Source organism: Pecten maximus, chromosome 8 (genome assembly GCF_902652985.1).
Source record: "Pecten maximus chromosome 8, xPecMax1.1, whole genome shotgun sequence".
Classification (NCBI taxonomy): Eukaryota; Metazoa; Mollusca; class Bivalvia; order Pectinida; family Pectinidae; genus Pecten; species Pecten maximus.
In genome coordinates, this window is record NC_047022.1 from 25,872,443 (window position 1) to 26,121,564 (window position 249,122).

Genomic DNA, 249,122 nt, shown 5'->3' on the forward strand with positions numbered 1-249,122 from the left:
CAATAAAATTATAAATCAGGAATAAGATACATCTATTTTTGAAAATATTGGTAATGTTAAACTACTTAGTACTAAGTGACACATCCTCGAACCGAATTTACACGTGTACATGGAATGATTACAGTATTTTTAGGTATTATGTAAGTCCACGTGCTAAGATCAATGTGCATTAATATAGTACGTACAGTATACATAGTTTATTTATGTTCTCTATCAAATTGATAAAAAAACGTTCTCTTGTCTATAAATTGACTCGTCAGTTATCAATAGTTTAAGTGATGTCAACATGACATATTATTATACATGTGGTTGCATTGCACGGTGATACGGATAAGATCGACTTATGGGGTGTATTGTTTTGTCTATGACCTTGTGGGGTGCAATGCACAAGTTTTAATTTGATATGGACATCAGATTTAATTTCCTTTCACTCCGTCGCTAAAAAAGCACCTGCGCAGTGAGATTTGATGATGAATAATGGAGAAAAAACACACAAATTTAAACTAAATTTCATCTTCTAATCTTCTATAGGCGACGAAGACATTTGCACGGAATGAATCGTTAATTCACCTCACAAGTATATCCGAGTAAGTGCGTGCAAACTGGTCAATACCTGTACAACTAGATCATGTGTCAAACAGATGTACGCCATTTTATAGGAAATATGTACATGTATATGTATGTATACTTTCCAACTTTAACAACATGGCGACTGCTCTCACACAAGATCCATTTACAAAGAAGGAAGTGTTATAGATAGTGTACGAACAGGTTCACTTACCATTGCATATGGTACCTATCCTTCAGAACTCACCTTTCCATTTTGAAGTTGACTCGATCCAATCTAAAATGATATCGAATATCATAAGTTTGATTAAATGTGGTAAACTATACAGTGTATAAGATGGTACACATTCTGTTGTATATAAAACTGATAACATATATAACAAACACTAAACACACACTTAATACCTTAATTATGATAGTATTTCCTTTAATATGATCTATTTGTAGGTAAATTGTATGGATCAATCCGCCCCTGTAAATGTAAGACTCCCACTAAAGGGTATTGATTAGTGTCATGTGAGTTCAGTTTGCCTGATTTCCACAGGGACCAGACACAAACATACCACAACACTTGTCACTGTACAGTGATCGATAATATATCGCAGGTGATCCCCGTATCTACCTGCGTGTAATGCATTCCTTGCTGTAAACATGTTATTGACGTTTAATTCTTCCGTCAAGTTGTATGATATTCGTGCGATTGTCTTCAGTCCTTGCTAGCGCACCATGATTGTTTGTCTGTGACACATGTGGCAGTTATACCAGTAGGTCTGCCGCATCTAGGCAGTTTATCGCTTATATTTACGTTCTATTAATGAATCGCAAAAATAAAAAAATATGAAGTGAGATATTCATACGCCCTCAGGGCAACTTCAGTTATACTCTCATAGATGAAGCTGCTTTTGGTAGGGATTTACTAGTAATATATAAGGGCATTGCCACACCAAATGTAAATATATAGCAATGCATGTTCTCGAGTTCTTCTATACTCGGTTCTTTATACGCCCTGCTCGTAATGCCATACTGTCAAGTAACGATATATTAGTGATGCGGAAATTTAAGTGTCCCCATCATCCGATAATAAAGGACTTAAACTCTCAAAAAAGTATTATATTTTTTCTTTTGGTTTTTCTTGTTTTGTATGACTTGAATATGTATATAATGACCATTTCTCTGTGACGTAAGAGTGGCCAGACGTGTTATTCATCTGATAACGGAGTAGCTTTTGTAACGAACTGACAGCAGTTGTGAGAGAATTTTCTAGTCATTAAGAGTGAAATATTGACTCGCGGTCAAGAAGGCAAGATTAATATAATCTGGAGATTGATTATATCTTGATTTGACAAGAAAGAAAACGGAAGACACAAGTTGCTTGGCGGAAGAAACTATACCAGTAATGACAAAGTGTAGAATTAGAGAACGAATAGAATACAAAAAAATATGTATGTTATTTTGTTGCTATGACGATGGTTCTAGAAAGAGAAACAATGGTTACAATTCTTCGAAAAATTGGATACAGAAGGTAATTCTTTAACACTAGCAACATATAGTTTCGAGACATGATGTCGTTGATGAAGAGCATGGGTAGGTTTTATGTTCGACACCCTGGTCTCATTTGGAAATGTCATGTTTCCTTATTCGATATGAAGTTGGACGTACTCTTTACTCATTTGTATGCTTGTTTGGTTCCCTTGTCACCACCTTGGTTTTCAGGATGCTTTACCTTTATTTGTATGGCGGTTATCGTCGATGGAGCAGAAGACGCTTATCCTTCCGGAGTATCTAGTATTATTATCATTGTACTTCATGTAAATATATATTTAACTTATTCGTATTTCGTCCTTGTTTTATCGATTTTGAGTAAGAATCACTGGTTTTGTTTGCATGTCGTCAATACCTGTGTATCAATGTCGAATATGTACATATTCAGTGGAGTATCATAAGGCCGGATACTTTAATCATAATGAAACAGTCTAAAAACAATTTGAGGGAATCCAGAAAAGATAGAAGCAAAATGAACATACTATTTGAAATATCAATAAATTACTTCACAAAGGTTTACCTGGCGTTTCTTGCGACGTCGACAGGCCACGCCACCTTTTCCACAAGGTTCACGGGTCTCTTGTAACTCCTTCGGGTCGTGAATCAACATATCCCTTCTGTCATCGACGTCCATTTCGTGTCCACTAGGCTCTGATAAAATAAAGTTTAAGTTGTCGAACTACAAAGCGATACAAAATTTAGGATTACACAGTGTTTGTACAAAAAGCTTTTGGTCATACGTAAATACTAAAATCACTTTATTTTGATATACATGTAGATTATAGATATAGAATTTTCACGCATCAATTCGGGAGGAGGAATTATTGGGGAAATAAAATATTGACTTCTGAACGAAAGAGTAATTCTATCTTAAGGTCGATGATGCCAAACATTATAAATATTTACGAGGAGAGAAAAAATCAAGGAAGAATAAATTTGCATGTGGTGTTTGGCCCTCTAATCCATGAAAAAGATCGCAGAAATGCAACGACTTAAAAACAGCGACAGAGTTTAATATAGCTACCATTCCGTTATCTCAAATGACTGACTAAAAGACACACAATGCAAGTCCATGGCATCTTTGAATTCGATGTTCATAATAGACGAATAATGACTGCAGGACTTTTATTGATGATAGGGAACAAAAGCGTGGGCATCTAGAAAATCAAAATGGACATTAAAAGATGTCAAAATATAAAAGCGGATGTTCACTTATTCACTTATTTGTACTAAATGGTGATTTCACCGAAACGTTATGGCGCTCCCTTGAGGATGCGTTATGATGGCAATATGCTAACCGGAAGACCACTGAAAAGAAAAATGGGAAGAGAGCAGAGATCTCGGTTGTTCCTAAAGGACAGCATGTTAATCCCATCTCTTCAATTAGTGACAGGGCAGTATGTGTACAGTAATTTCACTATACAGGACATCATATTGATCTTTTTGAGCAAGTATAGTACCTTTCTTATCCATTTTTGGCGTAGATAAATTTTTGGTTTTGACTGTATGACGTCAACCTCACGTGACTGAGTTTTCTCGAGTGGAACTTTGTTGTTTGGTCGCTATTTAAAAAAGAATTGGGAAAAATATTTTATACATGATGTATTGTTGTTTGTTGTCACATGTATACATATGTATATATACAACGTATATAGGTAAATAGATCTACAAATGTACTATGTTATATACTGTCAGTTTTTTTTTTTTTTTTTGTCGTCATAGAAATGTAAACAATTGTGCCAATACTAACAATGTGGAATCATTGTTTTTAATAATTCATTTATTTATCGATGCGTAAGATTAGTGAAATATGAATCATTTCGGATAAGACACGGGCCGCGGAATATTACAAATGATAGTGAGCCAAGATCTATAACTCGTGCAAATTGTCTTCACCCAGCAATGTAACTCCTATAAGACTATTTCTTTCTGAATGTCCAATCCTATCGACTATTCATTCGTGTCAATAAAGCAATACTATAAATGAAACTGATACTTTCCGAAAGTTGCCTACATGACCACGAACATGGCCTAACTAAATTCAAACCAGGGTTTAGTGTGGTAAAGATCGATCTTACGCAAACGCTGTAAAGAAAACGGTTAAACATTGTGATTTGATTACTAACTTTAAAACCACATTTAATTTTTCGGTATTGTCAAGAAATTCTGTTTTGATATACAAAAATGTATATATGTATATAAGAAAAAGAAATCTCTCCTTGTGAAGGTGAATGTATAAAAGAATAACAAAAAACCAAGACTTTGCCGCAAGGCTTTTCTGCCATCTCAGGCTTCTTCAGGCGGACTATAAAAATATATAAACACTATGTGTTGGTGATCCGAAGATATAGATTTGAATTTCCTGTCGTAGTTGTACCGAGAGAAATATTTATAATATATGTACAATTCGTATCCATGTATGTAAATACATTGCGATCGAGGTATTCATATCATCTAATAGACGATTTCCACAATGATCATGTCAGGGTATCGGGCCGACCATCGCTGCGCCATTGAAACGTTCTTTTTAAGAACGCCGATGTGGCGCAGGTATAAACTGTGGGTATTTCTGGCTAGGCGATTGGGTGCCGTAGATCGTGACCTATATTTGGACTTTTGACCTACATTAAAGACAAAAATTGTCCGGGCTCTATCTCCTACACTACTAATCGTTGGCACCTCGTACTTGGGGCATGGACTCACCTAGGTGACGTGTTGTGTCTTGTGTCACTGACCAAAATTTTGACATTTGACCTACCTCAACGAAAACTTTGTCCAGGATCAATCACGTGTTCATACTGATTTATATTTCGACCTTTAACCATACTCAGTGCCATACTGTATCACATGGGACAAGTTTGTTTATTACGAATGCATCATCTATCCGTTCTTGGCATGTAATTTAACATCCGATAGAGGACTGTATTTCGTGGAAATGTATGGTTGCCCTACACTGCTTCTCTTTATTGTAATGATATTGGTTACAGTCCCTACACTACTACACTTTATTGTAATGATATTGGTTACAGCCCCAACACTACTACACTGTATTGTAATGATATTGGTTACAGTCCCTACATTACTACACTTTATTGTAATGATATTGGTTACAGTCCCTACATTACTACACGTTATTGTAATGATATTGGTTACAGTCCCTACACTACTACACTTTATTGTAATGATATTGGTGACAGCCCCTACATTACTACACTTTATTGTAATGATATTGGTTACAGCCCCAACACTACTACACTTTATTGTAATGATATTGGTTACAGCCCCTACACTACTTCTCTTTATTGTAATGATATTGGTTACAGCCCCTACATTACTACACTTTATTGTAATGATATTGGTTACAGCCCAAACACTACTACACTTTATTGTAATGATATTGGTTACAGCCCCTACACTACTTCTCTTTATTGTAATGATATTGGTTACAGCCCCTACATTACTACACTTTATTGTAATGATATTGGTTACAGTCCCTTCATTACTACACTGTATTGTAATGATATTGGTTACAGCCCCAACACTACTACACTTTATTGTAACGATATTGGTTACAGCCCCTACATTACTACACTTTATTGTAATATTGGTTACAGTCCCTACATTACTACACTTTATTGTAATGATATTGGTTACAGCCCCTACATTACTACACTTTATTGTAATGATATTGGTTACAGTCCCTACATTACTACACTTTATTGTAATGATATTGGTTACAGTCCCTACATTACTACACTTTATTGTAATGATATTGGTTACAGCCCCTACATTACTACACTTTATTGTAATGATATTGGTTACAGTCCCTACATTACTACACTGTATTGTAATGATATTGGTTACAGCCCCTTCATTACTACACTGTATTGTAATGATATTGGTGACAGCCCCTACACTACTACACTTTATTGTAATGATATTGGTTACAGCCCTTACATTGCTACACTTTATTATAATGATATTGGTTACAGCCCCTACATTGCTACACTTTATTGTAATGATATTGGTTACAGCCCCTACATTACTACACTTTATTGTAATGATATTGGTCACAGTCCCTACATTACTACACTTTATTGTAATGATATTGGTTACAGCCCTTACATTACTACACTTTATTGTAATGATATTGGTTACAGCCCCTACATTACTACACTTTATTGTAATGATATTGGTTACAGCCCCTACATTACTACACTTTATTGTAATGATATTGGTTACAACCGCTACATTACTACACTTTATTGTAATGATATTGGTTACAGCCCCCACCATTACTACACTTTATTGTAATGATATTGGTTACAGCCCCTACATTACTACACTTTATTGTAATGATATTGGTTACAGCCCCTACATTACTACACTTTATTGTAATGATATTGGTTACAGCCTCTACATTACTACACTTTATTGTAATGATATTGGTTACAGCCCCTACATTACTACACTTTATTGTAATGATATTGGTTACAGTCCCTTCATTACTACACTTTATTGTAATGATATTGGTGACAGCCTCTACATTACTACACTTTATTGTAATGATATTGGTTACAGTCCCTACATTACTACACGTTATTGTAATGATATTGGTTACAGTCCCTACACTACTACACTTTATTGTAATGATATTGGTGACAGCCCCTACATTACTACACTTTATTGTAATGATATTGGTTACAGCCCAAACACTACTACACTTTATTGTAATGATATTGGTTACAGCCCCTACACTACTTCTCTTTATTGTAATGATATTGGTTACAGCCCCTACATTACTACACTTTATTGTAATGATATTGGTTACAGTCCCTTCATTACTACACTGTATTGTAATGATATTGGTTACAGCCCCAACACTACTACACTTTATTGTAACGATATTGGTTACAGCCCCTACATTACTACACTTTATTGTAATATTGGTTACAGTCCCTACATTACTACACTTTATTGTAATGATATTGGTTACAGCCCCTACATTACTACACTTTATTGTAATGATATTGGTTACAGTCCCTACATTACTACACTTTATTGTAATGATATTGGTTACAGCCCCTACATTACTACACTTTATTGTAATGATATTGGTTACAGTCCCTACATTACTACACTGTATTGTAATGATATTGGTTACAGCCCCTTCATTACTACACTGTATTGTAATGATATTGGTGACAGCCCCTACACTACTACACTTTATTGTAATGATATTGGTTACAGCCCTTACATTGCTACACTTTATTGTAATGATATTGGTTACAGCCCCTACATTGCTACACTTTATTGTAATGATATTGGTTACAGCCCCTACATTACTACACTTTATTGTAATGATATTGGTCACAGTCCCTACATTACTACACTTTATTGTAATGATATTGGTTACAGCCCTTACATTACTACACTTTATTGTAATGATATTGGTTACAGCCCCTACATTACTACACTTTATTGTAATGATATTGGTTACAGTCCCTACATTACTACACTTTATTGTAATGATATTGGTTACAACCGCTACATTACTACACTTTATTGTAATGATATTGGTTACAGCCCCTACATTACTACACTTTATTGTAATGATATTGGTTACAGCCCCTACATTACTACACTTTATTGTAATGATATTGGTTACAGCCCCTACATTACTACACTTTATTGTAATGATATTGGTTACAGCCTCTACATTACTACACTTTATTGTAATGATATTGGTTACAGCCCCTACATTACTACACTTTATTGTAATGATATTGGTTACAGTCCCTTCATTACTACACTTTATTGTAATGATATTGGTTACAGTCCCTACATTACTACACTTTATTGTAATGATGTTGGTTACAGCCCCTACATTACTACACTTTATTGTAATGATATTGGTGACATCCTCTTCATTACTACACTTAATTGTAATGATATTGGTTACAACCGCTACATTACTACACTTTATTGTAATGATATTGGTTACAGCCCCTACATTACTACACTTTATTGTAATGATATTGGTTACAGCCCCTACATTACTACACTTTGTTGTAATGATATTGGTGACAGCCCCTACATTACTACACTTTATTGTAATGATATTGGTTACAGCCTCTACATTACTACACTTTATTGTAATGATATTGGTTACAGCCCCTACATTACTACACTTTATTGTAATGATATTGGTTACAGTCCCTTCATTACTACACTTTATTGTAATGATATTGGTTACAGTCCCTACATTACTACACTTTATTGTAATGATATTGGTTACAGTCCCTTCATTACTACACTTTATTGTAATGATATTGGTTACAGTCCCTTCATTACTTCACTTTATTGTAATGATATTGGTTACAGTCCCTACATTACTACACTTTATTGTAATGATATTGGTTACAGCCCCTACATTACTACACTTTATTGTAATATTGGTTACAGCCCCTACATCACTACACTTTATTGTAATGATAGCGATTAAAGTTTTGTTTGATTTAAATATTTTTGATATTTATATCTACTGCGAACAGAAATAATAGACTGTAATATATACGATTGATCAATAACGCGTCACGCGCAGGCATGTATTTCTTATCAAATTATCTAGAAAATGTTAAATGTATGCTACGTACCTTGGTTATTGCCTTGCAACGTGCCTCTTCGACTAAACACATTGCCAGAAAACAGAATGTCACTTGAAGAGATGGCACTTTCATCTTAATCTGGACGTAAGGAACTGGAAATATCTGGAAATTAAGGGAGTGGAAATACTTGGCCAATTTTAGGATTGAAAATACTTCGACATTTAGGGACTGGAAATATCTTAAAATGAAGGGACTGGAAATACTTGGACATTAAAGTTACTGAAAATACTTAGATATTTATGGACTGGAAATATCTGAAAATGAAGGGACTGAAAAAAACTTAATCTGAAATTAGAGGACTGGTAATACTTGGAATTAAGGGAATGGAAATACCTGGAAATTAAGGGAATCGAATTACCTGGAAATTAAGGGAATGGAATTAAGGGACAGAAATACCTGGAAATTAAGGGAATGTAATTACCTGGAAATTAAGGGAATGGAATAACCTGGAAATTAAGGGAATGTAATTACCTGGAAATTAAGGAACTGGAATTACCTGGAAATTAAGGGAATGGAATAACCTGGAAATTAAAGGTTAAATTGTAATCATTAGTGTAATTAATTTAAATGAAAGAAAGAAAAAAAAAGATAATTAATAAACCACGTCATGCAACACTCCACTGTCAAATTGCTATTTTGTCCCTCGAATGTTCATTTTTGTAATAAATATGTTTGCTTTAAGAATTTGTGACTAATTAAGCACAATCTGATCTCGAATTTTTCATTCCTATAGCGATTCCATTTACGTAACTTCAACATTGTAAACTGGAATCTGTATACAGTCTAATGTCCTGTGGCATACAAGTTAACTAGTTATTGATATAACAAGGAAAAAAATGAATATAAAAGAAATATTTAACAGTCTTAAAAATCCTTTCTAAGGCAACACCCACCCAACCCACCTACTCGTAAAAAGCGATCCCCCTCACCAACACCGCATAAATGCATCTTACCATTACGAGACGGACGTTTTTCAGCGGTTCATTACTTATTCCACACATATATTCTGCAGGATGTGGACACATTTTAAAGATTGTTTTTTTTTTTTTTCATAGAAAATCCTGTCCCCAAACTCGGTGTCTCAGCCTGTAGCACGTTGTCCAAAGGGAAACAACTCTTCTGTTCTAGTGTAATATCGAGATATCGGTCATAAGATTATTACTTGTAAGAGTTTTTCGTGCAATACCATATTAGTCAGAAAGACTTTGAAATATGACAAAATAGTGGTTAAATCGGAATTCTCGCTTTCCTATCTGTGGATTATTTTGAAAAACCGCAAGAAAATATCGATTGAGCCCAACAGTGGCTAATTTCACTTGGAACCTATTCTTTAAAAAAAAAAAGAAAATTCATAATTTTACTTTGGTTACATCACATGGCTAATTCTACTCACGATAATTTCCATTCAACAATATGCTGCTAAAATATAAAGGGTGTATCCTAAGTGTTATTGTTATTTGACGGCGTTGTTGGCGAAATTTGGCTTGATAACAAATCAATCACTTGATAACATATATCTTTATACTCCATTAAATTTTAACGATACAACTGTTCCATAGGGTCAACTCTTTGTCAATAATCTATAATACATTATGTATATATTTCAAATAATTATTTATACCTTTTTAGTGACCTCTCTAAGAAAACTTCAACTTCTCGATCATGGTTCTTGAGCCGGATATGACGTAAAATCGACGTAACAATTGACGGCTATATTGTTTCCCGCCAAATACTTAATGAACACGTGTTCCAGAAAAAAATGAACAGGGTCGCTAATGGACTACTTTGCTGTTTAAGATAACTTAGATAGGATTTCTCAAACTTTTCAAATCCTTTCGGCGGAATGTCAAAATGTTCGTTCTCCTTGTCACTTAATTGCTACTCCTTCAGGATAATCTATCACAAACCTACTGTCTAATGAAATTAAAAATCTTAATAAAATCTATGAGAGTTTTTTTATAAACTGTTAGCTGGATCGTCAAATAGTTTCACTTTGTTGTTTGGACAACTCGGAAATCCAAAAAGCAGAAGGTGGAGGTCTAGCGGGAAAAAGCTCACGAACGGTTGATCGCCGGTAAAAATGTTACTTCAAAAGGACATCAACACTGACAGTGTTTATAATTTTTCAAATTTAGATTCAAAGGGGTATCTATGAATCCGCATGGTGGATTCTTACAAATTTTCCGGAAAAAAATTGTTTGCACGGATTCATAGTTTGCAAACATTTGTTTGTTTTTTGTTTTTTCTCTCATTAAATATTGATGTCGATATCTTGAAACAAAAAATGTTTGCAAACTGTGAATCCACTTTATAATTTCTAAAAGTCGACGATCTCGAGTGCAAAAAAAAATGTACAATGTAGAAAAAATTGATGCTCCAAATTATACATTATTTTACGAATAAATCCTAAGATCGGTTCTAAATCTTAATTCTATAAACAAAGAACTACGAAAGTACTGACATCTCGAGGATTGCGATGATGTGGCGTCGTATGCCGTTACATATTGCATAACGGCATAATGGTTCAACTTGTTTGGAAATGTTTGTTCATGGATTTTTCTACACCAGTATCTGCAAAAAGTCTTGAAGAAGAAAACCAGACTGCTGGCCAATAAATCAGAAACAGAAACATGTATTAGAATCTAGTTATGTTATGTTATATATGTTTCTGAATAAATATGTTGAATATATTTTACTTTCATAAAAGAAAAAAGACAAAATTATCGACGCCCAATCACCACTCCTGTGTGTCCGCATCAAAAACTTGAATATAATTAAGTTATATTTATTTTCCAGACCACGATATACTCAGTACACGATATATATACATACTGTACACTGTATATCATGCACCTTATTGATAATCTAATACCTAAAACATTTACATAGATTACATATTCAAAATCTAAAATAACAAAATTCACCAGTAGATTCTAAAATGAAAATATGAATTAAAAGTGTAGCGTGTCCCATACAAAAAAGTAGCCGCAGTTTGACCTCATTTTTCAATACACAAGCCTTCGCACACCTTCTGCAATACACATTAAAATCTAGGTCAAGACAAAATATAGGCCAAATTTGCAAAATTTTGAAATTGAGTTTATTATCATAACATATTTTCTTTATCACCAATCACTTTTGTTATATCGTGTTTCATTAAATCGGCTGATCAATAACGTTGTTATATCATAGTTATAACGAAAACGTCGCATTACTGTCGCGTATGAATACACAAAGTCTTCCGCACTATTTTATCTGAACTCTTCAATAATGGTAGACGAAGATGGGCTGAAATTGCACCAGCAACAGGCATATATATGTTGACGGTGCTTGTGGACTTATATTCGTTACACTCGGATTTTTAAAAGTGGATTCAATGTAGGGAACAACATTTCTTTATCTACTCCGGCCATGAAAATGCCGTGGAGAGATCGAATCGGTGCGATATTTCTGTTGGGATTGCTCCATGGTAAGTGAAATTAACCGCAGAATCCTGACTTCATACCTCGATCAATGATCGGTAGAGAAACCGTTGTGGACGTTTCTTGCACTGTAAACATGTTGTCACTCCTTTGACACTGAAATGTTATCAAATATAATTATATTTCATATTGTATCCTTATTGGTTATCTTAATAGCCGAATTTTGCTGAAAACCTTGTGTGTGGTCATTTGTTTACAAAACGCAATACTAGCGATGCATACAAATTTATGGAGGAGGGAATTTTGTACGATGTCCCTATGAAATTATCAACGTGCCGAGGCCGTTTTTATACACGTGTGCTGGTATGCTGACAGTAATTCGTATCAAACATTGTCATTTTGTGAATGGTGACATGCGTGTGCATTCTCTGTTACTCTTTTAATGGACATAATGATTTCTAAAATGTTCTATCAATATAAATTGTCATTTCCAGATAAAACACACTAAGGTATATAATTGTTTTGATCTTCTAGAAAGCTTTATAGAGGTACAAATTATGTTATTGAGCCAGCAAATATATATATACAAACTGTATTATGAAAAAGTAGGGGTTTTATTAAACATTGTACAGGTACAGTATAATGTAACAAAACTGGACAGGGTTGAACACTGGTGGCCAGGTATCTTAGAGCACCCATCTAGGGTTCAGTGGTCCCAGATTGGAGTCCCTGTCTTGTTGTTGCATTTTTTCCTCTCCTGTTACATGTGGCACCCAACTTTATATACCCATGGAAGTACGTGTTCTTTTGTGTGTCTTTGGGATCCACGACTTTGTTGGAGTAGGGACTGAATGCTTTTGGGCAGGTACAATATTGCTCAAATGGTTATACTTCAGCTAGCTAAAGGTCTCTGGCAACCAAACCCTATTTGACACTGTGCATGTTCCACCCTGATTTCAGGGCGGAAATGAAAATACAATAATATCAGTATGTACAACTCTAAAACATGACGACAACGGTGTGTACTTACAGTTTGTGTATTATATATCCTATTTAAACAATTGGATCACTAATTCATGCCTAATTAATAATGATTTGCCACAAAATACTTTGCTACATCATTCCACTGCTTCAAGTAACCTATTTCGAACATGGTGGCATTTGTTGTTAACAATATGGAATGTGTGTATCAAGCAGAACAAATACAAAGTACGAAGCAAATAGCTTTTCATTTGTTTTTGTTTTATATTCCATTTTTGTATTTACTGGACCGCCATTTTCAATCAATATAGAAGATATTGAATGGTTTCCCGTTTAATATAACATATATTTCACTCGTATGACAGAGTATTTCAACATTTTTAACTCGTGCTTTACACTCGTGAAAATATCGATATTCTGTCATACTCTCGAAATATATGTTATATGAAATGGGCAACCATTCAATTTGTTTGTTTTTGTTTAACGTCCTATTAACAGCCAGGGTCATTTAAGGATGTGACAGGTTTGGGAGGTGGACAGGAGGAAAGCCGGAGAAAAAACCACCGGCCTACGGTCAGTACCTGGCAACTGCCCCACGTAGGTTTCGAACTCGCAACCCAGAGGTGGAGGGCTAGTGATAAAGTGTCGGGACACCTTCACCATTCAATATCCTCTATATAATGTGTATAAACTCTTATATTACAAGGATTTGAACATAATATGAAATGTATTTTTTTTTTTTTTTTTTTTTGAGTTTTGAATTATATACATAATTTGTAATTATTCACCTGAAGACAGAGTGATCTATGAAGAAGTTTATATTTTAATTTATAATTGCCTAGAAAATTGATGCCTTGTCAAGTTTTTGAAATGAACAAAAAAAGACACATTTGTTATGATCGATAGCTGTAGTCTATATACATGTAATTAATACATCATTCATGCTTTAAGATTGTAATGACATACAGGTGGCTGTCAGTTTTGGATTTTGATGTTATGATTGATTGAGTCACAAAACTATAATCAAAGTTAGAGGGTTTGGGAGTATTACAATTTTTTTAACTCAGATTTGCCAAATTGGGACAGTTGTTTCAATGTACAGGTATAGATATGTGTAAACATTATTGGCCTCACGAAGCATTTTACTTTCTTTTTGCGTTGTTGGGTACAAAAGGTAAAAACCTTGTTGAATTGCCATCATGTCCTCTGGTATACCCTATTACCCTGTCAAAATTTGTGTATACATATATAGCTATAGTGGCAGTGGTGTGTGGAAAATTGTGAAAATGATGGATATCTTTTGAGGTAATAAGCTATTATTTTCACTTGGTGATAAAGATGGTCTACATATGGTAATATGACTTAAGACAACACTAGGCAGTAAGTAGTTGTACACCTGTATGATGAAAAACACAAGACAACACTAGGCAGTAAGTAGTTGTACACCTGTATGATGAAAAACACAAGACAACACTAGGCAGTAAGTAGTTGTACACCTGTATGATGAAAAACACAAGACAACACTAGGCAGTAAGTAGTTGTACACCTGTATGATGAAAAACACTTTAATTCTGCAACCTGTCATTAGGATTGTATTAAATTGACATCAGAATCAAGCTCTGAAGTTATAGGGAAGGATGCAGATCGTAATTAAAGGGAGTTTTTATTGGTATCACAGTGCTATAGTGTCTGTCTTCTTACACACTTAAAAATGTATTAAATTTCAATCAAAATTTGCAATTTCAAAATGTCCTGTTTATTCAGTCACAGATGTGAAGAAATGGAGAATGTTTTTTTTCTGATTTGGCTGTTTTGGTTATCATTATATATATATGCAGAAAATATTTTGCTGATAGGTTGACAACACTGCATGGTTTTGAGTGATCAGTGAGGATTATTTAAGTCGTAGACAGATTTGAGGGACATTGTCTGATCTATAAGTATGTAAAACATACAGGTATGTAGGATGTTCATTAGATAGATTAGATTATTTGCATGTGGGCTATGTTCACACTTGACAGGCTGACAGCTGTGCATTTACATCTGTGACTGTGAAATAGATACACTTGATCTGATAAATTGTAAGAATTATAGATAGCTCCAATGACAAGTCAGCATTACATTTAAATTATTTCAATGCTAATTTGATCAATTAAATACAACACTCATCTAATGTATTTATGGAAAACATAATAGAACTTAGCATATATACATAAATACCGCCCATTCTAGATAGAATTAACTTTTTCTTACATGTTTGGTATCTAATAGAATGTGTAGTAATTCAGCAGATCTCTATCTTGGTTACTTGGTCAAATACAGTTAAATGATATGTTTTACTGTTTTACCTATTCCTGATTGAAGTTCTATCAGCACAATTCAGTTTGAAATAGAATTTTATTAGAAATTTTGAAAATCCCAATGTAAAACTGAGTTTTGTTTGCCTATGTGTGAACTGCATATTATAGAGAGACCTTTTAGCAAATACTCTCATATTTGGCACTTAATCTAATATATTTTATATAGCTATTTAAGCATACAAATCCAAGCTTAAAATCTAAAAGAACTAGTATAAGATTTGAATGAATGACTACAGATGGGTAAAATGTAACTGTTAGGCACTTGCTGGGTCCTATATATAGCAATCCCTTAAAGAGCTAAGACATAGATATCACCTATTTTTGAGGCATTGTAAAAAGGCTATGTTTGTTTATTTATCAGAATTGTATATTTTATAAAAATAAAGACCTGTGGCCTGGATTGCTAAATTTGTTTCTTGCAAAATGATCTGATCAGAAAATGGTGGTCTATATATCTATCTCTATAGCTATAATTTTAGCTATTAAATTTGAACCTTGGGGATGAAAGACTATAACAGTGACAAAAAAATAAAGACAAAAATTAAACAAAAAAATCTCCCTTCACAACAGTATTCCAGAGACTTGACAGTTGTATAACTGGTTATCATATATAGTCCTCTACCAGGAACCGAGCTCGAGGGACTAAACAATAATTTGTGTTATATATGTCCCTCCTCATCCATCCCTTCTTCCGCCATCTTTGTCTTCTTCACTATATATATACTTGTCACTGGAACTTCATATTTGGAGTATGGATTCTACTTGGTGAGGTGCAGCTGGTGCAAGGTGGTGTGTCATGTATAAAAGTAGGTAACTTTGACCTACATTTTTACCTTTTACCTGCATCAAAGAAAAAGTTTGCCTGGGCTCTATCTTCTACACTACTTGTCACTTGAACTTAACACTTGGTGTATACGTGAGGGTTAACCTTGGTGAATCAGTGTGTCTGGGATCAAAAGTAGGTCACTCTGAATAAAAGTAGGTCACTTTGACTAAAAATAGGTCACTAACTAAAAGTAGGTCACTCTGACTATAGTCTTTGGTAAATTGCAACATAAAAGAAAAAGTTTGTCCAGGTTCTATCTCCCTCACTATTTGTCAATTTAACTTTTTAATTCGGGTATAGGTTTATTTTGATCAGACAGTATATTGTGTATCAAATATATAGATCAATCTGACCTACATTTTGACCTTTGACCTACATAGAAGAAATCAGCTCTATCTCCTACACTTGTCACTGGAATTGCATACCACCTTATTTTTTATAAATTCATCTATAATATATAAAGGGTGATCCAACACTCCTTATGTTGAACTTTGTAGTAGACATTTTGTGAAATTTGTCCACATGTTTTGGCCGCTATGCGGCTGTCATCAGGGTAAAGGAAATTTAAAATCATCATCTAATTTGCATTCTTTTCACACAATTTGACATCAGGTGTTGGACTGAAATTCCTAATTTGCCTTTATATCTAAATTACTTCACATGGGGACACTAAATTTGGAGACAGTTTTATCAGGATAACATGTGAACCACTGGTGAAACTGTTTTCAATTCAGATATTTTGGAGGAAACCTGATGAATGTTATACTATGAAATTTTGACATTAATACATACACCTTCTTGATGTGAATATAACTTTAATGAATTCAACATTTTTGTTAAATCAGAGACATATAAATAGAAAAGAAATAGCTGTGATCCACAGAAATAAATATAGCTGATCCAAAATCTGTTAACCCATGTAGATAAAATAACTCTATAGGGTCTGACTGTGTGTAACATTGGGGAAATGAAGTTGTAGTATTTCAATATCACACCTGAACTAGGCTGATCTTTACACCCCAGTACACACATTTATCTTGAACCACCCAAACATCACAGCTTAGGCTTGCCTATTTTACGTATCACTTTCTGGACCGATTCTTCTTTATATCTTCCTCCAGTGAGATTCAGGAAGGTGTTTAGTGTTAACTTCAGCCATATGTGGAATTATGAAATATGTACTCGGTCAAGATCTCTCTCTGTCTCTCTATATATAGCTATAAAAAAAAAGAAAATGTAAATATGTCATCTTGCAAAAATGTAGTGAAATTCTTTAGGAAAAAGGCTTTGTGTTAGTTGGATATATATATATATATATAAATGTGTCCATGGCCATTTCCCTTGTATAACAAAGATACAAATAAAATATGTTAAAATCGGTCAAAATCCTCCCATCACACTTCTGCCCATGATGTTTTACTCTGTACATGAACTAGAAGATCAAAAGTATGACACAATCTTTGATTTGTTTATTATAAGTAAGCAGTTTTATTAATAAATATTTAGTTCAAAACCAACACAATCTTGGCTTTATTTTACATCTTCTCCATTTATAGGTCCACCGGTATCTCATCTTGGCTTAGTCTAGTCAAGTAAATATTGTTTTGTTCATCAATATCACCATCTCTGCTCAAGTTGGTTATATTACTGATCACATCACCAACATGCAATTGACTAAGCCTTCTTCAATACCTTGTCTTAGCCTGCTCCAGTATCTTGAATTGTCTTAGCCTGCTCCAGTATCTTGTCTCAGCCTGCTCCAATATATACCTTGTCTTAGCCTGCTCCAGTACCTTGTCTTAGCCTGCTCCAGTACCTTGTCTTAGCCTGCTCCAGTACCTTGTCTTAGTCTACTCCAGTATGTTGTCTTAATCTGCTCCAGTACCTTGTCTTAGCCTGCTCCAGTATCTTGAATTGTCTTAGCCTGCTCCAGTATGTTGTCTCAGCCTGCTCCAATACCTTGTCTTAGCCTGCTCCAGTATGTTGTCTCAGCCTGCTCCAATACCTTGTCTTAGCCTGCTCCAGTATCTTGTCTTAGCCTGCTCCAGTACCTTGTCTTAGCCTGCTCCAGTACCTTGTCTTAGCCTGCTCCAGTATCTTGTCTTAGCCTGCTCCAGTACCTTGAATTGTCTTAGCCTACTCCAGTATGTTGTCTTAATCTGCTCCAGTACCTTGTCTTAGCCTGCTCCAGTATGTTGTCTTAGCCTGCTCCAGTATCTTGAATTGTCTTAGCCTACTCCAGTATGTTGTCTTAGCCTGCTCCAATACCTTGTCTTAGCCTGCTCCAGTACCTTGTCTTAGCCTGCTCCAGTATCTTGAATTGTCTTAGCCTACTCCAGTATGTTGTCTTAGCCTGCTCCAATACCTTGTCTTAGCCTACTCCAGAATGTTGTCTTAGCCTACTCCAGTATCTTGTCGTAGCCTGCTCCAGTACCTTGAATTGTCTTAGCCTACTCCAGTATGTTGTCTTAATCTGCTCCAGTACCTTGTCTTAGCCTGCTCCAGTACCTTGTCTTAGCCTGCTCCAGTATTTTGTCTTAACTTGCTCCAGTATTTTGTCTTAATTAACCTGCTCCAGTATTTTGTCTTAGCCTGCTCCAGTATCTTGTCTTAGCCTGCTCCAGTATTTTGTCTTAGCCTGCTCCAGTATCTTGTCTTAACCTGCTCCAGTATCTTGTCTTAGCCTGCTCCAGTACCTTGTCTTAGTCTACTCCAGTATGTTGTCTTAATCTGCTCCAGTATCTTGTCTTAGCCTGCTCCAATACCTTGTCTTAGCCTGCTCCAGTATCTTGTCTTAGCCTGCTCCAGTACCTTGTCTTAACTTGCTCCAGTATTTTGTCTTAATTAACCTGCTCCAGTATTTTGTCTTAGCCTGCTCCAGTATTTTGTCTTAGCCTGCTCCAATACCTTGTCTTAGCCTGCTCCAGTACCTTGTCTTAGCCTGCTCCAGTATTTTGTCTTAGCCTGCTCCAGTACCTTGTCTTAACTTGCTCCAGTATTTTGTCTTAATTAACCTGCTCCAGTATTTTGTCTTAGCCTGCTCCAGTATTTTGTCTTAGCCTGCTCCAGTACCTTGTCTTAGCCTGCTCCAGTATTTTGTCTTAGCCTGCTCCAGTATTTTGTCTTAGCCTGCTCCAGTACCTTGTCTTAGCCTACTCCAGTATGTTGTCTTAACCTGCTCCAGTACCTTGTCTTAGCCTACTCCAGTACCTTGTCTTAACCTGCTCCAGTATCTCGTCTTAGCCTGCTCCAGTATCTTGTCTTAACCTGCTCCAGTATCTCGTCTTAGCCTGCTCCAGTATGTTGTCTTAATCTGCTCCAGTACCTTGTCTTAGCCTGCTCCAGTACCTTGTCTTAGCCTGCTCCAGTATCTTGTCTTAGCCTGCTCCAGTATCTTGTCTTAACCTGCTCCAATACCTTGTCTAACTCTTAGCCTGCTCCAGTATATATATATATAGTTTGTCTTTGCCTGTTCCAATCCCTTGTCTATGTATGTGTCTATTCCAATATACAAGGAAGTGAATTCGAAGTAGCTATATAGAATTTATAAGCTACTGATTCCACTTCTTTTTGACACCTTATATATTTTTCTTTTTTTTTCTTCTTTAAAAATAAAATTCATAAAACTTAGATATCCACTTTTATGCCATGTTGGATGTTCTGATTCTGATTAAAAGTACAAAATATTATAATATTACATATGTGCATGTATTACAATTTACACATATATATAGTTATATAAATATATATTTACATTATGCCCAGATATTGAAAAAATAAGATATGTTTGAAGATTCGTATTCAGAACTTCACTTTAACATATATATAAGCTCCCAGTGAGTGAGCCAATAAAAAGGCATATGGCACATGTGTTGGTTGTATGGGAGAGTTGTACCTTATGAATTATTTATCAGAGGAAAATATTATCCTGTGTCGATGTGGTAATCATTTATTCACACTGGCTGTGTACATCAAAGTCATTCCAGGGATCCATTCACTGGAATACTCCATCCATAGGACTACTTGTTGCCCCCCCACATGTGTTATAACAATAGAATTTACATGTTGTGTCTTGTGCTACCCTCCCCTCTGTCATACTACTGATGTCTCTGTCTGCTATGTTATTGACAGTCAATGAATTAGTGCATTTACATCTCCATACCTGAGATATCATTTAAAATGCATTGATCTAAATTTAATTCTTTTCCCAATTAAACTTTTATCATAAACTTTTCATCACATTCCACTCTGTCTCTGTCAGTGGGTTGTGTACAGCTAGTTGTGTCTTGGGGAATTATTGACTGCCCTGACACAACATCACAAGGATATATGTATTATTTGTCAATTTAAGCTTGGCAGAAATGATTGACAATGCGCGTATCTTTCATTTAATTTCTCGATTAAATTCAAATGAGTAATAAAAATATGAATATGCTATCTTCTTTTTGTCATATGTTATATATATATAATAATTAAAGGCTGTCTAAATTTTGTAGTTATCAGTTGGTAATCTCATATTTACCTTGTGTAGCTGTTTTTTGTAGATCTGTGATATATAGCATAAATGGTTCATAACGATTTGTAATACTCATTACTCTGTATGTCAAAGGGTAGCAGCCTTGTTACTATATATAGCTACTTTTATATATAATATATAAGTATCCTGATATATATATGGGACTAGAAACTTCAGAATGAATTTGGGAAGAAGTATATTATTATCAACATGCATGTGTTGCTGGAATTCTATAAAAATCACACATAATTCTGGTGGAACTATAATAAAACATATTTACATGTACACATGCAGGTTTGTAATTTGAATTCCGAACAAATTATCCTTTTATAATATTACAGCTAGCTATATATAGCTCTACATAGAAAAACACTTAACTCTCTTTAAAAGTTGATATTTCTTTTTGCTTTACCAAAATATCTCTTGATCAGAAGCAATTTTAATGTTGACTTTACCAGAGGGTTTGTAAATTTAAACAACTTTAAAAATCAAATGTGCCAGAAAAATATCTTTGTCAACCTCATTGCCAATGAAGACAGCCATTTTGGTCGGGAATTTTGTCTTTTGAAGTTTGTTATCACTATTTTTCATAAAGTTCTTCATGGATTTTTTTTCCCCCTTATATTTTATGCACAGGCCCAGCTGGGTCCCTTTGGTCTTTATTATGTGCATATATTGAATTTTGAGACTGATCGGAAAACAAAATGACAGACGGCCACTTTAAATTTTGACATTTGAAGTTTGTTATCACTATATGTATAGTTTCTCAGAAAGGTCATCATGGATCTTTTTCAAGTTTCGTTTGTATAGGTTGCCATTGGTTTTTAGTTGTGTGTATTGAATTTTATTTGAGATCTCAAAACAAAATGACTGACAGGCGGCAATCTTTAGTTTTGACATTTGAATTTTGTTATTGCTATTTCTAAGAAAGACTTTAATGAATTTTCCTCAGATTGCAGTAGTAAAAGGTCTTATCTAGATCTGTATATAATTGAAAAGCGATGAGAATTTCCTCAGTTCAAAAGAAAACAGTGTAAAATATAAATTAAAAACATATTTACATTGATTTTTACTATTTTATTTACATTTTATGTATTTTACAGGGTTTATTACGATGACTGACAATAGATCTAGATATGCCGAAGAAACCTACCCTAGAGTTCTAGTTATTACAAAAAATGAGAACTGTAACAGAAAAAATGCTATATTATTTTTAGTGGCTTATTTTTGTTTTGCAAGCTTTTAATAGATCTTTATTTTCTTATATACTTTACTGACAGATACATGCAGGCGGTTGACTCACTAGTCAGGGTTGTTTTGATAAATGATCTCCAATTCTCCTTGTACGTACTGTTCATGTTGAACAGCTCATTTAAGTCGGAATCTGGGGACTGCAATTTAAGATCAATGACAAGTAATGTTCTGGCCATGACTCAAAGAGGCATTCTCAAAGCATTTGTGGTAATTAATATGGATTTATTGACGAAATCACACCCAGCAAAGTACAGTATGCCCATTTCAAACTCATTAGTACTAATCCAAGGTGAGGTGTTGGATCACTTTGGAGGCTGGGGTTGAATCTCACTTGTTGTGTTTGTCTAATCTTGACCTTTTGATGATAAAGAATAGGTCACGGGGATCTGATATTGGAGGCAAAAAAGTCACAGTTACTGACAAAAAACAATAAATGAGATTAATGGTCATTAATTATATAGATGAAATTGATGATTCAACAGTCATGAACTGGATAACATCTGCTATTGACCCATTGGCAGACAGATGATGAAAGAAATAATATTATATTGCTTTGATGTGAGGAACTTGGTAACGCAATATGGTCATAATTCTAATTACAATGACCACTAATTAATTAAACTATATTATACAACGTACACTTCACCTACGATGTAGGCCTGTACTCAGTATAGATAATTGTACTTTCTTGGTATATTAAATGTAATTAATATTACTTCAGCATTTATTCATGAAAAAAGCTTATCAGCCTACCATCATCAGATGGCCTATTCTAATCACCCTTCGTCCTTGGTGCATCTGTTCTCTGTAAACAATCCTTGTTATCAATATATTTTTTGAGAAGTAGTTAGTATATATGAAAGATTTTTCTCAAATTTCATGATCACTGATCGATAGGCCATTTTGAATCGGACTAAAAGATTTTTCTCAAATTTCATGATCACTGATTGGCCATTTTGAATCGGACTGTTGGAGATTGTTATCACTATTTCTGAGTAACTTCTTCATGGATATTTCTCAAGTTTTATTTGTAAGTTTCCCTTAGCTTGGTCCCTTGTTATGCATGATGAATTTCATGACTGATTGGAAAACAAAATGGCCGACAGTTGGCCATTTGATTTTGACAATATAAATTTTATTACAGCTGTATCTCGGAGAGTACTACTGCATGGATCTTTCTCAAACTTCACATGTAGGTTCTCCTTGGTCTTTTTGTGCCATTCAATTTTGAGTCATTTAGGTTCCCCTTGGTCTTTGTTGTGACCTTACAGTTTTTAGTCGGATCTGGAAAACAAAATGGCTGACAGTTGGTCGTCTTGAATTTTAACAATTGAAGATTGTTATTGCTATTTCTTGAAAATACAAGAGCTATATATATATTTCACATATATGTTGGTACCTATTTGTTCCCATTCAATTTGAGTCAGATCGGGGAAACAAATTGGCAGATTATATATTTATATATATAATTACAAGGCAGCCATCTTGGATATTGGCAGTTGAAGTGTATTATTAATTATCGCTCTTTCTGAGAAGTACTTTATGATTCCCCATGAAGGTTTTCCTTGTTTTCACATTATTAAGAGAATAAGAGGAAGGAAGAGAAAAGTAAAAAGATCAGTCTTACATAGAACCAAAATAAACATTTAATGGTGAACGCCAAGATTCCTTTGAGATCTCTTGTAATATATATCTATTTTGCAAAATACAGTTATCAGAAAAAAAGTTCATTTGAAGTTTCAGCATATAATTAGTTGTCATTGAGGTTATTTAAATTTTCAAAAATATGTCTTGAATATTATACCTAATCGATACGAACCAGCAAGGTTATAAAATGCTGCTCTGTATCAATCTATTAAGAAATCTTCCTGTACATGTGTATTATATTATGAACTATTACTGGTATATCAATGCATCTATATATGTCTAAAACTGGGATTGAGTTTTCATTTGATTATTGACTTAGAGTATGTTTTGATTCCATAGCATTGGTTTTGAGTCTCGTTTTCTACATGTCTGTTTGAGGCAGTGGTGGCCGAGTGGTTAAGGTGTCCTGACACCTTAACACTCTGACTAGCCCTCCATGGCCACCTCTTGGTTGCAAGTTCAAACCTATGTGGGGCAGTTGCCAGGTACTGACCGTAGGCCGGTGGTTTTTCTCCAGGTACTCCGGCTTTATCCTCCACCTCCAAAACCTGGCACGTTCTTAAATGACCCTGGCTGTTAGTAGGACGTTAAACAAAAGCAAACAATTGACAGTTACACATATTTGTATGCTTCGATCCTTCAAATTTGTGATTTTACTTCAGAAATTGCTAAATGTTGGGGTCAGCTCGTGCTGAACAACTTATTACATATGTAACTTTCAACCAATAATATGGATTCCAGATAAAATTTAACTGAGCAAGCTGTATCTAGAATTTTATCCCAAGTAGGTTTAAATAGGTTATAGGTTAACATTATAGGCAGAGAATTAAAAGTTGAAAGTCGAGACATGCTGTATATACGTAGGGAAGCATTTAAGTCTAGGAGAATCTGACATAGGAGATAAACCTACTTGGATCCCACTCAACCAAATTTCCTGTTCTCTTGTTTTTCTTAACTGTGCAATTAATTTTTCAAAATATTTAATTTCCACCCCAGTTAGTTTGATGGGAGAAGCATTAATATGTATACAAGTCATCTGTTGTTCTCGCGCTCATGCCTACAAATTTAAAGTATCTAATATTATCTATTCCATGTTGATTTTATCAATAAATATGCATAAAAGGAAATGTGATAATTGGCCATATTTCTCTTCATTTCAGTCTGTTTTGATATTTTTTATGATTTGTTTCTTTGTTTAATGGATTACTCTACATCTCTTTTGATCAGTTTTGTATTCATTTTTAGGTCATTTATGTTTCGCATTTTATGCATAAAATTTTGACATTAATTATTAATATTATGAATAATTATTTAGAGGATTCTGACCAAATGCTGTTGTTGTTTATTACTTCAGATGGGGCCTAAAGTTGGCATTAGATTGAAATTTCTCGTTTGTATAACATTATAATCACCTTTATCCCTTACAGGGCTAGCGGAATGTGTGGAGATAGAGTTTGACAGTCCAGTGGACGGCTTTTTCCTGAAGTCTGTCTATCACAAGAATGAGCCATGGGACCCACTGGTGAAGAAAGAAAACTTTCTTATTACACGTCCTGCAGAAAACTATAACCTCAAGGCCAGCAGTGGCCCCTTTGAGGTACACCAGGTTATACAGGATGATCTGGTTCACACATTACTGGACACACACACGATGGGCAAGCCATCACTTGTACATCATGACGTTGTGTTCGGTTTAGATGTCAGTGCACACATTATTTCTGACACACTTTCACCAAAATGGCCGAAACTTCAGGTGTTAATACATGCTAGTCCTCCTTTAAGTACAAAATCGCGGGGCAAAGGCAAGGTGAAATCTTCAACCTCGTCAAAGGCAGGATATCGTACGACGCCGCGTATGTGGTGCGGACATGTTTACGCACACCTAAACAACCAAGAGCTTTCGTCGTTATGTGTTCTAAGTAACAAAGACAATGCATGTGTGGCCAGTTTAGTTATTCCTGAGAATTGGTTCCACAGTGATGATATCACAGGTGTACCGTTGATGCATGTGTCCTACACCTTCTCGCACGCCGACCAAAACCAGGAATGCGCCAGTGCCTCCAATTCCATAGTTCCTGGGCGATCATTTGAAAATTCATTGACGAACAAACGGAAATATATTATATCATTATCTTTAGCTCACAGAGATAATGAGTTTGAAGTGAAAAAAGATCAACATATTCTTATACATGTGCCAAAGGAATCTTTTACTCCATCGTCAGTGTTTGAAATACCAGTGAAGCTGGAGGCGGGGTCAGATCTTCAGGTGTTTGTTATGAGGTAGGTGCCTATACACATATCAGGTGATTAAGAAGGTACCTTGAACAGAAGAAAAAGGTACTTCACACAGGTAAGAAAACATATGCATGTATACTTCATACAGGTAAGGAAACATGTATACTTCATACAGGTAAGAAAACTATATATACCTCATACAGGTAAGAAAACTACATATATACCTCATATAGGTGAAGAAAGTATCTCAAATAGGTGAAGAAGGTACCTCACACAGGTAAAGAAGGTATCTCGTACAGGTAAAGAAGGTACCTCGTACAGGTAAAGAAAGTACAGTGGAACTTCGTTAACTCGAAGTCGACGGGACCACGAAAAAACTTCGAGTTATCCGAGTGTTCGAATTAAGCGAGTTATCGTTTTTGGTGAAAAGTTTGGTCAATATTTGTCAACATTATATAATCATAATAACTTCGCTCCGTCGCTCACCAGATCAGTGTAAAGACTGGTCAATACATGTAAATATATATGTAATGTTTCGTTATGTCACTTGTAATTTGGTGTAGTTTTGCCGATATACAGTCACGATAAAGTTTCTTTCACTTAGTCACTTCAATAACGATCTGATGTGCAAGTTATGTTTGCAAAAGGTAAACGATAAAACGGAATTCGACAAAATAACAAGTTATTAATGTCAAAACAAATAACCGTTTAAGTTTAACACAGATTGCATACAAAACGTAACAGAACCATTACCTTTTATTGGACATATATAAAATACTGTTTGATCGGCCTACTTACTTTTTATTGATAACCACGCCATTTCCATGTGTATTAGCACCGGAAGTTGGGCTGCGCATGTGCGTATAAAATGTACTGTAACTGAGTTGGCGTTTTATCCGATTTAATAGACAGCACTGACCGTTACAGTTGTACTCTGAACACCTCGGCAGTAATTACGCTATTGTTTCAGCAGTTTCAAGATTTAATAGGCGCCGGTGACTGTGTCATTTCTACACCTGTAAAAACATCAGCCGGGTAGATCTACCGGTGTGTCAGAGATTAGTTCCGCTTGAGCGAACGGGTAGATGAGTTGTTGACTATCGTGTGTACTGATATCGGCGACCGTCTTGGGAAATTACCTGATGTAAGTAAAGCAGTACTTTTTATCACCAAGACTTGTTGTTATAAGATTCAACCGACAATTTCTTTTATGAATTTATGAAACACTTATAATAGCATGTAGGTTAGTAGTGCCGATATGTTCAGTATTACAAACGGAATTTAGCTCTTAAAAAATGTCGGCGTTTGCCACCGATCGACGAAAATTATACTTCGAGTTATTCGAACATTTCAAGTAGGATTTTTATTGTTGGGACCAAATTTTTACTTCGTATTATCCGAGTTTTTCGAGTTATCCGAATTCGAATTATCCGAGTTTTTTTTTACTAAGATAAAGAGAGAATTCGGCCGGGACCGGCGAGGTACTTCGAGTTAAGCGGGGTATTCGAGTTATCCGAGTTCGAGTTAACGAAGTTCCACTGTACCTCGTACAGGTAAAGAAGGTATCTCATACAGGTAAAGAAGGGATCTCGTACAGGTAAAGAAGGTACCTCGTACAGGTAAAGAAGGTATCTCGTACAGGTAAAGAAGGTATCTCGTACAGGTAAAGAAAGTACCTCGTACAGGTAAAGAAGGTACCTCATACAGGTAAAGAAGGTACCTCATACAGGTAAGGAAGGTACCTCGTACAGGTAAAGAAGGTACCTCGTACAGGTAAAGAAAGTACCTCATACAGGTAAAGAAAGTACCTCATATAGGTAAAGAAAGTACCTCATACAGGTAAAGAAAGTACCTCATACAGGTAAAGAAGGTACCTTGTACAGGTAAAGAAGGTACCTCATACAGGTAAGGAAACTACATATTCCTCATAAAGGTGTTCTTAGGTACCTCATACAGAAACAGAATGTATCTCATATATGTACAGGTTAGGAAACTATACCTCATAGAGGTAAAGAAGGTACCTCATACAGGTAAGGAATATGTATACCTCATAGAGGTAAAGAATGTACCTCATAGGGGTAAAAAATGTACCTCATACAGGAAAAGAAGGTATCTCGTACAGGTAAGGAAACTATATATATACCTCATGCAGGTAAGGAAACTACATATAACTTACATATACAGGTAAGGAAACTACATATACCTTACATATACAGGTAAGGAAACTACATATATACCTTACATATACAGGTAAGGAAACTACATATACCTTACATATACAGGTAAGGAAACTACATATACCTTACATATACAGGTAAGGAAACTACATGAAGAAGGTACCTCATATAGGTTAGGGAAGTACCTCATACAGCTGAAGGGTCACCTCATACAGGTTAAGGAAATACCTCATATAGCTGAAAGAGTTGCCTCATACAGATTAGGGAAGTACCTCATATACATGATATAGCTGAAAGAGTTACCTGTTATTGAAGTGACTAATTATATAAGTGTAAGAAACTTTATCCTGACTGTCTATCGGCAAAACTACACCAAACTACGACAGACGGAAGGAAATATTACATATGCATGTACTCACCAGTCTTTACACTGAACTGATGAGCAAAGAGTGGAGTTATAATGTTGACAAATATTGACTAAACTTTGCACCAAAAATGAAAACTCACTTAATTCAAACACTCGGATAAGTTTTCTTGTGGTCCTGTCGAGTTCGAGTTAACGAAGTTCCGCTGTACTTTAAAAAAAAATCAAAATGCTGTATAAAGATAAAAATTAACTTCTATATTTGAACTTTTAAAATTCACTGAATCAGGATTGATTCACTGGTATACATCCTAATAAAAATAAGATTCATTTTATCAAATGGTCATTAGATTTAATTATAAATGATGTGGTTTTGAGTTTCAAATGTACATCTGAAGGAAGCTCTTCCTGCAGCTAGCTTATTGATCGGCTTGTTCTGCACAAACAGTGCGTGTGCAATTTGCGCGTCTGGTGGCAGTGGTAGGAAGAGTTACTGTTGAATTGTTTGTGGCATGTCTCCTTTAATTTATAGAGCTATTTTTGTTCTGGAAACATGCATCTGATACCAGTTCATATATAGACACAAAAACTAATCAATAGCCAGTATGGGTATGGCAGGGACAACAACTAGGCATAATATGCTGATGTCTGCACTTTTACTTAATATTCAGAAAGTCAATAAAAAATTGCTCCGGCTGAGTGTTGTATTTCTAGATCTAAAATAGGGTAAGGGGACCAATCCATCAACTCGTACTCAAATTAGGGATGTGTGTTTATTAACTACCATTGTTATATAATTAGCATGCACAAGATTTATAGACTTTTTATGAGGATACAATGCCAGTTATCTTGAGATTCCTTAGAATACATAAAAATCCATATACCAGGTATTTGAAAATGCAAGATTGAGGGTATTGATGATACAAATGTATTACATACAGGACAATCGATCAGGACTCACAGCGTTTTCAAATTATCAGAAGCAACACCAGATATCATGAAATAAACCTCTGTAAAATTGTGTGCTGTCAGATGATGAGGGCCTTGTTCAGCCATTATAAAAAAAAAGGACATTGCCTAGACAAAACGGAATTAAAATTGCTGTTCAGAACTTTATCACGTAATATTTCCCCTCTGCCATTTATTCAGATCAAAGAATGGATCATAATCTTGCCATTGCTTATGCAAAACAATTTCCTTACCAATACATGGTTTAAGATCCGTTAGATATTGTATAACGGGAATATATAAAGTTTTATTGGAAAAATTAATCAAATTTTCGTTGGCTATGGTAACGGTTATTACTGTCCATCATGACATTTTGTCGTCTTTGTTGTGTTTCTATTCCAAGAGCTTGCATGATGTTGCCTATTAGAATTTCATTATCACACTTTACTCGACCCAAATTGCTGTGTAAAATCTGAAGAAAAAGATGAAATTCTACTCAACCTAAAATGCTAAAAAGTGATATAACAATAGCGGGTCATATGTCACAGTTCTGGTCAAATATTACAGGATGTCCTTAAAGTCTGTGGTTGGTAAAGTCAGATTTTATATATCTTAACCAGTGGAATCCGATGATCAGTACAGCTAGTGCAAATATCAATGAATGTAGGAGTTTTAAAGCCTTTTACAGAACAATAAGGAAGGGTTGTGAGAAGTTTAGTGTGGGCTTGGTCTCCCTATCTTTAACGTAGAGCATATTTAAACACATCACAAGAATAGCTTTGTTTGAAGTCTGCTCCTTATTATTTCTCTATAATACAATTTACTGGGCCACAGATCAAACGCATGGTCTATGTGTTTCTCTGGCGTTCACCACACTCATCTTCACACTAAATTGATTCTACTCAAATAAAATGTCTTTAGTAAATCTTTTACTTGGTTTAAATGCTAGAAAATTAAAATGTGAATGCCACAAAAATTGTTATTCTTTATTATTTAAAAGACTTAAAAGCTATCGCTTCCAGTGATTATATATAATTATTTGAATTACAACTTTGACATGTTGCATGCATGGACTTACCAGTCAATATCAATTCCTATAGAAGGTTGGAAGGCACACATACTGATAAATCAGAGGAAACTTTTAGGAAGCATGTAAAAGAGCTGACATTAAAACTGGACTGACAATATCAATTAAATTTTGTTCAATAAATAAATAAAAATAAAACAGTACCTGCAGCTTACAGAAATTAAAGACATGTGCACACACAGTTCGAAAATTTCCAGTTAAAACATTCATGTGTAATTGTAATACATGTAGGCCTTAGTGTCGTATGATTTTAGAACTTAAATTGATATTGGCTTATTTTTCAAGATTTTAGGATATATAATCTTGATTGAAAGGAAGTACTTTGAAATAAGGATAAAGAGGCCTTTATAGAAAACTCCAGAGTAAAATGTATACAGCATAAAGGACAATGTGATGTGTCTGAATAAAGGCACTATATACTTCACAACCACTCATTTACCCAGGGCGTTTATTAGGTCTGGTACAGTACATAGTGGTACAGAGTAATGTATAGATAATAACAGACTATAGCTCTGTGATGTTTTGTATATACTCAGTTAATGATACAGAGTTGGGCCGGTTTCATGGAAAACTATGTAAATGTAATTAATCATGATCATGAATCAGTCATGCATCCACATGGATGGATGAGCATTATCAGGCTTTAAATTGATAAACAAACTTAAAACTTTGTGTTGTTTATTTTGTCTTGTGTAGACATGGTCTCGGTAGTGTTCATATTTCTTTTGATATTCTGAAATTTTTTAAAACTTATTTTCGTCTAGACACACACACATATATATATAATATATATGAGAATGTGTACTCAATTGGAACAATGCAGGTTATATAAAGGATTCATAATATAAAGTGTAACTATTGTCTTACTACAGATTTACAGTAGTGTTACCATTGTCATACTACTGTTGTACTGTAGTGTAACCATTGTCATATACTACTGTTGTACTGTAGTGTAACCATTTAAAATTGTCATACTACTGTTGAACTGTAGTGTAACCATTGTCATACTACTGTTGTACTGTAGTGTAACCATTGTCATACTACTGTTGTACTGTAGTGTAACCATTGTCATACTACTGTTGTACTGTAGTGTAACCATTGTCATATACTACTGTTGTACTGTAGTGTAACCATTGTCATACTACTGTTGTACTGTAGTGTAACCATTGTCATACTACTGTTGTACTGTAGTGTAACCATTGTCATACTACTGTTGTACTGTAGTGTAACCATTGTCATATACTACTGTTATACTGTAGTGTAACCATTGTCATACTACTGTTGTACTGTAGTGTAACCATTTAAAATTGTCATACTACTGTTGTACTGTAGTGTAACCATTGTCATACTACTGTTGGATTGTAGTGTAACCATTGTCATACTACTGTTGTACTGTAGTGTAACCATTGTCATATACTACTGTTGTACTGTAGTGTTACCATTGTCATACTACTGTTGTACTGTAGTGTAACCATTGTCATATACTACTGTTGTACTGTAGTGTAACCATTGTCATACTACTGTTGTACTGTAGTGTAACCATTGTCATACTACTGTTGTACTGTAGTGTAACCATTGTCATATACTACTGTTGTACTGTAGTGTAACCATTGTCATATACTACTGTTGTACTGTAGTGTAACCATTGTCATATACTACTGTTGTACTGTAGTGTAACCATTGTCATACTACTGTTGTACTGTAGTGTAACCATTGTCATATACTACTGTTGTACTGTAGTGTAACCATTGTCATACTACTGTTGTACTGTAGTGTAACCATTGTCATATACTACTGTTGTACTGTAGTGTAACCATTGTCATACTACTGTTGTACTGTAGTGTAACCATTGTCATATACTACTGTTGTACTGTAGTGTAACCATTGTCATACTACTGTTGGATTGTAGTGTAACCATTGTCATACTACTGTTGTACTGTAGTGTAACCATTGTCATACCACTGTTGTACTGTAGTGTAACCATTGTCATACTACTGTTGTACTGTAGTGTAACCATTGTCATACTACTGTTGTACTGTATAGTGTAACCATTGTCATACTACTGTATAGTGTAACCATTGTCATACTACTGTAGTGTAACTATTGTCATTCTACGGACGTACTGTAGTACTAATGTAACCATTGTCATACTACTGTATAGTGTAACCATTGTCATACTACTGTAGTGTAACCATTGTCATACTACTGTAGTGTAACCATTGTCATACTACTGTATAGTGTAACCATTGTCATACTACTGAAGTGTAACCATTGTCATACTACTGTAGTGTAACCATTGTCATACTACTGTAGTGTAACCATTGTCATACTACTGTAGTGTAACCATTGTCATACTACAGAGATTTTTTTTTCAGTATATTTAATGATTGAATCACTTACTTTATTCTAGTGTGTAGTTACATACATGTACACTGTAGTCTGTAATGTAGAAATTCAGTTTGATGTCATATTTTGGCAAATATGAAGTAAACCAGTTCATAAAGCCCATATAATATCCTATGACATTTCAACAGATTCCACTAGTTCAGGAAATTGAATATATAATTAATAAATAATGTAGGTCTTGCTGCAGATTGTGGGATCGTCTTCTTTAGTTTATATATTGTAATTAGTCCCCCACAAGTACGTATGATGTATTTCTGCTGTACCTACAATCTACCATAGGGATTAAAACTTAACTCTAGCTTTGTTTTCTCAACATACCTTGTGTTTCTTAAAAGCAAAACTGTTATATAAATTAGGTCTCAACACAATCATTTTCATCAGAGTTTATTTTGCTTTGAATACTTTTGTTCAGCAAAGGATTATTTTGAACCCTCTAATAATTGACTCCTAATGCTTATATGGTGTTCAACTGCATAATACCAATTAAAGATCTTATCCTTTGAAATATATGCTACTATTTATTATTACAATATATTCATTATACAATTTAGAATGAAAATTGTTTCCTGCCAAAATTTGAAAATTCTCAACATATTCAATCTGCGATCTCTTTAAATCAAGCTTGTTTTTTATCTACAGGGCGAAAGTGCGGAACGGATTAAAGATTACAGGCGCAATAGCAGATGCTGACGGACCTTGGCAAATCCACGTGGACATAAACGAAAGACAGCGAGTCGGTACGGTTACTGCTCGTATACATGACATAACGAAGTACAGAGCTTCCACTGAGTAAGTAGTTCAATTCTCTCTGTTACAAAATTTGAGATTGTAAAGTTTCTTATTATGTTCAAGTTTGAATTGTTTTTTGTTCCATTCTTGCATGAGGTGTTGATTTCTTCTTCTGGACAAAAATCAATTTCATTTTATTGAGGCCAAGTTCTATCCCAAGTTTATGAGGAATAACTACATTCTTATCAACATAAATTTTCTTTCACAGGAGATTTTTGTGTGGACAAATTTTGTCTTCTGGCTGTGAAATCAAGTTGTTTCACCTTTTTTAGCCGGTATGAACCAAGTGTTTTTTGTTTCTCAGGAAGGCTGCTGGATGCTATCATTTCCATCTTATAGTCATATGCCCCTCTTCATCAATAGTTATGAGACACAAATTTGTTGTAATACTGTATTCCTATCCAAAAATACACCTTTTTTACATATTTTTTTATAGGGGGTCTGTATAGCTAATGTAGGAACAGTTTTTGACATCAAATGCAACGGTGTCTGTGGGCTCTGCTATTGTGTTGCTTCCAATTAACCCTTAAAATATTTTCAGAAATTTGAAGGGTTGAAAAATATGTCAAATAGACATGTTCCTTCAAACACTGAAGAGTCTTTTGTCACATACTTCACAAACTGATCCCTATGGTCGCTAGCTATATAATAGGGATGGTTTGAATCGATCTCACACAGGTCAGTAAAGACATATGGTGTAATGTATATAACCAATTCACATTGATAACGTCATCAGTTTTGATGCGCATTTCATGGGACATTGATAATAGTGCAATGAAATGGTACAAGACCTTACATTTTGTTACTTTTCTTTCTATCTTCTTTCTATGTGAGATAGATAATCGACCATAGACCTGTACCGTGGAAAGGGATATCTTAACCCATGGCCATGTATAAGAGTTTAGCTGGCCAGCACCAATCAAGCCTTGTGTTGACCAGCCAAACCTTAGGATGAGATATCCCTATCCATGGAACACAGATAAAGATGATATACTCAGGGGTCTGCTAGAGGCCTTGCTTAAGTTGACCTCTAGAGAAGAACTGTTTTTCAGTTTATTTTAGAGTCAAGAATCCATTAATTTTAAGAAACAATGAAACTCTGAGTATGTACCTTTTACTTTCATTGGGAGAGCGTAGTAAACTTAATTGTTTATAATACTTATTTCACTTTTCAAAATTTTAAAGTGTAGTGGCAACATGATATAGCAAAAATGTTTTTACCTCATTAAACATTCAGGAATGTGACCTTATACTAGACTTAGATATGTATAAACTGTTAGGATGAAATTGACACTGTGTAGTTGTATTATTGGCAGGCAAAGCCTTGTACATATTTTACTTTCCTATGAAACCTGGTGAAACTTGAAACAATAAAAATAAACTTTATTCTAAGTTACAAAATTGTATATGATCTGGTAGAGACAAAATTACATTTCAGGAACACTTTCATTTCACAAATAATATTAAAAAAGTACAGAAGGTAGAAAAAGCCATAATATTATCATTGCCTAAAAAGCACTATCACTTAAAAGTTTTAGACATTTTTAGCCCACCATCATCAGATGGTGGGCTATTCAAATCGCCCTGCGTCCGTGGTCCGTGGTCCGTCCGTCCGTCCGTCCGTCCGTCCGTCCCTCCGTCCCTCCGTCCCTCCGTCCGTCCGTCCCTCCGTCCGTAAACAATTCTTGTTATCGCTATTTCTCAGAAAGTACTGATGGGATCTTTCTCAAATTTCATATGAAGGTTCCCCTTGGTGCCTAGTTATGCATATTGCGTTTTGAGACCAATCCGAAAACAACATGGCCGACAGGCAGCCTACTTGGATTTTGACAATTGAAGTTTGTTATCGCTATTTCTGAGAATGTACTGAATGGATCTTTCTGAAATTTCATATGTAGGTTTCCCTTGGTGCCTAGTTATGCATTTTGCGTTTTGAGACCAATCTGAAAACAACATGGCCGACAGGCAGCCATCTTGGATTTTGACAATTGAAGTTTGTTATCACTATTTCTGAGAAAGTATTTAAGGGATCTTTCTCAAATTTCATATGTAAGTTTCCCTTGGTGCCTAGTTATGCATATTGCGTTTTGAGACCAATCTGAAAACAATATGGCCGACAGGCAGCCATCTTGGGATCTTTCTCAAATTTCATTTGGAGGTTCCCCTTGGTGCCTCGTTATGCTTATTGCATTTTGAGATCAATTGGAAAACAATATGGCCGACAGACCGCCATCTTGGATTTTGACAATTGAAGTTTGTTTTCTCTATTTCTCAAAGTACTGAATGGATCTTTCTCAAATTTCATAAGTAGGTTCCCCTTGGTCCCTTGTATTGCATTTTCGGACCAGTCTGTCCTGAAAACAACCTGGCAAACAAACAGCCATTATCGTTAAATCTCAAATTTCTTATATAGCTAGGATTCCCTTGTTTGAAAAGTACTGGAGGGATGTCTCAATTTGCACAGATTAGTAAAATGAAGAGAAAAGTAGAGAAAAGATCAATCTGACATGGAACCTATGAAGATCATTCAATGGTGGGCGCCAAGATCCCTCTGGGATCTCTTGTTGAAATCCCTTTTGACCGTGTCCCACAATCAACTTTGATACTGTTTTATATCCTTAGTGTACATGTGTGTGATATGTCAGAAATGTGTCTGGTACTACAAAATATCTTGTATACAGGTTTTATGTAGTCATACGTAAAATTTACAACAGGTGTGCTTGTTTATAAAGGAACATATGTAATATATAGCGGTCCCCATGGTGTAAACAACAGAGCCTGTTTCTTGTTACTCAATCCTTTTTTGTATATAACAAAAACAAGTCACTGTGATGAATTTATATTGTAACATCATTGCTTCCAGCTTCAGCCTTATAATTCAAGATGTTATAAACTGCTAATTGGCTATACATGTGTTTTGGGAGAACATAAGGTCGTTGTGTGTGTGGGGGTGCTTTACCTAACAAAGCTACAAAACAATCTTCTAATAAAACTTTGTAGTCCCTTGATGCCTGGTTTCTGAGCCTTCATACTTCCTCCTGAACATCATCCAATTGGCTGTGCAGCTTTGTAACAGCTGAGGGGAGATTCTCATGTGTTGATTAGCTTACAACAGGTTTGTCAAAGGAAATATTTTATCTGAAATAATTCACTAATTACTGATATCTTCTGGGGAACATTTTACAAAAATATTGGGGTTAATAGGTACTTATTTTAAAATTTCCAATGTTAGAAGCAATTTGGGTTTGGAATCTTTAAACCCAAATCTGAGGCGAAATTAACAAAGTCTTAAGAGAGATGATACAATCATGCTTGTAATTTAGGGAAGGTTGTTTCCCCCATGGAAGAATTAATTCTGCAATCCGTTATTTTTATGTAGAAAATTATCTGTTTATATTATGTGTCCAAGACAGAATCAAGAAAGAGGCTCAGGTTGATTATTGGAACTTCTTCCACTGAGATAATGTAATTGGGATTTCTCTCTTTTTCTATGGCGTGATTTGCAATAGAATAATAAAGAAGTATTGCATGGTTATTTGAAATCTAAGATATTGTTTCAGTGTTAACTTTCAACGTGAGACAAATTACGTATCGTTTACACAGTGTTTCTAGAATTAGAAGAAAAACATCTTTGAAAGCCTTGTAAATTCATCTTGTGAAAGAATTCAGTTTATTCATTTTGTCAATTAAGGTATGAAGTTTGATGGTATGATTTGGTGGAGCTTGGTTGTAGAGTTTGTTAAAGCTGAAAATCTGTTTATTTTGAATGTTGTTAGTTTGTTGGTCAGTCTAAGAAATGTTTGTTAATTGCTGGTTTGTTATAATTTTACGACGGTCACTTTGTAGAGCATCTCCAACTTTATCTGCTGTTTTTTGTTTGAATTTGAAATTAATTTAGAGTAATAAAGCTAAGTCGGCATTGCTCTGCATCTGCACATTTCCCTTGTGCCCTGTCAAATTTATTTCTACACAAAACAGAATTTAAGATTGATGTTTGTTGATAAATCTAGAAAAATCTTGCTCGAGTTTTGTTTTAAAAGGAAATTACTGTCTTGCAATGGACAGATGAAGTGACTTCTCATATATAGAGCTCTCACTGATGTTCTGTAGAACGTCTGCTTTAAAAAAGGACTCTTGGTGAATAATTGTCACTCATGAAACCAAGAAAGGAGAAAAATCAAAGTGATCTATATGCTTTTGCAAAGGCCCCATGATGACTAGACTGTGACGTAAATAGCTCTTCATCGCACTGTACATATAGGAGGTAAATAGTCGTTACTGGTCGTTATTGGGGGATGCTTGAAGACCTGTGATTGGATTTTTTGAGGATGTAAAACATTGATGCATTGATTGCAATTGTTTCTTGCACATGCCTATGGAGTTTGACATAAAATACTAAAATAGAGCTTGATTGTGATCGACCTTGGACATTTCCGTAAAGAATTTTGACAAGAAAATGATGAAATATTAAACCAGTGTACTGACATATATGTTTGACCAAATTTCCTTCCTGTAGGCATCCCAATTCTGACTGGGACAATGCTGGAGGCTTTCTAGTGAATAACAATGATTGGAGAGAGAGTGTTTACTCAGTCGCTGTAATGCTTTATGCATGAGCAACTATATACCTCAGAAGTGCTCTCCTTTCCCCTGTCATTGATAATCAGACTAGACAGTGTTCACAAAGTGGTCATGCATAATGCATGCATTAGCAAGCGTCATCAGTCAGTGTCTGCCCATAGAAAAGTACCTCCTGAAAAATTTAGACTTGAGTATACTTAGATCTGGTCCTAGTGGACTTACAGAAAACCTGCCATATCTATATTTCATGATTGATGTGCCTACCTCTTCATTTTTCACCTTATCAATAGATTTTTCAGAAATATACAGATGCTGGAGTAGGAAAGGATCTGTATTATAGTTTTGTGATTGGAAATCCAGCTTACTTTGATATTTGTCATACTGAACTATATCCTGAAGGGCCCCGAAGAGCAAGTGAGCTTAGGCCATGGTGCAGTGTCCATCGTCCGCCGCTCGCTCGCTCGCTCGCTCGGACAGCCCTCCATTTCATTAGTATTCAATATTCTACTAACAAGTGAATAGCAGCATATTAACAGGTTGTAGCAAGGAACGATTTTCAGCCATAGTAGCTGATCAGTACAGAAGTGGAGACGACAGAATTATTGTCAACTATGAGAAGGCTGGTGGAAGTTACCCACCCCGCCATTACAGTCGACATCGTTACAGCAATTATGGGCTTTGTGAGCTCTTTTGTATCATATCGGCACAGAATAGGTCAATATAATTTGTTTAATTGACTACTAGAATGTCCTGGCTGACTAGGAATAGGGAGGCTCAGTAAAAACAATAGTACATATAGTGGTGTTTATAGACAATGAAATCAGGAACGGTGTTGATATGATCATAAGTGTGTTGATCTGGTTGTCTACAAGACATGTGGGTGGTCTGAAGTTATTTGCCTTTGTCTTTAAATGTCACAAGTGAAGCTCTATAACCTGAGGGACTCACTATAGATAGTAATAAGTAAGATGAGTAAGTTCCAACTGATTAAGACCAGAAAACACGAAAAAGAAAATGGCATGGGTGTATTTCCCTGGACTGTATTAAAGTCTTGAAAGTCTCTTAACTCTTTCCGTACTCACGATGACTACACTCGTCACAAAAACGTGCTCTTGTATCCTTCATGACGACTACACACATCGCAATTAACATGCCTTCCATCCTTTGTGACGACTCAAATCGTCAGAAAGCATTGTGAAAGATGTTAATATTACTTGCTGGTTCAGCATAGTCATACGAAGGAATTGACACGGAAATGATGTCTTTAAGAAATAATAAGCAATGTAAATATTGTATTGATGAATTATTTTACGTACCAGAAGCATATTCATTCGTTAAGATTGTCTATTTCAAAGAATTACGGCTGGGTTGTTTACATAGCTACAAAATGGCGGCCTCAAATTTACTGCGAGATTGTGGAGGTGTTAAACACAATAAAGCTATTAAAAGCGATAGAATATATATAATTGAGTAACATTTATCATCAAAATAAGTAAAAAATGCATAAAATATTTTTACACAACAAAAAACGATGTTTTGGCTGCATGATTACTTGCACACGTGTGCTGATCATCATGTCATTTCCCGCGATTCTGCCTGGTGATTTCGTCGTATTCCAAAGAAAAAATTGGGTAAAAGAGTTTCCGTACTCGGTACTCGTTCCATACGATAAACTTCATTTAATATAAGCATCACACAACAGTAAAAGATTGTTTTATCGACGTCTGATGTGATAGCCATATGCTCCAATACACAAAGGACTATACCCAGCATTCACTTCACTGGTAGTGACCACAAAATTTGAATTAGTACGTAAAAAGTTAAAAAACAAAACACAGATTAATGACATAAGATAGTTGTTCTAATTGTTTGCAGTCTTTGCAGTATTGGACATCAGGATATTATTCCTGTGGAGCATTGTGTAGAAATGTATAGGAGACGGTAAAGACTGCAGCTTTAGCCCATCCCTACTCCTCTTTATAGCTCACAGGAAATTGATGCGTTGTGATTGTTGTGTAGGGACTGATGTATTTCACAGCCACATAAGTATGGTCAATGCCTACGCTATTAGAAATGAAAATAAAAACAAAACACATTTTTTTCCCCATACAAATAACTGCTGATAATTTCCTCTGTAACAAGTAAAAACTATTTTTAGATTATAATTGTGGTTCTGGCAAGCATACGTTTTCCTCTCCTTCTAGCCAAGTTTCCATTGAATGTACTCAGTAGTTTATGAGGTGCTATAAAGATTTTTCTGGAGATGTAGGCGTTATTTATAAATGTATGAAGAAAACTATATTTTTCATGAGTTTTTACCTAAGATCAACAGGTTCACTGAAAGATATAAATGTGGTAAGTCCCCCAAAATAATATTTGTACTCTGCCGTTTTAAACCCCCACTCTAGACCTCCCCCTATAGAATACAGTAGTAGTGATAACTGGGATTATGTTACCAGAAAAAATACAAAGTTGACCAAACTATTTAAAATATCTTTTCTTGAGAAAATGATATGAAAATTTTATTAAATTCTATAAATCGTTCATGTCCTTGTATCATTCCTTCTTCATATCACAGATCCTTCTCTCTTTTTCTAATTTTATAGTCGCTTAATTAAGGTCAATATCCAGGTTTAAAATGCTTGGTTCCCTTTATAGTCCTGTTGATTCATAATAGATGTAAACTTGTAAAGTTTATTATTCTACAACAATTGCAAAAGTTATATTATAAACTTATATTAATCAGTCTTCTCGGACTGAAGGAACCACAAGCAAGGGGTCTTACAGTTATTGATATAAGGGAAGACTTCCATTGCATCCCCTGCCCAATATATTTTTTGAAACAAGTATTATGATTGACCAAATAAATCAATTTCAGTAAGAACATAATTTGACATTTTGACTTTGGACTCATTAGGTGGGAATCTTGAAATGAAATATTTTTGACTATCATAAAAGTGGGACACTTACCACAGTGTTTACCTGTGATGTTACACATGTACACTTAAGTGTAGAGATATGATGGAGGTCCCCTCTACCATCTTATCATCCACATTTAATGGTAGTGTTTTTATTAGCATGAACTTCACTTCACCTCCCCAGACCTTATTACATTAGTCTGGGGTTAATATATTCAGGTGACCTCTGACCAGCACACTGTAATTGCTAGCCCGAAGGACTGTCACCAGGTTTCAGGGGAGGGAGAGCATTATTGTTATGTTTAACTCCCAACATTTATGAATTAGTTGAGAAGGAAAACACGTTGTATTCTCTTACAAAAGATAGCATTTTGTGTGCATGAAATTAATTGTAGAGCTTGTTTTATGTAAGAATGATGATATTGGCGAATTTGATGAAAATGATAAGATGAGTATTAATCTTGATAGTGAGAAAATGCCATGGTCTACTGTTCATCTCACAAGATAAACCTGTACCTTTATTGTTTTTGTGATAAGAATTGCCAGAAAAGTATTTTAAGTAAATAATATTAATAATCATAAACATTCTGAAAAGCTAAAAACATTCTTTGAATAAAAAAGTTCTTTCCCGAATGGATTGACTGAATGTTGTAGAATATTAGCCATGAATACTAGGACAGTCACTGGCTTTATCTATAATTCCTCCAGCATCTAAAGGCCCTGGCCAGGCACAGAATGACTAGCTTTATATGAAGACCTATCATTAGTGGTTATATACTTCTACTTCCTGCCAGAACATTGATTTTTCCTCTCCAACACGAGTTGATATGACATGCATACACTAACAATGACGCTGAGTAGCTGTTTATCAGAAGCACACAAAACTATTTTGTAATTAGAGTTTTCTTATCAATCCAGAATGCTACATATCACACTACTGAGATACCACAATATGTTATAGCCCGAATGACAGTGATTACTGGTACATATTACACTACTGAAATACCACAATACGTTATAGCCCGAATGACAGTGATTACTGGTACATATTACACTACTGAGATACCACAATATGTATAGCCCGAATGACAGTGATTACTGGTAAATATGTTATAGCCCGAATGACAGTGATTACTGGTACATATGTTATAGCCCGAATGACAGTGATTACTGGTACATATTACACTACTGAAATACCACAATATGTTACAGCCCGAATGACAGTGATTACTGGTACATAGTTACAGCCCGAATGACAGTGATTACTGGTACATATGTTATAGCCCGAATGACAGTGATTACTGGTACATATGTTATAGCCCGAATGACAGTGATTACTGGTACATATGTTATAGCCCGAATGACAGTGATTACTGGTACATATGTTATAGCCCGAACGACAGTGATTACTGGTACATATGTTATAGCCCGAATGACAGTGATTACCATGTAGATACCAGCTTGATTGATGATAATCCCATACTACAGATATTTGCACTGCCTTATCGTGTTTTTACCATCTGAAACTCCACTTTCAATGCAAATCAAATGGTACGAATGCTATATAATTATATAATTGAAAACTGTTGTGTTTGATTAAAGGTTTGATTTTCTGTGCTTGGATGTTTAAACATGATTAAACTTAAAACTTTCACACATACATCATATTTGATGCTAATTCTGAAAAAAAAAAAAAAAAAATTAGGAATTCCACAAGGTTTTTTTGAAAATGCATTGTTTACATGTAAAATGTTAGATAATTGTTTGTGCAATTGTAGTGTATCCTGTAGAATCCAGTAGAATGGTAAGGCTATATACTTTGACTTTAAAGTCAATATATTTTTGGGAGGATAAGCTAATTTTGACTATTATGAATAAAGTCACTATATTTTTGGGAGAAAACCTTAACATAGATTTGTGTGTTCTTCAGTCCTGTGCCATTATTGGGGGTTAAGTTAATTTTGACCGGTAGGAACTAAAACAGTTCTAAAGCATATTTTAACCTAGTTTATTTCCCTGTAGCTGTAGATGCATGTAGATTGGCTTTAATTGACTTGTCTGAGGAAGGTGCTCCTTGAATTTTTGATGTTCGCATATGCTTTGCTGCAGATGCTGAAATGTAACCAGCTTGGTATTACAAGCCTTAAACAACAAAACTATGCTTTGAATACAATAAAAATATTTATATTTAATGAATATTATACGCTCTTAGTATTTAAAACAGTGATTGGTGTTCAAAAACATTACCTGAGGATTATTTGTGCTGATCTTGGAATACAGTGTGGTAAAGTTGACTATACTTTGGCAGGATTCAGTGTTGGAAGGTTACCAATAGCTATGTATAACTATTGAACAGCCGGAGGAAGAGTACAACACCATTCCTGTGGGACACTGGCTGGTCATATATCTTGCAGGTCTGGTGAAAAACTGATGTAATATTGAGTTTGTGAAAGGTTTGCATAGAAATAACCTTTTGGTATAGAAGGAAAATAGAGTCTGAATTTGACTCTATAGGGACAATGAAGTGTAGTCTGACATTTGGTTATAGCTTGGCTGACCTGGTAGTTTTATAGTGGATAGTAAATGTGATTTTTGATAAATTGTATTTGTTTTATAATGAAAATGAACATCAATAATCATTCATGCTGAAAATATTCTGTTGCCCCCCAAAAAAGTATTATTTTTATGAAATTATAATTATATGATTTGTTCCTGCTGCAAATTGACCTCCATACCTTATCTATCCCCAAATAAGCCTCCTCCCCTAATCAGGGCGATTTGTTTCTGAAACATTTTAGCTTATTATTTTAAAGTTGATGATACAACAAAAATGAAGAAGGGGGCTTAATTGTGGTTAGTAGCATAGTCTACCTACAGATAATCAGATACAACAAACGGCAGATAATCAGATACAACAAACAGCATCTCAGAAAGTGAATAAAAACAATGAAAATGTAGAAATAAAGAAAACTTAGCTTCAGAGTTTTATAAACAGTTTGAAAAATGAAAACTTTAATAAAATATAGTTTCAAAGTTTTATTATAACAGTAAAAGAAAACATAACCAATATTCTCTAAGCACTGCACGATGTGATTCTGCTAATTAGAATGATATGAGGCTGACAAATGGAACATACAGATAGATACAGAATCTTCTGATTAATATAGGAAACAACAAGTTAAAACACTTAAATTGTAAAGATAAAGGTTTGGAACATATTTTGGTTAAAACCAAGTCAGTATGGTTGCAAATTTAAACTTACTGATAAGATTTGAACCTGTGGGGAGTTTCAGGTTATTTTGACATATAACATCTCTAATGTTCTTTGACCACTGTGCTTCATTACATGTTGTCCACAGAGGTTTCCATGTGATAACTCTTGGGCTAATCAAACTCAGACTTCATGCAGATCTTCCTTACTACAAGTGCTTGCTTGGAATTGCTTTTCATGTCTGAAGGTCAAAGGTCAAGGTCACTTTTACTAAAAATAGAAAATTTACTTCCATGCGATAAGTCAAGTTCCTTTGGGTCGATTAAACTCAAATTTCATGCAGATCTTCGTTACCACATGTACTTGGAGGTCAATGGTCTAGGTTATTGTTACTAAAAATAGAAAAGTTGTGTTACTTATAAAGAAAATCTGTTTCGATGTATAATCACCCAACTTTCCGCACAGGCGACACATCCACTACTGTGGAATTCTTTTTTATATGTTATCATCACACTAAGGGCAGATAAGTTAGTTTAAAGAGACAACAGTACAGATAATGAAAGAAAAAAGGGGAGGGCAGATAAGTTAAAAAAAAGTTTATGGATTTACCACCCCATGAACAGCCAGGGTCATTTTTAGGTGGGGTCTCTTTGTAATAGTTGGTGACCACCTCATTGAACAACTTACCGGAGTAGGGAGCATCGTACCACGCACCTCGGTGCTTAACATGAGGTTACGTGGGCAGTCAGTTAGAGGCAACAGTACAGATTACGAAGGAGAAGGGCAGATAAGTCAAACAACAGCACATGGATAATTAGTGATGTGTCGATGATCGGGAATGATCGATTAACGGTTGATTATTGTCAACCGATTACGATCATCGATCATGTTTTGCATAATCGATTAATCGGGTCCCTATGTTTATATACATATAATGCCATCAGAATTTTTATCCTAATTGTTAACTAATTATATTTCTTAAGACACTAATCAATTAAAATTCAATATTCTTTATTCACATGAGTATGGCATCTTTATATATATAAAAGCCCTTCAGTATTGAAATGAGGCAATGTAGTTGTCTAGTTGATACTCATAGCTCAGTGAACCATGATATTACTGAAACATATTTATTTAAATGTATATACACGCAGTATCAGTGTATGTTTCATCAAAACAAAACAAAACATTATATGACAATAAGTGTTAACTTACAAGCTGCAATCGTGTGTGTATTTTCTTGTCATAATAAATTTGTCAAGTTTTATAAACACTAGTTTGTTAATTTTTAATTTCAATAGGATGTTTTAATGGCATTAGACATTTTTTGACGCATAGATATAAATAGCAAATGAATAAGTAAGTGCCAGTTGCCTTCTCTGGCTCAGTTTTGTTTGCATTTTTAATTTCAAACAGACTAATCAATAACAACCGATTATAATCGTATAATCGGTTACCAAGATCATCTGATTACAACCGATCATCGGTTGCCTTGTTCAACCGATTACCCAACACTATGGATAATGAAGAAAAATAATTGAGAGATTTAATCTGTACAGCATGACATAGAAATGTAGTGATTGGTGATAGCTTCTGATCTGTAATAACTTTTTGTGGTTTGTAAAATTAATCAGGGTTCAGGCAAAGCAGCATTTACAGTCTGGGGGATTTCGTACTGAGGACACCAAATGTCGAGGTGAAATGGTGTGCCAATGGCAGAGGTGGAATATTATTGCTCCAACAAATCAATAATGATTTTATACCAATCGTTGTTTTTTATTTTTCTTAGCAAGTGAATTTCAGGCAGTCAGATGTCAAACCAACCAAACCTTGATTCAAGAGTATCAATGCCAACACAAGCACCACCTAGTGTTCGTAGGTGGCAAGATCGATACACACCTCCAGAGAGAGTCTGATGTAAAATTAATTGAGTTCTTCACTTGGAGCATTGGGAACTTACTTGTGCAATTACAGGGAAAATAACAGAACTTGATCAGCTATGAGGGGCGAGTTTGACAGTTATAGGTGTACAAGTACATTCCAGGATTGCTTTGTTGTAGAAAGGTGCTCGTTTGGGGCATGTAATTAAAGCAGCATTCCCTGATTCCTGTAAATGTAGGTTTGAATTAATGAAGAAATTTCTTATGAGAACAATATAATATATTCTGCACTCATATTGTTCCAGTAAAAAAAAGGTAATTTGTCTCAAAATGAATTCAGTGTTTTGCAGCAAGTTAAGTGTAATGATTCTTGCTAAGATTTGACAGCCAGAGGAACAATCATAAACACTTGTACTGTAGGAGATTGGAGTACCCACATGTCTGCTATTGAACAAAGGTTCATGTTTTCATGATAAGTTTCATGTTATGAAAGTTATGGTGTCAGAAGTAAGTTCTTTATAGATGGAAGAAAGTTAGGATGTCAGAAGAAAGTTTGGTAGTCAGAAGAAAGTTAGGGTGTCAGAAGTAAGTTCTTTATAGATGGAAGAAAGTTAGGATGTCAGAAGAAAGTTTGGTAGTCAGAAGAAAGTTAGGGTGTCAGAAGTAAGTTTGGTAGTCAGAAGAAAGTTAGGATGTCAGAAGAAAGTTAGGATGTCAGAAGAAAGTTAGGGTGTCAGAACTAAGGTGTCCGAAGTAAGTTTGTTATTGTCAGAAGAAAGTTAGGGTGTTGGAAGAAAGTTAGGTAGTCAGAAGAAAGTTTGGTAGTCAGAAGAAAGTTAGGGTGTCAGAAGTAAGTTCTTTATAGATGGAAGAAAGTTAGGATGTCAGAAGAAAGTTTGGTAGTCAGAAGAAAGTTAGGGTGTCAGAAGTAAGTTTGGTAGTCAGAAGAAAGTTAGGATGTCAGAAGAAAGTTAGGATGTCAGAAGAAAGTTAGGGTGTCAGAACTAAGGTGTCCGAAGTAAGTTTGTTATTGTCAGAAGAAAGTTAGGGTGTTGGAAGAAAGTTAGGTAGTCAGAAGAAAGTTTGGTAGTCAGAAGAAAGTTCGGTAGTCAGGAGAAATTCTGGGTGTCAGAATAAAGTTAGAGTATTGAAACAAAAGAATAATGATCTATGAGGTGACACAAAACTAACATCTACTTCAGGTAAACGGATACTTAATTAAGTGACCTGCATTTACACCAAAACACATTAAGTGCAGTATGCATATTTATTTTACTATTCAAATACAATGTTTTTTAGGACTATTTGCTATGCTATTAAAGCTATAAGTGCTGAATGCTGATTAGGTTTTACAATATTTATTGAATTGTTCAAAAGCATTTAAAATATCAAAGTGACATTTCACACAATCAACATGCATGACAGTAGAGATAGCAGTTGCCCACGTATGTATTTGTCTACCTCAAACTTGCATGGTTCTCTCATCCATGCTCTATTAGGATAATTAGGTTTGCATCATATTTCTGCTTCACAATGGAGCCAGACCAGCAGGAAATGAAATCAATTTATTCCTTTTAACATCCTTTTGTGTTATTTTTCCACTTTTCAATAAACGGAAATTGATTTTTATCACTAAAGATAAAGATAAACGATCATGAAGAGGAAGGGATTGAGTTTCTTTAGAATGTTAAGGTTAAGATTATACTTGTGGATTAATGATGGACACAATGTTGAGTTTTCTCAATGGGAATTAATTGATGGAAAATATTGATGCATGGATTATGGAGGGTGAAGTATTGTTCTTATATATAGGCCAGCCAGCATTCAGTGATTTTTGAATGGTCAAAGTACAAGTTAAGATATCATGGAGCCAAAAATACTTCAATTTGTTGATAAAGGAACAGCACCATTACACATTTTATTTAGAAAAAAATGACACTACATAGTTGACCCTGGAGGAATATTAAAAATGGAGGTAGATCAAAAGGCAGGTGGTAATGTTAATGGCAGGGACAACTCCATAACTTCAGGGCCTTTCTAGTATAATTATATCCCCCCATGTTTTCTATTTTGGTGACTGTTAAATGTCTTCCTCCTCTAGGTCCGAGAAAAAAAAACCCAGCTGGTCACCAACATTTTGTGACAGGGTATATGTATTGGTAAGAAAATATTCAGATTTTGTTTGAATTTGAATCAGCATACACATGTTCTTATTCACATTTCTTTTTGATTTTAAGAAAAATATCAAACTTGCTGTAATCTTCATTGAAATATTACAACATTTAACAGATCTCCAATCAACTTTACTGGTCTTCAATTGTTTGTATCCAGTTTCTATGGATACACATGAAGCTTGGCAGATTAACTGGATTGATGAGATCTGTTGGCTCCACGAGGACAGGAAGTCAGTTTGGAGTAAACTCTACATCTCTCTGAAGTCTGAGGACAGTGATTTTAATACACAGACAGTTGTACATAGAAACATTCCCAAGGTAGTGTAAATAGGGAGACACCAAATTGTATTTCTGAGATAGCTAGCCATCACAAGGAAGCAGTGAAATCTCTACAGGGTGAGCTGTTATAAAATTATTGACTGTTCAGGAGATACAGTCTTATTTCCTGTGGGCGTAAAGGAGGTACACAAAATGGCAGTACATTGGTAGGATTTACTTAGGATCTCTTGAGAGATGTAGGGCTTACTGTAGAGGTGATGATTTTAAAAAGGGGGGGGGGGGGGGGGGGGGGGACATTTCCCTAGGATCTTCAGATGAAATTACATTTGTCACCATCATTGTACTTGCAGTAGTAGCCATGGAACTTGGAGTGTTAGGTAATCATACCTTTGTATTATGGATCTATCGGTCTACATACATGGCATGTTAGATCTGAGTTGGATCTTCAAGCTTCCATAGATTTGTAGTAAGTTATTGGTACTTTCGGATCTGCTCTACCATTTTTGGTCTCAATAAAGAAGTCAATTAAGAACATTGGCTGAGAGTCCAGAATTGCACATCCAGTATGGTGGAATAAGTGAAGGTATCAGTGTTAATTACTCTATTCCAGGTTCACTCATGTTGTGGAATCGGACGACTCCATGTACTTTTTCAAGGTTTTCTCTGTGTTACTTTATCTTTTCTTAATACTATCTACCTTTTCTACATTGATTTAGAGATTCAAAATACCACCAAATACATTATCAGCATTTATATTTCCGTTAGATAGAATGTGTTTGTCTATAAATATATTGACTATAGATATTTTCATGGAAAGAAAAATTGTCAGATGATAGCTTAATTAGGGTCAGCATGATTAGGATGGCCGATGGTCAGTAGCTGATGGTGTTGTGATTACCAGTTGATTGAACACCCACTGGACAGTGGTAGGATGACTGGTCGGTGGTTCCTCTGGAGGAGCTAAGTGGTCGAGGTTATTGATGTTCTCTCACTGGTAGAGTGATCACCCTGAAAGATGTTCTCCAATGCTGCTAAGTGTGTTAGAGTAATCTGTTTTGTGTCGGTTAGAAATCCAGCAGGCAAAATCTTCATCACTTCTTTCTGCATCTCCCTTCTCCCCTTCCCCTCCCCATCACTCCTAGCTGTCTCCTTTTACTAACCCTTCCCTTTTACCTTTAGAAACCAAGACTGGCATATAATCCAGCATTATTCTTGTTAAACCCTTTATGCATCACAGTTACAAGTTCAACAGCAAAATACTACTTCACCTCCCTCCTTAATCTCTCTTAACCATTTCTCCATTTTCCACTAATATCTTGTACAACTGTGACACTATATACAATGCAACAAAAGTCTTATCTACTTCCCGCCTGAGTTCTATTTTTTGTCTTCCATAATCATGATGCCCCTCAGTCTTCCCTATATGAAAAAGATTACCCCTATACAACCAAAATTCTGAAAAGCTGACGCCCCTTGCCCCTTATATTTGCTGACCCCTCCCCTCAGCCTTGGCCTGCGTAGTTATTTGCTGTCACCTCACTAGCCTCCAACAAAGTGACACTCCTAGCCTCAAATATTTGTTGACCTTCCCCCAGCCTCCAGGGTATAGGTATTTGCAGTCACCTCACTAGCCGCCCTGGTATTTGCTGATAATCCTCTACCCCCTACACATTTCCTGACACCCCAGCACCCTTCTATTATCATTTGGTTCTATAACATGTATTCTGTTCATCAGTTTTGCTTTGGTGTTTTTGTCCATAGCTGTCATCCTCACTAAAAGGCAGTTGTATACATATATATAGATATCTGCCTGCTTTAATTATTGTAGTCAAGGGATAAGCTTAAGGGCTTTTTTTTTAACTTATCTTCGCCATACTACTTTGCTTATCAGTTTGGAAGCTGGGACCTGACCTGAGGTTTTTCTACTGTACCACATGAGAATATGGGACTGTCTCAAGTTCATATTAGTGTCTGACCCTGTGTTTCCTATTGTAGATACATGTATTCCTTTGTGTATAAGGGTTTTCCAATAACAGACCCAGTAATATATAACATCATTGATTTGTGGGTTCCACCACTGGCCTGTCTATGGGAATTAGTGTCTACATTTCTTATCCATGCAGGGACACAAAATCAGATCAGACATGTCCATGGAGGATGTGTTCGTTATCATGTTATACCCGAGACAGGTTGTACAATCCTTATTCGAGTCATGTTGTTGGATAATATGTGATCAAATTTGGTTCATGGGAGGAGGAATGACAATTCTTAGATTTGTAATTAAAACCATCTTAATGGATGTCGTCTCCCATATGTCAGATTAATCCAGTCTCCTCTCAATTCACTAATGGAACTATATGAACAGTGGAATTCGCAAATCTTTGCTCATGAGAATTGGTGGTTGGATTTAACTTGTTTAAATCTTACTAATTTAAAATTTGTCCATCACAAATTCTAACTCATTAATTTGTTTCTATCTTCCTTATCAACATGTGAATGATACCCCGAAGTAGATCAAGGCCAGACCAGACAACAACAGATACTAGCCATTATATATTGTGACAACACAATCTAGGATTTTTGTTTTTTTCTTGCCCCCAATTCATTATATTATTGTTTTTTGTATTTATTTCTTCTGTAGATGATAAGCTTGTGATCGCTCAAGCTTCGGGGTCGCTCCATCTTATACAGTCTTAGCAGAGTCGCCTGCTATTGTGTACAGCTGCTTACTCGGTGGCTTGAGATCGCTCAAGCTAGGGATATCTCCTTTCTTTATTCAGTCATATCTATCTAAGCTTGTGATCGCTCAAGCTCGGGGTTGCTTGCCCCACTAGTATCATCAGTTTTTATGGAGGCGTTTACGCCTGCCATATTACAATCACCTACGAGTTGTGACGTCACAATCTCTCACTTTCATTTTCGTTATATTTCCTTTCACAGTTCATTTTGTAGTTTCTTTCGGTTCATATATGATGTAGTTGAACTATATATACATTTATGAAAACTATCAAGACTACAAATAAAGTTTTATTACATGAAAAAAAGTATATTCAGTATAAATTTCTCTTCGGCGGAAGCCCGGAATTTGAGACCTCTGGTGGTAATTTCTGTAACTAGGGGTAATGATTCGCTTATTAGTTCCATCTATGAGGCACGTCATTGTAGTCCCTCATTCAAAGTAGATGTGCATAGAAATGTATTAACTGTGCTGATAATTTTGTGAACATTTCAGGAACTATTTTGAATAAACAATAAGAATAATGTCTTGTAAATATCTACACCTGCATCGATTTTTGCAAATCTATCGAAAATACTGATTGAAGGGAGATAACTGCGAGATTCTGACGTTACCTTACAGAGGACACTTGTTTAACTACTAGGAATAAAGACGGCATATCAACCAAGCGCAAACAAATTCCCGATTTTCATAATACCCTCCAGGTTTTTGCTAACAACATTTCTTTTGTTTACAACTTGGTAGTTTGTTCACGAGATTTTATGAGATTTGGTCCGATATTTAGCGATCACGTGTTCCGTCTGTTTACGTGAGCGAGCACTCTGTCAAAATGGAGGCACGTGGACACGGGCTTCACACGAAGCATCAAAGTGTGATGATTGTCGCTAGAAATTAATATCTATCATCATGAATTAAAGGCAAGTTGCTTACAAAGTTTAAATCTGTTTGTTGACCCACTGAAATAAGCGTTTGTTTATTTAGGACGAAACTGTTTACGATAAGTTGTTCAAGCCTGGCCAGACCACAAAATCACAATATCTACTGCGATTATAGTCCGAATTTTCTGACGGTCTTGTTATATACTATATGCAGACTTTAATCAGCTTTAAGGCGATATCAACACCAGAACCCTTCGGATTACTGCGATAACTGATCGAAGTCCATGTGTTTCAAATCTATGAATCGGTAGACCTACGTGATGGCGTGATGGAATTCGATCGTTTATTTTTTAAAACTAAGAAAACTGGCACATATCTGTCGTGGTGGTCATTTGTGCTGTACCTTCCCCGACAGAGACAATATACAGAATCTGGATTTTTGTGATAAGGTTTACTGCAGTAGCTACTCGCACTCGTAATATATATGAAAATGCTAAATTATTATTGAACCAGCTTGTCTTATTCATATATTATTCAGCTCACGATTCAACCTTTTCAAATGTTTTCATGTAATATATATATATACATTTGTATGCACCAAGCTGTGAAATGTTTGTATTACATAGAATATTTAAACAATACAAAGTAATTGTAGATTAACAAAATGTATACCAGTTGCATTTTAACCTATTACATGTAGTACAACTTTTTGTTGTTTTCATGTAAAATGATAAATACATGTATGTATATCTATTGGCAATCGATATAAAATCCATATAATATAAGACTTTCTCAAATATCAATATTCCTCATAACTTTCAAAATAAATCTATATTTGCTTTTGAAATTTCATTAAAAATGTTTGATTTTCATGTCATGAACAAATCCCTTAAAATGCTCATCAATCTCCTTATTGGTCTCCAGAAAGTGTGAAAATAAATGAAACTTTTTTGTCAATAATTCTATTCATTATGAATTCATGTATAACCATTTAGATTTCTTCCAATGTTGACCTTTAAAACTATATATATATACAAGCAACAATCTGTGGGATGTCAAATATGGAAGGCTATAGCTGTTTCAGGATAAATTGCCAAAAATGCTTATAAGTACTGTTTCTTATCACTGATCACATATATTGGGTTTTTGACTATTATGTGTTGTTGCTACTTAAGTGTGAATTTTTTCGGCTTAAGTGATAATGTATTTCTTTGTACATCGCGAGAGTTTAATTCTCCTACATATAATATTGACTCTTACAAAAAGAAGTTGAGTGATCATGAGTGGTTGACTACGAGAGGTATTTTATCAAATCTCGTATTTACCATACTGATTGCTCATGATCATATTTCATCCGGCCTAGTAAACTCTAGAAAAAACATCTTAATTTATGAAAGTAGCTAACTCCTTTAATGTATGTGTAAAAATTAAGTATATATATATATCGTATAAAACATCAAACTTCTAATATGGTAGATATGAAACATACATTTAGGCTGACTGCCTGATAATATAATACAATTTGTACAGAGTTTACAATCCTTTGACATTCAGCTCATAATATACACCATTATAATTTGATCTGTCATCATGCGTCGGTCTTCTTCTTAAGACCAAGATATCGCAGAATGGTGTACAAAAGGTTCTTAAGCTGTTTTATTAAAATTGTTAATTTCATGGCCCCCTATGTGTCGCATTCTCCCTAGGGAGAGGATACATTTTACTATAGTTTATATAGGAAACTCATCACACATATTTTAGCATAATTTGTTTCATTGGAAATTGGAAATTGGTTAGCACGTGGTTAGGGCAAACTTTTCTCAATGATATATTGTCAGAGAATGTCAAGGCCAACGACTTGTTATGGGTTCGAATGTCAAAAATAAAAATCTTATATTGATTATTTTTTTCATTTCATATGAAAGAACATAGTCCACTGAAACAGAATGTGCATATTTTATTGTCATCAGATAAAAATATGGCAGAAAGATATGGCACTTCTCCAGCCAAAATAAAAAAATAATCCAAAATTGCAGAATAAAGATTTCTGCTCTTTTATCTATAATATACACATGAAGGCTTGATGTTTGGCGCATCGATAACGTATGGCTGGCTACAAATGTTATACTTATATTTGACCTTGACCTTCATTCAAGGTCATGTGGATCAAATGATGAAGAAAATTCAAAGTTCTTTCAAAATTATTAATTTGGGTCACATTTTAAAGAATCAGCCCTTTTAAAGGTGTGTGCAATGTATCAAGGTCAAATAATCAAAATGACGCAGATATGGCACTTTTAAAAAGAAATTCCTACCAAAATGAAAAAAATGACCCAAAACTGCACATACACACGAAGGCTGGATATTTGGCAAACAGATACATGTAACATGTGTGACTGGCTACAAATATTGAGTTTATCTCTCTGACCTTGAACTTCATTCACATTTTAAAGAACCGGATCTTATGAAGGTGTGTGCGAAGTTTCAAGGGCAAATTATTAAAAATGATGCAGACATGCCCTTTAAAGAATATTTTCTTGCCAAAATCAAAAATTATCCATAAATTGCAATTCAATTGTTGGCTCAAAAGGGGTCAATTTGGCTCAATTGACATAAATAACTTCTTCTCTGAAACTAAGCAATCGATATAGCTCATACTTGACTGGTAGCATCGTTTTGGGTAGGGATTCAAAATTGTAAAAATGGTGGGGTTGACCCCGGGGGGGCAGGGTCAAAAGGGGTCAATTGGTTTCTCTGAAACTAAGTTATGGATATAACTCACATTGGTGTGGTAGCAATCCCTATGGGGTTGTAACCAAAGTCAATTTCATTTCATGGATTAATTGCACAATTTGGTATAAAACCTACATTCGTATGGTAGCATGGTTATGGGGTGGGTATTCAAAATTGTACGAATGTTGGGGTTAACCTCCCGGGGGCTGAAGGATGGGACCAAAATAGGTCAATTTGGCTAAATTGACATTTTTAGAATAACAATAAACCAATGTACATGTACCCATATAAAATGCTCATGATATATTGACAAATAAACTTAAGCATCATTCTTGTTTCATATCTCATAAAACCAGGTGAGCGATACAGGCCCTCTGGGCCTCTTGTTTTATCTGTGAAACCATTCAGATCCCAACTCCATGATCTTGCTGGACACCAAGAGATAACACAATCCTGATGTAAAAATAAGCCCAGGGTTCTTTCCCCACCCCAAGGGCCTTGTACAATCATATTGAATTGATATCAAATATGAAAGTTTTCTTCAATATTTTGCATGTAAAACGTTGTATATTTACATACAGTACCTATAGCTACTAGGCTATTATCTACATCTTGGTGGTAAATTAAAAAGCAACAAATCACAAATCACAGTTTATTTTTAATATTGCCATTGGATCTATTAAAATAGATGGAATTGATATCTAATTTTGAAATAATTGTCCTTAAAAATGAGCTCTTTGTTGAAAAAAAAGTGTAATAACTTTTAAAAGCCGTCAATCTAATTTTGATATTATTCTAAGATCAAAATAGAAAGGAATAAACAATTTTGTTTACAAGATATTGAAAGACATTGCACACTTTCAACAAAAAAAGTAGCAGACGCTCCTTGTATTTTCAATACATATCGTGTATTGTTATAACTTATCGAAATGCATATCATATTGTTTCGACATTTCTAATACCCAGGCCTATAAAATATAAGTTTGTTTTAAACACATAAATGCAAATTTTGAACTACTTAAGTATAAAAGATGGTTTAAAGTATGAATGTTTATGACATGTACCTAAGTAGAAGTTGATTTGAAAAAAAATAAAATGTTCGACTTTTTAAGTAAAGGTTTGATTGAAATAAGAAATGTTTAACTACTTTTAGAAGTAGGTTTGCAACTTTTAAGATGGTTAAAACCATTATGTACATCGGAACAGTCTAAGCCATTACATTCATCAGGACTGTGAAAACCATTATGTCCGGTTGGTTTGACACACTTAAGTGGAAATGTTTAGTCATGTTGATATCAGTTTAATCTGTATTCTTGCTTTATTTCAAATATCTCCTTTTACATTTGACTAACGCCTCCTACAGTACTTTCAGTACTTTGATTGATTATTTAGGTGTATCTTTTTAGTAGTGAGTCAAATTTAATTGTATAATTTAGTTGTAAGAATGAGCAGCCCCTGAGAAAGCCAAACATTTTAGATCATCAATATGAGCCTGAACAAGTTTTGGTTCCATTCAATACATTTTTGAACTTTCATACTGCTTGTTGTGTTGTGTATGAAATTGATTATAAATGAATCCTCAATTTCAAATGTGATTTTATTCTCTTTTTGTTGTGTTCTCATAACTACCGGTAGGTAAAAATAAATTCCTAAAAAATTTGTCCCCAAGAAAATGAGTTTATTGTCGAGAGGGCTGTAATTATATATAACATGTCTGAAGGGGCTTGTTACATTCTGTGTTCCATTCCTTGTCATTTTAACTCGGGGAAATGTTTTAAAATTTCCACAGGCCTAAAAGACTGGCGGCAATCTCTTAATTTGCATTGAAAATTGTTTTTCTCTGGGAATCCAAATTCCTGGTTCTGTCAAATACAATTGAACATTGATGATGAATGGCCATGCATTGCAAAAATGTTTGAACAGGAAAAGTGCAATATGAAAAAAATTGCTGCATAGAAATTAGCCTGATTGTTGGATGTGATGCACAAACCAGTGTGATTCTCTACAGTATACATGTATAATGTAGGAGTGTTCCATTTCTGGCATTGCTGGTTATTTGGCTACTTCTTAGTAAACTCAGATTGAAGATAGAGAGTTGGGGCTAAAGCAACCACATAAACACTATAGGCATTCATGTAGAAAAAATAGGGAGATAAGGTGAGGATTTTCCAATTAAAACAGACTGAAGTGAATTCTGTATTGCTCGAAACCAACCTGTGTATATGTTGATGTACCCAGTATAAAAAAAATTCAAAAAGTTTTGAATAATCTAATATCTTAGAAAATAAATATTATTTTTATTTAAAAATCCTATAAATTACATTTTATCATTCGGATGTTCAGTGATGAGAACAGAGCTCGTATAATTCAGAATTATTTATTTGACTACTCTGGCCATTAATGCTTTGCTTTGCTATAAGACGAAGATCTAAATGGAATGAGAATTGGTTTTACATATGTTGCTGTCAGGGTCATGCAACTTAATTGGAAATCCTGTGGGTTATATAATTGTATATTAATCAGGAACTGATATCAGTTCTAGCAGGAGAATACTAAAACCGGTTTATATGGAGAGAGAAGAAGCATGCCCATGAATTTGTTTGAACATCTGCAGTCTTGCTGGGAGGAGGTTTATGTGGTCGTCTGCAGTATTGGATAGAAACGCGCCTAAACAAACAGTAAACCTTGTGATATTTATAGGCCTGCACTAAGAACAACCCGATTTGTTACCTAGAAAATCCATAATGGTTTGTTTCATCTCTGAATTCAGTAATAACTTGGGCTCCATGCTAAAATCTGTAGACACCAGCAAAGGTTTACTGTACATGTGACATGTCTGGTGGGCAGACAGTTAACGAGCTCACCTGTGGTGACAAAGGTTTACTGTACATGTGACATGTCTAGTGGTCAGACAGATAAGGAACTCACCTGTTGTGACAAAGGTTTACTGTACATGTGACATGTCTGGTGGTCAGACAGATAAGGAGCTCACCTGTTGTGACAAAGGTTTACTGTACATGTGACATGTCTAGTGGTCAGACAGATAAGGAACTCACCTGTTGTGACAAAGGTTTACTGTACATGTGACATGTCTGGTGGTCAGACAGATAAGGAACTCACCTGTTGTGACAAAGGTTTACTGTACATGTGACATGTCGATTTGGTCAGACAGATAAGGAGCTCACCTGTTGTGACAAAGGTTTACTGTACATGTGACATGTCTGGTGGGCAGACAGATAAGGAACTCACCTGTTGTGACAAAGGTTTACTGTACATGTGACATGTCGATTTGGTCAGACAGATAAGGAGCTCACCTGTTGTGACAAAGGTTTACTGTACATGTGACATGTCTAGTGGTCAGACAGATAAGGAGCTCACCTGTTGTGACAAAGGTTTACTGTACATGTGACATGTCTATTTGGTCAGACAGATAAAGAGCTCATCTGTTGTGACAAAGGTTTACTGTACATGTGACATGTCTTTTGGTCAGACAGATAAGGAGCTCACCTGTTGTGACAAAGGTTTACTGTACATCTGACATGTCTAGTGGTCAGACAGATAAGGAGCTCACCTGTTGTGACAAAGGTTTACAGTACATCTGACATGTCTAGTGGTCAGACAGATAAAGAGCTCACCTGTTGTGACAAGTGGTGTCACTGTCACGAATGATAAATATCAAGGTGCTGGTGTATGGTCAGTAGTATGGTATGTAGTAACTTATCAAGTGCATTCAAATGAATGACCTTGACATGTTTCAAGGTCATTGGGTCATATGAAATAACTATTTATTTGGAATGACCATAATGTCTAGCATTTTGCTATGAATTCAGACTTTTTTAAAAATATAAACTTTTCTATGGTTGTAACAGTTATCAGATACATTTGATGGATGAGATTTGCAATTACCAATAGCATCAACATATTAATACAGGTTCATTGGACCTTTTATTTAGGTAATATATATAATTGTAAGGTGTTTTAATGTACATCAACATAAAAGTAAGTAATAGTACCACACAAATACAGTTAAACTCAGATTAACCTTTCTGAACTCTTCTCTCAGGTTTGGTGGACTTTACTCTGTAGCAATGTATTTGATCTCAACCGTATCCATATGAGTGCATAGAGCATATCGACATGATTTAATTGTGTGGGTTGATGTCAGTTATCTGTCAGCACCATGTAAATTTTCATTCTAACCCCCACATGCTTCATATCTCCCATCAAAGCATTGTTAGCTTGTTTATTGTAGGACAATATATTATTTGTCTACAGAACAGTATTAAAAATTCCATGATTCCATTTCATTTATAGAAATATGATCAGTTTACAAACAGTTTTTATATTGGTGTGAAAATCAATGTATACTGTGTTAAACATTATCTTTCATCAAACTGACAATACTTTAGGAAGAACAAAGGGTAAAATGTGTGATAATAGGGAAGTGAAACAGATTGGGAATGTGTTGTGGTATAAAGTGGTTAGGTATTGGTAGAAAGCGGTTAGGTATTGGTATAAAGTGGTTAGGTATTGGTATAAAGTGGTTAGGTATTGGTATAAAGTGGTTAGGTATTGGTAGAAAGCGGTTACTGTAGGTATTGGTATAAAATGGTTAGGTATTGGTATAAAATGGTTAGGTATTGGTATAAAGTGGTTAGGTAATGGTATAAAGTGGTTAGGTATTTGTATAAAGTGGTTAGGTATTGGTATAAAGTGGTTAGGTATTGGTATAAAGTGGTTAGGTATTGGAGTGGTTAGGTATTGGTATAAAGTGATTAGGTATTGGTATAAAGTGGTTAGGTATTGGTATAAAGTGGTTAGGTATTGGTATAAAGTGGTTAGGTATTGGTATAAAGTGGTTAGGTATTGGTATAAAGTGGTTAGGTATTGTTTGGGGATTATTGATGTATGTGTACAGAGGTGTGGGCATTAAAGTGAGTAGGTAGCTCTATCTGAATCAGGTGTTTACCAATGTATTGTTACCCTGGTGTTTCTCTGCAGGTAAACTCCATCATCACTGTAAGCGCTATCCCAACTTTCTGACAGGAAGATGCATCTTATAGCCTCTTCAAATTACCTAGTGTTAAGACATTTAGATACATTGACTACATTCTCCTGAAAAAAATTCTTATGGAAAATATCAAAATATATATGCTTTGTCAATTGAAAATTCAAACTTTTGAAAAAGAAAAAAAAAACATTTTCACTATTAAAAGAAAATAGGCAATAGTCAGCATTTCCAGCATAGTGTTAGTGTACATATAGGCTATATACATGAGGAGTAATATTTTAACTCCAGCTACCTGGCCAGGTATATAATGTTCCCTCAGCTACCTGGCCAGGTATATAATGTTCCCTCAGCTACCTAGCCAGTTACATAATAATCCCTCAGCTACCTGGCCAGGTATATAATGTTTCCCAGTTACCTGGCCAGGTATATAATGTTCCCCAGTTACCTGGCCATACCTGCTGATGTCTGACAGATATGATTGATATAATTAGTTTGTGGTAGACAATCAACATAAACATTACCTCATTGTATTAGATTACTTGAGATATTGATATTTCCTTTTAATTTTAACTTAATTTTGATAGATAATGTCCTTAATGATTGAAATGTGTTAAATTGGCAAATTGGAGAAAATTGACTTTAAGTTGGATATTAACTGCAATGAATTGATATTATAGGGAGATGATGTATGACCATCTTTATGATATGATTCATATATGTTATAATTCAGAACATCTCAAATGATCAAAGTAAGGTGTTTTGAAGAAGACCAACCCAGATATATTCTTTATAACAGATCCTGTTGTTTATTTGTACCAGAAATAAAAGATTAATAATTGCAGTTTTCTGTATGCCCCCCGCAATGGATTAGAGTATTCATTGGGTCTAAACTTCCATCTGTCCATACATTTGGGTTTGTATGACATCTCTGCTAAAACTTCATGTGAAGATCTTTTAGACTTGAGTTACAGTGTCTTTACGTACCCATTCAAATTTCGCGGTCGCTACCAGAAGTGAATGCTGGGTAGTCCTTTGTGTATTGGAACATATGGCTATCACACCAGACGTCGATAAAACAATCTTTTACTGTTGTGTGATGCTTAATATTAAATGAAGTTTATCGTATGGAACGAGTACTTAGTACGGAAACTCTTTTACCAAATTTTTCCTTTGAAATACAGCGAAATCACCAGACAGAATCGCGGGAAATGACATGTTGATCGGCACATGTATCACACGTGTACAAGTAATCACACAGCCAAAACATTGTTTTTTCATTGTGTAAAAATATTTTTCGTATTTCTTACTTATTTTGATGATAAACGTTACTCAATTATATATATTCTATCGTTTTTAAAAGCTTTATTATGTTTAACACCTCAATTTGAGTCGTCACAAAGGATGGAAGGCATGTTAATTGTGACGTGTGTAGTCGTCATGAAGGATACAAGAACACGTTTCTGTGACGTGTGTAGTCGTCGTGAGTACAGAAAGAGTAAAATAACGTGAAGATCTTTAGACTTGGGATACGGTGTCATTAAATAACATGTAGATCTTTTAGACCTGAGGGGGGCCGCGGTGGCCGAGTGGTTAAGGTGTCCCTACACTTTATCACTAGCCCTCCACCTGAAAATATGCCAGAAGAGTGCACCATCAATTTCATTGCATTGGTATTGTTTCCATAAAACTTCTCTAAAATCGAATGCATATCAGCTCAAAAAAATCTGCCATCACAATGCTATAGTCTGTCCTCTGGGATGACCATTCTATGGAGGTCCATACCTCATTCCACTGATGGTACTTAACCTATCACATCTCTCTCAGGTCCATAGTATATCCAACATATGACTGACCATGTGAAAACACTAACCAGATTGATAAGCCCAAAACAAATCTGTGTCAATGTGAAGATGTGAAAGGCCTGATCGCAGCCATTGATCACATGTGTTTGTGATATAGCCTTGTGGGGCGGAGGTTTAATGAAACAACTAGATCTCATTATACAGGCTGGCTGGAAAACGGCAAACTGGGTCTGTACAAGTGCCGATCCATGAACGGATGTTGTGTGGAGGTGTTTGCCTCTGCCGTGAGCCAACATTATATATATACTAAACTACAAATTCTTATCTCCTGATTCCAAAGGCTATATAATTACTAAAGGCTGTCTAATACACAAAAAATATATAATCAAATAACCCTCTTCTGTGCGTAATGAAGAATACATATGTGGATTGTTCCGGTAATGTTCACTGGTAGGGATCTGTGGGTGTGCCTTGGCCAGTGTTTTGTCACCACAACAGACAATGATGCAATGCCAGACCCAGAGGAATATTAGAATCACATTGAAAACAGCTGCATTGTAACTGTATCAATTGGGGATGAATTTAAGGTTTTACTTTCTGGCCTCAAGATGAACTGGATCCAGGTTCCAGTAGGATGATAATTTATACCACATCTCAAAAATTCTTGATGATGATCCTTCATAGAATAACATAATACCTATACAGTTTTTACGAATGAAATAACAAAAATGAAAACTATAAACCTAGCTCTTGGTGGTCTTGAATGTATTAGAACCCAGGACTTATTTAAGATGACCACTATTGCCACCATCTTGATCTATGATGGACATAGACATGGCCTGTATGGTGTTGCAAGATCTCCAGAAAGGATAATGTTTTAGAGTACTGAATTAGGGTGTGGTAAGTTGTTACAACAAAGCATTGACCCATATCACATTCATGTTCGTAGTTTGGTATTGCCCTATAAACACAACAAGGTCATTTAAGGACGGATGTTGGAAGTGCAGTACCCTTCTGCTGTCGACATCCATGATTCTGATAATTATAAGACATTACAAAATTTTCTCCAATATCTGTTTTGTCAAAAATTCTTGTTTTAGCAAGTTCTTCATTCAGTTGCTTGAAATTATATGCAAGTCCTTAAATGAGTGTTGTAAAAATTGAAGGTGGAACAGTATGTATTATCAGCTAAAGACAAGTAACACTATTCTGGGGTTGTAACTCCCACAGGGAGGAAGATGAATGGACTCGTGTTTCACCTAACTATCACAAATTAACGACTCTTCTTCCTTTGATAAATACAGGGGATTTAACCAGGATAAATACAGGGGATTTAACCAGGATAAATACAGGGGATTTAACCAGGATAAATACAGGAGATTTAACCAGGATATCATTGTGTTATCAAAACTGTATAAGTGATAATATTTTTTCCGGTATTGAAAAATCTTTTTTCAGTTGTCTCCCCTTAAAGTTAAGATGTAGTTATATATTACTTGCCAGTGTAACAGTATTTGTATCTGTATAGTTTTCATTTCTTTCTGCTTAGTATATCATTCATAAGGTGTAGTTATAACATGGTAAAAGCTCTATAAGGAAATATATTGATGAGTTCTTCAGAAACTAAAGACCGGTCTGGCCAGGATTAAGGTGTATGTCCTCACTCACACTTGAGTTATCTCCCCTGTAAGTACAGACAATATGCCGACTCAGCTGTCTAGATGGCTATGAGCTGACCAGATGTGAGGGCCTGGCTGATAATGTTATTAAATCAGTGTAAAACAAGTGTTTTATAACACCCAGACCAATTGTGACTTGTTAGCTTTTATTTTGCATTTCATCTGATTTTCAAAACATGACCTTCTCTGCCTCGATCAAAATATCCTGCTAATTAATTAGCTGTTGTCTTGTCCTTTTGTCACGAATGTTGTTTCAAATTGGTATAGTAGAAGTTTGTAATTTCTGTTAACTTGTCATTAACATGATCAGAATGTATCCAGACTGGATCAGGAGTACATGTATAAAAAGCACCAGAGAGATAACACAGAGTTATCCCTAAAAACTCCAGGAGATAGTCTTATTGGTAGATTCAGCATCAGGACATTGAATCTAAATTCTAAAAGATTAGTTTCTATTTTTCAACCACAAAAAAATGTATTTTTAAGTAAAATGTATTGATATCAATCATATTTAAGGAAAACCGTGGGGACATATATTGATTATTCTGTGTAAAATACTGAACTACATATTTAGAAAATGTGTTATAGATTGAAAGTGTATTTCCTTTTCGTATTGATGATACATCGATAATGTTGGGGAGTTTTACGGAAGAACATATATAACAAAGTAGTAAAAGGCCTTTTAAGATCCATAGATTTATACATCCACACAAGTTACAGCCTTCCTTTTAAGTGTTGGGGGGAAAAGTATCAATATTTTATCACTTACCCATTTGGCTGTCTATACCTCACTAACACTTGTATATTCTAGCCCACAGATTAGCAGTATTTATGTTAGTCTGTAGATCAATTATCACAATAAACAGGTTCTTTAAGGAATCACAAAATGGGGGAGAATTAAGACTACAGATTAACAGTAATGATGTTAGTCTGTGGATAAATTATCACAATGAACAGGTTCTATAAGGATTCACAAAATGGGGAAGATAAAGGAACTCAAATTGAGAATGTATTTACCAAGGATTCATGCAAGAGACCTCAGTATACCTGCAATGGGACAAGAGTGCTCAAGCCAGACAGAGGCTCTATCTCGTATCCACTTTAAATCTGTTACCGATCACCCAGTGTGGTTTGTTATATTTACAGTAAATTCTGTGTAAAGCCATTTTGGAATAAATATGACCAAGAAACTAATGTAAAAATTTTGGAAAGCTCTTCAAATATTGTAGCAAAAAATGGATTTTAATTACCTTTCATTATGTGTGATTGTTCATGTGTAAGTAAAACGAATAACTATATAAGTGGGTAGTTATGGAATAGATTTGTCTGTATTCATGTGTAAGTAAAACGTATAAATATCTAAGCGGGCAGTTATAGAATAGATTTGTCTGTCTTCATATGTAAGAAAAATAAATAAATATGGAACCAGGTAGTAATGGAATAGATTTACAGATATTAAAAAGCTGGTGATGTTTGTCAGGGTTGTGTGTTTACACATCACCTGTGGCCTTTGTCCAGATTGTAAATGACCGTCTGACTCACTCAGTTAATGAAATATAGGGAGCAAGATATTTATGAGGTCAGTGGAGAAAGATTGGGGACGTAGCATCAATGATATGTGTAAGTCTTTCCATAGGATCTGGGTTTCTAGTCGCTCCGACCGGGTTATATAATGCTGGACAGGTGTATACAGCCAGGTAAAATTGGTAACGAGTTTCTGGGTATTATATCGGGAGAATTTGTGTAGGGAGAGACTCATTTGAAAGTTAGTGTGACATTTGAGAAATGGGTCGGATTTAGATTGTGATAGTCCATAACTATTGTTGTGAGATTTATTCTCAGAATATTTATGTCCCCATAGAAAATGAAATCTAGTGATACCAGAGCAAGTTGATGGGCTGAAAATAAAAAGAGGACACAATTGGACCATGTTTGTGGCAGGATGTTACAAAGGGAATTGACAAGATGAAAAAGTACCCCAATCTGATGTGGAGTTTGATAAATGGGTACATGTTAATTATGCAGTATGTTAAGTGGAGAGTCGTTTAGGTCAAAGTCACCGGGATCAATGAACAAGTTTCTGAGATATTTTAGGTATCAGGGATCTATAGTACCAATATACACAAGCCTTTCTGTAGGACTTTTAGGTGTATTCACCAGGGTCCTCAGGTTCAGTTATTCATTAAATGAGATGTTGTTTGTTTAAATTGGTTCTTAATTATTAGATCATTTTATTAATTATGTCCCAGATATGAGACTGTGTCCTCAGCATAACTATCATTAATGGATAATCAAGTGGCGTAGTGATATTACATTTGGTTTGTAGTCACCTTCTGACCTCTTTGGTTTACCCTTGTACTCTGGTTTGAATGTACGTTAATTAAGACCTCCTGCATGCTTCAAAATTTTGATTGTTGTAAAATGAAAATTCAATGTATGAATATAAGCATTTACTTGTGAATTTGGAACCAAAACCATGTCAAGATCTATAATATTCTAGTACTTAAAATGACCAGTATTTGACATTGTAGTGTAAAAAAGGGGCTAGATCGAGTTTGAATTAATTTTTCACAATAAAAATGAAGAAAAGTCTATAATTTATATCAGTTTAAAAAGTGTGAAAGATAGACTTTTCATATCAAAATTAAGGACGAAATAACATCTGTGTCTTAAAATAAATTGTGATTTCATTGGTTTACAAAGTTTTACTTTGCTGGAAGGCATGCACATAAAGAAAGATCAGAGGAAAGAAGAGAAAAATAGGATACTGTGTTATTGGAATGTGTAACACATTCACCAATGCTTAGTCAGGACAAATTGGAAATTAAATTATTATTCACACTGAATTAACAAAACAAACTCCTTTCAAAAAGAACAAACAAAAAATAAAAGACTTAAGAAGAGAAAAAATGTACATATATTTGAAAGTTTAATCATATTGAACTGGAATTGTACTTTTATATCAGAAGGAAATAAATTCATTTCATATCTGTAGTTTTTGATTAATATGGAGATAGTTTGCTGTAAAGGAGATCAAACTATTAATTTGATAATTAACATTTGAATGGGATGCACTTTTTGATGGGGTCAAACAGCTGTTGTGAATGATTTATACATTACATAATATGTTATCCTACGTCATCCAAGATCATGAGTGTAGGGTGACAAACTTCTGTTAAGGAGTGTAATGCATTAAACAATATCTATAAATATTACGTTCACTACTGATTTTGTTCACAAATGCTAAACTTGTCTCAGATGTCAATATGGTATGATTAAAATACTTGCCCAAGTTTCATCAACGTTCCTTAACAAAAAATTTCCATAGGAAGACATAATTGGAGTAACGAAAACATCTTGGCTATATTCTGTAAAGCTTTCCCTCTGGACAATCTAAGTTCTGAGAATTCCCTAAGTTAAAGAATATTAATGAAACCAAGCCACAATTACTGCTGTATGTCCTGCTAGGACATGTCAGTTCAGGTCAGTAAAATAAAATGGGCCTAATAAAAAACTAATTAAATTAAAAGAAAAAATTAATTTTATAATAATGGAATATTTGATGATTAAAAAAAATGAACCCATGTTACATATTCATGAGAATTTAAATGTTGCCTGCAGAATAACAGTGCAGGAAACATTTTATTTTTATATCACAAATATGATTTTTTGTAGCAAAGAATAATGACAAATTTTAATAAGAATAATTTTTTTTGGCAAAGTATCAGATGTAATTCTGATTTACATGGTAATATCAACATGAACAGGATAAGAAATCCTGCAGAAAAATTGGCAACACCAAAACAGAGATAGCTATCAGGCATGGGTATCTCTAGGTATCAGAGTGATGTGAGTGGTTTCATGCCAAAGAAAATAGGTCGCAAAGACTTGACATGTGTTATTGCGTGAATTTATGAAATTTACATACCTGGAAGTCTCTTTATCAAAAAAAAGAGTTCCTGATAGCTGAACTTTCTGAAGTTTTCCAGATCAATGTGGAACTACCGCTTCTTTGGGGATATCAGGCAGTAGATAATTATGTGATGTGCTTAAATTCTTTCTATCAAGTGAAATTGATTTTATATCACTGTTGAAACATTTCCTTCACTTAAAACTATGGCAGCAAGCAAACAGCATTATAGAGACAAAGATAAGAGAGATTGGCTTTTATTGTGTTTATCACTGAAATACAATATGTTCTTGCGAAAGGTGAATGATGTTTTCTATATAGATGCTTCATTTTATTTTTGAGTCTTCAGTTTTATAATATTAAAAGACAGCATTGTTGTACATATTCATTTACAGTTTGACCTGTTCTGCAAGTATCTATAAATTATGTAAAAAAAAAAAAAAAAAAAATTTCTTTTGTTTTCCTTGGTTTTAGAAAATGTCCCATCATGCCTGTTTTATCACTTTCCCATTTGACAGCTTGCCCTTGAACTTCTGCCAACTATTGACGTTATTCCAAAGATCTGATTCTCACTCTTGAATCATGAAGGGATTTTGTGTTGAAGACACGTTTCTCTAGGACTTTCTAGGGATTCTAATAAAATCTTGATTAATTTTTAAAAAGCTTTGGATGTGAAACATCTCAGACCTTCCACAGAAATCAATACATTAACCGAATAAAATACAGGGCTTTTATCATTTAAACTGTGAAAAAATTATGCATTTGTTTACAAACACAAAACAGATATTCGAAAACAGGCGTTGCGTGAAATGATCCTCGCAGGATGAAAGACAAAATAACTTTCTATGAAACAATATATTTTACTGTTTAAATAATATAAAGTGCCCTTTTCCCACACTACCACATCTACACCTCTAATCCTCAATGTTTAGAAAGCTAACTTGCTAATTGTTTTGTTTAAACATTATACTGCTACATCGTCAAATATCATATTATACTGCTACAGGGTCATATACTGCTACAAAGTCATATCATACTGCTGCACAGTCATATTATACTGCTACAAAGTCATATTATACTGGTAGTCATTATACTGCTACACGGTTCATATTATACTGCTACACAGTCATATTATACTGCTACAAAGTCATATTATACTGCTGCAAAGTCATATTATACTGCTACACGGGTCATATTATACTGCTACAAAGTCATATCATACTGGTACAAAGTCATATACTGCTGCAAAGTCATATTATCTCTTTCCGTACTCACGACGACTACAGACGTCACAAAAATGTGCTCTTGTATCCTTCATGACGACTACACACGTCGCAATTAACATGCCTTCCATCCTTTGTGACGACTCAAATCGTCGTAAAACATCGCGAAAGATGTTGATATTACTTGCTGGTTTAGCATAGTCATACGAAGGAATTGACACGGAAATGATGTTTTTAAGAAATAAAAAGCAATGTAAATATTGTATTGATGGTATATTTTACGTACCAGAAGCATAATTCATTCGTTAAGATTGTCTATTTCAAAGAATTCCGCCGGTTCATGCCGAGCTGTTTACATAGCTACAAAATGGCGGCCTCAAATTTACTTTCGTTTTCTGCGAGATTGTTGAGGTGTTAAACACAATAAAACAATTAAAAACGATAATATATATATAATTGAGTAACGTTTATCATCAAAATAAGTAAGAAATACGTAAAATATTTTTACAAACCGAAAAAACGATGTTTTGGCTGCGTGATTTCTTGCACATGTGTGACACATGTGCCGATTAACATGTCATTTCCCGCGATTCTGCCTGGTGATTTCGCCGTATTTTAAAGGAAAAATTGGGTAAAAGAGTTTCCGTACTCAGTACTTGTTCCATATGATAAACTTCATATAATATTAAGCATTATACAACAGTAAAAGATCAGTAAAAGATCGTTTTATCGACGTCTGATGTGATAGCCATATGCTCCAATACACAAAGGACCTACCCAGCATTCACTTCCGGTAGCGACCGCGAAATTTGAATGAGTACGTAAAGAGTTATACTGCTACACAGACATATTATACTGCTACACAGTCATATCATACTGCTACACAGTCATATTATACTGCTACACGGTCATATTATACTGCTACATGGTCATATTATACTGCTACAAAGTCATATTATACTGCTACACATTCATATCATACTGCTACATAGTCATATTATACTGCTACACGGGTCATATTATACTGCTACATGGTCATATCATACTGCTACAAAATCATATTATACTGCTACACGGGTCATATACTGCTACACAGTCATATTATACTGCTACAAAGTCATATTATACTGCTACATGGTCATATTATACTGCTACACAGTCATATCATACTGCTACAAAGTCATATTATACTGCTACATGGTCATATTATACTGCTACACAGTCATATTATACTGCTACATGGTCATATTATACTGCTACACAGGTCATATTATACTGCTACATGGTCATATTATACTGCTACATGGTCATATACTGCTACACAGTCATATTATACTGCTGCACAGTCATATTATACTGCTGCAAAGTCATATTATACTGCTACACGGTCATATTATACTGCTACACAGTCATATTATACTGCTACACAGTCATATTATACTGCTACACAGTCATATTATACTGCTACACGGGTCATATCATACTGCTACACGGGTCATATTATACTGCTACATGCATGGTCATATTATACTGCTACACAGTCATATTATACTGCTACACAGTCATATTATACTGCTACATGGTCATATCATACTGCTACACAGTCATATCATACTGCTACATGCATGGTCATATACTGCTACAGAGTCATATTATACTGCTACAAAGTCATATTATACTGCTACATGGTCATATTATACTGCCACATGGTCATTTATGATACTGCTTATAATTGAACAGATTCTACCAACATGACATACACCTATTTTTTTTGCCATTATAATATACTGAAGATTCTGAGCACATCATTTCCAGTCACTAAGTCATTTCATTATTTGAGTTGTATCGCAAACTAACTGAAATTCTTATTGATTTTTTATCCTTGCTAGTAGCAGAATTTAAAAGTTATAAATCTTATTAATTCAGTAAAGGAGTTAGCCTTAAGGGCTGTGTGAGGTTGTCCATTATTTACTGAGTAATAATGATTTTACCGTTGTGTTTTAAAAAGGGCATTTGAATTTTTTTTTCAAATGTATGAAGCACATTCCCATGTGATTAGTTTATGAGGACAATTGCGTAATGTCTCGGTTTTCCTTTCACTTTTGACACTTAATTGTCTGGTCATATTTTAAACAGGCATCCTAAAATTACAGTTAAGGTAGTAATTTTTGTTTCACATCTGATAATTTTAGGATATTTTGTTAAAACTATAAAGATAATTATACAAAGTCACAGAAGAGCAAGAGACCTATAGTATTCAGTTTTGATTGTTATTTTATTATTTATCAGACATGTAAAAGTTGTTTGATGTGTTTTTTTATTCTGGGTTAGAATAATTGTTTTGAATTTCATCACTGCTCATATTGCATTTGATGAAACAAACCAAATGAGCCTATGCTTCCCTCATGATCACTGCAGTTTTCCAATATTAGCCTTAGTTAAATTGCTAGTGTCCACATAGATAGAACGAGATGACTGTTGGTTGGTAAATCGAATAGCCGGCTGTATACATGACTTACAGAGTATACGTACAGACCAATGACCTACAGGCTTACCAGAGTGATGGCAAAATGTGTTTTTAAATGATTTGGTTCCCTATGGAAGTGAAATCTACCCTGTAATATAGGGCCCATATGCTTGGCTTGGTTTGTAAGAAACACTACCATACATGCTGTCTGATCCAAAGATTTGACAAATACACAAGAGGCCTTGTCAACTTGAAATTTAGATGAAAATTATTTTTATCATCAAAGTTGTTATCTGTAAAAGGAAAATAGTCATGTCATGTACATGTGGCTGTAGTTTTAGAAAGTCCAAAGTCAACTTAGGAAATGATTGAAATTGTTCTATATATATCAGAAGTATACTTCACTGTTGCCCACCCTGAATCATGAATCCTGATGGCATGAAATTTTGGTTCAATGATTTTAAGATTTATTTAGAACTTGACCCTTTAACCTTTCTACAAGACCAGAACGCTGACCTTTTCCAGTATTCAGAAACATAGAATTGATTTATTTTGTGCTATCTGTCAACATATGCTATACATAGCTATATTGATACAAAACTCCCTGAAATGATGGTAACTTGTAATGTTTTCTGTAGTTCTTCTGTAAAGTTTTTAATTGAACAAATAAATATAAGATTGCCCAAGAGTAGTTAACCGTTAGACTTGTGAAATGTTCTTTTTCAAAACTTACTCTTAATTTTCTTGGTGCTCCACTCTTAATTTTCTTGGTGCTCAGTAAAAGATCTAATGCTAGATTGTAGATTCATCCTCAACAAAGCTATTTTAGTCTGTTTTTAACTTCTTTGGAAATTTAAATCAATAACATTTTTGATCAGAGGTCATAAAAAATGACTGTCCTTAGAAGCATGTAACATAAGTTTATATGTTCATCAAGTCATCATGTGAAATTTTCTTGCAGACATTTATGGCATGTTAAAAGAATCTAAGCACTGGCTGCTGTTTAATAGGAATTAAAAAGGCAACAACAAATATGCCATCTTTTAGCTTGGACTTACTGGTATCAGACTACTGTTAGGTTGACCTATTCAGATGCAGAATACAGCTCTTATTCCACTAGATTTGGTTTTGAATTAAGGAAAGCCCTGAAAATATTCAAAAACTAAGATAGGGGGTACATGTTAGAGTCAAAAATGGCCTGAATGATCAGTTTCTAATTTTTCCCCACCGTCAGGTTTATCATCCTGTTAATGACTGCATAAGCTTAGCTTAATTCAGTTTTAATCTGAAGAAATTTCAATATGGTAATATGTTAACATTATGTTAAAAATATAGCACAAAGTGAGGTGGAATTAAAAAAATTATTGATGTTTTAAAGTAAGTATAAATATGTATAATATTTAAGTCAGGTTTGGTTTTGTATCAAAGTTTAATCATCTATCATTCTACTAACAGCTATTTTAGGGAAGTACAAAAGCATGTATACATTATACCTACAACAGCTGGACAAAACTGTAACAGGAAAACAATGATGAAAGAATGATGTCAAAAATTAATAACAGAAAATTTACTAGTTGATGTTTTACTTGGAAGAATTTATTCATCAGAAGGGTTCTCTTTATATTACTGAATATTTAGGTCGGAGACATTGATTCTCCTGATTTCTGATCAGATATTGAGGTGTTCAATCCTATTTCAGTACAATGTTTATAACTTGCATTTTTGTTGTGTATTTGCAGAGTTCAGGAAATTTTCAAATGGCGAGTAGAAGTGGAGGACACAGGATCAAATATGGGAACGGGACGAATTATATGGAGTATTGAATACGAACGTGATCAGCGGCATGAATCCTACACATCACAGGGATCAAGAATTGTATCGCGTATTAACCTACGAAGTCGAGAGCAAGAGAGAATTGTGCCAATATTGAAGGTAGGAATTCTCCGATGTTATATGTGGGTGTTCTTGTTGTAATATATTGCATACAGTTTAGTCCAGCACAGTTTTACAGCAGGGATACAGCAAGGTTACCTTATTTTCACCATATCTGTCGTCATTCCTTTAGAAGATTGGAAAATTCATACCCTACAAAATCATTATACAGAATTCATACCTACAAAATCATTATACAGAATTCATACCCTACAAAATCATTATACTCACTGAAACTGGTTATCATCAGTTTGTGTTTACTAAACATAAATTTACGGTGCTATGATTTAATTTTAACATAAACAAATGATTATGTTTCCTAAATGTGCACATTTACCTGTACACACATTTACCTGTACACACATTTACTTGTACACACATTTCTCAGTAAGAATCATTTAGTGCAGAGGTCTGTTTATTCTGTAAACAACTCCTTGCAGAGCCTTGCATTCAATCAATATATAGTTGTTCTGCAATCATCATGAGTTTTCAGAAAATAAAACATAAAATTGATTCTTGATTTTACAGAAATATGGTACTCATTCAAGGCTCCATCCTGCAAAACTCTGTGATAAATTTCTTTTGTGATTGAAGAAATAACAGTGTTGCCAAAAAACAGATATATTTTTTTGAAAATTTGAGAAAAAATCAAACAAATCATTCTTAGTTGGAAAATAAAAGAAAGCATGCCTTAAAGTTTGTTTTAATCATTAAAGAGTTCACATGAACTCATCAAATGAACATTCATTTCAATTACAATGATTTAAAAGTACCCTGCACAGTTAATTAGAGGCAAAGTTGTTGTCTATTAGCTTCACTTGTTGTGAAGCTACAATGTAAATGAAAATTGGAAATGTGCATGTAATTGTTAGTTAAACTCACTACAATCAAACCATGCCTGGAATCTGTCACCTTTCTTCTTTAAACACTTTAATGAATATAGAGGTACTTATAAAGACAGTTTCGGGCGGGATATTGTTGGGAAAAAAAATTGTATTCAGACAAATTAATTCAGATAGGAATTTGAAGCCGGTTACATAATTAACTAAAGCAAGAAAGACTACAGGCAGGAATGTGATATTTGTGAAAATGCTTGAGCAAAATGTATGTTTGAAGTCAGAATTTATAGACTGTTGGTGGAATTTTGGGATGTGATAATGTGGGGAAGAGGAGCAGCTAGTGTATATCAAGGAAGCGTTCATCCCTTCTTTTTCTCCTCTCCGCTACCATTGACCCAGAACAATATAAGAAATACAAAATTTACATTGGAAATAAAAGCTTGGCAATACTGATGTTGAGTTGGTATAGTGTTAAGTCAAAGTCGGTGTAGATCCATGTTGTCATCATCATTCTAGATAGCCAGGTTTGGCTGTACTTTACTTCCCCTATCGGGACAAACTTGTCTGTCTTGTAAAATTGATTTCTTCACATTTCACTACAGACAAATTGAAGGAAATAATACTAAGAAAAACGATCACTTTCTCAATTTGTTTAACTTAAGAAAATGGTTTTATCTGATAACTGTTGACATTTTATTTGAAGCCTACATTTCTATTTAGATTTCTTCTTTTATTTCAAATTCCGGTCTCTTGGTTCTGCGTATTTTAGCTCACCTATGCTGGGGTGCAGCTTCAAACTTCTGTCTCGGCTCTTTTTATTTCCATGCAATAGATAGATGAAATTATAGTACAGTAGTTTTCAAATTGATATCTTTTAATGTTTTCTTTCTCTAATGAATAGTTAAGAATATTTGTTGTTCAAAATGTGGTGAGTCATTGTTTCTAGGTAAACAATTTTTTTGATAAGAAATTTTGAGATGTGAATTTAACACATTGTGCAAATTTTCTACAGGCTTTATCAAAAGTATTGAATTTTTTGTTTGGTCCTTCATCATGAGTTGATAGGTGTGAAATGTGAGTGTATAGAGAAACAGAGAGTACAAACATATCCATTTCTATCTCAGTAGACTACATATTTACTTCTCCAATATATTGCTAAATAGCAATTAAATATCATTCAAGGGTATTTGTTTTGGAATCAATAATCTTAAGTAGGTTATACAATTTGCTAAACAATGAAAACTCTGTGTAAATTGTGTTTAAATTTCAACACTTTAGAAATTGTTACACTACAAAAAGTAAATATGTATAATATTTATATAGCATGCCTTAAACATCTACGGTAAATGTGATTGTGAATCTGTAACCAGAATATAATCTACCGTAAATGTGATTGTGAATCTGTAATATTACCAGAATATAATGCTTAATTAACATGAAAGTTTGGTTTGGTTTTGTACTTTTTGACGTCTTATCAACAGCTGTAGTCATTAAAGATTAGATCAAAGTCTTATTGTTTCAGATTAATGCTTTTGCTATTATTTTAACATTGGTATGTCTGCCTTTTCTTCTCAGAAGGGCGGTTGGTGCATGAGAAAGGCTTACAAATCTGCCTTCATAATCTTTACTTTATAAGACAAAGACTGTTCCAGAGAGCTTGAGAAAATATATAAATTTCTGAAAAACATATTTTGGTTTTTCCCTCTTACATGAATTCATTTCACTGTAAATGGTTTTTGTTTTTTTCCCGACCATACATACAGTGTGTTTATTAGGTTGACGACAGCATCAAGAAATAATGGGAGTTGTGGGAAAAAGCTTGAAATATTATTCCACTTTGTTGTTGTGTTCCTTTACATTGTTGAAGATTTATTCACTTCAAATCCTAAGAAGAATATTTCATAAACCTTCATTGAAAACTTATTCATTGCATGGTCTCCATCAAATAACACCTACAATGAATCAGTATATCATTGATTCACTTCAAAGTTTTAAGATATTTACTGCACCTACATCGAATTCATATAACATTTATTAGTTCAAAGTTTCAGGAATATTTCCTACATCTAAATTGAATTTGAAAAACACTTGAAATGGACACATAGACTTCTTGTCAAGTGCCATTGTAGGGCCCAATTCAGATTTAATAAAACGTTCAAATATACGTATACAAGCTTCTAAGGTCGGAACGTTCATAGGGTCTCTGTTACACTATTGATCGAAGGAGAAAGTAGTGAGGCTTCCTGTCCAATAAGGAATGTTGTTTACATAGGGATATCTCATTCAGCCTTTCCTATATTCTATTGATACTCGTTCAGCTTAGGAAATTTAAAGGATCAGTGGCACGGGAGACATAGTCCTATACATGATGCTATTATCCGAGGTCCTGAAATCCCATTATAGAACGATGGGTATCCGAATAACTGTAAAAACACCTACATAGCGTGAATAACCTGTTTTGATGAGGAAACCCTAGATGTATTGAATTATGTTTTTTACGTTTGAAACTGAGAAGTCATTGAGATCTAGGTTTCTTGATTAGGTTTTTTTCTTTTTAATTTCAGCCTTTACTTGCATTTCAGATTATTGTAATGTGACTTGTTAATTGTCTATTGTTGACTTCCCCTCATTACAAAACATCAACACCCTTCAAGTTCCCAGTAAATATAGCTTACACTGTGGAACTGTTTGAACATATATGTGAGTTGATATTAATGTAAGTGAGATCGGTGTATTATCACATCTCTATTGGGTGTTCTTTGTAACTGAGAACCGTAAAGATTGTAATCTTCCCTAGCCTAACACTTGCAGGTCTGTATTGCAAAGGTTTCTTTATATTTAATTAAAGTATATACCAGAGTCGCACAAATGATTAAAATTGTTTCCATTTATTGTTTAACTTAATAAATATTTAAACTGCTTCAAAATCCTAAGGAACTTTCTGATGAATTATTCTTAAAATGCAGAGGAAAAGGTTATTTTTGTATATTTGTGGTGTAGTTTTGAATACTTTACTGCCATGCCAGTTTACTTCACTAACATTTTTTCTGCATTTTGAAATAATTTCATGAGAAAGTTGTTTGGAATTTGAAGCAGTTTAATGTTATAGGTACATAAGAGTTGTCCATTCTTTACATTAAAATAATAACGTGTGGATTCTGCCCATGATCTTAGATCACTGATTAACATGTCTGTGATGGTTTTCTGTGTAAAAATCATTGATAAACATAAGTAACAAATACATTATAAGTAATCATATACAGTCTTCTTGTTTGATAGAAAAAAGATGGCTAAGGATTTTATTAATTCATGATTTTTTTTGGATTTTTTTTCTGTTTTGAAATGAAAATTTAAGTATAAGATCCACTTGTAATCTTTATCCAACAGTGATGTTTAAAGTCTTTCTACCTAACCTAAATGTATAGATCATTCAGAAGGCATTCTTGTACATATTAGATTGCCTTCTCAAAGGGATGTGTGTTGAGTTACATGCCCTTGTCATATTATATTGTTATCCATCTAAGTACTTTATTAGGGGATAAGAGGGGCACCAGTGTTTTACAGGACGTTCAGGGGGATAAGAGGGGCACCAGTGTTTTACAGGACGTTCAGGGGGATAAGAGGGGCACCAGTGTTTTACAGGACGTTCAGGGGGATAAGAGGGGCACCAGTGTTTTACAGGACGTTCAGGGGGATAAGAGGGGCACCAGTGTTTTACAGGACGTTCAGGGGGATAAGAGGGGCACCAGTGTTTTTCAGGACGTTCAGGGGGATAAGAGGGGCACCAGTGTTTTACAGGACGTTCAGGGTTCATGGGAATGTGTTACACACTGTTTCACTTGATCTGTTAGTTTACTGTGGGACTCATTTTGTTGACACAATTTCTTCTGCTGTTTAGTACATGGGATGTTTGGTAAGTTATAATTTGGAATCTTTACTGCCTAACACCACAATGAAGATGGTAGATTAAGGAGAAAGCATTAAAAATGTTAGGTTCCTTGTGAAAATGATAAAAAATATATTGAAAGAAAAAGCACTGAACTCCTTCAGACTTCAACAGTAATGTAGTATTGAAATAATTACAGTACGAATAGCTCCGAGGATTTAGCTGAGACAGGAAAGGAAGATTAGAAAGTCTGCTGAATTAAAGTTATACCACTGTAAGCTGACAATGCTTACACATCTCCATCCACTCTTAGGGACACTTATAGTGGCTTACAAGTGTAGGAGTACTTGGTAGGTCAAACTATCTCTTTAGTTGTATTGTTAACATTGCCTGAAAGTAGCTAGGAGGCTGTCCACTCCAAGTAGGCCATTCTTAGTGTTATTAACTGTCCTTTAGCTGAGACTCAATCATATTTAGATATCATGTGATATTTATAAATCCCTTACCATTTATGTATCACGTAATATTTGTTGTAATAATTATTCATCCTGAAACAAGTCCACTCTATATAATGTAATGAAATAGCTGATGCTAGCATTTTACTGAACTGCAGTAGACATTGGGAGGGCTTATAACCAAGCAGTGGTCTTATTACTTTGTAAGTAGATAACCACTGATATGTGATCATGAGTAGAGCTTTACAGTTTCTTAGATCAAATGATCACATCAGATTTATAAGGGATTATATGTGAGGTCAGAAAGGGCTATACAGGGTATTTTGAAGCCAAGATTGGAATCCATATTCACTAAGGAAAACCTAGAGAGAGACCCCACTCTGTGTTGATACATCTTCTTGGATAAAAAAAGTATATTAAAAAAAATCTATTTTTTTTCTTTTAAAAAAATTAATCAAATAAAAAGATTTTTTTCAAACAAAAGTACATGTATACGTACACAATGGAATTTTAATGAAATTGTTTAGATTGAAATATTTTGAAACACTTTTAAGAGTAAAAAAGGAAATATATTTGTTTTATTTGATCTTAATTGTAACACTTCTCTGTTGGATTTTCTGGTAGAATTTTAGGTTTGCAGAATTTTACCTAGACTAGATTATTTCTGTTTCAGTTTCATTTTGTTTACAGCAGTCAGTCTTTACTTTATTTTCTTACTCAGCTTTGTTACAATGTACTTCCGATTGCACTCACCTAGATTAAGCTGTTACTAAAGGCAGGAGATAGAATTATCTTCCAGTTATATAAATAAATATTTGTTTTTGCATCTATAGAATTCCTTTTCTTTTGAACTTGATATCTGTTTACTAGATTGAGACAGTTAGATCCTTGCTAAGGGAATCATCATCATCATCATCATCATCATCATCATCACCACCTTATCCTTCACCATTGTACTGAAACTGATTCATAACAAGATGATATTGAATTGGGAATGTGTTTTGAGATTTGTAATAACTTAATGACTCATGGCTATTTATATACAGGATGCCTATTCTTATGCTTTGCATGTTGACACCCCTACGATCTACGCAATGGGCTTGGTCTTTCATTCAATAGGATGCCAGGATTCTTGTATAGAGGGGTATTTCAGAGTATATAGAGATAGTTTGATATATTGTTACAATAAATGTTTGGCCAAATGTTTTGACTACTGCTCGTTTAGAAATATTTTAAATTGTCATATGCATATTATTTCATATGTTCAACATGTTTTGAAAATTACTCTGCCTACACAAGACTTTTTACTTTTTACAACTACCTTTGACAAATCAAGGAAGTCTACAAGGACATTTACTGAATTTATTGAGAATGATGCTGCTGTAAATGATCCTATTTGAATATGTAATGGACACCTAATTATATCGAGTCAACAGAGATTTTGGATTAAAATAATTTTTTTTGCAATTGCATTTTATCTGTCGCCATACAACGTCCATCCACAAAGAATTCACATTTTAGGCTTTTTCTCGATAAACAAAAGGCTCAGTGTCATGATATTGGGCCAGTAGCTTAGCTGGGATGAAGGGCTACCAAATTTGTTCAAATGAATGACACTGTCCTTTTTTCAAGGTCACAGGAATCAAATATTTTGAACATGTATACAACTTCTTCTCAATAACCAAGAACCCCAGGGCTATGATATTGGACCAGTAGCATGCTGGGATGATGGGCTACCAAGTTTGTTTGAATGAATGACCTTGACCTACTTTTAAGATCATAGGTTCAAATGACTTGAAATCTTTAAACATCTTCTCAATAAAAAAGAGCCCCATAAGCAGGGCTATGATATTGGGCCAGTGGCATGCTAGGATGAAGGGCTATCAAGTTTGTTCAAATGAATGACCTTGACCTACTTTCAAGGTCACATGGTTCAAATGGCTTAAAATCTTTAAACAACTTCTTTTCAATAACCAAGAGCCTCAGGGTCATGGTGTTGGGCCAGTAGCATGCTGGGCTGGTCAGCACTCTGCATGTCCTTGTGCTGACCAGCCAAACCCTTAAACTTGGGTTGAAATATCCCTGTCCACAGAACAGGCCCTTATAAGATTCTATTATTCCATTGCCACAGGATGTATGCAGATCAGGAAGTGTTCAATTGAAAGACTATATTTTACATGTATCAACTTCTGTCAATTAGAATTAACCTGGATGATTGTGTGAAATGTTGTATGTATAGTGCCTCATGTTTGCCATGCACTCTGTAACCACAACAAGACACATCAGTAAATAAACAACATTTTTTCAGAGCTGATTGAATATTTGCGCACGTTGCAGAAAATGAATGTAACGGCTCTACAACATTGTTATAATTTTTTTTTTTCATATTCAATTTCTCACTTCATCAGCCATACCTGATCGGCTTGAAGCCCTTTGAGGTGGGCTGTCACCGTTTTTGTGTGTTCCATCACTGGCCTCGGGGAGACAAGAGGATCTTTATTGATCTCCTTTTGCCTTTGAACATTTCGGATCAATTTGCTTAATGAGACTCTTGATCGATTGAGGTTTTGGCTGTGTAGACATGAAGGAAGTAGTTTTTTCCATCAGTTACCCAATATCATTTTAGATATTCTTTGTATATGCTGATATACAGTAGAAATGTGATATCACTGAAGGTGATTGAAATCAACAGGTGTCCTTATTACACAGGTTTTAGCTGTTTTTGAAATATGTTGTTTACACAGAGGTCCACTGTAGAGAAAATTTTATTTTGAACTTTTAATTAGTTTTAACCTGACCCAAGGCCATCCACATTGGCTGAGGGGCAGGCCACATTGGCTGAGGGGCAGGCCACATTGGCTGAGGGGCAGGCCACATTGGCTGAGGGGCAGGTCCCTGGAGTGGATATAAATTGGCAAAACTTTCAACCATCTTCTTCTTCAGACCCATACATGCTAGAATCAATAAATATTTTATGAAGGGGATTCCATTTTGTATAAGCAGATGGTATGGTACCACACAGAGCTGTTGAGGGACCAGCAAGGGCTCACTGATAGCATGTTAAAGTGTTTTTTTAACAAGTCTGCTATGAACCAGTTAATAAACGGCTATATAAGTGAAGGATACTGTTCCCCGTAATCATTACTGAGGAGCAGAACTCAGAAAGACAAGATGTTATATTACAATAAATCAGAATATTGTGCAAGGATTCCTTAATCATTTATTCAGGTGAGAGGTGCAGGTCTTTGGGGCCTCTTGTTAATTTCTGTGAGAGAAACACTATATTTGATTGGTATACAAGCTGATCAGACTTGAAAATACTGCAATTTTTAAGTTTATAAGAATTTAAAACAGTAAGATTTGACCCACGTTTTTTGAGTGGTATAATCATACCAGAATAAAGGATTTGACACATTAGAAGGCAGAACGTATGGTCCCATTGGAGCTCCTGCTTTTTGTTATCTGTCAATAGTAAGTAGATGTGGACCCAGATAGTGTATCTACCTTTGTTATTCAGCCAAGTGTAACCAACATTAGCCCAGGGTTTGTTCCCCTACACACCAGGTTTGGAGGTAACAAGACGGAGATGCTATCTGTTAAAACTGTTTAAGTTGATTGAGGGAAATTGTATTGTCTGTAAAAAACTAAGATGTCTATCAGATGTAATTGTTCTTGGTATTTTTTTGCCTAAATCCTGTGATTTATATACCATTCTTTAACTCAACATTTCTACCTTAATGTGGTGTTGGAGTGGAATCTTCCGTATCAGGATCATTTCTGTCTACACTTTCAGGCGTAGGAATCTCCATTATCTGGATCATTTCTGTCTACACTTTCAGGTGTAGAAATCTCCATTATCTGGATCATTTCTGTCTACACTTTCAGGCGTAGGAATCTCCATTATCTGGATCATTTCTGTCTACACTTTCAGGCATAGGAATCTCCATTATCTGGATCATTTCTGTCTACACTTTCAGGCGTAGGAATCTCCATTATCTGGATCATTTCTGTCTACACTTTCAGGCGTAGGAATCTCCATTATCAGGATCGTTTCTGTCTACACTTTCAGGCATAGGAATCTCCATTATCTGGATCATTTCTGTCTACACTTTCAGGCGTAGGAATCTCCATTATCAGGATCATTTCTGTCTACACTTTCAGGTGTAGGAATCTCCATTATCAGGATCATTTCTGTCTACACTTTCAGGTGTAGGAATCTCCATTATCAGGATCATTTCTGTCTACACTTTCAGGTGTAGAAATCTCCATTATCAGGATCATTTCTGTCTACACTTTCAGGCGTAGGAATCTCCATTATCAGGATCATTTCTGTCCACTTTCAGGTGTAAAAATCTCCATTATCAGGATCATTTCTGTCCACTTTCAGGTGTAGGAATCTCCATTATCTGGATCATTTCTGTCTACTTTCAGGTGTAGGAATCTCCATTATCAGGATCATTTCTGTCTACACTTTCAGGCGAAGAAATCTCCATTATCAGGATCGTTCTGTCTACACTTTCAGGCATAGGAATCTCCATTATCTGGATCATTTCTGTCTACACTTTCAGGCATAGGAATCTCCATTATCAGGATCATTTCTGTCTACACTTTCAGGTGTAGGAATCTCCATTATCAGGATCATTGCTGTCTACACTTTCAGGCGTAGAAATCTCCATTATCAGGATCATTTCTGTCTACACTTTCAGGTGTAGGAATCTCCATTATCTGGATCATTTCTGTCTACACTTTCAGGCGTAGGAATCTCCATTATCTGGATCATTTCTGTCTACACTTTCAGGTGTAGAAATCTCCATTATCAGGATCATTTCTGTCTACACTTTCAGGTGTAGGAATCTCCATTATCAGGATCATTTCTGTCTACACTTTCAGGCGTACGAATCTCCATTATCTGGATTATTTATGTACACTTTTAAGTCAAATGATGATTTGATTACTGAATCAGAAAATGAAATGAATTGCTATTTTGCTTAATTCAATGAAATTTTAGCCATTTCAGTCTGATGATGAGATACATTATCATGCTATTCAACAGAAAAGTTAGCAACTTATTGTATAAATTCTTTACCTTAAGTATATTTAGATTGTGTCTCTACATTCGAAGCATAATATTTAAACATTATACTCTTGTACTGAGTGACACAAGCAGGAAAGTGTACTGGGTATGAGGTCTGTATGATGGCTCAATAATCTCAAGGTTAATCCTCCAAACAAGGCAGAACTTGTAAAGAACAAGATTCTGTAGCAATCTGTAGAATGTTGTAACTTATACAATAGATCAGGTATCCTTGGGGCACTTTTCCTGTTTTTATGTCTGTGGCACTGGAAATTTGTTTTAACATTTGTAGCATTCTGCAAGCTTTTCAAATATCTTATCACCTTGTTGGTGTTATCAAAGTTGAAGATCATTTGGAGGGGAAATTCTAATGTTAAAACGATCAAGACCACAGGGAAGAACTCAGCCTTGTAATTATGTCACAACTCAAAACAAAATCTGAGGTTTTAAAACCCAATAATCAGGATTATCACTAACAGGGAGGGCCTTGAAGTGAAACAGCTTCACACTACACTCATGTTATGAGCACACTTGAGACTCCTATTGATCTGAACACAAGTACCCAAATATTTACACTGCCAGATAAAAGTGGGGTATATCGTCAGTACAGGATTCCTTTCATCCGTGGACTGTGAACTTGGTGTCAGGCATAATGTTCAGTTATTACGTGTCAATGTGATTACTCAGGGAAGTAGTGCAATAACAGAAACCAAAACTACAATTATCATTTCAACAGTATGGCTAGCCTGTGGTTTTACTTTAATGGCATGATTTCATTGCTTTTTATAAGTTCAAAACCGTGGTAATTATGAACATGATTGAAGTGTCTAAATATTAAAATCATTTTCCGTATTTTCACAGAATAAAATGTAAAGTTTTATAGTGTCAACATTTTTTGTGAGCCTATTTAAACTCTTTTAAAAAGCTATAAAAGATGGAGGATTTGTTATCATTTAGAGGTTTGTGTAATTTGGAGATGAATTTTAGTAGACACTTTCATCTCTGTGGCTTAGATATGATGCTGTAGGCACCCAGGGATCACATGCTAATAGAGTTACCAGCTCAAGTAGACAACTAACAATCTGCAGTTATATTCCTACTGTGTTTGCTACTTTTGATTTATATAACTTCTGGGGTAACATATTCAGTGTCGGGTAGGATATCTTTTATATCATTAAGGAGGCTGGGATATCTTTATATCATTAAGGTGGCTGGGATATCTTTATATCATTAAGGAGGCTAGGATATCTTTATATCATTAAGGAGGCTAGGATATCTTTATATCATTAAGGTGGCTGGGATATCTTTATATCATTAAGGAGGCTAGGATATCTTTTATATCATAAAGGAGGCTGGGATATCTTTACACCATTAAGGAGGCTAGGATATCTTTATATCATTAAGGTGGCTGGGATATCTTTATATCATTAAGGAGGCTAGGATATCTTTTATATCATAAAGGAGGCTGGGATATCTTTACACCATTAAGGAGGCTAGGATATCTTTTATATCATTAAGGAGGCTAGGATATCTTTATATCATTAAGGAGGCTAGGATATCTTTTATATCATTAAGGAGGCTGGGATATCTTTATATCATTAAGGAAGCTAGGATATCTTTTATATCATTAAGGAGGCTGGGATATCTTTTATATCATTAAGGAGGCTGGGATATCTTTATACCATTAAGGAGGCTAGGATATCTTTTATATCATTAAGGAGGCTAGGATATCTTTATATCATTAAGGAGGCTGGGATATCTTTTATATCATTAAGGAGGCTAGGATATCTTTATATCATTAAGGAGGCTAGGATATCTTTTTATATTGTTAAGGAGGCTAGGATATCTTTTATATCATTAAGGAGGCTAGGATATCTTTTATATCATTAAGGAAGCTAGGATATCTTTTATATCATTAAGGAGGCTAGGATATCTTTATATCATTAAGGAGGCTAGGATATCTTTTATATTGTTAAGGAGGCTAGGATATCTTTTATATCATTAAGGAGGCTAGGATATCTTTTATATCATTAAGGAGGCTGGGATATCTTTTATATCATTAAGGAGACTAGGATATCTTTTATATCATTAAGGAGGCTAGGATATCTTTATCATTAAGGAGGCTAGGATATCTTTATATCATTAAGGAGGCTGGGATATCTTATATCATTAAGGAGGCTGGGATATCTTTTATATCATTAAGGAGGCTAGGATATCTTTATATCATTAAGGAGGCTGGGATATCTTATATCATTAAGGAGGCTGGGATATCTTTTATATCATTAAGGAGGCTGGGATATCTTTATATCGTTAAGGAGGCTGGGATATCTTTATATCATTAAGGAGGCTAGGATATCTTTAATATCATAAAGGAGGCTAGGATATCTTTTATATCATTAAGGAGGCTAGGATATCTTTTATATCATTAAGGAGGCTAGGATATCTTTTATATTGTTAAGGAGGCTAGGATATCTTTTATATCATTAAGGAGGCTGGGATATCTTTTATATCATTAAGGAGGCTAGGATATCTTTTATATCATTAAGGAGGCTAGGATATCTTTATCATTAAGGAGGCTTGGATATCTTTATATCATTAAGGAGGCTGGGATATCTTATATCATTAAGGAGGCTGGGATATCTTTTATATCATTAAGGAGGCTGGGATATCTTATATCATTAAAGAGGCTGGGATATCTTTTATATCATTAAGGAGGCTGGGATATCTTTATATCGTTAAGGAGGCTGGGATATCTTTATATCATTAAGGAGGCTAGGATATCTTTTATATCATTAAGGAGGCTAGGATATCTTTTATATCATTAAGGAGGCTAGGATATCTTTTATATCATTAAGGAGGCTAGGATATCTTTACATCATTAAGGAGGCTAGGATATCTTTATATCATTAAGGAGGCTGGGATATCTTATATCATTAAGGAGGCTAGGATATCTTTTATATCATTAAGGAGGCTAGGATATCTTATATCATTAAGGAGGCTGGGATATCTTTATATCATTAAGGAGGCTGGGATATCTTTATATCGTTAAGGAGGCTGGGATATCTTTATATCATTAAGGAGGCTAGGATATCTTTTATATCATAAAGGAGGCTAGGATTTCTTTTATATCATTAAGGAGGCTGGGATATCTTTTATATTATTAAGGAGGCTAGGATATTGTTATATCATTAAGGAGGCTAGGATATCTTTTATATCATTAAGGAGGCTGGGATATCTTTTATATCATTAAGGAGGCTAGGATATCTTTTATATCATTAAGGAGGCTAGGATATCTTTATCATTAAGGAGGCTTGGATATCTTTATATCATTAAGGAGGCTGGGATATCTTATATCATTAAGGAGGCTAGGATATCTTTTATATCATTAAGGAGGCTAGGATATCTTTATATCATTAAGGAGGCTGGGATATCTTTATATCATTAAGGAGGCTGGGATATCTTATATCATTAAGGAGGCTAGGATATCTTTTATATCATTAAGGAGGCTAGGATATCTTATATCATTAAGGAGGCTGGGATATCTTTTATATCATTAAGGAGGCTGGGATATCTTTATATCGTTAAGGAGGCTGGGATATCTTTATATCATTAAGGAGGCTAGGATATCTTTTATATCATAAAGGAGGCTAGGATTTCTTTTATATCATTAAGGAGGCTGGGATATCTTTTATATTATTAAGGAGGCTAGGATATCGTTATATCATTAAGGAGGCTAGGATATCTTTTATATCATTAAGGAGGCTGGGATATCTTTTATATCATTAAGGAGGCTAGGATATCTTTTATATCATTAAGGAGGCTAGGATATCTTTATCATTAAGGAGGCTTGGATATCTTTATATCATTAAGGAGGCTGGGATATCTTATATCATTAAGGAGGCTGGGATATCTTTTATATCATTAAGGAGGCTGGGATATCTTTATATCGTTAAGGAGGCTGGGATATCTTTATATCATTAAGGAGGCTAGGATATCTTTTATATCATAAAGGAGGCTAGGATATCTTTTATATCATTAAGGAGGCTAGGATATCTTTTATATCATTAAGGAGGCTAGGATATCTTTTATATCATTAAGGAGGCTAGGATATCTTATATCATTAAGGAGGCTGGGATATCTTTTATATCATTAAGGAGGCTGGGATATCTTTATATCGTTAAGGAGGCTAGGATATCTTTATATCATTAAGGAGGCTAGGATATCTTTTATATCATAAAGGAGGCTAGGATTTCTTTTATATCATTAAGGAGGCTGGGATATCTTTTATATTATTAAGGAGGCTAGGATATCGTTATATCATTAAGGAGGCTAGGATATCTTTTATATCATTAAGGAGGCTGGGATATCTTTTATATCATTAAGGAGGCTAGGATATCTTTATATCATTAAGGAGGCTAGGATATCTTTTATATCATTAAGGAGGCTGGGATATCTTTTATATCATAAAGGAGGCTAGGATTTCTTTTATATCATTAAGGAGGCTGGGATATCTTTTATATCATTAAGGAGGCTAGGATATCGTTATATCATTAAGGAGGCTAGGATATCTTTTATATCATTAAGGAGGCTAGGATATCTTTTATATCATTAAGGAGGCTGGGATATCTTTATACCATTAAGGAGGCTAGGATATCTTTATATCATTAAGGAGGCTAGGATATCTTTATATCATTAAGGAGGCTAGGATATCTTTATATCATTAAGGAGGCTAGGATATCTTTTGTATCATTAAGGAGGCTGGGATATCTTTATATCGTTAAGGAGGCTGGGATATCTTTATATCATTAAGGAGGCTAGGATATCTTTATATCATTAAGGAGGCTAGGATATCTTTTATATCATTAAGTAGGCTGGGATATCTTTGATATCATTAAGGAGGCTGGGATATCTTTATATCATTAAGGAGGCTGGGATATCTTTATATCATTAAGGAGGCTGGGATATCTTTTATATCATTAAGGAGGCTAGGCTATCTTTTATATCATTAAGGAGGCTAGGATATCCTTATATCATTAAGGAGGCTAGGATATCTTTATATCGTTAAGGAGGCTGGGATATCTTTATATCATTAAGGAGGCTAGGATATCTTTTATATCAATAAGGAGGCTGGGATATCTTTATATCATTAAGGAGGCTGGGATATCTTTTATATCATTAAGGAGGCTAGGATATCTTTATATCATTAAGGAGGCTGGGGTATCTTTATATCATTAAGGAGGCTAGGATATCTTTTATATAATTAAGGAGGCTGGGATATCTTTTATATCATTAAGGAGGCTGGGATATCTTTTATATCATTAAGGAGGCTAGGATATCTTTATATCATTAAGGAGGCTGGGATATCTTTATATCATTAAGGAAGCTAGGATATCTTTATATCATTAAAGAGGCTAGGCTATCTTTATATCATTAAGGAGGCTGGGATATCTTTTATATCATTAAGGAGGCTGGGATATCTTTATATCATTAAGGAAGCTAGGATATCTTTATATCATTAAGGAGGCTAGGATATCTTCTATATCATTAAGGAGGCTAGGATATCTTTTATGTCATTAAGAATCAGGTTTTGTTCAATTCTATCATTTACTTATGACGACTCTGATGGGAATTCTTCAGAATATTCAAGGACAAAGGATTTCCGAGTCTGAGATTCCTTGAAGCCAAATATTGCTGTGTTATAATTGAGAGAAGAATTGATTGCCTTATATGATAGGAATCCTGTAAAATTTTTAAGACTGATATTAAAGCATCCCCTTCCAGTTATTAACAGCCACAAATGCTCTTTAAGTAGGAGTTAAAAAGTCAAGTTTGATATTATCAGGCAATATGCCTTCTATTGTCCTAGATATATTAGTTCCTTGCCAGTTCTGCTGGAGGGACTAAAACAAATGATCTTCATACCATCCACTATCCTTGTTTATCTGTGAGAATGTCTTAGATTGGCATAGTTTTACAAGAGCAGCTTGTCATAGATAAGCAGTTCTATTCAATCATAGTCAAATCAGTTCAGGAAAAAAAACCTAGATTTAAAATCCTGATGACTTTGAGTTAAAAAAATGAGATTGAACGTCATCGAGTTCCCAAATAAAGTGTGCAGGCTTGTGTTTAGTTTGATATGTACAGCCCTACAGACATGCTCCAAGGTTCTTTCAGTGTTATGTCTGAGATAAAGCTTAGGTGTTACTACACTTTCCGGAATGATTTATTGTTCTTGGCTGAATATCAGAGGAGGAGACCGAGAGAGCTACCTATGAACCTGCTCTTTTGATGTAGGTGTTTTGCTACAGACCAGATTCATTGAGGTTCTATCACTACATCCATTGAGCGGCTCATTGCTTCAGCTGGTAGACCTATTAGAGCTGCCGACAGGAGTCTGTGAGAAACTAGGTCCAGGTGTTGGTAACACTCTCTAAAATCAAATTGGTTGGATGTTAGGAGGCCCATGATTATATATAGATCAGTATAATATATATGTAAAAATATGAATGTCTATCATTCATTTCTCCGAAATGTTCATGTTGTTAAGTACTCCTGTGTGGGAGGTTGGGATTGGAAATACGATCGAATAGATCCGTAAAAAAACTGCCCAGAGATTTAGTGATGTCGCCTGACTTTTCAGCTTATAGATGTCAAAGGATCCACTTACAGATTCTCTCATTCTAATTGCTTTGTGCATGTGTGATTTCACACTAAAACATACTCTGACTTTTAAACCTGCGGGGACTGTACAAATGCCAGTCATATATTGATATACCTTGTATATCATCAGAGGGTTTGAAAACATATTTGTTGCTAAAAGCATCTCTGTAGTGAAGAATTAGTTTTGTTGGTACAGTGGAACCTCTATAAACCGAACATGCATGGGACATGACTATTTGTTCGGTTTACAGAGGGTACAGTTTGGAGAAGTTGATAGAAAAATGACCGGCTGAATTCCGGATTTAATTGGTCGGACGATGTTTTGTTAGAATGTACCTGATCACAAACCTACACAGTACGAATGTAGACAATTTGGTTTGTCTGAATAATATGCATATTATGAAAGTTAATCAATGTATATATTGCAGAATATATAAGAAAGGCAAATAACTATAACTATAGTTTTAAATAGTGTTTTTACATGTACAACTGCACTTTACGATCGACCTACATTTTGTTACATCCGGTGAAGCTTCATCATGTGGATGGGGCCGATACGGAATATTTTACACATCGAATAATATTAAATGGTGTGAAGATGTTTTGTTTCAATATCAATTAAAAATTGATCAGTTGATCGATACTGGTCGTAAACATCACAGGCTTCATTTACGAAAACAACCCCCTTTGGGCCTCATTTAAATTAGATGCGAAACTCGGGCTTCTAGCTCTACTTGCATTGAGAAGATAAACGAACCGCCGCGCTTCAATGAAGTGTGGAATTGTTTCATAATTGTCGTGTTGATTATACACTAGGCCTACCGTCATAATGCCCCCTTGGGGTATATATTGGATACCTGTACAAATCACCTACATGTATACGTCGGTCCCGAAACAATAAGGCTTCACACAATACCCGTCACAGGTGTTGTTTACACGGTTGACTGGCCTGACCTCATGTCATAATTGCTCAGCTAAGGCCGGTTTTCAGAAGTAATTTTTGGTATATTTTAACAGGAGCTGGACACAAAATCGGTCCTGTGTTCGGAATTCAGAGGGATCGGTATTTGGAAGTTTTTTAATACTATAATAAAGAAGGACCAATTCCGTACAATGACAATTCGTTCAGTATTCAGAGGTGTTCGGTTTTTAGAAGGTTCGGTTTTCGGAAGTTGCACTATATTTGACTGATAATGTGGCAAAATTGAAAAAACACAAAAGGATCCCTTAAGGCAATTAAGTTTCACAATCAAGCATTTTCTGGAAGTTATCGTTAAACAAAATTTATCAGTATAACATTCAGTTTCAATTAGCTGCATGCATTTGCCTGCTATCATTGACTATATATTTTGTGATGTATGTGTGATAAGTGATACCACACCAAGTAACAGATAATATGAACAATCAATCTCATTTTTGTTTTCGCAAAGTATTTAACATACATGTAGTTTTAATATAGTGTTACATTTAGACATTCATGAAAAAAAACTACATAGAATTCCGACAAAGTAATGAAACCATAATTCTAGCTCCAACAATAACGAAAATAATTCTAGCTCCAACACAATAACAAACCATAATTCTAGCTCCGACACAATAACAGAACCATAATTCTAGCTCTGAGATTGCATCAGTCAAACGAAGTCTCGGGACCTATAGTGATTTACGTATACTTACACCTTATAAAGCACACAACAATAAAAAAAATTAAAGTTAAATCAAGTAAGAATATATTAAATTGTTAAACTCTTACATCTGGTACTGAGATCCAGAAAACACCCGTCTTTTATATGTAAATTAAATTAATTGCATTTCCTACTGAAGAAAACAATGGATTTCCTAGTGTATTTGAAAATCAGATGATGAAATGATGTATGCACACGTTTTATTTTGCAGGTGAGAGAAATTCTGAACTTTGCTCTCCTGACGGAACGGAGGCAGGTTTATCCTCTTAAAGTTTACAGTGTAAAGGAAACGGATGAATTGACGGACATCTCTGAAGAGACTGCCTGTCATTCAGCAGAGGAAGATGTCCTCAAGGTAAGCTGATATAACTTTTATTGGAACTAGGATGTTGTTAATTATCTGAGAAGACAATATTATATAAAAACCAATAAAATTATTCAATGATGGTGGCCAAGGTCATTCTCCGATCTCTTGTTAAAGTTATAGAATCTGTAAAATTCAGTTATCTGAAATATTTGAAAAAACGAAGCTTCAAAAAAGAAAACTCCAAATTTTGATTCAGAATTATCACCTGATAATGATTATGATAATGTAGCAATTATTCCTTTGCTGAAAGATAATATGAAAAATGATAGCTATATTAAATTTCTGGACAACTGAGAGCTTCATCACAATAGCTAAGGTTTGGCTTACATCCTTCCAGACAAAGTTTAATGTTTCTGATGAAGAGCAAAAAAGTTAAATAAACAAGTATTAAGTGGAGATATACAAGGCTTAATAGCTCTGAGAGCAGAGCGCCTCAACAAACAGCTTGTAATGGTCGGCTGTGGAACGGCAACATATAAAAACACTTGTTTGATATTGATGAAAAGATAAAAAGATTCTGTCCCCTGTTAGGCTCCAAGGTCTGCCACACTCCTCTGTAATTTGTACTAAAACATAACAATGATGTCAGGCAGGCTTAGCCTGTCTTACCTGTATTCTGTCTTAGTCTAGCTAACATAAGTCTGCGGACTGTTTCATGTCATACCTGAAGGTGAGCGAGGGACAAGGGTGTGCAACTGTTGATCAATAACCCTGTGATCCTATCTCCTTTAATTCGGGAGGAAAATGTTCATGTCATCTCCGGAAGACAACACTAGTTGTTTCTGCCATTAGAAACTGCGGAGCGTTGATTGTTGGCCACATGCTTTTTGATGTGGCTACTTGGTATGAATGTGTAATTGAAATGTTTTTCTCAGTGATAAAATGTAGGGTTAGATTTCACTTTAAGATCAAAAGCAGGAGATAAAATTGACTTAAAAACCAAAGACTTTCTTAAAGCATATTAATTGGCAGCATCATAGTGAAATGCGGTATAGTGAAATGCTGTTTTATTTACACTTGTAAAACAATACTTGTATCCTTTGTACTTCATTTTTAGCTTGATAATAACCTCCATTTACAAATAAAACAAAATTGTCTCACTTCTTTCATCTTAATTGAAGAACAAAATTGTTTTTAATTTTTATGTGAAGTTGCTGAATAAAGTGAAGAGTTTAGTTTTGAAAAGTATACTGCGGCACATTGATGTATGCATGTTAATTCAATTGAAGTGTTGATAAAAATATATGACATTACTGCAGATCTGCGCCAGTTTTATACATGTTACAAAGCTGCAGATGTTTTAACCTGTAATGCCACTGTCATTTAAATCAATTGATTCGAACTTTCTGTACTTCAAATTATTTGAATTTTAAAATCAATTTTAAATGTGATGCATTATTGTTAAAATCAATTTTCAGGCTTAATTGCTGTGAAATTGAAGCTTTCAGAAGCATATATTTCCAAGAGTTTCCCTTTTGTGATTCTGAAATTAGAGACACAAATACTTCATCATTTATTGAGAGACCAGCAAATGAAGTTTAAAAACAATTATATGAAGACCAAACTATGATTTTGCAATAATTAAGCTGGCACAGTTATTTTATTCCCCATTTTTGTGCCGTGGAGGTCCATTTCCCTGAAGTATGATACGAGACATGTAGCAGCCCGTATTCGGTACCACCAGTGTACAGGCCAAGTATATTATTCTGTGATAACAGGTTATATATGGGTTATAAAGAAGATTTTTGTTTATCTCCTTCAAAATTTTAAGATAATGTTTAATTACTTGTAATTCTTGGATCCTACAAACTTTTTCCATATTGTCTTTCATAATGAAATGAAATTCACTATTAGGTGGATTTGTGTTGACATCTTTGTTATATATATGGGACCAACATGGGGCACCAATGTGTAACAGAGCATGATAAATTAATATTCATTTCGATGCCTCAACTGGGGATTGAACCTTGGACTTCAGGCTAATACTTACACTCAACCAAATGAGCAGGATATTGCAGGTATAAATACCAGGGTTACATTATTATGTAAAAAAAATTGTCTGTCTTTTATGAATTTTCTTGAAAACCACACTAAAAGCAAATGAGTTTTACATTTTTGTGTCCTTGTTGATAGCTGTGTCACATTGAGTGATGTGACCAGAGACGGGCCAGGGCGTCCGTCATGTCTCCTCCATATTAGTGTACCCAGTACAGGGGGATCAATACTCGCTACATCTAGATGATGTACTAGACTAAATATTTTATTACCACTCTGACGTAAACCCTTATTTTAGTTCATTTGTGTTAGAAATCATGGTACATTTAGCAAATTTACATCTTAACCTCTTTTTGTCATTGAGGAAAAAATTACCAGTTCAGCAGTAACATTCAGAATAACTCATTTTACTAATGAAAGAAAAAGATAAACTTATAATGGAAAGTAGTTTTCATACTAATCTCCTTAAAAATTGATGATAGGTTACATAACTAACCATATTGTAGTGTTCCTGTAGACTAAAAATGCTAATATGATCAAATTCCAACAACATGGTTTTTATATGGAGCTAAAATAAAACCTTATACATTGGGGAGATAAGTTCTGATACATGTCCACACATTTATTATTGTTCCTCCATTCAGGTAGCCAGGAATTATTTATTTCTTAAGAATCTTAGCACACAAGTATTCTACCACAATGTTAGCCCATCATCATTAGATTTTCTTAAACTTCACATGTACCGTATTTTACCTAATAAGGGTGCAGGGCGCGGGTAATTGACAGTGGGGGCGCCCTTATTAAGATTAGTTATTCTGAAGTTTTATGAAACAGACTATACCTTATAGCAGAATACCCAAGGCCGTGGAAACGGTAAAATATTCAGTCATCAAAATATTCCAGATGAAGATATCTATTCATTATCATATATTAAGCTTAAACATCACTTGAATATTCCTGTAAACTTGTAAACCATGGCAGCTGATCTTTAGACCAGAGAACGTGTGTTCCACCATTTATGTTCAAATGGAACTTTTTTGTGTTCTATTTATAGACACAGGTGATTTCCCAGATCATGTCAGACATAGTTTTCTTTGACCTAATTATTGACTTACAATGTCTTTTACTAGCTTTCTGTTCTGAACAAAAGTTATTTATCAACAAGAATGAAGGCTTTTACTTTATCTTCAAATAAAGATGGTAAGTTATTATTTGTATGTGTGTTTAGTTTTGGATGCTCTTTGCACTGACATGTCATTTGTAGGAATAGACAAAATGTGGCGAAAACTTGTGTTCCAGTTACTTTATTTGCTGAAGAAAACTGAACACATAAAGTAGCAAAATATTTCACATGAATTATTACTTTTGAACACCATTTGACACTCAGTCAAAGATTTATTTCCTTGAAAAAAAGGAAGGGGCGCCCTTATTAGGTCGAATACGGTAGGTTCCCCTTGGTGCTTAGTTGTGCCCATTCAATTTTGAGTCTGATCGGGAAAACAAAATGGCCAACAGACAGCCATCTTTGATTTTGACAGTTGAAGATTGTTATCATCATTTCTTGAAAGTACTGGAGGGAAGTTTCTCATAGTTCACATATAGATTCTGCTTGGTCCCTTGTGGTTCCCATTTAATTTGGAGACTGATCGGTAAAACAAAATGGTTGACAGGCATCCTTCTTGGATTTGGATAGTTGAAATTTGTTATCATTATTTCTTGAAAAGTACTTGAAGCATAGTTCACATGTACATTCTGCTTAGTCCTTAGGATGCCTTTTCAATTTTGAGACTGATCGAGAAAACAAAATGGCTGACAGGTGGACATTTGGGATTTTGATAGTTGAAATTTTGTTATTGGTACATTTCAGAAAGTTCTTTATATGCAGGTTTCCCATGTTATCAAATGATAAAGAAGAAGAGTGGAAAGTAGAGAATAGTAGAATCTAACATGGGTCTGTTCCGTGGACATGGATATCTCAACCCTAATGTAAGAGTTTGGCCAGTCAGCACGAGGCTTGCCAAGTGGTGGCCAGCCAAAGTCTTACAGGAGGGTTGAGGTATCCTTGTTCGTGAAACAGACCAATGTATGATTATTTTTCATACTTACTGGCAAGCAAATGTATGTTTTTGTGAAAGTTTTCAGCGTGCCATCTACAATGCTCCTAGGGATTTGCGCCAAAATTGATGACGTCATCATTAACAACATGGTTAATCTACATAAAATGACGATGTTATGTTATTGTGAGCAGTGTCATATAGCGCGTGCCGGCTGTTTTAACCGCCCTGTATGAGATCAATTTATCTTTTCCCTAGCAAACGCAGCATAACCCTGTGAAGTATGTGAGAAAAGATCAGAATCAGATCATTCGATTCTGGGCACCAAGATCCCTCTGGGATCTCTTGTTAGTGGAAGCAAGTCTCTTCTTATGTTCTATGTGTTCCCTGGTGGATACCGCCACACTGATGATGAGAACACATATTGTGTCCTCTTGACCTTAATTAATGTGTGAAACCTTTAATTTTTAAGTCAATGATGTGAAAAAAGCAATTCCAGTAAACATTATGATGGATATTTAGCAGTAAAAACCTGGTGCATTCCCAGGATTTTCAGTACCTTGACAAATCTCAATTGTTAAGTTTTATTTGAATTGCTAACACAAGGTCTGCTGACGATAATTACTTAATCAATGTACTGTTATTGGGGTCCGAGGACATTTCTGTAATGGCTAATTGTAAACTTTGGAATCATACTAAGTGACTAAAGATGTTTTTATTGTAATTGTTTTAGAAAAAACAAATAAACTTCCTTAACTTGATGTAGACTGTATTACTAAACAAAAGTTGTCCTGTATATTTGAGGTGTTATTTTCAGTTCATTTGTTCTGATAAAAATCAACATCCACATTTAAGTGTGGTTTCGACTTTTTCTATAAAGTCTTATCAGAGACTTAATTTAACAACTTTTGATATGCTGGTTTTTTAAGCCCCAGTTACTGAATCTCCAAATCTTATCCTGATATCTGCATAATTTAATGCTCTAACAACTCAAAAGTTGGAAGAACTTACACGAATGACAAAGACAATAAAAAAATTTTAAAAAGAAGAGAATTACCAGTCTTAGCTTTCTGTGTCAGAAGGAGTCTTAGGTCTCTTTGTCAGAAGGAGTCTTAGCTTTCTCAGTCAAAAGCAGTTTCAGCTTTGTGTCAGAAGGAGTCTTAGCTCTCTGTGTCATAAGGAGTCTAATAGTCTGTGTCGTAAGGAGTCTAATAGTCTGTGTCATAAGGAGTCTAATAGTCTATGTCATAAGGAGTCTAATAGTCTGTGTCAGAAGGAGTCTAATAGTCTGTGTCATAAGGAGTCTAATAGTCTGTGTCATAAGGAGTCTAATAGTCTGTGTCAGAAGGAGTCTAATAGTCTGTGTCATAAGGAGTCTAATAGTCTGTGTCAGAAGGAGTCTAGTCTGTGTCATAAGGAGTCTAATAGTCTGTGTCATAAGGAGTCTAATAGTCTGTGTCATAAGGTGTCTAATAGTCTGTGTCAGAAGGAGTCTAATAGTCTGTGTCATAAGGAGTCTAATAGTCTGTGTCAGAAGGAGTCTAGTCTGTGTCATAAGGAGTCTAATAGTCTGTGTCAGAAGGAGTCTAATAGTCTGTGTCATAAGGTGTCTAATGGTCTGTGTCAGAAGGTGTCTAATAGTCTGTGTCATAAGGAGTCTAATAGTCTGTGTCAGAAGGAGTCTAATAGTCTGTGTCAGAAGGAGTCTAATAGTCTGTGTCAGAAGGTGTCTAATAGTCTGTGTCATAAGGAGTCTAATAGTCTATGTCATAAGGAGTCTAATAGTCTGTGTCATAACGAGTCTAATAGTCTGTGTCAGAAGGAGTCTAATAGTCTGTGTCAGAAGGAGTCTAATAGTCTGTGTCAGAAGGAGTCTAATAGTCTGTGTTATAAGGAGTCTAATAGTCTGTGTCAGAAGGAGTCTAATAGTCAGTGTCATAAGGAGTCTAATAGTCTGTGTCATAAGGAGTCTAATAGTCTGTGTTGTAAGGGGTCTAATAGTCTGTGTCATAAGGAGTCTAATAGTCTGTGTCATAAGGAGTCTAATAGTCTGTGTCATAAGGAGTCTAATAGTCTGTGTCATAAGGAGTCTAATAGTCTATGTCATAAGGAGTCTAATAGTCTGTGTCAGAAGGAGTCCAATAGTCTGTGTTAGTCTGTGTCATAAGGAGTCTAATAGTCTGTGTCATAAGGAGTCTAATAGTCTGTGTCATAAGGAGTCTAATAGTCTGTGTCATAAGGAGTCTAATAGTCTGTGTCAGAAGGAGTCTAATAGTCTGTGTCAGAAGGAGTCTAATAGTCTGTGTCATAAGGAGTCTAATAGTCTGTGTCATAAGGAGTCTAATAGTCTGTGTCAGAAGGAGTCTAATAGTCTGTGTCATAAGGAGTCTAATAGTCTGTGTCAGAAGGAGTCTAATAGTTTGTGTCATAAGGAGTCTAATAGTCTGTGTCAGAAGGAGTCTAATAGTCTGTGTCATAAGGAGTCTAATAGTCTGTGTCAAAAGGAGTCTAATAGTCTGTGTCAGAAGGGGTCTAATAGTCTGTGTCAGAAGGAGTCTAATAGTCTGTGTCAGAAGGAGTCTAATAGTCTGTGTCATAAGGAGTCTAATAGTCTGTGTCAGAAGGAGTCTAATAGTCTATGTCAGAAGGAGTCTAATAGTCTGTGTCAGAAGGAGTCTAATAGTCTGTGTCATAAGGAGTCTAATAGTCTGTGTCATAAGGAGTCTAATAGTCTGTGTCATAAGGAGTCTAATAGTCTGTGTCAGAAGGAGTCTTAGCTTTCTGTATCAGGAGTCTTAGCTCTGTGTCATAAGGAGTCTAATAGTCTGTGTCAAAAGGAGTCTAATAGTCTGTGTCAAAAGGAGTCTAATAGTCTGTGTCATAAGGAGTCTAATAGTCTGTGTCATAAGGTGTCTAATAGTCTGTGTCATAAGGAGTCTAATAGTCTATGTCAGAAGGAATCTAATAGTCTGTGTCAGAAGGAGTCTAATAGTCTGTGTCAAAAGGAGTCTAATAGTCTGTGTCAGAAGGAGTCTTAGCTTTCTGTATCAGGAGTCTTAGCTCTGTGTCATAAGGAGTCTAATAGTCTGTGTCAAAAGGAGTCTAATAGTCTGTGTCAGAAGGAGTCTAATAGTCTGTGTTGTAAGGGGTCTAATAGTCTGTGTCATAAGGAGTCTAATAGTCTGTGTCAAAAGGAGTCTAATAGTCCGTGTCATAAGGAGTCTAATAGTCTGTGTCATAAGGAGTCTAATAGTCTGTGTCAGAAGGAGTCTAATAGTCTGTGTCAAAAGGAGTCTAATAGTCTGTGTCAGAAGGGGTCTAATAGTCTGTGTCAGAAGGAGTCTAATAGTCTGTGTCAGAAGGAGTCTAATAGTCTGTGTCATAAGGAGTCTAATAGTCTGTGTCAGAAGGAGTCTAATAGTCTGTGTCATAAGGAGTCTAATAGTCTGTGTCATAAGGAGTCTAATAGTCTGTGTCATAAGGAGTCTAATAGTCCGTGTCATAAGGAGTCTAATAGTCTGTGTCATAAGGTGTCTAATAGTCTGTGTCATAAGGAGTCTAATAGTCTGTGTCAGAAGGAGTCTAATAGTCTGTGTCAGAAGGAGTCTAATAGTCTGTGTCAGAAGGAATCTTAAGTTCTCTCTCCACTATAGCACCTAATTAAACAACACGAACGCAAATATCCAATTTCCTGCTAGCACGCCGAAAGGACATAGTGGCACGGTATGCATTTAATCAACATAATATGAAATGTTATACAAAACACACATATAGATGCACATTAAACGAAAGACAAAACTTTGCAAGACTTGACAAAAACTTTGTACAGAATGTAGCCGATCACCGAAATCAACTTGCACGCCAAGGAAAAACCGGGTCCTTGACTCGGAAACCTGTGTCCAAAGGCAGGGACTAATATCTAGACCCAAGCAAGCCTGATTTCTCCCAGCTGACAGATTGGACCACTGTCGTACTACATACTGTGCTCGATAAAAGAAAAAAACCAAAAGACACCATGTATAACACGTCCCTATCCACGAAAAACACGGTGCAAGTTACTGAAAAATTATACGTGTCCACACCAAACCCGTTGCTACCTAAATATATATGAATCAATTAAATTTTGTAAAAAAAAAAATTGTAAAAATCTAAAATTTTAGTGTACCGCGCATCCTGCTAGGCGACTAGAAAATGACACACTAGTGCCCCACGCAGCTATCGCCGGCCCAACACACGTGACTACATACATGGCCGCATGTGTGGCAAGTGCTATATATAGTGCCATACGAGTTAAATTATTCCCGCTTCTACTGTGAACCGCGGAAATATTTGATTCTCTGTCAGAAGGAGTCTTTAAGCTTTCTCTGTCAGAAGGAATCTTAACTTTCTCTGTCAGAATGAGTCTTAGCTTTCTCTGTCAGAATGAGTCTTAGCTTTCTCTGTCAGAATGAGTCTTAGCTTTCTCTGTCAGAATGAGTCTTAGCTCTCTGTGTCAGAATGAGTCTTAGCTTTCTCTGTCAGAAGGAGTCTTAGCTCTCTGTGTCAGAAGGAGTCTTAGCTTTCTCTGTCAGAAGGAGTCTTAGCTTTCTCTGTCAGAATGAGTCTTAGCTTTCTGTGTCAGAATGAGTCTTAGCTTTCTCTGTCAGAATGAGTCTTAGCTTTCTCTGTCAGAAGGAATCTTAGCTCTCTGTGTCAGAAGGAGTCTTAGCTTTCTCTGTCAGAATGAGTCTTAGCTTTCTCTGTCAGAAGGAGTCTTAGCTTTCTCTGTCAGAATGAGTCTTAGCTTTCTGTGTCAGAATGAGTCTTAGCTTTCTCTGTCAGAATGAGTCTTAGCTTTCTCTGTCAGAATGAGTCTTAGCTTTCTCTGTCAGAATGAGTATTAGCTTTCTCTGTCAGAATGAGTCTTAGCTTTCTGAGTCAGAAGGAGTCTTAGCTTTCTCTGTCAGAAGGAGTCTTAGCTATCTCTGTCAGAATGAGTCTTAGCTTTCTCTGTCAGAATGAATCTTAGCTTTCTGTGTCAGAATGAGTCTTAGCTTTCTGTGTCAGAAGGAGTCTTAGCTTTCTCTGTCAGGAGGAGTCTTAGCTTTCTCTGTCAGAAGGAGTCTTAGCTTTCTCTGTCAGAATGAGTCTTAGCTTTCTCTGTCAGAAGGAGTTAATTTCTTTTTATCAGTGTATTAACTTTTCTTCTCGTTCCCATTAGACATTTCACTTACGAAGAAAAAAGATTCTTCTAATCAACATGTGATGTTGATTTAATGAATGAACATGTGACTTTTTCTTTAACAGTACTGAACTATAATTACCCAATCTATCACACCTTGGTACATTGTTTTGGTGTCGAAAAGTTACGTCATGTGAAAATTGTAATCTTGCTTAGCCTTACTGTTTTTCACATTGCTATCCCATCACGTTGCTCAACTGCATGGAGACTTGATTGTAACAAAAGTACATTAAACATTGATGTTATTGTCAAGTTCCAAGGCGCTGAAGACATGATCTTTGGTAACTTGTTTCTATTGGTATTATTTTTAATTGTTTATAAGTTTATAGACTGGTGACATTTTTGCTGAAGTATTTTCAACAATCTGTAAGCAGTTAACACATACTAAGACAATACAAAAAGTATGAAACATGACAAGATAAACGGCAATGATAACATAAACAGTAAAATTTTAAGACAACATACTTAAGACAAAAATCTGCTTACATTCGAGGTAAGATAAAATCCCCAAATTGGATCAAGCATATTAGTCCCCTATCAGTGATCATACCAGGGTTTGATACCAGGGGGCGATAACAGGGTTTGATACCAGGGGGCGATAACAGGGGTTGATACCAGGGGGTGATACTAGGGGGTGATACTAGAGTGTGATACCAGGGGGTGATACTAGGGGGTGATACCAGGGGGTGATACTAGGGCGTGATACTAGAGTGTGATACCAGGGGGTGATACCAGGGGGTGATACTAGGGCGTGATACTAGAGTGTGATACCAGGGGGTGATACCAGGGGGTGATACTAGAGTGTGATACTAGAGTGTGATACTAGGGGGTGATACTAGAGTGTGATACCAGGGGGTGATACTAGGGGTTGATACTAGGGGGTGATACTAGGGGGTGATACCGGGGGTGATACTAGAGTGTGATACTAGGGGGTGATACCAGGGGGTGATACTAGGGGGTGGTACCAGGGGGTGATACTAGAGTGTGATACCAGGGGGTGATACTAGAGTGTGATACTAGAGTGTGATACTAGGGGGTGATACTAGAGTGTGATACTAGGGGGTGATACTAGGGGGTGATACTAGGGGGTGATACCGGGGGTGATACTAGAGTGTGATACTAGGGGGTGATACCAGGGGGTGATACCAGGGAGTGATACTAGGGGGTGATACTAGGGGGTGATACTAGAGTGTGATACTAGGGGGTGATACCAGGGGGTGATACCAGGGAGTGATACTAGGGGGTGATACCAGGGGGTGATACTAGAGTGTGATACTAGGGGGTGGTACCAGGGGGTGATACTAGAGTGTGATACTAGGGGGTGGTACTAGGGGTGATACTAGGGGTGATACTAGGGGGTGATACTAGAGTGTGATACTAGGGGGGGGGGGTACCAGGGGGTGATACCAGGGGGTGATACCAGGGGGTGATACCAGGGGGTGATACCAGGGGAAGATACCAGGGGGTGATACCAGGGGGTGATACCAGTATGTATATATACATAAAGCAAAGTTTGTCAGTGGTCTAGCGGCTTCATTCCTTGTGATTTTTTTTTTTTTTTATCAAACTTCATTCAATGGTATAGGACAATAACATTATACACAAATTCAGCTTCAGGGTATTTGGGTCAAGGTCAAGGTCACTGTTACTATTTTTAGTTGGGCTACTAGTAGAGGATACAGCTTTTTTATGCTTGTTTATTTCTATATCTTAAAAGAATTCTGGATTTTTTGTCTAGTTTTAGTTTGAATTTGTTATGAACGATTGTAGCAGTAGAAAATGTAACAAAGTAAAGACCAAAGAGGAAATGGACAAATGGTTTATAATATATACATGCGAGAGGAGGACATGGACAAATGATTTATAATATATAAATAAAATTGAATAAAATTACTTTTTAGGTAAAAAAAACCTGATGAAATTGATGTTACGTGAGGATTTGCGTGATGTGTCCTTTCTGAAGGTGAAGGTGTACTTTATTGCACTCAGGCAAGACAACTGGAGAAATATTGCTGATGCTAAAATCAATAGTCCCAACGTGTCAAGGATGTTCGTGTTCCGAGATAGTGTGATCACTAAGTTGACTAGAAATAGTCTTCCCTTGAAAGAATCATATTAAACAAAAAACTTGCTTTTGTCAACACCTTTGAACTTTCATGCTTTTAGTAAGGTAGCATTTGGGCTTTGATCATAATGGATAATAATTTTCTGCATAAAAAAATTTGTATTGTTTTTTAATTCATTTTGGTTAAATTCAGTTGTATGATGTTTACCATCTTTGAAATGAAGTATCATAGTAGACCATATTGTACATGTTTCGATGGTTACTGTGTTTTCATGGTTACTGTTGACATGATTGTATCTATGGTAACATTTTCTTGACAACTGGACATTATCCATGGTAGCAGTCACATGGTAATGCAAATTAGGTTTAGAATACTTTACATGAAATATATGATGATCTCAAAAAGTCTACAGATAGCTGGAAAGGTTCAATCTAAGAGCTAAGTTTGATTTGATTTAAAGTTGAAGGTTGGATACCAAATTGAAGCTAACCGAAGTCATCAGTGTTTTGCTATGAATCTTGTCCATGGATAATTCATGGTTACTATTGATATGCATTCAACTTAGATGAAGTGCATTGTTTTTTCAAAGACAAATATTTCAGTGCCAGAATGAATGGAAATGTGTGTTGTTTGCCAGGAGACTTTAAGTAATAATGACAGCACTGTGGATAACCTTGAGAAGTGATGACCTTGGGTGTTATATATGCAAATGGTTCATTAGCACATTTGGGTTGATTTACACCAGTCAACATGTATGTTTTTACCATCACTGAAGCTGCTGTATTAGGTGTATGGTGAGGCGAATGTCCCTGTATGTATAAATGTTAGTGGGGTATTGATCGAAACTGTCAGTGTAAACCAGTGTTGTGCCTCCTGGAAGAAAATAGCTCTACTGCATGTACGTTATTGTCTCCGTTAATTTGGTATCGATCCATCCTCAAAACAATACAGAGAAAATAAGCTGGCATCTGTCAAGGTCAAAGAAGACCGCATCAACAAAACATTCTCAAACCCCATCAAATACCTTTATGAAAAATTGGAGAATTTTTTTTGTTTTTTTGTGAAATAAGTTCATACAGTCAAAATTGTCTAGCTACCACCTGAATTCAAGGACCTTCTGTCTTAAATGACCATAATGTTCCCCTAATGTAAATACCTATATAATCCTCTTCTATTTAGCGACAGTCTGTCTTATGCGACAAGCGACCATACTCCATACTCTGACCATTTTAGGCTATCGATCTACCAGAAGAAATATTGACCTCTTGTGCATGGCTCTACATACATATGTATATTTAGTGCTCAAATATCTTTAGTGATATCTGAAACCTAGTGCCCATGAACTGTTTCTTCACTATTACAGTAAAAGAAATCATACATAAATACAATGCTAAAATCATTTATAGGTGACACTTGACTTGTAGAGGTATGTTGTTTTCTCTCCTGAAATATTTGAATATGACTCTTATCAGCAGAAACCTTTCAAAGCAGTGGTGACCTTTGACCCCTTCTGCATGGGACACATTGTTGCATAGGAGCTGAAGCATATCTTACAGACATTTTCTAGTTTGAAATTGTCTTGTAATAAGAAAATTCTATGACATATAGTGCCATTGTGTTCTCTAAAGCTGGATATTTTACAAGGTTTCATATATGAAGTGCAGAATAAATGTAATTTTAAGTTTGTATACTGCTATATCACAGCAATATATATGCCGTGATGCGATTCACAAATTATTTTTTTCATTGTTATTTGGCCTTTAGCTAATTTTTTTCTCTCAAATCCCTTTGGAGCAGCTGGAGCTGCCATTCAGTGCTAACAGTTTACACATGACATTGCCCTACCACGTACTCATTTACATCTGAGTCGACTGGAACACAACGGAGTAAAATATCTTGTTCAAGGATACAACACGATGCCTGTGCCAGGACGCAAACTAGCAACCCTTCAGTCATGTAGCCTTGCATCTTTTGAACCATGTGCCTCAAAAAATGAAATGAAAGATGCATTGAAAATTGAATGTAATAGCAAAGATTATTCATAATTTCTGCAAGTATATATCCTTTTTGTTTCGAATTTGCAAACTTTTAACAGTAAAATAGCTAATATTGTAATATCATTACTTCCCTGTATATTTATGGTCTTTAACCAATAACTTATTGACATTTTTTTCTTGCTGAATGAAAGGGTTTGTGTTGTTTTTTTCATTAAGTGATTTCCTATCAGATATACAATTGTAGTTACCAATCATTTATAATAATAACATTGATTGAAAGCAGTGTCATATTTCAATGTTACTTTAAAATCTGCTTTTCATTGCATATTTATTTGAAGAACCGGATTTAAAAAGGATTTCGAAAATGAATCTTAAAGGGAATATTTCAGTTATTTGGCCTGGCATATTGGTATTGTTAATGATAATACCCTACTTAACTCTACTTATTATACTGTACATGACTATGCACTTGTCATCAAAGTCATGTGTTGTTGTCCCAAGCTATAGGCTCAAGTGATCTGTGTAATCATACACAAAAGCATAAAAACAGCATTAAATAAGGCACTTCCTGTAATGGGTGTTGTTGTGTTTTAAAACTGATAATGTAATTCAAATATTACACAGTCCTCATAGATAGGAGGAGAATTATAATTGGTGAGGGTGAGTCACTGACCAGTCTACTATTTTTGAGTTAATCCTTTATCATCAAGTTTATGGAAACAAATACATAATGAACTTCCGGACATGGAAAATATCCACAGTATGTATTTTGATATTCAAACAATTTGAAATACTTTCTTCTGTCAGTGTGTTAATGGAATTCTCACCCTGAGGTACAGACTGTCTATTGTGTTATAATCTATTGTATTATAATAACTTAATGATACGTGATATTTGAAATATCACTTTCTTCTGAAATCAAGACGGGAAATTCTGTGATAATACAGTTACAAAATATTTCTAAGGCTAAGAGGAAGCTGATTAATACATTTCTGTTAGTGCAACCTGTAAAGTTATTGCAATGTTTCTGATAATTGAGATTTTGTGGTTACTGTCAGTGGTTATTTTAGATGGTACTAATCTGTTTAAGTTATGGAGTAGAAGAGGTGTTTGTCTCCACTTTCTGTTATTACCATACCAATGAGAAGTACACTCTGGGTGTTGTAACCTTGTAAACCTTTTTGGACACCTTCCAACCTCAACCAGCCATGGGGAACAACCTTGTGTGGAGTAAACAGAGGATGTATGGCCGATACATCTCAGTTTTACATGCTTCCTTAGCAGGTGGTACTTCATTATTTTATCTCATCATCACTGGCAAAGTCCTGGTAGGACTATTATGGGTTGTACTTGTTGTTTGACCTTTGGCTATGTCCTTACCTGGTGTTGGATCTCAATTCCTTATAATAGTATCTGAGAGTATAGATAAAATTCATCATATTGCTTCAAACTTAATGTTTGTTCTGCAAAAATATTGAATGATTGATCCAAATTTTAATGCAGTATACTTACTAAACTGGTAGGACTATTACTTGTTCTGTGTAATAGGAAGGAGTAAGGAAAAATACCTTAGACGGTGATGATCTTTGTGAGTTTTGTTGATGATGATGATGATGATGATGATGATACTGTGAAACAGGAAAACACTATAATAATTTACAACAAGCACCTGCATTCTACAGGGTGTTTTCTTCTTCTTTTTTTGAATAAAATATTGTCTAATGTTTAGAATTATCTCCTTTTGTCATTGTAGGTGTCGTCAAACTGCTCATCTGTGTTTGTGGATGGGACGGAAAGACGAGGGTCACACAATGTCACCATCATCGCCAAGTCTGGACGCAATACAGCATTCATCAATGTCCGAGTATGGATACCTGCTGAACACCTTGATGTTCAGTTGTCTGATGACAAACTTAGCCAGGTTCGAGGCTGGAAAGTATCACAGCGACACCAAGGCCGTGGCAACCGCAGGGGGAGGTAAAAATATACTATAATCAATATACTCTCAAATTGGTAATTATGTTTTAGTGTGTTGAATCTGGAAATATATCAGCTTATGACCTGTCTGAGTACAAATGTTTGGCATAATTAAAAACAAAGCCAACATACAAATTTAAAATACAATTGTCCTGCTGTGTCTTACTGTAGTTTATGTTATAGATGAGGGGACAAATGTTTGACCCTTGTAAAATTTCACAATTTTCTTCAGTGTCTTCTACTTAATAAACATTGGGGAAACCAGAATTGACATTTTGTCTCCCAGTACAATGATTCAGATAATTATCTTATCACTTTTGTCAACTCTGTCCTATTCACAATGTTTCCCTGTTTAACCTGAGATGTATTAATACAATTTTACTATTACAGAACCAGGAATAAAAGACTTGTTGATCAATTTCCCCTGATGAAAAAATATCGGAAATTCTCTCGTGGTGGCGGTGGTGGTGGTGGTGGTGGCGGAAGCTGTCAGCTGCGCCACCAACAAGCCACAGTAGAGGTATACGCCCAGTTTTACATATCCACGCCTGGTGGCCCAAACTTCTTCAAGAGCAAGCAGGCCTGGCTTTCCGTCACTGATATGGTCTTGGACAAACTCCGAGTAACTGACCCTCGCGTGGTTAGCCTGAACAATGCTGTCATACAGGGTCAAAGTGTTGGCAGGACCGAAGTACAGGTATGTTTAACAAAAGGTCAAGGCTGAGTAGGGTCATAGGACATATATACCGGGTCAGAGAGTTGGCAGGACCCAAGTACAGGTATATGTATACATGCAGAGATCAAGCCTGGGTCATAGATCATATATACAGGGTCAAAGTGTTGGCATGATGGAAGTGTTGCTCAAAAAAGGGTGAGAAGGTAAGCCTACAGACGATTCAATGTCGACATTAGAGACACGTACCTCCAGCTATACAGTCTCGTATTTCAAATTTGGTACTAATGGCATATAAGCAAATAAGACAAAATTGGGTAAATCAAAAACAGAGCAACCCCGAAATGCATGTACCTTACGTAGATCATACAGTCTAATGCAAATTTGTATTACACTGTTTTAGGATTTTCGGAGTCATTGGCAGACATTTAGAGTATAAAGCTCTTTGGTCTGGGGAACAGATATAGATAATATATAGATTCAGAGTATGAAAGAAAATAGTGAAGTACATATATATAAAGGATTGTTTTTTCTCACAAGGTGATTTATGCTTGACTAGTTATATCTTTCCTATATCAGGTTATGACCCCGATGCGGAGGCTGATTGGCGGTAAAGAGGTCCGCGTCAGCAATGACAAAGTATCAGTAGAGCGGCTCATCATCACCTTGGTTACTGGAATCACACTGGAGATCCATATTTCTCACGAGATTCCTGGAGCCATGACTGCAATCTCACATATACAGGGTAGACTTCACACCAAGTATCAAGTGAGTATACAGTTTTAATGAGTATAATATAGACAGTATTGACAATATCAATAGTCAACAACAACGAAACTTTAATAACAACAAAGTATTATTCAGGACCCAATTTACTTCATTTTATAACTTATGAATCAGAAATAAACAATTTCAGAAACTTCATGGTTCATGAATATTTGTAATAATCAGACTACTGTATTAATAAGCCCATCCCATACAGTAAAAGTTTGGCAAGCTTATTTGTGAACATCTTATAGCTTCACATTTTAAAATGATTCTGAAAAAATGAAGAAGGGAGAGAGGGATTAATTTGAAGCATTTTTTTTTTATGCAGATAAATACAGTATACCTGAAATTGTGATGCATTTGTTTAATGGTCTTGATTTCTTAAACCATTTCAGCAATTTTAAACTCACCAATAACAAGTTTGGATAACTAAATGCTTGAATGTTATGTAATCAAATATTGTAAACACATTTGGTCCATTTAAGTGACCAACACACTGTACCATGTAAAATTGAACTTTGACCTTTTTGCGGTTGAATTTGTTTGATATTACTGTAACCAGACTTTGCATACTTGGTTGCCTAGGAGTTAAAGTTCTTTCTGATATTTTAACAGGAAGCTGTACTGGACGTTTCTATACAGTATTCTGATGGCACACAGTTCCCGCTGGAAAAAGTGGAAGGGGGAGATTATGTTTTAGATGTATCCGCTCTCAACCACTATGTAATTGGTATGGCACCCTATACCAAACAATACCAACCTCGCATTGTTGCCTTAGGTCAAGGTCATGGAGAACTTCTCAAGGTCATGCTTAAGCTTGGTAATGATTGTGCTAGGAAACGGTCAAGGTCTATTTCTGTGAGCTACGTTGTTGTGGATTCAGATTTCTCCCCTGGCAACCGTGTTTATAATGATCCCTTTGTTAGTGATGGCCACTATGACGATAACAGAGCAAGTGATCGCAGAGATTCTCCTGGCATAAGTGTCAACAATGAAAAATCTCGTTACGGTGTCCAACATATAAGTGAAAAAGACAGCAATAAGGATACTGATGATAAATTTGGAAAGGTGACCAAGAAAAAGGATCCAAATGATGCTGGTGTGATTCCCATTGGGATTGATCTGGCAGAGAATCTCCGGACTCAGGAAAGTCCACAAACAAAACAGGAACCAGTTCGACAGGAGGAAATAGCCATGTTATCTCCCCTGGAGATAGGCATGTATGTCCTTCTGGCCGTGTTCTGTGTTGCAATTTGTGTGTTTCTTGTCAATTGTATTGTGTTCATGGTGCGTTACAAACGCAAGCACGTTCCCAAGGGCAAACGGTTAGAGACTGTGGCCCAGGCAAACGATTGGGTGTGGATTGGTCGTGCCACCCTTGAACGCAATGCCATCAACACAAAGTGTTCACAAACCCTGATGCCAGCTGAGGACTTCAACGGCAACCACACGCCAGTGGCAGGTGGAAGTAGTCAAAACAGCAGTGGACAAAATTCAGCTGAGGCTAGTAATCGAAGCAGTTTTGTGTCAACCATAAAAGGTTCTGAATGTAGCATCCGCATCACTGCCAATCCCTTGTTGGAAGCTTCAAACGCTCCATCTACAGTGGGTGAAGAAATGGACAACAACAACCAGCATCGTCAGCTGCAGCAGCACCTGGACCCAGAGTGGGACTACGAGGCCATGGGCATGACATATGACCAACTGGTTGACTATTTCGACAACTTGAAGGAATCAACAGCTTAGTTAAAACAACCAACAACAAATTTAATTTCATTTAATGTGTGACAGATTTCAGTTTTCGTCACAAGTGAATGAAAGTTATGAATATATGTAAAGAAATATTTGTTAAATTCAGAAGATCTAGATCTGATACTGGTGACGTTACTTAAGCCAGCTGAAGGAGTTGGCAAATTAAGCCGATTCCTTAAGAAACTGTGACAGTATTCACTTTTATAAGCAGTATGATACCGATTCAAGCAGAGGAAATACTTGTCTATTTAAAAAAAAAAAACAGTTAAAAGATGTTAGGTTTTTGTTGAATTTTGAAACTTGTTTCTAAAAAAGATCAATGCAAGAAGTAGAATGGGTAGGAAGTGCTTCCATCTGTGTTGTGATTTTACTGCGAAAACCTTCTGGCAATAGACACCCTGCATTTGTAAGCCTGCTTCCTCTGGGCTGGGCGTCTAAGGATGGCTACTTTGGATACTTACCTCACAGAGGTTGTAGGGGTAAGGGAGAATATCTCTCAAAATCATGGAAGATTTGTGAAGAAACCCCTGTTTAATAATAAAGATCATAAAACCAAATTTCCTGTATGACATACTACATCTTGTTACCATGACTATTGGATGAAATGTTGATGTCACCAGTTGCGGTGAATTACCAGTATGTTATAATTATTTATATATAGATTTTCATAATTTTAAGACATGTGCTCATGCTGTAGAAATTTACAGAAGGGCAAATAATTCCATGAATTTATTGGAACGCAACTTTCACCTGTAGCTTTGATGCTAGACCTGAAATACAGAGTGAACGAGTTTAACATGTACCAAAGTTTGCTTGCCAATTATCTGTAATATTCATGTTTCATATACACCACTCCTTTGTACATTATTTACAAGTGTATCACGACATGCAAGTATAATATTGTGTACACATCACTCCATGTCCATTGTTCTCCCCACAAAAGGATCACAAATATAGTTTCTTGTATATTGAACCAGACAAAACTTGAGGAAAACTTAAGGAACCTTCTTTCAGAGCTTTTAGATTTTTTTCCCATTATAATGTAAGAAATCAAAAGACACCTTTTTAATGAAATTAAATGAAAATATTTTTGAATTTATTTTTTTGAAAATCTAGGAAATCTAATTAAAATGAGATTTGTATACTCTATAATGAAGTACAAAAAAACAGACTTCATACATCTCTGTAGTATTAAAGTGTGCATTTTAAAGTGAAATGTTGTATGTTGGAATATATAGTGCAAAGCTTTCTGGCAGCCAAGATCATTTCAAAGACTCTAGATATAAATTGAATTAATTTACAACTGATGGTCAACTACCTAAATACAGGATCATCTGCTGTAGAAGGAGGATGTCGCACTCATTAAGTAGTGTCACTGTTATTTATTCATTATTTATTTACATTGTACTAGCATCATTGATTTGTTAACTGCATATTTATATATTGAAGAATGATTATAGCTTTGACTGATCTATGTAGGTAAGAATGGAAGTTGTATATATCATAGATGTATATGTTATGTATGTGTCTAGTTGACCACACTGATAGTGACAATACTTCACTAAAATAGGTGTTGTATTTTATATGGAGTCAAGAATACTCACTCTTTCATTTGAACATGCGTTTTATTGACGTTGGATCAAAGGTCATGTGCCAGGGATGTTAACTTCAAGATCACTACCTATCTGTATGACTCAACATCAGACACTGAACCAAACACACTGTACCAGGCTTCAATGTTGGTTCTAAGGTCATATTGGCTTCATGTTGATCCTTTATTCCCCAACAGGGTTGACACTAGACTTGACCCTTAAGTTTCCTTGACCTTAAGGGGTCATCTAGTTCCCTTCTCATTGCTGTTTTCTGTATTAGTAGACATATAGCCTTGTAGTTATTATTGTACAGTGATACCACATCCTGTGTCACATAACGTTGTTAAAAAAGCACTCTTTGCTATCCTTTACAATGATAATTAAAAAAAAGTTTATTGAAAATCGAGTTAAGAAAGAAAATTTCAGTGAATCATTTACAACATTAATAAAAGATTAATCTATATTTAACTACATATGAACAGCAAAAATTTTGATAATGGAGACTTTTTGATATAGAATATCAAGGTAGCAATTGACTGGTGGTAGTCTTGAGGACATTCTTATGGACTGTAAGATTTTTTAAGAGTGAATGAAATGTTGATTCCCTTTATTAACTGTAAACTGAGATCAGAACTTTTAAATGATTTATCTAAATGTTTGTAAAATGTATATGTATTGATAACAGTAACCGTTTTTGTGTTGTATGACCATGATTGTTATAATTTTGTGCCATTTTGCTACAGCTATTGTTTTTTTCCTGTATTTCTAAATAATTATAATGAAGGTTAACAGCTGATTCCACATTTTATGGAGAAATTTATATAATTGATATTTATTCCTTGTTTAAATTTCTACATACATGTATTTTTATCAGCTATTTATCTAGGTTTGATATATATATAGTACATCAGACCAGGAAATGCCACGTACAATGTGGGAAAGTAATTTTAACTGATTAATGTGTTTGCTGGACAAATATCAAGATCACAGAAAGAATCTCAGAAAATTAATGATTAGATATTGTTTTTAAGAATATTCATCTGGTGCTTTTTTATTCTTACACTTTGCTTGTTTTTAATGATTAAGGGGGCATAACTCCGATTAAAAAACTGCCTGCTATTTTGTGTTCTACAAATAAAAAAAATTCGTTCCTGAAACATTGGAATCTTAATTTTCTTTAGAAACTAACTCTATATTGAAATATTCATGTGATAACTGAATTCTTTATAGGCAAGTTTTCTTCTTTGTATTAAGAACCTAGAATTTGACAAATCCATGTGTAGGTATATGTTTCTCTTTGTTTAACATGACTTCATTGTACCATATTAATGAAATGCTTTATGTGCAATTTAGAAGATGAAATATTCAATGTTTATTTGCTTTGTTAATATGGCTTTGAAACCACTCTGGTAGTTTGTATATATTTACAGTATATATATATCTGTTATGTTTTTGTATGAGAGCGAGTGTGCGGCTCATAGCGCTGGTACATTACTGGCTCATGTTATACCAGATGTAAAGTATCCTCTTGTACATAATCATGGTTATTATGCATTTATATATGGTGAACTGTTACATATTACTGCTAGTAATTTGTCTAAGAACCATGTCAAGTCATATATGATGGCCCTTACCACAGATCAAATATGTCAAAAAACACATTTTTGTTGCAACATAATAAATGCAGTTTCAAACAAATGATTGAGATGCAGTTGAAAATGTCTTTATTGGATTTATCAAAGGTTAAAATTTAACTGGTTAACTTCAGGATTTTGATTTTATGCTGTCAAAACATTTTGGTTTCTGAACAAATAGTATGGAAAAAACACCTTTAGAAATCCATATTGAATTCTGATATGTTTTCCCGGAGCAAAATACTTAGAATTTCACATCTTTATGACAAATAAAATTGTATCAATTAATTTCCTAAATATGTAAATAATCATACAACTGTTTTAATTTCCCTACTGTTTAATGTGCTAGATATAGCATTTTGTATGTAATTCACAGGTTGTACTATAAAATAAAGCTGTCATATGAGTTCCCACCATCTTTATTGGCACGTGATTAAATAAGGAAACTATTAAACATAAGAAATCTTTCACCAGAAATCTTTGATAATTTTTTTATAATCAAAATTATTATTTACAAAATCTTTCCTTTGATAACAATCAAAATATGATTTTAAAAAATCCTTCCTTTTATATCAACCTTAAAAAGATATTTCACTGCTTGTCTGTACTGCTTGGGAGACAGTCACACATAATGTCTTTCATTAATGCAGATGTTTGCATATTTATGATTTTGTAATACTGGTCATTCCTGGTCTTACCATCACAGGATGATGGATAACTGAAAATTAGGATATGTGGCATTCTTAATCTGAAACAGAAACCAGCTATAATAATTTGGAATAGATCAAGTTTCTAAGTATACAAGTAATTAGTAAGACAGGAGTTGTGAAGTTGTTGAAGCATAATTGTATGTTTTGAATCGTATCCGTGTAAATTGAGTTAGCTGTGCCCCTGCAGGGCCTGTACGGTGTTCTTTATATTACCCCAAGGGAATTGTGACAAGCCCCCTGTTAGGGTTTGTTTTTGTTATGTATTGCCTAGATCTTTTCGGTCTAGTTTAACGTCCCACCATCAGCTTGTGAAATCAACTGTGTTGTTTGTATATGGCTTTGTATATGTTTGATGATGTATGTATATTATACTGCTAAACTCCATCACCTGTACGATATATGGAATTAGCATTATTAAAATTGTTATTTTTAAGAAGAAATATTCTGTGTTTGTTTTCATTATGTATTAGTACTGATACTCTCCAGGCATTAATTTATTAATTTTCTAATACATATTGGTCAAAGGTCACAAAATTTATGAAATGTTCCACATCTAATTAGGTATGAGCTGTAAATGGGCTCATACAATACTGATAAGGGTAATATTGTTTAAATCTGAATTTAATGATAAGATTCATTCTTTATTAGCTTGCCCACCTTAAGTCGAGTGATGATATTTTGAGCCATCTGTTGTCAATCAATCAAGTATTTTCCTTTAAGACTTTGAATTCTATTAAATACTTGGCTATGCAGCAACATATTTTGATGGAAGACCAGTAGGTTGGTTTTCTTCATAATAACCTGATTAGGGGTCATATTTTGCATGTATTTTACATGCTGTGATGAAGGGATTCTGAATTTGTTCAAATAAATGGCCTGGCCTTGACCCATTTTCGAGGCCACAGCCTCTGCTAAAAAGGATTCTAACTTTGAAGTAAACTAGTTTAGAGTAAAAGCAACACAGGCTCATCGGGCCTCATGTAATATTTTGTGAGTGTGGTCATATCGCAATTTGTCCTTGGCACATACTCTTTCACTTGGAATCATCAAATTTGTTCTGTACATTGCGTCGGGAGTATCGCATACCAAGCAGTTAATAGTATCTAACCTAGAAGACTTTATCAACAAAGTATCCCAACTGAAAATTTGGCTGGTGCCCTTGTCTAGTATGAGAATACCTCAGAAAAGATCATGTTGGTATGTGAAGGGATCTTTTAAAAAGATACCTTCACATACCAACATGAACTTTTCTGATGTATTCTCATACTAGACAAGGGCACCAGCCAACCCTTATCTTTAAATATATTGGATGGATCATTCTCAAGTTTCAAGGTTCCTCTTAGTCCGTAGGTGTCCTTCTAATTTTGGGACCAACCAGAGAGAAGAAAAACAAGAGATCCCAGAGGGATCTTGGCGCCCACCATTGAATGATCTTTATAGGTTCCATGTCAGATTGATCTTTTCTATACTTTTCCCTTCCTCTAAGTCTTACTAATCTGTGTAAATTCAGAAACAGCCCTCTAGTACTTTTCAAACAAAGGGAACCTATATAACAAATTTAAGATTTAGCGATAATGGCTGTCTGTCGGCCATGTTGTTTTCAGATTGGTCCAAAAATGCAATACCAGGGACCAAGGGGAAACTACATATGACATTTGAGAAAGATCCTTTCAGCAATTTCTGAGAAATAGCGATAACAAACTTCAATAGTCAAAATCAAAGATGGCTGCCTCTCGGCCATGTTGTTTTCCGATCGGTCCCAAAATGCAATATGCATAAAAAGAAACCAAGAGGAACCTACAAATGAAATTTGAGAAAGATCCCTTCAGTACTTTCTGAGAAATAGCGATAACAAACTTCAATTGTCAAAATCCAAGATGGCTGCCTGTTGGCCAAGTTGTTTTTCGATTGGTCTCAAAATGCAATATATGCATAACTAGGCACCAAGGGGAACCTACAAAAAATTTGAGAAAGTTCCCTTCAGGACTTTCTGAGAAATAGCGTTAACAAACTTCAATTGTCAAAATCCAAGATGGCTGCCTATCGGCCATGTTGTTTTCTGATTGGTCTCAAAATGCAATATGCATAACTAGTGACTAAGGGGAACCTACATATGAAATTTTGAGAAAGATCCCTTCAATACTTTCTGAGAAATAGCGATAACAAACTTCAATTGTCAAAATCCAAGATGGCTGCCTGTCGGCCATGTTGTTTTCCGATTGGTCTCAAAATGCAATATGCATAACTAGGCACCAAGAAGAACCTACATGTGAAATTTGAGAAAGATCCCTTTGGCGCTTTCTGAGAAATAGCGATAACAAACTTCACTTGTCAAAATCCAAGATGGCTGCCTGTCGGCCATGTTGTTTTCCGATCGGTCTCAAAATGCAATATGCATAACTAGGCACCGAGGGGAACCTACATATAAAATTTGAGAAAGATCCCTTCAATACTTTCTGAGAAATAGCAATAACAAACTTCAATTGTCAAAATCCAAGATGGCTGCCTGTCGGCCATGTTGTTTTCCGATTGGCCTCAAAATGCAATATGCATAACTAGGCATCAAGAGGAACCTACATGTGAACTTTGAGAAAGATCCCTTTGGTGCTTTCTGAAAAATAGCGATAACGAACTTCACTTGTCAAAATCCAAGATGGCTGCCTGTCGGCCATGTTGTTTTCCAATCGGTCTCAAAATGCAATATGCATAACTAGGAACCAAGGGGAACCTGTATATGAAATTTGAGAAAGATTCCTTCAGCACTTTCTGAGAAATAGCGATAACAAGAATTGTTTACGGACGGAGGGACGGACCACGGACGCAGGGCGATTTGAATAGCCCACCATCTGATGATAGTGGGCTAAAAATGACTGACAGGAAGCCATCTTTTATTTTGACTGAAAATTAGTTATCACTTTATTTCTTGTGAAGTACAAAATGGATCACTCAAATTTCATTTGAAGGTTCCCTTTGGTCACAAGTTATCACCAACATGGTCCTTAGTTGTAACATTCAATTTTTAGTCGGACCAGGAAACAAATGAATCACCGGCAGCTATCTTATCCCTTTGAGTTATAGATTAGTGTCAGTTTTGTGGTTGATCAAGTGCTAGATTTTTCAGTTCAGCACTTTTATGCAATAAAAATTTGACTACAAGTGCTTTCTTATCCAAATCTCACAGGGAGAGTTATGATAAACTGAAGAATTTGGAAACAAAAAGTAAGTTGATAAATATACATATTTTAGAGGTACACTGTAATTGCCGTGCTTGAAGCATCCTACCAAAATATAATTGAACCAATTGTAAATGGTTTCCTATGTGGTTGCACCAATTCATAACGCTGATCTGTTTTAATTTGGTTATAAACTCTAAATCAAGTGCACCTATAAATTTGTTATTATACACCTGTCAACGATGGGTCGTATTATGGTATACCCTTCTGTTTTCCGACTGGTCCCAAAATGAAATATGCATAACTAGGCACCAAGGGACCACACATATGAAATTTCAGAATGATCCCTCCTGTACTTTCAATGAAATAGCGATAACAAACTTCAATTGTCAAAATCCAAGATGGCTGCCTGTCGGCTATGTTGTTTTCCGATTGGTCCCAAAATGCAATATGCATAACTAGGGACCAGGGCGACCCTACATATGAAATTTCAGAATGATCCCTCCTGTACTTTCTGAGAAATAGCGATAACAAACTTCAATTGTCAAAATCCAAGATGCCTGCCTGTCTGCCATGTTGTTTTCCGACTGGTCCCAAAATGCAATATGCATAACTAGGGACCAAGGCGACCCTACATATGAAAATTCAGAAAGATCCCTCCTGTACTTTCTGAGAAATAGCGATAACAAACTTCAATTCTTAAAATCAAAGATGGCTGCCTGTTGGCCATGTTGTTTTCCGATTGGTCCCAAAATGAAATATGCATAACTAGTGACTAAGGGGAACCTACATATGAAATTTGAGAAAGATCCCTTCAGTACTTTCCGAGAAATAGCGATAACAAACTTCAATTGTTAAAATCCAAGATGGCTGCCTGTCAGCCATGTTGATTTCTGATTGGTCCCAAAATGCAATATGCATAACTAGGGACCAAGGGGAACCTACATATGAAAATTCAGAAAGATCCCTTCAGTACTTTCTGAGAAATAGCGATAACAAGAATTGTTTACGGACGGACGACCACGGACGCAGGGCGATTTGAATAGCCCACCATCTGATGATGGTGGGCTAATAAAAGCTGGAACAAGTGCATGTTACAGAATTTTATGATTATTTTTATAAGAGGTATGCACATTTTATTGCATAATATGGGCATTGTGTAGAAAATTGATGGGGGTATCAAACCGTATCATACTCCCACTTATGGAGCTCTTGTTTAGACATACCCTGTAGCTATATAACTCAGAGATGAAACTTAATCTTCAAATTCCAAAGCATTTCATTATTTGGCAATGGAGATATTTTCTCTTAAATCTGGACAGGTGTATCCAGTTTTTCACAGATACAAGATAAATAGAACCTTTTCCTACTTTGAACAAATCTTATTCGATGGTGCAAGATTTTTTCTGTCGCACACTTCAATAGCGAATTATTTTTATCCACATTTTGTTCAAATGTTTTCTAGCATTTGATGTAAGTTTTTAATACATGGCTTTTAAATATAAGCTTGCATAGGAATAATATCTGGCATTTCATGCAAATGTTTCCAGAGCGTTTCTCTGTCGAAATCAATAAACAGCTGTAATGTGATTTCACTTTTACATTGCAATGCCAATACCATACCCAAGGGGTTAAATAACTAACCAGGGGATGGTAGAATAATAAGAATATTTCACCCCTTGGGGAGGGGGGACAGGGGAATCTCGAGCAGAGGGGGAAGATTATAAGCTGTCAAATATATGCATGTGGCTTGCAGTGTTTTGCAGCGCAAATTATTTTACCCCAAGGGTTGGGATTCCCGTCTCACTCGAACGAGGGTGAATGTTTATTTGTCTCTTATCATGTTTACCTTCTTATTTACACTGGTAAAATTGTGGAAATCCCTGTCCAATGTAAGAGAAGACCTTTTTATTATCTGATCCTTTGGCAGGCATGACCAGGCGTTTCTCCTTCATTTGAATTGCAATTAATCATGTTGCATTTAATGTTCTCTTTCTTTGGGGCAATGTCAACATTGCATACAGGAGATGGTAATGAGCAATCAGTCAAAACATTAAGTTAAGCATATCATAATGACTGGCTCATATTGTGACAATTCAATATATACTCTAAGGGAGACAACTACAAATAAGTATTATCCTGGTCCATTGTAGCAATGCTCGACTACTGGCACTTCTAGTCAATTATTATAACATATATCCAACATAATAAGAGTACATGTTGCATCATTCAACCCAGTAAAGTTATGTCTGTCCTTGCATTGGTCATCAAGTGTAAATATCTGACAATTACAACAAAATATTTCAAATTTGTAAAGGGCTTCACCTAAAATCTGCCACATTCAGCAAATAATAAATAGAATATTACTCATCAAAAAGTCTACCAGTGTGACAGATCATTGGAACATTTTGCGAAAAACCATATATATTTATTAATACAAGATAAGACTAAGCACCTGTGATCCATTGAACATGGTGAATCACTTATTTATCATTATACCTTTACAATTTTATCTTCAAAACAATGAAACATGTTGTCATTTCTACTATTTATTAATTTCCATGTCATATTATACAAAAATTACAAGTTCATGATGAATGATACCAATGGTAATGAAGACGAGTAAGAGCAAGAGTCCATGTCTCTGAAATGCACAAACACGAAAAAGATCGTCTTTGTTCCATAATGTCCGTGAATGAAATGCAACTGGAACACAGCCAATGATATTCCTCTTCACACTGTGATGGAATGATATCTCAAAGATCAACGCCTCTTCTGGAACACATTGCCACCACCTCCTCGTCCGCCGCCACCACCACCACCACCTCCTCGGCCACGTCCTCTTGCAGCTGTCAAAAGAGATAGAGTTTACAAGTTTAGATTAACTAGCTAAAGAACATAATATAAAAGCTGTCGTTCTCTATACGTAATCGATATCAATAAAAGGCGATGACATACAAATGGAATTCTATCAACAAACGATTTAAGCTGCAACCTATTACCAAAATATAATCGAAGCGGGTCTAACATGCAAATCTATTTGTGTCAAATTAAAACATCAGCAAAATTTAACTGTGCTTCGGAAACTCCAGAGCTGTAATTACCTTGCGCTCGGAGGATTGCCGATTTTCCTCGGCCTGCTCCACCGCCACCCCCACTTCGTCCCTGGATTCTTTTGAACATGGGAGCATTTTTTAACATGTCTGGAAGTATGAAAAACCTTATTTTACTTCCGCGAAGAAACACATTTTCTAACTGGGCTACTCTGCCATCTCTGTATGTAACGGTGATATTGCACATTTGAGTGTTCATGTTGTCTTCAGCTTCCACCAATTTCCCTCTGTATACTTCACCAGTGGTCGTCTCACAGGTAACAATATGGCCTTCTGCTTCATGAAGCACCTTAATCGGTACACCGATAGACATTTTGAAAGTTAAGTCGTGTTTTAAAACACGCTTCTATGCAAAATTTGTTGTAACAATGCCCGATTAGATTGGATTTGCTTTACCGGCAAAAGTAAACACAAACAATGGCGCCTGACGCTTGGTGAACGTTCCGGAAGTGGAACTCTTCTTTGTCAACATTTTTATTTTCTTATTTTACTATGTTTAGGCCTATATGTAGATATCTGCCAGTACCTATTTCATTCTAAAAAATGTATGAAACATATAAATGGTTTCAAGTTTGAATAGAATAACCTGGTAATACATTACTGTATACAAATGAAACAATATTAATTATGGAAGTTATCTGCCCTTTGTTAGGAGTCGCGACATTTCTAAACACAGCGTCTTCCTGAAGGTAAACTTTCTGTGGTGTTGTTTATTCACGAAACACCGTGAGCTGTCAAGTTATGCATGGGGATTGTGTATTTTAAGCCTCTGTTATATGCTGATTTTTCGTGCTGCTTTTTATGTATATATTTCGAAACAAAACGTCATGAATATATGTCAAATCTGATAGGTCGCACTACACCATTCATTTCGCGGTCATCTTCCAATATTTAACGATTCGAGGGAGTATTTGGGCTACAGTATGCATCTTATGTTCCAGTTTCGAATGTTATACGCATATATTATGTATTAATACATTAGGCCTTCAGGAAATGTTGCTTTTCTTTATTTTGGTGTTTTAGGGTGATGCGAGTTAAAATAACTCCGACAGTAAATTAAAGGGGACACAACTCTGTTTTTGAAAAAAAAACAGCTATCAAGATTATAATTAGATACCATTATAAATAATATCATCACATGATTCCTGGTTAATATTTATTAATCTTGTCATGATTTAGAAAAAAAATCCTACAAAGTAATGTTGAAGATGAATTTGGGACACTCATCTAAAAAAAGATACAGACAAAATAGTGATGGTGCAGCGCAGGACTGCCTGTTGTGTTAACAATAGTCATCGCAACACCTCAAGCATTTGTAACATGTTAGACCACCTCAAGTGGTGCAGCCTTGCTGATCCAGAAAAGATGCATGACTGACCAGGCTCTATAAAATATGCTGTAGCAAAGTTGTCATCAACCCTCAACATCTGGTTCCCACTCTTAGCTAGATCATCAAGACATGTACACTGTCATCAGAATTCTTTCCGGACTATCCTCTGCAGATCGTCCGTGAGGAAAAATTAATTCTTTCCTCTGACAATCACTGATTGGAACTCATTACCACCGGTAATTTCATCAGCAGACACAGTATACATATATCCTCCTTCGAAACTGCAATCTCATCTATCAATTAAATATCAATTGTGTTCTCTCCATTTTTTGCCAAAACTGTTCCATGCATGACATAACCTTCAACCAGTTGAAGTTTGTAATTATTTGGTAGAAGTAGAATTCTGATCAACTGTAATGATTGCTAATTTCAATAATTTTAGATATGCAGGGGGGAGAGGGAAGGGTCAGGTAACTGTTAAGTGATTTCTATTTTCATTGCATGAAATAATATGTCATTTGCATGTTTCTGTGATCATGTTTTGGAATAACCTAAGCTGTTTCTTAATTCAACTGTTTTACTTACCAGTTACGCCCCTTTGATCTAAATTTAAACATGATTGTGGGACTGATTGTTTTAGTGATACATTTGAAAAGGACTTAATTGTGAAAATAAATTGTACATTGATAACTAGACCATGTACTTAGACAGATCATAATAAGTAGGTGAGTCACGATCTCATGCATCCATCACTGATAGATTCCTTTAGTGCTGTGGCACATACTATATAGTAATAATCAAATTCACACACACACACATATATATATATTGGAAACAAGTTATAGAAGATCGGGTCCTACATCAAATTGACAAGGTTTGAATTTCACATATAGTTGCAAGCCTCGATCAATACACTAATTTCCCACTTTATTTATTAGGCCTATATTGTGCAACACATTATATCACACTTGTATTTTCTTTCAACTGAACAGATTTTTAATGACAAAATAAAATCTGTATACAAATTTTATTGCACAAGATAGATTCTCAAATTTGAAATATATTTTGGTATTTGTAGGAAGACATTGAAAGGAAAAATGGATCAGAATCAAAATGCTAATATACAGTACCATTTTGCCCAGCCAACTGGGGAGATAGTGGAAGGTGCAGACCCTGGTGGTGGGCAGCCTGTTGTCGCTCTGCAGAGAATCCTGGACAACCAACAAGTCATCTACACGACTAATGAGGGTGATGGTCATTTACAGGCAAGTCATGATCATTATATTGGCAAAATGATCTGCATCATCAAGTTAAATTTTATAATAGGTATGTAGCTTCTATTAATTTCCGTTGATCATCCAACTGAAATGATACTACTTGGTGATCAGGTGGCACAGTGGTAACACATTTGCCTTTAACTCAGGCAGCTGAGGTTCGATTCCCTGACATGAAAAGGTATTGGAGTCACCTACACGACCACATGGGTTTTCCCGTATACGTCTGATCTCCTCCTCCAGTAAGACCTCTAACTCGCACAATCGATCTATGCCAACAAGACTCGGAGTAGTTAATACATTATAAGTTGTTATAACTTGTTTTGCAGTTGTTGTAAAACAAATAATTTGTTTGCTTGGTTTATCACCCCCTGAACTGCCAGGGTCATTTTGAGGCAGGGTTTCGTTGTTGTATTTGGTGAAATACATACAGGAGGCCCATCACATGCCATCCAGAAATGTTTGGGTAAAGTGTCTTGCCCAAGGACACAGCCAAGAAACCACAGACTGGTCCCTCAGCTTCCTGAGAACACAAAGTGACTCTCAAATGATACGGTTATTATATAAGGCAATTTTATACTACTAAATGGATTTCTGGTAAATTAAGCTTCAATTGAGAAGCGAATAAAATGACATTATGCTTAAGGTAGACATTACAAGTGCATTTATTAACTCGTTCTCTCATAAACATCAATGTGACTGCTTGAGCATCTCAAGGCGACCACTTTTCAGAAGGGTTTTGTAGATTATATATGAATGTCATTACAGGGACATGACACAAATTTACAATCCTGTGGTCCATATATTATATGTCAAGTTAACAGAACAGCACGTTAATGCCCTGTGAATATCACGTTGCTGCTTTCTATCATATTGACATGGGAAATATTAACTCTTTTCTTTTGATGATAGAACGGAAAGATATGACAGCCTATGTTATTTGTATTGATGTACTTGCTAGGTATATCACCATGATGCCAGTCAAGCTATACAGGGTCTGGAAGGCCAGGACACCATTGTGTTTCTTGATGAGGGAATGGAGGTAGAGACCGAGACTGAGGTCGCCACAGCATCCGAGGCTGTCGAGGCTGTCAAGTATATTGACCATGGTGAAAATCAGATGCAAAAAATCATCATCCAGGTGGCACCACAGGACCAAGAGGTCAGACAGGAGCCCCAACGTATCGTAATTCCAGGTAAAATTTGGTAAAATACTGATCAGGTTTCAGAAAATTTTAGTTTTTTTCAAGTTCAACGGCAGGTTTCATTTAACAGTAACTTGCTGGGTCTTTCAAGGAAAACTAAAAGAACAAATTCATTTTCAGTTATTAAATCTGATGGTAAAATTTATGTAAAAGATTTTTTATCATATTGATGAATTTATATAAATACAAATTAATGAATGTTAATTTTTTATTTAAGAGTTAATTTCTGACCCATTGGGACATTTGTGAATGGTTGTTACCACTGCTTCAGGGCATGCATGAAATACCCTTTAAAATTTGTCAATTAACTCTCAAAATTTGTGTGAATGAGTACTAATTACCCTTCAACGTGAACCTTTTGAGTTTTCGTAATGAAAGGAAAATAATAATCCCACTGGTGTCAGCCGAAATAGAATTTTATCCTCCATGTTTCGAAAGTACTAGTAAAAAAAATGTATGTCAAAAAATTTCTGTTGCACTGTTTTTTAGTGTCCTCCTTCCTCCATGGTATAAATGTTGAACTTTTGTCTGTTGTAGGCTTGGAGAATTATGTAGTACAATTGGCTGAGCAAGATCAAACAGCAGGAAATGTCCATCTTTATCAAAATATACAGCCGAAAACTGTATACCCAAAGGTAGCCATTAAAGGTCCTGATAAAACCGCACATAAGTCCCAGCCATTAATATTAAAACCTCCACAAATCATCCAACAAAGCACAAGCCAATCAACCAGACCTGAGGCTACAGGTGTCGGTCAGAGTGACACTTCACAACAGCCAAAAGTAGTGATTAGCCAAAAACAAGTTAAACACCAGAAAAAACGACCAACACCACAGAATGAAAATACAGAGTACATCTATGTTTCTAGAGTGCTTGCTTCTTCTAAAGATGAGACTAGTGAAACCGGGAAATCAGTATATAACACTATTAAAGTTTACAAATCCATGCCGAAAAAGGTTGATGAGAAACAGACTGAAGGAATGTCTTCACAGCAAGGAAGATTCAAACAGGTAGCACCTACACCTGAATCAGAACAGAAGGCAGCAAATTCATCACATCAGGTGACACCACCATCACAAAAGGTGACACCACCATCACAACAGATGACAGTGGTGGAAGCACCATCACAACAGGTGACTGTGGTGGAAGCACCACCACAACAGATGACAGTGGTGGAAGCACCACCACAACAGGTGACAGTGATGGAAGCACCATCACAACAGGTGACAGTGGTGGAAGCACAATCACAACAGGTGACAGTGGTGGAAGCATCATCACAACAGATGACAGTGGTGGAAGCACCACCACAACAGGTGACAGAGGTGGAAGCACCATCACAACAGGTGGCAGAACGATCACAGCATGTCTCAGAAATTCCACATCAGACAGAAGAAACATTGCAACAGTTGGCAGTATCAACATCAGTGCAGGAAATGGAAATGATTTCAAAACAGTCTTCACAACAATTACAATCAGGTTGTAAATCTTATCCCAAATCACCAAGAATTGTTTCTGTGCTTGGAGCTAGTAAAAATATCATCAGGAAAGGTGGCAATATCTTTAAAGTAGATCCAGTATCAAAGAAGATCATTTTTGAACCACCTTCTCCAGAGGATACAAATAAGGTTGCAAGTTTGGAAGGAAGCTTAAAGGATCTAAATTCTGAAAATGCAGATAAAATCAACAATCATGATGATGAAGAGTCAGATGTTGATGATGAAGAGGAACCTGTAGCAAAGGCTAAACCATATGAGAACCTAGAGAGAGTAACCACTGGGAAGAGAAAGGGAAGCTGGAAAAAGAAACCAAAAAGCAAGAAAAATAAATCCCAATGTCATTTTAATCCCAAAGATGTAGCCCCACCACCAAAACAGCCAACAAAATCCAAAAAGCAAGATAAAACTAAGGGTAAAAAGCTGCCTAAAGACAAATCTAATTCTAAAAGTATGTTTAGTTTGGACCCAGATATTCAGATTAAGCAGGAAGTTGTAGAGGAGGATAGTGAAATGTTACCCAAGCAGAAGACAATTGAAGAGGAAGAAGAAGAGTTGGAAGATAAGAAATGCCGAATGTGTCTAGCCCTTCACAATGCAGAATGTCCGTTGATGCGTAGGCGAGTTAGGACAAGTATAGGTGACAATGTTATTTGTTTAAATTCCACAATGCTTTCCTTACAGACCATCCCCAAAGAGTTTATACTCAGTAGGAGAGATGGACATGGTCTCAGCGTGTTTGCATCAGACATCATTGTTAAAGGCACACACTTTGGACCTTTGGTGGGAGAAAAGATGACATTTGAAGAGATTTCACATAAAATGGACTTCACACACCTGTGGCTTATTGAGACGGAGGAGACAATAAGTGCAGTGGATAAGAAAAAGATTAAATACAATTTCATCAGTACATACAATGAGATGACAAGTAACTGGTGCAGGTAAGGTTATATAAACTTTCTAGTGTCCAATGAGTTTTTGTTGTTTATTTTCACATCTTTCATGGTTGGGGTTATATAATGTAAGGCTCACAGCATGCTAGAGGGCGAGAACTGTCGACTATATTAATACATATATATATATATGCCAAGGGTTTATGGAGTGTAAGGTAATCAGAAACCCTGGCTTGCGAAGATGACCAAAGATATACTGATTTTGAAATGTAAAAATTCCTTGAAATTTAGGAACTACAACAGTAAATATTCCAGTTATTTACTGTAGATATCTGTTGCCTACTGCAAACATTATTCAGGAAAGTTAATCATGTCCAGCATATGTCAAAAATCTTATCAATTCTGTTTTGTTTGTTGTAGATATCTGAGACCTACTCTGAATGCACAGGAATGTAACGTGATTAGCTACTGTAAAAACGAGGAGATTTTGTTTGTAGCCAGGGAGGACATACAGGAGGGTACGTTTATACACAGTTGTTGGGTTTCATATAGGCAAATGAAAAGATGACATACAAAACAAAACAACCATTATTGTATGGTTCTTCACAGTCAAGAGTTTAAAAGAGAAGCCTTGACATATAATTTGAAGTATGTTTTGTATTGGTCAATAGACTTCAAATCCAAAGAGGAATTATAGCTGAGAGAATAGGGTGATGTAAAAGAAACTTAATTGCTGTATGATGCACATTTATATACATTATTTCACATATACTTGATCTGTTACTAAATGTTTTACAAGTTTCAAGATGGTAAGACTGATGGTTGTCTTATAGTTCCCAAAGTTATGACTAGGTCTGAGGTGGTAAGCTCTGATGGTGGACTTACAGTCCCCGAGGTTATGACTAGGTCTGAGGTGGTAAGCTCTGATGGTGGACTTACAGTCCCCGAGATTATGACTAGGTCTGAGGTGGTAAATCGGATTGATATTAGTTTTTTGTTTTATTTGCAGGTGAAGAATTGATCGTGTATTTCCGCTTCATTGAAGACCTCCATAATGAGCTATGGTTTGCTGACCTGTGTAACCGTGTTGAGAAGCTGTGTAAGAGATGTGATGTGGTATACACAAACCTTGTCAGCTATGTAAAGCATGTCCAGGTGTTCCATCCATACTCGCTCAAAAAACTCAAGGCCATCTGCAAGGTTTGTTTTTATAGTTAAGCTGCTACATTGCCTGCACTAGAGTGAAATATAGAAATTCATCAAACTAATAAAATTTGTATTTTCACTGCAGCGATGAGCAGTGAAAATATAAGATTTTGCAGTGAAAATATAAGTTTTTAGTTTTTGACCAATCAAGCGAACCTTTGTATTCACCACATTGAAACTTGCCGATTTTCCCAATTGAAGCGAAGATAGAAAAATTAGTTATTTTGCTGTATTTCTGAAATATTCAGACTAGTTTTTGACAAAATGTTAGCTATGCATGCGCAGAATCTTCCAAAACAGAAGAAAACGCTTAAATTGCGTTGATCAATCCTTTCAAAATGGCTCCTGCTTTGCACTTATGAAAATATCAATATTCTGTCATACTCGTGAAATATATGTTATATTAAACGGGAAACCATTCATTATCCTCTATATACAGTATCAAATGTTACATACAAATGTACATTATGCTGTTACTATGTGCATCCTCCAAAAGCTTCTCCACATCCTGATGAAATTTATACTTCACCTCTATACATGTATTCAACTTTCGGTCTACTCTAATAAGCCGTCATTTCAAGGATACCGTTACGTTTCGTTTGTTTGTTGGTGTTAAAAAGATGCATTTATTATTGTGACAAGTGATGTATATGCTGTTGGCACTGTAGTAGCATTATGACATCCTTTTGGTGTTATTGGTTAACATACCCAGTTATTACTCCGAATATTCCTTTATGCATCAGTTGTAGATTTAATACTACCAATATGTTCAATCTTGTATTTAATGTATACCAAAAGACATATCAATCAGTCTAATAAGTCAATCCAGAGCTAAGACATATATTAGATAATGTTTCAGTATTTCTGTCCCTATGAAAATGAAATCTACATATAGATATGTAATAAAAATGAATTTAAAATGTTACTGTGTTGGGTGGTCGGGTAGCACTTTGGTAACATGCTTGCCTTTTACCTAGACGGCTGAGGTTGGATGTAATACTTTTGATCAAAGTTAATTCTCCAAGATGATGAAATGTATGTTACAGAATCTGTGACACAAGCAAAACTCTTAATTATTCACTGCTACATGTATGTACCGGTCCTTCTATTCAAAACCATTTCTAATAGATTAATCCACAAGAAGATTTCTTCTTGCTCAATCTTTTAAAATCAAACTGTGGCCATCGTCCGTCTGTCCATATATAATTCTTGTTACTGCTATTTCTCAGAAAGTAAGAAAGGGATCTTTCTCAAATTTCATATGCAAGTTCCCATTGGTCCCTATAGTTGTGCATTTGCCTTTTGGGACCGATTGGACGAAAACATGGTTGACAGACAGCCATCTTGGAATTTGACAATTGAAGTTTGTTACCGCTACATCCCAGATAGTACTGAAGCGATCTTTCTCAAATTTCATATGTAGGTTCCCCTTGATCCATTGTTATGCATATTTCTGGAAAGGACCAACAGGCAGCCATCTTGGATTTTGACTGTTGAAACTTCATTAACAATTTCCTAAAGTACTAATATAAATGGCCATTATGGGTCTTTCTCAAATTTGAACGTAGAGGTTCCCCTTGGTCTCCAGTTGTGCATGCAATCGAAAGAACTAAATGGATGACAAAGAGTATGGCCATCTTGGATATTGACAATTACAGGTTACTCCTGCTATATAGCGTTAAATACAGTTATTAATGTTTTGAAGGAAGGGTAAGGGAAGGGAAAAGAAGAGAAAAGATCAGTCTTTCATTTGACCAATATGTATCAAACTATCATTCAGTGGTGGGCGCCAAGATCCCTCCAAGATCTTTTGTTTTTATATATATCCCACCTACACAACTTGTGATGCATTTGTTATTCTTCAAAACACTCTATATGTGTTATCCAAACAGCTCATTAGCATATATAACAAGTTGGGTGCAAGTTCTAACTTCTTCTCAATTATCTAGCATCTGTCCAGTATCAACTTTTGTTTGTCAGAAGATCTATATTTTTTTCAATTGATCTCTTTGAAAACTTTGTCTGCATCATTATCATGATATGTAATTTTGCAATTTTGACGAGACTTTTTTTTTGCAAAAGTAATTGCCTTTATTTGTAGTTCTTGAATCTTGTCCTGTTTATTTCTAAACTAGTACTTGGATCTTGCTGGAGATCTACAGTTTACTATTGATTTCTGTGAAACTTTAAGTAGGCTTTATAATCCTGATACCAAGTTGTGTTTAATGAATTGGAGACCAGTGTCTGATTACTTGTATTTCTGAAACTGTAAGAAACTTAAACATTGACTTAATAGTGAAAGGTGAGGGTTATAGGCATACCACCTAACAATTCACTAGGTGATCGATGCAAATCTTATTTCAAACCAAGATAGTATAAAGAATATATGACATTCGACAACTGTATAATTGTATATTTTTCCACCCCATGGTACTCTGGTATTGTTTTCTGTTTTGTTGTTGTTTTTTTTTTACTAAACTTTATAAAATAAATACCTTTTAAAAGGTTTGAGTTGTGAATCGACTTGATCACAGTATACTAGCCTTAACATTGGTTACTTAATTGCAGGAGTGTGGTTTGGTGTTAGAGAGTACCGGAGAACTGACTACACACTGTAAGGAAGAACATCAAGGCAATGGGGCCTTTATATGTAAAGACTGTGGTAAACAATTCCCCATTCCACGTGGTCTACATCAACATCGCAAGTTCTTCCACATCATTGAGGGCAATTTTCCATGTGAACATTGTGGAAAGTGTTTCTTCAACAAGTTCAAACTAAAAAACCACATGCGGAATAAGCATTCAGGGAAGGAGCACAAATGCAATGTCTGCAAAAAGGTTGTTGGGTCTCAAAATGCCCTAAATCGCCATCGCAAGTCACATACTCGTGAAGGTTACAAGTTTACATGTGATCGATGTGGAAAGTCTTGTCGTGATAACAGTAATTTACGATCTCACATGTTAACACATGTCAAAGCAAGAAAGTTTCCTTGCACAGTGGCAGGTTGTGTGATGAGATATGGGTCCAAGGTTGCTTTACAAATGCACTATGCCAAAACCCATCTTCTTTCTGCAGAACAGATTAAAGTACATATGATTAACATGACGAACCCAGAAGAACAGAATGAATTGGATCATTCAGAGCAGGAGAACATGACAGGAGTTTTTTCTGGTACGCAGACTGAAATTGTCTACGAGTTAGAAAGTGAGAATGATGAGTGGAGTGACTACGTCTAGGAAATATGAAAGAAAACATTTTCATTGACATCCTATTGTATATAATATATCACTGTAATTATTCCATCTTTTAGAGCAGACTGTTACAAATGAACAATGCATGATTCCTTACATTTCAAGTACACTCTGTTCAAAGTCATCAAAGCTTGATCACTTTTGAGTGAATAAGCTAATTTTTTCTTCCATTCAAATATCTACGGATATTCCTTATAAATGTAAATGAGTTACATGTTAATTTTAAGTTGGACACGTTAAAACTGAAGAGATTATTGTCCACCACTTTACAAGTTTTGGATAGGATTGTATCACTAATAGGATACATTTGTAGCTGTGTCTTGAAATATATCCTATATATTGTTGTAGATTAAATTGTTTAAGTTGTATCTGTTTACATTTCAGCTGAACTTTTACCATTAATAAATTCATTCCATCTCACTTTCTGTATTAGTCAAATACAAATGGAATAAAAAAATAATATTTAAAATTGATTGTTATTAGAAAGAATTTTACCCCCTCCCCTTCCAGCGCAGAACACTTGTACACAGTAAAGGTACTTTTAGCTCACAGTTCATCTGTGCATCTAATGATGTGAGCCATTAAAATCACCCTTGATCCACCTGTAAACAATCTTTGTTACCACATCTTTTTGGGAACTGGAAAGATGTTTCTCAAACATCATATGTAGGTTCCCTTTGGTCTCCATGTGCTCATTCAATTTTGAGTCTGATTGTAACAAGAGGCAAAGAGGGCCTTTATCGCTCACCTGGTTGGATTTGACCAAACGTCAAAATAATGTTCATGTTCATTTTGTTAATATCTATATTTATAGATGGCAAACAATGCTATATATAGTTATGGGGTTGGGACCTCAACGTTTCAAAAATACAAGAGGCCCAGAGGGCATGTATCGCTCACCTGGTTTCATGAGATATGAAACAAGAATGATGCTTAAGTATATTTGTCGCTGGTATTGCTATGTCAATATATCATAAGCATTTTATATGGGTACATGTACATTGGTTTTTGTATGGTAGCATGGTTATGGGGTGGGTATAATCAAAATTGTACAAATGTTGGGGTTAACCCCCTGGGGGGCTGAGGGGTAGGGCCAAAAGGGGTTAATTTGGCTAAATTGACATTTTAATCCATGAAATGAAATTGACTTTGAACACAACCCCATAAGGATTGCTATGGCACAAATGTGAGTGATATCCATTGCCTTGTTTCAGGAAAACCAATTGACTCCTTTTGATCCTGCCCTCTGTCCCCCGGGGGGTCAGCTCCTTTCTTTATAAAATTTTGAATCCCTAACCCAAAAGGATGCTACCAGTCAAATATGAGCTATATCCATTGCTTAGTTTCAGAGAAGAAGTTGTTTAAACAAATTGACCCCTTCTGGCCCCGCCCCTCAACCCCTAGGGGGTCAGACCTGTCATTTGTAAAATTTTGAATCTCTAACCCAAGGGAGTGCTACCAGGCAAATATGAGCGATATCCATTGCTTAGTTTCAGAAAAGTTGTTTATATCAATTCAGCCAAATTGACCCCTTTTGGCCCCGCCCCAAAGACCCCCGGGGGTCAGCCCCACCATTTGTACAATTTGTGCAATATCCATTGCTTGTTTTCAGAGGAGAAGTTGTTTATATCATTTAGCCAAATTGACTCCTTTTGACCCCGCCCCTCAGCTCCCAGGGGTGTCAACCCTGTCATTTGTACAATTTTGAATCCCTACCCCAAGGGGATGCTACCAGGTGAATATGAGCTATATCCATTGCTTAGTTTTAGAGAAGAAGTTGTTTTTATCAATTTAGCCAAATTGATCCCTTTTGGCCCTGCCCCTAAGACCAGCCCCACCATTTTTACAATTTTGAATCCCGACCCAAAAGGGATGCTCACAGTAAAATATGAACAATATCCATTGCTTGATTTCAGAGAAGTTGTTTATATCATTTAGCCAAATTGACCCCTTTTGACCCGCCCCTCAGTTCCCAGGGGGGTCAACCCTGTCATTATACCCCCGCAACGAAGTTAGGGGGGGTATACTGGAATCAGGTTGTCCGTCCGTCTGTCTGTAGACGCATTTTGTCTGGACAACTCCTCCTAAACCGATGGGCCAATTCCGATGAAACTTCACACAAATATTAATGATCATGTGTAGATGTGCATGCCACTTTATTTTTCTCAAAATTATGGTTGCTATGGCAACTTGTCACTATAAACAGGTTTTCCGATAAGAACCATAACTTTAAGTTTGTCCGGACAACTCCTCCTAAACTAAATGGCCAATTTCAATGAAACTTCACACAAATATAGAGGACCATGTGTAGATGTGCATGCCACTTTCTTTTCTTTCAAATTTATGGTTGCTATGGCAACTGGTCACTATAAACAGGTTTTCTGATAAGAACCATAACTTTAAGTTTGTCCGGACAACTTCTCCTAAACTGAAGGGCCGATTTCAATGAAACTTCACACAAATATAGAGGACCATGTGTAGATGTGCATGCCACTTTATTTTTCTCAAAATTATGGTTGCTATGGCAACTGGTCACTATATTACTGGGTTATCTTAGTTAGCCTCTAATTAACAGTTCCAATTCACCATTGACTCGTGCAGATTGCGGTGGTATTAGTCAGCCATCCTGGCGACAGTTCTAGTTTGTACAATTTTGAATCCCTACCCCAAGGGGATGCTACCAGGCGAATATGAGCTATATCCATTGCTTAGTTTTAGAGAAGAAGTCGTTTGTATCAATTTAACCAAATTGACCCCTTTTGGCCCCTCCCCTAAGACCCCTGGGGGGTCAGCCCCACCATTTGTACAATTTTGAGTCCCCACCCCATAGGAATGCTTTTGACCAAATTTGGTCAAATTCCGATCGGTGGTTGTGGCCCTTCGGGCAGGTGAGCTAAAAACTAAGTCCCTAGGGTGCGGAAAGACCCCAGGGCCTATATTTATAAGAGGATTGTGTTTATCTCGATGTCCAGCAATACTATATATGGTTATGGGGTGGGATCTCAAGGGTTTAAACTAGTAGCAATTAGGATTTAGCTCAATATTTGCTATTGGGCACTGCCCCTCCGGCCCCCAGGGAGCCACATGCACACCCTCCGTTTACACAACATAAGATCATATTTTCCCAATGGTGCTCCAGATCATTCATGAAAATCCATTCAAGCGCTCAGGACTAGTAGCGGTTTAAATGATTTACATGAATTTCCCCAATTGGGCCCCGCTCCACCGGCCCCAGAGGAGCCACATCCTCCGTTTATACGTTTAATCTCCTTTGCCCCATAATAATCCAGACAGAATTTCATCAAAAGTCATTCAGGACTAGTAGGGATTTAAAGGAAATGTTGACCGACGCTGCACCATGGCAAAGCTCACCAACCCTTCAGGCCAGGTGAGCTAAAAATACCGGTTGGGTATCTTTGATTTTGACAGTTGAAGTGTGTTATTGCTATTTCTTAAGAATTAAGGATATTTCTTTACACTTTGCTGCAGGAGTTGGTTTCTGTCACGAGAGGGTACGCGTCCCAAAGTAGGTTGTTGTGCAACAGTTTGTGTCCACAGTCAGTGTAGTCTACACCCGGTCAAGCTCGCATACAGACATATTTATGTACCTACTAGCGTGATCGCAGACTACACTTGCCATTGTCTGCATATTATTCTCTGTTGTATATTTGTATATAATGCTGTACCCCCTGCATCCGCATCCGCGTCGGTGCCAGCGTCCGCATCCCACCCCACTTTCAAGTTTTTGGAAATCTTCTAAGTCCAAAAGTATACACCTCACAGCCTTCTTATTTGGTTTATACATTCATTAGAGGTCTAGGAGTGATGTTATGGCAAAATCATGCAGAAAAAAATTGTGATTTTTTCGCATTTTACCATTTTGTGGACTTTTTAGGTCACCGGAGACAAAGTCTCAAGTGACCTATTCTCGTCGCCTTTTGTGCGCCGTCGTGCGTCCGCAAACAATTTACATTTTTGACTTCTTCTCCAAAACCCCTAAACCAAATTCAATAAAATTTGGCAGGAAGCTTTTATGGCTAAAGGACAACCAAAAGTGTGAATTATATGGTCCCCACCCCCAAGGGGTCCCGAGGGTCGGGGCTAAAAATGGTCATATTGACTAAAACTTCAAAATAGGTGGAATCAAACACTCTTCATAGATGGAAGGGTCTTAAGGTGCTTTACCAAAATTGTAAATTTCATGACCCAGGGGTCTCACGTTGGCCCTGGGGAGGGGGTAAACTTTAATATAGTTTATATAGGGAAATCACATTTTTGACTATTTGTTTTATTTCTATTGGAATTCATTCTAACTTGATTGACATTATCAGCTTGTGATGTCAGTTTGATGGTGTACACGTGTTGGCCCTGACTGACCCCCAGGGGCTGATGGGCGCGGCCAAAAAGGGTCAATTAAATTAAATCTCAGGTGACTGTTAAGGCCCATGGGCCTCTTGTTTAGCACCAAAATCCACTTAGTTTTTGGGAAGCTTGTAAGTCCAAAAGTGTACACCTCACACACTTCTAATTTGGTTTATACATTCATTAAAAGTCTAGGAGTGATGTTATAGCAAAATCATGCAGAAAAAAATTGTGATTTTTTTTGGCATTTTACCATTTAGTGGACTTAATTTTTTTGGCACCAAAACCCACTTTACAGATTTTTGGGGGTAAGTTTTGGAAAGCTTTTAAGTCCACATCCTTCTTATTTGGTTTATACATCCATTAGAGGTCTAGGAGCAATATTATGTGACGTACAATTTCAAAATGACATGCTTATACACTGTACATACATAACAAGGGCCCAATGGGCCCGAATCGCTCACCTGCAATGCAGTGATCTTTTCATATATATGGATCCTGCAGTTATTTGAAAGCATGCTACAGGACCAATATAATGTCTCTCGGCACTTAAGCTATTCACTAAAAGTCATTTAAAGATTTAAGCATACTTGATCGACATGACCTTGAATGTGAGTCAGGGTCATTCATTTGAACAAACTTGGTAGCCCTTCACCCCAGCATGCCACAGACCCAATATCAACTCCATGGGACTCTTGGTTATTGAGAAGAAGTCGTTTAAATATTTCAGCCTTTTTGACCCCTTTGACCTTGAATAAAGATCAATGTCATTCATTTGAACAAAGTTGGTAGCACTTCACCCCAGCATGCTACAGACCCAATATCAACTCCCTGGGACTCTTGGTTATTGAGAAGAAGTCTTTTAAAGATTTTAGCCTTTTTGACTCCTGTGACCTTGAATGAAGGTCAAGGTCATTTATTTGAACAAACTTGGGAGCCCTTCACCCCAGCATGCTACAGGCCAAATATTAGGTCTCTGGGACTCTTGGTTATTGAGAAGAAGTCGTTTAAAGATTTTAGCCTTTTTGACTCCTGTGACCTTGAATGAAGGTCAAGGTCATTCATTTGAACAAACTTGGTAGCCCTTTACCCCAGCATGCTACAGACCCAATATCAACTCCCTGGGACTCTTGGTTATTGAGAAGAAGTCGTTTAAAGATTTTAGCCTTTTTGACTCCTGTGACCTTGAATGAAGGTCAAGGTCATTTATTTGAACAAACTTGGGAGCCCTTCACCCCAGCATGCTACAGGCCAAATATTAGGTCTCTGGGACTCTTGGTTATTGAGAAGAAGTCGTTTAAAGATTTTAGCCTTTTTGACCCCTGTGACCTTGAATGAAGGTCAACTTTATTCATTTGAACAAACTTGGGAGCCCTTCACCCCAGCATGCTTCAGGCCCAATATTATGTCTCTGGGACTCTTGGTTATTGAGAAGAAGTCGTTTAAAGATTTTAGTCTTTTTGACTCCTGTGACCTTGAATGAAAGTCAAGGTCATTCATTTGAACAAACTTGGTAGCCCTTCACCCCAGCATGCTACAGGCCAAAAATAAGGTCTCTAGGACTCTTGGTTATTGAGAAGTTGTTTAAAGATTTTAGCCTTTTTGACTCCTGTGACCTTGAATGAAGGTCAAGGTCATTCATTTGAACAAACTTGGTAGCCCTTCACCCCAGCATGCTACAGACCTAATATCAACTCCCTGGGACTCTTGGTTATTGAGAAGAAGTCGTTTAAAGATTTTAGTCTTTTTGACTCCTGTGACCTTGAATGAAGGTCAAGGTCATTCATTTGAACAAACTTGGTAGCCCTTCACCCCAGCATGCTACAGACCCAATATCAAGTCCCTGGGTCTTTTGGCTATTTAGAAGAAGTCGTTTAATTTTTTTAAAGCATATTTGACCCCTGTGACCTTGAATGAAAGTCAAGGTCATTCATTTGAACAAACTTGGTAGCCCTTCACCCCAGCATGCCACAGACCCAATATCAAATCCCTGGGACTTTTGGTTATTGAGAAGAAGTCGTTTAAAGATTTTAGCCTTTTTGACCCCTGTGACCTTGAATGAAGGTCAACTTTATTCATTTGAACAAACTTGGTAGCCCTTCACCCCAGCATGCTACAGGCCCAATATTAGGTCTCTGGGCCTTTTGGTTATTGAGAAGAAGTTGCTTGAATGGAAAAGTTGACGCCAGACGGACGGCCGGACGGACGGCCGGACGGACGGACGGACGACGCGCCACGGCATAAGCTCACTTGCCCTTCGGGCAGGTGAGCTAAAAATTGAATGCATAGTGTGATTGCTGCCACCGGTGAGCTTTCGCAATCATTGATTGCACTTGTATACCATTAAATCATGAAGTAGAGAAAAGACCAGTCTTGTATAGAACTAATAAAGATAAGTTTTGGGTGCCAAGATTCTTCTGATATCTCTTGATCTATACAATATGATGTTTACATGATGGTTCTATGTTCTGATAACCAAAGTAATTCCATAAAATAATATACACATAACCAAACTTATTTGGGTTTTTTTTTTCAAAAATAATTTATTTTAAAAACGACAAATATTGTGAGGGGGAAATTATAAAGAAATGAGAGCTACCACTTGGTGATGTATTTGAAGTGTTTTAACAAGTAATCACTTCAGAGTCAAATAACCAAGGTGTTCCCATAGCATTGAATACCTCAGTATAACATTTAAGACATAATGATTTAACTGTACATGAAATGAATAAAGTGTATCTGTACACATGTTCAAAGGGCAAATCATGATGATTATAAATATGCTCATCATCACCACTCAAGAAAAAGGTCTGCAGACTAAAATGTTTTACACAATTCATTGTACCCTTTTTTGAAAATTCAGCAATGTACATTTCTTCACTATAGAATTAGCAAGTGATTTTAACATGAATTCTCTTGCAAATCTCATTTTATCTACACATTTACAAATATGTATACACAGATTTCCTCTCCAATGTAAGAACAACACATGAAGATGACAGACAGGCAAGATAAAATGACTGATAGGCGGTAGGTATAAAAGGACTGGTAATCGATGGAAAAAGACATGAACCTGTTAAAAATAATCACATCAAAATGAAAATAAAATACAACCAAGACTGAAGATAATTCACTGGAACACAACAGAGTTATGGCTTAAGAATGGGTAAATTTGAGTTAGATGAATCACCTTAAGACATGGTTCACATAGTTCCTTGAACTGACCATCACATGCTGTCTGTAATGTTTTATATTATTGCTATCTTGACATTGATTACAATCTTTCTTCTTAGATAAGAATAAAAACTATTCCAAATTTATCAACTACATATGAGAAGGGCAAGACTGGTGAGAATCATATTGCATGAGATCACCATTTACTTCTGCTGTGAATATTAACATTTTTTTCTTTCCAGACATTTCATTGACAGTAATAAATAAAGGGAAGTTAGATAGGAGACCCATACATGTAGTCCATGTACTAACAGTTACAATACAGTACCCAGAAATGTTTGATATCTATGAAGGGAAGAACCAAGGAACTGTGATCCAGACAATAGCTGTATGAATGCTTTTGTATACACATATATGCTACCTTACAGAGACATTTACTTTTAATCTAAAAGTGTTAACAAAATCACCTGTAAAATACCTGTCAGATCAATGGCGATCTTTAAAGTACAAGATACATTGCAATGAGAAAGATAAAATTGAACACTAGATAATTCAAAACGCTATGTTTATGGTAGCATGTAAACAGTGATTCCCTTTGGAGTCGTTGACTTTCCAAGTGAGACACAAGATTATTGTTATCCTCACTTACATCACTGAAAGCTTAGTGTTTAATTTACTCCCAAAACACTAGCAAATGTTGGTTGCATTTTTTTTTAAATATAAAGTACTGTGCTGTACTAGACATATCTTAGTCATTTCTATCGAGAACCTGATGTCAAAAAACTTATAAAACATCCCACCTTTGGAACCAATTGTACATGGGTAGTGGTTTTCCTGTACAAACATTCATATCTACAAAGAACAACAGTCTAAACCCAACTGTACAATACATACCATACATCTAACATCATGATTACGATAAAGTTAGATACAATGTAGTTGACTATACACTGTACAGGCATAAATCCATTCTTCAGTCATGGATTTACAATTTTTTTTATTTCAACTGATCATGAGAGCAATCAATTATCAAATGTTTGATTTTCAATTCATTACAAAATAGGCCATTGCACACAATAATATGTGCAAATATCAAATTTACTGGCAACGAAAGTTAGGTTTGAAAATTAACTTCTTCCCAATTTAGTGAAAATTGCACAATTTCTGATAGTGCCAGAAAATTAAGATACCCTGTTGATTAAAGCTCATAAAATCATATGGATCTAAAAAATAATAACTCTAGCACTCATTAATCTGAAGGAACAGAAATGCTTGTTCTATTTCGACTGAAAGGATTCCTTTTCAATTTAAATACTTGCAAAATATCAAATTTCTATCAAAAACTCCTCTCTTTTTTTTATCAATATGTAATTTTTTTCATGAGTATTTTTGCTTGAGATATAATTTATCACCCTCAATACATCAAGATAGCACTGGTTTAAGTCCGAACTGTATCAGACTTTCTTCAATTTTATTTTAGATATTTGATAATCCAGGCACTTCAATCCCCACCTACTGAAATTCATTGAGAGGTTACTAATTAATCCCCTATAATGAAGACGACAACCAGATTATTTGAGGCTAGAAAATGAGACTGGACTATATATGACCTTTTCATTATGTAGTAATACACTGCAATAACTTTGGTCAGGAAAGTACTGCTTTATCAATGTCAGGGCAAAGAGATCCTTACATTGTGATCAAAAACAGTTTGGTTTGACCAGAGTTGTTTGTTTATGAAATATGGATGGGCCTATTAATCTTATTTTGATTTCAACAAGATTTTTTATTTTCAATCAGTCAAACTTGGTATGAAACAAGAGGTCATGTTTATGCAAAAGAATGATACATATAAACAGATGAACATTAAAGAAAATGTTCAAGGCCTGTATCAATGCCTGCATGCCATCAAGATTTATGTCTTGGACATTAAATTCAAATAGAGTTGATTGGTTTGTCCACATAAGTTAACCATACAGGTTTGTGATAACACTAAATCTAGTGATGACTTAGGAACTAGTTGATAACAGCTACTAATAGAAAGGGATGCTTTGAGATGAAATTAAAATTTGATAATAGATTTCCTATTTCAGTAGAAAAAAAACACACTTTAAAAGCATGAAAATCACAAGAACGAACAAGGATTCCCATCTCTTAAATACTGAATAACTGAACAGTATGTTTTGTAGCCTCACAATAGTTATTTCCAAATTGCAATTGAGACAATCTTTTTCAGTTATTTACATATTTATTTAACAAATAATGCTGTGATCTCCGGTCATTACAATAAATAGGTATGTACTCTGTACACATCTATTCCACACAATAGTAAGAGTACCATGAGAGAACTGGTCTCCTGAAAACTAAATCAGTTTATGAGTGGGTTCCTGACACATAAGAAAATAGGTTGAATATTATGTATACAAAACTGTAATATTTACATTATCTTATTATTAGTCAGGAGCCTATGGTTTCTCTACTAATCCCTAAATGAATCAGACCTGCACTGAAGTGGTTTTGACATTGGGAGATATACATATCACTCGGTCAAGTACAACAGTTCACAAACTGCTCCATTCTTAGGATGATTCATGCTCCTGGAGAACAGCATACATCATTTTTCCCCTCAAGTTACTGAATTTCATTACACATTACATTTTTAACAAGTCACACAAATTGTATGATTTTGAAAAATCTGTCTTTCCAAAATAGGATTTTTTCTCTTCTGTTTATTAAAATTCACTTTCTTAGCTAGGTAAACATCCATATCTCTGTGTCTGTGACAGTTTGTGGCCCCTTATTACTGTAAAATCTAGTCCTAATGTCCTCATAAGAAGTAGTCTGGTTGTGGCTTTTTGGATGGAATACCCCTTGATTCCTGAAAACAGGAAAAGAACAAAGTTACATAATTAATTTAATGATATACAATGTATTTAAAACTATGAAGTTACAATTAATTACCTGATTTGATGATGTGAAAATCAGTTCCATTGTTGAATGTGTTCATTTCTTTAACCACCAAAAATGTCTATATGTCTATATTTATATCACAGGCAGGTGCTATGGAATATGTACATGTGGTACGAGATTGTACTGCCAACTAATTTTATGAAACATACAAATGTCACATTCTATACACACATTACTTTGTTACGTAGGTTAAGATGCTCTAGCATTCAAAACTTCTTTGAAGATCCTTATTATTAAATTTAGAACATCATATGTAAATCTGGAAAAAATGTATTATTATCAGGCTGGAGTATGGAAGTATACTTACTTGTGGCGCTGCTTCAAATATTGTGAAATCTCTTTGCAAATGTTCATCTAATTCTAATATTGCTGCTACATTACCACACCTGAAAGTATTATTGCAAAATTATTAAAAATATCTTAATGAATCAGTAATTATCTTTTAATAGGTCTTGTCATAGCTAATTTCACCCCGAAGCTGGTTTTTGATTGGTCCAAGCTGACAAATTTTGGACATAAAATTCACCAGATTTTGCTCATTCTTCAGTGCATAACTTAAGTTACACTGATTTTTACCATATATCAGACAGTAACATTGTGGAAAACAAGATTAAGAACCAAAGAATTAAGAACAAAGCAATGTTTTAACCTGTGTGATGTGTAGATCTCTTGTCTGTTCCCTATCTACCTTTACAAAGATCACATTTATGTCATTTCCTGTGTTGTTAATAAAGGAATAATTCTTGTTTTTGTCGTTTACTGGTGAGTAAACTGCATTTTTTAAACAGACACACGCATACGTTACACACCAGTAATGATAGAAAACAAGAATTATTACTTATATTTACATTTTAACCTGTGTTTTTATTTAATGCTATCAAAAAATCAAATCGGCATTCTTTTTTCAGCATTAACATACAAATAGACATAACAGACAGACAATTAATGGAATTGCTGAACAGCTGATTCCAATTTGGCTGGAAAGGTTGTCAACTACAGGAATAAACAAAATTAGTTCCACAGTACTATTTATTACTTTTTATTATCAAATTCCTGTAAGACATTTCAAACATTTTAATTTTTTTGTCATAATATTTTAGTTAATTCTACCATATTCCATTTACGGTGGAACTTCGTTAACTCGAACTTGACGGGACCACGAGAAAACTTCGAGTTATCCGAGTGTTCAAATTAAGCAAGTTTTCATTTTTTGGTGCAGAGTTTGGTCAATATTTGTCAACATTATATAATCATTATAACTCCGCTCTGTCGCTCATCAGTTAAGTGTAAAGACTGGTCAATACATGTAAATGTATATGTAATATTTCGTTCTGTCACTCGTAGTTTGGTGTAGTTTTGCCTGTATACAGTCTCGATAAAGTTTCTTTCGCTTAGTCACTTCAATAACAATCTGATGTACATGTCATGTTTGCAAAAGGAATAGCGATAAAATGGAATTCAACCAAATAACAATTTATTAATGTTATATCAAAAAACTGTTTAAATTTAACACATTACCATATATTTAAAACGTAACAGAACCATTACCTTTTACTGTTTGATAGTCCTACTTACGTTTTACCGACAACCACGCCATTTCCTTGTGTATTAACACAGGACGTTGGGCTGTGCATGTGCGTATAAAATGTAACTCACTAACTGTTACTGAGTTGGCGTGTTATCCGATTTAATAGACAGCGCTGACCGTTACAGTCATGCTCTGAACACCTTGGCAGTAATTACGCTATTGTTTCAGCAGTTTAAAGATTTAATAGGCACCGGTGACTGTTTCATTTCTACACCTGTAAATATATCAGCCGAGTAGATCTATCGGTGTGTTAGAGATTTTTTCCGCTTGAGCGAGCTGGTAGATGAGTTGTTGACTATCGTGTGTACTATTATCGGCGACCGCCTTAGGAAATTACCCGATGTAAGTAAAACAGTACTCTTTATCACCAACAGTTATTGTTATAAGATTCCACTAACAATTTTATTAATGAATTCATGAAACACATATAATAGCATATAATAATCGGTAGGTTTGTAGTGCCGATACAAACAGAATTTCAATGTTGAAAAAATGTCGGCGTTTACCACCGATCGTTGTTGGGACACAAAAATTGTACATTTCGTACTTCGAGTTATTCGATCATTTCAATTAGCATTTTTATTGTTGGGACCAAATTTTCACTTCGTACTATCCAAGTTTTTCGAGTTTTCCGAATTTTTTTACTATGATAAAGAGAGAATTCGGCCGGGACTGACAAAGTACTTCGAGTTAAGCGGGATATTCAAGTTTTCCGAATTCGAGTTAACGAAGTTCCACTGTATATTTTATGGGGAAAAAAGTCAAAACAGAAACGAAAATAGTCATTGCGCATTCACACTAATTGAACATGTGTGCACTGTTCCGGCTAAGAACAATGTATTCATATGCGTCAAATCTGATGTTTACACACTTGCCTTTTAGTAAGGTTGTATAAATAGAGGTTACACAACGAGTGATTGTTGGATATGGAATTTATTTCCCACGAGTAAGTTATTTTTTTTTAAGTTACAAAAGGCACAAGCTTAAGCGAGTGTCTTTTGAAACTTTAAAAAAATAACTTATGAGTGTGAAATAAATTCCATATCTAACAATCTAGAGTCGTGTGACCTGTTTCTACCACAATAATATCGGCTTGAATCAAAAGGAAACATGGCCAAGTATAATTTCGCTTATGCAAATAAAGTGTACCAGTGATGTCCGGGACCCGGTGATGTGATATCATTCGATTATTGATGACGTAAATAACAATTGCAGCTTGGGTCAAAGTTCGAATTCTTGACCAATCAAAAGACTGGAAGGTCATATACCACTAGCGGTATATAACATATACTTATCCAACAGTCGGCACATTTATACAAAAGAGCTTGAGAGTGGATAACACAGGGTATTGTGGTAGAAATGTAAATATCTGATTTTGTATATATAGACCTCCCAATAAACATTAACACCTTTATGACTTGCTTGTTTGTATATGATACAGCTGATAAGACAATTAAAACTTTTTACCTTTCCTTATGTTACTTAATATGTCAGTAATAATTTCAAATATGGTAAACCTCTGATTAGTTCGCACATGCGGATAGTTCGAACACACATTTTTTTCTAGAAAATAATATTTTTTAGCTAGTAATACTTTGAACTCTGGTTGTTTATAACTGACACTATTTTGGATAGTTCGAACTTGTCAAATGAAGAACGTAAAGCAAGACTTTTTTCGGCAAACTCCATTGAAAGCTCGCGACGGCCCAAAAAAAATGCCAATACTTAAATTTGATCAACAGGCACTTTTTAATAGGTTATTAGATTGTATGCGTGATCATTAGAATGCGTCTGTGATTAAATATATGCCACATATTTCAGCGTTAATTCATTCTTTTTTACATTGCAAAATACACCATGCACGAGACAGTTGACTGCAAATTTAGGCCCCGACAATGTATAAATAACATGCGATATCTGTATTCGCGCTGTATGACAAACTAAGAAATTGTTGAATATAACAAGTGTTAACTTAGCATTATGATTATTTAATTGTGACTGGACATCTCTTAAGTATTGCCAATCAAGGTATTACCTGAAAACCTGCGACCTCACGTTAGGTAAGCAGGCCACTTGAGGTGTCGCTTGCGGTAAAGTTGAAAGGATCGGCCGCCCAGCCATGCTGAGTTATTTTGTTTGAACTAACAAGAGGTTTACCGTACTTTAATTCGCCCCTTGGAAGTTATTTTGCTATGGCATAACATAACTTTTAGGTACGCTAACTTACAATTTTACTTTGGGTGATATGTCTGACACATATAACATATTTGTGTTATTCCTGATTTCTCTTCAAGGATGACTTCAACTTACCTATAACAATAATTTGGCGCAGACCATACTGTAAGAACTGTTTCATTGAAGTGCCATTTATAGCCTTCCATTACTAATTGATGAGCCCGACATATGAGGTCAATGTCATTCGCAGCATTGAATTGTGCCACAACATCTGATCCAAACAGGTAACCAGCTCCTCTAGGACTAACTCCCCAACCTTGCATATCTATGAAAACAAAAACATATTCAATGCATAAAGTGATTTGCTATGAGAGGGCACAGGTACTTGGATCAATTTACAGGGGTCATTGACAAGATAAGGCAAGTACCTGTGGAGGGGGCAAAGATATCGTGAAATATTAAATTGAATTTGGGGTTGCACTCATATTTCTGCAAATACAATGTATAGCCATTTTCAGTATATTTATCTAAAACTGCAATAGTCTTGTGTAGGCTTATCAAGTTATCCTCAGTTATAGGAATGCATTATTGTCACATTGATATGATAATCATATCCACATGCCCTCTTCAGTGTTTGTACTGGGAGAGTCTAGCAAGTCTAGTTATTCTGTAGAGTACAATAGCAGGACAGTCAGCATTGTATTGACTTTCTCTATGTTATATCTCTTTTATTGGTTATGCATTTCAATTAATAGGAGTTTAAGAAATGTGAAATAAGTTGATCCATAATATACAGTGTATATATAAATACAATTTTGAAAAATTAGCTACATCAATATGAAAAGGTCGTACATGGCCAAACTCTCATCACACAAAATTAGGGAAGTCGAAATGAGAATATGTAGAATATAAATACGTGATTGTAAAGCAATTGTGGAATAGATGTTGGGGTCATATTTATCAAGTAAACAGTGCATCCTATAACGGGTGTTTATTAAAGCTAGTCACTGTCCAAGCAAATTACAATTTCCTGATTAAATGGAACAATGTGCTTTAAGACTATCTGTCTCCCATATCAAATTTAATGTAATGCTGGGTTATAACAGAAATATGTGTAATACATATAGATGGAAATCCCTGATCAATCAAAATCTTTGAGGACAAAATAGCATGCAAACGAGGATCCCATATATCACTCTCCAATCCCATAATGCAGTATGAAAGTTGTTATGATGTCAACAAAAATAGTAGCACAAAAGATGCTTAATTAAAAGACTAGAGATAATAGAGTCCACAACAGAAAGAGAAAACAAATGACACAGAGAGTATCCCAAGATATCTTCGGCTGTACGTTCTTGGAACAGGTGGATGAAAGTCATATTTTTTTGCATGCCATGCCCTGTCCCGTATCACATTCTTATACATGCACTATGAACTTAATAGTTTATGAAATAAAATCAAACTTTCTATCAAAACTGAATTAAACTTTTGATCTTTGATAAAGCCAGTGTTGAAATGAAAAGAAACTTCAATCTGTGTATTGTATTTGAGTTTTGCCCAGGACCGACGTACAATTTTCACCCAAGCCAATGTTACATAGTTGTCTCACTTTGGATATTATCACATCACTTGCTTAAATATAGCCTTTAGACTGGGCTACCTATAGGAAAGAATTTTCCTGGTCAAACTGGACATTTAACTGTCCAATAGAAATTTGATGTGTTCCCAATATTTTATCACGTGGGCAATGTATTACCTTCAGGATCGGACCATAGTAGGTCACACATGGGTCCATCATGAGGAACTTCCTGTTTCCTGTCTATTGATCGTATTTGGTCAAGAGTTTGGATAGATGGTGACAAACCGCCGTGTACACAGAATATCTGGAAACAAAACATTGAATTACAATTGATTCTCCTCACTAATACAAAAACTTGATTTAATATCCATACTCATGGTAACAACAATCAGTAGTAAATATTTTGAAAATAATGGTTATCAAATGCAAGGACAATGTAATTTGTTGATTTAACAATAATTATTTTTCAAAATAACAAAACAGAATTGAGCAAAACAATTATTAAATTATCTGTCTATTAAGCCTCTATTTATCATATAATGTAAATAACACAGAGCACTTGGCAGACACGAGACACTAAAATTGTAATTTCATGACTAAATTCTTATTTCAGGACCAGATTCTTATTTAAGGACCATTTTTTTTTTATTTTGTGACCCCAAATTCTATTTTTGGACCAAATATAATACCACATGGTTGTATATGATCAACTTAACCTGTTAACAGAAAACATCAAAATGCAAATTGGAGAATTTTTTTAGAATTGACAAATATTTGAGTGTTCCTTGTCTTAAGGGGCAACATTCTAAATCCAACACAAGGCTCCTTACCTTTCCATCTATTATTGCTGATAAGCTTAGATAATCAAAGATCTCTGTACAGTATCTCCACACAGTGATTGAGCCGTATTTCCTTAAACACTCATCATAGAATCCATACACCTGTGTGATTTGTCGACTCTCATGATTCCCACGGATCAAAGTTATTCGGTCTGGATAGCGTACCTAAAATAAAATTAACGTTTATTTAAAGACTGCAATACCAGTAGTAACATCAACAAGCATTAAAGCATGCCCTTATCAATTTCTTCTCATTTAGAAAGATATCTATTTTATTGAATTTATTCACAATGATTTAGATTACAATGTGAAGTATCAAATATACATACAGTAGAGGAGACAGTCACTGGCCACAAATCCTGACCTTTTTAATACTACACTGTATACAACAGGAATAAATGACGTCTTTCCTTCCAAGCTGAAGTCTTTTAGGATGCTGCCACACACAGTCATTCTATCCTGCCTTATAAAGAGGTTTTGCAAATGCAGTATGATTACGTTTTCTACTTGTTTGAATCTTACCTTTAATGCTAGAAGTAAAAGAAATGTCTCCACACTGTAGAATCCTCTGTCCACAAAATCACCCATAAACAGGTAATTTGTGTCTGGGACATCCCCACCAACTTTGAATAATTCATTGAGGTCATAAAACTGGCCATGAATATCGCCACATACCTGAAACATAAAATACAGGTCATATAATATATCAAAATGAAATTATGTTCATACCTGAATACAAAACATAAATGTATTACAATGTTAGTAACATTTAAAATTGCTGGTATTCCATTAATATATTTTCACAAATTTCCATTCTAAAATTATGTGGTTACATTTCTTTAAATAAATTTGATCCAAGTCTCTTTCCACAATTACTAATTAACTTCCACAAATTATGTTCATATTACCTTTTTTGATAAGATAAACAGTTTTGCTGAGTACCTATATTAATGTGTTTACATTGTCCTAGATTTTTCAATGTCAACATGGATCAGAGGAGTACTTACTGTGACTGGAGAGTCGACCCTCTGGACGTTACTCTCCTCGACCAGGATTTCTCTGGCTTTAGCACATAGTGATTTTACTTCACTTTCTTTGATGATTTCACATCGTCTTAGCTGCTCTATTTGCCTGAAAATTGTGAAAATCATGATTTAAGATAGATAGCAAACCAATTGCAAACTCTTCCAAATTAAAAATGATCATAACCAATATACATTTAAAATAATACAGACATATGTTCTCTCCTGCATAACTAGCTTGAGAAAAGAAACCCTGTAGTTATCAAATAAATTTTTGAAGCTGATTTAATACTGAAGTTAAGATTTCATTTAAAGAATACTGACTACATATTCATTTGATTTGAATGTTACAGAAATTCCTATACGTACACATGGATAGTATAGTAGTATAGTCTAAGTTCTCACCCAGTAAATTGAATGTAAATTGAAATGTACATTATAATTAACCAAGTAAAATTAAAATATGTATTCAAATCATAACTTAATCTGCAATAATTACCACACATTAATAGGGATTGGTTTTAAATATAAGTTATACTGTATGCTATAGGGATATACACTGTATATGGTACATGTATCTAGGTCAGTAGACCTAGGTTTGGTTATATTATCTACCAACATTTACATAACTGTGTGACTCAGAGGTAAAATGTGGGACATCTAAATATAGACCACAAAAACAAACCAGACTGACATCAACACAATAACAATCTTGTCAATGATGGTAAAATATGTTCAAATGAATAATAAAAAAACAATCTTGTTTCTTAACTTGAACAAAGTAAAATTAAGTTATATAATATGTATGTATTTACCTGTCCAAGTCACTGATTTCAGTCATACTAGAATTTTGATATTGCAACGCCTGAAACAAAAAAAGGAAGAATATATCACCAGCATGAAATTTGAGAAACATCAAAGACACTTTCAGACAAATAAATTTTGGATTATACATATATGGTTTCTGGTCCAGCTCGGATGTATCAGTGAAGAATCCCATTTCTATAATATAATGCATAATTTATAATTTACAATCTTGAGGCATGTGCATGAAAAAAATATTTTTTATTTAGTAATTATAAATTGACATTTGAACGAGTAAACTTCAAAATGAGCAGAGGTATATATGTCAGCAAATTTAACATTCCTGTATATTACCAATACATATGTACACATGACAGAATTAGTTAATTTGGTAATCTTTTTATGTCAGTAATATTTTCATTGAGAATTCATATCATAATATAACTGCATTCTGTCACAGAACCATACAGTATATTTACTTTGTATCCATTCAATAGCACCATGCATGCATATATAGAGCTCTATATATTTAATTTGAACTATATATACTTCAATGAATTCACTACATCATATGGTATTTTAACATCCAGTGCTCATTCAAAATGAAATCATTAATTATAAATGATGGTACACTGTAGGTAGGCATTCTAGTTGTTAATTTTATGACAAATACACATATATTACATATTCTTCTCTTTTTAATACATCTGCATATCTCTTATACCATCTTAATCAGTAATAACTTAACATTGACTTATCTTAATAAATGACGATTGAATGATTGATTCAATCAAAATTACCGGCAGGCCTTAAAAGCTTCCCAAACATTTGAGAAGTATGATTTACCATGGGATGGCCACTTGGTTCTTAATGAAATCAACTGAATCACATGACTTTAAACCAAATATTTTATATAATTAAAAACAATTATAGCTTCAATGAATGCATTGATTTACAATACAAATTGTAACAAGCTATCACTTCCTCTTAGCATGCCTTTTATAAACATTAATATTACATCGGGTCAAACATTGTGTATGTACTTTCACCAGTTACAGAAATAAGTAGGAGAGGATAAAAATCTGTCAATTACATTGCCTTTGTGAAAATGTCCCCCATTTTATTTGAAGTCCATGCATGTACATGTAGAGAAAAGTTTATATAGAATCACTAACCTGAATGTACTGTAGATCTGTGGTATCGATGTGATAACAACTGGACATGAACTCCAGTATTTATACTCAGAGATAACTGGATGATTAATGTGGGTGAGTTTATTTTCAAGTATGACATCATCCACGAATCGTGACGATCATCTTAATTTTGGGTTCAATTCAATTGGTACTAAAACTTGTATAGAACTGCACCTTCTTTAAATTTCATCATTAGCTGATAATAATATTAGGATAATTTTTCAAATGGACCTGGCTTCAACATGCTACTCATTACAAAGAACATTCAATAAACAGATGAACACAACCCAAGACTTAAATAGCAGACGTACTGAGTACTATAAATTTCCAATACTTGATAATGTAATTATAAGGTTGACTGACAAATGATAATTATCAACACATTAATCAATATCTCAATAAAACACTAAAACCTGTGCCTACAATTTCAGATTAAAATAGAAATATCTGGAGAAAATGTGGCCTTTGGAAGAAATTACATCATCATGTATGCTAAATGAGCATGCTCGAGTTATACACTTATATAATAAAGTTACATCACTTGTTTTATTCGGATAAATCTATAAAAGTTATTATGAATACAATGTAGTAAAATAACAAGAATTGGTGTCCACCATTGAAGACACTTTCCCGACTTCTCTTAATCATTTACTAACAAGTGGACCCTTCTAATGTATGAAATCTAAGAAAACATTAAAAAGAACTTGTTGGAAATGGCTATTGTTTGTTTTCCTGATTTGTCATCTTTAAATGGTGGGTTTAAAATTTGAATGCAGATATGGTCATTTGTATGAAGTTCTTAAACATTTACCAAAGTTGTGTGGGAACCTTTTGACAAATTCTGTTTAGCAAAGAATTGAAATTGGTCATGCAGACATGCTGCTTATTAATAATCAAATATACCACAGTGATTTTCCATTTTTGAGAAGTTGCACCTTCATTTCATGCCAACTTTTGTGCATGACAAGAGACCCAATACCCAAAGGTACTGGTACTTTTGTTTTATAATCTTCCCAGTAAATTTCTACTACTGTACAAAACTTTGTCTTAAAATCATGCCTACCCTTTCAAGCCACAGGGGCTTGACAAGTTCCTATGACCCAGAATGGGGGCCAGACTCATAGATTATGTATTTCATTCTGGGTCAAAGGAACGTGTCAAGACCCCTTCCCAGACACAAGACCCAAGTTGTCTTATCCAAATAATGCTTGTAGTCATGGTTTTTCAGTTGGAAAATAGAGGTCAATTAATTGATCTGAAGATTCTTTTGCCCATCAGGCCCTGGAGGTTACAAATAGTGGTTTGAGTGGGGTTTTTTTCTCCTGGTTTTGAAGGGATTGGTGGAAGGGGATTACATACTTAATTGGCTTTGAATTCAATTGAAGAAGTGTTTATTTTGCCTCAATTTACTAACCTTCATCTAGGTGTTTGTGAGACAGAAAATGTCAGCTTGTCCATTTGACCCTCGATTTAGCAATTTTAGAAGTCAAATCACTATTTCTCAGAAATTTCCAGGATCAAAACATGTCAATTAGACCTGTTCCTTCAATCCCAAGAATCAAATTTGATCTTGGCCGGGGAGTCAAAAACATACTCTTAAGGGTCTACAGGATTCTCATTCTCATATTAGAGAAAATGGCTGTTGCTGCAGTGGTCTGTAGTCAAATACAAATGACAGATGCAGACGGATACCATAACTGGTAGTCAAATTTAAGATATAGGGTCCCAGCTGTGCCATTTCTAACTATATATGAATGTCTGAATTGCTTAGTGTTATGATAACAAGATTTGTTTAAGTTTTAGTAGCTCACTTTACCAGCAGAAAAGGGACAGCTTTGACATTGTTTTGAATGTGACAGAAAACTCAGAAACTACATTTTGACTCCTACTCATTATATTAAAATATTTCTAACACACTACAGGGCTTTATCAGAGGCTTTTGGGAAATGGACCCTGGGGTCTAATTGGAAAAAATTGATCGACAAAACATCTGTTTTGGGAAATTTGGATAAATGCCATTGTATCAACTAAACACATCATTTCCTGTCTGCATATATATATATAATATGGTAGCTAGGGTTTATAAGTAATGTATAAGTATCATATAACTCTTTAATATAAAATTTTTTAAAGAGAAGATCATTCTGCTCCAACTATTTTCAGGGTAGATATTTGAAGTAGGAGGGTGGTTTACATAATACTTTGAAACTTTAATCAGAAAAAAACGTTCAACTTTTATGTATTGATTATTTTATTTAATATTTTAAACAAAAAATAAACCTAACTTACCAACATTGTCTATGATTATTAAAATATTATTCTATGAATAGATTGGAAATCAATTATCAAGTGACAACTGGCATGGCCACCATTAAGTATATCCTTGGCCAAATGTGGAACAATTACAACATGTATTGTACAAAAAGTCAAAAATTCCTTTAGTTGGTTGTTCTGATAGATTGATTATTCAGACAGAACACAGGAAGTACAGTCAACCAATTGTGACATTCATCATTAGAGCAGTATTTGTCTGTCCTTCTTATGTTCTTCATTCCTATTAATTATCTGTTGCTCGTTTTTCTACTGCAGGATCTGCGGTTACCGGTATTTGCTGTGTATGGTCTTCAGTCGTGTCATCAGTTGCTTGTCATTCCACTGTTTGTTTTTTAAAGAAACAACTTATCTTTTTATTGTCCTTTTCGTCAGATTTTCTTAATTTTTTAGCGTAATACTTGCTGTTGTGAGACATGGTGCGATGAAACTTGCGATCCATCAAACGCTTGTAAACACCTCTTGCCGAGATCGCATTACATAAAACGTCAAAATGACTATGAATTTGGAACGAGGGGTTCCGAGTGACACACGCTTCGGATTAGACTACAGTAGTTCCACTCGTCATATTTATTTTCTCGACACACTCAACGCCGTAATCAGAAAGAATTTTTTTGTTTCAACATAATCTATTTGTTCATACATTTGAATTGGGAATTTTCAAGTAGGAAATCGGGAAAAATCACACTTTTTTGCCATTGGGAATGGGTCCGTTTAACGGACCCAAATAGATGGGTGATAAAGCCCTGCACTATCATGTACCATATGTGTTCATTTAATGTCATTTAGGTATAGTTTGTAGGTGACAATGCAACTGACCACCCGCAATGGACCAAAAAGACTAAATATCATTCAATGTGTTTTTCTTCTTTCATAGTTAAAATCAAGAAAACTAAGCATATTATTTCCCAAAACCTGTTATATTTAATACAAGAATACATTATTTACATATTATAAGCAGTAAACTATATAGAAATAAATGTTTTTTTTCTCGTTTTGCTCCATCGCGCCCCGATTAGCTATAGGGTAATTAGACCATCCGCGACCTGCATAGTTAGAAATATGGTGTTGAGTCAAGTGTGAAATTTTGACCAGCATAAAGTGAGGGTCTATACGGACGGAATATAACACTGATATGCCACTAAATGGGTTTGAAATAAATATCTCATTTATCCATATATGTATAACTTAAGGTAGCTGTTATGTGATAATGACACACCCAATTTTATTGTTTGCACCAAAATCTTAATGACACCAAATCCACATTTTCATACAGTAGTGCGCTCTGGCACTACAGTACACTAGCCTAGACATGGTGTCAGGGCCAGAGGAAACTCTGGCTGCACCTGATCATACTAGGGTACTCCAACAATGTTAGAGGTTTTACACGGCGAGATACTTTTGACAGGCGCCGTCGCAGTCGGCAAAATCATATCCGAGAGAAAAAGAGCCGACCAGCGGCCTCTTATGTTATAGGAGTACATACTAGGGCAGTAAACTAGAGGTCCCGGGATCGATCCCAAACTGAGGTATAGATTAGAACAAATGTGACATCTGTTATACTAACTTGTTCAAAACAAACCAGACAGCACCGTAAACATACATTCGTCAAGGTTTGGATACAGTATATTGGGCCCGGTGAAGATATGGATGCTGATGTTTTCGATTAAGTTCGACAGGCCAGTATCATGAGTAAAGTAAAACGCGCATGGCAATGAGTAGGCCTACAGCCTTTCATATTTAGGCCTACATTTTTATTCATCTCATAGTTTTCGACTCCTGGTTGGTTGTGATAGCTCGGTCTATGTAATTCACAGCAGATCGTTTTCGGAAAAGGTTGTGTGACTTGTTTCATTCTCATTCATTCTCTTCTCAAAAGGCCAAGGGAACCATTGGTTTCAAATTCATCTAACTGCTAAAGTCACCTTTTCAATGAAACTAGACTATGGTTATAATCACCTTTTGTAGATCACATTGTCAGTGCTAGAATATGATAAGGGATACACCTCGCTTGTAATTAATGAGAGTCCGGGCCACTTACCGAGTCGTTCTCCAAACCTCCTCGCATTCTCTGTTGTGCGTCAGAAATTGAAATCTCGCGCATTATCGAGATGAACGTTAGTTCATGTTTCGTAATAAAATGATTCTAACATTTAATTTTGTGCTTATGTATGAATAACACTTTAAGATTTCAGAAAAATAATAGTTATTCTAGAAAAATAAAAAATGTTCTTTGTCTTAAAACTATTTCAAAATAATTTAAATACAATACTAACCATAAAGCAGGTAACGGAAATGGAGTCATCCGGATATTCTCTTACTTCTAGTAATACATGACCAGGCCTAGTAGCAAGGGTATTATTTTACTTTTATTGTTACGTTTTTATATATCAGTAACAATCAAGGGATTTAGAGGATGAATATGAGGAGGTTAATTAAAAGTCTCCCTTATATGTCTCTGATAACTGAGTCTGTCTCATCAAGGCTTAATAATCTAATAATTATATAACAAAGGAAGCCACAGTGTATCAGTATAGGACCTCAAAAGAGACTAAAGAAATCATAGTATTTGTTTTAGCATCGGCTTCTGTAGACAGCTATAGGTTCAATCTTTTTTTACATAAAACAGTTTTATGTCAAAACTAATGAGGATACATACGATGGCGGATAGCTGCCGTACATATGATTCACCTAGTTATACATAAATAGGTACTAAATGACAAGTTTCATTATGTACATTTAAAACTTTCAAAAAGAAAATATGAACAGAATGAAAAATGTCTAGAATGAATTATGTACAAATAATACTTTCAAAAAGAAAATATGTAAAGAATGAATTATGTAAAGAATGAATTATGTAAAGATGTACAAAAGTAAAATGGGAGCGAGGATCAAATGAGGATCAATGAGGATCCATGAGGATCTGAGGATTTAGTAATATCTAAATAGTTAAAGCAATATCTTCACTTGTTACTAAATCTATTTGAGCTTGAGCCATAATGTTTTATTTTTTTGATAGGTGTCCTTATTTATAACGTACTAAAAGTGATCCTCATTTCTTATCAGCATGAGGTCATTTAAATATAGAACTGATGAAATACATAGGTAGACTACAAAGCTTTAAAGTCAAGATTTCTCAAATTCTCACTAGATCCTCATCAAATCCTTAGATCCTCACTAGGATCCTCATTGATCCTTATCGATCCTCACTAAATCCTTCAGATCCTCACTGATCCGTACTAAAGCCTCATGATCATCATTGATCCTCATTGATCCTCACTAAATCCTCATTGATCCTCATTGATCGTTCATAGGTTGAATGTCAAGGTTATTGGGGTTAAAAATCAAGGTCAAATTCAAGGTCAAGTTTAAGATTTTTTAACAGAAACATCCTTATTGTCCATGTTTTAAGGGAAAATGAGCAAAAAGGAAAATTCATACAATCACTGTATGAAATTTTCTTTAGCTCATTTTCACATAGCTAGACCTGGTCAGCAGCTCTGGTCTGAAGGACAGATGAGGTTATGTCATTACATGCATCCGAGGTCTGCCCTGTTTTAACTCTCTTTGTATTCAGTACTATCCCCTTTTGAGACAGAGGGAGGGGCCTTATAGAGGAAGTCAAAATTGGTTAAAAAAGTTAAGTGGTTTAAAACTGTATTTGGAATTTAAAAAAAAAAGAAAGCTAAATTTAAGGTAAAGAAAAGTGCATGGTACTGAGAGGCATGGTCTAAAATGGGAACATATTCATGATATTACTGTTCTTATTAACAAATATCCAGGTGACCTATGATGGCCACTTGGACCGTTTGTTTTTATGTTACATGCCACAAAGTGCCAGTGAGCTTACGGTATATGGTGAACATGTGGGCGTCTGTCTTCCTTTGTCCATCCATCAGTCTTACGCCTGTCCGTAAAATGTCTTTTAGAAAACTATAAGCAACTGAGAACCGATATTTGGCCAGGAGGTACATGGGGGGAAACGTACAAGTTTCCTCGTATAAATGACCTTAATCTATTTTCAAGGTCACAGGGCTCAAATATGTTAAAATTAATTTGCATTCTAAAGTTTTTAAAGACTCAGATACTCATCTTAGGCCAGTAGGCTCCTGATATATGGAATGATACGGAAATTCCTCATATCAATTATCTGAACAAGATTCACCTAAAAATGTCAGCGGAAAGCAAAAGGAACATTGTGAAGACGTTTGGTACCTTGACAGAAAACAATATCTGTAAAAAAAAACAACACAACAACAACAACAACAACAACAACAACACACAATTGGCCATTGGGTAAAAGAGGGAAAATTATTGAAATAAATTATTTCCTTATGACTAATCACGACAAAGACTTTTTATTGACTGGACTCCGTTTCGTTTAGCAGAGGGTGACTTTGTCTCGATTTCATACTTGGAACAGTACTTGTGTAATGAGCATGACAAAGAAATATCACTAAACAATTTCTTCCCAACAGATGGCGAAATTGACCAATTTGTTGGAGCAGTCAAGATTCTGGTAGGCAAAGAGGTATTGACTTATTGCCAATCATTTAAATGGATGATTTAGTGCCACCGAAACATATTCCACAAGACATGATGTCACATAAATCTTTCATTCTACGTCATGCCGATTCTTCTCCAGAATGAGAGTCGCTATGGAGACTTCTTTAACATATTGGAGGCCTACCGTGATAAGAAAGTCACATGGTCCAACAAAGTGGGACGAGGTCATTGAGTTGGCATATTTTTATGATTTTTATCAGCCCAAACTTGGCTCAGCCATGTTCAATTGCCACTTTTGCCAGACGTTAATTTGTAGAGTTGTTGCCCCTTGATTAGCGGACATTTTTGTTTTCTGCTCTTTCCATGCAATAACTTCAACACATATTATCCGATTATCATCAAACTAAGTAACAGAGTTATCGTCCCTTGATTCAACAGACTCATTCCTATGGAGAGCAGGGGATATACATTCAAGGATTTGGCTTGTTAGATTTGTGCTCCATTTAGATTAGTTCAAAGAAAGTGACAGCAGGATCAACTCTGCACTTGTGTATGAAGAAGCTTGACAGGGGCTTGACATGTTCTGATTACCCAGAATGAATAATGTAACCCTGTAGTCCGACGACCAGATCACTTATATAATTGATAATTACAATTGTAAAAGTGATCTGGGGGTCCGACCATGGGTTCAATAACTCATTCTTGGTCATAGAAACGTTTCTACAGGTGATGAACTGGGCCCCTTATTGGCGGAGATCAATTGACAAGGGTGAGATTTGATGGTGACAGCTAGGGATCAATCGCAACATCTCGGGGAAATTTCCGGCAACACTCGGATCAATCGCAACATCTCGGGGAAATTTCCGGCAACACTCGGTCGGAGAGTGTTGCCGGAAATTTCCCCGAGATGTTGCGATTGAGCTAGGGATTAGGAGATTTCTAATTTGGAACCAATGATTGAGAAATTTCTCCGTGTCCTTACAGATTTTCTCTGGGTACTTGGGATAATGAATTTGGTTGTTTTAATAGTTATATTACCGAATGTCATTTTATTAAGTTGTTATGTTCACTTTGTGTCATCCTTGGAAACCCCAGTATTAAAAACTACTCAATGTTACATATAAATTGAAATATGCATGACAGGACCTTGGGTAAACTATGGTGACCTCGTAAAGCTGTATTACAGTTATCAACATGTATACTGTGATGCTAATCAATGACTTGAAATTCACAAATTATTTCTATTCAATATTTTCTCGTCAAAAATATGTTTTTTCTCTTTTATTAATACTCCAACTTTGTACCAATATACAAACGGTTCGTGAAGAAGAAATCTGGGAGGCAAATTTGGTACTCTTGCACATCCGGAAACAGCCATTCATCGAAGTGATGTAAATCTCCAATGTTAAGAGTCGTGTTAAGTTAAAGACATGTACATGTACCACAACGCATACAGGATAAATATGTTAACAGGTCCTTGTTGTTTTTAATTCATTGATACATTCACAATCCACAATTTCCGTCACAGATTAACAATGGTTGTCAAGCACGGTTATTCAGTTTACGAGTAAAATATTGTATTACGATCGTATTTTATCAGGCCAAGGTATGATTTTTTTATCAGGCGATCCTAATACATGTGCAATGATATACTTGTCTATAACGTAACATTTTGATTAAAAACATCATAAGCATGTCCACAAAAACCTGCGAACACACCATGGGTTTTATTTTTTTCGTACTGTATTATAAACTATTTGTTTGATGTAAATATAAGGAATGTATCTCATTTTGGCTAACGCGCTAACCATAGGAAATGTTCGTTGCCAACTGCGGGCACACTACCGTATACGCAGTCAAAATGAGGCACAATCCTTAATTATTCGCACTCAGAGTTTACTGAGTATAAGAAGATGTAAATATTTTGACATATGCATTATGTCAATTTTGCATATTTTCTTACTGTGATTTACAAAGGCCTGAAATAATGATACATTTGTATGTGTGTTTAATAGTCCTTCTATGAAATTGACGAAAAACTTTAAGATTGGCACAAAAATGTAGGGTCAGTTCGGTTAGTGGAAACATAGGTTCTTTTTGTTAGGCCGAAGCATTATTCAAATACTAAATGAAAGATTTTGTTTCTAAAAAAAATGTCTAAAACATATAGGATTCTTCAACTCAGTCGTACACCTAAGTTTGAGATAATCTGTCAAACCCTAAATAAAGTTTATCAATATCAGGACCACAGACATGTATATTTTCAGAATGACAGAGAAGCAGGAAAGAAAAGGTAGATTAAATGAGAGAATAACATTCTCAAATCATGTGGACTCGGGAATACTATTTTGAAATCATGTGGACTTCGTCCACCACAGTGCAACACACTCATCTCCTGAACACTGGACTTCGAAGAAGTTTCCCAACTTATTGATTATCAACAAGAGTTTCTGGATGTGCGTAAACCGTACCAAACTTCCGTTCACGGTTTTCTCAAGCGTAATGTAGCTAGAGCAACCTCATCATTTTCAAAATCGCTTTAAACAAACAAGATTTTGCGACCATCCTTCACAACTATTAAGGCAATATAAATGTATCTAAATTAGTCCCTGGTCCTCTTGGTTATTGACAATGTTTTAGTTTTTTTTTAAATAGCCTATTTGACCCCTGTGACCTAGAATGTAGATCAAGGTAATTTACTTGAAGAAACTGATAAGCCATTGACCCAAGCATGCCACCGATCCAGTATTGGAGTCCCTGGGCCTCCTGGTTATTGAGAAGTTGTTAAAAGATACTCTTTTTGACCCTGTGACCTTGAATGTTGGCTATGGTAATTAATCTGAACAAACCTTGAAGCCCCTGACTCCAGCATATATACCCAATATCAAGTCCATGGACCTAATGGTTAAAGTCTATTTGACCCCTGTGACGTTGAATATGGGCCAATGTCAATTCTGTCAATTACCTTGCTTCCATGCCTTTTGGTTATTAGAAAGAAGTCCTTTGAATGGTTTAACAGACTGCCCTGCAGGTAGGGCGTAATAATTGTACCTGCTGCCCCCATTGCATGATCGTAAGAGGCGACTAAATTTGGGATATTATCTTTTCTCTTCTTTCTGAACAACTTTCCTAATGTCTCCCTTGACAATGCCTCACTTTTGGTCTTCAGTTGAGCGTTCGTCCCTGTGAGGAAGGCTTTGGGTTCTGTCCCCTGGCCGAGACATGCAAGAGTCATTAAAAATGGTAGTTGCTACTGCTGCTTAGCGCTCAGCATTTTGGGATTGGGACGACTGGTTAGCCTGTTATCAGTATAATGTGACCGGGTGGAGTGTCCTGCTGGATGTCTTCGGCAGTATGCTTCGGTGAGGTAGCACTATAAATCGGCAAAAGTTCCGGCCTATCACAAGGAGACTTAACACGTACATACCGCAGCCTCCCAAAACACACATACGCACTCACCACACGCACGCATATCGCAAACACGGGAGGCCGTCCTTAAATGACCTTAGCTGTTAATAGGACGTTAAACAAATCAAACCAAGTTTTAACAGATTTGACCCCGTGGCCTTGAATATGGGTTAGGTCAATTCTTTTCAGAAACTTTGTCCGGCTTCATCCAATGAACCTTTCTGGCAATCATCTTGCTTTATGGCCTTTTGGTTATTAAGAAGAATTTGTTTAAATATTTTAACATTTTTGATCTTGAATACGGGTCGAAATCAATTCTTTTCGCAAAAATTGTCCGGCTTCATCCAAGGAACCTTTCAGACACGTACCATGCTTCTAGGCCTTTTGGCAATTTTCAAGTCTCCAAAATAATACTGTAATCTTAAAAATAAATGGCTGTTATACTGACCACTCAAAACAGTCATAATAAATGCAAGCTGAGTTAAGCTTCCAGCTTGACAGACACATAACTGTTCTGAATAAATCAAAAGAAATATTTGACCCGATAACCTTCCATTCTGATCATGTGATTCCAAGTCATACTTCAAACTTTGCTTTGAAATATGCTGACCTATGATATCATTGAAATCACTCAACAACTTTTTGACCAATCAACATTTGCAATGTGAAATTGCTCTATTCAGTGAAAATGAAAGTTCCTTTATTTATTGTTTACACATCATTGTTGGTTGTTGTGCTACTTTGACATAGAAGCGAGAAATTGATAGTTCACCTATACAGAACGGAAAACATCCATCTATAATAGCTGGAACTGGCAAAGTACAAAACCAAGATGTCGGACACCATTTGATCACAATTGGTTGTTGTAAATTATATCGAATATACATTTATATAAATATGTTGAACTTTAAACAAAAATGTTGTGCAACAGTAGATATTAAAAAGAAAAGAAAACCAATATCGTGTTGGTTTTCTTTTCTTTTTAATATATGTATACATTTGTTTATCAATCCAAACAGTGCATTATAAGCAATTAAGAATATTATCAATTACACATTCTACAATACAATTTATGTACAAGTAGTATGCAGCAACAACTGAAATGTTTAAATTTAAACATTTGAAAAAGTGAACTTGTTAACTTTATCGCAGTGTGGTTGTTTTTGGACAATTTTCATTTAGTTTACCTAATGTTATCTTGAGATAGTTAACGTTGCTATGAAATCTTAAAGGATATACCAATAATAATAATTATATTTATTCAGGTAAAGCATACACAGTACAATAGTATCACATATATGTTATACAATATTTACAGCATTTTCTTAATAGATAGAAATGATGAATGATTAATAAATAGTATCACAAATATTGTCGAATTATCACAGTTGACATAAAGTATCACATTATAATTATAATATATTGCACATTATTGTTAGAGAGTAATTTTGCTTTACCTAGTAATTTCCAACCAGTACAGACACATAGCGGTTGGGCCAATCCCTACCAGCCAGCTATCTGCAAAAGATCAGAAAAAATGAATACATGTACAGGTACAAGTTAATTGATAAAAACAATAATTTATATAAAATTTAGTGTTACATGTGATGCTCAATAGTAGCTAAAGAGATAATCAGATTCCATTTTTACTTGAGATGCCAGATGTTTTTTTGACACTGAGTTTGAATTTGTGCTTCTTATTTAAGTTTTTGATGTGGTCCGGTAAGGAGTTCCAATCTTTAATGGCCGAAAAGAAAAAAGGTTGATGTTTCTGTCCCTTTGATGTTTCTAATGCAAAAGTTCGAATGTCCGGATCTGGTAATATATACCATGCAGGTACTTTTTTGACTTTTTGTGAAAAATTCATGCTGAGGGCATTTTTGGTTAAAGATATTAGATTTATCTAAATGCATGATTTAAGCGAAGCTGCCGAACTCTTTCTTCTACATTGAGCATGTCCAATTTCTGCAGTTCTTTGATGGTAATTCGAGTTCTATTGCCTAAAAAAATGAAGCGGACCACCTTATTTTGGGTTATCTGGAGTTTTTGGAGAGACCCTCATACCACAATGAACAGGCATAATCGAAATGGCATTGTATGAGAGCTGAACAAAGAGTTTTTCTATAACTTTTTGACAGGCAGTTGTTATATCTATATAGAAATTTTAATCTTTGATTTACTTTTTGAATGATAACTTTATAGGAGACAATTTCGTCTCAACAACATCATCCTTATTTGTTCATGTAAAAAAAGAGACAGTAGCCATCTTACATTGTTTGTGTAAAATTTAATAACATATCTATATTGTCCAAGCTGATATATGTTCTTTAATGACAATTTTCTAAGTAATTTAACACCTATCTTGGAGACTCCATTGCAATATACCTTTGAAAATTTTGTCAAAATGTGATATGAATATATACAGTACTATTCTAGGTCTTGAATTACATCACATAATCTGATAATTAACCCGTTCAACTTTACTTCAATATATATTCAGGGAAGTGTTTTAGTGTTTTAAAACATTCAGATGCAAGTAGGCTAGTCCACAGCATGCATGCGGGGCCTAATGACCAAAATACGTAACTGTGGCGAATATAGCTTTGACATAGGCCTACGGATGATAGTACCTCCCATCAAGGCGGAGTTCCGTGTAGCCTCACAACAGTGATGAGTTCAATCGATTTCATTCAGTAATGTAGCATTAGAGGACCCGGGGAGCACGATCAACACATGACGGGAAATACTGCTGCAACTACAGAGCTGAAGACGAAAGATGGGGAATATTCACACAGTCGGGCCAAGTGAGGCTTTGGTGATTTCAGGTAGGTAGTTTTCATCAAATGACATGCATCAGTAAACAACGAAAACACCATAAATTAAGTATTCGTATACATTCTGAAACCTTACTCATTTTTATACAGTGATAACCCCGATTTTTCATAAGATTTCAGAATGTATATGAATAGATCTACTTAATTTATAGCAGAGACATATATAGAGAGATAAGTAACATCGCTATTTCCCCGTACTAGTGGTGGCTCTCTTTATTCGTGACCACTCAAGCATATCCCTTATCGAGAGCGCCCTGTCCCCTATCAAACACACGCGAGCACAGGTAAATCGGGCTTTGCGCATGTGTGTATCGATGTACTGGAACTTATTCGACATGTTCTGGTTAATCCGCCATTACGTCAGACCAAAACATCGTCATTTTAAATACACACAAAAAGCACATCGTTTTATTTTTGCCACTACAAAAGTTACCACATTAACCAAAAACTACCAAACTTATTGGATATAGTCTTATTTATCATGCACATTGTTGTCATTTATCCGTATTTTCGAAAATCCATTGGGTCCTATTCGACATGTCCAAGTTTGTAATTAAGCAGCCATTACGTCAGACCAAAACATCGTCATTTTAAATACACACAAAAAGCACATCGTTTTATCTAGGCCACAGTGATCTAGGCCACTACAAAAGTTACCACATTAACCAAAAACTATCATACTTTTGGAATGTGGTCTTGTTTATCATGCACATTGTTGTCATTTATCCGTATTCTCGAAAACCCCATAGGGACTTTTCGAAAATTTGAGATTCCAGGCGATCTTTCCTGCGGTGTGCTTGACTTTCATACTCAAAATACAAACACTTGGACAGCAAATTGTGATATATTTCATATTGATGACACTTCTGCACTTTGATATTAATAAAATTAAAGCACATAATTGGATCTTGGTGATGATTTCAAATAGAAATTATCGATAATTATGTGTCTGGTTTTCAAGTTTTCTCCAATATGGCGTCTAGTGAAGACTGAACCGAGCGACCGCAAAGGATTGTGGGAAGGTCAGGGGCCACCATGTAGACATAAGGGCAAATAGAGAGCTGCCAATCTCTCTATATATGTCTCTGTTTATAGTGTTGTGGTTGTTAACCGACACAGAGACTTGTATGTGATATACAAGTCTCTGACCGACAGGAAACTTTTGACAGGCTGTCCTTTAATCAGGTGGTACAAGGAGTAGGTTGAGGGATTCTCTTGGCAATGTTAGCGGTCTTCTCACTTAGCCAACATTCTAAATTTTGAGGTATACAGGTAAGGTATTTTGTTGGCCAAGTGATACTAGGTGTGAAAGGTAGAACAATATACAATTATGGCCCTCTGTGTCGGGATATATCCAGAATTATGTCCCTGGGAAAATAACTCTTCCCAGGGACATAATTCTGGATATATCCCGACACAGAGGGTCATAATAGTTTTATTAAACAGAAAGAAAAAAAAAACCACAATAAATTGAATTTAATAAATTGTAATATTTTGTGGCCTTTTTGGTGTTTAAAGCATCCTTGCTGTCCAATATCGCTGTTACTTCTACTTCTGTTGATCGGCCAAATCGTGATGACACTGCCATTTCAAAAGCCGGTGTTGTTGTTTGTGTTTTTGGAACCAGACGACAACAAACGCAAAAGAGTTCCACTGCCCGACTTCCGATGCAGGCGCGTTCGATGACGAAGGGTTATTCATCGGGCGGAGGGGTTATACACCGGGGTATAATACTCTGCTGCCATGGTTATGGTTATTCGACGGGTTATACCCCGGCGACGGCATTTGCCGGGGGATATTCAATTTATAAAATGTCAGGTGATATGTTTTCGTCCAATGAAAAGAATTCTAACAAAAGTGAGGTATAATAATAGGAGATAATTACAGGTAAGGCTATAAATCTAGACTGCTTCATAAAACATCAAACTTTAATGAGGATGTCATCGTGATCTATTCTATTGAGTTATTTCTTATTTTTTTTTCAATTTCAACAGACCAAAAGGCCAATGACAGAATTGATAACAAATTAATAAAATATCATAAGAGTAAATAAAATGAATAGTAAGAACAAATACAGTATATAAAGAGCATACACATGTAAAACAGAATTATTGTCCTAAATAAATATCATCCAATATATGTCTCTGCAGACACTCATATTATGAACAGCAAAAAAAAACCTCATTCTAAAAAAAAATCTCCAAGTCCAACTTAAATCTTTTAAGTAAGACGTTAAAAACCATGTCAGAAACATGCCCAAGGTAGTTGGAATTAATTTGGACATTTTCTTACATTAATCCGGCATTTACAGGGAATAATACAACAGAGATGAGCTATTCAACCTTAAAAACCGATGTGGAACTAAAAAGTTAATTTCTCTTGTGAAATAACTACAAAGTTCAATCAAGCAGGCTATGTACAGATTTGAATAAACATATGATATATATGAATTAACGTCTACATTCCAGACTAGAAAAGTTGAATTGTGTACACATTTGCAAGTAAGATACCCCGATAGACATTTTACATATTGACTACCGTGATCTGTGCTAAATAAACATAAATGCAACTTCCAGTTTTAATCAGTATTGATTGTTTTGTCCTCTTTGATATACAGTTACATGTAATATGCAGCTTTGATCATTTTTTTCTTGCAATCACGGCAGATCCTCCTTTTGGATGTAAGAGGATGTGTCGACATCAGTATAGATACCAGTTCACTTCTGAATTCCCTCATATGGAAATTAACACACATCTTGTATTTCAATTTTTGATGGGTCAGGTTTGCGTTGAGGGCATTCTAAATTATTTTATATGGAAAGTCATTGGAAAGTATAGTTACAAACAATGTGTGAACAGTGTAACTTGAGTGACATGGGAAGGCAGTTGTGCAATTTTCTAGTAGCATTTCAAAATATATGTTAAAATAATATTGCAAGTGTCATAAGACATAACATAACCAGAAACCCATCTACAGTCTATATTATTTATAATTCTTTTGTATTCGTAAAGATACAAAAAAACTTTAATTTGAGATGAATTATAGATATACTTTGATTGTAACAATTAATTAAATATACAAATGTAATTAGACTTCACATCTGATGTATTGATCCCAGCCCACATCAATGGAGCTCTTCTATATTTACTGTATCCATAACGGTATACGTATGTGCATGCATGTACAAAATATTAACTATATGGATAAAGTAAAGCAAACATTGATCATACCGTAAAATAATAATACATGTACATTCATTTAGGTAAAAGCATATGGTATCCGTAGTTTACAACTATCACATATCTCATATAATATTACATTTCTAAATCACAGTATCGCACACAAGCAGCTAACAATAGTATCATTAGCTTCTACAAGGGTAACTCATGAAAACTGTGACCATTATAACTTGGAGTATATTTACTTATACATCACAGCAACATATAGCCCTAAAAGTAGTTCACAAATTAACCGTGGTGTTTGGGTGAGAAGCTGTTTAATGTGTGTATTGTCTTTTCCTATCAATAGGAGGCTGCTTTGGTGGCACTGGACGAAAGGTGATTGTAAATGGCTGGGGCTGGGCCTGGTGTCTTTTCACAGATGTACAGAGGTAAGTATGCACCAAGTAGGAGTGACCATCTCCAATTCTCTATTACTTATTACTTTTAGCTGTCCAGAAGCCAATTAGAAACCAGATTACAGTAAGAATTCTGTCCCAACATATATTAAGTTTTGAAGAATCCTTGAATTTAATTCATTAAAAATATTGAGAACCTTATTCCATGTGTACTTTAATATAAGCTTAGCCATTTAAATCAGATATGCTAGTAGGTTTTTTTTTTTTTTTAAACGTCCTATTAACAGCCAGGGTCATTTAAGGACGTGCCAGGTTTTGGAGGTGGAGGAAAGCCGGAGTACCCGGAGAAAAACCACTGGCCTACGGTCAGTACCTGGCAACTGCCCAACGTAGGTTTCGAACACGCAACCCAGAGGTGGAGGGCTAGTGATAAAGTGTCGGGACACCTTAACCACTCGGCCACCACAGCCCCCTGTAAGTAGGGTTAGCATTTAACATTCAAAATAGTTCAGATTAGTGTTAGCTAGTCTACTTACTGAAATATACTGAAACACCAGCTGCTAGTTAATATAGTCTAGTTATGATTTTATACACTTATACTGAGAAAAAGCCTTCATATCTGGTAGAATAAACTAGTACAGTATCATTATACTAGCACCACAGTTAATAGATCAAAGCAATTATTTCTGTTAGTTTCTGCTATTTTTTTCCTTTTTGAGAGGGTGAAGGCCTGGTGGATTTTCACTTTTAAAAAATGGAACCGAGAAATATATAGATCTATAAGCATAGACAAACAAGAGGCCCAGAGGGCCTGTATCACTCACTTGGATATTATAGTAATTATGACAAAATAATTCAAGTTATATTTCAGATAATTTCCTAATTTTGAACCGCCTCTCCTAATAATGGTTCAAGTTACAGGTGGACCAAATCCTGTCATTCTGGAAAAAATAAAAATAAAAGTATTTTCCGTATTGGGCCCCCCCTTCCTCACATCCAAAAAGTACATCCTTCATTTATACAACATTAAATTAGATCTCATTTTGCTAATAATGCTCGAGATCGATTTCATCAAAATCCATTCAGGCATTCAGGACAAATAGGGATTTAAACGATTTACCTCAATTTCCCCTATTGGACCCCGCCTCTCAGTCCCCAGGAGGTGCAAGTCAATATTTACACAAACACTGTTCCACTTCCCCAAAGGATGCTCTTGAGCAATTTTTGTTCAAATCCATTTATAACTTTATGACTAGGCCATCATTAAAAAATTGTTTGTTTGTGGTTACCCGACCGACTCACTAAAATAGCCGCGACTCAAAAAAATTTTTGGACCTTTGCCATTTTTTTTTTTTTACCTGCTGCTTCCCCCAGTGAAGACACAATTGACAACATATATTCAAACTAGAGATAACAACAAACGTTTTTTTTTTTATACAGGTTTAATTCCCATATTGCAAGTATTTTTTTAAAGTTATACACATTTGAAAAAAAATTAATAAATTTTGTAAAATATCAAAATATTAATTCAGTCATGGGGGAAGTGGTATACAAAAATATGTGACATTGAAAACATGAAATGTTCATTGGGTGTGCTTTTTTATTTCTTTTCAAACAATTGAGAGTTGTTATGTTGTTGGATAATTAACCAGTTTGAAAGTTCTTTTTCTTGTTAAACTGAATTTATATATAAAAATATAAGATCAGGCATATGTATTAAAAAAGAAAAAAAAAAAAAAAAATACCTACCTACCTACCCAGTGAAAAAAATGTGGGTCGGGTAACCACAAACAAACAATTTTTTAATGATGGCCCTAGTAGTTATTTAAATGACTAAGTAGTATCCATAAATTCAGTCCAAACAATACATGAAATTTCCCCAAAAACATTCTAACTCCCAATTTGGTGTGGAATGAAATTTAATTCAAATATTATTCTTGCTATCAGGCCTTTTACATTATAAGGTACTGACAAAACCTGGTCATTTGAAACATTTTGTTAATCAATATAAGAGGGCCTTTGCCTGTTATGGTCATCTGACAATTGAATCATTATAGAAAGCAAAATTTCAGCTAATTTCCATTTTTGAGCCCCTACCCTCTGACCCCAGGGGTCACACGAGTATCATTTATATAAAATATGATTGCCTTCTCCCAATGACGTTTGCTACCAAATTTGGATGTAATCTACCCAAGAGTTATGAAGGTGTAGGGTTTTAAAGCAAAAATTCACCAAAGTTCCCCTATTTGTGGCCCTGCCCCTCTGACTCCAGGGGTCACACCAGCCTCATTTATACAAAATATGATAACCGGATAAACCCTCCATTAAGGATATTCCACGCCAAATTTGGTTGAAATCCACATGAGGTTTAAGAAAGAGTAGGGTTTTAAAGCAAAATTTCAGCAAAGTTCTCCTTTTTGGGCTCCGATCCTCTGACCTCAGGGGTCGGACCAGCCTCATTTATATAATACAATATGTGCATTCTTCCCCAATGTTTCACACCATATTTGGTGGTAATCTGCTTTAAAATTTGGGGTTGAGGAGGAGTAGGGTTTTGAAAGTAAAAGTTTTACGTATGGCGGACAAGGCACGATGGCTATAGGTCATCCTTGGTTAGAAGGCCTAAAAATCAACCATTTTTAATGTAGGATTTCCCTGGAGGTGATGACATTGAACCCTGTTTGTGAGAGTGTGGAGACCTCAGAGGGTGTCCCAGTTACTTTGACATGTGTGGCCCAGTGTGAAATCATTCAGGAACCCCTGATGATGAAGTTTGCCTTTGAGCATTTCCTCGGCAAATCTGTCCATCATATGGAGCACGTCATTCTCCAGACTCTGGAAGATCGTCTCCGTGCTGTTCTTGGTATGATAGTCCTTCCTTTACAATACATTGAAAGTAATGTGAACACTAGATTTATTATGGCTTCAGTTGTAAAGGTAATGTAAAATTTATTATCACCGTGTGCAGCCTCACAATTGGAACATAAAATGATCACTTTAATTATATCGTGCAACTCTTAATTACTTCCTGAGATGCAGAAATCCTACTTATACAAACATGTAATACAGATATATTTGAAGAAAATGCATGCATATACATAGAGAATTCAGCATATGTATCTTTCAGCAGGGAATTGCACTAAACATTTCAGACAGTTAAGTAACCAAAATATTCCCTAAACTAATGCACATCATTTTAAGTAATATATATATGTTTAGAAAAAGATATGAGGAAACTTTGCTTGCCTTGTTGGTCACCCTGCCGCCATTTTGGTGCCATACTGCCATCCACCAAAAGCATCATAATCAACAATAAATATACACACTTCTAGTATTGTCATAAAACTATTGTGTTTCCCAGGTACATCAAGTGTGGAAGCGATCTGCCAGGACCGAGAACAATTTGCTCAGCTGGTCCAACACCTTGCCGCCCCTGACGTAGGAAGGATGGGTATTGAAATTCTGAGTTTCACCATCAAAGACATTGTTGACAATAAGCAGAACTTGCAATCCCTGGGTAAGGCAGACTGCCAACGAGAAACGTGATGCGGACATTGGTGATGCAGAGAAGCTATAACAGAGATGCTGGAATAAGGGGATGAGATACAGTTTTATGTCTCCTGTTTGTTGTAACCATGTCTTTCTGTCCAATGCTATATATCCATCCCATTTCATTCCAAATCAATGACATAGTTTTAAAACTCCTCATGGTTCATAATACAGTGGAACTAATATAAAAATATCATGCACAGTATATGAATGTTTGGTCGGTTTAGAAAGGGTTCAGTTTGGAGAGGCAGTCCATTTTGACTGGGCAGGATCTAGAGATGGTATTGGTTGAATGTTATTTTGTATGGTTGAAGCAGCGTTAAAATTATGAAATATAATATAAAAAAAAATTAATTTCAAAATAAATTTCATTACATAAAGATATATGTATAGATGGATTGGACAACAGCCAGGACACTAATTGGCTCTATGTAAGCCTGCCTGACAAACTCTTTCATTCCAAAATATTTTATTATTTAATAATACATTTGAATTACATTGTATATACAATTATATAAAAATATATTAATGGATTGGACAACAGGCTAAGCCTATATTGGTCCTGTCCGAACTTTTGATACAAATACGGTAGTTGTATTTTCTAAAAATAGTTCATTCAGATGTGTATTAATATAAATATAAGAAAACAAAAAGAAAGGAATATAAGAAAAATAGAAAGATATGTATTGCACAGCATTGTGAAAACACTAGGATGGTTTAAGGGAGAAGAATCTAATTAATTTATTATATATTCATGAAGAAGACTAAGGCATAAAGGAGAAGAAAAAGAAGAGGAAGAAGAAAAAATAAATAAAAAAGAATATACAGGAGGGATTTAAATGATTAACCTCAGTTTCCCATTTCATCAAAATCTATTCAGGCATTCAAAGGCATTCAAGACTCGGAAGGAATTTTAAAAAACATGTTGACCTTTGGACAGACAAAGGTTGCTCAAGTGGAAAATCTGCTATCAGTATATGCAAACAATGTCCCAGGGCCATCGACAGGGTGCTCATATAGATGTACATCAAGTAAGTGTATGTAATGGTTGTATTCAGTGATCTGATGAAGCATAAAGCTTGATTAATCCATGGACTTTGTATTTAAAGCTATGTCCAATGGAGTCAAAGTGTGGTGACCCCAATACGTCAACTTGTACGAGTAAACAAAATAGAGAGAATTTTGAAGTTTCACGCCTGATTTTGTGTACTAATATCGAGAAATCGACAACATGTTATGGTTTATCTTAAAGATTGACCATTTCTCTTTAATTTAAGGCCTACTTCGAGTTAATCTAATGATTTGCATTTCAAGTAAATCTTAACTTAGTAAAACTAGACAGTCTGAGAGATGGAGACAGAAGCGAGATACAGAAGGGAGAACATCAGGAATGTAGGTGTGTACTCTGGAAGAGAGAGAGATATCATCAGGAGATTGTCGATGTTGGAGAATGGAGGTGCGAGAAATTGATTGTTGTTGAATATTAACAGAAGACCAAATAAAAGCTGGAACTGGAAAGATGACTTGAGTTATAATTCCCATGACACCAATAAGAACGAAGAGTGTCCAGTCACAGCACTTAGAAATAAAAACATCATATTTCAAGCCTGAAGGTGTTCAGAACCTTTCTGATTTATATGTACTCTTATATGTTATTTTATAAAACGAGTCGGGCACCTGTTGTCAAAATTAAGATGCATGCAGCTGTGCTATTTCTAACTATTTGAATGGCTTAATTACTTAGTTTTATGGGAACACGATTTGTTTAGGTTTAAGTAGCTTAATTCACCAGCAAAAAGGGACAGCTTTGACCTTGTTTTGAATGTGACAGAAAACTACATTTTGACTGCTACTCATATTTTTAACTTGTTATTGAGTGCAATGTGTTCGTTTATTGTCCAAAGCATTGCTGAAATTGAAATTTGAAGTTGAGCTATTTCCTTGAGCACGAGTGTATAGAGAGTGTATAGAGAATACCCGGTACATGGTTAATGACTTAAAATATAAATTGTATTTTGGCGAGGGTAAAGAAAGACTTTGACTTTCTGTCAAAAGCAAAAAATACATGTTATACTTAAGACACTGACCATGTATTCTATTTATCCTTCAAAAGACATCAAAAATAAGCATTTTGAAGTGAATATTATATGAAATGGTATCAACAATGTTCCAAAATATTTTGTTTTTTTAAACGTTTTAACTTGCAATTGGAAGTAGGTCAGTTGAATTGACACACATGCTTATTCTTATTAAAAAAAAGCTGTTTTCCTTCACTATCGAATACAAAAAAAAACGTGTTTTGGTAGTATTCTGACAATGCAGATGCCAGTTGCAGGATAAATACTATACTTTGCCTGCCAACACTTCTATAAGGAGAATTTCTCTTGGCTCTTCAGCACCGAATCTGGGTAATTTCACCCTAAATCCCTTTTGCCATAGGCCTATAGGTTGTTCGCCCTCAATGAAAATTTAAGGGCGAAACCTTGTTTTTTTTTTTTTTTTTCATTTTAGTACATAGGTGCTTAGCACATTTATAAGTCCAAGACCGATTATATAGACTAATATATACTATAATCGGTCTTGGACTTATAAACATTCTAAGCACCTAAGGCTATGTTTAGTAGAGCTCTTTAAGTCACAAATCAACTTTCATCAAAATCAATTTAATGTGTTACAATGTTTTGCTTTTTAGCTCACCTGCCCGAAGGGCAAGTGAGCTTATGCCGTGGCGCGGCGTCCGTCGTCCGTCCGTCGTCCGTCCGGCCGTCCGGCCGTCCGTCCGGCGTCAACTTTCCATTCAAGCAACTTCTTCTCAATAACCAAAAGGCCTAGAGACCTAATATTGGGCCTGTAGCATGCTGGGGTGAAGGGCTACCAAGTTTGTTCAAATGAATGACCTTGACCTTCATTCAAGGTCACAGGAGTCAAAAAGGCTAAAATCTTCAAACGACTTCTTCTCAACAACCAACAGTCCCAGGGAGTTGATATTGGGTCTGTAGCATGCTGGGGTAAAGGGCTACCAAGTTTGTTCAAATGAATGACCTTGACTTTCATTCAAGGTCACAGGAGTCAAAAAGGCTAAAACAAAATTAGACGACTTCTTCTAAATAGCCAAAAGACCCAGGGACTTGATATTGGGTCTGTAGCATGCTGGGGTGAAGGGCTACCAAGTTTGTTCAAATGAATGACCTTGACCTTCATTCAAGGTCACAGGAGTCAAAAAGGCTAAAATCTTTAAACGACTTCTTCTCAATAACCAAGAGTCCCAGGGACTTGATATTGGGTCTGTAGCATGCTGGGGTGAAGGGCTACCAAGTTTGTTCAAATGAATGACCTTGACTTTCATTCAAGGTCACAGGAGTCAAAAAGGCTAAAATCTTTAAACGACTTCTTCTCAATAACCAAGAGTCCCAGGGAGTTGATATTGGGTCTGTAGCATGCTCGGGTGAAGGGCTACCAAGTTTGTTCAAATGAATGACCTTGACTTTCATTCAAGGTCACAGGGGTCAAAAAGGCTAAAATCTTTAAACGACTTCTTCTCAATAACCAAGAGTCCCAGGGACTTGATATTGGGTCTGTAGCATGCTGGGGTGAAGGGCTACCAAGTTTGTTCAAATGAATGACCTTGACCGTCATTCAAGGTCACAGGAGTCAAAAAGGCTAAAATCTTTAAACAACTTCTTCTCAATAACCAAGAGTCCCAGAGGCCTAATATTTGGCCTGTAGCATGCTGGGGTGAAGGGCTCCCAAGTTTGTTCAAATGAATGACCTTGACTTTCATTCAAGGTCACAGGAGTCAAAAAGGCTAAAATCTTTAAACGACTTCTTCTCAATAACCAAGAGTCCCAGAGACCTAATATTTGGCCTGTAGCATGCTGGGGTGAAGGGCTCCCAAGTTTGTTCAAATGAATGACCTTGACTTTCATTCAAGGTCACAGGAGTCAAAAAGGCTAAAATCTTTTAAACGACTTCTTCTCAATAACCAAGAGTCTCAGGGAGTTGATATTGGGTCTGTAGCATGCTGGGGTAAAGGGCTACCAAGTTTGTTCAAATGAATGACCTTGACCGTCATTCAAGGTCACAGGAGTCAAAAAGGCTAAAATCTTTAAACAACTTCTTCTCAATAACCAAGAGTCCCAGAGGCCTAATATTTGGCCTGTAGCATGCTGGGGTGAAGGGCTCCCAAGTTTGTTCAAATGAATGACCTTGACTTTCATTCAAGGTCACAGGAGTCAAAAAGGCTAAAATCTTTAAACGACTTCTTCTCAATAACCAAGAGTCCCAGAGACCTAATATTTGGCCTGTAGCATGCTGGGGTGAAGGGCTCCCAAGTTTGTTCAAATGAATGACCTTGACTTTCATTCAAGGTCACAGGAGTCAAAAAGGCTAAAATCTTTTAAACGACTTCTTCTCAATAACCAAGAGTCTCAGGGAGTTGATATTGGGTCTGTAGCATGCTGGGGTAAAGGGCTACCAAGTTTGTTCAAATGAATGACCTTGACCTTCATTCAAGGTCACGTCGATCAAGTATGCTTAAATCTTTAAATGACTTTTAGTGAAAAGCCAAAGTGCAGAGAGACATTATATTGGTCCTGTAGCATGCTTTCAAATAACTGCAGGATCCATATATGAAAAGATCACTGCATTGCAGGTGAGCGATTTGGGCCCATTGGGCCCTTGTTTGATATAACATATTAGGCCTAGTATGTCCGTTCTTGGCTTCGATGATAAATGAACAGAAAAGAAAGTTTGGAAGAATCTATGTTTAATAACTTATTTAATAATTTGTAGACTAAAAAATATATACCACCTGACGAAAAAAAAATTAAAAAGAGGGCAAACGGGCCCCCGGATTTAGAGCGAAATGACCCCTCACCATCAGCACCATGATAGTAGCCCAAGTATCCTCTGGCTCTAGCTGCGATAACATAGCTCTGGACGACGGACGGACAATTTCTGACAGATTGAGAGCAGAGTAGGCAGGGTATAAATATTTGTTCTACCTCAGAGTGCACTGCTATATGACAACGTGGAATTCTCTGAAACCTGTTTGGTGTCGCTAAGATTTGGGTGCAAATACTATACAAAAGATCCCAGAGGGATCATGGCGCCCACCATTGAATGATCTTTATAGGTTCCATTTAAGATTGATCTCTCTTTTTTTCCCTTCTTCTTACTAATCTGTGTAAATTGAGAAACATCCCTCCAGTACTTTTCAAACAAGGGGAACCAATATATGAAATTTGAGATTTAGTGATAATGGCTGTCTGTTGGCCATATTGTTTTCAGATTGGTCCCAAAATGCAATAAGAGGACCAAGGGGAATCTACATATGAAAGTTGAGAAAGATCCCTTCAGTACCTTCTGTAAAATAGTGATAACAAACTTCGTCAAAATCCAAGATGGCTGCCTGTCGGCCATGTTGTTTTCATAATGGTTCCAAAATGCAATATGCATAACTAGGGACCAAGGGGAACTTACATATTAAATTTTAGAAAGATACCTTCAGTACTTTCTGAGAAATAGCGATAACAAACGTCAATTGTCAAAATCTAAGATGGCTGCATGTCGGCCATGTTGTTTTCCGACTGGTCCCAAAATGCAATATGCATAACTAAGGAACAAGGGCAACCTACAAATGGAATTTGAGAAATATCCCTTTAGTACTTTCTGAGAAATGGCGATAACAAGAATTGTTTACGGATGGACGGACGGACGAAGGGCGATTTGAATAGCTCACCATCTGATGATGGTGGACTAAAAATCGGGCGTGACATAACACCTGCCTTCCCGCATATGTACTGTGGATAAATGAGATTTATTTACCCCATAACATTCCCCATTGTTCTATTCCGTCCGCTCGCTTCAACTTCATTCTCTTCTCAACATTGGTTTCAAATTCACCCCACTGCTATTTTCCCCATTTTTCAATGAAACTAGACTGTGTTCATAATATTTTTTGTGGATCACTTTTAATTGTCAATGCAAAGAACGCATCTGCGAACGTAGAAAAATATTTACTTGGAGGTAAATCAGCGACTTCTTTATGATCGAAATAGGAGAAATATAACGAAATAGATCTACTACAATCGGTATGTGGAAAATTTTTGACATTCCATTAACTACCGTTTTCACATCATGATAATCGTTGAATCTCGCCGTTACAATGAAACATGGGCGCCGCCATTTTTTGTGTCATGTGATCGAAAGTAGTACAAAATGGTTACTACTTTGGTCCGAGTCTAGTTTCGGAGAAAATGACGAGGGGTTCCGATTGAGCATAAGAAACCGCTGATTTACCTCCAAGTAAATATTTTTCTAATATTCTCAAATGGTAATGTTTTGTTTTGTCATCGTTGTTTCGAGTGTCAAGTAGGGTATTTCTGTTACTAAATACATATAAATTCCCTAATTTTCTTAAATGGTTTTGACGCACAGATCTCATCCCTGATTCTTTTATCTTTTAAGATATATATATATATTTGTCGTGACAGGTCTGATATAAGTATCATGTACATCAATATATGCCAAATTTTGTGTAATAGTAAGGTGTCTATAAACATCAGCATTCCTACCATCTCATTATGACAGCCATATTTTATAAATTGCAAGATTTTCAGAACAGTATGAAAATGACGAGGGGTTCCGATTGCGGAGGAACGTTAGTTCATGTTTCGTAATAAAATTATTCCAGCATTTAATTTTGTGCTAAGGTGTAAATAACATTTTAAGAATTTAGAACAATGATAGTTATTCTAGAAAAGCAAAAAATGTTCTTTGTCATAAAACTATTTCAAAATAATTTAGATAAAATACTAACTATAAAGCAGTAACGGAAAAGGAGTCATCCGGATATTCTCTTCTCGATTAACCTGAGCTGGTTGCAAGGGTATTATTTTTTTGTTATCATGTTTTATGAAGTTAATTAAAATTCTCCAATAGGATCTCTCTCTTTTTTTTTAGAAAATAACTGAACCGGTTTAAATTCATCAACGTTTAATAATTTAATTAGGAGCGTGGTATTGGAATCGTTTGGAATGATTTTAAGCGAAGAATTTCCTAAATTTATATTGATAAACTGGATCGACCTGGTGGATTGTTTTAAACAAACTCGATTTTTTTAATTCAAAGGCTTCATTATCAATATGACCGAATTAATCTTTATTTATTTTCATAATTTTTATTAATGTAAAGATTTAAAGATACATTGTGATCAAAACGTTTGATACCAAACCAGCTGAAGTGCACATTATGATTTACATGTCTTACCCTCTTTTCTTATCTAACGCTTCACCACTGTTTATCATGATTTCATTTCAAGAACAATCGCAGAAAATCGACATGTTAATAGCATTAATTTGTAACTCCAAACCCAACAAATGGGGACACAGGGATTTGAGCGAGGGTCTATACGGACGGAATAGAACACCTATAGATGGGACTAAATGGGTGTTCCGGGGTAAATAAACACCTCATTTATCCATATATGTAAGGTAGGTGTTATGTCACGTCACACTCGATTTTATTGTATTACCAAATTCTTAGTGACACCAAACGGTGTCTGATAATTCCACTTTTTTTTGGGGGGGGGGGGGGGGGGGGGGATTTTTACAGTTAATTTTTTCTGCCCAGAATGAAAGGCAAACTTTTTTTTTGTCAAAACATTTCAGCAACAATCTTTTTTTTCATATCCGTTATATCAAAGTTTAATAACTCTAATATTTTTACTTCCATTAAAGTGTTAAGATTTGTGATTTCATCATCCGTTGATATCTATATCCGTTTATAAAATTTGACCATTCATCCTGTACAGCAGACTATAAGTAATTAACATTACGAGATTACGGCGCTCGTGAATCCACTTAATCAAGGGCCAAGCTACGCCCCTGGCAGTCCATCTTTTCATTGATAAGAAGAATACAGGTATATATTGATTGGCCACTTAGTAAAGATAATTACGTGTTTTTGGTGTGATCCATAGGTTTAATAAAATAAAGTAATACTAGCTGTTATAATTTTGGATTCTTTCGATCTTTTTAATGCATCAAATCAAACTTGTTTTGTAATCTTAAAGGAGCAAGCCCCTTTTAGCTCTAATTTACAAACTTTTTTCCTGTCAAAACTGCCAACAAACTATTTTTTTTTTTAAATCCCAGACGAAAATCCATCGTAATTACGAAATAGAGATTTGCACGGTAGCACTAAAAGCATATATCGGCCCCATAGTACTGAAAAGGCTAATGAAAAGCTAATCTATAATCACTGTCAAAAAGCTAGTATTGATAAAAGTTTTGATTTAAATAAATGATTTTGTTAAACTTTTAACAAAGGATTCGGCACAAGTTGTAACAACTTATTACGTCTTCATCCAATATACATGATATATAGGAGACTGGTAGTACAATAAAAACATATCCATACAATGATAAATACGTGTTACTATAGAAAATATGTTGCTGAATCATACGTTCATACATCTAAATACGTTCTAATTACGGTCCAAAGTAAGATGCGGGGTTCTAAACAAAAGAGATAAAGGTTTGGATAAGAGTCCAAAGTAAGATGCAGGGTTCTAAACAAAAGAGATAAAGGTTTGGATAAGAGTCCAAAGTAAGATGCGGGGTTCTAAACAAAAGAGATAAAGGTTTGGATAAGAGTATCCCTTTCATTCATTCTCACAAGGGTTACCACCAGAACATGCGGCATTATTTACAAGGTTTGCCCTTAACAAATCAACAGAAAGTTAAATGTTTTACATACAAGGTTGCGACATGCTTGTAGCAGTTTAAAATATGATTTGTTTCGAGTTAATATAATTAATGATCCATCAGTGTGAATGTGGAAATGAATGTGAAAATGTTGTGCATTATTTTTTAGAATGTATATTATATAGAAGACAACGTGAAATTTTATTCAACAACATTTCTCAATATTGTAATGTCACAATCAATGTTGTTCTTTGTGGTTCTCCAAACCTGTCAGACGAGCAAAACGGATATATTTTTGAATCCGTACAGACCTATATTAAAAATAGTAATCGGTTCTAAGGTCGCTTACGAATATTTCACTTCAATAGATTTAAAAATAAATTTGAGTCTAAGCCTTATGTGCAAAATATTTATACGATCTCTGATACTAAAATATATGGGTGGGAAAGACTGACTTTAATGAGATAAATCTAACAATGGTGGTTAGGTACTGCATCATTTAGGCCCACTATAGGGAAAGTAAAAAGTATTTAAAACGGTGACATACATAGTATGTACGTCCCTGGTATAAAATAAGAGCCGAGAAGAGAGTCTAACTGAGGAATCCTTAAGTATATGTTAATTTATTTGTCATATAATATCCGGATAATTTTGTCCGACATCCGGGCATGTGGTTTTGATTACATACATCAGTCTGTTTACTACTAATTTGCATATGTTGTAGGTATTTACAAATACTGCTGCAACTACAAGCTGAAGACGAAAGATGGGGAATATCCACACAGTCGGGCCAAGTGAGGCTTTGGTGATTTCAGGTAGGTATCTGAAAACGTGATGTTATCTTTCGTTTTCATCAAATGGCATGCATAATGGTAGTGTAAGAAGAAAGTCGGTCAGTTGACCCACAGATTCTCTTGGCAATTAGAAGCTGTCGCTTCCGGCTGACCCATAAATGGCCGCATTTTACATGTTAACTATCGTGACCTGTGCTACATAAACATTAAAACAACTTCCAGTTTTAATCAGCATTGATGGTTTTGTCCTCTTTGTTATACATATGCAGCCTTGATCGATTTTTTTCCAGCGATCGCGGCAGATTCTCCTTTGGGACACAAGAGGGTGTGTCGACATCGGTATGCCGAATCCCTCATCTGTAAATGAATGCATCTCGTATTTCAGTATTTTGATCATGGGTCAAGTTTGCTGCATTCTAGATTATTTGATATGAAAGTCATTGGAAAGTATAGTTTCAAACAATGTGTGAGCAGTGTAACTTGAGTGTCATGGCGAGTGTAGTTGCGCAATTTTCTAGTTGCATTTCAAAATATACATGTACGTTATGTTAAAACAATATTGCAGCAAGTGTCATAACACAACATAACCAGTTACCCATCTAGAGTCTATAATATTTATAATTCTTTTGTATTCGTATAGTTAGATATTAACATTGAAATAGTGAGGAAATTCAATAAAAAGCGTTCATTTGCATTGAGATGAATTATGTTTAACTTTGATTGTAAAAAAAAAAATGCACACAGTTAATTAATTAACTGTTAGCCTTCCTAATCTGACCCCCCAGTTCTTAAAGTCTTTGATCAACTAATATATATATATGCTTTTCAAGAAAAACTGGACTTTTGAATGTTGACATTAATGACAAACTTGTGTGTTGTAAAAGACAAATTCTCAAAACACATTCAATGGAGCTCTTCTATACTTGCAAATTAATTGCCTTATAAGTTATAAAAAAAATTATTTTGATGTTCGTATGTGCATGCATATACATAATATTAACTAATGGATAAAGTAAAGCAAACATTGATCATACTATAAATAATAATATTAATATTAAGGTAAAAGCATGATATAAGTAGTTTACAACTATTACAGATCACATTATATAAATACATATTACATTTATTTTCTGATTATTACAAGTATATACAGTGAGTCTTAGAAATATCAAAGTATCACACACAATATTACCTAACAATAATATAATTAGCTTCTACCAAGGATAACCCATTAAAGCTGGTAATCAGCTTATTTCCAGTGGGGTACTTGATTTAATAATTTCAAGTTTTTTATATACCACTATATCTCAGCAACATAGCCGCCTCAATAGCGGTTCACAAATTATCAACGGTGGTGTTTGGGTAAAGATGCTATTTAATGTATGTATTGACTTTCTGTCAACAGGAGGCTGCTTTGGTGGCACTGGACGTAAGATGATTGTAGGTGGCTGGGGTTGGGCCTGGTGTCTTGTCACAGATGTACAGACGTAAGTATGCACCAAATAGGAGTGACCATCTCCAATTTTCTATTACTTCATTACTTCTAGCTGTCCAAAAGCAAATTAGAAACTAGATTACAGTAATAATTCTGACCCAATATGTATTAAATTTTGAAAATCTTTATATTTAATTCATAAAAAAATCTTTAGAACCTTATTTCATGTATACTCTTATATAAGCTTGCCATATGCATTTAAATCATTAATTTATGTGAGTTGGAATATCATTTAAAATTCAAAATAGTTCTGATCAGATGTTAGCTAGTCTTCTTATTGAAACACAGAATTTCTACACAGTGTCACTCCAGCTCTGTGCCACCAGCTGCTAGTACAGTTTAGATTCTTTACAATTATACTGTAAAAAACCCCTTCTTATCTGGTAGATAACAACTTTTATAACTACAGTAGCATTATACATTCACAAGCATCACAGTTGATAGATTTGTAATCATGCAACACCCATTTACTTTTGGTGGTTTTTGTAAATATTTTCCTTTTAAGAGGGGATTTTCACTTTAAAAAAATTGAACAGAGAAATATATTTATAAGCAAATATAGACCAAACAGACAAAAAACTAAGGTATCACCATTCACCAAGTGCATGTGTATGTATAAAATTGATATTAAACAGAACTGCAAGCAATATTCTTGCTATTGGGCCATGTACATAAGGTAATGACATAACCTATGATGCTATCATCTAAGGAACTGACCATCTAGACTTGCAACTGGCGATTTGAAACAATTTATTAGTCCCCTGCTGTTTGAAAAACGAGGGGACTATAGATTTACTCACCGTCTGTCTGTCTGTCACGCAACAGTTGTCCGGACAACTCCTTCTAAAGTGCTGCTCCGATTTTAATGAAACTTGGTATACATGATCAGTATAACATGTAGTTGTGCATCCCATATTTTTTTTTCGAATTTTTTTTTTTCAAAATGGCCGCCGGCTTCTCATTGGTTGAGGCTTGTCCAGACAACTCCTCCTAAAGTACTACTCCGATTTTAACAAAACTTGGTATACATGATCAGTATAACATGTAGTTGTGCATCCCACATTTTTTTTCAGAGTAAAAATTCCGAAATGCGAGTAAAAATGGCTATATCTCATCACCTGGCGAGTAAAATAGCTCAAAGTCAAAGATCATTTGAGGTCATATGTCACTTTTTTTTCGAAATTAGAGCTTGCCCGGGGCATAGCTTCCGTGTTATTTCACCTACGTTTAACCAACTAGGTATACTTATATGTTTTTGTTTTTTGAAATATTTGTTGTCCACAACCTGAAATATTCTTCCTGTTGTTCTGTTAGGAAAACTAGTTTAATATATCTATTGAAGTTCTGTCAAAAATAAATGGAAAGTAAATACGGTAGGTGCACTCCTAGGTCAGGTGGCAGGGGACTTTGTATTGCTGTCGCAATACTATCCATCCTTGTTTATTAATAAAACCCACAATTTTTATTGTAGTATTTCCCTGGAGGTGATGACATTGAACCCTGTTTGTGAGAGTGTGGAGACCTCAGAGGGTGTTCCAGTTACTGTGACAGGTGTGGCCCAGTGTAAAATCATAAGGGAGCCGGAGATCCTGAAGACTGCCTGCGAGCAGTTTCTTGGCAAATCTGTCCAACATATTGAGCATGTCATCCTCCAGACCCTGGAAGGTCATCTCCGTGCTATTCTGGGTATGGTGTTCCTTCCTTTGCTTTATATAAAATTAAGTACTGTAAACACTATACAGTTGTAAAAAAATGTAAAAACTATGCACTCCTTTGATAATGGCAAATTGAAATCTCTAGATATTGGCTGTTCCCAGGCTGTTTGTATTTCGATTCTTTGAGTTTAATACATATGTCCTTGGTGAGACACTTAACATTGTGCCATCCACCACAAGCACTTGAAGTCATCATAATTAACAATAAATCAAACTACTATGTTTCTCAGGTACATTGAGTGTGGAAGCTATCTACCAGGACCGAGACCAATTTGCTCAGCTGGTTCGAGAAGTTGCCTCCCCCGACGTAGGAAAGATGGGTATTGAAATTCTGAGTTTCACCATCAAAGACATCTTTGACAATGTGCAATATTTGCAATCCCTGGGCAGAGCACAGACTGCCAATGTGAAACGTGATGCTGATATTGGTGTTGCAGAAGCTAACAGAGATGCTGGAATCAGGGTATGATATACAGTTTTATGTCTCTTTTGTGTTAGCCATGTCTGTCTCATGGCATCTATCCCATTTCATTCCATATCATTGACATAGCTTTAAAACTCCTCAACAGATTTGCTTCATATCACATTTTTCACCATAGTACAGTTGAACTGATCATACACGGTACATGAATATTTGGCCAGCTTAGAGAGGGTTTAGTTTGGAGAAGCAATCAATTTTGACCAGACAGAATCCAGAGATTATATTGATCAAATGTCGTTTTGTATGTTTGAAGCAGTTATGTAAGTAAATGATTCATAGAATGCTAAATCTATGGGCGAACTTGATTCTGACGTGCCGGTGCGCCAGTGGCAAGGGGGCAAAATTACTTGATTGTGTCCCGAATATGCGAGCACGCAATTCCGATACGTGCCGATTGGCGTAAATTCAACAGATCATACCAATTCTGTGATACAGGGTGGTTTGGTTTTGGTAAACAGATCATACCAATTCTGTGATACATGGTGGTTTGGTTTCATCTTTACCATATTTATTATGTCAGTACACAATTAAATCATTATGCCCCTCTAGTTGGTGTTGCATACCAATTTGCCTACCACATGTGTACAGAGTATGCCCCAAGACAAAGCTTACGACAACAATCGCTACAGGTGTTGATTTCACGGAACAGAATATTGTCATATGTTCAGGGCTATGGAAAAGTTACATATTTCGTCAGGAAGAATATTGTCACATGTTCAGGGCCATCTTAAAATAACATATCTCAACAGAAATATGATGGAGAGTTATTTATAAATTGTTAACTGATTCTATTGTCAATTTATTTTTGCTGCTTTCAGATTGTGTTCTGAGAGATGGTTATAATTTTATCTCTTCATGATGATTTTCCTTACAGGAAGCTGAATGTGACAACAAGAGAATGGATGCTAAATTCAAAGCTGATACTAAGATAGCTGATGCGTCCAGAGAATACCAGATGCAAAAGGCATCCTTCGACATGGAAGTCAATGCAAAGGTAAAAACATTGTCGCGGACTTGTTCTCTAGATAGAGTAAAAACAGGAAACAAGAAAAGATCTTAGAAGAATGCTTTCAGTGGATTTTCAGACTTTTTCCATTAAACATTTTAGCCCACTGAGTTTTTGAGCTCATTTTTTATCCACATGTAAGTACTATACCAAACACACAAATCATTTTGCATTAAAGTATTATGCCTGAAGTTGTACCCGGTACCCAGTTTTAAACATACCTTTTTGACTCAATCCTGTCATAATGTATGAGAAGACTCATTTAAAACTCATAACAAACATCTTTCTGCAAAATTGGATTGAAATGTATTGCATGTTTTCAATTTGACTTGATGAAGATGTGAAGTTTGGTGAAATAATGATAATATATAATATGTATGTGAGAAAAACATCATGGCAATCACAATAATAAGCAGAATTAATATATGTCACATTGGTGACAAATTATCTTTAAACTTGATGGTAATGAAATAAATATTTAATTTGTTTCATTCCTATCTAGAAAGCAGAGGCTGAATTGGCATATGAGCTGCAAGGTGCCAAGGAAAGGCAAAGGATCAGAGCTGAAGAAATTGAGATTGATGTCGTTGAGAGAAAGAAACAGATTGATGTTGAGGAGAAGGAAATCTTGAGAAAGGAGAAAGAACTGATGGCTACAGTGAAACGACCAACAGAAGCAACAGCTTACAAAACAGAACAAGTTGCTGAGGGCAAAAGGTTAATGAAATCAATTGTATCCCTCTATTGACCTGTCAATAAGCTGATACTAGGCCTCAGTTTCATCAATACTCCTTAATCTAAGGAAATTCTTTAACTTAGATTTTCATAGGAAAGCCTAGCAGAGTTCAAGGAAAGTTCCTTCACTAGGATAGTATCCTTAAATCCAATAATGCTTTCCTATGGAAACTTTGAAGTTGAGAGATTTCCCCAAGTTACGGAATGATGAAACCGTGACCTGGTGATAGCCCACTTAGGTCTGTTTTTGTGATCAAATGCTTTTGTCAATCAATAAGTCAACCCTATCTTTGAGTTGTTTGTTGCCTTTCTAGGTTTATTGACAGTTTAATATTATCTAACAACTACCTTGGGTTGAGTCACTCTTTGCTAGAAGACTCTAAAATGTTCTTTCTTTTCTTAGCTTGTGACTCATCACTTTCTTATATTTTCTTCTTTATTTTATGTCAAACCATTTAACAATTAAAATCCTCATAACTGAAAAGAGTTAAGTCTGATAATGTAAGAAAGTACACATTATTTACACATTATTGGACATATATTCATATATATTGTATAATCTAGAACACAAACTGTGGAGGCTGCCCGAGCTGACGCCGAGAGGATCCGACTGGTCGGAGGAGCTGAAGCTGCGGCCATTGAAGCTGTTGGTAAGGCAGAGGCTGAGAAGATGAGGCTTAAGGCTTCAGCCTACAAACAGTATGGAGATGCTGCTATGCTTAGTATGGTGTTGGAAACCCTACCAAAGGTAAGATTAGTCTCGACCATAACCATGAAATAAATATTGTTATGTGATATGATTTCCTTTAATTTGTTTTTGGTAGCAGAAATGGTACATTTTGGAAAATCTGAATTTTATACACTAGGAGAATACATCTAGGTACAAATATGAGTACTATATATGTAGAGAATTAAATACTTTAAAATTTGTTTACCATAATAATTATGGATAATATACAATTTAAATTTAGATTCAACATGGATGTACATCAGTCCCTCCATTTTATGTTTGGCTTACTTTAGTTTATGAGCAAGTAATGACGAGGTTTACATTGTCAGAATATCAGAAAAAAATTTAATAATATTTTTATATCAAAAATTAATTGACGGTCTGGATTATAGAGTTCTTCATATATGTATCCTTTTTGTAGATTGCTGCTGAAGTGGCAGCACCGCTGTCCAAAACTGAAGAAATTGTCATGATTGGGGATGACCGCACCACAAGCGAAGTTAGCCGACTTGTTAGTCAGCTCCCGCCAGCGGTACAGGCCTTGACTGGGGTAGATCTGTCAAAGGTATGATTCTCTGTACTTAGCTTTCTTTAGATATTTGCATTTTTTGTGAGTGAAGCTTTCACATTGAAAAACAGTTAATTCATTTTCATCTTTAAATCAATATAAGTAAATTTCAAAAAAAAAAAAAAAAATCCATTGTCCACATTGAATAAATTTAATATTCTGTTTTTAATGAAATTTATTTCTTAAATCTACAATACTAACATAATAATTCATAATCAATTAATAATTGAATAGAGCTGATGTTTTCTTGATATTAACTTAAAATATTATCTCTTTTCAGGTTCTTTCAAAGATTCCTGGTGCCAGCTCCTAAATATCATTATATCAGTCATTGTAGCAGTAAAATAACAATGCCACACCCTCTTATCCATTTCAAACTCGTAGAGGATTACCCCTTCTAAAGACAATAGGCTTAACCATTTCATTGTACTATGGTTTTATAGGGGTAAAATAGTTTAGTAGACCTTCAACTCCTGAACCAATGCAAAAGACAATATAAATGGAATAGTCTATTATGACTGCCTATTGTTGGAGGGTTACTATGAACTTGTTTCAGTGATTTTTAAGTGGATTTCAAGTGTAGGTGTCCTTTTATTTGCATGCACAGTGTATATAATTTGTAATTATAGTTGGAAATACATGATTTCTGGCAGACGTAGCAATATTGTACTTCTACCCTCAAGCACAGGTTTGGACTCGATGTTTTACTGTATTAGGCTGAGTCCATGCAAAAAAAAGGGTGGAATTCATTTTATCCAGATTTTGAAAATAAATAGAAAATCTGAATCATTTACCAAGCTCAGATTGAAACTGGAACACTGTATTGTTTAAAATCATCACAATGAAATCTGATGTTATGGTTTATATTAATTAATGAAATAGATAAATCTTGCAGCATCATGGTAGGATGATTGGTCTGTAGTGTAAATTAACCAAAGACCTTACATAACCTTACATAGATCTCATCTGATAGTTTTGGTAGAACATTTTACAGAAACCATTATTTCAGTGACAATATATGTTAAATCAAAATTTGAATGACTATGTAAATTATTTTTATTTATCACCAATAATCTATTTCATGTTTTAAAGTAACATCTGTTGAAACAGTAAATGAACCATCTATCGGGTCCTGTTTTTATTCATTAATAATTTGTTTCCGTAAATTTGATTTAGAGCTATGATGAGTCTTAATACTTCTCCTTTAGGTTCTATAGAATGTTAAGATAGACTGAATGTTAACAAATTTTTAACCAGTAGTATTATATACAACACAAGTCAGTATCGAGTTATCCTGTGTATTATAAAGAGGTTATTGGGTAAAATAAAGATGCTGTATATGTGAGCAAATTGAAATACTTCAGGAAAGCTACACGCAACGCAGAAATTTAGAAAATGCAGATTTCTCTTTTTAACAAATTAAAATCCTGTTGGTTTATTTAAAACTGTATTGAAGAGGGATTGCTCATTTTAAAATACTCGATTTTTATCACAGTATAATGTTATGTTCCTACAGGGAATCATTTTTTTCTGTTGAATACTTTATATCCGTATTTAGTATCCTAGTCAAATGACTAATGTAATCGTTCATCATATGTATATTCTTAAACAGTCTTAATGATTTACATTATTCATTAAAAAGTTAAACTATTTGCACTTCGTCATGAATTGAGCACGAAAAATAACTTACAAGACGTGACCGACAAAACTGAATTCATCCTGTATGTACAATACAATTCAGGAGCGAGCAAGTCGGGGGGCCACAATGTAGTCTTTGTCTAGGGGATGGTGCCTCTAGGTAATGAAGACATACTGCAATTTTTTCTTACCTTTCAAAAGTCAACTCATCATTGACGGCAATTTGACGCATATTATATCCATAAAAATGTGTAAATTATGTCAAAACATTGAACTTGTATTAGTGGTGTCTAGCAGCATAATGCAGGAGTGTGATTTAAAAAAAGAAACTGGAAGAGTTCTGAATAAGATACATGTAGCATAATTAATTCTAAACAATCCATAGGGAGAGGCTTGATAACCGTGTTTAGGTGGTGTACTTGCCGATTTGTTGGGTAATATTTATTTGACACAACTCTTTCAGTGGAAATCTAATAAACTTTTTTTTCCACCGCAATGTGCAACAGTACTGTAAAACTAGGAAGTGAGATCTAGTTTTCATTCTGTTGCTTGTTTTGTGAACTGTTTAAAATGATGGTATTTGTTTGTTATTTGTATCTGTTGTCATTGTATGTAAACCCCCTTTACTTTTCTTACTATTATTTAAAACAAATCCGTCAAGCTGTGAATTTTTTACAATTATTATCACTAGAATATTTTTCTCCAATCTTACTTAATTTGAATATTGATTTGATTGGATTAGTGTTAGCTTCATTTTGCCTAAATGTGTCTTAAAACTACATCAGGTAATAATACGGTTCCTACATGATCCAGCCAACAGTAGATTTAATTGCTTTGTCGTTAATTTCTAATTCAGGAATCGTCTCTCAAACATTAAGCTAAGATTTTGAAACATTTAAAGAAGCTTTTATGATTTTTATCTTGTTATTGTGTTGCTGGGGTCTTCACTCTCCTGAATATGACTGATATGTTAATAACATCTTGTGTACTATTGTATGGTAGTTATGGTCTTGGGGGCATTTTTACTGTGTTAATATCAGATAGATACCGGTATTCACGTTTTCAGTCATATCATGTAAACGTGATTACTTTTAATATTTTCCTTTTTATCAATATTGTCCTGTTTTACAATTTATAATGCAATGTTTCATGTTGTGACAAATAATTTCAAATTAATCTGACAATCTTCATTAATAACAAAAATAAATACAGCACTTCTTTGTATTTTGCAGCAAACAAGAGAAAAGGCTGCTTGAATCAAATTGAAAAAAGTTAAACTTTTAATATCTTGCCTGTATGACTCCTGTTTTCAGAATTCATTCTATCATAACATTGAAATCTAAGCAGATGTCACCTATGAAAATTACATTATAATATATGTGGAATATATTGGAAACATCTACTCTATATGGTTGTGCCTTGTGATTTTTAAACTTTAGTTAGATAATATTTTGCAATCCTGTCCATGGATTCTTAAATCACAGATTCTAAAGAAGATTTACGGATGTTTGGTACTTTCCCTGCTGAAAACAAAGTAGACATTTTCTGTTGTTTTGTAGCCATTTTGTGATATTTTGTAAACAATGGCATGGAGACTAAACAATGGCTTTTGTCACAGAACAATATTCCAATATCTTCTTTTGATTTCCAGTCCCGGCACATTCGATATGTAGTAGTAATGCATTATTACTGTCCACTTGTAGACTAGTGTAGGATTAGTATCCCCGTGTTGTGACCAGTTACTCTTGTTGATCCATTAATTAATAGCATTTGTGTATCTACGCGACACTGGAATGTTTTATAACAGATTCTGCCATTTTGATATTTTCACCTGTTAGTTTTACGAAGGAACCGGATAAATAACTCGCACCTCGAAATGTGATATGAATTGCATCCATTAAAAAATTAAGAGTTTCATGAACATTCGGAACAAAGTTAACTAGATTCCACTGTAAAATAGTCAATTGTAACAAAATCAAATATTTGTGATTATTGGGACATAATTCATATTAATAAATTCAGCCATAGTCTTGATTTAATACTGGTCTTATAACTATTATTATTATACAGAATATATATTCTGTACATTATTTTATCCTCGTTGACTTCTTTGGAAGGTGGGGGTTTCCCGATAAATATGATAAAATACAATACAGTCTAAAGTTAACTCACAAATCTGTAACAAGTGTTTTCCGCGTGCATCCCGTATATTGAATGTTATATGTATAACTAAACTGTAATATGTAAACGACTTTGTAGCTCATCTCTATTTACAAGAATTTGTTTACTACAATAAAAAGACATTAAAATACAAAACAAATCATTAGCTTGTTTATGACGGTCGTATTAGGGAATGTGAAAAGGCGACACTGATCAAAATAGACTGGTAACCGGAACTTCCGGATATGGACGACTGAACAACTAATTCATCCGGACACAATATATACGTTACAGGACGATTAAATACACGCAGGTGAATTTAAAAAGACGGTAAAGGTGAAGAAAAAAAAAAAAAAAAAAAACAATCACAGAAAAATACACATAAAACATCTTTATTTTGCAAGAAAAATATGCATACGACTTTCAGAAGTATTTTGATATTGTATGCTTCAATTCTATTTCAGTTTAGGAAAACGATTATACAATTAATATAGTGTATTGTAAGGATGCATTAACACGCGGTCTACGTAAGGAACAAGATAGATGGCAAACTGGTTTGTAAAGCGAGAGATTTTTTATGTTTTTGAGGAATGTCTAGAAAAACATTATTCAGGCGACTTCAAGCCCTTGATTGATGGTATACACTTGCGTCGTTAAAGATGGCGAGCACATTATACTATATGTTATGTCCAGTTAAGTGTATGTTTATTGTCCAGGCGGCGAAAGACTGATTTCCAAGAATTTTCTTTTCACAAAACACGTCCACCACTGAAAAAGAATAAGGTTTAAACGTTTAACACGACGATTCAATTAAATCTGTTGATACCGGAAGTTGTCCCCAGATTATACACCACACATCGTTAGGTATAATGGATTGTTTGTGTGTAAGGTTTATCGCCCCGTGAAAAGCCAGAGTCATAGAAGCGGGGTCCCCTTGTAGCTGTTAGTGACTACCTCACTGAACAAACACATGAGAGACCCGTCGCATGCCTTCCAGAGCAATTAGGGTAAACAGCGACAGGACAGACCAGCAGCTTCCCGAGAAACATATATAAACCGACACGGGATAGGGCACCTCGAATCAGATATGGAAACTTGAGGTTAACACAAAGAAAACGAAAGTAGTAATTTTTTCAAAAAGAAAAACGAAAGGAAGAAATCGATTTATGGTGTTCAATAAGCAACTAGATATTCAAGATACTTTTTCATACCTAGGTATACTATTTAACTATAATGGAAGCTTTACAGCTGCCAAAAAACAATTGTGTGTTCAAGCCAATAAAGCACTTTTTGCTCTTTATCGTAAGATAAGAAATATAAATTTACCTGTTGATTTACAACTGAAGTTATTCGATTCACTAGTCACCCCAATATTATTATATTCATGTGAAATATGGGGATATGAAAATACAAGTATGTTGGAAAAAATACATCTACAGTTCTGTAAAAGAATTCTTGGTCTACGAAAAAATACATCTAATTTGATGATTTACGGAGAAACTGGCAGGTATCCTATTACTGTTAATATTAAGCTAAGAATGATAAAGTTTTGGTATACTCTTCTAACCAATAAAAGCAAATTGTCTAGTACTATATACAAATTGATGTATACTCTCCATGTAACTGGTCAGACTGAGTTTAAATGGATGAAATATGTTAAAAATATTTTAGATAGCGTTGGACTAAGTTTTGTCTGGATACAACAGAGAAATTGTGTACCTGATATTAAATATCTACAGTCAATTATTACTCAAAAATTACAAGACCAATTTATACAAACATGGTTCAATCAATTAGAAAACACGTCGAGAGGACAAACATACTCTATATTTAAATATCAGTTTGGCTTTGAAGATTATCTTCTGCGACTAAATGTAAAAGATAGGAAAACTATATGTAAATTTAGAACGTATCAAACTTCCGGTTGAAACCGGAAGATGGACTGGAATCCAGCGACAAGATAGAGTATGTCCACTTTGTAACGCTGGTACTGGAGATGAGTTCCATTTTTTATTTGTGTGTAACAACCATAATGTACTCCAGTTGCGTAGTAAATATATCCCAAATTACTACTGCAGAAATCCTAATTACTTTAAAATGAAAGGAATGTTCTCAATCTTTTATAAGAAATTGTATATGAATGTCAGTTTATTTATCCAAAAACTAGTCGAGTTATTATAACACACCTTTATCATCCAGCATTGTGATTATGCAGTATGTAAGCTTTATTATATTAATAATTATATTTATGAAAGGTTAAAATGTATTTTCCCACATTTCCTCTTCAAATTATATTATATTTTGCCTGTCATGCATCCATTCTGTTGAAAATGTCTGACCTCTTGTTATACACTATTATGTGTGTCTGAGTGAAAATAAAATCTTGAAAATCTTGAATCTTGAATCTTCACCTTAGATTACGTGGCCGACACTCTAGCCGCCTGAGTTGCCGTGGCCCCCTCATCTGAGGATACGTGGCCGACACCCTAACCGCCTGAGTTGTCGTGGCCCCCTCATCTGAGGATACGTGGCCGACACTCTAACCGCCTGAGTTGTCGTGGGCCCCTCATCTGAGGATACGTGGCCGACACTCTAACCGCCTGAGTTGTCGTGGCCCCCTCATCTGAGGATACGTGGCCGACACTCTAACCGCCTGAGTTGCCGTGGCCCCCTCATCTGAGGATACGTGGCCGACACTCTAACCGCCTGAGTTGTCGTGGCCCCCTCATCTGAGGATACGTGGCCGACACTGTAACCGCCTGAGTTGTCGTGGCCCCCTCATCTGAGGATACGTGGCCGACACCCTAACCGCCTGAGTTGTCGTGGCCCCCTCATCTGAGGTTATGGGCCGGCTGAGCTATCGCGGCATAGACGCTACAGTATATATATCAAAGATTGGTTACCCTGTTCCTGTACTTTTTATCAATATCTATGTAACACATTCTGATCCTTCAATGTTCAAACCTTAGACTTGTAAGACCGGGTAGTACAATGATATAGAAAGGATATCATCTACGTGGATGGACATATCTTTAACCAGAAATCCCCGGTTTACCACGCCACTATAGACTGAAAGATGCTCTCTTGGTATAGCACAAGTGCTAATTTTGTCAGTGTCATCTTTAAATAGCGTCTTTTGAAAGATCTGATCGTATTGTATTAACCTCGTTCGACTCCTCGAACAAATTTCGGGCTTAGGAGCTGGTAAAATCTGAAGGCATGTGTGGAAGATTTCATGAAATAGACAAGAAACCCTTGTACAGTTTTAAAAGTATGGGGACTGATTTCGGTTTTGTCGCACTGCCGCACTGGTGTCCCTGCTAATACGACAACGCGACACTGCCGAATTAAGCCACAATACTTAACGAAACATAAAATAAATAAAAAATGATAATAATATATCATAAAAATTAGTGCCAGTCTTTGTAGATAAGGCTGATTTCAGAGAATTCAATAATTTTTGGGAAAATTCCAAAGTCGTTATATTAAGTCATATTTAGTTTACAGTACACAGAAAAACAAAATCAGTAAAACACCATGAACATTCCCCCGTCATTTTAGAAAGTGAAGCAACATACCTTGCTTGGTTTATCTGAATCGGACTCGAACACTTTCTCACACATACGGAGTGCCGTCTCCTGTCGGATCTGTTGAAGGTATGACCGCATGGTCTCTGTAATTATTACAACAAAGAATTATTTAATCTTATCATTTTGCCCAATAAAAACTAACTTAGCGTTCCAAACGTAGGGATCCTTACCTATAATTGGTAAATAAGTTCATTCACGTCGACTTCTGTGCAGAGAATCAATTGATTTGTGCATCCAAACAAAATAAATAATTCATTACTGAAAACGTGCTTACATTGCTGGATTTTGGCATCTATGTATGAATGTATCAAAACCACTGATTGATACCCGGTGTGGCTTAGTATGAAGCATGGTGAAATGAACCGGGGTCAAAGTACCATAATGGTAAAGTGAACCGCATAAAAAAATTCCTGACCCCCAAACATTTTGTGTGTGTTGAGGTGTTTAGAGGAATGAAACAAGGTAATCTAAAAAGGATTTGGTGAAAAAAAAAGTTAATTAGTAAGAAAATAGTGAAATGCTTCACTTTACCATGGGCTTCACTTTACCATACTACACCGGTATCCTGGTTAGAAATGTGACATTTTGCCAATAACAGGAAGGCTTATTTTGACACCGTAATGATAATGATAAAATCTAAATGTGATTGATAATTTTTTCTGTTCTCTCCATTTACATTTCACCCCCAGTATACCTTTCTCTTTTCAAATAAAATTCTGACAATGACGAAAAACGACTCCTGGTCTTTAACGAAGCATACCTTCGTCGCTGCGAGATGGTTTGGCATATAAACCATTGAGGGGGAACCCCGATTCTCCTGGAATAGGGTACTTCTTCAGTCCCAAGGTATGCATATCTTTGTGGGCCTGTTTCTTGGACGTACACTAAGAATAACAACAATTCATTTATATTTCTGTCAATGAAACAATCTCACTTTGACAGAGAATAAAGTAAACCTAAATAAATACCGGTTAGAGCCATACACCTGATGTTACGTAAACCTAAATAAATACCGGTTAGAGCCATACACCTGATGTTACGTAAACCTAAATAAATACCGGTTAGAGCCATACACCTGATGTTACGTAAACCTAAATAAATACCGGTTAGAGCCATACACCTGATGTTACGTAAACCTAAATAAATACCGGTTAGAGCCATACACCTGATGTTACGTAAACTTAACAAAATACCGGTTTAGAGCCATACACCTGATGTTACGTAAACTTAACAAAATACCGGTTTAGAGCCATACACCCGATGTTACGTAAACCTAAATAAAATAAGTGGTTACTGGCATAAACCTGTTGTTACATAAACATAATAAAATACTGGTTTACAGCCATAAACTTATTGTAGGGTACTTCTCCAGCCCAAGGGTATGCAACTCGCTGTGTCCTGTTTCTTGGACATACACTAAGAATAACAACAATACATTTATATTTTTGTCAATGAAACAATCTCAACCTAATAAAATACCGGTTAACAGCCATAAACCTGTTGTTACGTTAACCTACTAGAGAAGTGGTTACTGTCATAAACCTGTTGTTACGTGCAATAAACTTGTTACGTCAACCTAGTAAAATACCGGTTTACAGTCATACACCTGACGTTACGTAAACTTAATAAAATACTGGTTTACAGTCATAAACCTGTTGTTACATAAACCTAATAAAGAAGTGGTTACTGACAAAAACTTGTTGTTACATAAAGCTGATGAAATATTTGTTTACAGTCATGTTGTTACATCCGTCGACGCCGGACCATAAAAAGCTGGGAAAGAGATAATTGAAGTTTTTTGTCAATTCATACCGGAACTTATAATGACCAAATTGTGACAATGAATCAAGTCCCCTATAATATAACACAGTAGTGCACAGAACAGCTCAGACAGGCAACTGTGGCCGTCAGGAGCCAGAACAGCTCAGACAGGCAACTGTGGCCGTCAGGAGCCAGAATAACGAACTTTGAAGTTTTAACTTTGGGTGAGACTGAAAAATAATATCAGGTATTGAAGATCAACAGACACATTATACATGCTAATTACTACAAGCAAGTCCCACCAAACCTTTAATTGTTCCTAAGCCCATGAGTTTCCTTGTTGGACAGGAAATTTGCACCTACACAAATCCTAGTCCTGAACTAGAAGTCGATGTTCAGTTTCTATAGGAAATTGCAGCAATTGTAACACAGGATGTTGGGTAAAGGAACCGATTTAAAACTTTAACTTGACCAAACACCATCAAGTCCAGCAGAGAAATGTCCTTTAGGATGGCCTGGTATGGTACATGTCCTTAATACGTTTCCGAATATTCTGTGTCATGTTTAACGGCAACAGTAGTCACTAAGTTGAACGTTATGTATACGTACCCTTTGTAATTTCTTGATACACTCGGATATAAACAATGTTATATAAATCAGGGTACGATCCGCTTCACTCTGAAACATATACATGTAGTATGGTATAAATTAAATCGAGTACGTTTTGCATGTTTCTTTTTGAAAAAGATGCATTGAAATAAGGCTATGGGAACGTTTCTCACAAAAACGACGATTTTTCCTTAGCTTAAGCAATGCTTTCTGCTTTCTGAACAGTGAAGAAGTGAATGTCAAGAAATCATGTATTAAGGGAAATGGTAAAGTGAACGTCGTGAAACCGTCTCTCAAGAGAAAAAGTAAAGTGAACGTCGTGAAACCGTCTCCCAAGAGAAACTGTGAAGTGAACGTCGTGAAACCGTCTCTCAAGAGAAATAGTAAAGTGAACGTCGTGAAACCGTCTCTCAAGAGAAACTGTGAAGTGAACGTCGCGAACCCGTCTCTCAAGAGAAATAGTAAAGTGAACGTCGTGAAACCGTCTCTTAAGAGAAATAGTAAAGTGAACGTCGTGACATTATCTCTCAAGAGAAACTGTGAAGTGAGGGCCATGAAATCATTTATCAAAAGAAATAGTAAATGAAGGTCGTGAAATTATCTCTCAATAGATGTAGTACTGTGAAAGTCGTAAAATCATCCATCAATAGATATAGTACTGTGAAAGTCGTAAAATCATCTCTCAATAGATGTAGTACTGTGAAAGTCGTAAAATCATCTCTCAATAGATGTAGTACTGTGAAAGTCGTAAAATCATCTCTCAATAGATATAGTACTGTGAAAGTCGTGAAATCATCCCTCAATAGATGTAGTACTGTGAAAGTCGTAAAATCATCCCTCAATAGATATAGTACTGTGAAAGTCGTAAAATCATCCCTCAATAGATGTAGTACTGTGAAAGTCGTAAAATCATCTCTCAATAGATATAGTACTGTGAAAGTCGTAAAATCATCTCTCAATAGATATAGTACTGTGAAAGTCGTAAAATCATCCCTCAATAGATGTAGTACTGTGAAAGTCGTAAAATCATCTCTCAATAGATATAGTACTGTGAAAGTCGTAAAATATAATCTCTCAAAAGAAACAGTAAAGTGAAAATCATGAAATCATCTCTCAAGAGAATCGGTACAGTACACATCGTAAAATCATCGTCAAACCATCTCCCTAGAGAAGTAAAAGTGTCATTAGTTAGAGCTAGGTCAAATCCCAATGTTTTGCAATGAAATTTGGTGGATGTATGAAAAATAACGTATATGCCTAAACAATATTATAAAATATGCAAAGTCATTGTCTGTACATGTGCAAGTACAAACGATAGATAAATGACGTCTAAAGGACTTTCCAGGGAACACGATTTGTATCATAATAACTTCGCGGTTAATAAAGAGAGGTACTTAATTCATAACAAATTTATTTTGCTCATTTGTAAGGGAAGTTCAATCTAATTAAGATAATATTTCTCACCTTTATTTCATAGTTCCTGAAGAAAATGTTGGCTTTAAAGTAATAAATCCCTTCGTCCACTATATCAAAATCACTTGCTAAAAAAAGGAAATTAGTTCAATTGAAAAGATCAGATGCTATCCAATCTTGCATACCTGATAGTTCTTATAAGCCAGTAAATCAAAGTAGTGTACACATGGATATAAACCGATGAGGTTCTAGAGCGAGAAATGAGCACGATGTTTTTATTAACAACCAGGTAAGCTCGTGGTAAGTAAGTTATGTAGAACTATTGCTTTCAGTCCCTTTAGATTGTTTGCAATGTTATTCATCATCGTTTGAAGGTATATTTCTGAAAATAAATATTCATGAAAATTCACCATGATATAATTATGGCAATCTTCGAAAAACGATATCTGAAATAAATTCATTCTTTGGTGGACATCTAAGTGGAATATTCATTACAAAATGGTAGTAGTAATTAGTTCGGCTGTAGTGTCAATATTATATATTATATACATATGTAATAGCAAATCTTTAGAGTGAGACTGAAATAGTTCAATTACAGTTATTCGAAGAAATGCTGAACAATTATTTATCTCGATGTAATTTTAGTTTGCATAAACAACTCTTTAACATGTATAATGTACTTACCATCTTGTGGAGCAGGCCCCTTAAAATTTGTTCTCAGGGGACACAGTGCCATGTTCCCTACCAATTTGGGCGGGTTGAGAAACTGGGAATGATGAGGCTGAAATAAACAGTGATGTCTATAACATTACACCGAGCTGTAAAATCATCGCAAAATTGGAAGTATTTTATTGTAGATTATAGTACTCAAGTTGGACAATTATTTTTCAGAAGCAATATGATCTAGTATCTAATCAAGTTATAAAATGTATGTATCCAGAGTTGTATAAGATATTTCTCATGATATAAAAGAAATGTCATTTTATTTTCTTTAGAAGATATATTTTATACTTAATCAAATCATGTAGAAAGAAAATCTCTGAATCCGTAAAATAACCAGGCATTAATGTCTTTTATGATAACATGTACATACTTTATAATAAAGTACTCGTGTAAAGTAAGCACATCAAGGATATCTACATATATACATGTATTACGGAACATCCTAAAATTTAGTACATATGTCCCTTTTGCAAATCACCTTATGTTAATAGTGTAGGTCTCATAATGTCAACTCCACATTACATTGAAAAATTGAAAAGAAAATACTGTTGATTCATACATGAGAGCGTGCACATTTTTCATATTATAAAATAGACAATTTAGTTATACCACAACCCATCGTAGGCCATACTTAATTTTATGAAACTATAACAAGACTCCCAGTGACTTAACTGTTTCTACAGCAGTAGACTCTACTCGCTATTCAAACACGAATGTCTAAAACAGCATGCCAATGAGAGATAATACGTAACTATGATAGACTGTGGCTGGCATCACTTGTACAAAGATCTAGTTGACCACATCTTTAACTGTTACAGATTTGATGTATCATTACTATCCAATCACATTACATGTACTAGAATACATATATACTGTAGTATGTAATTACTATCAAATTACATGTACTGGAATATATATATACTGTAGTATGCTATTATTATCCAATCAAATTATATGTACTAGAATATAAGATATATAGACTGTAGTATGTAATTACTATCCAATCAAATTACATGTACTAGAATACATATACATTGTAGTATATAATTACTATCCAATCAAATTACATGTACTAGAATATATATACATTGTAGTATATAATTTCTATCCAATCAAATTACATGTACTAGAATACAAGATATATAGTATGTAATTAAATAACATATATGTATCTAAAAATCAGAAATTCAGATGTATAGTTTCATATTGTACATGGGATATATTATAATATAATATCTCTTAGAATGAAATGTTTATGAGATATCTGATATATTTCGTAATAAAGATATATTTTAAAACATATCTACCTTAGCATATAAATGATAAAGATAGGTCATAACTTAAAATCAATAGCGCTCGTTGTTATCTTTTTATAAATGCTCAGTATTTTGTTCAGGAGTCAAGGCTTTGGAAATGATCGATTTCATCAGAATATTTCATATTAATTAAAATTATAAGACTGATTTCTATTATGACTGTTTTGGCAGAAAAAAATGATAGTCAAATTGATACAATTGATACAACCGGCCTCCGGCCTCTTTTCCACTATATTTATGTTGTAGTGTGTCTGGTGTAGTGTGTGATTTCTTGAGTGAATTTTGCAATTTTACAACGTTAAAATTCTTCTAATATGTATAGAGCTTATGTTGAGTAACTATAAATATATTTCATCAATCTATCAATGATCATGAAAATAGATGAGATGATATGATTATAACTGAAAACGGGTTGCACAGATAGCATTGTGTATATTGTTTCTAATGGCATATATAATAAACCATGGACCGGGATACAACAGAACTTAATGGGTTGAGCGACTTCTGTCGATTCATTGTAAATAAAGACAATATTTGAGACAAGATAATGAAACGGTAAGAATAGTTAGAACGTTACCGGCATTGTTGTGCTCTGTGTGATCCGCCCCTCGACTTTTGACCTCCACGTGGTTAGTGGCGTTATAAACATCCGCTATAAACTGATACGTGTCGGTACGTCACAGACGAGGCAGTGGTGATAATATTGCACTGCTATACGCTGCCTGTTCCCCTACCGCTGGGCGTATTGTTATGTTAATGCAGATAATGACATTTTGTGCACACTGGTATTATTCAAGGACCCCCCCCCCCCCCCTCCCCCTCCCACACAAACACACACACACTTAATTAGTGCAATTAGATAAGGGATTTTTCAATTATAGTAACGAAATATATTTCCATTTGCTCTGCATTGCCACTTCATAAACTTATCAAACAAAACAGAAGGTAAAAATGATACCCCAGGTTTTCATGATATGTAATGGTACGGGTTCACTGGGCGGGTTACTTAGGATCTTGTGAGTGCTAAGGCGTGCATACATGTAGTGACGTATGTCACCACGCAATTTGTAATAACGACGCAATTTGTATGAAAAATTTCAAAGTCTTTTTTTACCGGATAAATTGTCATCAGATGGAAAGATAATCTTCACTTGGTGCATGTTTCGACCTATTTATATTGGAAAAATACTTATTTTCTACTTATAATGACATTTGAAAAGTTATTACAAATTGCGTTGATGTGCACATGCCACTCGACGCAATTTGTAATAACTTTTCAAATGTCGTGTCGAAACATGTACAAATTGCGTGGGGACAGACGTATATGGTGAAATATACGGAGAGCACGTGAATAACCTGGGGGTAGGGGTGGACGTAACACGGTGTAGGTGTATGGGTGATAGCGTCATTCAAGCTATTGCAGCCGAAGTATTTAACCCCCCTCCCCCTCCCCTCCCCTCCCCCTCCTCCTCCTCGTCTTGATGAGATAAAGTGGTAATGTTTCTGATTAGTTTCAGGATTATAGGTGATGCTGATGAGAAGTGATCTCGACGACAGATTTTTTGGGAATTCACCCGTCAACGGACGATCTGGAATGATTGACAGTGTTCAGCATCCCTTGACGAGGCTCTTATACCAGTTATAATAATTGATAAATGATTTATGTTCGTTTGAACGTGTGATCTAGAACATAAAGGTGCGTATCCTCACGGTGGAATATATTGATTCAACTGTTGAAATTAAATGGATGATTTTGTCTTTTTCCATGAACTATATTTTTTACCGGGAACGGTCGTTTGTACTCGTAACGGCACAAGAACAGGTCCCACAGACAGCGTGAAATGATTTCCAATCAGTTGACGTACATTGAGTAGAGAAAGGGAGATAACCCCTTACCTTGCATCAAGTCTCGCATACTGCAGAAAAGTCTGAAAGTTCAGATTTGTACCTAACACATGCTTTTAAACCTTCATAAAGTGATTTCAGAATATCTAAGTTTCCCTCTTACACCACTTTAATACAATTTCAAAAATAATTTATTTCTTTTAACACTGTCAACTGCTTTACGATAGTCTACAGAACAGTAATATTTAGAGCTTACGCTTTTTAGAGAGTATTTTTTTTATAATTCGTGTAGGGCAAATATAGCATCGTTTGTACCGTAACCTGCTTTAAAACCAAACTGGGCGTCAGTTATATTGTAAAGGTCATACCATTCTAGTAACCTGTTGTTAAGTACACTTGTAAACAGTTTTGATATACAACTTACCAACGTAATGCTGCCTTCTGTAGTTATTTGTGTCGTTTTTTCGCCATTTTTAAAAAATGAGAAAATTATACCTTTCGACAACTAGAAGGAAATACTCCTTTCCAAAAATAGTATTAGACAGTAATATATATGTTAGCAGTGGCGTAAAGACGTCTGTATAACCGGTGTATGCTCGGTCAATGTAAGAGCTTCCTAACACACATCATGTTAGAAAGTTGATAACGACGACAGTAAATAACTGAGACGATAACAAACTTCAATTTTCAAAATCCAAGATGGCCGTCTGTCGGATATTTTGTTTTTCTGATAAAAAAAACCTAAACTCAATAGGCACAACTAGGTACCAACGGGAACCTATATGCCTACATGAAGTTTGAGGAATATCCCTCCAGTACTTTTCAAGAAATAGTAATAACAAAATTCGATTATCAAAATCCAAGATGGCTGCCTGTAAGCCGTTTTGTTTTTCTGATCGAAAAATTTCACACTAGGGACTTACACATGAAGTTTAGTGGAATATCCCTCCAGTATACTTCTATATCAGGGGGGGGGGGGGGGGGGGGGGGGGGGTGAGGAATATCAACAAGACGGGACTACCTGGCAAGTACAAGGCCTGGATATGCATGGCCTGCTTCCCCGGCTGACCTGGCCACTGATGCTATACGAGATAGGGGTAATGTTCAACAGCAGAAGGCTTGGAGAGAACCTACGGCGTTGGCTTGGAGTACCACCATCTTCTCTAGCATAGGATTGTATAGCAGAATGTCCAAGCTACAATTACCAATCACCTCGTTAGTAGTGGAGTACAAGGTAGGAAAGGCCAGACTCATCATGACACTGAAGACTTCAAAGGATGAGAAAGTCAGGCAGGCAGGCGTTCATGTGAGAACAGGGAGGAAGTGGTCGGCAAGCAGGGCTGTTGAGGACGCAGACAGCAGGCTGAGACACAAAGATATAGTTAGAACAGTATCTCAGGGCAGACACGGTTTAGGAACAACACACAGACAGTCATGGAAGAACGGCAGACACAAGAGAGAGGAGGGGATGGTACAGAGTGAGATTTGAGCTCAGGAGGAGGAGGAGGGAAGGAAGAAAAAAGCTGTGAAGCTAGGCTGTCAGGGCGCATGGTCAAGGTGGGAGACTGAGGAACGGCATTTGACCTGGAAGGATGTCTGGCGATATCAACCAGCGCAATTGAAATTCCTGCTGCGGTCAGTCTATGACGTTCTACCATCACCAGTCAATCTCCATAGATGGGGTTTGGTACCTGATCCAGACTGTGTGCTGTGTGGCAAGAGAGGGAATGTGTTAACAAGCTGCCCGACGGCATTGACACAGGGCCGGTACACATGGCTACATAATGAGGTACTCCGGGAGCTTGCAGACATCATAGAAAGGGAGAGGAAAACACAGAGGAAAGTAAAGAAGAAGACGGTTACCATAAGATTTGTTAAGGAGTGGCGGAGTGCGCTGGTGCAGAGAACCAATAAGAAAAGTGGCCTACTAGAGATGGCAGACGACTGGACCATGAAAGTGGATCTGCATGGAAGATAATCTTTTCCGAACATAGTCCAGACCTCCCTTAGGTCAGACACTGTGCTGTTGTCTAGGGGAGAGAGAAAGCTACTACTAGTAGAGCTGACCGTGCCATGGGAAGAGAGGTGTGTGCAAGCAAACGAGAGGAAGCGTGCCAAGTATGAGGACTTGTTGGCGGAGTGCCGGGAGCAGGGATGGCAGACATGGAACTTCCCTGTTGAGGTTGGGTGCAGGGGCTTCCCTGCACAGTCACTGTGGAGGACGCTCACTGCGCTGGGACTGACAGGCCTGGAAAGGAGAAGAGCAGTACAGAGGCTAGCCCAAGCAGCTGAACGTGCCTGCAGTTGGATTTGGAGGAAGAGAGGAGAGTACCTGGAAGTCAACCGTTGGAGCACAGTGACTGATCACCACTGTGGACCCCCCCATCCAGAGACTGTTCCGAGCTAGAGGTTGAAACATTCAACGAAGGTTGGACTCGGCTGATGACTCCAACGGATCGGCAGTGCCACACACCATCGATGGCATCTGTATTATGTAAGTCAAGAAATAGCGGCAACAATTTTCAATTGTGAAAATCAAAGATGGCCGCATGTCGGCGGCCATTTTTGTTTTTCTGATTAATATCTAAATTACATTGGCACAAAAAGGTACCAAGGGGAACCTACACATGAAATTTGAGGAACATCCCTCCAGTATTTTTCAAGAAATAACGATTACAATCTCCAACTCTTAAAATCTAAGATGGCCGCCGGCGGCCATTATGTTTTTAGCCCACCATCATCAGATGGTGGGCTATTCAAATCGCCCTGCGTCCGTGGTCCGTGGTCCGTGGTCCGTCCGTCCGTCCGTCCGTCCCTCCCGTCCGTCCCTCCGTCCGTCCGTAAACAATTCTTGTTATCGCTAATCCTCAGAAAGTACTGAAGGGATCTTTCTCAAATTTCATATGTAGGTTCCTCTTTGTGCCTTGTTATGCATATTGCATTTTGAGACAAATCGGAAAACAACATGGCCGACAGGCAGCCATCTTGGATTTTGACAATTGAAGTTTGTTATCGCTATTTCTCAGAAAGTAATGAAGGGATCTTTCTCAAATTTCATACGTAGGTTCCTCTTGGTGCTTAGTTATGCATATTGCATTTTGAGACCAATCAGAAAACAACATGGCCGACAGGCAGCCATCTTGGATTTTGACAATTGAAGTTTGTTATCGCTATTTCTCAGAAAGTACTGAAGGGATCTCTCTCAAATTTCATATTTAGGTTCCACTTGGTACATAGTTACGCATATTGCATTTTGAGACCAATCAGAAAACAACATGGCCGACAGGCTGCCATCTTGGATTTTGACAATTGAAGTTTGTTATCGCTATTTCTCAGAAAGCACTGAAGGGATCTTTCTAAAATTTCATATGTAGGTTCCACTTGGTGCCTAGTTATGCATATTGCATTTTGAGACCAATCGGAAAACAACATGGCCGACAGGCAGCCATCTTGGATTTTGACAATTGAAGTTTGTTATCGCTATTTCTCAGAAAGTACTGAAGGGATCTCTCTCAAATTTCATATTTAGGTTCCACTTGGTACATAGTTATGCATATTGCATTTTGAGACCAATCAGGAAAACAACATGGCCGACAGGCATGCCATCTTGGATTTTGACAATTGAAGTTTGTTATCGCTATTTCTCAGAAAGCACTGAAGGGATCTTTCTCAAATTTCATATGTAGGTTCCACTTGGTGCCTAGTTATGCATATTGCATTTTGAGACCAATCGGAAAACAACATGGCCGACAGGCAGCCATCTTGGATTTTGACAATTGAAGTTTGTTATCGCTATTTCTCAGAAAGTACTGAAGGGATCTTTCTCAAATTTCATATGTAGGTTCCTCTTTGTGCCTTGTTATGCATATTGCATTTTGAGACAAATCGGAAAACAACATGGCCGACAGGCAGCCATCTTGGATTTTGACAATTGAAGTTTGTTATCGCTATTTCTCAGAAAGTAATGAAGGGATCTTTCTCAAATTTCATATGTAGGTTCCTCTTTGTGCCTAGTTATGCATATTGCATTTTGAGACCAATCGGAAAACAACATGGCCGACAGGCAGCCATCTTGGATTTTGACAATTGAAGTTTGTTATCGCTATTTCTCAGAAAGAACTGAAGGGATCTTTCTCAAATTTCATATGTAGGTTCCTCTTTGTGCCTTGTTATGCATATTGCATTTTGAGACAAATCGGAAAACAACATGGCCGACAGGCTGCCATCTTGGATTTTGACAATTGAAGTTTGTTATCGCTATTTCTCAGAAAGTAATGAAGGGATCTTTCTCAAATTTCATATGTAGGTTCCTCTTGGTGCTTAGTTATGCATATTGCATTTTGAGACCAATCAGAAAACAACATGGCCGACAGGCAGCCATCTTGGATTTTGACAATTGAAGTTTGTTATCGCTATTTCTCAGAAAGTACTGAAGGGATCTTTCTCAAATTTCATATGTAGGTTCCACTTGGTGCCTAGTTATGCATATTGCATTTTGAGACCAATCGGAAAACAACATGGCCGACAGGCAGCCATCTTGGATTTTGACAATTGAAGTTTGTTATCGCTATTTCTCAGAAAGTACTGAAGGGATCTTTCTCAAATTTCATATGTAGGTTCCACTTGGTGCCTAGTTATGCATATTGCATTTTGAGACCAATCGGAAAACAACATGGCCGACAGGCAGCCATCTTGGATTTTGACAATTGAAGTTTGTTATCGCTATTTCTCAGAAAGTACTGAAGGGATCTTTCTCAAATTTCATATGTAGGTTCCTCTTGGTGCCTAGTTATGCATATTGCATTTTGAGACCAATCGGAAAACAACATGGCCGACAGGCAGCCATCTTGGATTTTGACAATTGAAGTTTGTTATCGCTATTTCTCAGAAAGTACTGAAGGGATCTTTCTCAAATTTCATATGTAGGTTCCTCTTGGTGCCTAGTTATGCATATTGCATTTTGAGACCAATCAGAAAACAACATGGCCGACAGGCAGCCATCTTGGATTTTGACAATTGAAGTTTGTTATCGCTATTTCTCAGAAAGTACTGAAGGGATCTCTCTCAAATTTCATATTTAGGTTCCACTTGGTACATAGTTACGCATATTGCATTTTGAGACCAATCAGAAAACAACATGGCCGACAGGCTGCCATCTTGGATTTTGACAATTGAAGTTTGTTATCGCTATTTCTCAGAAAGCACTGAAGGGATCTTTCTCAAATTTCAGATGTAGGTTCCACTTGGTGCCATGTTATGCATATTGCATTTTGAGAACAATCAGAAAACAACATGGCCGACAGGCCAGCCATCTTGGATTTTGACAATTGAAGTTTGTTATCGCTATTTCTCAGAAAGTAATGAAGGGATCTTTCTCAATTTTCATATGTAGGTTCCTCTTTGTGCCTAGTTATGCATATTGCATTTTGAGACCAATCGGAAAACAACATGGCCGACAGGCAGCCATCTTGGATTTTGACAATTGAAGTTTGTTATCGCTATTCTCAGAAAGTACTGAAGGGATCTTTCTCAAATTTCATATGTAGGTTCCTCTTTGTGCCTTGTTATGCATATTGCATTTTGAGACAAATCGGAAAACAACATGGCCGACAGGCAGCCATCTTGGATTTTGACAATTGAAGTTTGTTATCGCTATTTCTCAGAAAGTAATGAAGGGATCTTCTCAAATTTCATATGTAGGTTCCTCTTGGTGCTAGTTATGCATATTGCATTTTGAGACCAATCAGAAAACAACATGGCCGACAGGCAGCCATCTTGGATTTGACAATTGAAGTTTGTTTATCGCTATTTCTGGATTTTGAGACCAGTCAGAAAACAACCTGCCCGACAGGCAGCCATCTTGTATTTTGACAATTAAGTTTGTTATCGCTATTTCTCAGAAAGTACTGAAGGGATCTTTCTCAAATTTCATATGTAGGTTCCTCTTTGTGCCTTGTTATGCATATTGTATTTTGAGACAAATCGGAAAACAACATGGCCGACAGGCAGCCATCTTGGATTTTGACAATTGAAGTTTGTTATCGCTATTTCTCAGAAAGTAATGAAGGGATCTTTCTCAAATTTCATATGTAGGTTCCTCTTGGTGCTTAGTTATGCATATTGCATTTTGAGACCAATCAGAAAACAACATGGCCGACAGGCAGCCATCTTGGATTTTGACAATTGAAGTTTGTTATCGCTATTTCTCAGAAAGTACTGAGGGGATCTCTCTCAAATTTCATATGTAGGTTCCACTTGGTGACATAGTTACGCATATTGCATTTTGAGACCAATCAGAAAACAACATGGCCGACAGGCTGCCATCTTGGATTTTGACAATTGAAGTTTGTTATCGCTATTTCTCAGAAAGTACTGAAGGGATCTTTCTCAAATTTCATATGTAGGTTCCACTTGGTGCCTAGTTATGCATATTGCATTTTGAGACCAATCGGAAAACAACATGGCCGACAGGCAGCCATCTTGGATTTTGACAATTGAAGTTTGTTATCGCTATTTCTCAGAAAGTACTGAAGGGATCTTTCTCAAATTTCATATGTAGGTTCCTCTTGGTGCCTAGTTATGCATATTGCATTTTGAGACCAATCGGAAAACAACATGGCCGACAGGCAGCCATCTTGGATTTTGACAATTGAAGTTTGTTATCGCTATTTCTCAGAAAGTAATGAAGGGATCTTTCTCAAATTTCATATGTAGGTTCCTCTTGTGCCTAGTTATGCATATTGCATTTTGAGACCAATCGGAAAACAACATGGCCGACAGGCAGCCATCTTGGATTTTGACAATTGAAGTTTGTTATCGCTATTTCTCAGAAAGTACTGAAGGGATCTTTCTCAAATTTCATATGTAGGTTCCTCTTTGTGCCTTGTTATGCATATTGCATTTTGAGACAAATCGGAAAACAACATGGCCGACAGGCAGCCATCTTGGATTTTGACAATTGAAGTTTGTTATCGCTATTTCTCAGAAAGTAATGAAGGGATCTTTCTCAAATTTCATATGTAGGTTCCTCTTGGTGCTTAGTTATGCATATTGCATTTTGAGACCAATCAGAAAACAACATGGCCGACAGGCAGCCATCTTGGATTTTGACAATTGAAGTTTGTTATCGCTATTTCTCAGAAAGTACTGAAGGGATCTCTCTCAAATTTCATATTTAGGTTCCACTTGGTACATAGTTACGCATATTGCATTTTGAGACCAATCAGAAAACAACATGGCCGACAGGCTGCCATCTTGGATTTTGACAATTGAAGTTTGTTATCGCTATTTCTCAGAAAGCACTGAAGGGATCTTTCTCAAATTTCATATGTAGGTTCCACTTGGTGCCTAGTTATGCATATTGCATTTTGAGACCAATCGGAAAACAACATGGCCGACAGGCAGCCATCTTGGATTTTGACAATTGAAGTTTGTTATCTCTATTTCTCAGAAAGTAATGAAGGGATCTTTCTCAAATTTCATATGTAGGTTCCTCTTTGTGCCTTGTTATGCATATTGCATTTTGAGACAAATCGGAAAACAACATGGCTGACAGGCAGCCATCTTGGATTTTGACAATTGAAGTTTGTTATCGCTATTTCTCAGAAAGTAATGAAGGGATCTTTCTCAAATTTCATATGTAGGTTCCCCTTGGTGCCTAGTTATGCATATTGCATTTTGAGACCAATCGGAAAACAACATGGCCGACATGCAGCCATCTTGGATTTTGACAATTGAAGTTTGTTATCGCTATTTCTCAGAAAGTACTGAAGGGATCTTTCTCAAATTTCATATGTAGGTTCCTCTTGGTGCCTTAGTTATGCATATTGCATTTTGAGACCAATCGGAAAACAACATGGCCGACAGGCAGCCATCTTGGATTTTGACAATTGAAGTTTGTTATCGCTATTTCTCAGAAAGTAATGAAGGGATCTTTCTCAAATTTCATACGTAGGTTCCTCTTGTTGCCTAGTTATGCATATTGCATTTTGAGACTAATCGTAAAACAACATGGCCGACAGGCAGCCATCTTTGATTTTGACAATTGAAACTTGTTATCGCTATTTCTAAGAAAGTGCTGAAGGGATCTTTCTCAAATTTCATATGTAGGTTTCCCTCGGTGCCTTGTTATGCATATTGCATTTTGAGACCAATCGGAAAACAAGATGGCCGACAGGCAGCCATCTTTGATTTTGCCAATTGAAGTTTGTTATCGCAATTTATCAGAAATTGCTGAAGGGATCTTTCTGAAATTTTATTTGTAGGTTGCCCTCTGTGCCTAGTTATGCATATTGGATTTTGAGACCAGTCAGAAAACAACCTGCCCGACAGGCAGCCATCTTGTATTTTGACAATTAAAGTTTGTTATCGCTATTTCTCAGAAAGTACTGAAGGGATCTTTCTCAAATTTCATATGTAGGTTCCTCTTTGTGCCTTGTTATGCATATTGTATTTTGAGACAAATCGGAAAACAACATGGCCGACAGGCAGCCATCTTGGATTTTGACAATTGAAGTTTGTTATCGCTATTTCTCAGAAAGTAATGAAGGGATCTTTCTCAAATTTCATATGTAGGTTCCTCTTGGTGCTTAGTTATGCATATTGCATTTTGAGACCAATCAGAAAACAACATGGCCGACAGGCAGCCATCTTGGATTTTGACAATTGAAGTTTGTTATCGCTATTTCTCAGAAAGTACTGAAGGATCTCTCTCAAATTTCATATTTAGGTTCCACTTGGTACATAGTTACGCATATTGCATTTTGAGACCAATCAGAAAACAACATGGCCGACAGGCTGCCATCTTGGATTTTGACAATTGAAGTTTGTTATCGCTATTTCTCAGAAAGCACTGAAGGGATCTTTCTCAAATTTCATATGTAGGTTCCACTTGGTGCCTTGTTATGCATATTGCATTTTGAGACCAATCGGAAAACAACATGGCCGACATGCAGCCATCTTGGATTTTGACAATTGAAGTTTGTTATCGCTATTTCTCAGAAAGTACTGAAGGGATCTTTCTCAAATTTCATATTTAGGTTCCTCTTGGTGCCTTGTTATGCATATTGCATTTTGAGACCAATCGGAAAACAACATGGCCGACAGGCAGCCATCTTGGATTTTGACAATTGAAGTTTGTTATCGCTATTTCTCAGAAAGTAATGAAGGGATCTTTCTCAAATTTCATACGTAGGTTCCTCTTGTTGCCTAGTTATGCATATTGCATTTTGAGACTAATCGTAAAACAACATGGCCGACAGGCAGCCATCTTAGATTTTGACAATTGAAACTTGTTATCGCTATTTCTAAGAAAGTGCTGAAGGGATCTTTCTCAAATTTCATATGTAGGTTTCCCTCGGTGCCTTGTTAGGCATATTGCATTTTGAGACCAATCGGAAAACAAGATGGCCGACAGGCAGCCATCTTTGATTTTGACAATTGAAGTTTGTTATCGCAATTTATCAGAAATTGCTGAAGGGATCTTTCTGAAATTTTATTTGTAGGTTGCCCTCTGTGCCTAGTTATGCATATTGGATTTTGAGACCAGTCAGAAAACAACCTGCCCGACAGGCAGCCATCTTGTATTTTGACAATTAAAGTTTGTTATCGCTATTTTACAGAAGGTACTGAAGGGATCTTTCTCAAATTTCATATGTAGGTTCCCCTTGGTCCCTGGTGTTGCATTTTGGGACCAATCCGAAAACAACAGACAGCCGTTATCGCTAAATCTTAAATTTTATATATAGGTTCCCTTTGTTTGAAAAGTACTAGAGGGCTGTTTCTGAATTTACACAGATTAGTAAGACTTAGAGGAAGGGAAATGTAGAGAAAAGATCAATCTGACATGGAACCTATAAAGATCATTCAATGGTGGGCGCCAAGATCCCTCTGGGATCTCTTGTTCTGATCGAAATTGGAATGACACAACAAGGGACCAAGGGGAACCTACTTATGAAGTTTGAAGAATATCCCTCCCGTACTTCTCAAGAAATTGCCACCAACACGGGTTGTTTACAGAGGCCAGACAACCGACGAACAACAGATGGATGACAGACTGACTACGAATGCAGGTCGATTAGAATAGTCCATTATCATCTGATGGTGGGCTTATAAGATTAACACTAAAATAAGATTACCGCGAAAACATGTATGTTTACGGTAGGTGATCAATCCGTTATTGTTTACAAATACAAGAACACCAAAAGATAGTAATATAATATTTAATAATACTTCTCAACTTATAAAAAGCATTAATACATTGTATATCTTAATAGATTAAAGAATGTACATCTTACATACAGTATCATATACATATAATATGTGTGTGTGAAATTGGAATACATGTAGCTCATTCTCTCCATACTAGTGTAAACATGATTCTAAATCATTCTGCATTTAAATTCACTACCAATAATTTTAACAGGGTTGTTTTGACAAGTTAAGTGTAAAGAATATTACTACAACATTGTCAAAACTTTAGATCCAAATCAAATACTTGTAGGAAAGAGATTCATCAATCAATAAAAAAATGCTACAGATCAAAAGGACTTATAAAAGCCGAGAGTTCCTATTTGTACATTGTATGTCCTTGTGCCACAGATAACTCTTTCCAGAGTAGTGCTCCTGATCAGACAATAAACGTTTCGTGGAATTGCTTTTGATAAGTAAAGTTGATGTTGAGTAACGTACAGTATTTAATTTTAGTTTATACTCCACAGACACGCATACCCTGACAGCTAGAAAATTAACCTCAGCCAGTTGTATCTGAATACAGTGATTTGTTTACAGCAATGTTTAAAAAAGAATAGTGAGGCATTATCATCATCATAAATGCACAATCAATATTCTGGTAAGGTTTTGTCATTCTTGTTCAGCAACAAGTATCAGACCAAATAATTCAAATAAACTCTACAATATTTTTTTTAAATGTGAAAAAATATTTATGAAAATGTTCAACAACAAAAAATGGAAAACTAATTGTGATAGTACACCAAAATTTCACTTTTCAGATCACTTTTATAAATGTTATTGGACACTAGACACTTCAAAGAAAATAAAGATTGCACCAATTTTTCTTCTGCATTCAGTGATATGAACTTAATTGCATTGGTTAGAAAAGAGTAAGGAAAGGGGTTTATACATGCACTTACATACCGTACATGGATTTAATAATTGTTCACTTATTTTAGAAACCTCCCAAAATCCCATACACAGAATAAATTATTAACAGAAGTTGGATATTCCCTTCGTAGATTCTGCAATGTATGTCCCACTTATCATGATAATGTTTAATAAATTTAGGTCAATAGTTATCACTGTCCAGGTGCTGACAAGCTCTTGTCCAAAAACTTCCTTTTAGCAAAGCACATCCACCACTGAAACAAATTTTAATAGAAAATCAAAACCACATTATATTTTCATTCATCAAAAGTAAGCAGTATTATAATCTACACCATATTGTTGAATGAAAGGAACTGTTAAGAAATAAAACTAAAGGAAAAATAATCTCTCATATTTAATTAAGTTATGATATGACATGCAGAAATTTAAAAACATAAAAACAAACGGTTCCTGAATAATCGCCAAGATAAAATCAGTGCCACAATGAAACATGTATGGCTGAGAAAAAAAAAATTTTGGCAGAGAAAAAAAGTAATTTTAATTGGGCAACAATATTACATGACAACAATATGAAAGGTTCAAGTAAATATAACAATAACACTGGACATAGACAATAAAAGATAATCAAATTGTGCCTTGACAATGAATAAGGATGTTATTGTCTCTCATAGTTGAAATAATAACAATCAGTTTGTTCTGATAATTGACATAATACCTTGCTAGGTTTATCTGAAGTCGAGTCAAACACCTTCTCACAGATCCTGAGTCCGGTTTCCTGTCTTATCTGCTGCAGGTAATTCCTCATATTATCTATGGAGAAACAGCTGATTGTACTATCAAGGATGGAAGGAATCAGTGTGACTTCAGGTAACTGATCTATAAACTTGTTCAGTTATTTTATCTGGCTTATACTCATATCTAGGCAAATTCTTAATAAAACAATTTAATTACCTTTTTAAATAAATAAATGATTTATACCAAGTGATTATAATTTACTGTATCAGTTTCTTCAGGGATAATTTTAAAACTTTCATAAAATGAGTCAATTAGCTATAGGTACCTAACATTTTATAGCTTAAAAAACAAATTCCTTTTGACAGGCCTAAGTCAGATGAATCATCCACAATTTATATGAAATTTGTCCTTTTTTAGAAGCATGATCTTCAGTAAAAGAGGACCTTACATGTAGGCATTGTAAAGAAGTTTTGATGGTTCAAATTTGGAGGTTTTGGCAAATGTATGAGATACAAGTTTTTGTATAAATGTGAAACTGATTATACTTTTCTCTACTTATTGTCAGGGTATGATCTATTTGCTGTGATTTGCAATCTATCCTGGACTAAAGTGAAATTAACAATCTTTATTGTACCACAATACATGTATAGCAAAAATAAGCATAAGTATAAAACCATTCAATCGGTAGGCTAATTGGTTTTGCTCAAATTATGCTCAGTAACAAGGTTAGTCTTTATATAAATACTTTGATTTTCATAAAATTCCTGTTTTACCTTCTTCACTTCGACCATTTGGTTTTGAGAACATGGCGTTGAGGGGGAATCCTGACTCTCCAGGTATTGGGTAGTTATAGATACCAATTGTGTACATCTCCTTCTGTCCCTGATTTTTAGACTGACACTGAAAAATTACACATTTGAATCTTAAATACTGGTAGATAAACATAGTAAAACATTTGATTTCTGAAGATTTTGATTAATCTTAAATGGATCCAGTTGAATTCAACCACTTCAACAATATACTCTGGTATTTTTTAACATTTTCATTTATAATTCACACAAACAATCTCCACTGTGAATTGCAATGACCAAGGAATATTTGTAATTAAAACTCAGTGAAACCCGACTTCACTGACACTGTATGGGACAGTCAATATTGTATATGACAGTGTGTCGGTAAGGTCAGTGTTGGCAATTACTATGGAGCATGTCACCATTTTAGTGAATATGGTCAGATGCTGCAGGTTATCATTAAAGTCAGTGTTTGGTAAAGTCAGGTTTCACTGCATTTGTTAATGCAAGTATACGAGCTAATACTTAATGTGAATATCCTCAAATAACCCATACACACAAATAAGCCCACTTCTTCATGTTTTGAAGAATAATCAATTTCAAAATTCTAATCTGAACGTAGTTCACAAATAAGCCTTTCCAAACCTTTTTTTACACTAGGTGGATATTTGAGAATAAATACGGTACATTTTAATTCTATGTACAAGAAATATTTGGTTATGTATCATTTTTATGCAGAATGAATGTGAAGGATACAAACCTTTTGGAGCTTCTTAAGGCACTCGGAAATGAACAATGTTATGTAAATTAATGTGCGGTCAGCTTCGCTCTGTTCAAAAAGAGATACAAAACAATAAACTTGTATCAAATCAAACAAGGTGAAGGATTTAATATGTGTAATATATGTGTAAGCTAATTAGCAATGTGAAAACTATGTTCTCATCTCTGAAAAATCATTCAATGAAGTTGGAAGGTTTTATGCAGCTAAATTTATGTTTAAGTTCAAAGAATTGTAATGAATGTAATTATTTTTCAGGAACACTGGCACCAATATCCATATTATAGGAGAACATGTACATAATAAACAAAAGGACTTGCATTGTATTTGACTTACATCAAAAGTAAAAAAAAAAAAAAAAAAAACCCAAGTAATTTCCATTTTTAGAACTTACCTTTATTTCATAATTTCTAAAGAAGATATTTGCTTTGAAATAGTAAATGGCTTCATCTATGATATCAAAGTCACTCGCTGAAACCAAATGAAATGTTTTGTTAATACATGTACATGATTATATATAATATATAGTAACATACAAAGCTTTGTGCATGTCAGAGAATGTCAATATTGAAAATTATGATTACATCACCAGGGCCTTCAGTTAACCCTGGATTTTCAGTTATATTTTTAGAAGTCAAAGAACTATTTGTCAGAAATTTGAAGGGTCAAAACATATGACATTAGAAACACTCATGTCTGTTTTTACTATATAACCATGGATTTACTGCCGTTTCACTCGTGGCAAGTTGCCATCCTTGTCGTTTTCACAGTACACATAATCCTGCCATAGCATTTTTTTTTATTAACATTCTATATACACAAGCTTCACACACAACACTGTTTCACTTACTATCTCTGGGAGCAGGTCCCTTGAAAGTTGTCCTGAGGGGTAACAGTGCCATATTCCCCAAAACCTGGGGTGGGTTCTGGAACTGAGAGTGGTATGCCTGAAAATTAAAACAACAAATCTAGCAAAAAATCCGAGGATATAAGATTGCTTCCTAAAGTAAAAAACGTTTCCCGTTTTTACACAAAACTGGATGACTCACCAAGATCACAACTCTTGAAATAAATACGCTACTTGATGGAGCAATCGAGTTTGTTCGATCACCTAATTAGATTATGCGATATATAGATCTATATACACTTAATTCATACATGCAATTTAAACTTATTAAAGCAAACGTTTTCTTACCGGCATAATGTTTCCTTTTGGTCCAATCCACCTTGTCGACTTCCTCGTTGGATCGCTTACATCAATGCCAATATAATTTTTCAAATATATAAAAATATCAACAACATTCCTATATTTTCCATACAATTCAATCAATATTTGTAAAATAAATTTATAATTACAATATATAACACAAAATTGAATAAATTTTGTTTTATTTTTAACGATATATTTTTTCTAAAAATAGTTGATAGTCATCCTTGCGTTTGATAAGCACCTGGAAGCACATACATTGGTAGGATGAGTTACAAGGTTTAATTTGACATTGATCCAGCATGTTGTGGTTGTGAAAGACATTTTCGTACTGGAACTGTGAAAGTTCTAAGCGATATGAACGCTTAATTACTGATCTTCATTAGGCCAATTAATTTTTAGCACGCACGATGCCTCGCTACGGACAGCTTGTGATGGGTCCAGCGGGAAGTGGAAAGGTGAATAAAAGTTTAAGATTACTTCCAAACACATGTAGACATGTTTATAACTGTTTAATTGATATAAAAAAGGCAGGGAGCCCATAAAGACTAGAACGATAATTCATACCCTGCCTACACTGCTCTCTGACGACGTCCATCTCTTAGAAATTGTCCGTCCGTCGTCCAGAGCTACGTTATCGCAGCTACCATAAAGACCAGTGTCAGAGACATATATATCGCACATATATAAGGCACATATGTACGGATGATAGACCTGACTACCCACAAAATGTAACAGATATTGTTTCTTAAACCAGTGACCAGGTTGGGTAAAACCCCCAACTTGCTCATAATACGGCAACCGAGATATAGTTTTGTAACTAAAATCAAGTTTGTAAGTAGATAATGCTTTCAGTAAACATCTTTTAGTAAAATATTAATTACCTTGTCGTGAATTAATGCGCTTTTTCATAATATATTACAAAATTTACTGTTTAAGCAATATTGGCTATATTAAGTAACAAATCCATATGCAAGTTCACATTTATTGTACGCAAGTTGGTGGTTTTCACCTACCTGTACATGCACATATTAGAACACTGGTAAATTTAAATGGAGTAGTATAGTGTTTCAAAACGTAAACCTGGTCCATGTTCGACAACCGACCCCCCCTCCCGATTCCCTCAGAGTTGTTGGAGGGCCATATGCCAGACCATTCTTTCTGTAATGTTTGTCAGTCTGTCAAACAGATAGTATAACAAATCCTTGGCTGTTCACATGTACATGTAAACATAAATGTCAAGCCACTCTTAAAGCCAAAATTAAACAGAAAGAAAGAAAAGCAAAAAAAAAAAAAAATACAATACGAAGTCTTTAAAGTGCCTGTCACATTTAACAAATGGAACAGGTAATGCATGATAACACTAACACTAAGCCCAAACCAACTGCATGACATATGATAAAGGAACTACACTATGATTTGATGAGCTGACAAACCAACTTTTCTAGTCCAAGTAGCTCACCAGCAAACAACATGACCTGCTCTGGGTATCCAGAAAAGAAAACCTAATTTATGTACTGTGACATAATTGTGATTTAAAGATCTAGAGGGTTTTTAAAATGAAAGAAAGAAATAGATAAATTATGATATGAATTCAATGGAAACCAATGTATATAATGTATCCTTTATTCTGTATGATAAATTTACAGTTATTGATAACTAAGGCATTTTGTTATTTGCAGTCAACGTACTGTAGTAACATGGTAAAGCACGGAGAAGTCATTCATCGTAATATACAAGTCGTGAACCTTGACCCGGCAGCAGAACATTTTGATTATCCTGTGTTAGCTGGTAAGTTTGCTATCTAGTGTCTACATGTATGTCTCGGTTACTTATCCAGTAATAAGCCCAGAGTACCAATATATACACTTCACCTCAAAGTAGGAGGTGGGTTTATTGCATGACAATTAAATTGTCTGTGTAAGAAATCTTGCTAAATTGCACATTTTGTATGTGATATAGACTCATTGCCAGATAAATACACTGTACAGTAAAATAATTCAAAGTGAAATGATTCCTATTGAACTACAAAATCTGCATAACCTTGTCTTAATCAAAAGAAAAATATGGCCATGCTTTTAGGATTGAGACCATCCATTTTGTCCAAAGAAAAAATGAATTACCAATTACAAGCCACAGATTTACTTAAGAGGCTATGAAATAGGTCGTAACATATTGATAATATACATTTGCTATTCAGTAACAGTAACTAATAAAACAGTGATAAGGGAATACTGGTAGTATTCGGATTGTCTCCTTTTACATTAAATTCAGAAAAAAACTTCTTTCAATCATTTTTGATTTTGAATTAAATGTTCTCATTAGATTACATACAATTGTATACTTGTATTGAAGGTTATCGTATTATAATTAATTGAAATTAAAATTGGCAATTTGAAGCTTGAAGATACAAGAATTTTGCTCTTTTCTGGATTTACATAATTATTATGCATGTTTTCATATTTTAATGCTGCATTAATGACACACTATTACTTTGCTTTTAATATCCAAATATGATTAAATATTTTTTTACAGATATAAGAGAACTGATTCATCTGGATGATGCTATGGATGATGAAGCATTAAGGTTTGGGCCTAATGGGGGACTTATTTTCTGTATGGAGTAAGTATGTTCAAAGCATATGTATGCATTATTAACTTGTTCAGGAATAAAGGGGGGGGGGGGGGGGGGGGGGGGGGATGAAATTGGAATTCAGTATTGTGGTATGATATATATCTATAATTTCCTTTACATTTTGGATAAAAAAAAGTTATCTGTAAATAGCAGTACAACTGTGAAAACTTAGTAGAATATTTTTCGGCATAGCCGTATAATTTTCTTTTGGTCCTGGATATGACGCGACAGGTGGCGTTACTGGTCAAGATGAAAATGCAAAATGCAGATATGCAGTTAAAGACGAAACAAAATTAAGATTGAATCCAAGCTGATAAAGTGGATGTATGATCTATTCAAATGACACATTAATAAAATCATATTTCTGATTCAAGTGCAGTCTTATTTTCACCAAAAATGATTTAAACTGATATAAGTTTTTTATCCGTGCTGAAACGCATTTATTAATTAGTTTGTTACTTTATTTCACCAGTAGTTTTACATTATAACCACCAGCATTAAAACTATGCCGTTTATCTTTTTTAAAGATATTTCTTGTTTAGGTTAGTGGTCAGTACATGTTTTGCCATATATTGTATGCTGAGACTATATGTTGTTTTGTATCAAATTATAGAGAGGAAATATGTAAGTCCATTTTATGAACATACAGGTACCTGGCTCAGAACTTTGACTGGCTGCAGGAACAACTAGATGAGGCCGAGGATGACTACATCTTGTTTGATTGTCCTGGTGAGTAGAACTTTTTGTCATTTCCCCTGTAGATAATTACTCTACAAGTTTTTTATTTAGGAATTTGATTATGTAGGTTTTAAGAAATTTACTTTAACACCCAGCACAGCATTGTAGAAAATTATTTAGATATATATTTACATATTCAGTGCCAGCAAAAGAAATTGAATTTTAATATTACTATTTATATTATATTTTAGCTACGCACTAATTATCCTTTCATGTTTTTCTGATGTTTTCAGGCCAAGTAGAATTATACACACACATCCCTGCCATGAAACAGCTAGTAGAAACATTACAGAAGTGGGATTTTCGCATAGCTGGTGTTTTCCTTATCGACTCACAGTTCATGATTGAAGCCTCAAAGTTTGTATCTGGAGTGATGACAGCGCTGTCAACCATGGTCAATCTAGAACTGCCTCATGTTAATGTAATGACTAAACTGGATTTGCTCAGTAAGAAGGCAAAGAAAGATTTAGACAGGTGAGAATTTTTAAGGATCCAATATATATATTTTTTCTATTACTTAATAAAATGTCAAGATAAGTTAGACTTTTTTTCAGTTGATGAAAAAAACCCAGCTCTTTAACCTTGATAATATCAGTTAAAGTTTGGCGCCTTATCCGATGGTTCGACTTATCCGTGTCCGTTTGTATACGGAGACAAAATACCCGAGTGTCATCGGCTGTATGCCGAACAAGTGCATGAGAACATGGTCGAAAATAAGCAATAAATAATAACAAAGAAATTTATTGTACATGATAACAATTATTAGCTCACCTGGTCCGAAGGACCAAGGTGAGCTTATGCCATACTGTTGCGTCCGTCGTCCGTCGGTACGTCCGTCCGTCCGTCCGTCGTCTGTCGTCCGTCGTCCGTCGTCCGTCCGTCCGTCAACAATTGACTTCTTCTTCATAACCACTGATCAGAATTTGACGAAATTTTGTCAGAAGCATCCCTATGGGGTGTGGACTCAAAATTGTACAAATGGTGGGGCTGACCACCCAGGGGTCTGAGGGGCGGGGCCAAAAGGGGTCAATTTGGCTATATTAATATAAACGACTTCTTCTCTGAAACCAAGCAAAGGATATCGCTCCTATTTGCCTGGTAGCATCACTATGGGGTGAGGATTCAAAATTGTACAAATGGTGGGGCTGACCCCCTGGGGGCCTGAGGGCGGGGCCAAAATGGGTCAATATACCTATATTTATATCAACGACTTCTTCTCTGAAACCAAGCAATGGATATTGCTCATATTTGCCTGGTAGCATCACTATGAGATGGGGATTCAAAATTGTACAAATGGTGAGGCTGACCCCACGGGGGCCTGAGGGGCGGGGCCAAATGTGGTCAATTGGGCTATATTGATATAAACGACTTCTCCTCTGAAACCGAGCAATGGATATTGCTCATATTTGCCTGGTAGCATCAGTATGGGGTGGGGATTCAAAATTGTACAAATGGTGAGGCTGACCCCACGGGGGCCTGAGGGGCGGGGCCAAGAAGGGTCAATTTGGCTATATTGATATGAACAACTTCTCCTCTGAAATCAAGCAATAGATATTGCTCGTATTTGACTGTGAGCATCCCTTTGGGGCCAGGATTCAAAATTGTACAAATGGTGGGGCCGACCTACCTGGGGCCTGAGGGGCGGGGCCAAAAGGGGTCAATTTGGCTAAATTGATATAAACAACTTCTTCTCTGAAACTAAGCTATGGATATCGCTCATATTTGCCTGCTTCAACCCCCGGGGTAGGGATTCAAAACTGTATAAATGACAGAGCTGACCCCCGGGGAGCTAAGAGGCGGGGCCAAAAGGGGTCATTTTGGCAGAATTGATATAAACAACTTCTTCTCTGAAACTAAGCAATGGATATCACTCACATTTGTATGGTAGCATGGTCATGGGGTGGGGATTCAAAATTGTACAAATTTTGGGGTTGACCCCCCCCCCCCAGGGGACTTAGGGGTGGGGCCAAAAAGGGTCAATTTGGCTCAATTGATATGAACAACTTCTATGAAACAGCTCATATTTGACTGGTAGCATCCTTTTGGTTAGGGATTCAAAATTTTATAACGGAAGGAACTGACCCCAGGGTGCAGAGGGCGGGGTCAAAAGGGGTCAATTGGTTTAAACAACTTCTTTTCTGAAACTAAGCAATGGATATCGCTCACATTTGTGTGGTAGCATCTGGGGTTGCGCCAAAAGTCAATTTCATTTCATGGATTAATGCATTTTTGGCATAAAAACCTCACGTACCCATATAAAATGCCTATGATATATTGACATAGCAATACCAGTGACAATATACTTAATCATCATTCTTGTTTCATATCTCATGAAATCCAGGTGAGCGATACAGGCCCTCTGGGCCTCTTGTTTGTTTATCTAATAAACAATATTGTGCATGGTTACAGATCAAAACAAAATTCATGGGTCATACAGACAGGCGATTTACACACGGAGTCGTACACATTACAGCATATTCTATGAAAACGATACATAAATTATCAGAATATAAGTGTATATAGTGTACTCACATTATTTCTCATAAAATCCGTTTATATTGTTATACAATTAAACAAAATGAAACAATAAACAGTTCAGGAAAATTTGATCAACCGTACGCATGCGGATTATGTATAAAAGGTGAAGGCCGCGGTCAGTGTTTATCGGCTGCACGATTATGCTTTGCCACAATGTTTTGTACAGAATAAAAAAATCCTGCATATAATTGGTACTACTTCATCGGTGTACTCAGAATAAATACATCAATGACAGACAAGTATTTTTACTGTGCATTTTTTGGGTGTACTTATCGTTTCTTTTTTCCTTGAATTTTTCGGCGGCCATGTGTATCAAAACAGTAAACAGAACACAGCAGGTCTGACATGATGTTATGGTTTGTAGACTAAAACTTGTACATTTTATTCTAAGTTATGTATACCGTTTTACTTGACCTGTGCACCTGTATAAACAATAGAATGATGTGCGACCGACAGCCAGAAACTAACAATAGGCTCTGGTAACACCCTTACGGCTGATCCGTCACACTTGGTCAATCAAGCCAATGTCTGCAAATTTTACCTGAGAAAGCATGACGCCTTTGATGTTCGACACAAATTTTGTATTGTTTAGAAGGGAGGGACCACAAAATATATTCGACACAACCACAGTATTCGATTCAATGGTGTTCGAATCATCCATGTTTAATTTACTAAAATAAAGAAGGGAACAAATAGGGACCGATCGAAATATTCGACTCATCCGATGTATTCGATTCTAGCGTGTTCAACACAAGTGAGTTTTACTGTATCTTTATATTGATTTGAAAAAAAGAGAGGTTAAATTTTGTTGAAATGAAGACTTACAGACAGTATAAAATACATTAGGAAATATCTTCAAACTTCTTAAATATTGACTTCTTTTACAGATACCTTGACCCAGAGCTGCCAGTCTTACTTGATGAAGAATTTGATAACAGTAGGTTTAGCAACAAGTTCAAGAAACTCAATTCTGCCATAGCAACAATGGTATGTATATTTAGCATAAGATTTCTCAACAGCTCTACTGATTTAAGTGTTTTTTCCTGTTTTGGATGCGAGAATATCTCAGGATGACAGATATTGGGGTCTGAATAACCGTCTGTACTCAGACTCTCTTTCAGTCTCCAGACCCCTGTCTGTTGTTGTCCAGGTTATTTCCTCCCAGTGAGAGGTGACACTCGTTATGATCTCATCATCTGTCATCATTATATCATCTTATTTACTCTTATATAAAATCATCAGTCACTCAAACTCTTCAAAAATCCTGATGATGTTTTCCTCTCAAAAATTGAGTTCTCCACTTGATCACATTTGACTGTATAAATTTGGTGTTTTCCTTACCAAAGGTAATTAGAAATTGTTTTATCACAAATTTAATGTAAACAAAAGTACGCCTTTGTACCAGGTAGCATGCCATTGCTGGTAATACTGCAGCAGGCTGAAAGGCTGGCATTCTGTCAGTCTGTTTACATATATCATATGTTTTGTCACCAAGAGTTGCCAAATTCTGTGAGCACTGTCCATTATATGTACAGGGTTATGACTCCATGAGAGATTTTGAAACACATTTTTATAATGGCTTAGCTGTTGTGGAGTACAGCTATTGGTTGTATTAGCTGTTGTTGAGTACAGCTATTGGTTGTATTCTTTGCTTTACTATGCCCCTGCAATAAGTTAGAGGAGGGCTATCCTGGAATCAGGTTGTCTATCTGTCTGTTAACAGAATCTTGTCAGATAACCCCTCCTATAGTTTCCATTCAAATTAAATGAAATTGCACTGATTGCCCCTAAATGTGTGTTGGCTGTAAAACAACACAAGAATGTTCTTACTCTTTAGCTACATATTTTTGTGACAGTTATGTCCCTTTCCCTATGTCACTAGGCAGCAATATTTTGGTTTTGATATTAAAAATATTCCACTTGTCATTTTGATAGATTGAGGACTACAGTTTAGTGAAGTTCCTTCCCCTGGATCAGACAGACGAGGACAGTATCAACGATGTCCTGCTACAGATTGATAGTGCTATACAGTATGGAGAGGACCTAGAGCCCAGAGAAATGAGGGTGGGTACAAGTACAAACTAAAGATATGAGGGTGGATACAAGTACAAACCAGAGGTATGAGGGTGGGTACAAGTACAAACTAAAGATATGAGGGTGGATACAAGTACAAACTAAAGATATGAGGGTGGATACAAGTACAAACTAAAGAAATGAGGGTGGGTACAAGTACAAACTAAAGAAATGAGGGTGGGTACAAGTACAAACTAAAGATATGAGGGTGGATACAAGTACAAACTAAAGATATGAGGGTGGGTACAAGTACAAACTAAAGGTATGAGGGTGGGTACAAGTACAAACTAAAGGTATGAGGGTGGGTACAAGTACAAACTAAAGGTATGAGGGTGGGTACAAGTACAAACTAGAGATATGAGGGTGGGTACAAGTACAAACTAAAGATATGAGGGTGGGTACAAGTACAAACCAGAGGTATGAGGGTGGGTACAAGTACAAACCAGAGGTATGAGGGTGGGTACAAGTACAAACCAGAGGTATGAGGGTGGGTACAAGTACAAACTAAAGATATGAGGGTGGGTACAAGTACAAACTAGAGGTATGAGGGTGGGTACAAGTACAAACCAGAGGTATGAGGGTGGGTACAAGTACAAACCAGAGGTATGAGGGTGGGTACAAGTACAAACCAGAGGTATGAGGGTGAGTACAAGTACAAACCAGAGGTATGAGGATGAATACAAGTACAAACCAGAGGTATGAGTGTGGGTACAAGTACAAACCAGTGGTATGAGGGTGGGTACAAGTACAAACCAGAGGTATGAGTGTGGGTACAAGTACAAACAAGAGAAATTAGGGTGGGTACAAGTACAAACTAGAGATATGAGGATGGGTACAAGTACAAACTAGAGAAATAAGGGTGGGTACAAGTACAAACTAAAGATATGAGGGTGGGTACAAGTACAAACTAAAGATATGAGGGTGGGTACAAGTACAAACCAGAGGTATGAGGGTGGGTACAAGTACAAACTAGAGATATGAGGGTGGGTACAAGTACAAACCAGAGGTATGAGGGTGGGTACAAGTACAAACCAGAGATATGAGGGTGGGTACAAGTACAAACCAGAGGTATGAGGATGAATACAAGTACAAACCAGAGGTATGAGTGTGGGTACAAGTACAAACAAGAGAAATTAGGGTGGGTACAAGTACAAACTAGAGATATGAGGATGGGTACAAGTACAAACTAGAGAAATAAGGGTGGGTACAAGTACAAACTAGAGATATGAGGGTGGGTACACGTACAAACCAGAGGTATGAGAGTGGGTACAAGTACAAACTAGAGAAATGAGGATCGGTACAAGTACAAACCAGAAGTATTAGAGCGGGTACAAGTACAAACCAGAGGTATGAGGGTGGGTACAAGTACAACTAGAGAAATGAGGGTGGGTACAAGTAAAACCAGAGGTATGAGGGTGGTGTATATATATAGATATATTTCTATTATGATATCGACTTATCTGAAACAACATAAAAACAGAATCATATATAGCACGCACACCCAAGCAATCTTATTTCACCCACTAGTCTTTTGATAGTAAAATAAGTTAAAATCAACATTTTAGTATATTCTGGACTCCCATTATATGTTCAAATAAAAAAAAATTCACAGAAGTCATTTTGTAAGTGTTAAAACAGTATGTAATAGAGCGCATGACTAATTAAATTTAAATCACTGCCTCTGCTAGGGATCGAACCCGAAACCTCTGGCTTACTAGTCTTATGCTCAGCCGATAGATCTCCCTAGCCAAGCGGTATGTTGTGGTTAGTATTTACCACGATGACAAATAGTTGGTATTTGAATACTGTTTTTGTACAATGACCTGTATTACATATCTCTGTCTGACTTCTGTTTCAGGATGATCAACAAAATGAAGAGGATAATGACTTTGACAGTGGGTTTGATGGTTGATATGGGGGAGATTGAAGATGGATGTTTTTGATGTGTGATGAGTGAAGACTGGAGGACAAAGTGGCTGACATTGATGGATGTATATGTGGACAGACTGTGGATGGAATTATATTGAATGGTGGATGGATGAATATGTGGATTGATGACATTATTTGGATTATAATGATGTATTGAGTATGAAGACTTTGGATTTGACTGATGTCTTTCAGTAATTTTCAGTAATATGTATATGGATTGTTTGTTCTGTATGAATTAAATTTAATAAAAACAAAGAAAAAACTTATGCAGTATTTATTGGATTTTGTTACAAAATTTTGATCCTTGTTAGGGATTTTTGTTCACTGTTAAGAAATATTGTTCTTTGTTAGGAACTATTGTTCTGTTAAGAAATATTGCTCCTTGTTAGGAAAAAGTATTTTCCCTGTATCGAAATATTGTTTCTGGTTACAATAATTTGTTCAATGTTACAAAATATTGTTACCTGTATCTCCAGTGCAGTATAAATCCCTGCTGATGTAAAATCAATTATTTTGTACCATTCTAAATTTGTTAATAACAATGTAACAGAAATAAATCAGAAATAACCAGTGACTGTAAAGCTTGGAGTGGCCAATTTGGACTTATTATTGTATTATCGAGTCCTTAAACACCCATTTGCGTTAAACGCATTATGATAATCTCTTCTTCACCCAACTACTGCAACCCGTATTAAAAACCGCTACAGTTTTTAGCTCACCTGCCCGAAGGTTCAAATGTTCAAATGTTGCAGGGGTCGAATAGGCTAAATTCTTTTCAACAACTTCTCAATAATCAAGAGACCCAGGGTCTTGATATTGGGTCTGTTTTATGCTGGACTACTAAGTTTGTTCAAATGAATGACCTTGTCCTACATTCAAGGTCACAGGGGTCAAATAGGTTAAAATCTTTAAACAAATTCTTCTCAATAACCAAGAGTCCCCAGGATTTGATATTGGGTCTGTAGCACGCTGACGTGAAGGGCTTCCATGTTTGTTCAAATGAATGACCTTGACATACATTCAAGACCACAGGGGTCAAATAGGCTAAAATCTTTAAACTTCTCAATACCAAAGAGCTTAGTGAATTGATACTGGATCTGTATCATGCTCGGGTGAAGGGCCACCAAATTTGTTCAAATGAATTACCTTGACTTACATTCAAGGTCACTGGTCGAATAGGCTAAACTCTTCAAACAACTTCTTCACAATAACCCAGAGGCCCAGGGACTTGATATTGGGTCTGTAGCATGCTGAGGTAAAGGGATATCAAGTTTATTCAAACGAATGACCTTTACCTACGTTCAGGGACACAGCAGTCAAATAGGCTAAAATCTTCAAACGACTTCTCATTAACCAAATTTGATATTGGGTCTTTAGCATGCTGAGGTGAATGACCTGGACCATACTTTAAGTTTGGAAGAGTTAATTTGGCCAAAATATATAAAAGACAACCTTTTCAAATCACTGCAAGACCCCAAGATCTTATATTTGTTCTCCGATAAATTTGTTCTTAATTTTGTTTATGTATAAAAAGGATCGCTGGTTTCGGGCCCATTGAGGCCTTGTTGTTGTAATGCATGAACGTTCTGTAAAATGTTTTTCAGCATTGTTCTTCAGTCCATAGACATATAGCAAAATAATTAAACAAGAGGCCCATAGGGTTTGCATCGCTCACCTTGATATTTCGATGATTATGTCACGAATTGTATTATAAAAATAGTGACCAATGTAATGGCCAATTTTGACTTACTTTATAGGGCCCTGCTCCTCTACCTCAAGGGGTAGGGGCCAAACTGTCCTTATGGAGAAAATTTTAAAGAATTTGCTATATTTCCCATATTGGGCTAGACACTTCGTTTACACAAAATTGGTTTTCCTTCACCCTAGGATGGTTCATATCAAATTTGAATCAAATCCTTTAGTTTCTGTAGAAGGATGATTTTAAAGAATTTACTATATATCACAAAGGTTCAAGATCAAATTTTATAAGACCCAGATACTTGATTTGTGGCCGTAATATGCCTACAATACAGTGATGTGAAATTTCCTTATACCAACGATTTTACCTATTTTAATGTCATATGACACATATCAAAAGCTCTAAGAATGTTTTCAAAGATGCCCGATAGCTTGCCAGTAAGTACATATGAATCCTTTACCTATTTTTAAATAGTCGCTAGGGTCTAAAAGGTAAAATAATCTTTGAGAATCTAAAGTTTCCTTAGACCTGAACACTTGATAGTTGACAATAAGGTACCTACAATAGAGTGCTGTAAAGCTTCCTCATTCGACAGACCAATTTTCAAGGTAGCAGAAGACAAAGTGACGAAATTTTCATCAATCTACTTAAGTTCTAAAAGTCCAAGATGCCTTATAAACTCGACAAAAAGAAAACGCATAACTAACTCTTGTAATTTGTTCAAAAATTGGGTATTAACATAAAGGGACAAGAACTCCTACGTAGTTCCTTTATTCGCCGCAAGAAAATGTTGTTTTAGTCTTTTGCCAATGCTCCAATAAACGGCGCGGTACTGACATTTTTCGATATGCCTATCACGCTCATCCCAAACATGTTCAATGGGAGACATGCTGAGGTTATATAGAGGCCATTCTAGAAGCTGGATATTTTTTTCGTTGAAAAAATCACGACAGGCTCTGGTAAGAGGTGGCCAAGCATTGTCTTACTGAAAATGGGGTTATGACGTCTAAACATTGGAAGAACATGTGGCCGGAGGATCTGATCTCTGTATCTAACGGCATTGATTTGTTTCATAACCACTAAGCATTGCAGTAGCTCTACTGAATGTTCAACCATGCACGTGTTTGCGAAACGCTTACTGCGTCTGCGATATAACCTTTCCTTCCCGTCTGAGAATTACAAAGAGTCTAGACTCGTCGGTGACCATCATCACACACTTCCCCCAACCGCATTCGGTTTACAAATTATACAATTCTAATATTGACTAATCATACATGCAATCATGTAGTGATACCCCGGTTAATATAGCAAGAATAGGGGGTAATATTTTTCTATAAATAATAACCAGAAGCAGTCGCCTGTGCCCGAGTCGAAAATATGTATGCCATTCTCAATCTAGTTGGCAATAACAACTTTAGATTCCACGAAGAGCCGTTGGAGTTCTTCGGTCCACTGAAATGGTTGGTCAGGTTTGAGTAATTGACGGAAGGGATACATGTTCACAGTTATACTGAAGACATAAGATGCTTGATTGACCAATCCAAACCGTGAACGCACATATGTGATGTTCCTGGGTGTTGGAAAGTCAGCGATGGCGCGTTAAATATTTCTGTGATGGTCACACACTGTTGTTGGTTATTTCAAATCCAGCGAATTCTACTTTGCCGCGAATATGAATTTTGCGGGGTTCAGTGTAGTACCGTTACGCCCACAGATGTCAAGCCACCGAACTGCATGAAATAAGCTTCCTTCAATGCTGTCCGACCATAACAGAACATCGTCGACACATTTAGTTTTTCTGGGGATGTCTGAAACAAGCTCGTCGTAGCGCCTTGTGTAACCGTCGCCAGATGCTATGTAGTTTGAGATATAGTTTAATGCATGTTGTTAAGTGCCTGTCCTCTTCCCAGATTGGTACACTGTGGTAGCTGTTCCATGCATCAAATAGTGTTGTTTTCTTTTTGCCTGGTGGAATAGAGCGGGCTTGGTGGAATGGTAATTGGGTGTGTTGAGTCTCGCGGGTGGCATGCACGTTTAATGGCTGAAAGTCAACTGCGTCGCGATGTACTATTCTTTTTTTGCACATACATGTACAACCATCCTATGGCACCAAGTGACATGCTCACCGACCGCAACGGGTTCAATTACTCCCAAATCTAACATCCTGGACTAGTCCAGTCTTCACTGCTTCCTGCCATTGAATTGGAACAGGAACGGATGTGTGTTGGGCAACAGGTTTCGCGCTAGTCTCAACCATGAGCCTCATTGGGGTTCTGTCGAGGCAGGGAAAGGCAGGGGCGATGGTAGCTGTTGGCGAGTAAGGCAATCACATGTCATATCTTGCTGATCAAGTAAGGAGGCAGTAGCATCTATGATGGCTGAATAGGATCTGGCTCAAATAATTGAGAATAAATGTAGGATAATACCCAAGGCATCACACGCTTCACGACTTAGGGATAGCTTGTCCGATGAGTTTGTTATATATGTCATATGTCTGGTCTCTTTGACGTTACCTGCCTTGTTTTTCCGATTAAACAGAGGATCGTCGCCGTAAGCATTTTTCTACCACCATTTGTAGCTGTGTGCATTTGCATGGCTACGGGCATAAGTTTATGTTCTCGTCAGCAAAGGCGCGAATCACTTTCAGACCAGCAATGCAGCTCTGCCATCCTATGTCAGCCATGGCTTGCAGTGAAACTTTTCAATATCTCGCGTCAATGTGAAGACTAGGTAAGCGTAGTCCTCTACAGTTACATTAGTAGTTACGTTCACAAATGGTTGAAGATTAGAGCTTCGCTTTATCCACGAGTTTGCTAGTTCATCGTGGACATGATGGTCAATGTAAATTGAACGTTCAATGCCATAATCACCAAGGGCGCAGTGTTGACCTTCTAGAGGATTGTGGACGGAACACAGTGCATCGAATACAGCACTACCTGATTGTGTGTCTCGGCTACCGTTATGGTTTGTTCTTGCTTCTACATTCCGTTTCATAATGATGTCTGCGATGGCAATGGCCACATGTGTGTCCATATGCTATAGCTCTGTTTTACGTATGCGGGTATGAGCAGATCTGCCATGTCCCTTTTTTCCACAAAATGGGATGGGAGTGTGACAGTCTAGAGGCTGAACCTTTACCGTCTTTGTTTGCTTCGACAAATGGGAATACCTCTTCAAGGCTCATATCCTGATTTTTGTGTCCCGGAAGTTGAAGCTGTATTTTTGGATCAGCAACGTCTCGGGTAACTACTAACTACATCACGCATAATGGACTCGGTGTAATTATTAACGTCGAAAGAACATCCTGGGCATGGAAAGATAAACTTGCATATGCCTGCCTGTCCTTTAAGTCTAGCACCGTACCTCCGAACAGTTTCATCACGATCCTGTCGCATGTTATGCAGTGTCACTCTGGCGACCATAGCGTTCTCCTCGCGTTCTGGTTTTTGATGGCAGCCACGACGTCGTTCACATTTTTGTTATCTAGACTTCCGCCAGTTGTGCGTGTAAGGTCTTTACGCAGTGACTCATCAGAGTATTCTTGAAGTTGGACTATTTGTCACGTCCACCGATTTTTGTGGCTCTCGCATTTTTCGACCACCGATAATGAAAACATGCCTTCGCGACAGCTGCTCTGGTTAAGGTATACGTGCAGCGGAATGAGCCGTGATTAGCGCCGTAACGATAGCAGCATCCAGGTCAGCCCTGACATAGTCGAAGTCCGTGAAAGGGCAAGCTACAGCTAGCATGGTGGTGCTGTGTTTATTAATGGGACTCTGTTCCGCTCATTGGTTAGGACTGCTGTAGACTATACTTTTGACTTTTCATCAATTTAATATGGATAGAATAATACAAAGGAATGTGTTCATAACTGGGACCCTGTTCCGTTTACTTTAATGTGTTTATTAAGCAAGGGGCACGTAAAGTAGATATCAATTATACAATGCTAATACTGACAAATCATACAAATAATCATCTAGTTCACACATCCAATCAAGACGCACTTGCCGCCTACGTGGTGTCAGAAGTGGGTCAACATAAGGTTGGCGGGCGATGAATCATTCGACACAAACGCGATCCTGCAGTGTCTGTAGCAAACTATCGCGCAGGTGCACCAGTCGAATTGCCATGTCTTGTCGCGTCATTAGTTTAAACAATATTTTTTTATTATAGACATCACAATACAAATCATATATACATATGGGATTGGTAAACAAGCTAAAAGCTTATACTAATTGTTTTCCTAAAAAAACGATTACGGCGTTAAATCATGGACATTTACACACAAAAATGAGATGGACAAATTTACTTCTCAACAAAATACTTCAGTTGATTACATATTTGATACTTTCAACTCTGGAAACATTGATGTAACCTCGGTGGTGTTTGGAAACTAAAGATGCTGACATTATTTAAAAAAATCTTTTACTGTTGCAAATAAAGTTCTGCACAGAAATGAATATTTCTTCATTTTCCTTAATGTTTAGCGATTGATCACCTCATAAGAGAATATCTAGGCTTTCATTAATATCATACTTCGTCTTTACATTTAATAGATATTGTTGTCTGATAGGATTATACTTACTACACTTGAATAAATAATGAAAACTGTCTTCTATCATAAATCCACATGTACATCGAGGTGAATCCACGATATTTTTACGAACAAGAGCTGGTTTAGTGAACTGCATTCTTGTCGGAGTCTAGAATGGAGAATTTGATCTGTTCTTTATCCAATGTTAAAATGATTAGATGAAAGTTCGTTACTCGTGCTGTGTAGATGTGTTTTGAGGACCCTGATAGAAGAATTTTCTCTCACATCTAATGGCAGTTCATTCCCAAGTCGAATAGATGAGGGTAAGAAGGATCCATGATACAGGTTTGTTCGTGTACGTATTGTTTAATGTAAGTCTGATCGTCTTGTATTATATCTATTGTTTTCCGACATTCTTAAAGGCACTAAGGAAGATAAATAGTTTGGAGTTATGTTATGAACCATTTTATGATATTGCAATATTTTATGGTTTTTTTTTACGACGATCTATAAGTTTTTCCCAATTTGTGTCTCTATAAAGAAGTTTTAATTTTGCAAGCTTAGTTCCCCTGTAACAATTCTGGCTGCCTCTCTCTGCACACTTTCTTACCTACCATTAAGATAAATTGGTACATTGTCCCAGATTATATCCGCATATTCTAAAATCGGTCTGATGAAGGATAAATAAATGGTTTGTAGGGAATTTCTATCGAGTTTAAACTTCAATTTCCTTAATACGTTTTAACGTTTCGATGCAGATTCTATAATATTATCAATATGAACGTTCCAAGAAAAAATTGACGAAAATCAAACTCCAAGATGCTTGTGATTAGATACTTCAGAAATAATGCTATTATTTAAATATATGTCGCCGTGGTCAGGTCCTAATACTTTTCGAGAAATGAGTAAACTTTCAGTTTTGTTGGGATTAAAAGTTACCAGCCATTTATCAGCCCATTTTTGAATGGTATCAAAATTATTATTTAACATAGTACTTGCTATATTCGGATTGCCCATAATTACATAAAGAGTCGTATCATCGGCAAAAAAGTTTAAAATTACATCTTAAATTGACAACAATGTCATTAATATAAATTAGAAAAAGTAAAGGGCTAAGGATTGACCCTTGTGGAACACCTGCAGTTTTTGTGTTTTTGTGGGTTTTTTTTGTTTTTGTTTGTTTTGTTTTTGTTTTTTGTGAAATTCCCGCCCAAAACTACCCTTTGCTTCCTATTCTTTAAATAACTGTCGAACCATTTTATAATTTTGCCCGATAATCCCGCTAATTTCAGCTTGTATATCAACCTATCATGCCAAACACGATCGAATGCTTTGTTTATGTCACAAAACACTATTCTAATTTCTTTTCCTAAATCTAATGCTTTCCCAATATCATTTGTGATATAAAGTAGTTGATTAACTGCAGAATCGCCAGCGGTAAAACCGGATTGATGTACAGTAAAACAAATGTTTATCTCTGAGAAAGTTATATATGTATTTGAATACGCAGCGTTCATTTATTTACCAACAATACTTGTAAGTGAAATTGGTTTGAATTAGATCAAATAGATCTGTTCCCCTTTTTAAAAACAGGAGTGACATTTGCAGTTTTCCAACTGTCTGGATATATACCTACATTTAAGGAATTATTAAAAATACAACTCAATGGCTCACATAATGGATTTTTCCCTTCTTTTAAAAGTTTACCGTGGATCACGTCAGGACCAGCTGTCTTTGACACATTTAAAACACTCATTGCATCGTTTACATCTTTCGGTGTAATAGTGAAAATATCTAAGTGAGGAGGAAATGTATTGCCCGGATGAAGTTTAGCTTGTGTTGTATTTATGGTAAACTGTTCTGAAAAATAGGCGTTAACTGCTTCTGCTTTACCTTTATCATCGTTTAATGCTATACCGGTATTGTTACATATTAATGGAGGTATAGAATGTGATTTTTTCGAGAAAAGTGTCAAACTATTTGCTATTTTCCACGATGTACGAAGAGCGTTTTGTCGACTTTATTTAGATAATCTACCTTAGATGTCTGAAAAAGCTCGTCGTAGCGCCTAGTGTAACCGTCGCCAGATGCTATGTAGTTTGAGATATAGTTTAATGCATGTTGTTAAGTGCCTGTCCTCTTCGCAGATTGGTACACTGTGGTAGCTGTTCCATGCATCAAATAGTGTTGTTTTCTTTTTGCCTGGTGGAATAGAGCGGGCTTGGTGGAATGGTAATTGGGTGTGTTGAGTCTCGCGGGTGGCATGCACGTTTAATGGCTGAAAGTCAACTGCGTCGCGATGTACTATTCTTTTTTTGCACATACAACCATCCTGTGGCACTAAGTGACATGCTCACCGACCGCAACGGGTTCAATTACTCCCAAATATAACATCCTGGACTAGTCCAGTCTTCACTGCTTCCTGCCATTGAATTGGAACAGGAACGGATGTGTGTTGGGCAACAGGTTTCGCGCTAGTCTCAACCATGAGCCTCATTGGGGTTCTGTCGAGGCAGGGAAAGGCAGGGGCGATGGTAGCTGTTGGCGAGTAAGGCAATCACATGTCATGTCTTGCTGATCAAGTAAGGAGGCAGTAGCATCTATGATGGCTGAATAGGATCTGGCTCAAATAATTGAGAATAAATGTAGGATAATACCCAAGGCAGCACACGCTTCACGACTCAGGGATAGCTTGTCCGATGAGTTTGCTATATATGTCATATGTCTGGTCTCTTTGACGTTACCTGCCTTGTTTTTCCGATTAAACGGAGGATCGTCGCCGTAAGCATTTTTCTACCACCATTTATAGCTGTGTGCATTTGCATGGCTACGGGCATAAGTTTATGTTCTCGTCAGCAAAGGCGCGAATCACTTTTAAGACCAGCAATGCAGCTCTGACATCCTATGTCAGCCATGGCTTGCAGTGAAACTTTTCAATATCTCGCGTCAATGTGAAGACTAGGTAAGTGTAGTCCTCTACAGTTACATTAGTAGTTACGTTCACAAATGGTTGAATATTAGAGCTTCGGTTAATCCACGAGTTTGCTAGTTCATCGTGGACATGATGGTCAATGTAAATTGAACGTTCAATGCCATAATCACCAAGGGCGCAGTGTTGACCTTCTAGAGGATTGTGGACGGAGCACAGTGCATCGAATACAGCACTACCTGATTGTGTGTCTCGGCTACCGTTATGGTTTGTTCTTGCTTCTACATACCGTTTCATAATGATGTCCGCGATGGCAATGGCCACATGTGTGTCCATATGCTATAGCTCTGTTTAACGTATACGGGTATGAGCAGATCTACCATGTCCCTTTTTTTCCACAAAATTGGATGGGAGTCTGACAGTCTAGAGGCTGAACCTTTACCGGCTTTGTTTGCTTCGACAAATGGGAATACCTCTTCAAGGCTCATATCCTGATTTTTGTGTCCTGGAAGTTGAAGCTGTATTTTTGGATCAGCAACGTCTCGGGTAACTACTAACTACATCACGCATAATGGACTCGGTGTAATTATTAACGTCGAAAGAACATCCTGGGCATGGAAAGATAAACTTGCATATGCCTGCCTGTCCTTTAAGTCTAGCACCGTACCTCCGAACAGTTTCATCACGATCCTGTCGCATGTTATGCAGTGTCACTCTGGCGACCATAGCGTTCTCCTCGCGTTCTGGTTTTTGATGGCAGCCACGACGTCGTTCACATTTTTGTTATCTAGACTTCCGCCAGTTGTGCGTGTAAGGTCTTTACGCAGTGACTCATCAGAGTATTCTTGAAGTTGGACTATTTGTCACGTCCACCGATTTTTGTGGCTCTCGCATTTTTCGACCACCGATAATGAAAACATGCCTTCGCGACAGCTGCTCTGGTTAAGGTATACGTGCAGCGGAATGAGCCGTGATTAGCGCCGTAACGATAGCAGCATCCAGGTCAGCCTTGACATAGTCGAAGTCCGTGAAAGGGCAAGCTACAGCTAGCATGATGGTGCTGTGTTTATTAATGGGACTCTATTCCGCTCATTGGTTATAACTGCTGTAGACTATACTTTGACTTTTCATCAATTTAATATGGATAGAATAATACAAAGGAATGTGTTCATAACTGGGACCCTGTTCCGTTTACTTTAATGTGTTTATTAAGCAAGGGGCACGTAAAGTAGATGTCAATTATACAATGCTAATACTGACAAATCATACAAACAATCCTCTAGTTCACACATCCAATCAAGACGCACTTGCTGCCTACGTGGTGTCAGAAGTGGGTCAACATAAGGTTGGCGGGCGATGAATCATTCGACACAAACGCGATCCTGAAGTGTCTGTAGCAAACTATCGCGCAGGTGCACCAGTCGAATTGCCATGTCTTGTCGCGTCATTAGTTTAAACAATATTTTTAGTATAGACATTACAATACAAATCATATATACATATAGGATTGGTAAATAAGCTAAAAGCTTATACTAATTCCTTTCCTAAAAAACGATTACGGCGTTAAATCATGGACATTTACACACAAAAATGAGATGGACAAATTAACTTCTCAACAAAATACTTCAGTTGATTACATATTTGATACTTTCAACTCTGGAAACATTGATGTAACCTCAGTCGAGTTTGGAAACTAAAGATGCTGACTTTATTTCAAAAAATATTTTACTGTTACAAATAAAGTTCTACGCAGAAATGAATATTTCTTCATTTTCCTTAATGTTTAGAAGAAGAAAAAGAGAATATCTAGGTTTTCATTAATATCATACTTCGTCATTACATTTGATAGATATTTTTATCTGATACGATTATAATAACTACAATTGAATAAATAATGAAAACTGTCTTCTATCATGAAACCACATGTACATCGAGGTGAATCCACAATATTGTTACGAAAAAGATGCTGGTTTAGTGAACTGCATTCTTGTCGGAGTCTAGAATAGAGAATGTGACCTGTTCTTTTTCCAATGTTAAAATGATTAGATGAAAGTTCGTTACTCGTGTTGTGTAGATGTGTTTTGAGGACCCTGATAGAAGAATTTTCTCTCACATCTAATGGCAGTTCATTCCCAAGTCGAATAGATGAGGATAAGAAGGATCCATGATACAGGTTTGTTCGTGTACGTATTGTTTAATGTAAGTCTGATCGTGTTGTATGATATCTATTGTTTTCCGACATTCTTAAAGGCACTAAGGAAGATAAATAGTTTGGAGTTATGTTATGAACCATTTTATTGTATTGCAATATTTTATGTTTTTTACGACGATCTATAAGTTTTTCCCAATTTGTGTCTCTATAAAGAAGTTTTGATTTTGCAAGCTTAGTTCCCCTGTAACAATTCTGGCTGCCTCTCTCTGCACGCTTTCTAACCTATCACTAAGATAAATTGGTACATTGTCCCAGATTATATCCGCATATTCTAAAATCGGTCTGATGAAGGATAAATAAATGGTTTGTAGGAAATTTCTATCGAGTTTAAACTTCAATTTCCTTAATACGTTTTAACGTTTCGATGCAGATTCTATAATATTATCAATATGAACGTTCCATGAAAAAAAATGACGAAAATCAAACTCCAAAATTATTAAGATGCTTATGATTAGATACTTCAGAAATAATGCTATTATTTAAATATATGTCGCCGTGGTCAGGTCCTAATACTTTTAGAGAAATGAGTAAACTTTCAGTTTTGTTGGGCTTAAAAGTTACCAGCCATTTATCAGCCCATTTTTGAATGGTATCAAAATCATTGTTTAACATAGTACTTGCTATATTCAGATTGCCCACAATTACGTTAAGAGTCGTATCATCGGCAAAAAAAGTTTAACATTACATCTTAAATTGACAACAATGTCATTAATATAAATTAGAAAAAGTAAAGGGCCAAGGATTGACCCTTGTGGCACACCTGCGTTTTTTTTTTTTTTTTTTTTTTTGTGAAATCCGATAAATTCCCGCCCAAAACTACCCTTTGCTTCCTATTTTTTTAAATAACTGTCGAACCATTTTATAATTTTGCCCGATAATCCCGCTTATTTCAGCTTGTATATCAACCCATCATGGCAAACACGGTCGAATGCTTTGCTTATGTCACAAAACACTATTCTAATTTCTTTTCCTAAATCTAATGCTTTCCCAATATCATTTGTAATATAAAGTAGTTGGTTAACTGCAGAATCGCCAGCCGTAAAACCGCATTGATGTACAGTAAAACAAATGTTTATCTCTGAGAAAGTTATATATGTATTTGAATACACAGCGTTCATTTATTTACCAACAATACTTGTAAGTGAAATGGGTCTGTAATTAGATAAAGTAGATCTGTTCCTCTTTTTAAAACCAGGAGTGACATTTGCAGTTTTCCAACTGTCTGGATACACGTATATACCTACATTTAAGGAATTATTAAAAATACAACTCAATGGCTCACATAATTGATTTTTTCCCTCTTTTAAAAGTTTTCCGTGGTTCAAGTCAGGACCAGTTGCCTTTGACACATTTAAAACACTAATTGCATCGTTTACATCTTTCGGTGTAATAGTGAAAATATCTAAGTGAGGAGGAAATGTATTGCCCGGATGAAGTTTAGCTTGTGTTGTATTTATGGTAGACTGTTCTGAAAAATAGGCGTTAACTGCTTCTGCTTTACCTTTATCATCGTTTAATACTATATTGTTACATATTAATGGAGGTATAGAATGTGATTTTTTCGAGAAAAGTGTCAAACTATTTGCTATTTTCCACCATTTGCGCGAAGAGCGTTTTGTCGACTTTATTTAGATAATCTACCTTAGCTTTTCTTATAGCATCAACACAAGGGTTTCGTAGCTGTTTAATCTTATCCCAATGAGCTTGACTCTGTGTACGTTTAGCTTTTCTGTGCATTCGTTTCCTTGCTCTTATTGAAGTTCTGATTCTATCGTGCATCCATGGGGAATCTCGAGTATGAGCAGTAATAATTTTATTTGGAATTGAAACTGAAGCACATTCTAATACGGATTTAGTTAAGAAGTTTACTGCGTCTTGTGGAGAGCAATTTGTGATATTTGTTCGCCAGTCAATTTCAACAAGTTTGATATTAAACAAATGATAATCACCCTGACTATAATTATAACCATATTGTCCTTTTAAACGCGTGATTATATGTGTTTTTAGGAGTATCGATGTATATATATATAGGACACTGGTTTCTCTTACCCTGGATAGGGATTTCCGCAGTTTTATCGGATTTTCTTATCTCACCCGGGACGTTTGAATGTTAAATATCATTATTATTCAGGAAATTAAAATAAGTATCAATTATCAGAGTTAACTGAGGGTTTGGTGTTCTTTTTGACAAGCTAATCGGAACTATATTTTGTATGAAATCAACATTGTAAGGTGTAAATACGATTGCAATCAGGGTAAGAGAAAAATAATCATTCACCCTTTCAACCCTTTTGGGATGAGATAGGGGATCTCAACCCTCGGGGGGGGGGGGGGGGGGGGGGGGACTGTTAAGAATTTAACAACCTCCCTTCGGATTGAGATCCCCTATCTCATCCCAAAAGGGTTGAAAGATTCTATTAATCTATCTAAAGCTGGTAAAAAGGATTCGCCAACCGCTACATTTTAAATTAAATTCATGTTATTGACTATGAATAAATCAAGTAAAGAAGAAGATGTTTCTGTATCAAAGAATAACGACTTAGAATGTGGTTGATATGTATTGGTCTATTCGAACCTGTTGAGTTCATAAGATTTTCATTAAAATCTCCAGTTATGAAAATATTATAAATGTTTGTATCAATGGCAAGGTCTATGGGATGTTCTAAGAAACCCCATATTTCATTTTTAGAATTTGGAGGTCTATAAAATGTTTCATTAAGTATATTAGTATAGTTAATATTTATCTAACCAGATGCATTCCAAATTTGTTGCAACTTCCAAGATAATTTCGTCGATGTGCTTTTGTGTTTCTATTAACATACACTGCAATGCAATCCCGCCGCCTATTCGGTTATATCTAGTTTTCAAGAATGGGGGGGGGGGGGGGGGGGGGGATTTATCATGAAGCAAATCATCGGACGTTTCAGTTATATAATTTAACCATGTTTCAGTGAAAGCAATTATATCAAAATCCTCAAGTTCAGACATGATGAGGTCTATTTTTGGCAATAAACTTTGTACATTATAGTGAACTATTGGCATATCACACTTATTATCAAATGACACGGTACTGTATGATGAATTGGTATCTTAGGTTAGGTTGTCGAGAAAGGAGATACATGCAATATAACTTGACCAAATATTTCATTATTTATTACAGGCTAAGGTGTTCTGTAGGGGGCGGGGGACTTCATGGTTTTCTATTTTTGTCGAGTATATTTTGTCAGTAGCTACCTTCGGCAATAGGACAAATTACTATAAAGTTTCCTCACATTATTAACCTTGGCCTATTTTCAAGGTCACAGGAGGAGTCAAAAAGACAAATTCCATAAAGAATTTTTTCAAGTTCTAGAAGACTAATAACCATGATATTTTGCCAGTGTGTTTCTAGGATGAAATGCCATTAAGTTTTCTCATATAAATAATTTTTCTTATTTTCAAGGAAAAAAGGGTTGAACAAGTTACAGTCTCCTTTGAGAATCTCCTACTCAAGCTCTAGATGACCCATGCGTACTCCTGTTAGATCAGTGGGCCTATATACCTGATATGAACTGCCAAGTGCCAATGATCACTTGGACCTGTTTTCGAAGTTACTGGAGTAGAATATTCCGAGGTTCTAGAAGACCGAAGCCTGATGTTTTGCCAGCGGCATGTACGGTGAAATACTATCGAGTTTCTTAAGATAAATGATCTTAACCTTTTTTAATGCTAAGGGGGTCAAATAGTGAAATTGTCCTATTGATAATCTTATTCGATTTCTAGAAGACACCGGTTATTGGTACATGCATTTGATAGGTAAGTACCCATGATTGGAGTGCTGTCAAGTTTCCTAATAACTCACTTTGATTTTCAATTTAAATGGGGTCAAATATGCTAAAAAAGATTACCTTTATGTATTGCAATGGCGTTAGTACAGCTTTTAACTTAAAGTAGGACTTTTTTAAGACTTATCATGACTACACATGTCAACAATACGCTTCTCATTTCTATATGGGTTTCGTACGGACTATGTGTGATTTATCAAAAACTCCAACGTAGGTGATTTTTGATATCGCAATATCATTCATAGACTGATGATGCATCAATACATCAATGTAGAAGTTGATACTACGAATCACCAATGTATCAGTGGAACAACTCCTTTAGAAAAATTCTATTTGGCACAGAAAATAAAGGATACTATAGAAATGCGCCAACTCAATAGACGTGTTCTGTTTCTGGGTATTCTGTAATGCATACTGAATTTAACAGCAAACGACAGGAAAGGTCCTTGTACTTATACCTTGTCCCAGGGATGTTTGGTTAAGAAGTTGTTTAAACACTTAAATTGTTTGGTCATTGTACATGCTAGAATGCTATTGCGTTCTATGTGATTTGTCCCTATTATCTTCAATTTTCCCGTTTGAACATCCGGACATTTTCTGATAACATGAATAACAAATACTTTAATATAATTAATATTGCAATTTCTTATCTCAAAACTATAAAAGTTTAATTTTATCCGTCCATATTTAGGTAAAGGTACCCACCCTGGTATGTCCTACACAATGATTTCGACAAGGCATTACTGGGATTCCTCGTCGAGTCATCCTCGACCGGGCCAAAGTCTGTGACTGGTGTTAGCCTACGGGAGTTTTTCCACGTTTTAAATGATTCACCTAGATTAACCAAAACACTCTAAGCGTCAACAGATCTCTGGGATCATTAAAAAGTCCCACAGACACAGATATGTTGTACGATGTGGGCTGATACTTTAACAAGTAGGCGAAATAATGGGATCGCATTTTAACATTTCTATAAGGAGTTCCGCGTTTTTTATGGTCCGTTGTGTAAAATAGAAATCAAGATCAATTTGGTTTGTTATTCTGAAGCTAAGCACGTGTCATGTGGGACCATGTTAATCTCTGTTCAATAATGTGAAGCTAGCATGTACAGTCTTCAGATAAACGTATCTCACATAACATGGATTCTATATGGCATTTCATTTTGCAAGTATAAAACTTCAAAAAAAAAAAATTTAATCGAAATACATGAATTCAGAATTTAGAAATATCTAAATGGTTATTCTGCCTAAATATATTAACATGTGGTAGACTGTTATGTTGTGGGTTGTTATAAATCGAAGTGTGTTTTGTAAAATGGGAGCAATGAACATTTTGGGTGAATGAACACCTTAAACTTAATGGTTCGTAAATATCAATTAGCTAGAACATATTTGAAACAAAATATGATAAAGGCAATGTAAGACGAATATATTGGATATACATGTATGATTAATGGACCGTAAATACCAAACGTTCCGTGTCCGTTATGATGTCATGATTGTAGGAATGTTCCAGCTTAAAAATTATGCAGCTAGAAATAAATTGTTTATTGAATTTACGATCGTATTAATGCCACAGGGACCTGAATCTCTCTTACATTCTATATTTACATGTATCTTGATATATTCTAGTGTGTATTTACTATAGCACATTTTCAAACAATTTTTAGGGGGGGGGGGGGGGGGGGGGGGTCTATATTGGGTAAAATAACGTCACTATCGAGGATTAAAATTAAAAGCCATGGCTAGCCCCCAATCAATACGTCTAGAAATGTGCTATACACACCAGGATAAGTCCTTCTCACAACTTTTCACGTCTCTGTGTTATATACAGCAGGATAGGTCCAAATATACATAGACTTGAACACATTCTCAGGTCCATATGCTGTACATACCAGGATAGGCCCAGTCCCAAATATACATAGACTTTAAAGGTCCCTAGCTGTCCGAATATACACATACAAAATTACGAACAAATTCTCAGGTCCCTGTGCTTAATCCGGCAGCAGCCCATATTCACATATACTTAAAGTCCCTTTGTCCGAAATTCATCAGTACAAAATTAATAAATCCAAGTCCTGTGCTTTTCGGCAATCATAGCAATATTTCACAGGAACGCGCGAAATACGAATGTCCTGGTAATAGCGCTAAAAGATATTTTAGTCATCAACAGTCCAAGTTACAGATGTAGATCAGTTTTAAATTATTGGAAATATTAATTTGTTTAACAGTGAAGGAGTTTTAGAAAGGTCTGTTGTTATTGGTATTACTGATACATCGACTGACGAGAACACTATAGAAATGTAACAGAGCGCATGATTAATTAAATTTAGAAATTACTGCCTCTCGGAGTCTTTTTCTCTTGTAGTTGGACAGACCATGTCAACTACATTATCACTAAGACATCATCTAAACTCAACTTCATGCGAACACTAAAATTCTAACTTGATAGAAACACTTTACAAACAATCTATTTTTCATTTTTAAGACCTATACTTGAGTATGGAGATACTGTATTGGGAAATATACCTTATGAACTAGGGAAAAAACTTGAAGACCTCAATATTGAAGCCGTCCGAATTGTAACAGGTGCAACTAAATTAGTCAGCATTGAAAAACTTTTTATAGAATCAGGCTGGGTGAGTTTATTTGACCGGAGGCAAATTCATAAAATTATTCAGTTCCATAAAATGTGTTTATCAATATACACTAGAGTATCTATATAGCCTTATCCCGAGTACTGTATATGAAGGCCATCAGTATGATACCAGGGACTCGGACCATACTTTTGTTACACCAATATTGTGCAAAACCTCTTTTTATAAACAGTCTTTCCTACCTTCTGTTATAGATCAGTGGAATAGTCTTCAACAAAATGTTCACTCAAATCCGTCTACTGCTGGTTTAAAATCTTATCTTGATAAGCAATACACTCAGAAAATGTCCATTTATTATAGTTTTAGCATCCGTAAGGGACAAATATATCATCATAGGTTGAGTATGTAGGTATACGGAAATTATTCTCTCTACAAATCAATTTGCTGAACATGCACAATTCCTTACCCTAGACGAACTCAATAGTTAGCTATTAACAATCTTATCCCATTTGACAAAATACTGACAACTTAATCTTGAAATAATTATTTTCGTTATATTTGAAGGGTTGTCGAGATAGACGCAGCTCCTGTACTAGCATGATTGATGGGGTAGTCGCTCATCTCGAAATATGTTTTGTTTGATCTACAATACATGTCATATTTGTTCATTCGACCTTTTGTCACATGTAATCAAATTTTGTCTTTGTCTAAGTGTATAGTTTTCACATAAGGTCGTTGCATAATTTCCGTTACTGTACAAATAATCATATCCCTTTTCTGTGCTGAAGTGTTAAATATCAGGGTTGGCCCACAGCCCGGTTGTACACTAATATCTAAGCCTTATTTCGGTGTCTAACCTCTTGTGGTTACCACTCATATATTGTCGAACTGTAAGTTATTATATCTCCCATCTGTTGATAGGCGTGTTTAATGGCTTTCATTTCCGGAGGTGTAACTTTTTGGGGCTAGAAACATGTTTAAGAAAAGAAAATGCAAACGAAAGTGAATCATAGTAAAAAAGAAGGTTTTCTCTTTTCAAATATTTTACCGAGATATCCTCAACGAAGCCTAAAGCTAACCCAGCGGTATCAATTTTATACTTATTTAGGATATCAATATGTCAAATGAATTTTTGATTTCAAATATTAGATGCTATTTAGACAAACTTGTACCTTGTCTTTACGTTTTCTTAAGTACTTTTCCAAACTTCAGTTATTAGCTCACCAGCATATACCTGGGTTATGGCAAGCCAAATTGTCATTTATTTGCCGTGCAATGTTGATCCAGTATTTTACCAAATTATATAAGATATCTTTTATGTTTATGAGATATCTTATATGTTTATGAGGTATCTTATATGTTTATGAGAAATATTATATGTTTATGATATATCTTATATGATTATAAGATATCTTATTTAAAGTTTATAACATATCTTATATAATATATGAGATATCTCATAAAAGATGTAACATATATTATATCTTTTATAAGCTATCTTACCAACTTTTCTTTATAAGATATCATATATAGTATATAAGATATCTTATATATTATTAAAACATGTAAGATATCTTATTTAATTTTCTTTAGCATATGATCATGTATCTGTTGTACACGTGCTATAAGTCACAGGATTTTGTACATCAAGTATCAGTTATACACGTGCTATAAGTCACAGGATCTTGTACATCATGTATCTGTTGTACACGTGCTATAAGTCACAGGATCTTGTACATCTTGTATCTGTTTTACATGTTATATAAGTCACGGGATCTTGTACATCATGTATCTGTTGTAGACGTACTATAAGTCATAGGATCTTATACATAAGTCACAGGATCTTGTACATCTTGTATCTGTTGTACACGTAAGATAAGTCACAGGATCTTGTACAACATGTATCAGTTGTACACGTGCTATAAGTCATAGAATCTTGTACATAAGTCATATGATCTTGTACATCGTGTATCTGTTGTACACGTGCTATAAGTCACAGGATCTTGTACATCTTGTATCTGTTGTACATGTTAAATACGTCACAGGATCTTGTACATCATGTATCAGTTGTAGACGTACTATAAGTCATATGATCTTATACATAAGTCCTATGATCTTGTACATCGTGTATCTGTTGTACACGTGCTATAAGTCATATGATCTTGTACATCATGCATCTGTTGTAGACGTGCCATACGTCACAGGACCTTGTATAACATGTATCAGTTGTACACGTGCTATAAGTCATATGATCTTGTACATCATGCATCTGTTGTAGACGTGCTATACGTCACAGGACCTTGTATAACATGTATCAGTTGTACACGTGCTATAAGTCATATGATCTTGTAAATCTTGTATCTGTTGTACATGTTATATAAGTCACGGGATCTTGTACATCATGTATCTGTTGTAGACGTACTATAAGTAAAAGGATCTTGTACATAAGTCCTATGATCTTGTACATTTGTATCTGTTGAACATGTAATATAAGTCACAGGATCTTCAGGATTTCCTATTTCCCACAATGTATGAAGGTACAGTACCTAGCTTCTTAGACTTAAGAATCATTTCGGGAACGCATCGATGATATTACGCAGGTTGTTTTGAAAATTCTTGCACTGTAGCTGTAAAAGGCGAAGTTGGGATGTATTTTGCCTCTGAACTTAAATAAAACACATATTAAATCAAAATGTACGTCATAGATTTGGGGTATGAGCCGGTGTACGTGCGTTAGTCACATACGTCATGGAATGTTTATCTCTGAGTCCCTGTTGCATATTTATGGAATCGCGCGATATTATTTTGAGTTGAATCAGATGTTAGTTATAGTGCTGTGTTTTTAACCGAACTGTGCTGTGACGCGAACGGAAGTTGCCTTACTGCGATCTAGGATTCAGAATCTTTATTGGGTATACGCCCTGAACCCAATGACACGGCAATGGATACCGAAAAAAAACAAAGGTGAACAAATACATTTCTAGGAAAGTTGCATATTCATTATCAATTACTTATGCATACTGATATGTTGTATAATTACACAAGCACACGTACTCATACACACACACACACACACACACACACAGACGCACGCGCGCACATTATATTGTAACTACATGTGTAAATATAATTGTACTCGTTGTGACGTGACGTCACAAGGATCAAGACCATCATGTCTTAAATCAACGTTAATTGAAAAATATGGTTTGAATAATTATAACCACAATAATAATAAACTTTCGTCTAGTTTACAATATGGCCCTGTAAAGACACATATACAAAGCACATCAATACACTTTAAATGTTCGTGACAACACTTATATGGAATGAAATATAAAAGTAAAACATATAAAACTGAACCAGTACATTATGTCATCTATGAGAAAAATACATGAAGTACGAGGGTTGATTGATAAGTTGCATGTTAGGGTTAGGGGTTAGGGTGCCTGAAATTGCTGTTTTCAGTTTTGAAAATAGATAAAAGTCTGATGGAGCGAGATAAGGAGAATAAGGCCGGTGCTTAATCAATTTAAAGCCACAATCGTAAATGACAGCCATGGCAATGGCAGACTTTTTCATCCTAACCGACTTTATCGGTTAACCGTGGATTATGTAATCTATTTCCAATTCAATTGTTTTTTGTTGTTGTTTTTTGTATCACAGTTTCTAACGGCTATGCGTTTCAGTTTTCCCTTATTTGTTATAAATATCAGAATCTACTTTTCACTGACTCGTTGGGATGCACATGAAGGGAGTTACCACCGGTGTCTGCATCTGTTTAGTATTTATACAATATAGAACAAAATATTAGCCCCTACTCTTACTATATCAACTTGAAAATCGCACGATACATCGACTGCTGAACGGAAGAAGGCTTTCTATCTTAGAGCTGTTTTAAAAACGGACGCTGATTGGTCGATAATTATAGCTAGTATTGTTTACAGGGCTGTCGACCAATCAGATTGTCCGTTTCAAAACCGCTCTGAAATAGACCAATATCATAGATACTTCCGGTACACAGTCGATGCATCGTCCG

The 249,122-nt window shown here is 35.7% G+C and overlaps 9 protein-coding genes across 16 annotated transcripts in view; 4 read left to right on the top strand and 5 right to left on the bottom strand.

Annotated features, from left to right (window-relative positions):
* Positions 1-10,461, bottom strand: part of LOC117333368 (histone-lysine N-methyltransferase set1-like) — an 18,440-nt gene extending 7,979 nt beyond the window's left edge. The window contains exons 1-6 of one of the 3 annotated variants that reach the window (XM_033892635.1): positions 10,399-10,461; positions 9,249-9,298; positions 8,766-8,879; positions 3,570-3,671; positions 2,630-2,760; positions 815-844 (exon numbers count right to left, since the gene is read on the bottom strand). In XM_033892635.1, coding sequence (XP_033748526.1) covers positions 815-844; positions 2,630-2,760; positions 3,570-3,582 — 174 coding nt within the window. In that variant the 5' untranslated portion in view covers positions 3,583-3,671; positions 8,766-8,879; positions 9,249-9,298; positions 10,399-10,461. Of the gene's footprint in view, positions 1-781; positions 845-2,629; positions 2,761-3,569; positions 3,672-8,765; positions 8,880-9,248; positions 9,299-10,398 lie in introns of those variants that run through there. The other 2 variants (XM_033892633.1, XM_033892636.1) reach the window with 2 other exon arrangements.
* A 1,579-nt stretch (positions 10,462-12,040) lies between these two features.
* Positions 12,041-115,049, top strand: LOC117332987 (transmembrane protein 132C-like). The gene is made up of 9 exons (XM_033892088.1): positions 12,041-12,246; positions 25,211-26,063; positions 33,640-33,789; positions 73,012-73,204; positions 92,015-92,158; positions 107,257-107,480; positions 107,871-108,177; positions 108,733-108,921; positions 109,537-115,049. The coding sequence occupies exons 1-9, from the start codon at positions 12,189-12,191 to the stop codon at positions 110,665-110,667; spliced, it is 3,249 nt and encodes a 1,082-aa protein (XP_033747979.1). The 5' UTR covers positions 12,041-12,188; the 3' UTR covers positions 110,668-115,049.
* Positions 115,050-120,315: 5,266 nt separating this feature from the next.
* Positions 120,316-121,340, bottom strand: LOC117332989 (small nuclear ribonucleoprotein Sm D3-like). Of its 2 annotated transcripts, XM_033892091.1 has the most exons (3): positions 120,887-121,340; positions 120,608-120,631; positions 120,316-120,577 (listed from the first exon to the last, which is right to left on the bottom strand). In XM_033892091.1, the coding sequence occupies exons 1-3, from the start codon at positions 121,206-121,208 to the stop codon at positions 120,546-120,548; spliced, it is 378 nt and encodes a 125-aa protein (XP_033747982.1). In that variant the 5' UTR covers positions 121,209-121,340; the 3' UTR covers positions 120,316-120,545. The 2 variants fall into 2 exon arrangements, with proteins under 2 accessions (XP_033747982.1, XP_033747981.1); XM_033892090.1 differs by having other exon boundaries at positions 120,316-120,631.
* A 63-nt stretch (positions 121,341-121,403) lies between these two features.
* On the top strand, positions 121,404-131,969 carry LOC117332988. The gene is made up of 7 exons (XM_033892089.1): positions 121,404-121,584; positions 123,304-123,490; positions 124,461-124,695; positions 125,242-127,138; positions 127,511-127,608; positions 128,100-128,290; positions 130,865-131,969. The coding sequence occupies exons 2-7, from the start codon at positions 123,323-123,325 to the stop codon at positions 131,531-131,533; spliced, it is 3,258 nt and encodes a 1,085-aa protein (XP_033747980.1). The 5' UTR covers positions 121,404-121,584; positions 123,304-123,322; the 3' UTR covers positions 131,534-131,969.
* A 6,454-nt stretch (positions 131,970-138,423) lies between these two features.
* On the bottom strand, positions 138,424-155,686 carry LOC117332991 (serine/threonine-protein phosphatase 4 catalytic subunit). Of its 3 annotated transcripts, none has more exons than XM_033892094.1 (9): positions 155,627-155,686; positions 150,073-150,122; positions 149,243-149,366; positions 148,758-148,910; positions 148,227-148,400; positions 147,574-147,700; positions 145,953-146,142; positions 142,362-142,440; positions 138,424-141,962 (listed from the first exon to the last, which is right to left on the bottom strand). In XM_033892094.1, exons 1-9 carry the CDS (start codon positions 155,651-155,653, stop codon positions 141,912-141,914), a joined length of 975 nt encoding a protein of 324 aa, XP_033747985.1. In that variant the 5' UTR covers positions 155,654-155,686; the 3' UTR covers positions 138,424-141,911. The 3 variants fall into 3 exon arrangements, with proteins under 3 accessions (XP_033747985.1, XP_033747986.1, XP_033747984.1); XM_033892095.1 differs by lacking the exon at positions 155,627-155,686 and adding an exon at positions 155,545-155,622; XM_033892093.1 differs by lacking the exon at positions 155,627-155,686 and adding an exon at positions 151,237-151,299.
* Positions 155,687-164,102: 8,416 nt separating this feature from the next.
* On the top strand, positions 164,103-191,646 carry LOC117332993 (flotillin-2-like). 3 transcript variants are annotated; one of them, XM_033892097.1, is made up of 10 exons: positions 164,103-164,324; positions 167,863-167,944; positions 170,560-170,627; positions 183,997-184,143; positions 184,403-184,635; positions 185,528-185,647; positions 186,162-186,376; positions 186,959-187,142; positions 187,546-187,689; positions 187,973-188,432. In XM_033892097.1, exons 1-10 carry the CDS (start codon positions 164,276-164,278, stop codon positions 188,003-188,005), a joined length of 1,275 nt encoding a protein of 424 aa, XP_033747988.1. In that variant the 5' UTR covers positions 164,103-164,275; the 3' UTR covers positions 188,006-188,432. The 3 variants fall into 3 exon arrangements, with proteins under 3 accessions (XP_033747988.1, XP_033747989.1, XP_033747987.1); XM_033892098.1 differs by lacking the exon at positions 164,103-164,324 and adding an exon at positions 165,587-165,605; XM_033892096.1 differs by lacking the exons at positions 164,103-164,324; positions 167,863-167,944; positions 170,560-170,627 and adding exons at positions 180,852-180,983; positions 182,368-182,449 and having other exon boundaries at positions 183,929-184,143; positions 187,973-191,646.
* Positions 191,647-191,866: 220 nt separating this feature from the next.
* On the bottom strand, positions 191,867-201,600 carry LOC117332994 (actin-related protein 2/3 complex subunit 3-like). The gene is made up of 7 exons (XM_033892099.1): positions 201,480-201,600; positions 199,548-199,644; positions 198,915-198,991; positions 197,451-197,519; positions 195,841-195,964; positions 195,069-195,163; positions 191,867-192,258 (listed from the first exon to the last, which is right to left on the bottom strand). The coding sequence occupies exons 1-7, from the start codon at positions 201,549-201,551 to the stop codon at positions 192,196-192,198; spliced, it is 597 nt and encodes a 198-aa protein (XP_033747990.1). The 5' UTR covers positions 201,552-201,600; the 3' UTR covers positions 191,867-192,195.
* An 11,353-nt stretch (positions 201,601-212,953) lies between these two features.
* On the bottom strand, positions 212,954-217,454 carry LOC117332995 (actin-related protein 2/3 complex subunit 3-like). The gene is made up of 7 exons (XM_033892101.1): positions 217,368-217,454; positions 217,023-217,119; positions 216,567-216,643; positions 216,155-216,223; positions 215,377-215,503; positions 214,584-214,678; positions 212,954-214,122 (listed from the first exon to the last, which is right to left on the bottom strand). The coding sequence occupies exons 1-7, from the start codon at positions 217,371-217,373 to the stop codon at positions 214,060-214,062; spliced, it is 534 nt and encodes a 177-aa protein (XP_033747992.1). The 5' UTR covers positions 217,374-217,454; the 3' UTR covers positions 212,954-214,059.
* Positions 217,455-217,645: 191 nt separating this feature from the next.
* LOC117333207 (GPN-loop GTPase 3-like) lies at positions 217,646-227,558 on the top strand. The gene is made up of 8 exons (XM_033892381.1): positions 217,646-217,837; positions 219,062-219,170; positions 219,915-220,002; positions 220,664-220,743; positions 220,986-221,226; positions 224,178-224,277; positions 225,226-225,354; positions 227,222-227,558. Exons 1-8 carry the CDS (start codon positions 217,790-217,792, stop codon positions 227,273-227,275), a joined length of 849 nt encoding a protein of 282 aa, XP_033748272.1. The 5' UTR covers positions 217,646-217,789; the 3' UTR covers positions 227,276-227,558.
* Positions 227,559-249,122: the final 21,564 nt, after the last annotated feature.

What these genes read in the sequence shown, in the direction of transcription:
- LOC117332987 (XM_033892088.1), top strand. Translation starts at nt 12,189, where the DNA reads ATGAAAATGCCGTGGAGAGATCGAATCGGTGCGATATTTCTGTTGGGA. An exon ending in AAGTACAGAGCTTCCACTGA is followed by an intron (nt 33,790 to 73,011) that starts GTAAGTAGTTCA and finishes GTGTATTTGCAG; the next exon opens with AGTTCAGGAAATTTTCAAAT. An exon ending in CAGAGGAAGATGTCCTCAAG is followed by an intron (nt 92,159 to 107,256) that starts GTAAGCTGATAT and finishes TTGTCATTGTAG; the next exon opens with GTGTCGTCAAACTGCTCATC.
- LOC117332989 (XM_033892090.1), bottom strand. Translation starts at nt 121,208, where the DNA reads ATGTCTATCGGTGTACCGATTAAGGTGCTTCATGAAGCAGAAGGCCAT. An exon ending in GGCAATCCTCCGAGCGCAAG is followed by an intron (nt 120,632 to 120,886) that starts GTAATTACAGCT and finishes CTCTTTTGACAG; the next exon opens with CTGCAAGAGGACGTGGCCGA.
- LOC117332988 (XM_033892089.1), top strand. Translation starts at nt 123,323, where the DNA reads ATGGATCAGAATCAAAATGCTAATATACAGTACCATTTTGCCCAGCCA. An exon ending in CAGGGAGGACATACAGGAGG is followed by an intron (nt 127,609 to 128,099) that starts GTACGTTTATAC and finishes TTTTATTTGCAG; the next exon opens with GTGAAGAATTGATCGTGTAT. An exon ending in AACTCAAGGCCATCTGCAAG is followed by an intron (nt 128,291 to 130,864) that starts GTTTGTTTTTAT and finishes ACTTAATTGCAG; the next exon opens with GAGTGTGGTTTGGTGTTAGA.
- LOC117332991 (XM_033892093.1), bottom strand. Translation starts at nt 151,284, where the DNA reads ATGTCCAGTTGTTATCACATCGATACCACAGATCTACAGTACATTCAG. An exon ending in GAAATCAGTGACTTGGACAG is followed by an intron (nt 149,367 to 150,072) that starts GTAAATACATAC and finishes CACAATTTTCAG; the next exon opens with GCAAATAGAGCAGCTAAGAC. An exon ending in CAGCAATAATAGATGGAAAG is followed by an intron (nt 147,701 to 148,226) that starts GTAAGGAGCCTT and finishes TTTTGTTTCCAG; the next exon opens with ATATTCTGTGTACACGGCGG.
- LOC117332993 (XM_033892097.1), top strand. Translation starts at nt 164,276, where the DNA reads ATGGGGAATATTCACACAGTCGGGCCAAGTGAGGCTTTGGTGATTTCA. An exon ending in CTTTTCACAGATGTACAGAG is followed by an intron (nt 167,945 to 170,559) that starts GTAAGTATGCAC and finishes TTTTTAATGTAG; the next exon opens with GATTTCCCTGGAGGTGATGA. An exon ending in ACATGGAAGTCAATGCAAAG is followed by an intron (nt 185,648 to 186,161) that starts GTAAAAACATTG and finishes ATTCCTATCTAG; the next exon opens with AAAGCAGAGGCTGAATTGGC.
- LOC117332994 (XM_033892099.1), bottom strand. Translation starts at nt 201,551, where the DNA reads ATGTTTATAACGCCACTAACCACGTGGAGGTCAAAAGTCGAGGGGCGG. An exon ending in TCAGGAACTATGAAATAAAG is followed by an intron (nt 197,520 to 198,914) that starts GTGAGAAATATT and finishes TATATGTTTCAG; the next exon opens with AGTGAAGCGGATCGTACCCT. An exon ending in ATTCAGATAAACCAAGCAAG is followed by an intron (nt 192,259 to 195,068) that starts GTATGTTGCTTC and finishes ATTCTTTTTCAG; the next exon opens with TGGTGGACGTGTTTTGTGAA.
- LOC117332995 (XM_033892101.1), bottom strand. An exon ending in GGGACCTGCTCCCAGAGATA is followed by an intron (nt 216,644 to 217,022) that starts GTAAGTGAAACA and finishes ATTTGGTTTCAG; the next exon opens with CGAGTGACTTTGATATCATA. An exon ending in TTAGAAATTATGAAATAAAG is followed by an intron (nt 216,224 to 216,566) that starts GTAAGTTCTAAA and finishes CTTTTTGAACAG; the next exon opens with AGCGAAGCTGACCGCACATT.
- LOC117333207 (XM_033892381.1), top strand. Translation starts at nt 217,790, where the DNA reads ATGCCTCGCTACGGACAGCTTGTGATGGGTCCAGCGGGAAGTGGAAAG. An exon ending in ATTCTGCCATAGCAACAATG is followed by an intron (nt 224,278 to 225,225) that starts GTATGTATATTT and finishes TCATTTTGATAG; the next exon opens with ATTGAGGACTACAGTTTAGT. An exon ending in TAGAGCCCAGAGAAATGAGG is followed by an intron (nt 225,355 to 227,221) that starts GTGGGTACAAGT and finishes CTTCTGTTTCAG; the next exon opens with GATGATCAACAAAATGAAGA.